The sequence below is a fragment of the Rhinolophus ferrumequinum genome, chromosome 7 (assembly GCF_004115265.2).
Source record: "Rhinolophus ferrumequinum isolate MPI-CBG mRhiFer1 chromosome 7, mRhiFer1_v1.p, whole genome shotgun sequence".
Classification (NCBI taxonomy): Eukaryota; Metazoa; Chordata; class Mammalia; order Chiroptera; family Rhinolophidae; genus Rhinolophus; species Rhinolophus ferrumequinum.
Window position 1 is genome coordinate 84,305,128 of NC_046290.1, and position 288,156 is coordinate 84,593,283.

General features: G+C 39.1%; 3 protein-coding genes and 1 pseudogene across 8 annotated transcripts; 3 read left to right on the top strand and 1 right to left on the bottom strand.

Annotated features, from left to right (window-relative positions):
- The first annotated feature begins 10,397 nt into the window (after positions 1-10,397).
- SNX2 (sorting nexin 2) lies at positions 10,398-62,650 on the top strand. Of its 2 annotated transcripts, XM_033110527.1 has the most exons (16): positions 10,398-10,577; positions 30,630-30,747; positions 35,116-35,279; positions 36,665-36,731; positions 37,024-37,067; positions 38,421-38,562; positions 42,555-42,633; positions 49,753-49,828; positions 50,811-50,924; positions 51,178-51,271; positions 52,820-53,025; positions 58,747-58,890; positions 59,352-59,363; positions 60,092-60,172; positions 60,296-60,367; positions 62,124-62,650. In XM_033110527.1, exons 1-16 carry the CDS (start codon positions 10,470-10,472, stop codon positions 62,172-62,174), a joined length of 1,572 nt encoding a protein of 523 aa, XP_032966418.1. In that variant the 5' UTR covers positions 10,398-10,469; the 3' UTR covers positions 62,175-62,650. The 2 variants fall into 2 exon arrangements, with proteins under 2 accessions (XP_032966418.1, XP_032966419.1); XM_033110528.1 differs by lacking the exon at positions 59,352-59,363 and having other exon boundaries at positions 10,427-10,577.
- Positions 62,651-77,323: 14,673 nt separating this feature from the next.
- Positions 77,324-217,198, top strand: SNX24 (sorting nexin 24). Of its 4 annotated transcripts, none has more exons than XM_033111088.1 (7): positions 77,324-77,503; positions 150,628-150,711; positions 163,867-163,971; positions 208,565-208,659; positions 210,043-210,075; positions 210,601-210,665; positions 215,701-216,581. In XM_033111088.1, the coding sequence occupies exons 1-7, from the start codon at positions 77,444-77,446 to the stop codon at positions 215,766-215,768; spliced, it is 510 nt and encodes a 169-aa protein (XP_032966979.1). In that variant the 5' UTR covers positions 77,324-77,443; the 3' UTR covers positions 215,769-216,581. The 4 variants fall into 4 exon arrangements, with proteins under 4 accessions (XP_032966979.1, XP_032966981.1, XP_032966978.1 ...); XM_033111087.1 differs by lacking the exon at positions 77,324-77,503 and adding an exon at positions 81,293-81,374 and having other exon boundaries at positions 215,701-217,198; XM_033111089.1 differs by lacking the exon at positions 77,324-77,503 and adding an exon at positions 81,500-81,799 and having other exon boundaries at positions 215,701-217,198.
- On the top strand, positions 108,647-109,843 carry LOC117025072 (probable tubulin polyglutamylase TTLL1; annotated as a pseudogene).
- Positions 217,199-229,579: 12,381 nt separating the features above from the next.
- PPIC (peptidylprolyl isomerase C) lies at positions 229,580-242,718 on the bottom strand. Of its 2 annotated transcripts, none has more exons than XM_033111012.1 (5): positions 242,494-242,718; positions 236,027-236,140; positions 235,505-235,598; positions 233,035-233,219; positions 229,580-230,215 (listed from the first exon to the last, which is right to left on the bottom strand). In XM_033111012.1, the coding sequence occupies exons 1-5, from the start codon at positions 242,611-242,613 to the stop codon at positions 230,087-230,089; spliced, it is 642 nt and encodes a 213-aa protein (XP_032966903.1). In that variant the 5' UTR covers positions 242,614-242,718; the 3' UTR covers positions 229,580-230,086. The 2 variants fall into 2 exon arrangements, with proteins under 2 accessions (XP_032966903.1, XP_032966902.1); XM_033111011.1 differs by lacking the exon at positions 242,494-242,718 and adding an exon at positions 241,823-242,486.
- Between the last annotated feature and the right edge of the window lie 45,438 nt (positions 242,719-288,156).

The window sequence follows — 288,156 nt, forward strand, 5'->3', positions numbered from 1 at the left end:
TATAATCTCTACCAATTATAATATGGTTTCTCAGAATCATTTTTAGGGACATTTTGTGTAACATTCATGAAGCATTATATCATAATTAAATATAAAGACGACTTAGGTTTTTTATTTAATTAGAATATATCTTTAAATCTGGAGGGTAAAAAGGGAATGATATGTAAGGGCTGTTTCTTCATTGGTAAAATGACTACTTTAATAATAAAAAAAAAAGCACTAAAGAATAAGATGTTCTCACTACGGACATTATGAGTAATGAACAATCTAACTCTATGTAAATAACATTGACGCTATATATAATATTCTTTTTCCATCTATGCAGATATTTCCCAGTTATGTTCTATGTGCCAAAATAACACCATTTTTAAATTACTTCCTTTAAATGACACCATCTTCTTTATTTCTTCTAAGCCTTATATTTACTTTCAACTAAAGTATTTTTAAAGTTTTAGGCTTCCCTGGAGATTGAGAAAAGAGTAAGATAGGGGCTTAAGGAAAAATTTTTTAATTTTATAAAAACTATCACATAGATGGAATTTCTTCTGATCTTTGTTTGCTGGTACATTTGTGTACAAAAACAAAACAAAACAAAAAACATATATGCAAGTTTATTAATGGAAGGAGTAATGTCTAAGTTTTGTATGTATATTGTTCTTATTTCATGAGAACTCTTCTGACTCACTCCAACAGCAGGTATTAGGTTTCTTGGTAAACTCAGGGCTCTTTTGAGAATTTGGTACTTATCTAATAATGGTACTTTGAAAAAAAACATAATTCCCATTCAAATGTCATCAGATTCATTGCTTTTACAGGATAATTTAAGTGTGATATAAAAACATTAAAATTTGGGGGTGGCCGGTGAGCTCAGTTGGTAGAGTGTGGCGCTGATAACACCAAGGTTGCCAGTTTGATCCCTGCATGGGCCACTATAAGCTGCGCCCTCCTCAAAAAAAAAAAAAAAAAAAAATTGAGATTTGAGTTTCCCTTGTTAGTTTTAACTTTAAAGAGTCTTAGCTTTAAGCATGATGGCTTGAAGTAATAACATACTGAGCTCTTTCATCTTCTGGTGAAAACATTTTCACTATTACTCCCACAGTTTTTACTACTTCTTTTTTTGGAATATTGGGGAACAGTATGTTTTTCCAGGATGTCAAGTCATTGTTTTTCAATCTAGTTGTGGAGGACGAAGCTCACTGGCCCATGTGGGATTCGAACCGGCGACCTTGATGTTATGAGTACCACGCTCTAACCACTGAGCCAACCAGTTGCCCACCAGCGGCCCAACTCCAAGCTCAAGCCAGCCATAGTTTTCAATCTAGTTGTAGAGGGCGCAGTTCACTGGCCCATGTGGCAATCAAACTGGCAGCCCTGTTGCTAAGAGCTCACCTCTAACCAATGAGCCATCCAGCCAGCCCAGTTTTTACTACTTCTTGATGTGCGAAGAGCAGAGTAACCAAAAAATGAAATGTATTTGTAGGGAAAATAGCCTTGGTCAGGTTCCCTCCCTGACCCAGCGACCTGCCAGTCCTATGCAATGGAACTCAGCACAGGCGCCATCCAACTTAAAAATATACTCTTATGTAAGTACCCTGGCTGTTCACCACCTTTGTCTCTGTATGGTATAAAAGTGTCCGGCTGTTTCACAAGGTCGGCAGCTGAGACATGACGGGGGCTGCTGGCTATATCCAGCAATGAGGCTGATTGAGCCCCATAAGCCAGAATAAAGTATGTTTACTTTGCCTTCGGCTCCACGCATCTTCTTCCAGCTCCCCGAGGAGCACACACCTTACCCCCGAGACAACCCACCCGGACAGTATCTCTCTTTAATTCCACGTGCCTCACCACCTCCAGATCACCATTCTATCTCATCTGCCTAGAATTTAAGGAATGAGACTTTTCTTTTTGGCTAAGCACATTATCTCATCTAATCTTTCCAAGAAGTCATTAAGGAAGTTACTATTTTTATTATTCTCATTTTATAGATGAGGAAATTGAAGCGTAGGAGTATTCAGAAACACCAAAGCCTGCATGCTTTCCCACCACACAATATTAACCAAAGATAGAGGTGCCTCAAGCAATTTATATTCATGGAGTATACACCTACCACTTCCAAACTGTAAGATCTACCGCATATATCCTTCTTCCCAAAGACTTTGACTTTTCACAGTATTTACCTTTTAATAATGGTAGTCATGAGAAAGAAGAAAAATCTTGATTCTTAGAGATGATTTGTAGTTATATTATTTAGGATTAGATTTGACTGTATGTGACAAAAATTTCTGAACAATGGTGGCTTAAAAAAGATAGAAATGGTTTCTGTCTGATGTAAAAGCCTAGAGGTAGGCATCCCTGGGCTGCTATGGCAAATTGTCTGAGCCAGAAACTCAGGACTCCTCTGCTTTATTGCTGTATCTGTCCCAAGTTTACTTTATGGTCAAAGATGGCTACTGAAGCACCAGCAATTACATTTGAATTCCAGCCTGAGACGGAGAAAGTGGGGAAAGGGCATGTCTCCTCTTTTTAATGACATTTTATAGAACTGCACATAAAACTTTGTTTACCTTAAATAAGCTGGCCAGAACTAAGACACATGGCCACCCCTGGCTATAAGGGAGGAGGAAAAGTTCTCTTTATTCTGGTTGCCAGGATGCCTGCTGAAAGCTGATGCTTATTATTAAGGAGGAATGGGGTAGGGATAGATTTGGGGGATCAATTCACCATCTGCCACAGGAGGTGGAGATTCATCCATGTTGGGAGGGTAACAGCGTGCACTGGGGATTATTATGGCGACCTGGAGAGCATATGCCCACAGAGTTGTACACTATATATAACCAGGTCTTTTAGTTTTTTAAAGAGGAGCCAGAAATCTGGATTTTTGCATGAAATTCACTGATTTTTAAATATTGCCAATTGAGCAAAATATTTTGAAAAACAGTGTGGGCCAAATAAATCCCATGTGTGCCAAGAATGCAGGCTGACAGTTTGCTTCCTTTGATCTAAAATAATTTCTGTTCTAGATTTATTTTCAATCAGACAACAGCTATTGACTGAGGATTACAACATGTAAGGTATTACGTGAAGGCTGATGAAGGACAAAAATATATAATTTCATTGGAACAAGAAAATGTCTGATGTAAGAGATGGGGTTCATGACGAGAATTGAAAAAGAGAGGTTGCAGTCAATATTTTTAGTTTTATTTTGTGTTGGTTTGTATCCAGTTCCTTTACCTAACCCCAACACTGTATCTTATTCCCGTAAGGCTTTCCTCAATAATTAGTAGTTTCCGTTCCTATTTCAGTTCACCCAAGTAAATAACTCTGTCCCTAGAATACTGTATTCATAAAATATCTCTTGGAAATAACAGATATCCTCTTCCTTATTTTGTTGCTGATGTTCTATTTTACTGAAAAAATTGCTCTAAGCCTTCCTTTACATGTGCCAATCCTTGTAAAGTTAACCATACGCACATATTTGCCATAATTTATGTTTGAAATTGACCTATTGTCCTCAAAAGCATGTGTGATAGGACAAAAATTACTAAAATGTAAGTTTTGACAACTTTCACTACTGCTCATCTCAGAAGTAGAGAGCTGAGATGGGTGAAGCCACCAAAACCACTCAGTCAATTCTCTTGGAAAAAGCAGTGAGAGGAGAGTACAGGCTAGTCTTCCCTGAGGGACAGGAGACAATCCTCCCACTATCCCCTGGGGCTGTCATAACTGGCAGACTGGAATCAAGACCAGCTACGTCATTTGCAGGGCCCAGTGCAAAATGAAAATGCAGGGGCGCATGTTCAAAATTGTTAAGAATTTTAAGACAGTGACAGCAGAGCTTTAGATTAAGCATGGGGCGCTTCTGAACGCAGGGTCTTCTGTGGCTGCACAGGACTCCTGGCCATGAAACCAGCAGAGACTGTAGTAGTGGACTTACGGATACTGTGGCCAGAGAAGTGGCGGCAGGTAAACAGGGCCCAGAGACAAAGGGGGAGGGTTTTAACAGGGGCATTTTCGGGTGAGGCACGGGGACAATTTACAGTATGAGGCACGGGGACAATTTACAGTATGAGGGGAAAAAATGGAGGGAAAAAGATAAAGGTTTTTGTTTGTTTGCTTGCCTTAAATGTTGTCATGATTTGTATGTCTCCCTTTATGGTGTTCAAGAAATACAAGCGAAGGAACAGTTGTTTTGAAAGGATGTTCCAGTCTGTAAGACTCTGCTGCCACGGAGGGACTGAGACATGGGAATCACATCTATAAAACCATTTCCCAGTTATTAGTAATGTCACTGATTTGGGGATCGCTGCCACTTTTAGAGTAATGGTAGTTTGTGTGCATTTATGACCTGTGAGAAAGAGAACGCTATGCTTGACTGACTGACTTCCTTCCTTCCTTCAACACATGTGAAGTCCTTCATTACCTTTCAGTACCAAGCTTAAATATTTTCACTTGACTCGTGTTAAAAGTAAGCAAACAAAGGATTATTTGGTTAAGCAACCGAATGAGTATTTTCCTAATATAATTGTAAAAAAGATCATAATGGATCTTATTTGTTCATAGCTCCTATGTCACTTCACTCACCAGAAGCTATGTTCAAGGATAAGTTCTTCCCGTTGTCTTCTTGACCTGTTCCCCTCACCTCCTATATACCCTTTCATCCACAGCTGACTTCCATCTTCACTCTTTTCACTATACCCCCTAGAGCCCCAATGCCCATGCAAACAAATGTTCTTACATCATTAGTTTCCTCCCAGAAAGTTCCTTTGACCTCCTTGCCTTGAGTAATAAGTCACTTTTCACGAAAAATATAGCTTATATTGGGTTCTAAATATCACATTCATACTGTCACTTTTTAACACCCTTGAAAAAAATTCCTCTTTCTTTGAGATTCATGCCACCTGCTATCCCTTCTTGTCAGTGGTAACCACCTATTTCTGGTCACTCCTCCCTGTTGAGGGGCCTCAAAATCTTCAGCCCTTTTGTCCCTTCACCAAACTCATCCTAAAAATGTCTAACTTTGAATCAATCCAACCATCTACCTCCTCTCCTACACCTCCAATGCTAGACTACAGCAGAAAAATCACGCAAATGTTGGGATTACTGCCACCGGAAACATATGGTCTCCACCTCACTTAGGCTTCCAGTACTATTTGCCAGTTCCTTGTAGGTGTCTGGTGAATGTTCTCTCCAAATCTTCACAAGACCTACTGAAAATATTCTTCAATTTCCTCATGCAACCTGTGCTGATACTGACCTCTTTTCTCTTAGAAATTACCCTTTCTTACCCCATAGAAAAAAAATATTGCTCTTGAGTGTGGACTTTTTCCATTTCCTGCCCCTATACAGTAATCCGTTCCGGAAGACCGTTCGAGTTCTGAAACATTCAAAAACAGCCGACAGCTAGGCCTCAGGACCTTGCACTCAGCGGAAGCGAAGCCGTGTGACATGGTTGACTTCTGAGGCATGTTCAAAAACCGAAGCATTCACTTCCAGGTTTACGGTGTTCATAAACTGAAATTTTCATCAACAGAGAGGTTCGTAAACCAAGGTACTACAAAGAAGTCTATAAATGCGTCCACCCTTTGGTAAAGTGATTGCATCAATGGTCCAAATTAATGGACCATTATAGGGTCCCTGTTCCATACCCTTTGCCCTGTAATTTTGTAGTCCCTTCCTGTTCTGTAGACCCTGGGCTTGGCTGAATGACTTTCTTTTGTGAAGCTTGAAAAAGGACTGTGTGTCTCCGCCTTCTTCTTTTAATTAATTAATTAATTAATTAATTAATTAATTAATTTTATTTATTTTGGAACCCTATCACAGCCTTAAAAAGAAGCCTAGTCTAGGAGGATGAGGGCACGTGGAGTGGAACTGAATTGTCCTGGCCATGACCAGCCTTGTCCAGCCAGCCCCCGGTCAATCCCTCAGCTGGCTACAGATATATGAACAAGCCCTAAGACAAGAATTGCCAAATCTGGTCCAGTGGAACTGCCTTTTTTGATCTGCAAACTCATGAGAAATAATAAATGGTTGTTGTTTTCAACAACTAAGTTTTGGGATGCTTTGTATGCACACCAGCTAATACAAACTCTAACCTCCCTCTCCATTTTCAGAAGTCTACGTTCTTTTTTTTAAGGCCAATTCTTTTATTTGCTCTTTATCCCATTCCTGCTGGTATGCTTTCAGATCTCATCCTTTCTGATTATATCTCTCTATGTTGCTCTCTTTTCACCTCTGACCCTACTACATAAACATGTTTAACTCTCTCTAATTAAAATAAAACAAACATACATAAAAAATAAACCTGTCTTCAGCAAGTTACTGACCTTTTCTGTCATTCCTTCCATTTATATTTCTTGAAAAAATAGTTTATACTGGCGTATTTGAGTTCTCCAGAGAAACAGAACAAACAGGGTGTGACATTATCTATCTATCTATCTACCTACCTATCTAATTTTAAGGAATTGGCTTATGCAATCTTAGAAGCTTGGTGAGTCCAAAATCTGATGGGGTAGGCTAGCAAGCTGGAGACACAGGTAAGCACTGCAGTTCAAGTTCATGGCAGGCTGCTTGCAGAATTCCTTCTTGCTCATGGGAAGTCAGGCTGTTCTATTAAGTCCTTCAGCCAATTGCACAAGACCTGCCCACATTATGTTGGGTAATCTGCTTTACTAAAAGTCCACTATTTGAATGTGAATTTGATTTCAAAACACCTGTAAAGAAATATCCAGAATAATGATAGACCAAATATCTGAAAACCATGGTTCAGCCAAGTCAGCGCACAACATTAACCACCACAGGTTGCTGCAGAATCCATTTTTTGTACTCGTAAACTCTTTTCAGTTGTCTTATTAATATACTGAAGCCATTTGATACTGTCAGCTCCTCTTCTTTGTCCTTTTACTTTATTTATAGCCCTGTCTGCTAGATTGCTTCCTATCTCTCTGACTGCTGCTTTTCCATTTTCTTTATGGCACCTCTTCCTTTCCCAGAGATCATTAAAAAAAATTTTTTAAATGATCCTTAGGGTTGTGCTTCCCAGACTATCTGGATCTTCTCATGTACTAGTGGTTTTAACTACCAAATCTACATAGATAGCCCTCTATTCTGAGTTTCACACATTCATTAATTTATTCATTTAAGGTATTAAAAGTATATCTATTTTATTGAGTATTAAACACTATGGGGGTTTGTGGCAACCTCTAAAATGACTCCCAAGATCCCTGGTTCCTGTTACTCTTACCCTTGTTTTACCCCTCCGCTGGAGTGTGAGCTTCTAATGAACAGAATACAGTAAAAGTGATGAGATGCCACTTATGAGATTCGGTTGCAAAAAGACTCTGGCTTTTGTCTTGTTCACCCTCTCTTGTCCTTTCTTGGGGCTGTCTCATTCTCTCTTTCTTAGAGTCCTCACTCTGGGGAAGCAAGCTGACATATTGTGTGAGAAGCCTTACAGAGAGCTTCCTGTGGCAAGGAACTCATGTCTCTATTCAACAGCAAGGACCTGAAGCCTGCCTGCCACCTGTCACTTGAGTGAGTTTGGAAGCAGATCTTTTCCCAGTTCAATCCTGAATTGACTGCGCTCTCTCTGGTAGAGACCTTTATTGCAGTCTTGCAAAGACCTCGAGTCAGAGGAACTCAGCTAAGTTACACCTGGATTTCTGACCCACAGAAATCGTGAGAAAATATGTATGTTTTTAGGCTGCTAACTTTGGGATAATTTGTTTTACAGCAATAGATAAGCAAAACAGGGTTACCCAGGGTCCAAAGCCAAATAAGAAATGGTCCCTGAACTCAATGATCTTCCAGACTATTAGGGATGATAGCAAAGTGGCCACGATCACAGTACAATACAATAGGAACATATATAGCAAGTGATAGAAGCACAGAGAGAAGAGACTACCAATCATATCTGAAGGCTGAAGGATTCACTCAGCAGTGAATTGAGGAGAAAATGCCATTGAAAATGAGGAGAAAAGATCATGGGATACTTGAGAAGAAAATGAACATTGAGAACATCTACTGGAAAATATAGTTGAAGGATTTGGAAAAGAGACAATGGTATCTGTGTGGATTTGGGTTTGGAGATAGTAGACTTATAGGATATTCAGTTAAAGTTGGAGTTTATTTTTCAAATGCTCTTAGCAATATGGATATAGTAGAAAAGTTGATGGTTAAATTTTGGATTTCAGAGAAGATAAAACAGAAAGGCAAAGGATCGAGGAAGAAAAAAAACGAGCTGGGATGAATAGTGAGACAATTCTAGCTCATGGAATTTAGGTTGAATAGGGAAAGACAATCAAAGTTGCTGAGAATTTGGGGGAAATGCAGCCGATTCTGACCTCCCATCAATCACTAGGGCTAAAGGAGTCAGTGCTATGTTTGGTTTGAGCCTAGGTCATGCCTTAGTTGGAGGAGACTTCCAGTCAAGGGTGAGAAAGGAGTGGTTACCCAGGAGGAAATCATGGTACCATGAAAAGAATGAATGGATGCTTTAAAACAGAGACTGTTGGTCCCCTACAATAGTCTCCATTTCTTCAAGAATAAGAGAACCCCTAATTTATGGGGAAATGAGTGGAATAACAACTACATTTCCTCGTTTCCTGTAGTTAGGGATGGCCATGTAACTAATGAGCTGATCAAAGGGATATGGACAGCAGTGGTGTGTGCAACTTCCGGACTGTGCCCTTCAAGGGAAGGAGTTTCATTCTATTTCCCGTTTACTCTTTTTCTGCCGGGAATGTAGTGTTGATGGTGAGCCAACTTGGACCATAAGGAAGAGATTATATCCTAGGGAGGGCAGAACAACAGAAGGAGCCCGTAATCCCTGCATGATCTCATAGAGCTATTACAGTCCTACACGAAGGGTAATTAAAGTACATTTTTAAAGGCAATTTTAATGTAGTTCTCTGTTATAAACGGATGAACCTATATTTCAACCAATTCAGATGTCCAGTGAAAAAGATAAGCTGGGAATATAAATGACCTTAGCATAAGACAGAAAGTAGTAAGCAATAAACAGAAACACGGGTAAAAATTAAGGATACAGAGAAGAATCACCTCAAGCTAAGCTGTGTGGTTTTAAAAGGTTAAAGTTTCTGATCAGTGACAGACTCCAGACTATCCAGAAGCGGTGGAGTGCAGGCCAGGGAATGTACCTACACAGCTCAGTCTTCCATCAGTGGCTCTAGAAAGCAATAGTGATGGTAGCATGGCAGTGACAATTTGCCCGTGCATCACACTCACCCAAGGAACAGTGGGATCTTGCAATACTTACTTAGTCGTGGTTTGGGCTGATGCTTCTTGAAAGTAATCATAGAAATTTAAAAATTCTGGGGTGGAAGAAATCCTAGCCAGCAGAAAAACCTTCTGCTCCAATGCACTTAAAAAAAAATAATAATTCCAGAGATGCTAGGTAAGTTTTGCAGATAGACAGTGGAACCCAGGCCTCCCAGGCCAGTGAGGGTTGAGGGTTTGTACTTCATTTGTGCAGAATCCCTATGACGCTTGTTTTCTTTCTCCAGCAAAAGTACCACCTCAGGTTGCTATTTGCAATCCCCTCTTTTATGTTTCCACGAACATTCCTTGCATTGACACAGCACTCTTTAGCTTTCAGAACATTTTCACTTGTTTTCTCATTTGATCCTGACAATAATCCTGTGCAATATGAGTGGAGGGTTAGTAACATGCCCATTTTACTGTTGAAATTGAAGCTGAACGTCTTCAAGTGACTTTCCCATGATGAAGAGCTCGTAACTGGCTGAGGTTATTGAGTATGATGCTCTTATCAATCTTCCACTTTTTTTCCTGTCATTTTTCCAGCCTTTCTGACTATTGGGGGAAAAATATTGTGTGGCTCATGATGAAACTGGAGTAAACTTCAGATTTACTGGTCACGTTTCAAGTGCTCAGTGGTCACACGTGGCCAGGGGCTACTCTACTGGACAGCGCTGATATAGACCATTTCGATCATGTCAGAAAGTTCCATTGGACAGCCTAGAGAGATTTACGAGAGATGCCTCTTTTCTACCAATCCTCGATCTAGCCCTCTGTGTATAATCCAAGCCTGGACTAGAGACTGGTTCCCAACTGGTCTTCCATTTCCTAAAAGGAGATTTTAAAACTGGTCATGCCAACAGAAATCGTTTGGCTTACTCGTGCTAAGAAGGTAATGGGGAAATGAAAGTCCCAGATTCTTCCACAAAAGTCAGTACAGCAAGTTGGCGGTGAAAAGGCAGCCGAAAACCAGACGCCGAGGTGGAAAGAGAGGCAAAGGGGCGGGGCTGAGCGCCGGCCACTCTGGACGGGGGCTGTCACGAGACCGGAGGCGGGGCCGCGCACGGCTGGGCGGGGCCGCAAGAGGTGGGAGGGGAAGGCGGAGGAGCCGGGAGGCCCGCGCGCCAGCCCAGCCGTGCGTGCTCACGTGACGGGTCCGCAAGGCCCCTCTCGCGCAGTCGTCTGGGCGAGCGAAGATGGCGGCCGAGAGGGAGCCTCCTCCATTGGGGGACGGGAGGCCCACCGACTTTGAGGAGCAGGAGGACGGAGAGGACCTGTTCACGAGCACTGTCTCCACCCTAGAGGTGAGACCGCGTCCCCGTGGGTGCTGCGCTCCGCCGTGCGTCTCTCATTTAGGTGCCTTTTCCTTGCCCCGACCTGTCCCTCCCCACCCCCGGGTGTGCAAGGACCTGGTCGGGGGACACCTGTGACGCGGGCAACAACACCTCGGGTACTTGTCAGTGGGCTGGAGTTGGCATGCGCGGCTAGGCCTCCTCAGACTCGCCTTAGGGCGGGGGGTCTAATTCCCAGAGCGGCGTGGACCCGACGGAGCATCGCAGCTCCCTTGCCCGGCTCAGCTGGCCTTCCTCGGTGTCTGTTGCATGTATTTCTTCTTCCAGACCCAGGACGGTTTTGCCCTCGGTCCCAGTAAATGTGACCGCTCTCCCCGGCGACCTCCACAGCATCTTTGGAGAGTTGCTTGCCTTTCCCTTCCCCAGGGAGGGTGTGCCCCCGAAAGGGAGAGAGCAATGAGGTGAGCTCTGAGTGGACCCGGGCTCTGTAGGGAGCGTGTGGACGCACTTTTCCCAGTCGTGGCCCTTCGTGGACTGCTGGTGCCCCTTGAGGGTGGTTCCTCTGTTTCGGGCTGCTGAATGGGTAAATGCATGTGACCGGTTTTGTCTTCCGTAGTTCCTAGACTTTTTAAGGATCATAGTGTTTGTAGAATATCAAGTTGAAGGGAGGGAGTAGTCCAGGAAACCGGTTTTTCTGTTTTAAGTTACCAGGGGAGAGAAATAAAAACAGGTCCTCACTCCCATTTCCTCTATTCTCGCATGGTCAGCGATCTCTGAAACTGAGTGTTCCTGTTTTTGTCAAAGGAAACACCCTCCATGAACTTAACTGCAGTGGGTGTTCTACTTCAAGTTCATGTTTGAATTGCTTTGCATTTGATGAGAGCACACACACCTCATAGCCCAATTGCAAGTGTGTGTATGTGTATTAAAATGTAAGCAAATTTTCCAGAGGATTGTTTACCTCGGGCTGTACTTAACTTATAAACTGTTTTTGTTTTTTGTAAGCTTTCTTGGCTTTTTCACCTCTGCACCAAATAAATTGAACATTACTGTAAAATATCTATTATCTGAAATTTAGTTACCTGAAACTGGGAACTTGGGAGAACGGTTTCAGCATTGACTGACCGCATTCTGCTAATTGTATATGCAGGTACTAGGCCAAACTGTACTTACCCCCTCAGATTATATGCTATTTGGGACTAAAAATAGTGCCTTGATCATCTTTGTCTTCCTCATAAAATCTGGAATATTTGTGTTTAGTAAATGTTTGCTGCATTGTCAAAAGCAGCATCTCCTAAGAATTAATAAAAATGATTTTGCATAACAAATTGCTTTGGGGGCTTAGTATCCTTTTAGCCGTTTATACATACTCTATAGCCAATTTAACATATATTGAAAGGTAATGTCTGTGTGGGGATCCTAAGTGTATTCTCTTTGAGGGCATTGAAGGCTTTCCTCTCGCAAGGATCAGAACAAAGTTGACTAACCAGGTATAAACTAGAATACTGTGAACTCTAAGCATGCTGTTTAATTGACATCTTTTAGAGTTGAGTAAACTCTATAATCTGTTTCTGGAACTATAATCTGTTTCTGTTTGGATGGGTGTCTTTAATAAAGTAGTTGACTTTTTTTAAGTAAAAGCCTACAGAAGTTAGGAAAAAATTTCATCTTGGTTAGTGCACTGCAAAAGTTGTAAATAAAGTTGGTTTTGACTGTTCATCTAAACCCCTTATTTCATAAACTGATTCAGGTTATTAATTTTAAGGTGGTATAACTTTGAGATTTATAAATTCAGGTTTTTTTGTGTTTTTTGGGAGGGTTTATTCAAACTATTTGGAGAAGGATATGTACGCAGTATTTCTTAGTATACCAAAACATCCCGAAAGGAATGTTCTTTCACTCCACTTTTCTTTTAAACAGGTCTTAATCATACTTCAGTGTGCAGAAGAAACCATAGCATACTTGTTTAAAATGCAGATGCCTTTGTCTCACTGGAGTATGCATATTTAATAAGTGCTCTAGGTCACTGATTTTCAAACTTTATACATAAGTTACCTAGGTATATTATTCAAGTGCACATTCTTATTCTGGGGTAAGCCCAATATTCTGCATTTTTATTCAGGTTCCTCATGACATTGCTTCTAGCTCATAGACAACATGAGTTACAAAACCTGGCATGATTCTGATCCAGATCATCTGCTTTGAATAGTTATTACCTACGCTGTAAATTGAAAGTAAGACATACATTAATGTCTTTCAATTAAAAAAACAAGTAAGTCAGAGTTTTTAAAATTGCATTATTTATGTAGAAACTTTTTTCTTTGAGGATATTTGGAGGAAAGAAATCAATTGAAATCTATATAAGTGAAAATCAAATTACAGACAGCTTTAATATAATTGCTAAGCTTGTAATCATTATACAGCTTAGTGTATATGAACCCTACATTTATATTAATCTCCTTTCCTTTCAAAATTAAGAACAGTCACATAAAGCTATATTCAGTAAACAAAGCGTATTTAAAACCCCTAGGGTAAATTTCTATTGTGATTATGGAACAAAATGGTGAGAGGATGGCATAGGAGGCAGGGAAGGGAATGAGAAGGGGAAAAACAAAACTGGCAAAAGCATGTTCTTTTTTTGTATCTGAGAGGCAAGGCTTTAAACTGTTTAGGAGTACTGCTTTTTCCTTAAATGATACATCCCTAAACTTAAAAGATGCCTAAAGCAACATGGAGTAGTAAGACAGCACCTTAAAAAAAAATTAACTCAGGACATTTTTATTTTGTCTATTCTTTTTCTTTTTTACAAACAACTTTATTGAGATATAATTGACATACCGTACAATTCACCCATTTAATGTGAACAATTTAATGGATGTTCATATATTAACAGATATGTGCCACCGTTCCCACAGTCAGTTTTAGAACATTTTCATGACCTCAAAAAAAAAAAAAAATCCCAGCATCCAATATGTGGTGATGGAAAGAGAACTGACTCTGGGTGGTGAACACACAATGTAATATATAGATGATGTATTACAGAATTGTACATCTGAAATCTATGTAACTTGACTAATAATTGTCACCCCAATAAACTTTAATTCAAAAAAAGAAAAAAAGAAAAACCAGCAAACCCATATCCTTTAACTATTACCTCCTGTCCCCATTCCCCAAACCCTTCTCCCAACCTTAAGCTACCACTAATTTATTTTCTGTCTCTATAGTCTTCCCTATTCTGGATTTTATATGAATGAAATCATAATATGTGGTCTTTTGTGATTGGCTTCTTTCACTGAGCATAATGTTTTCAAAGTTTACTTCATTACTCTTTATGCGCAAATAATATTCCATTATATGGCTAATACCACATTTTGTTTATCCATTTGTTAGTTGATGGGCATTTGGGTTGTTTCCACGTTTGGCTATTACAAATAATGCTGCAATAAACATTTGTGTACAAATAGAATTACTGGGTCATAAGTAATACTACATTTAATCATTGGAAGAATTGCCAAAGTTGTTTATCAAAACGGCCACATCATTTCACATTCTTCCCAACCGAGTGTGAGGGTACCAATTTCTCCACATTCTCACCACACTTGATATTATCTGCCTTTTTGATTCGATCCATCCTAATGAGTGTGACGTGGATTCCTAGTGTGGTTTTGATTGCATTTTCCTGGTGGCTAATGATGTACATCGTTTCATTGGCCCTTTGTATATCTTTGGTTAAACTTTTAACTGGGTTGTGTTTATTATTGAGTTGTAAGAATTCTTTATATCTTCTAAATACAAATTTCTTATCGGATACATGATTTGCAAATATTTTCTTCCATTCTGTGGGTTGTTTTTTCATGTTCTTGATGGCCTTTTGAAGCACAAATAAAAAGAAAAATTTATGAAGTCCAACTTACCTATTTTTTTATTTTGTTGTTTATTCTTTCAGTGTCCTATGTAAGAATCCCTGCAATATCCAAGATTATAAAGATTTACACCTATGTTTTCTTCTAAGAGTTTAATAGTTTTGACTCCTACATATAGGAGTTTAATAGTTTTGACTCCTACATCTGTTTTTAATCTGTTTTGAGTTAATTTTTTATGTGGTAGGAGGTAAGGGTCCAACTTCACATTCTTTTGCATGTGGCAATCCAGTTGTCCTAGCAAAATTTGTTAAAAGACTATTTTTTCACCATTGAATGGTCTTGGCACTCCTGTCCAAAATCATTTGACTATAGATGTTTATATCTAGTTCTCATATAACCTCAAATCTAAGAGTCAGATGAAGTTCAGATGAGGACCACAGTTTTCCCAACACTGTCACGATAGAGTTTATAGAGCATTTCAAGTGAAATTTCCAGATCGGAGACTGACAGGTCTTAGAATTCCTTTCCCATCTGTAACCCCATGCTGTAAGTGCTCAGAAGATACTGTGCTTGGTTGACTTCGGTAAACACTTGAGTATTTACTCTCTGCCATACGGTTTAGATGATAATGGGAGTGATGATGGGATTGCAAGATGCTGCAAGTCATTGAGGACAGAAAATCTCCAGTGAAGAAAAAAGAGACATGCAGAAAACTCTGTTATAGACAGATTGTGATTATAGGACCTGGAAATACATCATGTTTCACTGCAAGTACCAGTGAAATGGGAAGATTCTAATTCTTGTCAATGTTACTGACACGTTGTAGATCACCAGTACATGCATGCTTCTGTTGGCCGGGAAACACTCAGTGAGGAGGTAATATTTAAGAGAGTGTGGAATGAAATTGCGCAGTAAAAGAATGGCAAGGATCACTTAAGTTTTACTCCATATTCTTGGGAATCATAAATAATTCTGAGTGGCTGAATATAGGATGTTACAGGTTTACTATGTGGTGAGAGTGAGAAGGACTTTGAAATTTGTTGTACAGGTAGATGAAAGCTGTGCGAGATTTGTGTGGCAGTAACATGATCACCGATGAAAATTAATGTGCCCCCAGTCTGAGGGATAAATTTGATTGGGAGGTATCATTGGTAGGTTAATGAGATGGAAGCTATTTTAAGTCTGAGGTTAACGGCCTCAGGAAGAAAGCACAAATAAAAAAGGAGAGAAGGAAATTGATGCAATCAGCAGATTTAAAAAGAGACATTTTAAGATTTACAATTCCTCTCTTCAGGTAATTTTTAGGGGAAGGAATTATAACTATTTCACCTGGGGATACAATACACTAATGAAAATAACGTTAGACAGCTAGAAATGCTGGATGGGCTAGAGATGTAGATTTGAGACTGTGACATAAATTTATTGAATGATAACACTGAACCAGACAGACTATGTGGAAGTCTAATCCTTGCCCTCTTGGAGTGTGAACCAATAGGAGTCAATATAATAAACAGAGCTGTGTGAACAAACACCTGCAATACCAGGTAATACATGTGTAAATGTAATATGCACATAATACAGAACTAGTATAGAAGACGAGAGACTTAATGGCATAGAGATGATATCTGAAACACTCCAAGTGGGTGACATTATCAAGAGAGAGTAAGTAGAGAAAGAGACTGTTGGTAAAGAGGAACTAAAGGTTAGTATCTGTTGTCCCAATGTAACAATGTATAATTTGTTTTCTTATGTTTTCTAATCTTAGGCCTTCAACTTTAAATGTATTATTTTTTTTTTGAAAATTTGATTATCAATTACCTACGTTTCAGAGGAAAAAAACATTTTATGACCAATTATTTAAAGATTACAGCATGGAAAATGACTAGAAAGAGATTTATGAAGAGGTACACTCTAGTTGACCACGTTTCCTTGAAACCGTTAAATTTAAGGATTTTAGAATGAATTTTTAGTTCCTGTAAAAAATGTTATGAAGTTGCTTGAAGCAGAGGTGCTCAATTTTTTGCAGACTTTTTTCTTAACAAGAATAATATTTGCCTTTAATATTAATTTTACCAATGCCCACTTTCCTATGAAATTGAACTCTGTGGTTTTTTTCCTGTGATGATAGCTTTTAGTTGATTTGAAATTTACCTCAATTTAGTAAAGTTCACGCTCACCTTAATCAAGATATAGAACACTTCCAACATCCCCCAAAAAATTCTCTCATGTAGTTAACCCCTCCCACTCCCAGCCTCTGGCAACCACTGATCTGTTTTCTGCCTTTAGTTTTGTCTGTTCCAGAATTTCATATAAATGTAATCATACACTATGAAACTTTTTGAGGCTAGCTTCTTTGACTTAGCAAAAAGCATCTGTGATTTATCGATATTGTTGCATGTACCAATAGTGCATTCCTTTTTATTGCTGAATTTGTCATATATATGTAGCAGTTTGTTGTTGGAGGACATTTCTGTTTCCAGTTTGGGGCATTAATGAGTAAAGTCAATATAAATATTTATGTAGAGGTTTTGTAATGAACCAGGTTTTTATTTTTGAGTAAATACTTAGAAATAGTATTGCTGGGTTGTATGGTTAATATATGTTTAACTTTGTAAGAAACTGCCAAACTTTTCTTACAAAGAGGTTCAAGGGGGGTAAGGTACAGGGAGGTGGAGTCATTTGCTTTTAGTCCTACGAATTAATGTCTATAGTGTAATACCTACAACTCGAGACCAGATTCAATAGAACAGTGTTCTGAAAATCGATTATCTGTGGTTTCATTCAAACACATGCATGATGCTTCAACACAAAAGTATGTTACTGTATTTCCTTGTATCATAAAAGTAACTTTCATATCAAATTTTATCTCTAATCAAAGAGTTGTGCTTTGTATATATTACTGAGTGTTTGGATCCTGAAAACCTAGTTAGCCCCAAGGAACCTTTGATGAAGCTGGATTTGTCTATTTCAGTCTCTGATCAGGTTTGCATTAATTTGATCTCTGAAATGTAATAAAATTACAAAAGATTCTGAGAGAGACAGAGAGAGAGAGAGAGAGAGAGAACGAACTCCCAAACTCTTTTCCTCAGCATCTGTATTCATTTTGCATTCTCATCAACAATGAATGAGAATTCCATTTGTTTCACGTCCTTGTCAGCACTTGTTAGTTTAAGTTTTTATTTTAGGCAGTGGTGAGCTTGAGGCCAGCTTATACTGACTCAAAACAACTGATTGTTAAATTTTCAGGAATTTTGTAAGCTGGTTAATAAACACAGCCATTGTTAAAAATTAAAGTATATAAATTTATAATTAAATTATATTAAAAACAAAGAATAAATATTTTCAACTTGTCACTTCCTAATTCCTTTACTACATTGTACTGTTTTCTGTGGTCTTGAGGTTATATGTCTATTGTGTCTGTATGGTAAAAAGTAGTACACATTTTCCCAACTTAACAGTTTGTGAGGGGTAACCAGCCACAGCAGGCATGTTTACGTTGCAGAAATCAGCAACAGCTAAAAATCAGGGTCTTCTCTCCCAAACATCTGGTTGCTAAACATTTACCCGCACACCACTGATTTTTTTTGGACCATTCTAATAGGTGTGTGTGTTACCTCGTTGTGGTTTTGTTGTATGTTCCATAATGATTAATGATGTTGAGTATCTTTTCATGTACATAAGTCACCATCTGAAAATTATCTTCTTTGGTGAAGTGTCCTTTCATATGTTTTGCACATTTTTTAAAAATTGGGTTTCCTTAATTGAGTTTTGAGAATTCTTTATGTATTTTCAATATAAATCCTTTACCAGATAAGTGTTTTACAGATATTTTCCCTAGTTTGTGGCTTGTCTTTTTATGCTATTAACAGTGTCTTTCACAAAGCAAAAGTTAATTATTTTGGTGAAGTTCAAGTAATCCTTTTTTTATTTATAGTACTTTATATGGCACATGTGAAATCCTTTGCTGATACTAATCCAGGGTCACAAAGGTTTTGCTTATGTTTTCTTCTAGAAGTGTTATAGTTTTAGCTTCAACATTTAAGCCTGGAATTTATTTTGAGTTACTTTTCATATGAATTAAGGCTTTTCTTTTTTTTTTTTCCATGTGGATACCCAGTTGTTCTAGCACCATTTATTGAAAGATAATCATACTTTTAAGGTTTGTTTTATGACTCAGACTATGACCTATCATGGTAAAGATTATGTTTGCACTTGAAAAGAATGTATATAGTCTGATGTTGGGTGGAGCGTTGTATAAATGTTAGGTCAAGTTGGTTGGTAGTATTTTTCAATACATGCAACAACATCACTGAATCTCAAGTGCTTTATGTTAAGCTAAAGAGTCTAGACTCAAAAAGTTTTTCCAAAAAAAAAAAAGTTTTTCCATTGGCCTGTCTTTGCATCTTTGTCAAAAATCAATTGAGCATATACGTATGTGTGGGTCTATTTCTGGACTCTATTCTGTTCATTGATCTGTTTACTGTCCTTTTGCCAGTTTTACGCTACTTGGATGACAGTATCTAAGCCTTGGAATCAGGTAGTGTGAATCCACTGACTTTGTTCTTTACAAAATTGTTTTGACTACTCTAGTTCTTTTGCCTTTCCATATAATTTTATAATCTATTGATTTCTACCAAAAATTTCTGCTAATAATTTAATCCATAGAGCAGTTTGGGGAGAATTGACATAGTAACAATATTGAGCCGTTAAGCCATAAATATATGATTTCTCTCCATTTATTTAGATCTTACTTGACTTTTTTCATCATTTTTTCATCATTTCATCTGTGCATACAGATCTAGCACATATTTTGTTAATTTATACCTAAGTATTTCATGGGTTTATGGTACTTTTATTTCCTTTTACATTTGCTCACTAGTAGCATATTGACCCTTTATCCTGGGCCAAACTAACTCGTGTTCTAGTAGGTTTTCTGTAGAGTCCTTGGGAATTTTTATGTAGATAATTGTGTTACCTCTGATTAGAGTTTTATTTCTTTCCAGTTCTTTTCTTTATACCTTTTTTTTAAAAAAATCTTGCCTGAATGCACCGGCAAGGACCACCAGGATAATATTCAATAGAAGCAGTGAAAGTGGATATCCTTTCCCCTTTCATGGTTGTAGGAGGAAAATATTCTTTCTCCCTTAAATATGATGTTATCTAAGTTTTTTTGGTAGATAATTTTCACCAGGTTCAATAAATTACCGTCTATTTCTAGTTTTCTGAAATTTTGTATCCATGAATGGATGTTGATTTTGGCAAATGCTTTTTATGCATCTAATAAGCTGATCATAAGGTTTTTTTCTTTTTTGATAAAGTGGATTACATTGATTGATTTTCAAATGTTGAATAAACCTTGCTTTCCTAGAATAAACTCCACACAGTCATAATGTGTATATATTTTTATATATTGCTGCATTCAGTTTGCTATTATTTTATTTAGGCTGTTGTATCTGTGTGACAGATATTTATGTATTGTTTTCTTTTACTTGTAATATGTTTGTCTGATATTGATATTATAAATGTTGGCCTCATTAAATCAATTGGGGCATTTTATTCTGTATATTCTTGAAGAGGTTGTATGGAATTAGTCTTGTTTTAACTGTTGATAGAACTCACTAGTGGAGTCTTCTGAACATGTAGTTTTGTTCATTGGAAGACTTTTAACTACAAATTCAGTATCTCTTTTTTTTTTCCCATTTTTTTTACAAGTGTTTATTTGAGCCAAACTGACAACATTGCCAGGAAGCAAGATCTCAAATGCTCCTCACAAATTCAGTATCTTTAATAGATATAGCACTATTTCTCCTTGGTGAATTTTGGTGTAGTATGTTCAAGAGATTTGTCCATTAAAATTCAGAAATTTATGGGCGTAAGTTTTTTGTAATACTCCCTTGCCATGTCTGTGAGGTCTATGGGTGATGCTCTTCCCTTCTCATTCCTGATACTGATAATTTACGTCTTCTGGTTTTTTGCTTGTGGTATTCATTTATTTTATTCTTGCGGGAAGTTTATCATTTTCTTGGGATCTTTTTCAACGAATCAATTTTTGGTTTCTTGATTTTTTTTTGTTTGTTTTGAATTTCATTGATTTACGCTCTTTATTTCCTTCTGCTTGCTTTGTGTTTAATTTGCTCTTCTAGCTTCTTTGGATCATTGATTTGAGACTTGTTTTGAGTATTAGTATTTAGCTATATACTTCTCTGTAATCACTTCTTTAGTTGCATCCCACATATTTTGATATAGTATTTTTCTTTTCATTCGATTTCAACTATCTTGTAGTTTTCCTTGTGATGACTTCCTGTTTGACTTAGGACTTATTTAGAAATGTGTTAACTTCAAAATTTTGGGATTTTATGGATAGCTTTCTGTTACTGATTTCTACTTTAATTTGATTATGGTCAGAGTATGTTTAATGATTTCAGTTCTTTTAAATTTGTTAAATTTTGTCTGATGACCCAGGATATGGTCTATTAGGGTACATAGTTTGTGTATACTTGAAAAGAATATATAGTCTGATGTTATTGGTGGAGTATTTTATAACTGGTAGGTCTAGTTGATGGATAGTATTTTCCATGTCTTTCCATATCCATTTATCTATTCTGTCAATTACTGAGAGAAGAGTGTTGAAGTCTCCAAGTATAATTGTAGATTTTTTACTTTTTGCTTCTTACAGTTCAGTTTTTCCTTCATGTATTTTGAAGCTCTATTGTTAGACACATAGATGTTTAGTATTATGATTTTTTTGGTAAATTCATCCTTTTATCATATGATGTCCCTCTTTATTGCTGACAGTACTTCTTATTCTGAATTTTACTTTATCTGATGTTATTGTAGCACTCCAGCTCTTATCTATGTCTTTAAAGTAGGTTAATTTGTAGGCAGCATATTTTTGTGTATTGTTATTTTTATATGCAATCTGGTCACATCTGTCTTGTAATTTGTATGTTTAGACTATTTACATTTAATGTAATTCTTGGTATGGTTGGATTAGATCTACCAGTTTATTTGTTTACTGTTTTTCCACTTTGTTTCCCCATTTCTCTCTTCTTTTGTATTACTTTAATGTTTATTAGTATTCCATTTTAATTTATCTACCGTATTTTTTAACTTTATCTCTTATCTCTATCCATATAGATATCTGTATAGGTATCTTTACATATCTATACAGGTATCTATATGGAACTCCCAATCAGGGCTCCTTTCTCGGGGGGCAGGGTTGGCCCCCTTTGAGCTGCTTGGTGTTGTCCACTTTGATAAGTCAGTCAGTGTGTTGATCAATAATCAGTCCTTCAGTCTTGTCTCCAGTTAAACTGAGGCTTTCAGCAATGAGAGAGAGAGAGAGAGAGAGAGAGAGAGAGAGAGAGTCATTGCTCCAGGGATTACAATATATATACCTAATCATTTGTAGTCTAATTAGAGTTAATACTGTATTTCTACAAATAAAATACAGAGCCTTACAACCATAATTGTCCATTTATCTCCTTTCTTTTATGTTACGGTTTTCACATATATTACATCTCTATACATTGACAACTTTACCAGTGTTATTACTTTTGCTTTTGTTGTCATACACGTTTTAAATAACTTAAGAGAAGAAAAAGAGTCTATTGTATTTCCCCAGTTACCAGCTCTTCCTTTATTACTGAAGGTCCACGTTTTTACTTTCTCATACATTTTCAGTCTAAAGAACTTCTTTTAGCACTTTTTTTTTTTTAAAGAGCTGGCCTGTGATGGCGGATTCCTGTTTTCTTTCATCTGAGAATATCTTTATTTCAGCTTCATTCCTGAAGTATTTTACTGGATATAGAATTCTGTGTTGACAATTCTTTTCTTTCAGCACTTTAAAGATTGTTTCACTGTCCCCTAGTCTCTCATTTCTGGTGAGAAACGTACAGTCCTTCTAGTTGTTTCTTTAAATGTGATTGTTTGTTTTTCTTTAGCTGCTTCAAATTTATTGTTTTAATCTTTGGTTTTCAGCCTTTTTTAATGATGTGGCAGGGTCTGGTTTTCTCTGAAGTTGTCCTGTTCAGAGTTTGCTTTTTTCTAAACCTAAATTTATGACTTTCACTAAATTTGGGCAGTTTGGGGGCACAATTTCTTGAAGTATTTTTCTGCACTGCACTCTTTCTAGGACTCCAATGACATGAATGTTAGACATTTATGTATTGTTTCCCAGGTCTCTGAGTTCTGTTTTTTGGGGGTTTTTCCCCCCCAATTTTTTTCCTCTCTGCTATTCAGATTAAATATAGTCTAATGTTTTATCTTCAAGTTCAGTGACTTTTTATCTCAAGAACTGTAAAGGGTCTGAAATTTTACTCTCCTTGTAAGCTAATAAAATAATTTGTGTTATGGATGTTGGAGGAAGACACAATAAAGGACTTTATTACTCAAAACATATCGAGCAGCATGAGTATCATATTTGCGACAATTTACCTTGCCTGTCGCTTGCCAGGGTGGTGAGATAAATGAGCCCAGGCCAATGTTGCACCCGCTTTGATTTGTGTCACATCTGAAGAACCTAATCTTAGGGAACCCAAGTCATTTATGATAGGCAATAAGTCTGCCTATTACTTGCTCCAGAGGAGACATTATCTTTATTATACTAGACAGTAAATAAATCTGGTCTTTGCTTGGGAAAGAGACACTTATACTGGTACCGTTTTTCCAAGGCTTTTTCCCAGAAACACAGGCTTCTCTCAGAGTTTTAGCTGCCAGCACTGTCACACACTTATGCTCAGCTTAGGCGACCCTTGCAGTGAAAAAAGTGAGAGAGAAAATACTAATAAGTGTTTCTGTTCCCTATTCTTCATACTACTGGGTTTTCTTTTCCTTTATTCAACTGGCCAGAGTAGTAGATGTTCTCTTGGGGTTTTGTTTTTTTCCCCACTGATGTTGTTTTTAATACGTGACAGGCACATAGCTTTCAGGTACATTTGTGATGTTTCAGAAGCCTTCATTTGAGGAGATACAGAATTTGGGGACTGTCTAGAACCATTTACATTTAACATAGTCACAATCCAGCTGAGTTTGTTTTTGTTTTTGTTTTCAATTCTCATCCCCCACCACCCTCCCCTTTGGCAACCATCAGCTTGTTCTCTGTATCTGTGGGACTGTTTCTCTTTTGTTTATTCATTTTATGTATTTGTTTTTTAGATTCCACTTGTAAGTATCTTTCTCTGTCTGACTTGTTTCACTTAGCATAATAATATTCTGTAGGTCCATCCATGATGTTGCAGATGGAAAGATTTCATTCTTTTTTTATTGCTGAATAATATTCCGTATTCGTGCATACGTGCGTGTGTGTGTTTGTGCGTGTTTGTATTACATCTTTTTTATCCATTTGTATATTAATGGACATCTAGGTTGCTTCCATGTCTTGACTATTACTTGTAATGCCACAATGAACGTAGGGATGTGTATATATCTTTTTGAATTAGTGTTTTTGGTTTTTTCTGATAAATACCCGGAAGTGAAATTGCTGGATCGTGTGGCAGATCTATTTTTTAATATTTTGAGGAATCTCCATACTGTTATCCATAGTAGTTGCACTAATTTACAATCCCATCAATAGTATACGAGGGTTCCCTTTTCTTCACATCCTCACCAACTCTTGTTTGTTGATTTATTGTTGATAGCCATTCTGACAGGTAGGAGGTGATAGCGCATTGCGGTTTTAATTTACATTGCCCTGATTAATGATGTTGAGCATCTTTTCATACGTCTGTTGGCCATCTTTATGTTTTCTTGAGAGAAATGTATATTCAGATCCTCTGCCTATTTTTTAATTGGATTGTTTGTTTTTTTAGTGTTGCGTTGTATGAGTTCCATATATATTTTGGATATTAACCTTTTATTGGATGTATCATTTGTGAGTATCTTCTCCCATTCAGTAGGTTGTCTTTTCATTTTGTTGATGGTTTGCTCTACTGTGCAAACATTTTTTAGTTTGATGTAGTTCCATTTGTTTGTTTTTTCTTTTGTTTCCCTTGCTCAAGGAAATGCAATCCAAAAAGATACTACTAAGAGTGATGTCAGACAGTTTACTGCCTTTCTTTTCTTCTAGGAGTTTTATGGTTTCAGGTCTAATGTTTAAGTCTTTAATCCATTTTGAGTTTATTTTTGTTTATCTATAAGAAGTGGTCTAGTTCCATTTTTTTGTTATTTGCATATATGTATCTAGTTTTTCCAACGTCACTTATTGAAGAGACTATCTTTACCCCTTTGTGTATCCTTGCCTCCTTTGTTGTAGATTAATTGACCATATAAACGAGGATTTATTTCTGGGCTCTCTATTCTATTCCGTTGATCTATATATCTGTTTTTATGCCAGTACTATACTGTACTATTATAGTGTATTTTGAATATTGTAGCTTTGTAGTATAGTTTGATGTCAAGGAGCGCAACACTTCCTACTTCGTTCTTTCTCAAGATTTCTGTGGCTGTTTGGTGTCTTTTGTGGTTCCATATAAATTTTAGGGTTATTTTTAATTCTGAGAAGAATGTCATTGGTGTTTTAATAAGGATTGCATTGAATCTGTATATTGCTTTAGGAATTAAGGGCATTTTAACAATATTAATCCTTCCAATCCGTGAGCAAGGTATATCTTCCACTAATTTGTATCTTGTTCAGTTTCCATCTTCAGTGTCTTAACAGTTTCCAGAGTACAGGTCTTTCACCTCTGGTGAAATTTATTCCTAGGCATTTACACTCTTTGATGCAATTGTGAATGGAATTGTTTTCTTAATTTCTTCTAATCATTATTAATGTATAGAAACACTACAGTTTCTATATATTGATTCTATATCCTGAAACTTCACGGAAGTCATTTATTCTAATAGTTTTTTGTTGGAGACTTGGGTTTTCTATATATGGTATCATGTTATCTGCAAATAATGAGAGTTTCACTTTTTTCCAATTTGGATGCCTTTTATTTCTTTGTGTTGTCTGATTTCCAATACTGTGTTGAATAGAAGTGGTAATACTGAGCACCCTTGTCTTATTCCTGATCTTAGAGGAAATGCTTTCAGTTTTTCACCATTGAGTATGTTATTTTATTAGTTGTGGGTTTGTCATATATGGAAATTATGTTGAGATATGTTCCTTCTATACTCATTTTGTTGAGAGTTTTTATCATAAGATGCAAAATTTTGTCAAATGCTTTTTCTGCATCTATTGAGATGATCATATCCTTTTTTTTCTTTATTATGTGATGTCTTGCATTAATTGATTTACAGATGTTGGACCTTTCTTGGATCCCTGAGATGAATCCCACTTCGTTATAGTGTATACTCCTTTTAGTGTGTTGTTGAATCCAGTTTGCTAATATTTTGTTGAGAATTTTTGCATCTATGTTCATCAGGGATATTGGCCTGTAATTTTCTTTTTGTGTGATGTTTTATCTGGTTTTGGTATCAGGGTTATGCTAGCTTCATGGAAAAACTTTTTGGAAGTAATTTTCCTTCCTCTTCAATTTTTGAAATAGTTTAAGATGAATAGGTGTGTATTCTTTGAATGTTTGGTAGAATTCACCTGTGAAACCATCTGGTCCTTGACTTTTATTTGCGATTTGCTGGGAGTTTTTTGGTTACTACTCCACTGTCATTGCTATTAATTGGTCTGTTTACATTTTGTATTTCTTCCTGGTTTATTTAGTGTTGGAAACTTACATACTTCTAGAAATGTATCCGTATCTTTTAGATTGTCAAATTTGTTGACATATAATTGTTCATAGTATTCTTTAATTCTTTATATTTCTGTGGTGTTCGTTGTAAATTTTCTTCTTTCATTTATGATTTTATTTGGACACTCTTTTTTGATGAGTTTGGCTAAAGGCTTGTTTATCTTTTCAAAGAACCAGCTCTTAGTTTTGATCTTTCTTATTTTCTAAATTTATATTTCATTTATTTCTCCTCTGAGCATAACTATTTCCTTCCTTCCGTTTACTTTGGGTTTTGTTTGTTCTTTTTCTAGTTCCTTTAGGTATAGCATTAGATTGTTTATTTTGGATATTGTTTTTTGAAGTAGGCTTGTATAACTATGAATTTCCCTTTTAGAACTGCTTTTGCTGCATCCTATAAATTTTGAAAAGCTGTGTTTTCATTTTCATTTGTTTCAAGATAGGTTTTGGTTTCTTGTTTGGTTTCCCCTTTGATCCATTGCTTATTTAGTAGCATGTTGTTTAGTTCCCACTTTTTTTTTTTTCTGGTTTTCTTCCTGTAGTTGATTTCTAGTTTCATGCCATTGGGGTCAGAAAAGATGCTTGATGATTTCAGCCTTCTTGAATTTATTAAAGCTTGTTTTGTTCCATGTACACCTGAAAAAAATGTGTAGTCTACAATTTTTGGATGAACTGTTCTTTAAATGTCTATTAAGTCGATCTTGTCTAATGTGACTTTTAAGGTCATTGTTTCCTTATTAATTTTCTGTCTGGATGACCTATCCATTGATGTGAATATGGTATTAAAATATCCTAATATTGTATTACTGTGGATTTCTCCCTTTATGTCCATCAATAATTGCTTTATATATTTTCTCTTGTGGTTTTAAATGCTAGTGCTCTCATCACTGCTGTGATCATGCAGTTAGCAAATAGGTCTGGACTCAGAACAGGGCCAGGGAAGAAAATAGTGGGGAAGAGCAAAAAGAATGCTCCATTTACACTCTGTAGGTTGTAAGGGCCCTGGTGTTATGTCCAGAAAGACAGGTTTTCTTGGCGACATTGCTGCACACACCTAGTGCAGTTCTGCAATTGGCGCCTTCCTCAGAAAAAGCGAGGAGAGAAAAGAAAAAAAATCGTAAAATTAACCCTTGTATGGATAATTTTTCACATTTTTGGCTTCATCCCTAATCTGCTTGCTATTATTTACTTTTAGATCATTGTATTTTATGTTTTGTCTGGAACTTCAGTGTTAATCAGTGCAAGAGAGAAGAGGCTCTAGAGGGCTTCTTTAATCTTGGTTGGAATCTAAAGCACTACTATTTAATTGAAGAGAGATATTAGCAACAGCCTTGGAACTTTTTATATATTAGGCTGGTGCAAAAGTAATTGTGGTTTAAAAGGTTAAAAATAATTGCAAAAACCGCAATTACTTTTGCATCAACCTAATAAATAATCTCTAACACACTACTAGGTGATGATGTAGGGTAAGAAAAGAATACACACGAGATACAGATAATGTATTACAGAATTGTACAGCTGAAATCTATGTAACTTGACTAACAGTTGTTGTTCCAGTAAACTTTAAAGTAAAAAAAAAAAAGAAAAAAGAATATACATTTATTAAAAATACTGCTGTCTCCTCAATTACATTTTATCTTGGACAACCATATAGTCCTGGTCATCTGGAGCCTGTGCTCCAGGCAGAGAAGCCAGCAGTGTTCCCTTCTACCATCACTTCCTCGTTCAGTGGCCACTTCTCCATACTGCTTAGTACCCAGTGGAGAACAGCTCTTCTTGTAGTCACTTGTGAACTGAAAGGGGCAGAGTCCTGTCAGCCTGCAGTAAGTGACTACTCCATGGCCGTGCTCTGGCCGAGCAGTGAGGCAGGGCACTTACTCCAGGCTGCTGGGGGATGGGCCCCCGAAGGATGTGTGTGCCTCATCGCCTCCCCACTGTGGGCTGAGTGCTGCTTCCACAGCCACTGCTAGAGGAGCCCCCGTCCGCACCATCCCCAGCCTGCCCTTCACTCTTGGGCTCTGAACTATGAGACAAAAGGATCCTTCTTCTCATATAAACACGTTAGTTTTTTTCCCACTGATTCTAGTGTCAGGGAACTGTGACTACCTAAGATGTTAACATACTGTGCATGTTCAATTATGATAAGACGTTATAGATTGTAAGTAGTCTATGAATTACAGCTATGTACTGTTACAATTTTTACTTTGAATAGTCATATCTATTTCAAAGAATTTAAGAGGGAAAAAGTATAGCAGATCCTCGGATAATGTTTCATTCCACATCATTTTGTTATGATGTTAATGAGAAGGGGAAAAAGGCAATTCCCAGCTGGGGCCACTGTGTTGGAGTTTCCATGTTCTCCCCATGTCTGCCTGGGTTTTCTCCCACATCCCAAAGAGGTACATGTTAGGTTAATTGGCATGTCTGAGTTGTCCCAGTCTGAGTGAATGAGTGAGTGAGTGTGACGGTGAGTGTGAGAGTTCGCCTTGTGATGGAAGGGCTCCTCAAGAATTGGTCCCAGAGTCTGTTCCTGCCTTGATCCCTGAGCTCCTGGGACAGGTTTAGGCCACCCATAATCCTGTACTGGAATAAGTGGATTGGAAAATCATTATCTTAAATGTTTTTATTAATCTTTCTTAAATGTATGTGTATAGTTTACATTTATTTCAGTGTTTAATACTAGAAGTATTTTGAGTCTTTGTTTAGAAGTTTGGTGAAGCTTTTGTGACTAGAAATTTGCCTTAAGAACTTGAGGGGAAGGTACAGAGAATTCCCATATCCTGCCCACACACACACAAATTATCTTCATCATGCTAGCATCCCTCACCAGAGGCGTGCATTTGTTACAATTGAAACTGCAGTGACACGTCATTATCACCCAAAGTCCACAGTTTACATTAGGGTTCACTCTTGGTGTTGTACATTCTGTGGGTTTGGACAAATGTATTGACATGTACCCACCATTAATGTATGATACAGAGTAGTTTCACTGCCCTAAAAGTTCTCTGTACTCTGTTGATCCTTTTCTCCCCGAACCCAGGGTCTTTGTCGTTTCCAGAGTGTCATATAGTTGGAATCACACTATGTGTAGCCTTTTCTGGCTGACTTTTTTCACTTAGTAATATACATTTAAGTTTCCTCTCTGCCTTTTCATGGCTAGATAACTCATTTCCTTTTAGTGCTGAATAATATTCCATTGTCTGGATGTACCACAGTTTATCCAGTCACCTACTGAAGGACACCTTGGCTGCTTCCAAGTTTTGGCAGTTATGAATAAAGCTGCTATGAGCATTGTGTGCAGGTTTTTGTATAGATACAACTTTTCAACTCCTTCGCATAAATACTAAAGAGCGTGATTGCTGGACTGTCTGATAAGAGAGTGTTTAGTTTGGTAAGAAACTGCCAAACTGGGCCGGCCTGGTGGCTCAGGCGGTTGGAGCTCCGTGCTCCTAACGCCTAAGGCTGCCAGTTTGATTCCCACATGGGCCAGTGGGCTCTCAACCACAAGGTTGCCAGTTCGACTCCCGCAAGGGGTGGTGGGTTGCGACCCCTGCAACTAGCAACGGCAGCTGGACCTAGAGCTGAACTGCGTCCTCCACAACTACGATTGAAAGGACAACAACTTGAGTTGGAAAAAATCCTGGAAATATACACTGTTCCCCAATAAAGTCCTGTTAAAAAGAAAAAAACGAAACTGCCAAACTGTGTTCTGTTTGAGTCCTCTTTATGAAGAGAGAAGAACAGGAAAAACGAATCGATGCTGGCAGAAGCCAGGTGGGGAAAGGGTAAAGAAGGGAAGCTTCTGGGGTTCATAATATTCTCTTTCTTGATCTAGGTGCTTGTTACACAGGGATGTTGGGTTTGTGAAAATATCTAGCTGTGCACTTTTGACATACACAATCTCCTTTTTATACGTTATTTTTTTTTAAAGTATTGGTTTACTATAAGAAAACTATAATAAAGCTAAAAGCTTTACAGTCTAGATTTCATGATGTTAGTCATTTTACTTTAAGGTTAAGAAGTACAAAAATAGTCCCACAGCCTAGTTAAAATGTAAATGAGGAGAGGGCATAGTTATAGTTTGAAACTATAGAAATTTTAGAATAATCGTAGTCTTAATTCAACTAGTATTAAACCTTCCTCCTGTGGTAAAGCAGTACTTTGAACTTCTTACACGTGCAGTATATTTTGGTTTTGACTATATAATAATCTTATACATGATTAAAGCATTAAATTTTGTTTTTGTCAATCATAACACAATGTGACAAATTAGTATCTCAAAAGGGGTGATTAGAAAAGGTTTTCTTATTTCACTCTTAAGTGACTTTTTGTTAAGGGAGATGAGTAAAAGTGTGTTTTTGGTTCATTCTTACCCTCAGAGGAAGAATTATAAATAACTGTTCTTGTTCTTTCTTTCCTGCATAGCAAGAGAATGTTCTGTTTCTGTAACGTATAGAGACGTGATTATAATAGATAAATGTGCCAATCCGTTTATTACTGTTTGTTTGTTTTTTTTACAGTCAAGTCCATCATCTCCAGAACCAACTAGTCTTCTAACTGAAGATGTTAGTACAAACTCCAATGGTCCAAAACCTGCAGAAGTTGTGCTAGATGACGACAGAGAAGATCTTTTTGCAGGTAATTGTAACTATATTTTTTTTAATTATGGCCAATTGTAGTATATATCCTGCTACAAACTGTAAAGCAAAACTGAAATTTTATGTAAAGTGTTAGTGGTAGCTCTTCTTATTAAGAACTTAGAAGGGTAAAAAATTTCCAATTAGATAACATTGTGAAAAATAATGGGCTGTTGAGAGAAGCAAAAATGTGATCTTTACTGGTTTTAAGCATTTGAAAATAAATCACATAATTTGATTGTTTGATCAGTACTTAGACTTAAAAGACTAATAATGGTTGTGGCATTCATACTTTGAGAAATAGCAGTGATTGTACTCTTTATTACAAGTTGTCACAAAGCAAAATTAAACCCTGAATTTAAAAATCACTAAATTTACAATCTATATTTAGTTGAAATCTGTTTATTTTAATACTTCAGTATTTACCACATGTTTCATTTTGATTTACTTTTAGGTAAATTGATGCTTGAGGAATTTATTTTTCATATGAGGTCAGGGTTTCGTGTATAGTCCATCCTACCTTTAAAAAAATTGACCTCTCTTCATAAACAGTTTTCTTCTTGAAGATTAAAATTTAGGTACAATTTAATGTTTATTAAAAAGCTAAATCTTCCTTAGAATTAATGACACGATCAAAATAGTAACTCTTTGTACAACAGTTTAATTTACCTGAACTGGCTTTCATTGAATTGAAATTTACTAATATGTCCTCAGCCTTTATAGTTTGTGAATTTTCAAACCATTCTGAATTTTTTGTACAATTATGTTTAAAATACAACCTTCTATCACAAAGGTCCATGTAATTTCCTGCCTGATTAGTTCCATGAAAAGTTTTTATTGCAGATGAATTCATGTATTTTATCATGTCAGAAAATTTAAAATATGATACCAAATACCAATCATATTCCCCCCCTAACAACTTAAAATAAAAATCATAGTTAACCAAAGTAGTAATATTCTTTTTTGTTTCCTTTCATGGGCTTTTTCCAGGTAGTTCTCAAATTTTTTTCATGGCATTTATGTTTTAATCTAAAAGAGGACTCCTTTCTCTGCTAAGTAGGTATTAATCTAAGATTGTGTATATTCTTCTCATAATATAGGGTTATATGTAGAAGTTTTGGATTACCCATTTTATTAAAGACTCTTTCATCTTGAAGTCACAGAATGCTATATAGATGAAGTATGCGGAAACTCTAACAACGGAATTGTGTGTGTGTGTGTATGTGTGTAAGCGGAGAGGATTTTGGATTTTTTTACAGTATGCAGTTTGCCAAGTGAGGACTAAACAGTGATATTTGCACACTTAGATGATGAGAAAAATCTTTTTCTTGTTTTAGTCTGCCTAGCAGTCTGTACTAAATATTGTGATTCAAATATGGTCAATGTCAGTGTTTGTTTTAAAAGAAAAGAGAGAAACAGGGACGAAACACTAAACATAGTCATATGTTTCCTTTGTTATTTACAAACACTTTTTTGTGCTTTATCTCTTATCTTAAACTCAGCTGCATTTCATAATGGCATCATTAGTTATTCTAAGCCTGATGTGATCATTTTTATATGAATGAATTAATATTACACTTGCATTTTATTTATAATTCCTTTAAGCAGGTATATTGTTCCTCCTATGGAGGAGTATGGTTCTAGGAAATCATATTGGAGAGTAGCATTGTTACCAGGATGTGAAAACTATTGTTCAGTAATAAGGACATGTACTTTATTTCTCCTATATCAAAGGAGAGAATATAGGGTTTTTTTGAATTTTTGTAAGAGTTTGAGTCAAACTGATGAGGCGCCAGGAAGCACAATCTCAAATGCTCAAGAATATAGTTATTGCTCTAGTGATCTAGCTGCTTTGATTTTAAAACCAAAAGGGAATTAGATTGTATCGGTATGTATGCTAATGTGTTTAGGGTAGCATTTCAAGTACTAGTATGTCAGAAGTGGTACCAGAAAAAGTTCACGTGTGACGTTACTATTATTAGCTTAGAGAGTGTTCACCAAATATGTTTATTACAGAGCCCTCTCCACCGTTTGTTACATCCTGCACCAGACTTCACTAAATACATTTTAGGTTACGGTTCTAGAGCAGTGAGTGAGGGTGAGCAAATTGCCAATATTGAAATTGTCCTAGCCTTTTGGAACGTGTTTCTGCCAGCATACTTAGCTTATTTCACTTAGCTTTTCAGCATATAATACCAACTGTAAGTTTAGTGAGTATTCCTTTGTTTAAAAATTATATGAGTGAAATATTCCTTAGCTGGCATTATCATAATCAGCTTGTGCTGTCCTCAAAGTATCTCTTCAAAGGAAAAGTTTGTCATTATACTTAGTACCCATGGGGCATCTTCTGGAACCTTTAGGTCTGGTTTACAGTAAACTTTGTGAACTTATAGTATGTTAGTTTACTTATGCTAAAAGAAGTTATGAAAAGAACTTAAGGCAGACTGCATTAGTGTGCCGAACCTAAGTTTCTAGGCATTTCTTTTCATTTCCCCCTCTATATTAGTTACTTAGATCATATTTAGCTTTTCTTATTTTGAGGCCTCCTACAAAGGAGTTCTTTGAGTCTGTACAAAGAACACAAAACCTGGTCAATCAAGTGAAATAAAATGATTGAAACGTTAAAATAACTTTATACTGATCTCTCAATAAAGTTACAATGTGCGGTGGCCAGTTAGCTTAGTTGGTTAGAGTGTGGCTGGTAGCACCAAGGTTGCCAGTTCGATCCACGCATGGGCCACTGTGAGCTGTTTTGTTTGCTGCTTGTTGTTTTGCTTGTTTGTAGGTTAATGATCTCACACCTCCTGATTTTGATATACTGCTTTCTTATATTTATTGCTCATTGGTTTCATTTATTTAAAAAAGTCAATACTGTCACCCCAATACATTTTAATTTATAAACAAGAATAAATACTAGCAATCTTAACTGTCTGAAGTTGCATGTAAGATTTTAATTTGCTATCTTAGGGTCATCTGTAGTCTGTTCAATGTCTCTAGACTATTTTCCTTCCTCTGGTTACCATAATTGGAAAGATTTTGGTTATTAATTATTTTTATTTTTCATGTAAAAAAATAAAGAGCTGTGCTGAGTAAGGATCTCATAAGGATCAATAAGAGATAACGAGTGAGAGTAGATTGATAAATAAATGTTAAGATGTTTATATTTAATATGTTATTATTGCTGTGCTTTTTGAGGTGTTAAAATTAAAATGGCTCACTGACTACCATTATTACCTTCCCAAACTTCTAAGAATCTGAGAACCTCAGGCTAGAAACCAGTGGTCTGATCCTATGTGCCTTCCAGTCCTGCCTGCCTTATCCTGATATCAATTCTATAAACCAGCAGAGCTGTGGTTTCGTTAAGGCCACTGATAGTCATTTTCGTTTTTCTGGTTTTGCTTTTTGCTTGTGTGATTATTTTACTTTCATGAAATTCTTCCCCCATTGTTTTTCTACCCATCCAAATTTTCTCTGATCAGTTTTGTGAACTATTCCTGATTTTGTCTCCCATCTCAACTCAAATTGTAGTATTTGTTCTGTAGTTCATACAGCAATTAAATGTTTTCTAACATTCTTTTTACTATTCTCTTTGCTGTTATTTGTCTTTTATTATTATTTAACATTCCACATGCTTATGTCTTGTTTTCCCAACTAGATTATAAACTTCCTGAGGGCAGGTATGATATTTTACATTTCTTTGTGTTTCTACATTGCATTTAGCACAATCTTATATAGCTTGTAGACACTCAATTTATTGATTTGATTTGGTTTTAAATATATTTAATTTTAGGTTTTTCAAGTGAATGAGCATTTAAAATTAAAACCTAAACATTTAATTTGCTTTGTGTCATATCTCTGTATTCAACTAATATCCAGTAATCTTTAGCAGTAAATTGCTTTAGATTACTAACTTCATGAATTTTCCATAACAAATCTTTAATCCCAGTTGGGATATTTCTGGGCAGCCTTCTGTCATGAAACTTGTGTTCATATGTATACAATAATCATAATGTTAGCTTGAATAAAAGATTTTGGAAGGTAAGTTAACACAAGTACAAGGTATATTACAAATCCAAACACAAATGAATGTGGAATTATCCACATTATTGCTTTCCTCCTAGCTTTATCCCTACCACTAGTATAGATAATAAAGCTGACTTACAGGAATTCTTCCTAAAATCCACAAAGTCACTGTTGGTTTTAAAGTTTTGATAAACAACTAAGGAAGGATTTATAAAATTATAACTTTTTTTAAGTAATATTTTGATATTTACTTGTGGGTAGTATAAAATATTTTTCATAATTCATATATAGACTATTGGGGGTTTGTTCCCAGTGTCCTTAACTAACTTGTTTAATTTGTATCTAGAAGCCACAGAAGAAGTTTCTCTGGACAGTCCAGAAAGGGAACCTATCCTCTCCTCAGAGCCTTCTCCTGCAGTCACACCTGTGACCCCCACTACACTCATTGCTCCCAGAATTGAATCAAAGAGTATGTCTGCTCCTGTGATCTTTGATAGATCTAGGGAGGAGGTATGGAAAAATGTTTGTATTCTAAATTAATATGCAAATAATACGTTTTTGTTCCCACCCAACATCACTTTCCTGTTAGTGATTTCTAATCAAAACCTTTTAGACATTTTGGAAAAAGCACATTGGCCTCAAGAAGCCAGGCGATTTGGCTTCTAATTTTATCTCCATCACTTTTTAAACTGGTGACTTGGGCAAATCACTTTCCTTAAGTCAAAGAGTTTGTCATTTGTGATCTTATGATGATGTGGGCTCTCAGGGTCCTGGGTTGGTCAAATAAGATAACGTATGGAAGTACTTTGAATATTTAGTCACAACAAAGTGATATTTTGAGTAATTTTATTTGATGAAAGCATGTAATAAATGTTGGCAGAGTGGAGGATGGGATCTGACTGGAGAGAAAGCATAAGAGGGCCTTCTGGGGTTTAATGGTGGTGTTTGTTTCTTGATCTAGGTTCTGGTTGCAAAGGTATATTCTCTGTGAAAATTATCGAGCTGTAAACTTAGGATCTATATACTTCATATATGTTATATTTCAAGTAAGGCTTACTTTTTAAAAAATCTATACAAGAGGGTAACCTTGAAATAAAAAGATTGTGGTTAAGAAGAAAACTCACTTTTCTTTTAGGCAGTCTTAGATTGTTAATATAGCTTTTAAAAATTAGCAATATTTAACAATTTCTGTGCTTCTTGAGAATAACAAAACTTTCCTGCTGAGCTGCTTTTAGGATTGGTTCTCAAAAAATGGCATTAAAAAATGCTTCTTTATAGTCTCAGAGGATTATAATTTTTCGTACTTACTGCTTTCTTTCAGTAAGCTTTATAATACTTTCATTGGCTTCAAGAACACGTGTTTACTAGGTAATCAGAGAAATCATGATTCTAAAGTTGCTTATTAGTATAATAATTTGTGCAGGTATGTAGGAATCTACTGGCAGAAGTAATGGCTACCTTCTGGTTATTAAAGAGTAGAGATACAACATTCAAAAATGCTATAACAAATGATTAAGGAGCTAATTGTTTTAATAATTTGAGTCTGAAGATTTGATATTAGAACCAAAAAAAAAAGTCCAGCGTTTCTACAGAAGACTGGAACATTTTTTCTACATCTGAGTTGTAAGAACACAAGATTTTTGTATTACTTCTCCAAACGATCTTTTTCCTGGTGTGTGTGTGTGTGTGTGTGTGTGTATGTGTGTGTGTGTGTTTGCATAGTTAGGAAAATAAAAGCTTTTATTGTTTTTCAGAAATAGAGTGCGGAATGGCTTTTTTAGTTGATTGATTTGACGGTGACCCTAGTGAAAGATAGATGGTAAAAAATGTAGTTATTAATGTTATGACAATGATATAAATTGGAATCTTTAACACCAAAAACATGTCTTTTCTAGATTGAAGAAGAAGCAAATGGAGATGTTTTTGATATAGAAATTGGTGTATCAGATCCAGAGAAAGTTGGTGAGTCGATATTTATTATATTTTGTTCTTGCTTCTTTTTCATAATTAACTTTGTTGTTATTAAGCTTGTGGGGGCTTTTCTCTTATTTTTTTCTAGCTTTATTGAGATATAATTGACAAATAAAATTGTATATATTTAGGATGTACAATGTGATGATTTAATATATGCACACATTATGAGATGATTACCACAATCAAGTTAATCAACACATAACCTCACATAATTAACTTTGTGTGTGAGTGGAGTTACGCTTATGATTTTTAATAGTATTGTTTGATTTTTTTCTTACAGGTGATGGTATGAATGCTTACATGGCATATAGAGTAACAACAAAGGTGAGCCTTTTGCTCTTTAAAAAAATATTGAGCCCTCACTAAGTGTGGTGTGAGGAAGATGTAAGTGATCCCTGTCTTTACCAAGGTGACCATCCAGCAGAGATTGCAAGTAAATTGTTACAGTGAGTTGTGAGTGGGTTGGTAGGTAGAGTCGTGTATTCTGTGAGAGTATGCAGGAAGGGAGCTAATCTAGACAAAATTAGGAGGAGTGATCGGGGGAGGTGGTGCGGAAGAAAGAAGAAGAATGGTTTTCTAGGTAAAGGGATTTGCTTGAGTAAAAGCCGGAAGTGAAGAAAGCAGTTTGCTTTCTAGGATCTGTAAGAAGTGGCATTTGATTTAATTTTTTGGCACTGTGCCTCCCTATGTTATGATCAGCCACATTAAGGAGTTTGAACTGTCTCCTGGGGATAATGGAGAATCATTGAAGAGGTTCAAACAAGAGTGTGGCACTATTAGATTTTTGTTTAAAAATCTTTCTGACTCAGTATAAATGAGGAGAGTCAACGTGGAGGCCAGGCTTCCTAGTTGAGAAGCTATTGCGATTCTTAAAACGGATTGGAGGCCTTCAGATCTTAAAAGGGAGAGAGAGAGTCTGCAGCAACCCCGCAGTGAGAAGTAATGCTTTATATTAAGGCACTGGTTCTGGGGATGAACAAAATAAATGGCTTCTTGAGTTAGGTAGGAGGTAGAATCGATGGGCCTTGGACATAAGAGGTGAGAAAGGAGGGATTGCCTAAGTTACTAAGTAGAAGAACTTTGTGGTACTTGGAATGATCCTGGAGAAAAGGCAACACAAGTGGAGGAATGCTGTATGGCCAGGGTGAGATTTGTTAATTCATTGAACAGATATTTATTAAATACTCTGGGGTCATGCTGTTTCCCAAGCACTAATACATGATAGTAAGCAACACACACAGTGCCTTTCTCTTATGGAACTTAACGATGCAGTAGGGGAAAAGATGGTGAATTTGAGGTGGCAGTAAGATTTAAGTGGAGGCGTCTCTTGAGCATTTTGATATGTTGGACTGAAGCTCAGAGGAGATCTGGGCCAGAGGTTAAGATTTAAGAATCATTAGCGTAAATTCAGAGTCAATGAGATGAGTCAAGGATAGGGTAAAGCAAGCATTTTTTTGTCCTCCTAAGTTTCTTTAAAAATTACTGTGATTTAGATTTTCTTTCATTTGTTAGAGATCGGTATACCACGTTAGTTATCTGTTCTGCATTCTTTTATAAAATAGACCTGTGTGTGTGTGTGTGTGTGTGTGTGTGTGTGTGTTCACAATTATGTATAACATTAACTTCTGAATAATTGCTTAGTATTCAAAATTTGAAATACCTCTTCTTCACTTTTAGACTTCTCTTTCCATGTTCAGTAAGAGTGAATTTTCAGTTAAAAGAAGATTTAGTGACTTTCTCGGTTTGCACAGCAAGTTAGCAAGCAAGTATTTACATGTCGGTTATATTGTGCCACCAGCTCCAGAAAAGAGTATAGTAGGTAAGTATGAATCAAAAACTTAATTAACTTTTGTTATTGTTCGTTGTTCAATTTTAGCTATGTAGATTTGTGGATTCCATGATCATTCACTATTATATCATAATGTCTAGAGATGCTGAATTTGAATATTCCATTTATGACAATCATTCATCAACAGAAGACTGTATAAGCTAATAGTTTTATTTTCTAACACCTGAGGATTTTGCTTTATATAATACAATGATGTTAAATATTGGGTCAGAATTTGCCAAGTTGAAAGCCCTAGCCTTTTAGGGTCATTAGAGTACCATATTACTGAGAAACCTCAAAGGGATATAATATTAATAGCATATTAATAGTGTTTTCTAAAGGATAGAGATGTTTGGCTTTCAGCTATACATTGTCCAAAAAGATTTGATCTAGCCTTGCTCAGATAGGAGCTATTTAAACTCAGTTTATTTCGTACCTCAATTTAATGTTTAAAACATTTCTACTTACACAAATAATAAAGGTTTAGTTAAGACTATGCAGAAAATTAAAAGAGAAGAAGCATTAAAAGACATCTGTCTGTCATCTCTTAAAATTTTTTATTGTTTTTTTCCTATTTTTGCAGTCATAGTTTTTTATTTACATTTCTTTATACATAAGATTATTATTCTGAAAAGATGAATTTAAGATGAATTTTGCTGATCTTTATTATTTTACTTTTTCAAACATTTGGTTCGAAGAGCAATTTTGTCAGTATCTTATGATTTTGAAATCAGATATATTTGAATGGGTTTGTTATATTCTTTCTCTTTTTTTTAATTAAAAAATCTAGTTGTGCAATTCTTTAGCTTCTTGATATTCTTGATATTCTTAATATTCTTGATATTCTTAATATTCTTCAAACTTACTGAGAACCCTAAAAAGCTTTTAGTTTTGAGGGCCCTATCGATATTTATTGTATGAGACTATTTTAAAGTTATATTTAATTCATTTAAAAACAGTAAGCTCACTACTTGTTAACAAGTAAAGTTTTGTGAAAAGTAATTTTTGTAAAACAAAAAAAGAGTAGTTTGCTTTGTTTTTGTACTACATTTTTGCAAATTAATTTTTGGCTATTAAGATAGCTGTAGTCTCATCTGCTTCTTCACTCAATCTGTTGTGGTATAACGTATCAATAACCTTTTATAAAACCTGACTGAGCTCTCAAGAAAGAATGAGAGTAAAAAAGACAAGTAATATCTTATTATTATGAAAATAGACTTTTGTGCACCACCCCCTCCCCCCCATAAAAGTCTGAAAACTTCCAGTTATCTCACCATGCTTTAACACTGCCGATCTTATTAGTAATCTTATTTCCCTCTTCTCTGAACTATTGCAATGATATCTTTGTTATCCTGCTATCTGTGTAGGGAATTGAGTTTCATCTATCATAAATTACTTATTAATATCATTTTTATCTTTGACTAAGTAGTGCAGCTATTTTATATACCAAAAGAGGAAAAGCAAATTATTTCTCATTTTGGTGGCTGATAATGCTAGTTTTAGGCTTTAAACATTGACCAAAAAAGTAAAGATTTAAAAGCTGAATTTTCATGCTTAAGTTCATTATGTTTCAAACTAATATTGTGCCTCAATAATCTTCAATCTTCCACAACTATTGCAGTATAATAAATAGCACATGAATTCAAAATAAAAATAAGAAATTAAATCCTAAGAGCATTCTTTCTGATACTGATTCTGACAGCCTTCAAAGTGTACTAGGGGACAGAGACACAGTTATGTTCATATTAATCACATAAATTGCCAGGATAACCCATTAAATTGTAAGACTCTGAGTTAAATTATAGGAATAATTAACATTTATTGAGTGCTTACTGTGCTAAGGCACTGTGCTAAATAATTTACCTACGTTCTCACGTAATCCTCACAACAACTTAGGTTAACTTACAGAAGCAAAGCTTCATCAAGGTTATGTAACATGCCCCTTGTCATGTAGCTACTAAGAGGCAGAACTGAATGCAAGCCATCTTACTTGCATAGAGATTGTACTCTTAGCCACTCTTATTCTAATTTGGTATGTTTTTCAATATAATGATTTGCTTTTATTTTTTACCAATTTTTGAAAATAATCAAATGCTACGTGATTGTAGAATTGTCTAATACACATTTAAGAGGATTACATTGTTTTTAAAATTATTTATATACCACTTTATTCTAGAAAGGATTTGAAGCAACTACATATAATGCAGTTTTTTAAAGGTATAAAATAAAGAAATTAGCAGGAAAAATAATTGTAGTCAAATAGTAAGATGAAGCCAAGTTAGTTTCCTCAAAATGTGTGCATGAAGTCTGCACAGTTGTTAAAGGTGGGTAACAAATTGATAAGTGAGCTTCCTGGCAACCAACCAACTAGAAAAGCAGTCATTTAAAAATTTCATAGTGTCTATCAGGTTTTTAAAGTAAAAATAAATACATTATTAAGAAAAATTTTAAGATATGGGAGGCTATTTTAATTACATAGCCAGTGGTTTTCAAATAAAAAACACTGATAATGGGTTGGTAGAATAAGAGAAGTAACTTCTCTTCTTTGCTGGAAGCTATAACTGCCACTGAAGGGAGAGGAGTCTTTTTATTAGCACGTAACTGGTACCACTTTTATAAAACCTTACTTGACTTACACTATTTTACTAAACTTTCAGACAAGAGCAACAAAGAAGTTGGAAAGTCCTAAGAGGTAGCTGGTTAGAGTAAGGTTTTTTCAATTTGCCACAGTGGTCCATAATGGTTACTTCTAGGAAACAACATAAGCAGATTCTTGGAAGAAAAAAAAAGCAAAGAACTATATATCATGGTAAGGTTTTTTCCAGGGAAGCAGAATATGTGAAATAATGAACATCCCACATCTTGTAGTCCATTCAGGGTAGGTAATGTTTAAGTGTTTGAGTTTTCTTTTTCAAACTATTGTATTTTAGAGTAATTAAGTTAAACAGAACATTTATCGGTGATGCATGTTTATTCCCCAGATATACCAACCTGAGTAAGAATTATGTGGTTTTACATAATCCATTTTTTAATGAGTTTATTAAGACATAATTAACATGATATACAATTCATACATTTAAAGTGTATAATTCAATGGCTTTTAGTATTTGCACATACAAAACCATATCCATTTTAGAATATTTTTATTATCCCATAGCCATAATTCTCTAATTTCCCCATCCCCCCAGTCATAGGCAATCACAAATTTACTTTCTCTATAAATTTGCCTATTCTGAATATTTCATATAAAGGGAATCATATATGTTCCTTTTTGACAAGTTTCTTTCGCTTAACATAATATTTTCAAGGTTCATCCATGTTGTAGCATATGTCTACAGAATTGATTTTTGAAAGTAAAAAGAACAGGAAAAGAGAAAAATCTACAGTCTGATATATTAGTGTTAAAATTGAAATTGCCAACAGAAATTATTAACATAATTTTTATTTTTTAAATTTGAAGAATTCTAAACATACCTATAAAAGAGCTTGTTATTTCAACTGTTACAAAACCATCTATGATAATTAAACAAGAACATGTTCTTAAAATCTACCACAGAAAATATTTAGCAAATTCTTGGATTACACTTATTTTTATTTTTCTGCTCCCCAAAGTAAAGAACCTTAATTATTGCTCATAAGAAATGAAAATATTAATTGAGCTTCAAATTACTAATTTGAATTTCATTGAAATGTAATCACATTTTAATTTACTAGGAGTGCAATATTTAACAGATTAGGAAGGAATCGAAAAGTTACAGGTCAGGAAACTACAGACATAGCTCAACCTCTGCTCTACTTACCAAGTAGCATTGTTACTACCTGTATCACGAGTTTTAATTTTTCAAAGGTATGATGCTAGTTATAAATTGAGATTTTTGTCAAGTTCAAATTTAAAGTATATTTTAAATTAGGCAGAAATGATTGTAAAAGACTATTTTATAATAATATACAATCATCATGAGCTTCATTCAATGTTTTCAAAGGCATGACCAAGGTCAAAGTGGGTAAAGAAGATTCATCATCCACTGAATTTGTAGAGAAACGGAGAGCAGCTCTTGAAAGGTAATTCTAGATGTCTGTGCTTTATTAATCTCATGTTTTTAGTTCAGCAGTATAAGTCTAATTCCATTATATTGCACAACTATATTGCAATGATAAATGTTTTTCAAAATACCACTTGATGACTTATCAAGAGTACTTTAGGGGCTGCCGGCTGGCTCAGTTGGTTAGAGTGCAAGCTCTTAGCAACAGGGTTGCTGAATCGTCAGTTCCCACATGGGCCAGTGAGCTGTGCCCTCTGCAGCTAAATTAAAGACAACAAGCTGCTGCTGAGCTGCTGGAGGGGTGGCGGGATGGCTCAGGTGGTTAGAGCACAAGTTCTTAACAACAAGGCTGCCAGTTACCCCCACTCCCACCCTCTCGGAACTAATTTGGAAACGGCTGAGCTGCACCCTCCACAACTAGATTGAAGGACAACAACTTGAATTGGAGCTGATGGGTCCTGGAAAAACCACACTGTTCCCCAGTATTCCCCAGTTAAAAAATAAATAGATAAAATAAAGTACTTTAAACTTAGGTTAAGAAAATTGCTTCTTGGGGCGGCTGGTTGGCTCAGTTGGTTAGAGTGCGGTGCTCATAACACCAAGGTCAGCGGTTCTGTTTCCACATGGGCCAGTGAGCTGCGCCCTCCACAACTAGATTGAAAATAATGACTTGACTTGGAGCTGATGGGTCTTGGAAACACCCACTGTTCTCTAATATTCCCCAATTAAAAAAAAAAGAAAATTGCTTCTTTAAACAACACAATACTGTATGCTTCTGCTTTTATTGATCCTCACTAATAGTTTGTCTATCAAAATAACACCTATTTTTGTATCATTGTTATAAGCAGGAATGTAAAGGCATGAGTTAGTCGGTGATAGAATTATTATGTCCTAGCTGTAGTCAGCAAGAGAAGTAAGAAGCTATCAGGCTTATAAAAAGAAAGGACAAATTGTGAGTGGGGGAAAGGGTGATAAAAATATTTGGATAAAAATAATACTTCAGTATTATTTAGATTCTTAGGAAGTTATACTCACATTCATGTATTGTGTTGGATAATTTGGCTAATTATAATTCATCTACATTAATCTTTCCTTTGAATTATTGCTAGGTGAGAACATTATTAAATACAGTGAAAAATTAGGTTTGTGTTCTCTCTAATTTTGTATAATTAATTGATTTTGACTTCAGTGTACAAAAGTACCATATTTTGCTGTGCATAATGCGCTCCTGTGTATAATGCGCACCCACATTTTTGGCCCAAACTTGCAGGGAAAAAAATCTTTCGTTTTAATTTTTTAATTCAAATTTTTATTTATTTACATTTAGGTACTTGTTTTTTGTATTTTGAAGGAATTTTAGCATTTATTTTTTAACATTATGATACATATTTTTTAACATATTATAGAAATTTTATGTACAAATAATTACAAAACACAAGAACAGATACAAAGTACAAGAAATTTTATGTACCAGAAACAAATTTATGATATTTCTGCATCATAGAAGACCAAGAACTCTTCATTGTTGCAAGTTTGTCGTAAGTTCAAAAAAAACTGATTATTGTATTCCAGGGTATTATTTTGTATATGAATATCATTGATTTCTAGAGTTACACTTTTAACTCATAAGCATGAATAAAAGAATTAAAAACGTTTACATAGATATGGAATTAGTACTACCCATGTAAAATGTGCATCCTCATTTTCCCCTCACAAATTTGGGCAAAAAAGTAGGCATTATACATGGCAAAAGACGGTATTAGTGATTGCTTGAGTTGAGTGTACCTTTAAAGGCTGACATATGTGTTCTGCCTTCCTTTAGAGTGCTTGACTCAGCACCCTTCCTGTAGCTTAAGGCTCGTCCTCCTTGTGGCCTACTGAAAGTGGGGTGGATGGGTGGGTGCATTCCCATTTCCAGAGTGTTAACATTTATTCTTTCCTCGTGTGCTGACAAGGGGAGAAAACAATTTGAAACTCTCGTAAAGCCCAACTTTTAGAACATAAGTTGGAACATAAGTAATGTTTACCTAAAGTTAAAACATTTTCTAATTTTGTAGGTTTTATTTTTTGTTATTTTCATTAAATTTTGTTTAATTAAATTTGCTTATTCTTTGTTTTATTTTCTATTTCTGCTTAAAATCAATGTTTGGGGTGGGTAGGACAGATTTTAGTGAGTTTTATATCTATCTATCTATCTGTCTATCTCCAGGGTACAAATTATTTTTTAAAACTTTCTTTAAGGCAACTTATTTCTGGATTTTAGTAATAAATTGTTTTAATTTTTCAGAAAATGCCACAGTAAATTCAGTTTTCAACAGTTTGCAGTAAGAAGAGCTAAAAGATACATAGTTTAAAATCTTATATTAGAGAAGACTTAAAGATGAGATTATGTCTGTGAGAATCAGCAATTACTCAGGAAAAGGATTTAAATTGCATCAAGAGAAGTTTAGGTTAGGCATTAGAATTGATTCTGTTGTGAAAGAGGTCATAGACTGAATATTTTTAAAAATAAAGGTAGATAATGCTCTGCCTTAATTTCGCTTAGTCCTTCCTGAAAGTGGAACCATGACCCTTTGAGAAACCTTTCAAGTCCTATTTTTCTAAGAGTAAAGTTGAAATATTTCAGATGGCATGTTTGATAAGGAACTTAATGAAGATTTATTGTACCAAGCACATATAATTTGATTCTGCATTCACCTTTCTTGTAACTTGAATGCAGTGCATAGTACTTACCACACCTTCATGCAGTATGAAACACTAAGGAGAGTTTTAAGGAAATACTGAAACCTAACCTAGTGTATATGTGAAGACAGTTTCTTTACTGATAAATGTTACTTGTTAAATACTGTTTTAGTGGAATACTGCAGTAGTGAAAAAAAAAGAAAAAGTGTACTGAGGGAAAAGTTCATTTTGCATTAGAAAAGATGACAAAGGAAAATATAGATGTAAAGTTATAAAAAACAAAGGAACTGGAATGATTTTTCTAAAGTGATTCTTCTATGGCATTTCTTCAAATTTAAACATTAGAACAGACATATCTGTGGAATACCCAACCTCATTGAATTCGGTGAGTCAGGGAAGTTACTTCTCTTTGTATATACTATGATACTTATTTACGTATTTATTTGTTTGTTCAACTTAGAGAATCCAGATGACTCTTTTGAAAGAAAGGGTAAACATCTGATATTAAATTATAGGAAGAGAAAAGGAGTGGTTAAGTACTTCCTTGTGCCACACTTGTAAATTACACAGAAACTACTTCTATTAAGAGTGTCTCTAAGATTGCTCACTTGATTTTTTTGAGAGTGCTTCACATCTTACCTTGATAGCATATTGAGTTTATTTTATAGGTAAGGATACACTTCTGCAAATATGAACTGAGAAATACAGAGTGACACAATACAGTGTGTAGATTTAGAATCCTTTCTCTGTTGAAGCCTGCACTCCACTATGCACTCCACACTCTTGTGACCTTGGACAAGTTATTTAACCTCAGTTCTTTCTTCTTAATCTCTAAGATGTAATTGTGTCAGTTAGGAATGTATTCATTCTAAGTACCTAAACACCCAACTGGAAAGGCTTAAACGTAGTGTAGATTTATTAATCCATTCTTTCAATATCAGGAAGCTTGAAGGTAGGCAGATGTTTAGGGTTATCTAATTCATCAGAAAATCCTATTGCTACCATCTAGCATCTGGAATACATACAACCATTTCTCACCAGTCCTCTGCTAGTCCATATGCCTAAATTAACTTTAACAGGCTCTTAGTTTGTCTCCCTGTTTCCGTCCTTGCACCTCTACTCTTTTTTAATATAGCCATCCTTTTAAAACATAAATCAGATCATATCGCCCTCCCCCCATTTCACTCAATAAAAGCCAGAGTCTCTAATGGCCTACAAAACCTAATATGACATGCATTGCTCACTCTATTCCCTGTTCCATCTCATGTCCTCCTTGATCACTGCTCTAGGCCACACTGACCACCTTGTACCTGCCCCTCACAGATCCCAGGCAGTTTTCCACCTTAGGGTTTTTTCACTGGCTGCTCCCACTGCCTAGAAAGCTTTTGTTGCCAGGTATCTGTATGACTAATTCCCATACCTCTTTCAAGTTCAAATGTTGAAATCACCTTTCCTGTGAAACCTATTCTGATCATTGGCTTTATTCAAACCTATTTAAATTGCCACTAACCATACCTCACATACTTGATCCCATTTACTGTTCTGTCCTTTCTTTTATCCACAGCATTTGCCACCTTGTCACATACTACATAATTTATATGTTTATTACATTAATAGTTTATTGTCTGTCTTCTCTTACCAAAATGCAAGTTTCACTAGGGAAGGGATCTTGTTCACTGATATATTCTGAGTATTCAGAATAATAACGTGTGTGTGTGTGTGTGTGTGTGTGTGTGTGTATATGTATGTGTGTATATATATATAAAATGCTCAGATATTTGTTGAATGAACAACTGTATGTTCATCAAAGAACCAGGCTCTTTTTACCTTTTTTATTCTCATTATTAGTATGTGTATTTGAGTTTCAAGCAAGGAAATATTTTTAACTTTGTAGAATCAAACATTTTGTATAACTTGCTTCATTTTGTTTTGTTTTTGGTAAGTGAATGGGAACTTCAAAGCCCTAAGTGATTCTTGTAAATTTATCAGTAACCTTTTCCTAGAACGAATCTGAAGAACTACTGACCCCCTCTTGTTGAGTCTAATACTTACTTTTCAATAATTTCATCGAGTCTTTCTGCCTTCAGTGTTCCTTTTTCTTCCAATGCTCCTTTTCATGTGTTCTTCCTATATTCTTTTCCTCTTTTTGTTCTGTATCCTTCCTTTATATATTTACAACCCTATCTCACTTTAATTCTGAATCGATGTATATTTACCAGTATTAATTTTAAAATTCAATTTATGTTTCTGTTCTTAATTTTTAACATTATGTAAGTTTAATATTTTTGTTTTTAATGGTTAGTTGTTCTTTACTTCCATGTAATCCTTAAGAAGAAGAAAAGTTTTACTGTCTTTTTCTAGACTATCATTTTCCAAAATTGATTCCTCAGAATGCTAGTATGTGGGAGGGTTGAAAAAGGAAGAGTTAGTTGAGTTTTGTTAACATAGGGTTTAACAAAGTGAAACCAGGTTTTATTTCCTGCAGGACTTCTCACAGCACTGAATATGCTGCTGTTCATTATTAATCTTGAAGAGAGGAATATGAAGTCCCTTTGGAAAGCTTTTTTAGAATATAAGTAGTATTGGGTATTTCCATTTAGTTTTGAAATACTGGAACATTTCTTAAAGGTTGTGTACTATTAATGTTTTGTCTTCTTTCTTGCTTGTTCATTTCACAAATGTCTGAGTGCCTGCTGTTTACCAGCTGTTGTGTGCACTCAGGTGACCAACGTATGCAAACTGCTTTAAGCAGTGAGCAGTCTCAACAACTAAGTAACTTTCCTAATAGTAAGTAAAAGTCCACTGGGAAAATACCAACATTTCTTGAATTTACTGGATAAGTGGTCCTGCTGCATCTCTTTTTTAACATCATAATATAGGCAGCAAATACTATTTTAAACCACAGATTGTATTGCACATATCTTTTAAATGCTCTATTGTAATGACTTCTTATGTGAGCTAATGATTTCAAATGAAGTTTAATATGGTATGTATTTTGTTTAAAAATACAAAAATACGTGATAAAATAGTCATTTTAACCATTGAGTAGAATTTGACTGTAGAGAAGGTTATGGCTTTTTTTACAGAAACTTTATTTTAGGCATATTTTATAAACTTGTAAAAAGGTAAAAGCAATTACTGACTACGGTTATTCTGCAGAAATTAGAAGAAAGATATATTAACTAAGGTGAAATATAATTGAAATATTAATTCATGTAATCTTTAATCTGGGGAAAGAGCAGTTTTTTAAAAAATGGGATTAGGTAAATAAGATCAATAACAGACCTTTTCTTTTTATGAAAGAATGATTGGTAATTTATTATGGATGACAGGGAAATGTGGGCTTTTCTAGTAAGGAGAATGGCTGAAGTTGGGCCAGTAGTGATTTAATAATGGTGTTTCTCTTTACTTTTCATTTTTATTTTATGTGGTGTCACATAAGGAAGACATTTATCAAAAATTGCAAAATTTTAAAAATAGAAATATTGAAGAAAATATAGTCCTTGCCAAATAAGGACCAGAACTGATTTGATAATTTAAAATCTGCTGACAAGGGAAAAAATTGGTAGGCTGTTCTCCATTTTGGTAATATATAATAGTAATAAAAAAAATAGTTGGAATATATATATACCGGGTGCCAAAAAAATGTATACACATGAATTGTATTCATCTTTTGTTATCGGTATATATTGAGTATTACGATTTTAATACAGTTTTTTCCTTTCTTAAAATATGTATACATTTTTTGGGAACCCTCTACATATACATATATACATGTGTATATATAATAACATATATGTAATAACTATTATAGATAATAACTATTTTATATACATACATATATATAGTGCAAAAAAATTGTATACGCACTTTAAGAAAGGAAAAAACTATTAAAATTGTAATACTCAGTATATACCGATAACAAAAGATGAATACAAGTCACATTTGACTTCTGCAGTTATGAGAGGTGCTTAAAGTGGTTACCATCTGCGTCCAGACACTTCTGATTACGATGAACTACTGCTTGAGCAAAGTTGACCAGTATCCACCTATATACTACATTTTTTTGGCACACCCGGTGTATAGCGATAGGTTTCTTGGGACTCGGAAGTAATAAGTGGGGAACATATTAATTCCACCCAAAAATAAAATTATTTGACAAACTCATGTACTCTTTTATACTTTGCAATGAGAAGTTCGGTAAATTATTTAACCTCTCCCCATTTCCACTCTCATCCCCTGCCATGTCTCTTTATACATAAATATGAATTTTCAAAAGATGAAAAAAAATTTTTAATCATTACGTTGCTGTAGGATTCTAAATAATTAAAGGCAGACTGATATGATAGGAGGCAGACTGAGGAAATCTTTTTACCTAGTTTTTAATTTGTTGAAAATAGGATTTAAAATAAGATGTTACCGATAACTAAAGGAGCAATTTTATTATTAAACCTAGGTATCTTCAGAGAACAGTGAAGCATCCAACTTTACTTCAGGATCCTGACTTAAGGCAGTTCTTGGAAAGTTCAGAGGTATGTTATTTCTAATTTAAATTTTTGTTTATAAGTGTTCTTGGTATTTATATTTCTCAATGTAATAATTTACATAAGAATAGAGATGCTCAGTAAATAATTGGATTAATAGATGGAATAAAGCAATGATTTTTTGTGTGTGTGTGTTTACCAATAGTGCTTTAATTACTTAAGAAAAGTACTAGCAAAATACCTTCTTTGCATTGATAATTATAGGATGATCTGTCCCTTTCTTGAAAATTTAAAACCAGATTTTTAAAAAATGGCTTATGGAGTCTAATTGAGTGCCCTAAATTGTTCCTTACACATCATGTTGAAATCAGATTATTTAGAACTCATTTTAGAGATAGTTGAATGTGTGTGTGTCTACATTGTAATGTTCCTGTTAAGATTTTGAAATGCAAATTTGTGACTCGAAAGAGCTTAAATTATAATAACCATGCTGTCTTTATATTCAAGATGTTTGGCACATTTTGGGCTCTTAAGCAGTTTAGCATTCTAATTGCTACCGTTTGAAATCTTTTAAAAATTTATTTGAATCCCAGAATTTTTTAAAAATCAAAAGCACACACAGTCCTAACTGAACATAGGGATTTTTTTCTCAAGACTTTCTGCTTTTCTCCTTATAAAGTTTATTTCTGCTATCAAACAGGTGGCCAGTGTTTAGGTACTTGGAAATTTCTTAACATATTTTGACAAATAGACTGTTGTTCCATCTAAATGTAAACGTGCAGAAGAAAAACAAATGGAAAGTCTATTTTTTAAGTTTTCCTTTGAGATTGTACAAGTAGTGTGTTTGAGAAATTAGATCTTACTATTGAAATGTATGAGAATGAAGAAAATACAGTCTCCTTTTTTGTCTTTTTTTTTTTTTTTTTTTTTTGTTTTGGTGGAGTGTTGGGGGAGACAGTCCCTTTTGTGCCCAGTTAAACCTTCAGGCTTTTAACCGGTTTGTTTGCCCTTATTTGTCATTCAATTCCAGCTGCCTAGAGCAGTTAATACGCAGGCTCTGAGTGGAGCAGGAATATTGAGGATGGTGAACAAGGCTGCGGACGCTGTCAACAAAATGACAATCAAGATGAATGAATCGGATGCAGTAAGAGCTGATTTTTCGACTTGAATAATGAGATGAATTAATGAGCCCAACAATTGCATTTTAAAGCTTTACAAGTAGAAAATAGGATATTAATTTGCTTATTGAGTTTAGTTCTCAGCCACGTCAGTTCACCACCATGGTTATACATGGTTAATTTGTTGCTTTAAAACAAGGAGTGTAGCTTGCTATTGGTAACCTAATTTACAGTGGTTTGTTCTGGCTAAATTAGCTCCATTTTTCATTTTTTTCTTAGTGGTTTGAAGAAAAGCAGCAGCAATTTGAAAATCTGGATCAGCAACTTAGGAAACTTCATGCCAGTGTTGAAGCCTTGGTCTGTCATAGAAAAGGTCTGTGTGCCTTGTTATTTATGTATTTAACACCATGGGTTAATTCAAACCTTTTATTTAAATTTATCAAAATGAGTATTTTGAAGGTATTACAGAAGGGAGAAGCAGTTTAAGAGAATGTTTTCTATTTCAACTTTGTTTAAATTTTTTTTGTTCTATTTTAATCTAACTTCTAGTTTATAAGTAGAAAAATCCTGATCTTATAAAAATATATTTTGAATTTTGCGTTAAGCTTCCTCACTTGATTAACTCTTGGTTAAACATATTTACAATTTAATGAGTGAATGTGTCTTAGTAATTTTGATTATAAATATGAGATTCAAAAGTTGATATTTGAAATTTTTCCTTAAAATATTTGTCTTGTACCTATATTTTCTAGAAAACTCTGAAATATTTTCTTCATTTTTGAATCACTGTATTTAAATGTCAAGTGTTTTTTGTTTTGTTTTTTTTTGATTTTGTTTTATTTGTAAAAAGGGCTTTTAATATTTTAGATTTCTAAAATACTTAAGTAATTCAGGATGTGCCGTAAGGGCAATACATTTCAATAAAATACTTAAAGAAATCTACTAATATACATTTATTATTGAAAGTAGTTTGTAACAGTTTGGATTGTATCTCTTAGGGAATGGGCTGTAAGGTTCTTTTAGAGCACTGTACATGATGCAGAGCAACGGAGGAATTCCAGGAAACGCAATTGTGTCCTTGACAGTATCCAGCCCATGAGCATCTATTTTTCTTTATTTGATGTATCTAAACTGATCATGTTCAAACATCATTTTAGAACTTCTTAATATTTCATTAAGCGTTGTTGCATACAAAGAAAAATTAAGATTTATGTGAATTGTATGTACAGTTTTACCTTGCTTTCTTCCTTTTAGCTAAATAATATTCTCTTAAAAATTATAGACTTGTTTTCAATGACAGATGTTTAAAGGCCAAGTAGTTTAAATCAATTATAAATGTTCCAGTGCTTTCCATATTAAAAATATATTTCTTTTTCTTCCTTGTTTCCTTCCTTCCTTCCTTTCTTTCTTCCTGCCTTCCTTCCTTTCTTTTAGGAATAGAATAAGCACTTTAACCCTTTTGCCACATCAGTCAGATATATCCAAATGAATATATCCGAAATTTTTATACATAAAAATACTGTCATTTATATACAGAGCAGCTCAAATTGTCATTATTAAATGCATAAAATAGTCAAAATATCAACTTTTTGTTTTTTTGTGGTTTTCTGACACATTGTGAAAAAAACTTGAAATCAATTAAAACAGTGAAAGAGTTAAGGGGGATGCAGATTACTGTATTAAATTACTAAACATAGTTCATCTGGGAATATAGGCTGAGATTCTTCTTAACTTTCAGTAGAACTTTGAGCAGTTGGCATTTATTCACAAGACATTTTAATGACTGGTTATTTTCTGTTAATTAAAAATATTATTTGAGTAATTTGTGAATAGATAAAGTTTAGAGAGAAGGTAAAAAAATCAATGCGATATTTTACAACTTTACTAGTGAACATTAAAAGTGAATACTTTTCTATTTCAGAACTTTCAGCCAACACTGCTGCCTTTGCTAAAAGTGCTGCCATGTTAGGTAATTCTGAGGATCATACTGCTTTATCTAGAGCTTTGTCTCAGCTTGCAGAGGTTGAGGAGAAGATAGACCAGTTACATCAAGAACAAGCTTTTGCTGACTTTTATATGTTTTCAGAACTACTTAGTGACTACATTCGTCTTATTGCTGCAGTGAAAGTAAGCCTTATTTTGCAATCTTCCTTGAATTCTTCTCAGTTCAGTGGTTTGCTTGTAGAAGAATTTGGTTTCCTATTAGACGTGTATTTAAGTGTGTAAATTCCATACTATAACTAGTGCATCTAAAGTGGCTTCAAGATAATTATTAATAGCTTTACATTTTTCCTCCTATGACATGGACAATACAGTAAGCAAAACTGATATTTTTAAGACGTGTGAGGAATGCCAAATAAGATAAAACACATTTACTTGTATTTATATATACAAGTTTACAACTAACTGGTAGCATTTGTTTGCTCATTCTAGCATGAACTGAAACCACCCACTGGATTTTATTATCATTAGTAAAGCTATAATAAGAAACAGGACAAAACCAGAACCAATTGTTGTTTGAATGTATTTAATGGTGACTTTGGCATGAATTTTGACTGCAAACGTTCTGTGGATTTTCCAAAATGTGCGGTCACCATGTATGTATAGATGGGATGGGACTGGATTAAATAATAAATGGTGTTATCTAATGGTAATGATACAAGGATGAACATTCTTCAATTTCTAAATAGTTGGAAAAGTAATCCAGTAGTGAAAATTAATATTCTACAGATATCTCCAATGTTCAGACAATTAAACTTAACGGCATGATACTTTTTTTTTCTGTCTTATGTGTTAGAAGATACTTTAAGGTCTTGTTTTTGAATTATTGTTATAAACATCAGTTATCATAGGTTGAGGGGAACTGGGAATCTTAGATTTGGTAAAATTACCAAGTTTGCTTGCATTTACTCCTAGATGTTACTTTTTATATTCCTGGTGGTTAATTTTTCTTTTCAGTTATTTAAATATGTTAATATGGATAGCAGTTATAAGAGTATACATCATTTTATATGCAGGTAACTTGTGATATACATAAATGCAGTTTACAGATAATGGTTCCTTTTTATCTTCCACTTACCTCAATTTCAGAGGTCCCAGTAGCATGACAGCTGTTGTAAAATAAATAAATAAATAAATAAATAAAACCTTCAAAAAACCTGTGGGTCTGAAAAGGGAAGCTGGGCAGTGTCTGTGAGAAGAGGTACCTGCTACAAAGAGCTAACCTGGGAAAAGACTCCCTCCCTGGCAGTTATGGCCTGTCTGTGTAAATGAATGTTGATGCCTCAAAAAACAGCTTTCCTCATACAGCCTAAATTTTGCTATATTTTCACTTTTCTGTGAAATTACTGTTATATTTGTATTTCCTAGAATATGTTCTACAGAACACTGACACCTACCACAGTCAACTGAGTTTGGAAGATAATGTATACAATATCCCTCTCGTACATTCAGAGTGCATGTAAAAAGCTTAGAACTGTCTAGGAGTAAAAATAAACCATTTAACTTTGATCTAGAGACTTCCAAATTCATATGAACAGGAATCATTTTCCATTTAATATATTTTTACATATGTGCAACACACTGGGAAATACTGAATTAGTGATTCATTGACTAATTCATTGTTAAAGAGCTATGGGCAAGTTACACTTGAGGTAAATTAAGCTCTTTCACGTTGGTTTTCTAACTGAAACCTAGCTCAGGTCAACCGTGCACAAAGGAGTTGAGAAATTATGGAATAGGATGACAGGCGATTTTTGTGGTCTTTATTTTTGGTTTGTTTTTTTATTTAAAACTAATTCATTTGTATTTTTAAAAGTAATACAAGCACATAATTATTTTCTACCTAAGATCTCTAGTCTCTCTTCCCTCAGTCAAATGCTGTTAGATTCTAATGTGTTTTTATTTTACAGAAATATATATGGCCAAAAAAATGTATATACATTTTAAGAAAGGAAAAAACTGTATTAAAATCGTAATAATATATACCGATCACAAAAGATGAATATAAGTCATATGTATACATTTTTTTAGCAACCGCCCCCCCCCCCCGGCATATATGGAGCTAATTCTCTCTCTCCCCCTCAGTCTCTTCCTTCCTTCAAAAAGGAGCATACTGTATATGCTGTTCTTGACTTGCTTTTTTCACCCACTCCATTTTAGAGAGGTCTATAAGCATGTAACATTCTTTTTACTGGTTGCATAATATTCCATATAGCATATAGCTGTACTTTGAACCAGTCCAATTTTAAATATTAAATATTTTGATAATAACTCTTTGGGCATAAAATTCCTATAAGTAGAATTGCGTGGCTATAGGGTATATGAGTTCCAGTAAATATTGCCATATTACTACTGCTCAAAGAGGTTATGCTTCTTTGTACTCCCATCAACATATGTGTTCATTCTTCCACCCACTGATGAAGGTATTTTTTTTTGTATATGTTTTAATTTCTTTAGTTAGTGTGAATTTAAGCATCTTTACAAATGATAAGCCATTGCATTTCTCTTTAATGAACTATATCATGTCCTTTGTCCAGTTTTCTTTTGTGTTTTACCTTACTTGTTTAATACTCCTTAGCCTTTTATTTATCAGTATTAAGATTACTTTTCTGATAATAATTTTGAAACTAGGAGTACTTTGGAAATTAAAGTATAGAGCCAAAATGGGAAGCTAAGAACATCAGATATTGGGGCCCTAAAGAGAGAGAAATTTTACCCACTCAAAATATGGCTTAGGCCTGGTCTTATATCCAGGAAACTCATTGCCTGTGTTCTCATGTGTTGGCCTTCTGGGAACCACTAGGGTAGGGTCGGGGATTGATGGTAATGCTTTCCAGTGTTTTTAGCACTAAAGCTTTTCATTAAGAAGTCTTACAGGGAATCCACATTTATAAAATACATCAAATATTAAAAAAAATAAAATAAAAACAATAGATGGGTTCCCCCAAGGATTTTTGAAGCTTCATTGTTTGGCTGTATGTAATCAGCATCCTTTTAGGATTCCAGGAACCTGGGCAGCATTCTACTTTCAGATGCACAGAATTAGAATATGGTATTAATTAAATTAAAATTCCAGGGTCAGATTTTCTAAGCCAGGAAAACTGCACCACAGCTGCAGCCTTGTCTAGCCTAGAGCAGCTTGCATGTAAATGTGTACCGTAAATTGGCAGGGGGACAGAGATCCAAAGTGGATTGTCAGTGTAAATCTCTCTCTCATAGAAAAGGCTGGTTCCACTAGAATGGATTATCTTGACATACAAAGGCAAGCACTGTTACGATTTCATTGGTTTTTAAGATAGCATTTTTAGAAGATCAAGTATGGTTCTGGTTCTTTTTTTATTTTATTTTCTAGTATCACAAAGGTAGGAAAACAAATGGAAAAAAAGTTAATTCTTACAGAGTTAAGATTAATTTTTTTTTTCCCTAAAATGACCTGACTTGAGGTTTGCCCGGTGGCTCAGATGGTTGGAGCTCTGTGCTCCTAATGCTGAAGGCTCACGGTTTGATTCCCCCATTGGCCAGTGGGCTCTCAACCACAAGGTTGCCGGTTTGACTCCTGCAAGGGGTAGTGGGCTCTGCCCCTGCAACTAACAATGGCAACTGGACCTGGAGCTGAGCTGCGCCCTCCACAGCCAAGACTGAAAGGACAACAACTTGACTTGGAAAGAGTCCTGGAAGTACACACTGTTCCCCAATAAAGTCCTGTTCTCCTTCCCCAATTTAAAAAAAAAAAAATTCCTTTTAAAAAAATAAAATGACCTAACTTTAGTAATTTAATCTTTACCATAGATCCCACATTTATACCACAAGGATGGTTATGGAATATTATGAGATAATAAATTGATCAGGGACCAAATTAGTTTAAACTGGTATATCACTAAAAATACCAGTTGATACATATTAAAATTTCAAGCAAATATTGAAATTAAAGGGCATTTTGGTTAGCTTTTGCCCTATGCTGGTACATATTTTAAGTAATCAAATTGTTATCGAACAGAGGAATTTATAAATGAAGAGCTGATATGACCCTGTTCCCCTAAAGAAAGGCTAAGCCTAAAATCGAATTACTTTTTGTGTTTGTGTATGCATAGGGGGTAAGGGACAAGAATTGTTTGTTTTAAATGATAGTGATTTTTTCTGAATCTGTGTTAGATTTATTACTCTTTAAATTTTGGCCAAAATTAATTTGGCTGAAGCAAAATTAATTCATAATAAGTATTTTAAGGAAAATGTGGTCTCCTAAATATAAGAAAGCAGACAAAAGGGATAGTAAGATGCACTTAATAACGTGAGAAGAGAAATGATACGAGATGACAAATTAAATCTAGCAAAGTGGATTTACATACCCATAGATAGGGTGCTTTGACTTTTCAGTTTGCCAAGGATGCCCGTTGTCCTGCTTAATTTAAAATAAGAACTCTTTGGGAAAAAATACTTTGGTTTCTGGTTGATTTGGAGTTTTCAGTGTTCTTGCCCACATTTTAAAAATATGCTGTATGATATAATTGCAATCCAGTTAATTTTTTTCATATTACTAAGTTATTACTATTTGTACTTTTAGTAGAAATGTTGAGCCAATCAACTACATTTATTTGTGTATGTTATTTAGAAGTAATTCATAGTAGTACCTTCTAATTAGTAAGCATCCACTAGGTTAAGTCACTGTGCTACATACTTTTTATTTTCTAATCCACAAATACAGAACTCATTTTCCCCCTTTTGTATTTGGGAGGACTATGACTTACGAAAATTAAATGAATTTACCCGAGATGATATACTACATCTTTGATTTGAATCCAACTTTGATTTGTTCTAAAGCCTACGTTTGTTAAGTACACTATTTGCATACTTTCCTCTTCAGCAGGTCCCTATGAGAACATGTGTTTATTGTTTCTTGATCCAAAACCCTCTTTGTTTGGAGTAAATGAAAATAACTGATTTAATGCTTTCTGGTTTACCTAGTTTATTAATACTTGCTTCATTTGTTCAATTAGTAAATACTAAAATAATATGAATATATCCCCAACATCAAGCTAGAGAAGGGATTATTATTGTATTCTCTCATCCTATCCATTGGTTTTTTTTCATGAAATTTCTAATTACTCTCTTATGTCCATATTTCATTTCTTTCCTCCACTCAACTTGGTCTTGCTCTGCCAAATCCCTTGAAAAAGAAATGGTCGACTTGGTTGACTTGTTCTGTTAGTCTTTTGTCTGTTTCTTCATTTAGTTCTGCGTACTAGATATACATGTATATTCATTTGCTCTTTTCATCTTGTGTAGGACTATCTCTGTTTTTGTTTTGTTTTGTTATACCCTTTTTAATTGCTTTGCCTTTCTTTTAGTTGCTTTTGGTAATCTATCACATTTTTACTTCCTGTTATCTTACGGGATTTTCTCATTTTCTTTTTTCAATTTCTGGCATGTTTCTAACACTTAGTTACTTTTGATATTATTTAGTTGGAAATCTTCCAATGTAGATATGACACCATCATTTTCCTATTGAAGAAATCTTTCTTGAAAACATAAAACTGTTAGAAATCATACTGTACGCCACATTTAAAACCCTAAAACCTAGTGAAATGGATTTTGTATATAGTTTTTTGTTTGTTTGTTTTAATTTTGAGCTCTTATATTTCATCCAATCACCGGGATTTTTGTTTTTAAGCAAAAGAATATAGAAATTTATTTTCTTTGATATTGGCATGTTTATTTTCAGTATGTAAATATTTTAGAATAGAATTCAAATATTGGGTTTTATTGATTTCAGTATTACAGCACTTCTAGTGTTATGAAAGTATTTCAGTGTTAACTGTCACTTAATAGCATTATGTCATTCACTTATAGGGTGTGTTTGACCATCGAATGAAGTGCTGGCAGAAATGGGAAGATGCTCAAATTACTTTGCTCAAAAAACGTGAAACTGAGGCAAAAATGATGCTTGCTAACAAACCAGATAAAATACAGCAAGCTAAAAATGAAATAAGAGAGGTGATTAATCAAAATGCTTTATTTATCTCTTTACTCAAAATTTCCATGAGTCATTCATATATGCATAATTTTTCATAAATTTTTTTCTGAGCCATTTAACACGTAGCTATTTTTCCATAATTTTGTGAACTGTGTTAGAATTACTTTAACATTTTGATCTTCATTAAAATATCCAGAGCCCTTCATTACTTTCACATGATTATGGAATGGATAAAGAAGCATGTAAGGAAAATATTTAAATTTACATTTAATTAATAATTATACATTTCTTTTGAGATGACTAATTTGATTTCAGGTAATTACTTACTTTGTGTCTAAAAATAGTTCTAGAGGTAGACCTGTCCCACATTTAGCTGTCCAGGCAACATTATCCCCCATATATATGTATTATATATGGTATTTTAGTAAATTTGTATAAGTTTATTATAATTTATACACTTCTTTTGCCATGCTTCAATAAGGAAATTGAAGAGGTAGGACAACCTTTATATTACTAAAAGTAAATGTACCTGCTCTTTGAAGAGTATGTACCAGTATTTTGGTTATATAGTGGGAAAATATCATTTCATAACTTAAGTCTTCAGTTATTTTAGCTGTTCCATTGGTCATTAATCACATTTTGTTGTTTTTGTACTGAATTTAATGTTTACCAGTAGGTCTTCAGTAGACCATAATTCACCTACTTTTTTTTAAATCTGCACATTTTACCATTACAAAAATGTTTTTTAAATGTTTGTCATACTGTTTTCCTAATTTAAAGTATTTCCATGGGCACATAAATTGTGATGAACGTGTAATCTTGAAATTAACTGAATGTACTTGATATATTTTGAAATAACAATATAAAGAATAAATGAGAAAATTATAGTCTAACATTGCTAAATTGTTTGATAGTGAATTTTATACTCAAAATCATTTCATCTATCTTATAGTTAATTAAGTGATGGAGATTGTAGTTCAGTAAGTGCTAGAATATACTAATCTAGAGTAAATCTGACAATGAAATATTAATGGAAATTAAGCTGACATTGCATCTCTACTACTAGAAGGTTAGATACAAGTTTGATGCTAATTTAGACTTTGTCAATATTGAGCTTTCACAGGGTTTTCAGGCATTACATTAAATGAATGGTTATGATAGCTGGTTCTGTAATTTTTTTCAGACAAGAATAAAAAATTTGTGTATTTTTGTTTTTATTAGTGGGAGGCAAAAGTACAACAAGGAGAAAGAGATTTTGAACAGATCTCTAAAACAATTCGAAAAGAAGTGGGAAGATTTGAGGCAAGTATAATAATTTCCTGTTTTTCTAAACAATGTAGTCACATTTTGTTGTGATTTTTTTGTGGTAATATCACATTTAGTTTTGTACTAATGGATTTTTTCTCATGTATTGTATTTTAACAGAAAGAACGAGTGAAAGATTTTAAGACTGTTATTATCAAGTACTTAGAATCATTAGTACAAACACAACAACAGGTAAGCTAATTTGTTTTATAATTTACAACTTACAAACTTTTTCCAGAAGTTATTTTTGGTATACTTTTTCATTTTAAAGATGATAATTAATGAAATGAGCTTTTAAACTTTAGGAGTCATAAGACATGAAATAGAGAAAACCAGTAACAGCAAAGTTTAAAAATGGTAGTTAAAGGAATTGGGAGCTCTCAGATCCTTTTGCCTCTACTCTTTCTAAACACTTGGCAAGATAAACTTTTCCCAATTTTAGGCTATGAGAAATGTACTGCACTTTCCCCTTTCCCTGCCTTCCAAGTTTTATTTCCCTATTGATCAGAACCTGTTTGAGGAATTCTTACAGTAAATTCTTCTCTTCCATAAAAGACAGAACTTCAACTAAAAACAAATTTTTAAGGTTTTTTAAATATTGTTTTGATTTTGATTTGATTTGATGTGGGGTTGTTGGTGATTACTGTATTTTGCTGTGTATAATGCCCACTTTTTGCCCAATTTTGTGAGGGAAAAATAAGAATGTGCATTATACCTGGGTAGTACTAATTCCTGTCTACATAAATGTTTTTAATGCTTTTATTTATGCTTATGAGTTAAAAGTGTAACTTAAAAATCAATAATGATATCTGTATGCAAAATAATCTGGAATATGATCATCGGTTTTGTTGAACTTATCACAGACTTGCAGCGACAAAGAGTTCTTGGTCTTCTATGATGTATAAATATCGTAAATTTGTTACCAGTACATAAAATTTCTTGTACCATAGTATGTTAAAAAATAAATGCTAAAATTCCTTTATAATACAAAAACAAGTACCTAAATGTAAACAAATGAAAATTTGAATTAAAAAATTAAAACGAAAGATTTTTTTCCCTGAAAGTTTGGGCCAAAAACGGAAGCACATTATACGTGGCAAAATACGGCATGTGCCACAAGTAGAAGACAGTGGTTTTCATGTTATGTTAAATAAAAGTCTATAACAAAAACTGAGTTTTTTTCTGTGTATTTTAATATAAATTTGAGTAATCAAATTATTTAATGTCTTGAATCGAAGGATTTCTTACACCAGTTTTAAAATATGTGGATTATAAACTTGTCTACATAATTTTTTGTATTAGATGGTAACATTATATCTTCAAGTTATATTTAATTATTATTTTAAATACTTAGTTCATAAAGTAGGATTTTAAAAAATATGATACCTTGTATAAACTTGTTTTTAAAGGAATTGTTATAAACGTAACTTTAGTTTATACTTCAATCTGTTCTCTGACCTACCCAGGAAAGCCTGGCGACTAATTCTTTCCAGTATCTTTTCCTTTTCTTGCCCAATATTTTCTTTCTCCTTTTTTCTCATTGTTTGGTTAGCAATAACATAAAATGTGACTATCCTCTGAATTAGGAGATGTTATCACTTTATATTGGAAAAGCTTCTTGCAGTTTTACTATTTAAGGTAATCTAATTTACACTAATAATCTGTTTCTATATACAGATTTGCATACATCAAAAATATCTTAAGTTTTTGGGTATTTTAAAAATACTGTTTACATCAAAAACAAATTAGCCAGGAGTAATTAATTTAAATAATGTATACATGAATTGTATTGACAAACTTCAGATAAGGGAATTACAATGATTCCTTTAAGAATCAGACTTTAGTAAATGTGAATCACTGTAGCTATTTGGATAGATTTTTTTGTAGTGCTTTATGGGATATATGTATATCAATGCCAGAAGAGCAATGATGTTCTTGTCATTCACAGCTGATAAAATACTGGGAGGCGTTCCTACCTGAAGCCAAAGCCATTGCCTAGCAACATTGCTTCCTGTTCAGAAGATCTTGGATACTTGTTCCAGTTACGCTGAAGTCCACAGTGAAATCATTTAAAACCATCTAAATAAACCACTATATGTTTTATGAATTACATGTGAGGTATGCACACACACACACACACACACACACACACACACACACACCACAAACATACACACATTGGGACATTTTATTACAAGCTGCATGTCCTGACCTTCTTTGAATTAAGTGGACTGTGGCATGACATTCTGCAATACTTTGCTGAATTGAACACTATTGTGTCTTAAACACTTGCACTAAAAAAGTGCACTGCAAGGCCAGAAAATTTTACAGTGTTTTTTTCTTTACAGTGTGTTCTGTAGTGTGTTCACCCTCTATGAAGTGAATTATCAATGCATTGATTAATGTTCAGTTATACATTCCTGTACAGAAATTATGATTTTGTGATTACAGTAATAAAATGATATTCCTTGTGAAGTATTAGTAACAAATTATTTGGGTATGTAAACATTAGGGATCTTTTAAAAGCATTTTTAACAGGAAGAAACTTTTCCTTCTAGATGTATATAGGTGATGCTATGATACATTAATTTTTTTAATTGACAGAAAAAACTGAACTCTTTTCATCATTAAATAATTAAATGAAGCTTAAGTTTTCTTATGAAATCATCGCAGACCAAAGAACATTTATCTCTTGATCCAACTCTAGGGAATGCCCTTGTCTTGAGTAAAGGAGAGAATAATTGTCTTTGTTTTTATTCATCCCTATTATATGTGTCCAATTTAAGAATTAGGAAAAAAATGTATTTATATGATTCTGTTCAAGTCTTGTGAATTTTGGTCATCTATTTAAATTCCTAGACTTTACATATATTTATTTCTTGCCTTTTTTTTTATTTTAAACTAAAGGTAGATCATCTGTGGTCATAATTGACAAAAAAACGGTAGCAAGCTAAAATACCCCATGATTTGATGAATAATCAAGGATGACAAAGCAAATTTGAAGAAAAGTGAAATTTGTTTTTGGCAACATTCTCACCTGTTTTGTATCCTGTTTTGATAGGTATTATCTAATTCTTGATACTAGCGAAAGTTTAAGTTGTGACTGGCATTAGTTATTTTCATTTTTTAAGATGTGTTCTTAAAGATACCTCACTTCTCAAGCTTAACAACTAAATCTCCCAGAGGAGTAAGATATGCTATGTGTAACTGAGTCCTCTCTAGCAGTTTACTGGATACAATGAATATATCAGGTGCCCTCGGGTATGTTTGTGTCCACCACTTATTTTGGTTGAAATTTACAACTTACTGTATGTATTACTCATAGTCCTAGAACTCAGAAAAGTACCTGACACATAATTGGTTAATAATAAAGAACAGGAAAACAAAATCTTGGTAAATGCAAAATAATGTTTGCTCTCTTAAGAAGAAGAAGCTGAAGCAGAAATAGTACAGCCTTCTGTTGTTGCTTCTATTGGGGATAACTCAGACACATTTGAGAAGCAGTTAACTCATGGTAATGTGTATCCGACGTTATCTTGCTTACCCATTAATATTGAGCAAAATACAGGCTTACTGGGAATAGTTTCACTACAATGATATCCTAGTAGTATAGCCATAATTACTTCTAAAGATACAGTTTATATATAGGATAATAACTTATTTAAGCCCAAATCTTTCATTCCACAGTAGTTAGAACATTTAGTACCTCCAAATAAAATAATAAATATTTTCAGTCTTGCTCAAGCTGAAGACAGGACAGACTCAGACTCCAGTCCAGATTTCATTCCCCTCAACCTTTACTAAAAGAGAAGGACTCTATTGGAAATTTCAAGTAAATTATGTGAGCCTCTGATACCTATCAACATTTTCACAGGATTTAATTTCTTCAGCATCTGCCAGTCTCTACCCATCAATCTTCATATCTCCTATTCATATTACTAAAATACTTTCATTGCAAATAAATACAACAAAAGCATTAGTAGTACTGATAACATAACTTTTTAGTTACATAGATCTGAATTTAAATATTTTTTTCTTTAACCAGATAAAAAAGGACTAAGGCAGCATAACACAGTGAAACAAGCTGAACTTAGGGTCAACATACGTGTGTTCAGTCTTGCCTTTTGTCCCTTAGTAGGTATATGACTTTGGGCATATCACTTAAATCTCATCTGTTAAACAGAAGTATAAAACTGATTTCTGAAGTGCCTTTCTACTATAAAATACTTTGTTTAAAATACCAGACTTCAATATAAATACTATTCTATTAGAAAATCAAATTCTAATCAAACATCCTATTAATGAAGTAAAATAAAGCTAGAGAAAGATAAATGTATGTAAAAGTATTTCTAAGAAGTAAAATAGTAAGTTTTCTTGCTTGTATTTTTGATGAGCTATTTTCAACTATTAGGCTTGTTTTATGCATATATATATATATATATATATATATCTATATATCTATATATATATACCCTTGCTTCATTGTTGCTATTCTTTAAACATTTTTATTATCCAGCTCTAGTAAAGTTTTACAAGTTCCTTGTACAAATTATTTCATAAATGTTTTTTAAATATAAAATAAATAAGCCTCTTCGAAAGCAGGTTTCTTTAAAGGAAGGAAATCAGATGAGTAGAGAAGGAAGATTATATTCCCTTAAAAAATGTTTCTTGTTGTCAAAGGGAATTATAAAGACTTCTATTTTTCTGTCTTAAATAGAGCATGTGACTAGTTATAAGGCTAAATGGCTATTTCACTTTTCTTGTGGCTCCCTGCATGGATAGTCACGTGATCAGCGAGCCCAGGAGACAGCAGAAACTCAATGACAGTGACTACAGATAAGCTGAGCAAACATCATCCTATTTTAAAGGAAGGGAGGTCACTGGTAGTGAGGAAGGAAGATAAACCTGTGAAAAGGAAGTGCAGTCATGGGTTGGGAACTTCGGAGGTATTTCCATAGTAATGTTCTGTAGCCAGGAAATGTGTATGTTATGCTATCTCTCTGTGTGACACAGTCTCGCAAAGTATTGAAAAAAAGACTCAATCGAATCATAATCCCGTTCCTTATCCAAAATACACAAATAAGTATAATTCCTAACCTTCACAGTGAAGGATATGGTTTCAAATAATAAGAAAGGTAGATGATTGGCTAGACACACAAATAGCAAGATGAGGGGAATTACAAGAGTGATGTGAGTAATCGTTGATTACTCTGTCTTTGTAATCAGGGTCATGAAAAGATGTCATGGTGATCTGTGGATGATGTCCTTAAGAGTTTAGATCAATAGAAGTACCGTGTTTCTCCGAAAATAAGACGTAGCTGGACAATCAGCTCTAATGCGTCTTTTGGAGCAAAAATATATTAATATAAGACCCAGTATTATATATTACATTATATTATATTATTATATTAACCCAGTCTTATAGTAAAATAAGACCGGGTCTTATATTAATTTTTGCTCCAAAAGGCGCATTAGAGCTGATTGTCCAGCTAGGTCTTTCTTTTGGGAAAACATGGTATAATGTGAGCCACATGTATAATTTTAGTTTTCTATAGCCAAATTTTTTTAAAGAGTAAAGCGTAAAGTTAATATTTAACCCAGTAGCTCGAAAATATTATAACATGTAATCCAATATATTCAAAATGATTGTGTTATTTTACATTCTGCTTTTTGTATTGTCTGATGTATTTTACGCTTTCATCACATCTCTGTTTAGACGAGCCACCACCATTTAAGCAATCAGTTGTCATATGTGGCTGGTGTCTGTGGTATAGGGCAGCACAGGTTTAGACAGCACAGCGTATGTGGAAATGGAAATGGAAAGTAAGTTCAACAGCTAGTTTGTTATTGACTATCCCAAATTCGGGGAAGTTTTCAAAGCTAAATAAAAAGAACTAGTAGGTGTTGCTCTCAAGGGAAGATACAATTTGTGACTTTATAACAGTGCTTTGCAAATAGCGGATGCTCAGTATCTGCTAAGGATAAATTGTAGTGCTATATTGCCAGGAGACTTAGAATCTGTCTAGTAGAACCTCCTTGTTTTACGGATAAGCAGATCCAGAGCTTAAATCCTTATGATAGAACTGATTTTACCTCTTAAATCTGTGTGTTAACTGTGAACATTCTTCCTTGAAAATGTATTGGTAAGCTTTTCAAGATTCCTGTTCTAATCATTAATATATATAATTCTAGGAAGTCCTTTGGGATGCAGAGAATTAATTTCTTTGAACTGTTGCTTCAGAAGTGGCTAATAGAAGATTGTTCAAAACAGGAAAGTTGTGTCTTGCTGTCTAATCTTTTAAAGCATATGAAGTAAAAATGCTCATCTTCCTTTCCCTTGTCACATTCATTTCTCTAAAGAATGAGTAATTTTAAGTATTTTTCTTAACTGGGTGAAATGGAAACTCTGTAATTAAAGCCAATTAAGGTGAAGCTGCCCACTTGTTAATATACAGAAAATTATATTTTTATTAAAGCCAGTTAATGGGATAAACTGCTTTAAGGGAGTACTTTGAGGGAAAAAAAAGGTTCTATTTTACATTTATATATATGTAACTGTTTAATCTAAAATCAGACAAAATTTAATAAAACTAAATAATAAATTGCCTTCTTATTGCTTCTATAGTCAAGTCTCGAGTTACCTTGATTTTAACCTGTTATTTTCTAGATCTTTATTTTAAATGTTCTTACTATATATGTGTATAAGTGTGTGTGTATTTGTATGTGTACATAAATGTGTGTGTACATTCATGACAGTAGGCTTATCAACCAAATTTAGTTTCTAAATTTCAGTTAAAAGTATTTGCCAGCCTCTCATAACTGAAACATAAAACAAAATGCTTGTTTTCAGTTACATTGCTTAGGTATTATTTTGCCAAGACACACTTGAGTTGCTTCTGTTTCTGGAATCTATTCCCTTCTCATTTCTTCTTTTTCTCTCCCAGGGTCAAGAGCTGGTGACCATGTACCAGAACTATGTTAAGTCTCCTATGAAGTACACATTCTTTCAGTGTCCTTACTCTGCCAGTCCTACAACCTGCTGCTAAAATCATCTTCTTAAAGAAGAACTCCTTGTAGTTTTGTGCAAGGAAAGTTTCACTAGATCCCGATAAAGTCCAAATGATCCAGAATCTTGTCTCAAACCACTACTTGTCTTACCCCCATACTTTCACCCACCTTCTGCTTTAATCATGTGATGCCCGATTTGTGAGCATGGTGTATGCCTTCCAGGCTTGATGCTGTTGTCGATGTTACCTTGTCTAAAGTTGCCTTGTCCTGGTGTTTACCAGCAGTTGTTTAAATCCTATCTGTTCTTTAAACTTTTAAGTCCACATCTTTCCATGTACCTGTTTTAGTCTCCTAATTAGACTGAAGCCAGGAATCTCTTGTTCTCAGTAGGACTCTAGTAACACTTCACACCTTTCAGATTGTATTTTCTGATGTTTATCTTGCTTATAGTTGTCTCGTCTTACAGCCTGACTGGTCTGTATGCTTCTTAAGTAATGACTATGTCCTGTGATGTCTTGTAGAACCTGGTATGGTACAGCCCGGAGGGCTGAGTGAGTAAGGATACAGTTATGTATCTAGCCTGCCAATTTAAACCCTAGCTGAAAATCTACATCATCGACTCTGAACAAGTTATGTTTCTCTAAAATTTACTTGCCTGATCTGTAAAATAGTAACTTTCTGAGCTTGAGATAATTGCTGTGAATTTCTCAGCAATAGCAAGTGCTTACTTAATACATGTTAGCTATTATGTATGCAGTGTTTACTGAATACTTAATATCTCAGTCTGAACAAAGTACTACTTGCAGTTTATTTCACCAGCCGTTAGGGCTTCTTCGAAACTGGGTGTATGCTTGACTACGGTCTAAGTGGGCTTACCAGAAGGGTTCCCTCTCTCCTAACACTTTGCCTCTGAGATCTGCTCTTGGAGCCCTGGGCGGAGAATTCGAGCTGGAGGGGAGGAGTGCTTGCAGTCAAAATCAGTTTCTATCCAGCCAACATACCCCCACTACAAAGATCCTCTAGTTAACGAGTCTTGTCAGGAAACGAGCTAGAGACCTTTAAAGAGGCCTGGGGACAGGAAGATAGAAATGTGACAATTGCTTAGGGAAAGAAATTTATTTGTACACACAAACACATGTAAGAATCTTGAATGTGTTGTAGACTAAGGGAAGTACTAATGAAGAAAAAACGTGGAGAATTAAAAAGAGTATGACAATTGATAAAGTTACAGTCACCCAGCCAGTGATGGTGAGGGCCTGACCACTGCAGTGGAAGTAGGCAAGGAGAGAGTCGGGAAGTAGATATAAAAATGGGTAAAAATCATTCATTCATTCATTCCAATAAATATTTGTTCAGTTTCTACTATGTGTCAGGCACTAAAGCATGGACTGGGTATCAGGGAAAGAAAGACCAGAAAGGTCTAGGATGATGCCCAGTTTTCTGTGACTGATGACAGCATATTGCTGCTCTGATTAACTAAGATAGTATCTAAGAGGTGAAGGTTTGGGGAAAGATGTTCATAGAGGCATGTTGTTTCTGAGGTACCTTTGGACATCCAATATGAAAATGTATGAAAACAGAAATCAGGACTAGATACTGCATCATCAACTTGGAAATGCAAATATCCTCTATCCCTTAAAACCATGATTGTTAACGAGGCATCTTCAGAGAACAAATAGAATGAAATCAGCCTGCTGAGGACAAAATCCTGGGTAACACTAACGTCTAAGGGATGAATCTGGGTGAGGAAGTCAGGTAGATGGAAAAAACCCCAGAAAGAAGTTGGGATGTTTTCTTTCTCTGAACAAAAAGGAAGGAAAGGATAGGTATATTTGGAAATAAAGCCTGAACACTTTTATTTTCTTGGTGAAATAGAAAATTAAGCCATCATTAGGGAGTTATGTCAGCAGGAAAGCCAAAGAAAATTGGAGGGCAAAGAAGAATGGTACATGTTTGGAAAACAGAAATAGATGAGTAAGAGGCGTCTTGATGAATGAGTACTGACTTGCAGATGCATTTGGAAATCATGAATTTACATAAGCCAACCAAATATACATTTCTTCATCCATATGAAAGCAGGACCTAAAACATTGCTGGGTTCATTCAAGATTAGTGATTATCGCTGGGTGTTAGACAAAGTCAAAGGGAGAGGGATTTTGCAACAAGAATTGAAAAGACTAACGAGATGAAGGCAAAAGAGGCGACAGGCACTAATTGGGGCTGTAGGTGTGGTTATGAAGTGAAAGAAGATTTTCTGATAGTGAGGGAATTGGAGAGGAGAAAGGAGTGGTCAGAGGAAATCCTAAGTTTCAGAAGTGACATTTTTAGTGTATTGGCACTTTTGTTAAAAAAAAATACCTTTAAATATGGCAAACAGCTATTTAGGGCTCTTTAGTGGAGACCTAAATAGCTGTGGATCCCCTAAATTCACCTTTTGATTTACCAAATTATTGAAAGATTTGCTTGTCAATAATTAAAAATCAACTTCAGTCTTCTGAGTTTTAAAGTAATATTTATTTCATCAAATTAATACATGCACATATCGAAAATTAAACTCTCATCAGAAAGGCTAAATAACAAAAAACAGTGGTTCCCAGTTGCCTCAGTCCTTTTCCTCAAAGATAACCTCTGCTGCCATTTATATACCTTCACATTCCTAAATAAAATGCATATACTGTTATCCTTTGAGTCATCAATGTTAGACATTATCTACTTAATATTTTTTTATGGTAAAAGAGTTTCTCTGTCATCTGCTTCACAAACTCATGTCCCCCCCGCCCCCACTTCTAATGCAGTTACGTTACAATTTTTGGTTAAATTAGTGTTCAGTATTTGCATTATTATTATGGCTACACAAATATTGTTCCCCACTGAAAATTGAGTAAATATAATCAAGATTCTTTCTTTAAAAAGAAAATAAACTACTTTTAGAACAATAATAGATTTACCGAGGAATTGTGAAGTTCATACATATATAGTTCCCATACATTCTACACCTTATTAACATCTTACCTTAGCATAATACATTTATTATAATTAATGAACCGATATTGATGCATTATTACTACTGGAGTCTATATTCAGATCTCCTTAGTTTTTACCTAATGTCCTTTTTCTGTTCCGAGATGCCATCCAGTATACCACTCTACTTTTAGTCTCCTTCTGTTCCTCTTGGTCATGACGGCTTTTCAGACTTCCCTATTTTTTCCCCGAGGTAAAACATGCCTTGATTTTTCTTTATTTAAAAAAAATCTATTGCTAATTTGCCCCGTGTTTTCCTATAGTCTCTTAGTAAATTTTACCACAAGCCCACTCACATCAGGTAGCCTGGCCATCCCAACTGTTTTCCTTAGGGCCCTCTCTCTGGACTTGTTTTCTCTCTGTGCTTGTTGTACTCTGATCCTTGGATTTCCCTTGCTCTCAACTTTGGAACTGCCTTTACCTTTCTATTGGGATTTATTCCCTATATCCTGGGCCTCATGCCTTCCTCTTTTTCTGGTTTATTCTCTTGTGTTGGTGTAGTATATTCTCCAGGGGTTTCTTAGGTTAAAAAGATATGGCAGAAAGCAATGTGCAAACAGCCCTCAGAACGTCTGCCTCTTGCGTTAGGTTGCTCTTGTCTGGACTGGTTGGTTACCTTTTTATGCCTGGTGTGCAGTGGTGATCCAGAAGGTTCTCTTTACAGACCAGGAGCTACAACTCCTGGATTCTGTTTCTTGTTCTCTATCCCCCGTTTTCCTCTTTATTCCTTCATTGTTTTTGTGGATATTCAGAGTAGGTTCCTGAAAATGGACACAGAAACTATACTTTTGACACTATTTTACCTTAACCCTTGACAAATAATTTAACTGGGCATATGTGGAAAATCGTTTTCTCTAGAATTCTGAAGACATTCCTCCATTGTCTTCTGGCTTCCATTGTTGCTGATGAGATTTCCAAAGCCATTCTGTTTTCTGATCTTTTGTATATGAGTTGTCCCCACCTCCCCTGCCATCCACACAAGACTATACATCATCTGTTATCCCGTGTTCTGAAATCTCATAAAGATTTGCTGTAATATACACCTGTATTCATCCTGTGGGTGCTTCCAATCTGGAAACATGACATGCAGTTCTGGAAATTTTCTTGATTTATTTCACTCATGATTTCCTCCCTTCTGTATTCTGTCTTCTCCTTCTGGAAGACACATATTTTGGATATTGGGTGTCCTGGACTCATTCTGTTATTTTTCTTTCCTATTTCCCATTTCTGTCATTTTGTTCTATTTTTTGAGTGTAGGTTTTTGTTTTCTGATTGTTCCTATATTTAAGTAGCTTCCTGTTCTTTTCTCGTAGACACAATGTCTTCCTGTACCTCTGAAGATGTAAGTGATAGTTTACGTTTTAACGTTTTTTTTCCCTCTGTTTCTGTTTCCTTAAAGTTATTTTTCTATTTTGGTCTTTCTTCCATGTTAGATGTATGTTTTTCAGATGTCTGGCAGTCCTTGGATGTCTCCTAATTAGCAGTGGGAATTGAAAGCTGATTGGAAGCTCTGAGTGTAGTCCTGAGTCCTGTCAAATTTGAGTGTCACTGGAGAGTGATCTCATTAGGCTGTCTGTAGGGAATTTCCAATATTGGTATCTCTAGATTTTTCCTCTTGGGCTGGTCAGACTTCCCAGAGAATACTTCTGTTTCCTGCCTGGAAGATCAAGTTGTAGCTGCCAGCCTCTATAAGGTTTCAGCATCCGTTATTTGATATGTATTTGGTCAACTTACCCCCAGACTCCAACTATTTTTTGGTAAAAATTTCCATGCCCTCAGCTGGGCCAGTCAACTTCCACTGCAGACTCTTCTTTGACCTTCTCTTGAGGAAATGTCCTCCACAATTGTGTGGACGTGGAGAAGGGGATTAAGGGATCTTCCTGATTCTCAGCTTTCACTCAGTCTTCGTTATTTTAGCCAACTACCTCCCATTCTAGAGGTACCTACCATTCCGTTTCTGAGCTCTTTGGGTATTGCGCTGTGTAAATCGGGTTGATTTTTAGCTTAACCACTGCTGGCTTAAATTGGACTTTTTCTTGTTTGCTAAAACACTTCTCATCCATCTGCTCTCTAGCTTAAAAAAATATTGTTGCTGTCCTCTCTTCTCCTGTTTTTCTTATCTTTATGTGTTTTATTTAAAAAGGAAAAATTCCACTGGGACTGGAAGGAATGAAATGAGTTATGTATGTTCAATTTGCTGTCTTAAACCAGAAATCTCTGCATCAGTTTTTTTTTAAGTGCAACATTGTATTCATAGTGTAGACACACTAACACATTTTATCCATAAATGATAGAATTTGTTTCAAAATTTTTGCTCTCATAAACAATGTAGTGCTCTTGTACATGTCTTTCCTGCATTGCACATACGGAACTACTAGAACTGAAATTTCTGAACTGAATGTGTGCCTTTACAACTATTTCCAATTTGTCATTTGAAAATGCTGTCCTAGTTCACCATCTTACCAGTAGTATTCACTGCCCCACATCTTTGCTAATACTGGAATCATCTTTGACATTTTTGCCAATCTAAAAGATGAAAACTTCTATCTCACTATTTTAGTTTGCATTCCTTTGATTACTACTGGAGTTGATCATCTCTGCTCATGGGTACGTGGTTGGTAGCCTCCACAATGGCTCCAACTGATTCTTATCTCCTGAGACATAAGCCATTAAGTAGTTCCTTCCCCCATTGAATAGGGCTAACCTGTGTAACCAGTAGGATGTTGCAGAAATGATGAAGTATGATTTCTGAAGGTAGGTGATGAGAAAGTCATTGTTTCCTCTGCCCTGAGCTCTTTCGGATTTCTTGCTTTGGGGGAAGCCACCCTCAGTGTCTTTAGGACATTGAAGCAGCCCTGTGGAGGGGTCAGAGTGGCGAGGAACTAAGGCCTCCTGCCAACAACCAACATTAACTTGCCAGACATGTGAGAGAACCACGTGTGTGGATCCTGCAGCCGGTAGAGTCTTAAGATGACTGCAGCCTTGGCAGACACTTGACTGCAACCTTAGCTGCTCCCAGATTCCTGACCCACAGATACTGTGAAAGATAATAAATGTTTATTGCTTTAAGCAGCTAAATTTTGGGATAATTTGTTATGTGGTAACAGACAACTAATACAGGGTTTTTTTTGTTTGTTTTTATTTTGTTTTGTTGCTTTAGTGCATTTGAATCCTGGGAATTGCCTGTTCACTCTGCGTCCATTTCCTATTGTGCCATTTAAAAAAGTACATAGTTTTTCTTTACGTAAAAAATATACATTACTCCTTTGTTATGCATGTTGCAAATAATTTTCTCAGTTTAGTGAATATTTTTAAACTTTACGATCTTTGGTTTACACTAATTTTAAATCCTTATCTAGTCCAAAATAGAATCATTCTCTTAATGTCTTTTGTCATTTTGCATATTGTAATAAGAAAACTTTGTCTATCTTAAGGTTTTATAGCTTCGTATTTTTCATTGAGCTTTTTACTACAAATGGAATTCATTATAAAAACTTATTTTTCTCTCAGATGGATAGCTAGTTATCCACAAAATATTTATTATACCATTTATTTAAACTGTTTTTAACATTTATTAAAACTTTCACATTTAAACATTTATTAAAACTATTTACACATCATTTATTGAATAGCTTATTTTTTTAACCTCCATAGGGTTGAAACATTATTTCATATGATGTTGCCATATATCCAGTGATCTAGTTCTGGATTATTTGGTTCCCCTGATCATTGTCTAACTCTGCTCCAGGATCACACAAGGTTTCATTACAATGGCTTTATACTATATTTTGATGTCCTATAGATTAATTTATCCCCTCACTAATTTTTCTTCTTATTCAAACTTGCCCTAGCTATTCATTTTTCAAATGAATTTTAGAACCAGCTTATCTTTTCCTAGCTTGTTAGAGCTTTGATTATATTAACTTCATAAATCATTTTGGTGAGACATCATATCTTTAAAATATTGATTCTTCCCATCCAGAAACATGATATAATTATTTTCAGATCTTCTTTTATGTTCTTGTATAAAGTTTTTATTTTAGTTTACTTTAGTGTTAGTTTTCTTCCTGTGGGTCTTACACATTTACTGTTAAGTTTATCCTTAGACATTAAAAGTTTTTAATGCTGTTATTGAAATCTTTTGGTTTTCCCTATATTATTTTCTAATTGGTTATGTTGGTGTGTAAGAAAGCTATTGCATATGAAATCTGTTGATTTGCATATGTTGATTTAACATCTGGCACCTAGGAATCTAAAAGTTCTAATAACTTTTAGATTCTGTTCCATGTAGATCATTTCATTTACAAATAACCTTAGTTTTCTATCTTCCTAGTCAATATCTGTACCTTTTACTTGTCTTATTACATTGGCTAGGTCCTCCAGCAAAATGTCAAACAATAGTCGTAAAAGTTATTGACACTAGTATGATGTTTCCTCATATGATGTTAAATAGCATATTTGCTGTGGAGTTACAGTAGTTAACCTTTATCAAATTAAGATCTTTCTTGCTATTTCTAGCCTGTTAAGAATAATTCGGAAGAGATGTGCTGATTTATTAATGTTTTTTTTTCAGGATCTACTCATTTATTTTCTTTTTTAATCTGATAATGTCGAGAAATACATCAACAGATTTCCTAATGTTTAGCCGTCTTTATGTTCCCAGAATAAATCTTATTTGGTCATGATGTGTTAGTCTTATAACAATGTGGAATGTATAATACATTCTAGATAGATTTCGGTCAAAATTTCTAATATAAGTTGATATTTAGAGCAGTTTATCATTAAATTTGCTAAAATATATGTCTACCCAATACTAGGTAAATGCAGTATTTTTAGTGTAAGCTTTTATACCCAGGTTCCAGCAGAATTTTGTTTTGCTTATGTAATTTTTTTGTTTTCATTAACAGATACTAACTGTTCAATGTCTTATTTGTATTTGCCATGTATTTTTATCAATGTTCTGAGAAGATATTTAGCTGGCCTGTCACAGATTTTAGAGTCAGACTAACAGATTTATAGAAGCAATGAGATAATACATTTGCCACGTTCTCTTACTTTAGTGCTATCTTTTTTCTCCTTCTTAATGGTTACTCATAGAACCTGGTGAGAAATTTAGCTCTTCTAATTAGCTAGTAATTTTGTAGTTATTTATCCTCTCTGAGTCTCAGTTATGCCATCTGTAATAATTGACATTATAAAAACACCACTTATGGCTGAGCTGATAGACCCTCAAGAACACACTCATGTATTGAGAGTTTGTATACATTTTCAGCAAGGCAAAATTAAATTATTACATAATCAGCTATTAGTAGAATATAGCAAATAGGTCTCATTTGGACCATCTGTCAGATCTTCATGGACCCACACATTTCTGCTTCTTAAATCCATCAGGTAAATAGGTGATCCCTGCCAGACAAAAATATACATGCCAGGCTACTAGCAGGCTGTTGTGGAAGGATGGTATAGGAAGCATACCAAAGGCTTGACCAGCAAGCTGTAGCTCAAGGATTCTATGACCACACAATCCTGGGTTACATTAGCCACTGAGACTTTAATAACCTGTTTCAAACGATCTTGAAATTATTTTGGTGTGTGTGTGTGTGTGTGTGTGTGTGTGTGTGTGTGTGTTTTGCCAACAGCAGCCATTATTATTTTAACAGTTAAAAAAGGAAACACTACTTCTTAGTCCTTGAAAATCATATTGCACACAGCACTCCTCCATGGGGTTTTTATGAAGCTTAAATGAGACATGGTATGTAATAGCATATGGCCATAGTATATAGTACCTGCTGCATTCCACTGCTTTTGTAGAGATGAGTATTTAAATGTTTCTGTAAAGCTTTCAAGAATAATGTACCAGGCAAAATGCCAAGCAGGGGATAGTAAATTTTTTTTTTAAGGGTACTTGCCCTAAAACCCAGTGGGTGAAGCAGAATCACACAAGACAGTGTCTAGTCACCAGAGGCTTATGGAAAACTACAGGTTGAGCTTTGAACTCAGCATGGAGCCCAGAGAGCTGTTTGGTTCACCAGGAGGTAGTGGCCAGGAGAAAACAGGAAAGGCGGTCTGGTCACAGGGCACAGCTTATGCTGAGGCATGTAATTCTGAGAGGAAGACACATCCTGAAACTGCAAGCGCGTGGGTGAAGAGGATGGGTTTCCAGATGAAGCTAACGAGAAGGCTTTGCAGGGTCCACGTCAGGCAAGTCCTTAAAGCAAAGGGCCTGATTCTTCTTCTTTTCTATGATTTACGGTCTCGTCATAAACGTCAGAGTTTGCCAAATAGAAATGCTCCCTGGCCTCAAGTGTACCCTGAATTAGGTGCAGCAGCTCGCTGGCTGAGGTCACTTCTCAGTGCCCCAAAAGTCACCTCCAAGTTTCAATTCTGCTCTGTGCTCTAAGCTAAGGAAGAAACTCAGAGTTTACAAAGGTAACCAGGTAATCCAGTTTTCTCCATTGGAACACTTCATCCCTTAGATATTTTCAGGTTATTACGTCCTGGCCCTAGGGACAGGTTCGGCCCTCACCTTTTTTTTTTTTTCCCCGTCTTCTATTTTCTCTTAAAGAGCCCTATACAACATTTTAGAATTGGAGCAAATAGCCAGAGCGTTTGTCTCTGTGACCAGTTGACTTTCGGGTTCTGAATTATACCATTCCCAAGTTCGATGGCTAACTCAGAACGAGACACTGACCCTGGGAATCGAAGGGAAACAGGAAAGTTTTGGTACAAGTTGGAGGGTTCCCTGCTAATGCCAGCCAAGAGATAAAATGAAAATTCAACCAACCAAAACAAAATCAAGATGCTCCATGCTTTTCTATTCCTCGCGGTCTTGCAATCTGTTAAGGGTGGTGTCGTGCACATCGCAAGCCCAGGACACAACCGAGCGCCAGGGTGAGGCCCAGTCCCCGGCGCCCGGGGCAGAGGCGCACACCCCTTTTCTGCAGACTCACAGGTTTCAGGCCCCGCCTCCTCCAGGACCAGCTGATCTCCACCGCCCTTTAGGCCTGGAACCCACGCTCCCAAAGCCCTGCGTCCTTCGCTCCGGGTCTCGCGGTCCGGCCCCGGCCCCCCAGAGCGCCGCGGGCGGCGCGGTCAGCCGCAGACCCAGCTCTGGGCCGCGCTTCCTCCGGGTCCCGCGGGCGCAGGGAAAGAAGGCGGGGCGGCCCGGCCCGGGGCGGAGCGGCGACCGCGGCTGGGAGCCCGCCCCTACTGGCCCTCCGCGGGCCGCCTGGCGCAGCCATGGAGGTCTACATCCCGTCCTTTCGCTACGAGGAGAGTGACCTGGAAAGGGGATACACGGTAGGCGCGGTCCGCGGCCGGACAGGGCCCTGGAAGCCGGGCCGCGGTGCCTGAGCCCGGGAGGTGCCCCCGGCCGCCGCCGCCCCCGCGCGGGGGGTCCCTCCGCTCCCTCCCTTCCCCCGTCCCATAGGAAGGGCTGTGCCCCGGCGCGGTTGTCAAGGAAACGGGCACCCCCACCTCGGTGCGGCGGCTGCAGGCGCCGGGGGTCCCCGGTTCAGTCCCTTCCCCCTCCCTTTCCCACTCCCGATCTGGGGAGCAGGGGCGCCGGGAGTCGAGTCCCTAGACGCTGCGCTGGCCATTCTCCCGCCGCCCGCCTTCGGGAGCCCGGGCTGGGCTGCGTTGATTTCTGGCACAGCTGCTCCCTCTGCTCGTGGCGGGCTGATGTTGGCTTCCAAGTTCTGTAGGATTCATTCAGATGGATAATATGCTAATTTTTAAAAATCATCATTTGTAGCTGTTTATTAGCCACAGTGAACACGTGTACTGCTTTTAGATGGTTTCCAAAGTTTTTTTTTTTTCTTTCGAATTCTGCCGTGCCATGAAATAGTGAAATCAGGTATTTCATGAGCACCTGTTCCATACCTACGTAGGGCTGGAATCACTGAGAAATAAGAAACTGGGCCCCTGCTCTCTGTAGGGGAGGAGTGGGCGGGGAGGGCGGAGACAGAACCTGGGACCTTTGGGTAACAAGTTTAGAAAGTAAACAGTAGGTGCTTGATTTCCCAATGAATTTAGACAACTTTCTCTACGCAGTAGCCATTGCTAGAGGGAGAAATGCCTCCCGCTGGGTAGACCTTGGAAGAATTTATTTCCAGGTGGGCTTTGGAGAAGATTTAAGAGGGTAGTCTCAAAGGATTATTTTATTCACTTCTAATTCACTGACTTGCTAAACACCAGTTGCATTAATTTGGCAGAGAAATATTTTAACCTCTCTCTCCTCTAAATGTAACTGGGTTTCGGTGACAGCCTATTCAGAACCTTGTTTTTTCATAGGATTAAATCACCCTCTCAAAGGAATTTTTAGAATTAAGAGTTCTGTAGTGGTTGGAAAAAAAAATGCAGGGAGTATGTGGGTTTTTCGAATTTAAGTAGGCTGCTGGGTCCACGTGTCCCAAAACAAGTACTCAAAGTGCCTTCCCTTGGGGGAAACCTGCAACCAATGGGAGCTGAGCTCCTCGGTGGCCATTATTTGTATAGATAATACTTTCCAATGAATTAACATTTGGTTAAATACTCTGTATCTTCCTTTTAAGGAGCAGGGTATTGAAGTTAAATGTGAACTTATTCAAGGCTTTCTCCTTTTAGGCCTAAAACCTTGGCTGTCTTGCACTCTTCCAGGTATTGCACTTTCCATCAGCATCAGCAGCCACGGAGGGCCTGCCTTCTCTGGGGCATTCTTTTAGGATCTGAAAATAAAAAGGCTGCTTTACTGGGGGAGCTCCTTTACTGGTCTCAGTGGTCTAAGCTAAAAGTTAATTACCGCCCCCAAATAAGCACTTTTAAATAGATCAAAATTAAGGCTTATTAGCCATTTTTGATTTTCTTCTATTAGAGGCCCTGTATTTTCCTCCCAAGTTTTCATATATCTTTTTATTGGTCATATTATTACCAGGAATGTGCCAAACTCCACGTTGTAAATTAAACTGATTTGGAAGGAACCCTTTACCTGGTAAACTTGGTAGTTTATGTTGAGAGTCTGTGTGCTTTTTAAAAGTTTACTTTTTAAAAATATCCTAACTCACTTAACTTGGTAACTAGATTGTTAAGACACATTCTGCAAGTGATATTTTTCCTTTGTAAGTTTGTGAAGGGCTATTAGATACTTTGTTCCTTCTGAGCAACTATTTTATAAATGTATAGCAGATTATCCATTCAGCAGATACTGAGTGTCTGCTATATGTCTCTTCTAGGCCCCAGGAATTTAGCAGTGAAAAATATTTCACTTTAAAAAAACAAAACGTCAAAACAATCTTAGTTTCCTAAACAAGAAACTGGTAAAATAATATCTACTTAGGGTAAAAATACCTTTTACTTTAATGATTATGTTGTGTGTTAAATTTAAGAACTATATTGCATTCTAACAAATTCAGTATTGGGAAGTTTAAAGTAGAAAAGGGTGGTTCTTCCTCCCTGCTTCTAGTCTTACGCCCTCAGAGATAATACATACGTGTACTTTCTTAGAGACTCCCTCTACCCCGATGCTGTGAAAACATGTTTCTTCTTTTATAGAATAAATGACAAGATTGTACTATCACTGTCATCCTCCAATTTACGGATATCTTTCTGTGTCAATATGGATAGATCTGTCTCCTTCTAACTAGTGTAGCAAAGGGATCTTCCATAGAAGGAATGTACCCAGATTTGTTTACCCAGATCTCTGTGGGTGGCCATTGACATTGGCTTCTAATTTTTAGCAAAAATTAGAACTATGTCAAATGTTGAAATAAGACATCCCTGTACATGCTTTTTTATGCCTTCTAGGATTTCTGTAGAACATTTAACTAGGTGTGGTGCTTCTCAGCCTTCTAAAGTTTTTACAGATATTGCTCAATTGTTATTCAGAAAGTTTATACGAAGTTATGCTCGATGTACAAAGTAATTTTTGCCCTTTTAACATTTAAACATTTACTGTGAGTCTGCACTGTGTTGGGTGGGGAATTGAAAGATGAAAGAATGCAGTTTTTCCTTAAGCCTTCTCTGTTCATCAGGAAGGGCAAGGTAGGGGTGGGTTAGGTAAGGGAGGGTTAGGTAGGTGAGGGTTAGGTAGGGGAAGGATAGGTAAGGGAGGGTTAAGCAAGGAAAGGTCAGGTGGGGAGGGTTAGGCAGGGGAGGGTTAGGGTGACTGATGTCAGCTGAGTCTTGAGGAAGGACTCAGTTCTGTTCTGCCTTAGGGTGGTGTGCTGGGGGTGGGGTTGGAGGGTGCTTAGGAATGCTGACTTTTGAAATCTGTTTAGGTTTTTGCAGGATTGTGAATTCTGCAAAGAGGAAGTACAAGGCAAATATTTCAGGGGAAAGGCGTTTTAAACTCCTAGATTCACCAAAAAGCAAAAATGGGGGAGCTACTTCTAAATCATTTTAGTTTACAAAGAAGCAGGAAAGGATATTGTAACAACATGCCAATGAACTCAAATATTACTTCTTGGGGTGGTTATTCTCTACCCGCCAAGCTCCCCCCACTTACTCCCTCTCCCCCATGGCTTTTTTCTTTAGAGTCTGTTTCCCTGCTAGACTATAAGCTCCTTGAGGCTGGGACAGCGTCAGTCTCCACTTCTGTGCCCTGGTACAGGGTCTATCACATAAAGAATTCAGTACCTGTCTGCTGAACAGCTAATGAATGATTGAGGCTTCTAACAGGAGAAACGTATAAGAACAGTGATCCTGATGCAGGAAGCAGCTCAGTGGGTTGGACTGGCATCAGAGTGCAGACTGGAGTTTTTATGTCCAAACTTTTTCCAATGTTTTTCACCAAGGGCCATATTCGGTAAAATACACAAACAGCCGGGCCACTCACTCGAGGTGAAGTACGTATTGCCTCACCTGGTTTATTTAAGTAAACTAAATGTATTTTTGGAATTTGCTGCGGGCCAATTAACAATGGATTGCGGGCCGCAGTTGGCCCGTGGGCTGCAGTTTGGACACCCCTGCTCTAGAGCTACAGAGCAGGATGGTTTTCGAACCTCAGACAGTTGGAAGTCACTGGGGAGTTTTAAGGAAGGAAGTAACATGATTAACTTTGCATTTAGAAAGAAGACCGTAAAGCATGAGTCATTTAAGAGAAGTTTGCAAAATGACCAGAAAGAGAAGGATGAGGAACTGGTCAAAGGCAGCTTGGGAAGGAAAGGGGCTGACTACAAAGGATCCCCAGGGCCTGGTGAGCAGATGTGGCGCAGGGTGACTCTTGGGTGTAGGTGCCAATAACCATGTAAGAAGTGGAGCGGAGGGAGGGATAGTTCATCTGGGGACCTGTTGAGTCATTTTGTGGGGTGAGACCATTTGCTTTTGGAGTTTCTGGGCCAGAAAGAAATATGGCTCTAGGAGGTCAGTCATCATAAAAGATGGAAAAGCATGAAAGTTGATGCTTATCTCAGGAAGAACATGTGAAGTGAGGGAGGAGGGAGAACTGAAGGTAAAACCCTAGAACGTGCATGAGCAAAGAATTATTAGCAAGCATCGGGAGGGAGAAAGAAACCCAGCGGTGTGAGGCGGGAAGAGAAAGAATGGTGGATGCTTTACAAGAAGGAAAGTGCTGGATATGACTGAGAGTCCTGATATGGTGACTGTCCATTGGGCATGAGGGTAAGTAGGTTCTAGGTGCCAATATAAGCTGGTGTTTCCAGTTTCCAGGTACATTGTTGGTAAAACAACCAAACTAGAATTGCTTAGGTAACAACCCAAAAGTTTCAATGTATTAGATTTCATTTTTCATAGCAGTAAAATTTAAGGCATTCAGTTAGATGGTTTTTCAAGTCCATTGTAACTTGATGTCTTGAGTGTGCTGTGCTTATGTTTGTTGTGCAAATGTTACGATCTGGACTCTTTCTCTGATTTCTTAGTGTATCATGCTTTTCGGTACAGAGGCAGCTCTGTATAAATGCAGGGACCATTATTGCTTCTATATTTCATAGATTAAAACACAAAAAACAATACAATGAACCACCATTTATCCAGTACTCACCTTCAGTATTTCACAATTTTTATTTCATTCACCACCGGTCTTTCTTCCGTTTTTTAAAATTCTGGAATATTTTAAATCAAATCCAAGATACAATTTCACCTGTAAATATTTTACTATGACTATCTGACAGGTAAAATCTTTTTAAATAACATAACCAAAATGTAAATATTACCACAAAATCAGCAATATCTTTATATCATCTCAATGCTTGTTTATTCTTTTTCTTTTTTTAAAAACTTATTCACAGTGCAGATACTGCCTTGGAATTAACAGTGATCTGCAGGAAGTGTTATTGCCATTTTAGATTTGTGAGATTGAGGCTGGGAGGCTGAGTTAGAGGGCCTGGCTGCCTGCGTAGCCCTCCTCTCTCTGTTTGCTTTCATCCTCAGAGTAGCTTCCACCAGGTGAAGCAATGGTAACAAGTTGCAGATTTAAGAACTTTTTTTTTGTTTACTACAACACCTGGAGGGTGGGGGGAGATGTGGACATTTTTTTCCCCAGAAATTCTGAACACATACATCTGCCTTCATATTTCATTATCCCCCATTGGTTTCTGAACCAGTCCTGTTGCCAGGAGAATCCTGTGTGCCCAGTGACTGAGGCCAGGGCAACCGGACCCAATCACCATGGCCAGGATAAGTTCACCAGATAGAGTTACAATAGTTCGAGGGGCATCCCTGGAGTTGGGAATGAGGTCAGTCCATTTCTGCCATGTAACTGGAGACACCACAGCGGGAGAAGGTCAGAAGGACGGTGAGAGCACAATGCCCACAGCAGTAGCTTTCTGTCACTCGTTGTAAGCATCTGTGATGAAGGAAGCCTTTGTGTAGCAAGGACAAAGCTGGCACAGTGACTCACAGTAAGTGAACAGCATAAGCGAGCATGAAATGTGGTGAGTGATTCAATCCACCTTGTGTAGGACATGATCCTTACAGTACTTAAGGACGAGAAATACACTTTGACAACATTCTTGAACATTAACACACAGCATGCTACATTTGTTTAAAAAATCAAAATACATCCAAGAGGGTTGAATTTTGTAAATATGATGCTTAGAAATTTGGGGACAGAAATTAGTTTGTTTTCATTGAGCTAGAAATACATTTCAATCTTTTTTTTTTTTTAAGTAGTTTTTACTTTGTAATTTATTCTTATAATAGAAACTGTTAATTTTGAAATAAGTTTAGATTTACAGAAAAGTTGCAAGGTTAGGACTCAGAGTTCCTATATACCCTCACCCAGTTTCCCCATTGTTAACACCACGCATTACCGCTATAATGTCCAAACGAGGAAACTAACATTGGTACTACTATTAACTAAGCTCCAGGCTTTATGTAGACTTCAGCAGTTTTTCCACTGTCCTTTTTCTGCTCCAGGATCCAATCCAGGATATCACCACATTGCATTGTTTTGTCTGCTTTGGTGTGATACTTAGTAGTCCAAATTGTAGCACCCTGTTGCCTCAAAAATGAGGAAGGGGTGTTATCACCAATGAGCCTGTATAGATCAAATCAAATATTATTTCAGATGCTTCCTAGGTAATTATTGCCACTTGGGAAAAGCCTGTTTATAATATTCTAGCCAAAGCTACCGGTTACAGTCTAAAGGTGAAACACACAGACTGTGAACTCGTGGTGTCTGTATTGAATCTTGCCTCCAGCCTTTAGCCCGAAGTGTGACTCTGGGCAAGTTACCTAATGGCCCTGTCATTTTCCTCACCTGTAAGAGGGGACAGAATACTATTCCTTACTGGGAAGTTGGAGGATTAAATGAGATAATCCTTGCAAAGTGCAAGGAATGGTGTCTCTAGCTATGTTTGTGATTGATTCTTATTATTTCAAGTAGGGACTCCCTTGAAGTTTACTTCTTCTAAAGCTCTTTTAATAGCATTAATGATGTTAAAAGAAGTCCAGGAAAAATATTTATGCTATTTAAAATAAACTCTTCACAAATACTTTGAAGTACTTCAGAAGCAGCAATCACACATAACTTTCAAACTGTGTATGTCAATTCTGGTTTAGTTTTTTCAGCCTGTTTTTACTACATATTTTTTTCCCTTCAAGATCATAAATGCTAATATATGTACATCAATGTTTCGGAAATAGTATTATGGAGGGCATAGAGATACATATTCCCACCACCTCCATTCTCCTCCATCTCCCGCTGCATCCCTCCAAAACAAAGGCGCCTCATGGCTCATATCTTGCATTCTTATGCTGGTTTTCTGCATACTCATTCAGATTTTTAATGGAATTTCCTGTTATTTGGCTTTGTAAATGTCTTTTCTGTTTTAATTCTTCAATTGTTGTCTCCTCCCTTCTAAAAGTAATTTTGTTATGGAAAATTTCAACATAGATCGCAGTGGAGAGGATACCTCTTTACTCAGCTTTAAAAATGATAAACTCCTGGCCAGTTTTGTTTCCTGCTCTTTCCCTCTACTCCCTGCACATCCTCCCGCATTTCATTTTGAAGCAAATCTCAGACCAGTCTAAGAGTATTTTCAGAGTCCAGAGTGCTCATCATTACACTATGGATGATACTTTCAGTTTGTGTAGTTAGAAAACAAAGCCTTCCCCTTTTAAAATATAATTACAGTATCATTACCAGTCACTTAAAAATAAGCAGTAATTCATAAATATCAATCCGTTTTTACATTTCGTTAGTTTTCCTACGCATTTTTTTTAATGCAATTTGAATTGGGATTGAAACTAGATCCATATATTGTGATTGTTTAATCCATTTCCTCAGTCTCTTTTAACCTGTAGGGTCTTTGTCCACCCCACCCAACCCTTTCTTTTATAATTATTTTGTTGTATAAACTGTGACATTTGGCCCCATAAAGTTTCCCTCACTGGGTTTTGCTGATTACTTTCTTGTGTCATTATTGATACATCCTTCTGTTCCTTATGTTGTGAAAAGGTAGAACTTGATCATTTTCAGGTTTGATTTGTGATGCTGGCAGCCAGACATTGGCGGGCATCGCTTAGATCTACTAACTCATTAGTGGTTGCTGAGTACTGACATTCTAGTTTTATCATTCTCTCTGCATTTATGGGCTTGAATACATGTATAAAGAGAAACTTTGCCTCATAAATTAGTTGCTCTGAGGTGTCCATTTTACAAAAAGTTTGGATAAATGCTTGATTCTTTTATTATTTATTTTTCAAAATGATGAGTTGGTTGCCTCCAAAGATCACAAACTAAAGGTGATCACAGAGGCTTTCTTTAAAAAAATTAGTATTGTTATGAATGTGTGGCTATTAACATATTTGATGTAGTTCAATCCATTGCATTTATCTTTCTTGTATACATTTTGTCCCATCTTTGGCCACTTTCAAATTTGGGTTGGTCACGTTGGCTACTGTGTCCTGGACACAGCCTTAGAGGTCTTTGATAACTTCCTTGCTTTCTAGTAGAACAAGATATTCCTCCTACGTCTTTTACCTTTCCCACCCCAGATCCAGAATTGGAGTTTTCTCTAAAGTTCCTTGGTTGCTTTTAGTGGGAAATGGTATTTAGAGACTACGATCTGGGCACAAGGTACATACAGTATCACTGTGTTTGTGGAGGATTCTGGAACTTTTCAGTGGCCAAAGCTAGGAATTTTTTTTTCTCTAAAGAAGAAATACGTGGTAAATTCAAGACAAGATTTTCTTCTTAGTCTCTTTTATCCTGAACTCTGTGTTCTTTCTCCCACGCGGAAAATCTCCGTATTTTAGATGCTGAGATTAATAGAATTAGAATATCACATGGTTACCAATTTCCTTTATTTCACAATTTACACATCAGTCTGCCTTAATACCAGTCTCACCAGCAACAACATAATCACGGAATATAGCTTCAAACATTTTTTTTTTAAAGTCCTTTTGTCCTTTGATCTATCCCACTAGAAGTGTCCAAATGACTGTGGTTTAAAATCACTGCGATTGGCTCTTCTCTCCTTATAACACCAATGATAACGCCAGCCTCATTTTATTTTGTATTCATAGGGATTCTTTGAAAAATTAATTTTGTTTTATACCTGTGGAAAGCATATGCTTCACCAGACTCATCTGCAGAAATCTATCTTCTGTTATGTCCTTTTCACACTATTTTCTTCCTCTCTCGTGGATGACCATTAAAAAAAAAAGTTATGGTTTATCCTTCCATTTATAAAATATATATAAACAAATTCAAATACAGAGGGTGCCAAAAAATGTATACACATGTTAAGAAAGGAAAAAACTGTATTAAAGTTGTAATAATATATACCGATAACAAAAGATGAATACAAGTCATATGTATGCATATTTTTGACACCTCCTATGTATTTGTGCCCCCACGTTTTTCTTAAGCAGTAGTATATTAAAATATTTTCTTCCACCTGCTTTTTTTTTGTTTTAACAGCGTGCCCTGGTGATCACTACACGGGCATACACAGCAGTGCTCCAGTATTTCCTGTAACTGTTGTTCTCCATTGTTGCCTGCAGTCACAAGCCTTGTGCATATGTGATTTTGTATTTTTGTCAGTGTGTCTTTAGAATGGGTTCCTAGCAGTGGGTTACTGGATCAAAAGGTAAATGCATATTTACTTTTGCCAGATATTGTCAAGTTCCCTTCTTTAGCGATTGTGCTATTTTACATTCTCGGGGCAATTTATGAGAGAGTGTTTCCTCACAAGTTTGCCAACTGCGCATGTTGTTAGGCTTTTGGATTTTTGCCAATCTGATAGGTGAGAAGTGGTATCTCAGTGTAGATCCTATGTGGTTTGCTGGTAAATTCTGATTAGTAGATTGGGCATACTTGTAACATGCCAGTGTCTCCTTCTAGGTGTTTTTTTTCTTCTCTTTTTTTCCCTTAAAGAGGGAGGCTGGCTATTTCAAATATACTATCAGCCTCTTCCTGTTGATTTTAATTAAAAAGGTAGATTATTCAGTTCTTATAGTTCTTTCTCTAAGGAAGAACCAGTACGTGAATTGAGTCTTACCAGCTGCCTTTCCTAGTTCTTTGATTGGAGATGAATTTAGGAATTTAGAAATTGTTTTAGATGCTATAAACTTCTTCCTCTTCCGCACCCTCACTCTTCTCTCCAACTTATTATTGGCAGTTCATCTTGTTGTCAGGATTACAGAATGCAGGTAGAGCAAAAATTCATTCTTACGATTATATTTGTTATGTGCTTACCCTCTCCCAGGCATTGTCCTGGTGTTTTGGGTGCAGAGGTAGCTGACATGAAAGCTTGTTCCGGAAGGACAAGTGAAGTTTGTTGTTTGAGAAAGGGAAGATCATTTCAGATTTAAGGAAGGGCATGGAAAAGGGGAAGAAGTATGGATAGTTGGTAAAGAGAGGTAGGTAAGTGGGGGGGGTGGGACTGGAGTTTGAAGGTTAGGTTGAGTGGTTTAGTGGGACTGTAGATACCCAGATAAAATTTTGTTCTGGTAGCAGCTACAAAGTGATGAGACTGGTTGTTTGTTATTAAGAGGAAAGAGACATCAGAGGTACAAATGACCAAGAATATATGAAAAGATAAGGCAAAGTTGAAAAAAGGGTTGTTGCTGTTTTTTAAGTTCAAAATGAAAAAGATTGATAAAAACCCGCACTAATGAGAATGGGGAGGAGAGGGAACAGGTTCTCTAACACACTGTGGGTGAAACTCTAACTTGGAAGATCTATTTTGGAGGTCAGTTTGGCAGTATTTATTAAATAAAATATTTATATACCTTTTGACCCAACCTCCCATTTTTTGGTCTGTATCCACAAATGGACAAGGGTATACACATAAAGTTATTCATTGTAGCATTGTTTATAATATCAAGAGAAAATGGAAGCACCATCATTCACTTATTTAACAAGTGTTTATTGACTACATACTAAGAGGTAGTCCCTAAGTAGCCTTCTTGTTGGGACACAACAGTGAACAAAACAGGCAAAAGTCTCTACCCTCAAAGAGTCATAAGTCTCCTCTAGGCTCTTACATTCTAGTTGGATGGGGGGGAAGAGGCAGAAATAAACAGGATAATTAAATTATCTGTAGTCTCTCAGAGAGTGATAAGTGCAACTGAGTAAAATAAATAAGGGAAGGGGGATAAAGAGTGCTGGGGGATCATCAGAGAAGCCCTCCCTGGGAAAGTGATACTAGAACAGAGACCTGAGGGAGGTGAGGTGGTAACTTAGGAGGTTATGTAGGGGAAGCGTGTGGTAGGCAGAAGGAACAAAGCGGGTGAGATGGAAATGTGCCCAGTGTGTTTCAGATGTAGAAAGGAGTCCAGTGGAGTTGGGCTGGAGTCAGAGAATAGAGGGTAGTAGGAGATGACGGTGTAGGTAGTGTCAGATGCACTCAAAAAGAGTCAAGAGGCTTTCCTAGAAAAGAAATGTCAGTGATTTATGCAAGATTCTTAGGGTTTGCAAACCGGAAACACTATGAGGCAATACCCAGAGTGTTCCGAAGGAGAAAGAAAAGTCTGAGAGTTTGGTAGTAAAACGTACCTTCTTGAGAAGAAATCAGTTCAGCATTCTCAGCCCCTGGATTGGTCCAGGGTGGTATTCATCATATGCCCGGTGGTCTAGACAATGGAACCTTTTCTTCATGAGGTCATTCAGATGGTTAACTGAGGTTTGCTGTATGCCCAGGCGTGAACACACACCACGCTGATGTGTATCCAGGTATTGATGTAGGACTGGAAAGTTCAAAAGTTTAAGTTCCCAGAGCTAGTTAAAACAAGAATCATCGTTTCCTTACGCCTCAGCCCACTTGAATTTAATAATCTGGCAGCTTGACTACAGTGACTCCATTTTATTTCTCGACTCTATTCCTTCGTCGTTCGGTAGGGTAGATAATGTGAGGTGCAGTGGTGAGTGGGGACGGCTGAGCCAGTAGGCCTGCGAGGGAATAGTAAGGCTTTTGCTCGAAGAGATGGGAAGCAGAGGAGTGATGTGATTCTATCATTTTTTACAGGTGGAAATTCCTGCCCTTACATGTTGTTTGTAGGAGTTATGTTTGAAAAGGATCAGACTTGTTTTGTTGTGGAGAATAGACTCTTAGGAGGGTTGGGTGTAGGCAGGGAGCTCAATTAGGAACTATTGTGGTTTCCCAGGGAAAAGGTGATGATGGCTGAGAGCAGTCCTGTAGGTGGAAGTGGTGGAAGATGGTTGGATTGTGGATGGATTTCGATGATGGAACCAATAGAATTCATTGATGGATGGGATTTGGCTGCAAAAAAGAAACAGAAAAAAAAAAATGAGGAGCAGGATGACTCCAAGGTTCCTAATTTGCAAGTAGAAGAATGGTGGTATTGTTCACTGAAATGTGTAAGAATTCAGGTAGAGCAGATTTTGGGGGAAAGACCAGAAGTCCTATTTTTGGACATGCTTACCTTGAAATGTTTGACCAAATAGCTGGGCATCCTGTGGCCCAATCAAGTTGACACATAAAATTAAACATCACAAATCCAACCCTTGTCAACTTAGCAACCATACATATCTCCTTTTAAACCATACGTAATCTCCAAGCAAAGACAATGAGAAGGTTGTAATTCTGTCTGACATGATGCAACTATCCTGTATACAACTGAAAACACACTAACTACTTTCCCAGAAGAGGAGATAAAATCCTTGAGTCATGTCTACCTCTCTTCTTGATGTTACGTAACTTAAATTAAATACTATGATGATGTGAAGTTAACAATACGTAAATACTATGATACAAAGCCATTACATCTTACGTTGCATGACAAGGGGATAAGAGAGGAAAGAAAACAAATATATTTGTTTTACATATGTGACTATATATGCATATGCATATACAGAGGGTGCCAAAAAATCTATACACATTTTAAGAAAAGAAAAAACTGTATTAAGATCATAATACTCAATATATACCGATAACAAAGGATGAATAAAAGTCATGTGTATACATTTTTTTGGCACCCCCGGTACACACACACACACACACACACACAAACACACACACACACACACACACAAATATATTCATAACAAAAGAAGGAAGGAATACTCATGACAGTTATAGTTCTCATTTCTGTAACTGGTCACGTGGCCGTAGCTCGTATGTATAACTACCTTCTTGAACTACCCGCTCCATATTTCCTTTGCCTTCTGCAAGCACCAGAGCCGGTCCTGGTTCTTTATCTGGTGGGGTGACCCAAACCTTTATTACTGAAGGGTCTAAGTGGTTAGTAGTCCTACTTGAATTAGATTGTTTTAGTTTTCCATTGACTTTAATCACGGGGCAGCATAATACTAAGAGATGTCTTCAGGGATCCCCTGTATTCCCAGGTGTATTCTGCCTCCCTTCTGCTGTGGAGTAGTATCCAATTTCCCCTTCCCAGTCGGGCTCAGCCACCCTAGTCAGCACAGTAACTCCCTTCTGTGCCTGTTAATTCAGAGACAGTAGGAGCTAAACGTGGCCAGGTATCCATCTTACTCTCCAGGTCAATGTAATCGTTGTATCTCGTGAGGAAGCACTCTTCCCTTCGGAACTAAGACTTCTGGACCAACAGAGCATAAAGCTGTGGGGACAGGAAGCAAAAATTTTGCCAGTTGGTCCTAAAGGTAATGGTGAGCAGTGTCACTCCCATTTCCACTCCTTGATTCCTGGACGCGGGAATCTGGCTACTGGAGAAACAGCACCATACATTGGATGCTGATTCAGAGCATATACAGCCTCCTGGAGAATCTTGTCCCAGCCCTGCAAGGTATTGCCATGTAGCTGGCACTGCAACTGAGTCTGCAAAACACCATTCCACCATTGTGTCCAGGAAGCTGCTCCAGGAAGCTGGGGAACGTGGTAAGACTGGTGAATTCCATGATTATGGATCCATCGCATCACTTCATTTGCTGTGAAGTGAGTTCCTTAATCAGAAGCAATGATTCCACTGTGTGGAATGCCACAGCGGTAGATAAGGTATTCCGTAAGTCCATGGTACTTGTGGAAAAAGCATAGAACGCAGGGAAGGCAAATCCGTATCCAGAGTAAGGATCTCTTCCAGTAAGAACAAAACACGGCCCCTCCCATGATGAAAGCAGTTCGATGTAATCAACCTGCCACCAGGTGGCCAGCTGATCGCCCTGGGGCATGGTGCCATATCCAGGGCTCAGTGTTGGTCTCTGCTGCTGGCAGACTGGGTCACTCATCAGTGGCCGTCGGCAGGTTGGCCTTGGTGAGTGAAAGCCCATGTTGCTGAGCCCACGTGTAACCTCCATACCTGCCACCACGACCACTTTGTTCCTGAGCCCATTGGACAATGACAGGGCTGCCTGGAGAAAAGGGCTGCCTGGTATCCACGGAAGGGGTCATCCTATTCACTTGATTAGTAAAACCCTCCCCTGCTGAGGTCACCCTTTGGTGAGCATTCACTTGGGACATAAAATCTTATTTTTTCTGCCCATTTTGAGAGGTCTATCCCTGTGACTCTCGGAGACTCAGATTTCTTTGTCACCAGTTTCCAATTGTGTTCTTTCCCATTCCCCAACCATCCAGCCAAACCTTTGCTCACAGCCCAGGAGTCGGTGTACAAGAGCACATCTGCCCATTCTTCCTTCCAAACACGGTGAACGAGCAGGTGCACCGCCCAGCGTTCTGTGCACTGGGAGGATTTCCCTTCACTACTGCCCTTCACTTAGGTCCCAGAAAGGGGCTGTAGTGCTGCCGCTTTTCACTTTTCGGTGGTGCCTGCATATGGTGCAGAATCATCTGTAATCAGGGCCCAAGTCTTTTCTTTTTCTGTCAACTGATTGAAAGGAACTCCCCATGAGGCGTAGGCAGGCCAGGAGAGAGAAGGTAGTGCAACAGGAGTGGGAACCCTGGGCATTTGGGCCTCTTCCTTCACTTACGTGTGCCTTTAGGGCCTGCTTGGGCCCGACCTTGTATGTACCACTTTCCCTTGATGATGGAGTGATACTGTGCACACCCAACTTTATAGCTCGGTGAGTCAAATAACACCCACTTCATGGTGGACAGCTCAGATTTCGTGGTAACTTGGCCCATGGTTAAGTTTTCCATTTCTGGTAAGGCCAAGAGCTGTTTCTTAAAAGGAGAGCAGTTATTCACAGGGGATGACAGGGTTTTGTTCCAAAATCCTAAGGGCTGATACTGTGGTTCACCTGCAGGGGTTCTGCCAAGGGCCCCAAACAGCATCCCTCTCTGGCACTGCCACTTCAAGCACCACTGACTGGATCTGCTGGACCAAGTGGCAGAGCAGCTTGTACATCAGCCTGGGCCTGTTGCAGAGCCTTGTCTTGTTATGGGCTCAACTCAAAACTAGCAGCTTTTCAGGTCACTCGGTGAACAGGCTGGAGTAACACACGTAGGATATGTTGCCTCCAAAATCAAGAGGCCCACCACGTTTTGGAGGGCAGTCGGCTTGACTCAGTCTGCAAGTTTAAATATTAATTTCCTCCAAAAATACTCCCATAGAAAGAATGTTTGACCAAATATCTGGGTACCCCTGTGGTAAAATGAACAATCATACTTCCTTCTAAAAGTGAAATATATACTTCATTCGTAAATAAGTATTTTAGTGTTTTTCTCCCTTTTGTTTTAGTTCAGATGAACATAACTTGTGAAAACAAGCCATTATATTTTACTATCTCATGAATATTTAAAACTGTGTTTAGTCCTTCCTGCAGTTGGAAGGTTTTTTTCTTCTGATGCACACCTATGGAAAATGTGTGTCTCTGTTTTTAAAAAGTGGTCATAGCACAGGGAATAAAAGTTTATAGAAAAGATCTGTTTTCCTTGTTTATTATTAGTGAACAATTAGATCTCATTGTCAGTAAAAATTGATGGCTGCAGCTTCCAAACTATTGAGCCTGTGCTAATAAATGCAACAGTTGTTCATAATTTGGTGGTAAATGACCTTTAAATGTAGACGTTTACAGAGACTGTCCTTGGGGAACAATTTAACTTCCAAATGACACCCATGAGTACTTGTTATCATTTAAATATGCTTCCTTTTGTCAATAACAGAATAACAAATACTGGTTAGATTTCTAATGTTGATTCAGATACCAGGAAACCTGCTGAATAAATTAGTGTACATTTGATTTATATTGACCAAAATTTTTTCCATTGCTGTGTTACAGGTCAAGGTGACATGCATTTAAATGCACTGTAGAGCAGAGGTCATGTTTGACTGACATGAATGCTTACACTGTTTTTAATTAACTTTTAAATATTATCCTAGAGTTCCTTCTCAAGAACCAGTTATTAGGAAGAAGATTGAAATGCATTTAGGACATGAGTGGAGACCTTATTTTAAAAGTCAATACTCTTGATTGTTCCCGTAAAAATTATTGGAGTAAATTACTGCTGCATTTTGTTTTATAATTTGTATGGAAATCAGATCTGCTTTTTTCATTACGGACTCTGAGTTCATTGTCTGTGGGTTTTCCATTGATAGTTTTGCAGAAATAATCTAAGATAGCATTGAGAAAGGCAAAATAATGAACAAAGTCTTACCCAGTACAGGAAGTGCTTTATCGAGCAAATGCATTTTCTTAGTGCTGTGAACTTTTTCGTGGATGTTGATGTGTGGATGTGGAAGGAGGACGCTTTGCAGGTGAAGACGTGGATTCAATTTGTCAGCCATTCACTAGTAGTCCAGAGTAGTATAGGTTTTAGGGACACTTTAATCAACACCTGATTGGCCCTTTGAAAGCACATCTTCACAATGAATGCTGCTGCTTTTACACATTACAATTTTTGGATAAAAAGCATTTTGCTTTCCATGTAGCATTTTTCTCATTTATGCCCCATGTACGAAGCTTTACGTAACTCAAAAGTTTAGAACTGAAAGGTACAAAGGTTTTCTTATTCTTCTCAACCATGAAGCTCTTTGTTGTCCATCAAAAAGTGAGCTCTGGGCATTCAGGATAACCTGCTGAGCTGCATGTAATGAAAAGGCAGCTCAAAGCTCCTCTACTTTACAACTTTCCATGTGAACCATTTTGATGTAAACAGAGCTACCTTTCAGAGCAAAAAAGCTCCTCAACTCTACCTGCGTCTAGTCAAAGGTATCATTCCTAGATGTCAGTTTAGTTTCAGCCACGCCGTGCTTCCTTAGCCTGGAGCTTCGTGCCTAGGTTTCATATTCCTAAAATAGCATGGACCCCGTATTGTCCATGAGGGCAAAAGAAGTGGCAGTGTCGAAATGCTCATAAGGGAGAAGAGGAAGTGAAGATAATAAAAATGGAAAGTGGTGAGAGAATGACAAATATGTGCATATGAGATGAATCATTCAATAGTGGGAACGATTCTGAAGGACAGAGTGAAGGTCATGCAGTCAGTGGGCGTGCACTTAAGAAGTGACTGACAAGTGGAAGGTCTGTGGGGTGTCAGCATCAACTTCGGGTGCCTGATGCCAAGGGAGAAGACGCAGAGTTTGAGAAAAAAACCAGTTGTTGATATGATGGTGCTGTTGGCGAACGGCCCATTGGAACACTGTGCAGACAAGGGCTTGGGCTTCTAGTGCAGGTAACTAACCGGCTGCTAAAGCTCTGGTGCTCGGCCATGGCTGCACATGGGAATTACCTGGAGTTCTCGAAACTGCCAATGCCCGGATCCCACCCTCAGAAAACCTGATGGTTCTGGGGTATGGATTGAGCATCAGAAGTTTTACAGAGTCCCTGGGTGATTCTAGTAAGCAGTCAAAATTAAGAACTGAACTAAAGAAGCCCGCACGGTGCTTGTGGAGTTCATTAAAGCGAGTGACTTGCCCCCACACATCAGTGGTTCTGGGGAGTGATTAAAGGTACAGATTTTCAAGCTCTCTCTATCCCCAGAGATGCTCGCATAATTGGGGCCCAGGCTTTAGTATGGTTGAAAAGCTCTCCCGGTGATTTTGATTTTTAGCTGAGCCTGCAAACTGTGGAACGTTGGCTTACCCTGTTTTGAAAAGGATGCCCTGTAGAGGGGATAAAACAAAGCGTTAAAGGATTGGTGCACATTCTGATGCAGCAAAAGTACATCCAGGACTGAGCATAGAAACCACTCTGGAGTCTTTGGATCCGTAAACAAATGAACTTCTGGAAAGCTTGTCTGACATCACCCAGTTTGAGGAACTTCTAAGAAGGGTCATTTCTAAGCTTTGGAGCGAGACAGACATGGTTCCACATTCTCGCTTTGGGAGATTGCGCAGGTCATCCGTTTCCCTGAACCTCATTTCTCTAGAATGCCTATGTCAGTTTTTTCACAAGGATCCAATTTAAGTACTGAGCACATAGCAAGAACTCACCATGTAAGGCAGCTGCTGTTATTTCTAATACTCCTAATTACATTTTTGCCAGTAGGAGTTAGTATGTCATATATTTTACCTTCCTTTCATCTAGCATGAATTTTTCTCTTTTTTTCCCCTCACCTTTGAATAATTCTGTGTTTAATTTACTACTTTCAATGGATTCTTTTTAGAAAGCAATGTCAAAAGATCCTTGCAATGTTTTCCAATTAGAGAATGACATCGAAAGGGTCTTAATCACCTCCTGTGAGAACAAATGAAGAATGTTGATTATGTGGTTAAACAACCAATTGTTGACGACTACTCTTTATTGATCAGAGTGCTTAGATGAAATTCCAGGTGCTTTTTTTTTTTTTTACTTTATAGGCTCCTCACAGTGTTCTCAGGTAAAACCTTGGTTTCCTGCTTTCACCAGATAAGAGAAGGTCTTTTGAGAAGAGGCCAGACAAAGCTAAATTTGTAAGTGTCTTAGTATATAGCTCTAGCCTGGCAGGGGGGGTGGGGCCAGTTCCCATTCAGACCCGTTTTTTACTGTGTGCTTCCTCCGAGCAGAAGTAGAACTTTGACCCCTGGCATGTCAGGGTTCAGGTTTAGCAGGTTCAGATGAGGCCAGCTTTAACGAATGTCATTTTAACCCAGAGTGTTGTTTTTGAAGCTGTTATTGCAGTCACGTGTGCTCCTTAGGTGAGTTCTGGGCCTAGAAAGTTCTGGGGAGTTCATCTTTCTGTGACCCAGAGGATTCTGAATGCCTGGCTGGAGAGGCTGACCGTCTGTTTAAGTGGAAGTTTAGGTCAGAGTTTATGTGATGTGCTGTGAGCCCGTTCGCATACTGGGTGCCCTGTAGAACCTGAAGGGGGGCTGGCTGGGAGAGCCAGGCAGAGGTGCCAGGCAGGAGCTGTAAGAGGGGCAGTGGTTGAGGGCTGGGGGAAAGGCACAGACATGTGGGGTGGGAGGGACAACTTTGTCAGCTGCACTATTTACTTACATTCATTTATTCAACCAGTAGCTCTCGCAGGCCTGCAGTGTACCAGGCACTGCCTGGGTCCTTGGGGTTGCTATCACTTTAAGCAGTTTTCTTTTCCAGACCCTTGAGACGTTCCAGATTTCCCTCTCAAAGTGGTTCTTTCTATTTGTGAACACAGCGTACGCAAGAGCTGTAGTTAAGTCAACGAATCCTCTATCACTCCATGGAGAACTGAACGTATAAATACCGTTCTGTTAACAAGCTTAAATAAGACTAAACTGTTAACTTCAGTCTCATTATCTTTAACATGGGTTGACAATAGTCCCTAACCCATAAGATCATTCCCGAGATAAAATGATATAATGTGTATGAGGTGCCTGGCAAGATGTTTGCCTCAGTTTAGTTAGCTCCGTGGGTACCGTGTTTCCCCGAAAATAAGACCTGACGGGAAAATAAGACCTAGCCTGATTTTTCAGGATGACACCCCTGAACATAAGCCCTCGTGCATCTTTTGGAGCAAACCTTAATATAAGACCCGGCCTTATTTTGGGGGAAACACAGTACGGCTGTTATCATTAGGCCTCTCTGCCTTCACAGCTTTGGTCCAGTCTGTCCCCTGAAAGCCAGGTATAAAGAATACAGCCAAAAAACTAACGTGAGAGACAGGAAGGCAGCCGGGAGAAGGGTTTCTCCGCAGGTCTCCTTCTTGCCTAACACGTTGGGGAACCGGTGGCGGGGCGGGGCTGGGGGTGGGGGCCGGGGGCGTTCAATAGGTGAGGTCAAGTACAGAGGAAAATCAACACGCGTCCCTTGGGTGCTGGCCAGTGGCAGCACGTTTTACTGGTTCGGATACTGGACCATGCAGTGTCAGAGCCACTGATGAATCAGATTGTGTTTCTCTTGTAAACTTGGCTCCTTGGGGAGGACATTCTATAAGAGAAGTAGCAATGCAGTTAGAGAGTGGACTTTGGAGGTGGTGACGCCTGGTCACTACCTCACTATGTGTGTAATGGGCCAGTGATGTAAACACTCTGAGTCCTGGATCCTTAATGGGGATACGAGTAACTGCTTCACAGACAATCGGGGTTTTAATCAAAAGAAATAATTGGTGTAATACAGTGGGTTCTATAGTAGTTAGTGTTGGCCTTTGTTTCTAAAACGTTAAAGCTTTATATTGGATTTATAGAGAGAGTTCTCTGAGTGAGGCTTGTGTAGGATTTCTGATTTGAGGACAGTTGATGCTCTCTACGTAGTTCCTTCGCTTTACCACCAACACAAAACAGAAACAACAGAAATCATGCCTTTCAAGTAAACATTTGATAGAAATCCCAGCATGGCAGAGGGACGTGAGGTTCATGAAGTTGAATTAGTTTGACTTGTGTTTATTTTATCCACAAACTATATAGAATTGTTTCTTGTGTCCAGTAGACACACTCTATCAAAACCGATTGATTCGTGATATAGTTTTAGTAAGTGAAAAATACAGTGCCGTGAAGAAAGATGACCCAGCACTCCAGAGAGCTCGCATATTAAGACTTAATTTTTATGGGGAAAAAGTACATAAGTCTTATGGATAGCGCAGGCAGATATGCGCTTCTAGAGAAGTCTTCCTTTAATACTTGGCCATCATCTGCTTGAAGCTTATGCAGTCTAGGGGGAGTGCAGGAGGTGTCTGGGCTTGAAGGTCAGCCAGACCTGGATTCTCACCTGGGCATGCCTCCTCAGGCCTCAGTCTCCTCCTTTGTAAGATGGGGGGAAGAATGCTAGCACCAAGAGCTGTGAGGACAAAAACGTAATTGAGATACTAAATGAAAAGCACCTCCTCTAGTACAGTGCGAGGAATGTACTAAAAACAATTGGCTGTTGCAATCCTGGATCTAAAACGCAGGAGGAGACGAGCAGGTTCTCTTTATTGCAAGCTGGGCACAAGAAGCACTCGTTTTGCCTCTGCTTGTGTCATCGCTGCCTCTGGCTGGGCGGCCCCGCTCTCTTGCTCAGTGCCACCCGTCCAGGGGCCCGAACTCTCTGATTCACTGCACAGGAGGAAGGAGGGTGCTCTGGAGATTGTGATGAAGCCTGCTGTGATGCCGGTGCTGTGAGAGGCCTTTCTGATGGCACTGTTGTCCTTATCTGGACCAAAGTGCCAGGAGCTGCAGGGACCAGGATCCCACTTCAGCCGTTTGGGTCCCAAGGCCTTGCTTCTGCCTCAGTGGTCTGGGATGGGGACGGGCATTCTGGTGCATGATGGGATGTTCCTGGAAACGCAGGGGATTTGGAGGTCATGTTTGGAACATGTACCCAATTCACTGGGGCTTAATTTGCGCAACCGAAGAGAGTTTTCCAGTATTGTTATTCATACTGGGGAGGAACTTAAAACAGAAACTCATTGTAAGCTTAAATGTCAAGTAAATGTGATGAGTCAAAATATAGGAAACACTGTCTCCATAAAGAAATGTATGTGGAACCAGAAGGCCAAGAACTGACTTATTAAGTAATAAGGGTTAAAAATGATTTAAAACTCTGTGTGAGTGTGTGTGTGTGTGTGTGTGTGTGTGTGTGTGTGTGTGTGTTTGACGTGAGATTATGTGAAAGGTGGACTTAAATAGTCCTTTTGTTTGATTTGTTCAGTTTTTGCTGCTTTGGCTGCCCTAGGCCTACGCATTGTATAATGGAGTTCTAAGGAACTGAATTTTCCTCCAGAATTTCTTGTGGACTATTTTGTATTTAAGTCTTTATAAACAGTTCCACTGATTTCCATCATGTGATATACAGACCATTCTTAAATGAATATAGGTAGGCACTAGGTTCTTAAGGTGGCGATAGTGCTGTCATTTTGAAAGTGTGTATTTAGTTCACAATTTTTTTAGATTTGAAGGGTTTTTGTTTTTTTTAAGAAATGTTTACTTTATGTTAGGGATATATTCATTTTCATCGGCCATTTCATTGGTTTATAAAAATGAAGACATAGTAGTTTTTGAAAGCCCCTCAACATATTTTGAATGGCTCACTTAATTCATATATTTGTAACATTGTATGATAGTTAATTTTAAGGGATCGTTCCATAAAAGATGGATAGAGATTATTAAAGATCGGTGCCATTTAACCGCTTTGCTCTTCGTCTAGCATGCAAAGGAAGCGGAGCATTTATCTATTATAAAGTAGCATAACTCATGTAACGTAGTAAATAAATCAAGTCTTTGAATGCGTGCTTGGTGCCAGCTTCAGGCAAATGACAGCTCGAAGGCAGGATTCGAGTCCTCAAGGAGTTTGTACTTTAGCTCTACACCAACCAACAGTACCCACGAAGGAATAATGAATGCTTTATGGTAATCCATAGCAAAAAAGAACATTGTACTGAATGGAGATTTGGAGAATGAGATGAGTGAGGAGGGAAGTACCTGGAAGAGTTCCTGCAAGAAATTGTGCTCAAGGTGCATTTTGAAGCCTAGGCAGGATTCAGGTAAGCAGATGAAAACGATAGGGTCTTTGTGGAGGAACCCACTCCCCCAAGATAGAGAGCTATAAATGAACATTAAATGACGGGGGATGCGAGCAGTGCCCCATGTGAAATGGAGGGTGGAGAATGGAAGTATTTTTGGATACAAGGGGCAGGGCCAAATTGCAGAGGTCCCTGTGGAGGAATGAATGCCTTTGTTCTGTTTGCTCCTGGAGGATGAACAGTGACCGCGTTGAAGATGTCAAAGGCCATTCCACTTTTGACCAGGAGTGGGGAGCAGTAGGGGGAATGTCTGAGTTGCTTTGGGGGGAGGGGAGCAGAGGAGAAAATGCCCATCACTGGCATCCGGTAAGGGTGGGATTGGAAGCTCTGAAATGTCCTAACTTTGTGCAGAAACCAACAGAGTGGCATAACATGTTTCTGAACAGCAAAGTGACATGAAAATGGGGAAATCATGTTGATTAAACTTAACGTGGTGTGCAGAAGGTTTCCAAAGGGGGTTGATTGGAGGCGACTGTGGGACTTGCTGTGACCCAGGCTGGGCTAGGGGTCTGCAGAGATGACGAGGATGAAGCTCGGGAGTGGCACAGAAGCATAGAATGGACATGGGAGAGTCTCAACAGAAAGTTGGGGGGCTTTAGAAACTGTCCGGAATTGGCAGCTAAAAGAAAAGGATGAATAAAAACTAAAATTTCATCTCTACTTACCTCTTTTTCTTATCCCACTTGGCACTTACTCCCTGCCCTACATGCCTGAACTGCTCCCTCAGTTGCTGGAGGTTTGGGGTTCTCATTCCTCTGAGTCTGAAGTTATGCAGGCTGTAGGAAGTCTATCCGGCCACCCCTACCCAGAGTTCGCTAGCTTGTGTTTCCCTTCCCGAACAAGCCGAGTTTCACTTCCTTCTAATAGCCAAAGGTGAGATTGTCACTTTTGCCCAAGAGTTTTCTTCCTGCTGCCTCATCTTCAAGTCCACAAGCCAACGAGTGACACTCTCCCATGGAGAACCTCAGGCCATAGTCTGAAAGGCGGCTGCCTCACTGGCTGGATGGCCATTCTGTTCAGGTGATGGCTTGAGACTCAGCCTGATTCTGGCTTTTCTTGCAAAGGAAAGGCGGGGAAAAAGGGGGCCAGACAACAGAATGATGGCTAACCAGGGAGGATCCATGAATGGCACAGCTCCAGTGAGCCACATCTGCCTTGAGCTTTGAAAGGATTCCTAGATAATGAGAGGACATCCTTCTTGGGACCAGGGGTGGGAGAATGGGGTGGGGATGGTGGTACCACTTCCTTTGCCGTTCACAGAACTCAATGAATAGGTTTCTTCACTCCCTTGCCAAGTGCCTGGTTCGTGTTCAGTTCAGTTGAAGCGTGTGGGTAGGAGAGCCCCAGTGTGTGGTTAGGGGACCCATCGGTGTCAGGAAAACCAGGTGGAGAAAGGGCCTGTGGAGATGCTGTGGAACCTCAAGAAGTGGTTTTGTCAGGATGGGGTGGAGGAAGCGGGGTGAAGGGGATGAAAGTCAGATTGCAGTGAATTAAGGAAGTTGGATAGAAAGTGGGGAGAAATGGTTGTGGACCCTGCCGGATGCTTTGACTATGAAAGGAGGGAGAGATGATTCCAGCAAGAAGGGAAAGCAGGGTCAGGTGAAAGCTTTTTCTAAATCAGAACACAGGTGGGAATGCAGCTTCCTGGGAGACTAAGGGTTGCTCTTGGAGTTGCTTTTCCTGTCAGCTTACAGACTTGTGCTGATGATTCAGCCATATAAAGTTTGGGATTAAGGGATGAGTTTCGAGCAGCAGTGTCCCATAGAAATATGATGCGAGCCACATAGGGATTTAAAGTGGTTTTTTTCTTTGTTTTGTTTTGTTTTTTGTTTTATTGGGGAATATTGGGGAACAGTGTGTTTTTCCAGGACCCATCAGTTCCATGTCAAGTCGTTTTTCAGTGTAGTTGTGGGGGTGCAGCTCGGCTCCAAGTCAGGTCATGGTTTTCAATTTAGTTGTGGAGGGTGCAGCTCTCTGGCCCATGTGGGAATCAAACCGGCGACCTTCGTCTTATGAGCACCGCACTCTAAACACCGACCGTCCCCAACATAAGGATTTTAAATTCTCTAGTAGCCATATTAAAAAAAATTCAAAAGAAACAAACAGATAATGAGTTATATTTTATTTAGCCCAATAAGCCCAAAATATGATTTCAATGTGTCATCAATATAAAAATTGAGATTTTTTAAAATATTATATTTTGTAGTAATTCTTTGAAATCTGATGTGTTTTCACACTTACAGGACTTCTGCACTTGGACTGGCCACATTTAAATGCCCAATAGCAGCATGTGGCAAGTGCTGCCATATTGGATGAGGCAGACGAGAGAAAAGGAGGGGTCCAGTTTACAGCAAAACTTGCAGTGATGCAGGAATGAGGGTATCCACTTTGGGGAGCTGAAATCCCGAGTTTTAGCTTCTTCAGCCACTGTTGAGAAGTTAGTCTGACTATTATTTGTACTGTCACCGTGTACCCTCCATCTTGCGTTTGGCTCAGAAGAGGTGTGTTGTGCTTGGGGTGGACCCAGCCTTAAGTGGGTGGAGTTGGAAGCAGTTATTCAGGGGGCCTCAAGTCACTCTTGGGGCTCAGTTTCTTGCTTTACCACTTATTAGCTATGAGTCACTGAGCAAGTCACTTTACTCTCTGTGCCTCAGTTTTCTGATCTCTAATGGGGATCAGAATAACAAATTTCATTATATGAAATTCTACAGTATGTCACAGGGTTGTTCCAAAAATTAAATGTGGAGCGCTGACCCACAGTTAAGACGTAACAAATAAATTTTAAAAGATGTTTCAGGTTACTCTGAGTTCATGTTAATCATCGTAGATTTTAACAAAAGCACAAAAAAAAAACCTTCTCTAGGGACTAGGACTTTATGAAATGCTATTTGAAGTTGGAATTTAAACAAAAAAACGGCCTCCTTCAATCTTGTGTTTTTCTTTGGAAAAATATGAAAACATAAAGTTTCACTTTTACTAAATTAACATATATGAATATATTATTCTTAGGAGCCACCGTAGGGTAAGTGAACTCTTTTAAAATCTTTCCAAAAAATGGAAGTGCAAACTTGAATTTGAAGACTTTGGTGTTTCTGAGAGGCGTGCCACTGGCATAAGGCATTTTGGTTCTAATTGCATCCCACGTTGGGAAAACTTTTTTTCGTTATGAATACCTCAATACAGAGGCTGTCAGGATGGAGCTGAGGGTGGGGAGCAGGGGAAGTAGAAAGCTTGTACCAGCCACTGCGCATGTGCCCTTTGTCTGTCAGTCAATGTCCCATTTATCAAATGAGCTTTTACAATAACCAGATAGCTGGAGCACTCCCCTACGTAAGGATGCAGGAACCTGCTTATGTCCAGCTCAACCCTTCTGACTGAGCCTGAAGTTGGAAAATGGGCCTGATAAAAATGTTTAGTCTGCAGGGCCTTGTTTTATTTATCATATCAGAAAAGAACAATGTTTTGTTGTGTTGTGGTCAAAATAGAAGCCGACCTTGCTTGTTCACAAAAGCTCAAATCCTGGAGATAAGGGGGGCAAAATAATAGAGTACAATGGAAAGAGTAGAGTGTAATTATTTGTAGCTTGTCAAGTAGAGCCCTTTGAAGCCCCAAGTGATTCAAATCTGGGAACTCTGCACAATTCTGTAAACTAACCACAACCAGCATCAGAGAAATCTCCCCTGGTCCGCAGACAGCGCTGAAATTGCATCAGTTTGTCATGCACTGAGCATGCCAGCCTCACACAATATCATTTGGTTGCAAATGGGCCTGCCCCCAAAGCCCTGAAACACATTCTGCGGTATCTGACTCTTGGCCTGCGATTTGTCATGTCCCTGCTGCTATCAGTGTACAGTAATTTTAATAGATTCTGATGGTTTCCTTGTAGAAACACAGGATGCATCTGGTTTGGGCACAGGACATGGGAGAGACTACTCTGGCTGAAGACAACAGAAGTGTCTGCAGAAAAACTAGAGATTCATTTTATTTCATTAAAAATTGGTTTTAGCTTATAGGGTGGTGTTTTCTGAATTAAGGGAAAAAAATTCTCTGCACCGTTTAATAGCAGTAAAACATATTGCTTGTTTACATAAGGTAACTACTTATCTTTAACGTAGTTATCTCTTTAGAAATGTATTGCTGGTCGCAGTCTCAGCTTTTAGAAATCACAGCTGTTAAGTTTGGAATCAGTCGAATGTAATAGTTTACTTAGCCCCTTGCTACTCAAAATGTGGCCCATGGATCAGTAGCGTTGGTGGGAACTTGTGAGAAATGCAGATTCTCAGGCCCCACCCTAGACCTACAGAACTCAGAGTCTGCGTCCTCACAGGATCCCCAGGGATACCCACATGCATTAAAGTGTAAGAAGCCGAGAACCTCAGGGTGAGAGCAAGAGTCCGAGAGATCTGTGTTTGAATCCATCTTTCTGGCTTAGTGTGTTTGACTTCAGGCAATTCGTTCAGTGTGCTAAACTTCAGGTTCCTCATCTATAGAGTGGGGATTATATAACTACATCATATGGTTCTTTTGAGGAATAAATAAAATTATGAACACATAGAGACATAAATATCTCTACCTATATCTCTATCTATAGATACAGTGCCTACATAGAGAAAGCATACAATAAATGAAAGCTGTATCGTGGTGCTTTCATGGACTTTTACTCAAGAGCCTTAAAATTTGTCTCATTGTGAAATAATGCACTGCAAATAATTCCCACAATATAGGGGTTGTGAAATTTAGAGCTGAACTGTAGCTGACTATGGCAGCAGTTACTGTCTCTCCCCACATAATCACCTGTTGTATTAACCTCTGTCCCATAGCTGTGGTGGAGCTCTGGGCAATACTGGTCCCCTAGAGAAGTCTAGAAAGTGTCCCCTCTGACTCCTAGCAACTGGGCTGAGTACCACCTCAGTGTTGACCAGAGTCTGGTTCCAGAGCCCTGCCCTTGGCTCCTGGCCTCCTGGCCCTACCCACCATGGAAGAAGCTCCTGCCCTCGTCCCTACGCCCTGTGTTCTGGTCCTGCTGTGGGTGCTCAGGGCTGTGTCCCCGAAACCTCCTGATTGTCGTAGGTGGGATGCAGGCACTTTTTCCTAGTATGGACCTGTGGGAAAAATACGGAGACAAAAATGAACAGCCCGGTGTAAAACAACAATTTTCCTCCCACCTTGGGAAACAGTATGATTCCCTCCCTCCCTTCCTCTCTCTCTGTTCCCCGCCTCACAATTATTCTCTCAATTTCTGTCTACAAATGTGAAAATTTCAGCTCACTGACTTTTAACATTGTGAACAAGAACATAAAACGGTAGTTAATTAAATCACCCAAATATGCCATTTATTTCCGTATCTGGATCAGTTAAGGAAATGGGGATGGAGGGTATATGGGGAGAAATGGGAGTGGGTGAGGAATTGGGGAAAGCTGGGCAGAGAGACAGAGGGATGGGGTGCAGGACGGGATGGAGCGTATCGGGGGAGGGGAACAGACAAAGGAGAATGGAGTACAGAGCAGGGAAGATGGAGACCAAGAGGAGGTTTGTTCAGTGTCAGCTGACTAGCTCATTAGTGTTGCAAAAAGTAGGAAGGAGGTGACGGTCTTTTAACACAGGTTCCCAATCTTGAAATTGCGTGTGACATCTTGTACGTCTGTGTATGTTTCCACAGAGGTCTCCAGCTTTGTAAATCTGTGAGTCCCAAGTAAACCTGCCAATCATTTACTTCAGATCACAACTTGGAATGACCTTCCTGCCAAAGCGGAAACTGTTCTCTGTTGTATTTCTATATATTTAAGGTTTTCCTTTTTTGTTAACATTAATACAATAATGTCTTTCAGTATTTCTTACATATGGTTAGTGTCTAGTTAAATCTCTTGCTGTGTCTTGAAATGCACAATGGCCTATCTTTCTAAATATTTCCATTACATTTTTTTCTTTTCAAATTTTGCCCTGCATTTTGTTTATGTGGTGTATCACATTAAATGATTTGCGGATAATGAACCAACTTTGCCTCCCAGGAATAAATCACACTTGATCACGGTGCGTGATCTTTTTGATATATGGCTGAATTCTCTTTGGTAATATTTTGTCATATTTTGAACTGACTTGATTAATTGGTGGCTTTAGTGATGGTTAGTTTCTGCCATGACTCTATGAACTTCTGTTAATGTTAGTGCATTACATTAAAGTGTTATGTGTCCAGTAAGCTTTCAGAACTGTCAGAAATACATTACTCGAGATTGTCACATCATTGATTCTTACTTTAGAACTTTGCTTGGATGGATTGATATATATTTTCTATGGTAATCTCATTGGTCTATAGAGGAAGGAGATTTAGTGTCAGTATTAATGAATACTATTTGATTTATTCAACTGAATATGTAAACATCCAATTTAACTTATGAAATTAGAATTTGGAAGTCTCGTATGTGAAACATTTTTTCGAATTTTTCCCTGGATTCCTATAGGAATATGTTGTTTTGACATGAATTCTGGATCTTCTCTACTTTTTGCTGTATTGAATTAGCTTCAGTTATTTCTTTATCTGACAAAATATGTCACACAATTAATTTCTCTTAATAAACTCTGTACTCAATAGTACAGCCGCAACCTAAGTTGACTCACTTTCAATGTTAATAATAGAGAATATAAAGTGTGTGAGGTGAAGATTAAGAGAAAGGTTCTGACCAGAGAAGTGGGGATGGAAGATTGAATAACAGGTATCAAGTCGTCAGGAAGCTGTGTGGTTACCAAGAGTGAAGATCACCTTTCTGCTGAAGAGTCTGTGTTCTCCTGGAAGGTATGAGTATGTAGCCTCTCTGAAGGGGATAGCGAAAGACTTATACCCAGCTTCTTAGAAAAATGCATCCATTTCAGAAAGTGTACCAACACTTCTACCTCTGATAATTGTACCAGGTTGGCACATATATTCTGGAAAATCCACTGTCCATTTCAGAGACATGTTTGTGGAAAAGGACATATGTATTTGCAATGAGATGGGTATAAACAGTTTAGAAGTAAATGGGGCCAACAGTTCACTTTTTTAAAAGTACAAGTGAAAGGCTCGCCTTGAATAGGGGGACAAGTTCCCTTCCTCTGTAAGGATGAACGGAGGAAAAGAGGCTGGATTTATAGGGCTGGATGGGGCTGTGTGAGTAACCAGTCCGTGTTTCCCCGAATATAAGACTGGGTCTTATACCACATTTTCCCGAAAATAAGACCAGTCTTACATTAATTTTTGCTCCAAAAGATGCATGAGGGCATATTTTTAGGGGATGTCTTATTTTTCCATGTGCAACAATCTGCATTTATTCAAATACAGTCATGTCATCTTCTTCTGGAACATCGTCATGACGTACTAAATGCGTCCGTCTGGCTGACATCTTAACTGGGGCTTCTTTTCAGGAAAACACGGTATGTTGCTTCTCTCCTGCTTGTGTCCCCGCCTCTGTTCCATCTAGAGCAGACACCTGTTGCTCACAGTCTGGCCCAAAGCGTCCAATGCCCCAGGCCCCTCCTGGGCCAGGGTCCTGCCCCTCTGGGCTTGGCATCCCCTGCAGCGTCTCCACCTTTTGTACATCCTCTTATGTGCATACGCTGACTGTTGTGCTTTTCTCCTTCACTCCTTTAGAATGCCTTATTATCTGTAACAGTTTTTGGTTTACTGATAGCACCCATTCTAACGTGGACACAGATTTGTTATTTTCAAATATATCTCTAATGTCATTTCTCGGAATTCGGGGCAGGAGGGAGAGCCTGGAGCCGGCCTATCCTCAGCTCACAAACTTAACCCTGTACCAAGCATCCCCTCCTTTCCTTTGGGCCTGGACTTGCATGGATGAGTAGGAAGTTAAGGAATCAGGGGATTTGGAATAAGGATAGAGGTTAGGAGGAGGCTGGGTTTGGGAAAAATAAGGGCAAATGGAATTAGGTGTAGTGTGTGCTTGAGGACAGGGAGAAGGTTCAGAGCAAGTGGTTGGTCTCAGAAGTATCAGGAATATGGTTGCAGGTAAGAGAGAGACCAAGGAGACACTACAGCTACATGGTGATAGCTTATACTCGATTTACAGTAGTAGATTAAAGATATTTAATTGATTATTGACATTAGGGAAGTATTAACGTTTAGTAATTAATTTGCGAATACATATGCAATACTTTGTAGAAGAAAGTTAACGTGAGTTTTAATAAGTTGTCCGTTTATTTTGATTAATAATAGATTTCCATCATCTTAATTTGTGTTTTCTGTTGATCAGGCTTCATTCCTGCCTCTTTCTCTCCTTTCCTGTGGTCTGTTAGATGGCTGGCTTTCTTTCTCTCTCCTTTGTATGTACTTCTCCAGCTGTTCTGGAAGTTATAAATTTTAGAATTTTTAATACTAAAATTTAACATTTATTCTTTGCTAAATATATTTCTAATATTTAAAATTATTCATTACTTTTTCCTATTGCCTGAGCAAGGCAAGAACCTTAGCTCTCCCACCATCATTTTCCTTTTTACGGGGAGTGAGAGGGATCTAGGATTTCTTTTTTCCTTCCTTCCTTCCTTTTTTTGAGTAAGGAAAGGTTTATTGATCAATTGTTCAAGAGGCGCCAGCTGAACAGATGGGAAACCTAATCCTCAAATCCATCTTAAGAAAATACAGGGTTGGCCGGGGTGGGGCTGGAGGCAGCGACCCGGTGTGGTGCGGGGCTGCCCTGAGCTGCCTGCGCTCCTGGGTGCTCTGCGCCCGCTGGAGAGAGTGGCAGGAAAACCATCTGACATCGAGTAAGAACCCGTGGCAAGAGCCAGTGACACTGAAGAGAAATTGGACGTTGCCATTGGCTCCATACATACCTCTGGATTATGGCAGGAAAAGTGGAATGGGTCACTGATACTGAGAAGTCAGTGCTGATAAATAACTGTGAAAAGAGAGGATGGGTCCAAGTGACAGAAAATGAGGATTGGCGTTTTTCCTGGATGAGCGTGCCAACCGTCCAAAATGGCTTTAGTGTCGCAACTGGCCGTCAGCTCTCAGACACTCAAATAGTCAGCCGTTTTCCGAACCACTACAAATTGACCTGGAATGATGGTGAAGAATATTAAGATCCAGGAAAGAGCTGAAGAAAGAAGGGAGTCCTCTGGCAGAAAAAGATGAGAATGGAAAATACCTTTATCTGGACTTTGTTCTGTTCACCTACATGCTGCCTGCCGACTACAACCTGTTGGTGGAGAAGTTCAGGCAAAACTCCTCTAGCACGTGGATCCTGAAACGTTGTGGCAAAGCCCAGGGCAGGGGCATCTTTCTAATCAACAAGTGCTCACAAATCAAAAAGTGGTCCCGGGACAGCAAGTCTTAATCCACTAAGGAAGCCTGCGTGATATTTCTGTGTATTAACAGCCCCTCACTAAACGGCGGGAGGAAGTTCGACCTGTGCTCCTAGGTCCTGGTGCTTCTGTACAGCCCACTGCGCTGTCACATATGCGTATATAAGCTTGTGTTCCGCCGCTTCTGCACAGCACCAGAAACCCCCAGCACCAGCGGGCTGGACAACATGCTTGTTCCTCTCACCAACGTCGCCATTCAGAAACCTGTGGAACACTGCAGCCAATCCATGGGGGAAGTGGACTGTGAACGACCTGCGGCTCTCCCTGGAGAGCACCCGAGGCAAGGAGGTGACCCGCAATTGGTTCGAGGAGACCCACTGGATCGTAGTGCAGTCGCTGAAGGCTGGGGTGCAGGGATGGGCAATGACAAGCACTGCTTTGAGTGCTGCGCCTACATCATCATCCTAGACGATACGCTGCAGCCCTGACTCATGGGGGTTAATGCATTCCCGTCACTCACCTTCAGCTCCACCAGGGATCGAATCCTTCAGTATAACCTGATTAACGACACCCTCAATATTACAGTCCCTAATGGTGAAATACCAGCCTGTCAATGGAACAAGTCGCCCCCAAAGAAGTTCTGCGCAATTACGAAATTGTGTACGTTTGCCTGTGACTGTGTTGTCATCCTCGTGTGTCTCGGACTGAGGGGTGCCAAGGCCCAACGTGGATTTTCTGGGTATATGTGGATTTGCCATATGTGGGCAGACTATTTCATTTATTAATGATGTTGTGATGAGTTTCCTGCAATTCTTTCATAAAGAATACATACTTCCCTTATCTCCTTAAGCCTAAAAGAGAATTCCTCTAATGACTAGCATGTCTATACGAAAGACGAAGCAGAAGCTATTAATTAGCCTGAAGGCCATGGGAATAAAGCAGGCTTGAGCAAGGTGGACTCTGAGAGACCCATCATTGTTTTCTGTTATAATTCCCCCAGGATCTAGAATTTTTGTTCAATTTTTTAAACAAAATTATTTAACAAATATTTTATCAATATCTATACTCACTATTTTTTCCTGAATCCCAATGTTTCAGTCTGAGTTTACATTTTATTTGCTGAAGTATAGTTTATTCAATTTTAAGCAAGAATCTCTGGGGGGTAAACATCAGTGAAATCTAATTAGTTAATTTAAAAAATCTTAATTTTGAACATACGCTTGTTTAACACTTTAGCTCCATTCACAAGTCTGAGTTAACAGTCATATTTTATCAATACTTTGAATATATTACTACACCATCTTCCGGCATCTGTTGTTGCTGATAAGAAGTCTGCAGTAAGCCTAATGGTCGTTTTTCTGTAAGTGATCTGATTTTCTCTCTAATAGCTTTTAAAACTTTTCTCCCTCTCTTTACTGTTCAGCATTTTCAGTACAGTATGTCCAGGAGAGAATTAATTTTCATTTATCCTTTTTATCACTTTGTGCTTTTTTTAGTCTGAGGCTAATGTCTTTACTGAACTCTGGAAAATTGTCAGAACTTGGAACTACTTTTAGATATATGCAGAGGCTTTCCATCTCTATCCTCCAAGTCCATTCAGTACTCTTTCACACTTTTACATCCTGATCTGTCTGGCTGTGTTCTGGGTAATTTCCCAAGATTTCTCTTCCACTTACTAATTCTCTCTTCAGCTTTGTCTAATCTGTTTAACGGAAGCACTGAGTTATTAATTTCACTGACTGTGTTTTTCATAGATAAGATTTATATTTGGTTCTTTTTAATGTCTATGTATGTTCTACTTAATCTGCTTTGGTTTTACAATTTTTTATCTTTGTAGTGCGTGTTATTTCTTCCTTTATCCCTTTGAGTAGATTAAGTGCTCTTTAAATTTTCAGATTGTTCTATTATTTGCATTTTGCCCCCAAACATTTTTTTGTTGATTGTTCTCATGTGTCTTAGAGTTTTAGTTTGCAGATTTACTTTGAGAGAGAGTCCACCCTCCCTCCACCGATTGTACCATCATGTCTAGTGGTTTGGTGGCCTCCGATCCACTCTGCCCTGCCCCACATTACTTATCTCCAGTTTAGTCCAGGCTACTATCACTTAGTGAGAGCCACAGTATAGGACAGAGACATAGTATAGCTCCAGTTGTCTGGAGCCTGACAGCCTGAGTTCAAATTCTGGTACTGTTGATCACTTGTGTGTTATCTGGGGCATATTATTTCACATTTCTGTGCCTCAGGTTCTCATCTTTCAAATGAGGATAATGGTAGTATCTATCTTAAACTATTGTTTTGATGATTCAGTGAATCAGTGCTCAGAAGAGTGATCAAGAGTAAGCCCTCAAATGTTCTAATATATTGGGAATATTGTAGATCCAGATGCAGCCAACAGGATTTTTGTCCAATACTCGGTTGCTTGACTGCATCAGTTACCTTCTGCTGCCTTGGATGTGTAGCTTTATTAAGAAACATTGTTAGTTAAAATTTTATCCTCAATTGCTATCTGCAAGAATTATAAAACAAAATAAAAATAATAATGATGTGTATGAAATAAAAACTAAAAGCCTCTTCCCTTTTTCTCACTTCTCAGGGGTAATATTTTGGTATATGCCCTTCCAAACAAAAGTGGAATCAAAGCATAAGTATTATTCTGCAAATTATTTTTCATATTGTGGATTTACACTTCAATTATTCTTGACCTTGTGAAACTTTCCCAACACTTTCTATGTAAAGATATTTATTTTTCTGGTTGAAATTTTTTCAAGGATGTTAACTTTAAAATGCTTATTTTATTTATTCTCATATTATCATATTTTATTGTTAAAAATACTGGTTGGTGGGTGACTTTAAGAACTCTCTAAGGCATGGTGTAGAAAAGTGAGTAAAAAAGTAAAAAGGCAAGTTACCAAATGCTATGTATAATAGACCATTTGTGGGAAAAAGTACCAAATCTGTTTTATTGTAGGGACGTACACACCAACTTGATAATTATAATTACCTCTAGGGAAGATACTGTTTTAGGGTAGGGGAAAATGCAGGAATTTTAACTTTGTTTTGCTTGCATTTTTTTTACAGTGATAATTTATATTTTTTAATAAAATACAATTCATGTTTTTAAAAGTATGAGTTTTGCATTATTATCTCCAAGTTTCACTTGTCTCCTCCCACAGTTGTTGATATTCCCAGCAGTAATACATCCTCCCCCCCAAAAGCCTGTCATTGTTCTGGAGAATATTACTAGATGGTCAAGTTTTATTAATAGTTTATGTATGCACTGATTTTTTTCAAACTCTTGTTGTTATGTTCAGCTATATTATTCTTCAAATAGATTTTGGGGGCTGGCCAGGAAAATTAATGTTTCTGTAAAGAACTATGTTGTGAGTATTAGATATTGACTTGTGAGCAAACGTAAGAACAAAGTATGTGTGTACATTGGAAACTGGTGACTTCTGTCGGTGCTTCTGTCAGTGACAGAGGAATTTTAAGTATGAGAATATGAGTGTTGTGAGGTCAAAGGCATAGCATAGTGAGGACGCACAAACAATGGGGTATGGGGTAGTCCTTGCAGCAGACTTACTTGTTTTTGCTTCCCTACCCCAACGATTAATTTTGAAAAACATTTAAACCTACAGGAATATTGAAAGCATAGTACAGGGAGTATTTATATTCACTCAGATTCACCACTTGTTAACATTTGGCCACTTTGCTTTATATTTTCTCTCTCTGTGTTTCTTGCTCTACATACACCCCCTCCCCTCCCGGCCCCCACACACACACTACACACTCTTTATTTTTCTTGGATGAACCCTTTGAAAGTAAGCTGCAGTTACTTTCACCCCTAAATTACAGCACATTACTCCTTTGACCCAGTGGTTATCTAGACTAATGATCTTTGCCTGAGTAACTATTACTTTGATAGTTGCAAAATGGTGACTTGCTAATTCTATCATTTCTTCCACATTTTTTAACTGGCATTTTCCTATAAAGAAGAGCTTCTCCCTTCCTGCTTCCTCCTCATATCTCTACAGACTCATGGATTTTTTTTTTTAATTGAAAGTTTTTTTAATGTTGTCATTTTTTCTTTTTAATGACCAAATTGTCCCAAATTTGTCCCATGGAACTCCTTTAAGTTGGCTCCTGTGTCCTTTTGACGTGTCCCATTTGTCTTTGATCACTGTTTCTTGCTTTCTGACCAAAAAGATTTGCAGAGTCACCTTTGACTTTACCAATTCTAGACTTCCCAAGGATCTCTGCTTCCTTTTGTTGGTGAATGGTATCTGGAAACCAAGATCTGGATGCTAGGCATATTATGGTTTATCATTGCTACTAGACCTTTCAGTAGATATAACTAAGAAATATAGACAAATGTCTATATATGTCATTTTATATACCATATATATATATACATATATATATATACACACATATATATAGTAGTTTTTATATATAAACATACGGTGTTTCCCTGAAAATAAGACCTAGCCAGACCGTCAGCTCTAATGCATCTTTTGGAGCAAAAATTAATATAAGACCTCGTATTATATTATATTATATTAGACCCAGTCTTATATTAATTTTTGCTCCAATAGACGCATTAGAGCTGATGGTCTGGCCACGTCTTATTTTCGGGGAACATGGTAGTTATATATAACATAGTTATTATATATACATGTGGACATACATATATAGTATATATATTTAGAAGTATGAGTATATACATATTTTACATTATGACTACATACCATGTATTTCAAGACCAAAATTATTCTAACAGTGAACCTACTAAAAATTGATGACTTTTATGCAATCCTTTTTGTCTTAAAATATGTCCTATTATGTTTGTGCGGTCTGAGCACTGTGTTTCAAAAGTTACTTGAATGAATTATTTACTCTGTGTTGTTATGTGAGGAATTTAACACACAGTTAGATTCTTTTCTTTATTTTCAATTTGTGGGTGTTTTTTTCTATATTTTTAGTTAATATAAATTTATGAATATATAGAACAATTTATTTGGTTCAAAGCCCTATAAAAAGGTATTCTTGGAAAAGTCTTGCTCCCCTTGTATCCCGTGTACATATCTATGGATAACTATTTTTATTAGGTTCTGGTTTATATTTCTTGTGTTTCTCTTTTGCGCTCTCTCTCTCTCTCTCTCTCTCTCTCTCTCTCTCTCTCTCTCTCTCTCTCTCTCTTTCTGTCTCTCATCCCTAATAGGTATATGTATAGAGACATATATAATAAGAGATCTCCATCTCTTATTATATGTCCATTTCTTGTTTTTCCTTTCATAACAAGTAGTATACTATATATAATCTTTCTTCCTTGATTATCTTTTTCAGTCAGTATACCCTAGAAAACACTCCCTGTGAGTTCATAAGAATCCTCCTCATTTGTAGTCGTTACATGGTACTTTACTGTGTGGTTGTACCATAGTTTATTCAACTAGTCTCCTATGGATGGACATTTGGGTTGTTTTCAGTATTTTGTGCTTACAAACAATGCTTTCACAGCAATTTTTTTATGAGCGATTGCTATGGACAAGGCGTTGTTTTAGTACTGCTTGGTGATCTAGTGAAGAATAAGGTGTATTTTCTGCCCTTGGAGTGCTTAGAGTCTAATGGAGGGAAGTTTTCAGAAGTGGGCTAGGAAGAGAAGTGGCCCACTACCTACCTAGTAGTTTTAATCTAGATGTTCTCAGTAATTCTGACTATCTGACTGCACATTCTTATAGAAGCAGGATGAGATAACTATATAGGAATACATATTATCTTAGAGTCTAGCTTCCAAGTGAAAATAAAAAGAAAACTTTTAAGGTCAATACTCTTTGAAAAATTAACGTGTAATAATTTATTGAGCTACAAGTGCTAGGTTTCATGAAATCATTTTAGTTTTACAGTACTTTTGAAAGGTAAACTATAGTTAGGGGAAATTTTTCTCTTACTGGTACTATTGAGCAAAAATAATAAGTCTGCTTGTTAAAGTCTTTTTTAACTTTATCTAATTTTCATTCCTGCCTAATAATAACAAATATGATTGCACTCCATTTATGGTTTTGGGGGACTAGATACATTGTTTTGGCAGAGAATTTGTTTGATTTTGCAATGCTATGTTTAGAGTCACAGGTTTGATGCATAGTACATCAAAATTCCTTTTAGTTCCATGCATTCCTTGCATGGTATTACAGAATATTTGATGTAGACGTAGAAGCCTGTTCTGTATATGTTGGAATTCGTTGCAGATTGTGTGCAGTGTGTTATCCTATGTGATGATTACTGTTTTGGTTTTGGTTTGCAGTTACACCTGGACTATACAAAGGGAATTTAGAAATTGAGCAGATGGAATCCTTGGTTCCAGTTTTCTAGCTGACTTTGAACTGTATTTGGCCTCTGTCTTCTGAGTTCTCCTTCCTCATCGTGTAGGTTTGTCCTGTCCCTGTACCAGCTCCATTGTGTAGTCTCACCTTGACATTCATTCTGCAGTAGTCAACTGCCCAAATCCTCTAGATACTCATTTTCAGAGAAAGTTTCAAATAAATACATGTGCTCCATTTATCTGAATGACAGTTTTGTAAACCTTATTAACTTGTTTCAAAGATAGCTTACATTTTATTTTAATTAAGCAACAAAACACCAGCCCTATGAAAAGCTTAGAGATTATACAGTTTTTTAATAATTGTGTATGAAAGGTGATCTTTTATTTCATCACGTATTAATGTTTTCCCCCTAATTGCTTTCTCATAATTATTTTCATATTACTATCTTGCTTTATGGTACTTAAATTTTTAATGGTTCAGGTAGTTGTGAGGAACTCTAGCATGCTACTTTGCTTTCCATAGATAACATTTCAAAATAATAGAAATCCTGTTTATTTTTCAGCTTTTAGAATCAATTCATGAACAATGAGTGAAAACTAGATGGAGGTATCAAAACAATGTAAGTGTTAGGAATTTTTGGCAGTATAAAAATAAAAGAGTAACTGATGGATGGTAGAAGGAGGTGACAAATGTTTACGGAGAAGTTTAGAAGTAATTAGGATCTTCCGAGAGTTATTTAAAGTTAGAAAAATAACCAGTAGAACTAAAATGGAATAAGTGTCACGTATTGGGAAAGGGTAAGTAGAGTGGGGAGTATATAATGAGCTAAATTCTCATCTTCATGTGGGGGGTCATTAGATAGTTTTTAAAGTTGACAAATTCAGAAGTAAAAGAATATGCATATTAATCCAGTTCTGGAGATAACTACTAGAAGATCTAAAAGTAGAAACATTTAGAAGGGGTTGCTTCTGGGTTGGAGCAGGAGCTAATGCTTTAGCTTATAATGACTTGTCTGTACATTTGATGTGTTATTATATATACAAATTACTTTAAAAAGTTTTAATAATATTGTAATAGAAAAGTTATAAAAGTATAGAGGAGAAAAACTTAGGGAGTAGGTTTAGCCATTCACTTTTCATGATTAACTTATCCCCTTTTTGTTAATTTTAGGCAAAACATGATGTCATCTCTAATGGAATATATTACAGCCAGGCTTAAGTGTCAAGTACTTTCTACTGGAGCGTATATTGCTGTTCACAGTTAGGAGTCAGCCCCCTGTGATAATTCACACCATCTCATATCCCACCCTTTGGGTCTTGGTGACTTGACACAGAGCGCTACCTGGGTTGTGTTCTTTGTGTTAAAGGCCCTTAGGTGGGGTATCACCTGTCACCCCTGTCAAGGGAGACTTCTGCAAACTGTGTTCCATAACTACCGTGTTTTCTCAAAAATAAAACCTAGCCAATCAGCTGTAATGCATCTTTTGGAGCAAAAATTAATATAAGAGCCTCTTTACTATAAGGTTTTATAGTAAAATAAGACCGGGTCTTATATAATAGAAGATCGGTCTAACTAATATAATAATATATAATATAATATAATATAATTAATATAATATATATAATATAATATATTATATATATATATACAATAATATATGTACCAGTTCTTATATTAACGTTTGCTCCAAAAGACGCATTAGATTGTCCAGCTAAGTCTTATTTTTGGGGAAACATGGTACCAGCAGTTACTCCCTTTCCACGTCAGTGTGCCCCAGCAATTGTCCCTGCCACCCTCACCATGCCTCTCCAGCTAGCCAAAGAAAATCTCCCCTTCTCCTTTTAGAACCAAAAGGGCTGTTTTCAAAATAAATCTCACTCCAAAAGGAAGGGAAAGACCAAATACACAAGGAGAAAATGCAGCAGGATAGAAATAGGTGAGGTTATGAAGCAGAGTTGTTTGTTTGTTTTTTAATCTTAGGGTAATGAGGCTGCTGATCTTTTAATTCCCCTCCTCCATACCCGTGGCAGACATTGCCAGTTGATCCCCACACTCTTTTCTGTTGGCTCAGCCTTGGAAACCTTAGCGCACAGTATACCCCTCCTAGTCAATTCTGTTTGGCATGTGAGAACGCATATCCTCTTTTTAAGATAATTGCATTCTGTCAACAAGTTGACTTCGCAGACGGAACTTACCACGCACATATTCATAACATGCTGACTGAGGCCGGTTTGGTTGCTGCTGGCTAAGGCTGGGTCTGCTCTCGTATCTTGGTGGCCTCCATGGCAACCACCATTCCTATCATCTCAGAAACCTCCTGTCCTGTCCCAAACCCTTCCATTTCTATTTCAAGGTTAGATCACCTATATTTGACCAGATTTCTGATTGATGCTCTACTCACTTACCCATATTTTTTCCACCTGCTTCATCTAGAATTTATTTCTATCCCCATGGCCAAATTCAACAATAGCATGTATACAGTCAGAAAAAGAAAAGCCTTGCAAGTCTTGCCTTGTTTCTGTGATAGACCACAGCTTATTTATAAGAAGACACAGCTTATTTATAATGGACCACAGCTTGTTTATAAAGCAGCTAACTCCTCCCAACTACTATTTTCTTGGTTTATATGATTTTTAAAAATTATCACATTATGTGACTGCCCTCAACCAAACATATTGACTTTAGTGAGGTCTGAGGTTTGATTCCAACCACCAAAAATAAATGCTTACGGTGTTTGGAAAATGTGAAATGAACGCTTAAGTAAAGCCTTCAAAATCCTGTGTGTTTCAATCACACGGTGCTCAGTAACTTGAAATTGAGAAAAGGGGATTTGGCCTTTCCTCTAGCTTATTTCTAATATTCGATCAATATAGCATTATAGAATATTGTACTTAACTGTCATTTCATGTGCGACGCATGAACATAGGTACGTCAGAGGTCTCTGCACATGTTTGAATGTTCCTATCTTGTCTTTGTCTCATCGGTATGCCAGTAGGTGTCACTGTGTACATTAAATGGAAATCAAAGACATCATTAAGTGCACATTTCCAAAATTAAGCATCACCACAAGTTTTTCAAACAGAGAGCTCCCAACAGTAAGCAAGAATATTTTTACCTCTTCCTTTTTTTTTAAATTTAGAAATATCTCTTCTTAGACTATTTTAAGAAAACATGACAGCATTTTTTCTTTTCCCCATCCTACTGTCTCATTACTTTATCTGAGCTCTTAAATACATGCAAAACTCTCTGTTTGAGGTGAAGTCATAAGAATCAGAAGATGATATAGAGCCCAACATATGACATTGAAAGAGTAGCTCATTTTGCACTTGTGTATATCACTCTCCCGTCATAGGACTTTGTTGCTAGAAACTTTTTTGCAGGGAGGGATAGGACTTCTTCACTCCAAATATTAAATTCTGACAATATGAGTAGTTTTAAAAATCTCTTCAGATGCATTGAATAAATCTGTGTGCTCAAGCACATACACGTTTGCCACCTGAAGATTTTTTTAACAAGTATTTTTAGATTCAGTGTAGTTTTACTAGGCTACTCTTCAGATTTCTAAATGTTACTGTAACAGAAGAAACTGTTCACTGATGATGTTTCCAATAATATTGCTGGACGTTGATTGTTTAAATATATGAGACTTTTTCTGTGGGTTCATTCTTCTGCTCAGTACTCAAAAAAATGAAAGTATTCGACTTTTTATCTTCTCTTGCTTTTGGGGGGAGTACCAAGATACTCACGTATTCCTTTACAAGGCTTTGATATTAAGATTAACAGTATCTTAGAATGTTTCCATCAGTTTAGTAATATAATTCAAGGCTGTACAAATGTTCTGGAAAGCTCTGTGTATGTTTATGTGTGAAGATTGCGTTCTGTTGTCTGAAATATTTGTGGGATTTTCTTCATTCAGTAGGAAGTTGATCTTACTTTCCTGCGTAAAGATTAGAGAAGCGTCACGGTGACCGAAGTGTGAGACTTTAGAGCATAGGGGCACACCCACAGTCAGAGTTAAACTGTCTTTGACCTTATTTTCCCTGATTTACAGAAATCAAAATGGAGGTAGTTTATCTGATGGTAAGGGGGACGTTAGCTGCAGGACATAATACATATGCAGTTAAAATTCATTGGGGCTTACTCAAAATCCCTTTCCAGTTATACGTTTGTCAATTAATAATTAATCTAGACCCTGCAGCCAGTGTTCCAGTGCGGTGGGCCACGTGCCTGGCATCAGAGGGATGGAGCTCTGGCCAGTCCACCAGCAGTCCCAGGTGTGATTATGGGCGGAGCTCCTAGTTCCCAGAAATTTTTAGTTCCCTGGCCTAGAAAGATGAAGACAAGTATTGTCGTGAAGGTTAAATATGGGTTTAGCTGAATCAATAATATTTTCTTAAAAGAAAAAGTGAGATCAAAGTCAATATGGAAAAAATGTAAACATCTGTGAAAGCTTGACGGTGGGTAGATGTATCTATTTTTAATGTTTCCTTCCAGAGACTCTGATCCAGTGGATCTGGTTGGAGGCCTGGACATTGATATTTTTAAACTGTTGTGCGAGACACGAATGTGCAGCCAGGATTGAGAACCACTGGTGTACAGGACAGGGCTCCTTGTTATGAAGCAGGCCACCCAAATGTGGTTGGTAGGCAGTTCCCAAATCAGAGTCCAAGAACTGGAGTCAGAGAACTTGTAAGTGTTCCCCATTCTTGGTGGGTGTGGGACAACGGCTAGAGGCTTACGTTATTGGTGGCGGTCTCCTGGCCATTTTTGAGAGCTGCTTTTTTTTTCCATGCTGTTGCCCGTGGTTTGAAAGCTTTGCTTTTTGTCCTTTCTGTTGGGTTAACTTTCACCACCTGCTACCAGTCTCCAGTATGAGATTGTGCCTCACCTGAAGGAGCCCAGTCTTTCCCACTGCTGTACTCTTCAGCCTCCCCCTGGCTGGGAGTCGCAGTGTCTTTGGAGTTAGAGTAGTAAATCCCTCGCTGTTGGGAGGGTTCTGGCAACAAAAGTTCCAAGGGGAGGGTTGGTTCTGGCTATAGAGCAGTAGCTTGAGTGAACTTCTTTAGCTATCATGAAGTCATGGAAGTTTAGTCTATGCATTAGAAAGTGTGTTTAAATTTCAGTTCTGTGTGGCCATACGGAAATGGGTATCCAGTGGTATTAGAAAGCGTAACTGGCGAAAGATAAAATCTGATCTGTCAAAGGACCAGGAGCCATAATTTTATTCCTTTGCTAATATAAGTATGGCTCCTTTTTTAGAGGGAAAATGACCTAGATATTTTTAAAGGACAAAATATTGCTAGTATAAAGAACTATTCCATGGTACCCAAGGTTTGGATTTCTTGAATAATAACTTGTTTTCTTTACACCTAGCAAGTGTTTATTATGTTCCTGTTTTATGCCTTGTATGTGGGTGATGCAAACAGAATGTAGAAGAAATATAAATATATTTTTTCCTGTAGGAATTTTTAGGCCATTTAAGAGATTCAGTTACAACAGTGAAAACTAGCCTATAGTTTGGAACAAAATAAAGAGATAAGAAGTTGTCTTGGAGTTCAGACAAAATCAGCCTGGTCCAGAGCGGCTGGCATGCAGTAGCTATGTGGGCATCCCAGAACCATTACTGCCCAAGTTCTGGGCTTTGTCTCTCCTTACTGTCTTGTCCCATACAATGCAAAGTTTGCCTGGCCTCTGACTCTTGACTTTGTCTCCTGTAATTGCTCATTGGACATCACAGATTTATCTTCTAGGCTCTGACTCTCCATCCTCTCCCTGGCAGTGTCTTGCACACTTGTTCCCATTCTCTCTGACCTTGGCCTCTGTGCCCAGTTGATGGTGCCTGCTGCCAGGCCCGTCCGCCGTGGTGGCTCATTCAGAATCCCTCTGTCCTGTGTTGCTTCCTATTGGGTCGCTGTGTTTGGATATCCTGTAGGTCCCTCTATTTCAGATGCCCAAAAGTGATTTCATTATCTCTATTCTTTCTTCTTGCTTCCAAAACAAATGATATTCTTCTGTCCTCTGTATCTTTGAGTCTACCCATTTACCCCGATTCCTAACATAAAACATAAGGCTCATCACTGTCTCTCCCTCATCTGGGCATTCACCTATTTACCAGAAATACCTGTTGTCTCTGCCCCCTGCCCTCAGTCTCCTCCACTTTCCTGTGTACTCTGGTGGCAGTGCCACCTCACCCTTCCGTAGAGGAGGCTTTTCCTTGTTATGTCCCTCCACACCTCTTTTGAATTTGCCTTTCTGAATATTTCTGCTGTCTCTTGGTTGACTATAGTCCGCAGGTCAGCCTTGTAGGGATGGTTAAGGAAAGCCCCTCCCCAGGCCTGTCCGTCTGCCTCTCACATCCTCTCAGCCACACCCCCCCTTTGTCTCCTTTTCCCTACGACTTAGCCTAGTTTCCACTCATACCAGTTTGTTAATGTTGCGTAGATAAATCCTATCAGTTCTGGATCTCTGTACTTCCTGTTCCTCACCTTGGGGTCCTTAACCTCTCTGGCCTCTAAAGAGGGAACTCAGTACCCAGCTCAGAAATTCGCTTCTCTGGGAATCATTGTCCCAGATAGAGCTGGTCGTGCTCTCCTCTGCGCCTTCAGTGCACTGTACATGATGTACAGAATGCCCGCTTATGTCTTTTATGCCTACTTAGGTACCGTGTCATAGCGATCAGCGAACAGATCCGTTCGCTCCCTGGTCTGTGATCTCCGACCTGCAGATTATAGTTCATGCAGTTCTGTACTGTACACTGGGCACCTACCTACACAGTGTGCAGTTCGTCTTTGTTGGATGAAAGAAAGGCCATGTTGAATGGAGTTTTAAAACCTGGGAAGCTTTTGGCCATGGATTTAATGTTGAGGTTTGTTTCTTAATATCCTTAAATTTTGGTTTACTGTAGTGTATCTGCCCCATGCAGCTGAAATTTAAAGCATCACTCTGTGAATCTGAGACGAAAGAGTCTGTTTCTGCATTTTTTATACTTTTGATAACTTCCGGCTCTGCTACATTTATGATGATGTTCCATGTAGTGGACTACTGTTTCTAATTAAAATACCCTATTTACTACACAGATATGTTCTGGTTCTCTTCCTTTCCTAGGTATACAATCTTTTCCAATAGCTCCATTAAGAGATGTATAAATATGCGTATGATGCATATTAAAACTAAAAACAAATTTATGAATGTTGTGTCTATTTGGTCCTAGAGTTAAATGACACAGTAGAGATAGGAGACCTTATGTTTGTTTTCTGCAGCCCTTATGAATGCTTGGGTTATGTGGGTTCGTTTAACATAGCAAGGAAAGCTTGAGAATTACCAGTTGTTGAAGTAAAGCAATCACCCAATAGAAGGCCTAGTCTTTAAAAAAAAAAAAATTACAATATTTAAAATTATTTTAAGGTCGTTAAATGCCCAAGTGCCATTTTTACAAAATCTAAACTTACTGCTCTAGGTTTTAAAAAACACTTCCTTATAGTTTACAGCTTTTGTCCATGTTTTATAGACTCAGAAGTTATTGGTAATTTACATAGTCATCAGAGAATTTGGCTTCATGTGTTTAATCATGTTCAACATGCTGTTTATAATGAGTTCTATGACCAACGGAACACAGGGAAGAAACTTGAATGTTTCTCATAGATAGTAAAGCCAAGATTAGTTTCTCTTCTGCCTTTGGCTTAAACGCCATGGAGCTTAACTGGAAAACAATGCCACTGCTTTGGGTCGTGTGCCCACGTGGAAGAAGACAGCCTGGACCCCAGGCATGCTTGGAGTGGCCGTTGGGCATTTTCCCACTCACATCACTGTCGGCTGCTAGGGTCCTGGTGCGGGTGTTGGCTCCCAAGAGTCATCCTCAGTGAATCTGTAAGAACATAGACGTTTCAGTTCAGAAAAGTTTTCTAAGTCCTTAATGTCCTCAGTGGAAGAGTTGCTAGAACATATGTGTCTTTATAACCCACACATACTCTGGCTGTGTAGATGTGAAACAAGACTGAAGTAGGCATATTTGATTTCAAGGGTTGCTTTTTCGTCGTTAGGCACGGATCCTGATTTCACCCTGAAGTTGTCGTCAGTGGGTGGAGAGTGGAGGGAGGTGGGAGAGTGGGAGGTACGAGTGTGGGAGGGCTGGTTCCTGACAGATGGTTCCTTCTCCCAGTACATGTAAGAGGTCCCACCACGCATGAGAAGCAGCCTGTGACTCTAGAGCTTCCCTGTGTTGAGGAGAGGCGACCTGTCTCAGCTGCTCATCAGGAGGTTGGGAAACACAGGTACTCCTGGTTCTCTGTATCCATGTGTAATAAAGCATCCCAGCTTGCCCATGGGAATGCTTGTTTGGAGAGCTGCCTGCGTTTCCTGGGCACTAGTATAACATCCTTCTCACTTTTCCAACTCAGCCATCACTCCCATGTATAAAACTATGTTTGTAATTACGGTTTTCAGATTCAGGGATATTACTTAAGAAGTCAAGGTTTGATGAATTTTACCTGATCATTTACTGCCTTCCTTCTTAAACTTCGTCCCCCTCAGTTGTATTCTAGTCCTTTGAGTTGTGAATGCCTCGGGAGTAACCATTCAACTACAACGAAGCACCTACTATGTGATGAGGTCTCCATTTGGCACTGGAGATGGAATAGCAGCTAAGAGTCAGGAGATATGTATATAAAAACAAGTACATGTAACACAATGAACCACAAACATGTCAGGTATATGAAAGAGCTCTAAATCACAGAACCGGCACGGGGCTGGGGGTGGGGTTCTCTGCATTCTTAGGGTGAGCACAGAACTTATTCAAACTGAATGTGAAAGTGCAAGGTGGTGGCATTGATCAGTGTGCCGGGATAACAGTGGTACACCTGGGCTGTCTGGGGAGGGGATGGCAGTGGCGTGCATGGCCACTCTGTCCCCCTGTCACCACACACCTGGCTTCCTCTGGGTTCCATCACGCTGCCCAATGTTTTGTCTGCCGTTGTTCACCTCACAAGATTACAGTTAACAGTCGCCGTGTGACTTATTCATTGTGAGGACAGTAGTGTGGGTCTGATTGGAGACGACTTTTTGTTTCCATTTAGGCGTGGGACGCAACATGTGTGAACCAAAAGGTATTTGCAAAACCACACGTGGCCCGTGGTTTAGGAACCCTGAGTTTACAAGTGCCCTAAGGTGTACATTTCAGTATGGTGATTGAAAAAGAGTTTATCCTAGTGATCTTAAAACACGAAAAAAAAAGAAAACAAAAAGAAAAAAATGAAGCTGAAGCATTTTACATGGTGTGATTTGTGAAGTGGCAAAACCTAGCACTTCTTGGAAAATCTAACATGTTTGAAGTAAACACACTTAACACCTTTCTGCTTTTCTGTTACTTTTTCTCATTATGCTAGTGGTGCTATAAGAAAAAAGTCAGCAGCCACGCTAGACAAGCCCTTGTTCAGACCTCCACGCCCTCGCCTGTGAGGCCTGGCCAGTGCTGGCAAGGCCTTGGATGGGCGTGCGGTCGCTGAGCTGACTCCTGCCTGTGCTCGCTGGGCCTTGGGGACCCTCTGAGGGGCGATCGGGCCTCCGTGTTCAGGGAGCCTCGGGTCTGAGGCTCGTAAAGCAGGTAAACACGCTTGAGCAATGTTACTGGAGCCCAAAGGAGAGCAGTGATCTTCGCCTGAAAGAAAGAAGCAGGACCTGGGTGAGGTGGGGAAGGAAAGCTTTGGCATCGGCGTTCAGGAGGCTACTAAGTGGGTCTGAAAACCCTCTCGCTCTGTCTCCGTGTTTTCCTTGTTTATCTATGCTTTTTTTTCTTTCCCTTCCTCTCCATTGTTTTCTTTTCTCCATGCACCCTCTGCCTTGAGTTTCTCCTGTTTGTATCCTTTTAATTTTTTTAAACTGAAGCTCTACCTAAAGAGTTGGGAAGAAATGAATAATGACAACATTTATTAACCATTTTCTTCGCGTCGGATACTATGCGAGAAGCCCTTTCCATGCATAATCTCATTTACTCCTCAGAGCAATTCCTTAAGGTTTATATGCTCTTAGTATTTCCTTTTATAGATGAGAAGTAAGTGGGGTGTGCAGAGGTTAAATAACTTGATGGGGGGGGTGTCACATAGTAGGTGGGAGGGACAGGATTTGAACGCTGCCGCCAGCGCCACCTGCTGCCCAGTCAGTGTAGTATGTCTGCATTCCCTGTGTTTGGATAATCATCCATAGGTGCTACAGGAGATGATTTCAGAGGTTCCTCTACTTAGATAATACTGATCCACTAGGGAGAAAGTTATTCCCTTCACTTATCTTTAATCCTATGCTATTTCCCCTACTCCCCTAGAAAATTCAACAAAACTTTTAACTTGGCTTTACTTTGCTGATCTCTCTTTCTGTGGAAAAGAGAACAGCCAGCCTTCAGGCTCAGAACCTTCAACAAGAAACGTAATTTTAACATGGGTATTTCGTTTCATATTCACCTTAAGTTTCTTTAACTTTTATTGGAGTAAAAAAGGGCTATTTAAAAAAATATTAAGTCCAGATAGGCTGCAGAGGTGGCCAGCTTGTGAAGTGCTCTGGGAGTGTATAATTTGGGAGAACACTCCTGCCTCAAGAGAGGAATTACAGAGAAAACTAACTGCCAGGCAACCCTGAGCGTTTTCGCATTTTCCCCTCTAAGAGTCAGAGAGGCTTGTCATTTTGTCCCATTTGCTGCCTTTTCCTTTTCTTATTTGTGGCAAAATATTAGGAGTCTATCTGGCTTCTTGATCCCTGTATAAGACAGGTACCGATATATCACTTTATAGTCCTCTATCTTCAATAGCAACGGAAATGGGAAGAGGTTAAAATTGTTGTCTTTACAACTAAAGGGAGCAATTTATATGCATGGGGACTTAATGTGGTATTTTCTTTCTTAGAAGTAACTAAATTCTCCCATTTATAAGTAAATTTTGAGTGTATCTCAATTTATCATTTTTTGTTTGTCTATTTTCCTGACCATGTCACAGGAATCTAAAAAAATGCCCATTTCAACTTCTTCACGTAGTGGTATACAAGTTTTAAACTGAGCAATAACGGCTCGCTAAGTGGTAATTTTTTTTTTCTTTTCTAAAGGACAGAACAATTAGATTTTAGTAAGATTGAGATTTCAGTGTCTCTTGGTGTATTTGTCAGGACAGACTCACAAGTAGTTTGCAAGGGTTCATGAACGAATCAGGTTAGTGATACGTTGATGCCATCACGAATGGATTGTCCTCATCACCACATAGACAAAACAGACGTAGGGTTTGGCGCTGTAAGCACAGTGGCATGATATAATGAAGTTGTATTCCATTAAGCTCTTGTGTACGGGGAGCAAAATGTCATCACCTGAATGTGGCTGCATTTCTGTGATACAACCTCATCTGTTCCGTCAACTAGTTTTGCTCTGATCAATAAGCAGTTTTCTGTGGCCTTTCACTGCTGTCAGATGTCATTGAGTGATGTAAATGCACGTCAGAAACTAGAAACTTGACAGCTCACCCAGAGTGGGAAGAGAGAAAGGAGAGGGAAATCGCCGCGAGAGACATGGTTGACAGCTGACATCTCCTCGGGGTAACTGATTGGATACTGTAGCAGCGGCACTTTTCCCGTATAAACATGAGGGAAAATGATCCGGGTAGGTATAAAATACAGAACAGATGTCTTAAAAGTAATATTAAGGAAAAATTAGTATTGTAAACTGTGGCATAGTTGTGTAGATTGTTTATGTAAAATATACCAAAAATCATTAGTTGCTGTTAGTTTTTGACTAAGAACAATTAAGGCAAATGAAAATAGGATTATTTCTACCCATTTTCTCCATCACCCACTGCCAAAACTATAATTAGGAAAGTTTGTGTCAGTCTAGAAAGAAATGTTGCCAAGAAGACATTTATAATAACAGTTTCCATGCAGTAGAATTCTGTGTAGCAATAAAAGGAGAAAAAGGACAGTCTTTATGTCCTCATATGGGAAGATTGCCAGGGTCCATTGCTAAGCGAAAAACCAAGAGGTAGATCAGCGTGTAATGTGCTGCCTTTTGTGTAGAAAGGAAGGGCGTAGGACTGATTTTTCAAATGTGCACAGAGCAAGGCCAAAAGGATCTGATAACAATGAATTCCCAAAGAGGGACCACAGAGTGTGACCTGGTCAGAGTGTTTCGGGTTTCGAGGGAGACCTCACTGTTATCTTTTCATACCTTTTTTTTTTTAATCATATGGATGCTTTACCTATTCAAAATGCTGCATTATAAAAAGACATTTATTTCACAAATGAATTGTTTTAATACTCAAAAAGAAATAGAGTAGTTACCATATTAATGAAGGACACATATTCTAAGAGCCCTTGGACTCTTCATTCCCAAAGCTAGAAAAAGACATTCAGATATATTAGAATGAGGGGCGTTAGATACTCTTTTAAATGATCTTAATACATGGTTAGCATTCAGGGACACTTAGGTCATGAAAGTAATAATACCTCTTATTTGTTGATGCTCCCTATATGCTGGGCACTAGACTATATGCTTTATAAATACTAACTTATTTAAATCCTCAACAAAGAAAGTATTACTATCTCTATTTAACAGGTGAAAAAACCTGACACCCACTGAGTTTCAGTAACTCTCCGTAGGACACACAGGCAGTAAGTGGTAAAGTTGGAATTTCAACCCAAAGTTTTGATCTCCAAAGGTAAGTCCAGGGTCTGAATAGCATAGTGGAGGGAGCTGTAAACAGTGTGGACGTGTATATACTATGAGGACAGTTGCCGTAGCTTTTCTGTGTCAGCAAGAGTAGAGCGCAGTGTTAAATCTGTGGGGTGTCCATCAGTGCCCAGACAGAGCCAAGTTCCCCCATCAGGGACACCTGCACCATCTGCATTTCCTTCCCATTCCTATTTCAGTCATAATCACGTGCATACGAGGTCGGACAGTAAGTTAGCGAACTCATCCTAGAAAAAGTGCTACACACCTCATTGGCTGAATATCGCTACAGTCACCTTTGAAGTACTCCCCTTGGGGAGCTTTGCACTGACACCAGCGCCTAATCCACCCTTCAAAGCAATTTTGGAACTCTTTTTCTGGAATGGCCATCAGAGCTGTCGTTATATTACCCTTGATTGTCCTGAATGTCATGAAACTGTCTTCCTTTCAATATTTCCTTTATCTTCAGATAAAGAAAAAAATCATTGGGGGACAGATCAGGTGAGTAGGGAGGGTGTTCCAATACAGTTATTTGTTTACGGCTAAAAACTCCCTCACAGACAGTGAGTGATGTGAGCTGATGCATTGTCGTGATGCAAGAGCCATGAATTGTTGGCGAAAAGTTCAGGTCATCTAACTTTTTCATGCAGCCTTTCAGCACTTCCAATAGTAAACTCGGTTAACTGTTTGTGCAGTTGGTACAAATTCTTAATGAACAATCCCTCTGAGATCCAAAAAGGTTAGGAACATGGTTGCAACAAGTTCTCGCACTTGTCAGTGTTCGTACAGTTGGTTAATCTCCATCTCTTCCCGAAGTTCCATGGGAGAGAGACCATGTCCTCTTTTGCTGCCCACTGTACCAGCTCAGAGCCTAGCCCACGAGAGTGTTTAATAAATGGTTTGTTAAAGGAATGACTTATTTTGATAGGCAGATCGAAGTACACTGATGTGGTTTTCTTTCGCAAACTACCGAGTGGAATAATTCTTTCTAGTGCGTGCTTTTCACTGAGGAGGGGTACAGCACCGAGGCCGGGGTAGACTGAGAGCTTGTAGGGTCCAGGCAGAAAGATGACAGTTTTGTTCTATAAATAATGACCGTCACTTTACTCTTAGGAGTAGCAGCTGTAACAGGAGGAGATGAGGGAGGTAAGAAAATCACCAGAGAGCAAGTTTACTTTGAGAAAGAGAACTTAATGGACGAGAAATCCCGTGGAAAGTTGGGACTTGAATCCAAACACTGCGGCGTCGAGGATGGGAGACACTTTGCCGTGTGTCTGGGTGTCTTGAGACCTCTGCTCTCCTGGGCCAATCCCCTGGCGGCAGCCCAGGCTGCTCCTCGGTGCAGGAACCCCCATCTCTACTTTTGCCTTTACTTTTACTTTCAAAGTTCTTGTCCTCTTTATTTCAGTTTATGAGAATACGGAGAGGGAGTCAAAAACTAAGGCCATCCCCCACTGCTCCTCCGAGGCCCAGCCCGAGGGAAGGCAGGCTTTGATGAGCGAGTGAGACACAGAGAAGAAGAATTTAGGTGGGGGCGGGGGCTGGCTTTATGGAGGATGGAGACAGTGGGTAGTTCCTGCCCCTCTCTCCCTTTCATCAGATTGAGGTGGGGGTGAGAGAGAATGCTGCTAATGGATACAGGGAAAACTGCGCTTCGGCTATTCTCAGTCTGTTCCCCTTTTCCTAAGCCTGGCTTCAAGTGCCGTCTCTGTCCTCAGCATGTCCCAGAATGCAGGAACAGGCTGTATGATACTTCTGCACCAACATCTGCTTCTCACTTTCTCTGAGTCATGTGCTGGGGGAGGTACCAAGACCTTGGTTTGTACTTCCTTCTTATACTTCGGAAGCACGTCCCCAGCCTAATCATTCCCTGTTTTGACTGAAACCCAAGTTGATCGTTGTACCATGTAATCCCAGTTATAAAGAGAATACATCGCTTCATTCCAGTTACTACTACTACCCTGGAGTTTGTAGGTCATGGATCCCTGTCATCAGGGATCAGTCTGGAGAGTTAATCGAGACCGTAGAGTTCTTCCCCGCAGTATCCTCCATAGGACAACTCAAATAGTTCTGCTTCTCTTTCAAAATTCTATTCCCTCAATGGTATTACCTCAGTGGTGATTCTGGTCTTCCTGTATTCGGTACTTTGTTCTCGTTTCCATTTGACCCAAGCGGGCAGCTGACTTCATCCTTGGTCCAGCACGGATGGAGCCCTGTGGATGCCTTCTGCCTTTCTCCTTAGGCCAGCCTTTATAGTTTTTGCCCCCCCCCCCACCTACCTCACCCTCCTTTCCCCTCCCTTGCCCCCACTCCCTCATCCCACTCCTTGATTTGTTTCCAGTGGGAACCTCCGCAGATGGCTGCGTTGCACTACCTGCTTTGCCCAACAGGGGGCCCCACATACTGTGGGTGAGAAGGAGGACCACTAGCCCACTTCCTACCCTAGATTTGTAGTGGTTTTTCTCTGTTGTGGTAACCAGCAGAGCAGCCTTCTGTTGGTCTTGCATGGAAGAAGAAAGGAGAATAGCCTTTGATAGGAGAGGTCTTAAAAGGTCCTGGTAAGTTCGTTTTTTTAAATGCCAATTATCCACTTTCTTTTTAAACTTCGAAAGGCCCAGCCTTCTGTGTTATATGACTGAGTTCATTTTTCAGTTGATACAGAATGGAATTTTGGAGAAGACTTTCAACTTCCTATTCGGTCTTCTCCACTCTGAGCTCTTTGGAATCCATTATTTTGCATTCAGAAAGATTTTTCCGCACATCTGATCCGGTCAGCTCCTGGCTTCTTACTGCTCATTTGGTCAAGGCAGTCAGTCCTTAGTGTGACATAAGAGGCCCAGCATGGCCCGGCCCCTGCCTGCCTAAGTGGCTCTTCTGGATCCTTCCTCTCCCTGAGCTCCAGTCTCACAGTCTCATTCCTCAAGTAAATCTGCTGCTTTTGTTAAACGAACCTTCTCCCTTGCCCCTGGTTCTCTCCACCCTCGGCTTTCCCTTAGGCATTAGGCCTCAGTTTCATCACCACTTTTCTCTGCAGTTTAGCCCTGACTAGGCTGTCCTGCTTTCTGCTGACTCTATAGTCCGTCCTTTCCCTCGGAGTGTTTATAAAACTTCATTGTGCTGCTCTTAGTTCACTGTAGTCCCAGCATCTAGCACATGTTTACACATAGAAGTGATCAATACATTTTTTTACTGAATGAAGTAACGAGAGCCAGAAGTGAGAGTAAATGATTTATCCCACATAGCATGGCTACTTAATAATCAGAGTTAAGACAAAACCCACAGCGCCTTCCACCGTGTCTGGTTTTCGTTTCATTAGTGGTCTGTGTCCACGCATGTGACTTGTTCATTCTGATCGCATGAGGAAAATGTTCTCCTGACTTTGTTTCCAGGGAGACCTGGATCTCTGCTTTTTGTTTCCAGCTCTTCTGTGGAGTGGATTCCTTCTGGTGCATTCTCTCTGCTCCTCATAAGGGTCTTCACCAGGGGGCTGCGATGCTCTCGTGGTGTTTTAAAGCTAGAAGTTGAATGTTTACCCACTTTTCTTAATTCTTTAAAGTGACTATTTCAGATTTTGTGTTTATAATTATTCGTGCTATTGTATTTGAAAAGCTTTTATTCCAAAGGCTCTATCTTGGTGTTTTCCTTGTAAAATGCTTTATCTTTGAATAGTAGACCTGAGGCTTTTATCTTTAATGTTTTGCATGTCAAATTCTATGTTAGCTGTTTCTATTGGCTTACTGACACCCCTGCCCTATTGACTCACTGTAAAGAAGGAAGCTGTTTACTTAACAAGGGCATGTGGTCTGTTTTCCCAAAATGCAATCTCTGACCAGAAACTGGATGAATAGTAATCCTTCCTCACAGAAGCTGCCTGGAACCTGTCAGTTCGGCATTATCTGGTAGACGATTTGGGATGTGGGCTCCTTACTCTTACATGGTGAACTCTAAGCTGTGATCCTTTTTCTCAGCTCTGGACCGGACGGAAAACTTACTAGCTGGCCTTAATGTTGTTGCTGAGATCGATAAAACTTCACTGTGATCCCTTTACTCATTGGCTCTGCAAATACTTAAGAGTCTCCTTCCCTGGGGAAAACGTCTCTCCTTGCTCCTCAGATGCCCTAGGGAAAGATCTTTGGTGGCTTCTGTGGCTTGTCCATGGAAAAGACTCATCTTATGTGACAATGACCTGCTTAAAATGTGGCATCCAGACTGAGCACAATACACCTTTCGAATGAAGGGTGACTCAGTACGGACTTAGTATGCAGGTTTTCAACTTCATTATGGAATTAGAAGCATAGCATGTTGTTTGCTTGCATGCTTGTTTCTGTTTTTTTCTTTTCTTTTTTTTTTTTTTAATTTGTTCCTCTGGGATTGAAATTTCGTTGTCAGACTTTCATGAAGCAAGATTTGAAGAAACCACCGCAGCGTGGTTTTAAGTTTGCAGACGGACCTTTAGGTAATAGTGGTAGTGATGATGCTTATTGTAAATTTTCAGGCCTCGGCGTAAGGACACTTTCCAAAATCTATCAGCGCAGAATCTAGAAATTCAGAAGTCAAGTTCTTCACATATCTACTAAATTCCTATGTACTAGAAGGGGTTGCTATAGCTTTAGAGTGTTCAAGGTGAACAGTTGGTACTGTTTTGAGAGACGCTGACAAACCACGGGACAGCATTAAGGGCCCTGAAGATTTTTCTGGAGAGTGAGAAAGTCACAGGGACAAAAATTCCTATGGCTTTATTCACAATTAATTTTCAGAAAGTCTGCCTGTGATCAGATCACAGAGCACAGAGCTCGCTGATTAGATGAGAGGCTTTTGAAAAGTCATTTCCTTTTCTGACCCTCAGTCTTCTCATCTATAAAATAATGAGAGTAACCTGTTTTTTGTGCCCCTCCTGAGGTATTAAATTATATTACAACACTGAGATGAATACTGACGTTACGTGATTGCTACATGACTCGTAAATCCTTCAGAAGCATGTTGGTTTGGGGACAGCGGCTCCATTCACAGAATTTGTTGTTTGCCCAACACCAGGGTTAAGTGACCACAAAAGGAATGCTCGCTCCACTGTTGCCTATAGATACGAGTAGAAAGCCAAAACCTGTCACTTAGGTGACTACCAAAGAGGACGCACCCCCCGTTTATGTGTACAGCTAAGGAATCTGAGGACATTTTGGCAAGATAATTTGGTTTATATCATTGTGATAATGTTTTTATATGTTTATGTTCATTGTATCATTATGTTGTGTACATCAATTGTATTTTTCTTCTTTAGTACATTTAAAGCCTTGGAAGCTGTGGGTTACAATTTGTATACTCTCTTACTCTTTCTGTCCTGTGTGGAGGACTGAGCCTAGGAGAGATTAGGGATTCAATAAAGATTTCATAGACTTTTAGAGTTGAAAGTGTACTTGATGGCCATCTAATTTAACATTCTCACATATTTACAGGTGGAAGAGAAAAGGAGATTCAAGGAAGTTAAGTGGTTTACCAAAGTCACAGAATCCGGGAGAAAGCAGAGTGTAGTCTTTCTGAAATGCTGTTTCTGACTTTTTACAACAGAGAGCACTACCTTTGAATCAATTTTCAAAGAGGGTTAAAATGTGTTTTAAGAGAGGATGCTTGATATACTCTTTTAAATGTATCTCCACATATACGAATTCAAGGGTGTATACGTCTAATCCGTAGAAAAATTATATGATACTCTTAGTGCAATTACAACTTTTTGCCGCTTATTAAGACTTCAGAGATACAAACCAGTAGCTCAGTAATTGCTTTCTTGAATCTGCCTTTAATAATTACATTTAGTAAAGCTGTATCGAAAAATAGAAAGGCAGAGACTAATGGAAAACTAGATTTTTCACTGAATTAGAAAGCAAGACAATCCATATATTGACAACACTTCAAGTTGAACCAGATCAAGAAAACTGTTTTGGACTGTTTGTGCAAAGAGGCAAACCTGGGCCTGATGGCCAGTGGCATCCGCGTTTTATGGAAGCAGAGAAACTCGAAGAGATTTCATGTAAATCGGCATGTTGAGAGGAGAGAGTCCAGGTCTGATTTGGATACAAGTCATTTGAATCTTTTAAAGCCTGGAATTTCTCTGTGGTACTAACAAACAAGTAAAGAATGAACAATTCTGTTAATGAAGTGGGAATATCTTTGAATTTTAAAAAGTACAAAATTCATTGGGGGTTGCAACTGCGGGAGGGCTTCATTTGACTTGCTTCTGTGGTGTTCTGTGTAGTGTTTTGACTTCATGGACAGAAAAATTAGTCTTTTAGTTTCTGTTTTATTTTGGGAAGCATATTAAAGAGATCCCAACAGTAGATTAGCTCAAGGTTGTTTAGATATGAGGAGAATAATTAAAACTGAGGTATAATGAGGTCCACTAAAACATAAAACTGATGCCTCTTTAGCTGTCAGAGGGATGAGGGGGTTTTGCACAATAGCCAAGAGATGCACCAGCTGTCCTCTTGGCCCAGACTCTGGCTACACAAGTCACATGTACCAGGGCCCAAGGAATCCTTTTCATGATGGAGGCACAAGGTTATAACAACTGTAGAAACATGTGGGCCTGATTTTCCATGTTACATTATATGGATCACCTAGCTGGATCCTTTTAATAGTGCACAGTGGGCCACATCCACCCTTTCTCTTCTGACATTGAGATGCTATGTGTCCCTCTAAGGCAAGAGGATATGTCTAGAAACTAGAGAACTCAGGTAAATAGTCACACACAGGCTCTATTGTGTTTCCGTGTAGGCCAAGGAAGAGAGAGAGAGGGGTTAGTATTTTGGAAAAGAAGAACATGCCAGTGGGCTAAGGTATGAGAAGTGAGCAGAGGGTGTGTGGACCATTCTTTTTGAGAAACACTGTCTGGCCTAGATTACATTAGATAGAGCCCTCTGATTTCACAGCCAGAACTTGCACACAAGGTATGAGAATAGTGAAGGGGGCAGGTTTGTCTGCCTTGGGAACTGAATTTGCTGTTTGGTAAGAGAGAAAGAAGTGTGAGACAACTAACTGAACAGAATCTAATCCTGAAGACACTGATTTTTGAATGGTAAGGTAAGCATGTGTGGTTAGTTGTGAACTAGTTGACATTTGTTTGCTCTGCTTGGTGTGTAACACGTGGCACAGAATATGTGTATATGGCACAGTGTCTACATTAGAGTGAACTTGGAGAGAGGTATCTGTGACAAAGCGATATATAGTTGTTATACATGAGTAACATAGTAAGATGTTAGTAACGTTGTAAGGTGTTATGCGTGAAATACATAATAACATAGTAAGATGTTATACATGAGATACCTAGTAACATAGTAAGATGTTATACATGAGATACCTAGTAACATAGTAAGATGTTATACATGAGATACCTAGTAACATAGTAAGATGTTATACATGAGATACATAGTAACATAGTAAGATGTTATACATGAGACACATAGTAACATAGTAAGATGTTATGCATGAGATACATAGTAACATAGTAAGATGTTAGAAAGCATCTGGTCAACCTCCTCCTGTTATAGATGATGAACAGGCTCAGCGCTAAGAAGTTCTTTTCTTGTCTGTATGGCTACTAAGTGTCAAAGAGGGACTTCGAACCCAGAATATCTCATTTACAGCTTATTTTTTCTCTTCATTGTCTGTCTTCACTCAAAATTTTAGAAAATGATATGAGATATACATCTTTAATGCTAAGAAAAATTGGGGTGAGGGGACATGAAATGTGAAAAGAAGAAAAAAGTTATCCACGATTCCTCCAAAACATTTCAGTGTTTTGTTTTTCTTCTCTCAGCTTCTTTTGTATATATGGGGGCACACTATTTATCCACACATATTATTTATACATGAAACAGTGTACTCTTTCTGTAGCCTGTTCTTATTTTATAAAAATGCTGACAAGATTAATAATATCATTTTATGTTAATAAATCTTCTGAAACATACGAATGTGCTATCATTCATTACTACTAAATATTAGGATATTTATAATTTTTTATAATTATAAATATACTTTTTCACTCATGAAATTCATATTTCAATTGTGATTTGGTACCACTGTGTTGAACAAATAATTCATGTCAGTAATGTCCATATATTGAAAAATAAGCATCCTCATACATTTTTGTTCTGTTTCTATTATATATATATATATTAGATTAATTTACTTTCTGATATATACCATGTAAAGCTACATAATAAAACTAACTCTCCTACTCTCAACTATGTTTAAATTGGATATAATTTATCTCTGAGGGACAAGCAGCTCACCTGTCTGGAAATATTTTCCTGTGGCCTTATTAGAGTGATACTGTGAATTTTAGTTTGTAAAAAGATAGACTTGGCAAAGCCACGGTGAGACGTAGAGTGCTCAGACACTTAGCGAGCAAATGTTTGAAAAAGGACCGAATTAATTGTGGTTGGAGATATTAGTCTCTTATCTTGTGAGCCATATTTTTTTTTTCCTCCTCATGGCAGGACTTTATCAAAAAGTTTCCTTTGAATCTGTGTATTGTCCCTGTGGAAAAAATGTCTGGGAGGAGGTTCACAGTTGCACTGGTTCTGTCCATGTGGAAACGCTATGGAGGGGAAAAAAAAAAGTGTTTGTATCCAAGCGATGTAGGTGATTTCACTGTGAATGCTAATACATTAAACCTAGAGGTAAAGCTTGAAGAGGAGGTTTACCCTTCCTGCCCTCGGGAGCAGTGTAAGAGTTTTCAGATGTTGGCTGCTTTAGATTTAGCCCAGGCTCTCGGGAATGGCATGAATTAGAGTTTCACATTTTCAGTTTCTCTATAGAGACCACATATGTCATATTACTGAGGGAAAATGGCCCATACAAACAACAAAAAACTTGCAAAATGATTATATTTTTGCAAGTCAACACCTTTTGCTGAATCCATTGTTCTTTTTTTAAAGGAGTCAGACAAATTAAGTGATTATGATATATCATGTAAGTAGGAGAATCTCTTTGTTTGGAATAAAAGAAATCAATACGAGAAGCTCTTGGAATTCCTTCCCCCCCCCCTCTAAGCAGCTTCTTACATATGGGTTTAGAAATGCTGATTCTACGTGAAGAATGACAGTGATACATGCCGAGGCCTGGCCTTGTTAGACTCCAAACTTCTCTCCGAGAGCCTTTGGCGTTGGTGTATATTGTATAGATTTAGAAATGGTGTTTAAATACAGAAATTTAAATTTTCTGTTTTTAATTTTTTCCTATATTTAATTTTTAATTAATGTTAATTTTTCATTAGATAAACTTCGTTTTTAGACAGTCATGTGTCAGTGCATTTTTTAAAAGTAGGTTAACTTAAATTTAAGGTACACAATAAATAAAGGCTATTACTAAATTATGATCTGTGATACAACTTCATAGTCTTCAATTGCCGTCTTCTCAATGCTGACCACTCCAACCATTCTATTTGAAATTACAACTTTCCCCCCAGCTTTCCCAATTCCTTTTCCCTGGCTGTTTCCCCCCCATTCCAAGTTATCCCTTTCTAAAACATGCTGTATAATTAACTTTTAAAAATATGTCTATTGTTATCTGTCTCCCCGGCTAGAATATAAATTTCATGAAGGAAGAGCTCTTTGCTACTTTACTTCAACCAATAGACTTCAAATACCTTGAACAGAGTTTAGCACACACATAGTAAGTGCTCAATAAATATTTGGATAAAGCATCATTGTTTTTTTACACTGTAACAGTGTTAAACCGAGTCTGTATCGGGAGAGTGAAATACTTGGTAAATATGGTTTTCTTAGGAAGGACAGAAATTCTGAATTTTGAAAGAAGGCTGAGAATTCTGTGATCTTTAAGAGCTTCCTTTCTTCTTCTTGGTGGACATGTTAGATGTGGACGGATGCCCCATAACTCCTGTCTGCAGAGCAGGAAAAGCTTTTTGCCCTCAACTGCAGTAGGGTGTGTCTTCATGAGGAGGACCTTCAGTTGTGGAGTGTACAGAATGGTCTGCATTATTTTATGGGCACAGAGCGTGTCCCTCTCCACCTGCTCTCTGCCCGTCTTTCAGAGCTGAGCAGCAGAGCTTTGAAGCCGGCAGGCATGCTGCCGCCTGCTAGTGACCAAGCAACCTTCCTTTTCTGCTCCAATACAGACCATAAGTTCAGTCTTGGGAGAACACATTAAAATCTTGTATCTCATCTTCTTGATGCCCATAGAAAGACGCCTGACTCATCATGAATGAGACCAGCCACCCAAGCTCACTTCTTTTGGATAAAAAAATAATAATAATCTGCCTATCTATAAATATATGTATATGTATGTGTGTACATGTCTATGTATATGTGTGCATATATATATTATATATATATATATACATACATATACACACACACACACACACACATAGGTAAATATATTTGGGGGAGAGAAGACGGGAGGGAGGGTATCTTAAAGTTTTTGATCTTTTGAATTGTATAGGTTTTTAGCAAAAATAAGCATAGCATATCGTAGTACTTAATGGTGTGTTAGAGAAATAAAGATTATTAATAGCTTCAGATTCCATTTAAAATTGTGAGAAACCCAGTGATATTCAGGTAGATACTAAAATGTATTGCACACCAATCATATGCCTGGCTGGGTGCTAAGTGCTGTACATACCTCGTCTTATTTATTTCCTCCATCACCAGCTCTGAGAAATATATATTATCATATTACATGAGAAAACTAAAGCTTAAAGTGGATAAGCAACATCTGTAAGACAACATAGCTAATAATTTGGGCTCTGACTCCAGACTGGCACTCTGTACCATTGGTACCTTCTCCAGAATTGTGTTATTAAGGCTGATAGTTTCCTTTTAATGAAAGGGCTGTATTATAAAGTTTTTCTCATAGCTTTCAGGCCCTCGTGAACAATATTTTTTCTTTTACCAATTACAACAGATTTTCTACAAGAAACCATCTATTCTGCACAATCTGCCTCTATCATGTTGAATTTACTGATTGTTCTTTCTAATAAAAATAGCTCTTAGGCTTTTCACTGTAAGACTGATGAGCTGGACTGAGGAGGCATCGTGTTCCTCCCAGTGTATTATCCTGCTGGTAATTACTTGCTCACTTTTTCTTTTCATCTTTGCTTCTTTTATTTCATGGATTCATCCTGCTTTGTTGCCAGGTGCTGTTTAAGGCAGTGGGGCTATAATGTGAACAAAATAGATGAGGTTTCTGTCCTATGGAGCTTATAATTTAGTGGAGATACAGACAACAACCAACCAACCAACCAACACGTGTGTGTGTGTGTGTGTGTGTGTGTGGGTGGGTGTGTGCCCGTGTGTTAATAGACAGACCATGGCAAATACAAACAAGAAAAATATTAAGCCAGGTCTGGAGATGGAGAGCGATGGGGATTTGAGTTGCTGTTTTGGATGGAGTGGTTACATAATACCTGTATGGGAAGGTGACCTGGAGCAGCAGTTGAGCATGGTGAGGGGAGGCTTTTTAGGTAGTAGAACAGCACAAACCTGGAGTTGGGAATGTGCTTCATATATTTGACAGTCAACAAGGAAGCTGGTGCGGGTGGAACAGGGTGAGTAGGAGGTGTTAGGAAATGAAGGAGAAGTAGGGACTCTGGAGCTGGGTGGTATACGTAGGGCCTTGTAGGCTAGAGTGAGGGCATGAATTTTGTTCTGGGAGTGATGGAATTCCTTTAGGAGCATCTAATTAAGCAGGGGAGTTGCATGATCAGATGGAGGATTGTGAAGGGCCAGGCCATGTTGGCTGCTGTGAAACGTAGGTTGTTACAGGGCAAGAGTGGAGCAGGGAGCTAAGCTGGGATCTTGTGAAATGAGAGCTTTGGCGCTGATGAAGGAAAGCACTTCCGATAGGCAGATAACGCAACAGCTTGGCAAAGACACCAGCTCATGATGGGGAGGACAAGGTCAGTTTTCAGCAAAGTTTCAGCATTCTTGTGTGATGGGTGAAAACTGACATGACAGTATTAAACAGATCATATCAAGCCTGACCTCAGCATCAAGAATTTTGGGGAGAACCTGGGAGTGGGGGCTCATTTGACCTCCAGGGCATCATGCCTACAGTAAGATGTGGCTTCCAAAAACATTTAGGTAAATACAGATCGCAGATATGGAATGTTAACCTAATATTAAGGGGAGTCAGGGTTCCACAGGGTCTCAGGTGCTGACCAAGCCTCAACAGGAACACAGGGTTGTGAGTGGGCATCAACGAAGGCACTGGACGGTCAGCCGGTCTGGTGACAGAGAGAGAAGTAAGGAGCTTCTCTCCTGTAGAGATGGCGGAGACTGTCAGTAAGTCACTCTTAGATGGCATCACCTTTTTTCCTCTCCTCCCACCAACAAGTCTCCTCTCCCCACTGCTGATAAAACAAACAGTTGTCGCAGTGACTAGATGTTAACAATGATATTACTAGGTAACATTTTTGTTTGGAGTCTTGCTAAATGGCAGACCGTTTGGTAAATTATTTACATGGAGCATCACATTTAATCTTGACAACAAACCTATTTGAGAGGTACCATTATAAGCTCCACGTTGTGGGTGAGGAAACTGAGGTTCACAAAGTTTAAATAACGTGCCCCAAATCATGAAGTGTTAGTGGAGCCCAGAGGAGAGCAATACAAGATACAGGATTCAAACCCAAGTAGTTTGATTCAAGAGCTAGAACTCTTAACTGCTGTGTTATATTGCAAATCTGGTGGGTGAAGTAATATTAGTATTGTAATTTACACGTGTTATGGGCTAAATAGGGTTTTCTTCTGGGTTGAAATCTTATCTTTTGTACCAATGTTATGAGAAAATCCATTCTGAGTTTTAAATTACCTTAACTATGGATTTTGGGGACATAATCCATTAATTACTTAGGGAAGGCCTACGTTTCCTTAACTCCTGGATTCAACATTTTAGGGTGAACAGTGATAAACTATATTTTATCCAGAAATTGGTCGATAGAGCAAGACCTGAAGACCAGATCATCTGAAAGACAGCCAGAGGAGCTAAAGAAGTTTAATTTGGAAGAGGAGGGCTTTTAAAGTGCAGCAAAGGCTCCTCGTTGCCAAAATGGTAAAACCATAAGCCCTAATGTGATCTCAAGAACCCTAAATACACTTCTCTTCCTAGGTGATCAGATCTTGTGTTCTGCCTTTAAATTGCATTCACGCTCTGATGACACCCAAATTTGTATCTCTGGTGAAAACTTCTCCCTAAGCCCCAGACTTGAAAGTCAATCCTATCCAGCTTCTCCATTTGATGTCTAATCCATATCTCAAACTTAATGAGGCCAGTACTGAGTTCCTTTGTGTCCCCACAAACTGGTTGACTCCCAGTCTCCCCAGCTTATCGACCAGCACCACCATCCTCAGGTTGCTTAGGCCCCAAGCCTCCCCATTATGTTTGATTGCTTTTTTTAAAAAAAAAAAAAAAAAACCACCAAAAACTCTGCATCCAATTATCAGCGCATTCTGTTTCTATTTTCACTCACCTCTCCCACCACCATTCAGACCTTATCTCTAACCCTTCTCTTTCCTGATCACCCTAGGTGCATAAACATGTCAAGCATTTAATCTTCGATATGCCTGGACCCCTCACCCCCACCCCCAGACAGTCTTACTTCTTTCAAGCCTGTGGTAAAAGGAATAATGCACCTCCAAAAATGTCCACACCCGAATCCTCAGAACCTGTGAATACGTTATCTGACGTGCAGAAGGGACTTAATAGAGGTGATTTTCGTTAAGGACCTTGAGGTCACACAGACTATTTTGGATTGTCTGGGGGGCCCAATATAATCCCGAGTCCTTAAAAATGGAGGAGGAAGCAGAAAAGTAGGTCAGAGAAAGGTGACCTAAAAAGGACTTGATTTGCTCTTGGTGGCTTTGAAGATGGAGAAAGGGAGCCACAAGCCAGGGAATGCAGATGGCCTCCAGGAGCTGGAACCTGCACTCAGCTGACAGCCAGCAAGTAAACAGGGACCACAGTCCTACACCCAAAAGGAAACGGGGAACTTCTCTGCCAGTGACCCACCAAAGGGAACCCAGCTCTGCCAGTGCACTGATTTTAACTCAGTAAGACTTGAGGCAGAGAAACCAGCCAAGCAAACTGGACTTCGGACCTGGAGAACTGTGAAATAATAATTGGGTGTTGCGCTTGTTACAGAGGAATAGAAAACTAATAGAAGGCCTCTGCTCTCATAGGGGTTTATCAGTAAGACCTTCCCCAACCACCCCATGTAATAGCCAACCACGCTATCATCCAGACCCTCTCTGTCCTCATTATCCTGATTTATTTTTCTCTGTAGCGCTTATCGCCAGCTAATATGCATTTATTTGTGTGATTGATTGTCTTTGTCTCTTTGCATTAAAATGTTAGCAAACGTGGTGAGGAATCTTTGTGGTGTTCACGGTTGCCTCTCCAGTGACTAGAACTGAGCCTGGCATGTGCCAGGTAATTAATCTTTGTGGAGCCTTTTGCTTCCTCTCCAGCCTCCTACGCAGATGCTCCCCACGCAGGCTGGCTGTGCTGCACTCAGCGTCCTCCAGCCTCTCACCTTCTGCTTCAGGCCCTTTGCATATATCCTGCCCACGCGGCCTGCCCTTCCTCTTTTGCTCACTTTCACTGTACATCTATTCTGAAACATCGGCTCTTGGGCTCTTGAAGGAAAGCCTCCCTGATCCCTGAGTGCAAATCTTATTCTCTCTTAGGCACTCAGATAGCTTCTTATACTTTCCCTCTATAGTATTTATCCTGCCTCATAATTAAGATACTGTTTTGACGACTTTCTCAATCGCTCTCACTAGTGTGTAAGCACCATAGCGGCGAGAACTCTGGGTTTGCTCACCGTTGTTTCTGTAGTTAGAAAATTATAGGACATAAGATTGGGGACTCAGAAGCCAGGTTGTCTGGGTTAATAAATCAGCTCCTAGACCTGTGTCTTTGTTATGTAACTATCTATGGCGTGGTTTCCTCACATATGAAGTGGGAATAATAACAGTATCTATATCATAGGGTCCTGTGTGGATTAAATCAGTTAATAAATGACAGTGCTTTGAATGCTGCGTAGTACATAGTAAGCAGTCAAAAAATGCTGCTACTGCTGTTATTAATACCAGATGCTCAGTAAATATCTGTGGAAATCCATAAATGAATTTCATTAGAACTTGATAGTTGTATTAAAAAATGAATACTCATTTGTTACGTTTACTCTACTTTAACTTTAGAAGGCAGAACTTTGATTAATTTTTTTCCTCTAATTATAAAAATGATATATGCTCTGGTGAAAAATATAGATTATAGAGAAAATTATAATAATTTCTACCACTCAGGCATCATTTTGACCTATTTCCTTTGTTATCTTTCTATGCATGTGCATATTTTACAGTCAGTAGCACCGTATGGATAGAATATTTTAGCCTGCTTTTTCAGTTAGTATTATATTGCAAATGCTTTCCCAAAACATCATTGCAGATTCTTCCTGATGATTATTTTTCCCTCAAAAAAATTATTCAAAACCTCCAGTTTATTTGGTGCATAAAATGTATCGATATGAAATAGTCAATAGTAATGCATTTGCTGAAAATTAGAGAGTGTGACTGCACTTTAATATGATTGTGCCATTTAAATGCTTAGAGGGGAGGTATGGAGTAATGCCTGAAGTTCCAGAAGGCTTTGGAATGGAGGTGGAATTTCATTTGACGGCTGCAAGGAGGATAGGAGAAGAATCCTGGGCCTAGAGAGGCTCACCTGTGAGCAGAAGCACTGGGGTCAGGGAGCATGCTCTGTGAGGTCGTGCCTAGCGTGGGAAGATTTAGGAAGGACTGGGCTGTGATTGGCTCCTCCAGGAGAGCTGTGGAAAACAAGGTTGCGTTGAGGGGTTGGGCAGCTACTGGACAATTTGGGGGCAGATGGAAGATTCGCTCCTTTCTGCTGTAGCCATCTATAGCTAAGTAGTTTGAGGAAAGAAGGATGGACTTTTTTGTTCCTCCACATGACAAGCTATTTCAACCACAAATCCCTTCCCTAAGCAGCTTGTGAGGAAGACTGTCCTCAAATACCCATGACAACCACTGTGCTTCCTGCTGGAGACTTTGTCTAGTATTAATAATTAATAATGATTCATTCCACTTCACAGCATCATACAAAGCACCAAGACATTTATTCTCTAACAACCTGGTACGGTAGACATCATTTTATCATTCTTATTTTATTAATGAAGATGCTATGGCTCAATATGCAGATTTGCCCAAAATTAGTAGTGCAGATAAAATTCATTTATCTATTTTCATTCTTACAAAGCAGATCGTAAAAGAGAATAATAAAGTTCATATAGTGCCTACCTTCCAGAATGCTCAGTTGTTTAACACAATATGTGATTCATTGCTACAACTCAGGTAATCAAAGGAGCAGTGTGTACATTTCATAGAAAAGTCTAAGTCAAACTTATGTGATATTAAAACTAACAACAAAAAAAAAAAAGTTAGCCAATCAACATGTATGACCTGATGTATTTGCGTGCATTTTTCCCCTCACCCTGAATTGATTGATTGGTTTTGTGTCATATAGATACAGTTTAAGAGGAAAAGAAAAATGGAGACTTTTCATAATCAAATAATCAGTCAAGGGGCTGCAGCTAAAATTAATCAGTACTGGGGTTTAGACTGAAAACCTAAAATCCAATAAATCTCAATACACACAAGAAAAATCCTTCATTTGTAATCAGAGAGATTTAAAACTAAAACATTTAGCAAGGATTATATCATTATTAGGATGTTTGAAGATAATATGTGTGTATGGGAAAAATTACAACACTACCTAAATATATAACAGGAAAAATATGTGTCTAGTACCTTCCAGAACCAGAAGTTAGTTGATAAATTTCTAATTTAAGTACCATAATTCTAAATGGAATGTTTGTATTCTCTATTTGTTGATATCTGAGTCTTAGAAAATCTCTCTTGTCCTTCCACTTTGAAATAGGAATTTAGTTCACAACACTGCTGTATTTCCCTCCCCTCCACACTCCATTTTCATATGTATATGATTTTAATTTCATCTAAAAAATTGACAGTATAACCTTTTCTAGTTGTTACTTCATAACTTTAACCCCTTTCTTCATCCACCAATTTTCATCAGTATCCTTTGACTACTAGTTATGTAAGATGAAAAAGTTTGCACCTCGTATACTTCCTTTCACCTAGTTCCTCTCCCATTCATCTATTTTCTGCTAGTTATGCCACGATTTTTACAAGGCTTAAAATATTTGCAGTCTGTTCTATAAAAATAATTGTCTTCTGTGCTGTATAGATTGATTCTAAAAACTGAGCACAATAATTAATGTTCCCAGTATTATGTAATAATTATAAATGTGTGTGTACCTATGTCTATTTATATTTTCATTGTATAATCCAGTGTTTGGCACAGTACAGACTTAGTAATTTATTAAAAAGCACCCTTCTGCTCTAGAGAGTTGTATGCTGTTTGTATATAGGTCAGTGTTTTGGTTTTGATTGAGAAGAGCACAGGTTCCAAATAGTTGGAGTGTCAAGACCTCATGCCATGCCTGCACTTGCACCCCCTGCCAGTGTCCTGTGTTCCTGCAAAGCTCCCTCTAGAGGACAGAGCCTTGGGAGGAGACTGGAGGGTAAGGATTGTTATCACTGTAGAATGTTTCCTACTTCCAAGTGTCCAGTTTCTCCAGTGAATAGGGGAGTATCCACCCCGAGTCAGTCTTGTGCGGGGGTTAAGAAGGCAGATTCAGGAATTAAATCGCTCGATGGAAAATGCAGCTGTCCTTTGAGCAAGTGACTTAATCTGTGCCTCAGTTTCCTTACATGTACCTGTCTCATATGGGGTTATTGCGAGAATAAAATGAATTATCATGAGTAAAGAGCTTAGAGTACCGACTGTACTGAATAAGTATGAGTCTTTGTTGTTATTGCTATTGTTGTCATTTGATGGTGAAGAATTACCTACATACTTTAAAAATAATGATTAAAGAGTTAACTGGCTTTTAGTTGTACATTTTATTTTAAACATGATACTTTACATACTTTCCACTAAGTTAAAATATAACTGAAGTATATATGCATTGAATCACTCTTATAAACTTGGTTACTTACAGAAATATTTGAGAAATTTGTCATCAAACTTTTCTTCTTCCTTTTCTATGTCGTATCACTTTATCTCTTTCTGCTTTTCAGATTTTCTTTTTGGCATTAGGCTATTTGATTATGCTATGCCTTGGATTTTTGTGGGTTTTTTTCCATGATTTTTTTGTGCTTGGCTTCATTGATTTTCTTGGATCTGTGGGTTTACAGTATCCACCACGTTGGGAAAAATTGTGGTTATGATTTCTTCAAATATATTTGTCTTTCTCCCCAATCTTTGTCCCCATCTCTCCTCTACTCTGGGGACTCCAGTTACATATATATGTTGCAATTTAAAGTTGTGCCATAGTTCATTAATATTCTATTTCTTTTGTAGTTTTGGTTTTTTTCCCTCTATTTCATTTTGGGCAGTTCTAGTTCTAGGTTTTCAAGTTCACTAATCTTTTCTTCTGCAATGTCTAATCAGGTATTCATTTCATCCAGTGTATTTTGTTAAATCACAGACATCAATTTCGTAAGCAGGACCCAGACCTGTTGTCTTAGTCTTTTTTATATCTTCCCTGCATCTACTTAACAAGATCAACCCTTCCTCTGCATTCTTGAATGTAAGAAATTCTCTTCTAGTAATGATTTGAATGCTCTTGTTTACTAATTGTATCATCTGTATCGTTTCAGGACCAGTTTCGATTGATTAGTTTTTCTTCTCATTATGAGTTGTATTTTCCTGCTTTTTGATTGGATGCTAGGCTCTGAATTTTATCGTTTGGATGCAGGATGGTTTTGTATTCATGAAAATATTCTTGAGCTTTGTTCTGGCATTTGGTTAAATTACTCAGAAACAGTTTGCTCTTTTTGGATTTTGTGTATCAGCTTTGTTACACTGGACTAAAAGAGCTTTTAGTGTGTAGTTACTTTGCCCACTACTAAGGCAAGTCCCTTCTTAAAACTCTAACTAATGTCTCATGAATTATGAAGTTTTCTGCCCTGGCTTTTGGGAGCAGGTGCTATGCACAGTTGTCTGTATTCTCTGAGCACTGTTCTTTCTAATCTCTTCCCATCCTTGGACAGTTTCCCCAATCCTGTGTACTGATGAGGATTCATCTGGATGCTGGAGAGAAAACGTGTCGGCTTCCCCTCACTTCAGCCTTCCTCTCCCTAACTCAGGGGACCTAGGACTCTGCCTGGGGTAATCTCAGGGCTTCCCTTGTTTGTTTCCCATCTTTCACTGTCTTCATTTCTGCAGGTCCAATGCCTTGAGAGCCATTTTGCCCACATATTTTATCAGGTTTTTTAATTGCTTCACGTGGAGGTTAAATCTGCTCCCTGTTAACTCTATCTTGGCCAGAAGTGGAAATTATCTGGCCCTAGGCTTAACTTAAAAACATTTTTTAGAATAGGAATGAAAATAAGTTCACCCACTCCCAGTACAAAATTCAAGAGGCAGCCACATTCATTTTTTTCCCCAGTGTTCCCTTCAGATTTGATAACTCTCACTGCCTCTCTGCTTGGAAGGCCTCTCTGACCACCCTGTCCATGACATCCCCCATCTCCAGTTCTGTCCCATTACCTTGCTGTATTGTTCTTCTCAGCTCTTCTCATTTCTTGATGTCACCATATTTATTCATATACCATGTTTCCCCGAAAATAACACCTAGCCGGACCATCAGCTCTAACGCATCTTTTGGAGCAAAAATTAACATAAGACCTGGTCTTATTTTACTGTAATATAAGACCCAGTCCAATATAATATAATATAATATAACATAATATAATATATATAATACATTATAATATAATGTAATATAGTATAATATACCGGGTATAATATAATATAATATAATACAATACAATACCATGTCTTATATTAATTTTTGCTCCAAAAGACACATTAGAGCTGATTATCCAGCTAGGTCTTATTTTCGGGGAAACACAGTATTTATAGTTGGCCTCCCTCTCTAGATAGGATGTACGCTCCATAAAGGTTGCACTCTTGCCTGTTTTGTTCACTGCTGAACACCCAGAGCCTAGAACAACTCCTGGGCACACTACAAGCCCTCAGGCAATATCTGGTAAAAAAAATAAATCAATGCGTGCCAGATACTGTGCTTTGAGCTTTGCAAGCATCATCCCATGCTGCCCCCAACTTAGATAGATAACTGCTAAGAGTTTTCCAGGAAAGCAGAGCAGGAAAGGGTCTTTCAGGTAGCAGGGACAACATGTATCAGAAACTCTTAAAAATCAGTCTGGTATGGAATTCAGGAAAATAGGATTTATTAAATTGACTCCATTTCTTGCTTCACATTGTCATGGAAATTCTTATTAACCATGTTTCTTTCCAAGCTGTCCCAGAATTTAAAAGAAAAAAAAAATGTTACCAATGTTAGGAATATTGTGCATTTTTAAAATGGCAACATAATAAAAATATTAGAAATAACATGTATCACACACTTTGTGTGTGTGTGGTGTGTGTACACTCTTCCCCACCCCTACCCCAAAGCCCCCATGAATTTAGTAATTGTGAAAAGTACCTGGAACTTGGTAATGGAACCATCTGGTCGATAGAAGGGTTGACATTCCATGAGGCATCCGCTCTGTCATGTGTCTTATCCTGGCCTTCAAGAGGGGGTACCTTGAGGGGTGACCTAGTAGGTCGAACCTTACCAAGTCTTCAACTTTCTTCTATGGATTCTGCAGCAAACATGCCAATTAAAGTGGTGGTTTTTGTGATGAAAGCCCAAGTATCTGGACTCAGAACATAACTTCATTTATTTTACACCGCTCAGCAGATGGCAGTTTCTTTCATCGCTCCCACATTGTCCGGATTTAAATCTGGGAGCTGACACTAAGATGGAGGCCCTACATCCTATTAAAAACCAAGCCCCCAAGTTGGAGCTGTGCTTCTTTGGTTTGTGTTTCTCAGGGTGTTTTCCTCATTCTATACCTGGCAGGGTCTCTGAAGAAGAAGAAATTTTATTAGTGAATTAGTAAACAGAATTATTTTCTAAAAAATAATGTGGGTGTATCTGAGAATTTGAAGCATACGCATATGTTTCTGGAAGAAACTATTTTCACAAATTCACCAAAGGAAAGTATTTTTAGGGGGATTGCTTGAAAAACCAAATGTTAGAATAAAATGTTGATTAAATTGGTAAAAATTTACCACTTATTTAATAAAAGCAGGTCTCTTAAACTGAGTCATGCAGCAGAAGATTTTGTTTCTGCTTCAAAGATGCACAAAGATACAAACCCATGTTATGTTTGATGATGTAATTTCTGGCTTTCCAAAAGAGTCATATTTACATATAAGGCAGAAATATAGAGCCATAGGGCTCTATTTTTATAATGACAGTGTGTGATCTTGTATTTCATATGCTAACTTTTAAGTTCTTTGTAGGGATAAAGTAAGCACGCTTTTAACTCTCTTCATGTCATGTGACCTCGACTTTAGTTTTGGGTTGTTTTTTTTTTCCAGAAGGACAATTGAAACAGGAAATTAGCCTTACTAAGTAATTGGATAGTATTCCTTCATCTAGATGTTGACAAACTCTCACTCAAGAGGAGTCAGACAAACTTGAAAATAACAGCACCTTCGCTTCAGTTCCTGCCAGCATCCCTCCCCCACCACACCTTAACGCTGTGTTTTCATGAGCGGTTCACAATATTTCTCATCCCTTGTTCCCCGTCTTGACCCACTGACCTAAGAATCAAGAAAATGTCATGTTAGTGCCTACTAATTAGTGCACCCAGAGAGCCTTTTCATCTGGCCTTTCAGCCTCTGGAGATAGAAGCACAAGCTGTCACTCGTATCATGCAGGGAAAATGAACCTTTACCACATTTTCCCTGTTTTGCAAACAGCAGAATAAGCACAGCTGCGACAGGAGATGAATATGCAGGTTAGGATGAAATTAACCTAAAATGCACTACTGTTTGCATGATTGTCTTAGAGATGACACAGCACCGCCCCCATTGAAACCGCCGTGATGGCATGTCGCGGGCCTGCCTGTGATTTGTGCCAGATCCTTGAGGTAGCATCACACTTTTATCTCAGTACCGTCATCTGGTGAAATAATATTAAGGGAGGAACATCTTCCGATTAAAAAGTTAAGGAGCATTTTAAGGCAGTTACGTTTCCGTTGTTTTTCGACACGTTTGCGGGGATACTGCAGTTTGTTAGCGTTTGCTGGAGCGCTCATTAATCAGTGCTGTTGGGCCACGGGTCTCCTGAGCCTTCTGGGTTTTGGGGGATCAGCCACTGTGATTAAAGGGATGAAATATATCATGGTCACAAACTTACCACATCAGACAATTGAGTGTTTCGAACTGGTAGAATTAATCTTTTTAATTTTTTCCTTAGGTGTTTAAGATAGAAGTGCTAATGAATGGAAGAAAACATTTTGTGGAGAAAAGGTACAGCGAATTTCATGCCTTGCACAAAAAGGTAACTTTTTTCTTCCCCCTTTTCTCTGTATGGCAGAGGGTGTAATGTTAAGACTGCTTTCTGGGGTTCCTAAAAGCATTAACAGTTCTTGGAACAGTCTGAATTCTTTTACCATGGAGTAAATTTCTTTTTAAAATAAATTATTTAGGTGAGCTGTCTGAGTAGGTGGGTTTTCTGTTAAGATCTTCTACATAAATAGATATGAGATGACAAGCTATATTCAGGGCGCTGTGCTAGGTATTGTAGGTTCAGAAAGAATTAAGACCCAGTTCCTATTGTGTCTATAGAATATACTTAATGGACTTGACAAAAAGCAAAAGAAAAAAGCAAATGATTATTTTACAGGAAGAAATTTATTAAAATCAACTTGTACTTACACATACCTGGAAAATATAATACACGTGTCACACATATTCAAGGACTGTTTGGGGAACATGTACAAGGGGGCTCACAGCCTTCCTTTGAATTGCAAAGGCCACGTTGTAGGACTGCTGTTTCATTAAAAGTCTTAGATAAAAGAAACAAGAATGCAAAAGGAATAGCTGAGTTTTTGGAGAAATGGTCAATGAAGAATGGAAGAGTTAATACTTCCTTATTTTCTACCAAAATTTAATGTCTTATAGGTTATAAATCATCATTGAGGTGCTCAAATTACCTTAATAACTAGAACACCTCATCAAGTTGCCCAGAAAATCACCATGTATGAGTTATTGCAATTTTACTATGTTCTTTCATATGTGTGTATGTATTCACCTGTGTATATATATTTTATATGTGTGAATATATATATACACACACACATATAAAATATATGGCATAATTTCCTCACTTTTGTGACTTAGGTAAGAAGTTAAATGGGATGATACTAAATAAGTATTTTCAGAAAGAGTCTATTTTAATGTCATTAAACACCTCTTAAATTCTCTGGGAAACGTCAGTGCATACATGATATGATAGTGTGCTTACTCTGTATTAAAAGTTCTTTAGTATCTTTTAAAAATAAATTTTCCCACTTTTTTTTAGTCAGGAGACTAGAGTCTGAAGTAGAAACTTTAGTAGGATATTATTGAGAAATTAGTGATACTGTTTCCCTCTGTTTTCTTTTAAAGAGAACTCTAAGTTAATATCTGTACACTTTTCTGTTAGGATGGCAAGGGATAATTTACATTTAAATCTCCAGTTAAAATTTTGTTACATCCAGGTTTACTTCCAAAGGAAACCACACAGGTGAGCACAGATTTAGGCGCAGTGTTGCCAGCTGGCTTGACCAACCCAGAGGCCTCCAAAGAGAAGCAAACCTGGGGAGTCTGGGTCTCACGTCCTTCTCAAGGAATTCAGTTCTGTTTACTGTTTTTCAAGGAAACAGATTCTAGAGAGATACCCACTGGATACCTCCTGAAACAATTCCTTACAGGGAGATTAAAACCAGAACTCCACCCCCTCCCCAGCCTCTGATGACTAGTTGCGACTAGGCAGCCTGTCACAGCAAGCCTCCTTCCTAACTTCCCAGGTCAGCACCCAGCTCCCCATGACCCTGACGCAGCCCAGCTGTCCTCGCCAGATACTCGGGGCCCAACTCCACAGGAGACACAGCTGGGTGGCTGCCAATTAGGCCTGCCCTGTGCAAGAGGCGGCCCGAGCTTCTTAGAGTGGAGGGTCGTTCACTCTGTTCTCTTCTCTAATGCAATTTATTTTCTTCTGCATCAGAGGACTCTTTCCCCAGTGATTATATAGCCAATTCTTAGATAGCCACAGTCAGAAAAAAATTCCTAAAGTTTCTAGGACTTCTCTCAATTTCTGCAAATCTGTTAATAATTTTAGCTATTCTTAAAATTACATCACCAGGCCTACTAGGGTTAAAAGAATAGAAATCCTCAGATCTCTCCATTTTGCATGTTTTACAGGGACATATAGAGAGAGAAAAAATTAGCTTTGTGGGGCAGAGTTTTAGTTAGGAGACACTAATTTTATGTATTATAGAGCAGAAAGCAGTTGCTAGAAATCTCCTTTACTTGCCTCATTGTAATTTTACGAGGAATAGCAAAAGACAATTAAATACCAAAAAGAAAAAAAAAAACAAAACTTAAGTCCAAATAATGGTAGGGTGTAAAAACAAACATAACTCTGTAACCTTGACTGTGAAATTATGTGTTAAGAAGGACTGAAATGAGCAAAAACAATTAATCAGAATACACAAGCTTTACTGATTATTGCTGCCACATGGCGCAACTATACCCTTTTATTAGAATTTTAGTACCCCCGTTTCCATATTCAAATTTTGTGATGTAGTTTGTTATGTTTTTGCAGTAAGTATTTTCCCTTTAAATGCAACTAAATCTATTCTCATTAATTTTTTTTTAAATACTCAGCTATTTCTTCAGTAGATGAAATTTGCTGTGTTACCAGTGTCCTGATTTTCGTACCCTTTACCTTCTATTTCCAACTTGTTAAGTGTTTAGCCAATGTCCCAAGTTAATTCTAAAATAACGTATGAGCTACTGTGTTTCCCCGGAAATAAGAGCTGACTGGAAAATAAGCCCTAGCTTGATTTAAGCCCTAATCATAACATAAGCCCTGATGCATCTTTTGAAGCAAAACTTAATATAAGACCCAGTCTTATTTTCGGGGGAAAACGGTATGAACAAGGGCACCTTCAGAGTAATAGATGCACAGAGCTCTTCTCCGTGTACACAAACACACAGAAATGCCTCCCAACTTATTGTCAGGCTAATTTTGAGGCAGCTCTAAAACCATTACCCATTTGACAGTTCATCTGGTTGTCTGAAAAAAGTTCTTGAGAATTATTATTTCTCCCAAACTTTTTATAGGTGGCGATATTAAAATATGAAAACAATATCCTAACTGTTTACACTTAGGATTTCTTTCTACTCTTTCGAAAAATTCAGTTTTTTTTTTTTTTTTAATATGCATTATTTTCCTCCCCTCCAGTAACTTTTAGATTATAAAATTAAATCTTGCAGAAAGTTTGGGGGCAGGGGAAATCACCCATTGTTACCCACACATAGTTCTACTATCCTAACGCAGTTCCCATGTTCCTTCTTTTCTTGGGTTTTTTTAGTAAGAGGTATGCTGCTTGTGCTGACCGTGTTCCCACGTGGTGGTGGCTGTGGTGTAGAAGTTAAGTGGGCGAGCTCGGGAAGCAGACTATTCCCCAGCCTGCCTTTCCGCCCTGGAAGCAAGTCTCGCCATCTTTCTGTGCCTTGGGTTTTCCGCTTTTAATATGGGAATAATTAGAGTACTAACTTTACGGGTTTGTTTTACAGACCAGAGTAACTCGTGCACATCGCAGGGTAAACTTCCAATAATTGATAGCCTTCATTACATATAATTTTTCCCCCATATTCAAGAGTGTTCCCTTACGCTCGATTACTGAAAGAGGCACTCTCTGTCAAAACATATGGGTATTTTTACAGCTCCTGATATATGTTGTCAAATTACTTTTTTTCCAGCATGGTTCTCGTAGATGTATAATGCAGCCAACAAGTATATAAAAGTATCACAGCATCTCATCAGCTTGGAATATTACCCCCCCCAAAATGATATTTATTTTGCAAGCAATGTGTGTTGCTGTGTTGCTGTCTTAATTGGTATTTCGTAAGTTTGTTTATGATTGTAACCCCTCATTTTAGAATTCTGTTCATGTGCTTTCCCGTGTATCTGCTGGGGTCTCTGTTGTTTTTGCTTCTTAGTTTTGTGTGGCTATTAATAAAATATTAGGCATTTGCTTAAAGCATTTTTCACCAAGGACCTTTTTATTTTGGCTTTGATATTTATTTTAATTTACAAACGTTTTAAATTTTTACGTTATCTAATATGTCAGTTTTCACTCCTTCATATTTTACATAAGATTAGTTGTTTCCTCCAGGGCTGTGATGAGTATTTGGTTCTATTTCTTTTTAGTTTTTCTTGATTAGCATTTTTCAGTGTGAAGTTTGGATAACCTGAATCAGAACAGGATTTACTCAAATATAGACTTTTGGATACCATGCAGACATGCCGAATCAGAATCTTTGTGATGGAGCCCAGTAATTTATCTGCATGTTAAAACTAGCATCCCAGATAATCTTCATGCCTACTGATGTTTGAGAATTCCTATAGACTGGTTATATTTTTAAAGGCATGTCTTAGACACAACCTTCCCCTGCCCCCACCCCCCTACCCCCATCACACACGCTGAAGCCACAAAGCTTGAAACCTTGGAGATCTTTCCTACTTTCTCCAGACTGTCACCAAGCCCTGTTGATTCATTCTTCTAAATTTCTATTATATGCAACATTTCATTTTTCATTTTCTTTCCTACCATCCCAATCCAGTCTTATCATTTTCTGTATTTCTTTAACTGTTTCTGATCCTTGTTTCCTTTTTTATCCTCTGTCACAGATCAGTTTTCCTAAAGCACTATTTGTATCTTTATTCTTTCACTCAGATACACTGAAGTGGATCTGTATTGTCTACCAAGTCAAGGCCAATAACCTTATACCCTGTATTAGTTTCCTCCCACTGCTGTAACAAACAACTACACACTTTGCTTTAAAACACACACCCATTTATTATCTTATTCTAAATGTGTCAGCAGGGCTATGTTCCTTCAGCATGGGCCGGGGCTCGGGGGTGGGGTGGGGTGGTTGTGGAATCAGTTTCCTTGCCTTCTCCAGCTTCTAGAGCCTTGCCTTCTCCAGCTTCCTTGGCTCATGGCCCCTTCTTCCACCTTCAAAGCCAGCCATCACATCACGTCAATTTCTACTTCCATCATCACATCTGCTCTGACTTGGACACTTCTGCCTCCCCCCGAGGTTACACTGGGCCTATCCAGATCATCCAGGATAGTTTTCCCATCTCAAGATGCTTGACTTAATCATACTTGCAAAGCTCCTGTTGCCATGTAAGGTAATACATTCACAGGTTCCGAGGATTGGGACGCATGCATCTTGGGGGTGACCCCTATTCTGTCTACCACAAACCCCGTCTTATTTCTCACTACTACTCCTAAGAAAACGTCAGTGGCAGCCAAGCCCGTCCCCTCTTTCACCCTGGTGTGTGAAAATTGCTACTTCTCTGTCTTTGCCGTGCCTGACGTCCTTCCTCTGTGTTCTCATCTATTCAAACTGAGCTAAAACATTTCAACTTCTCCCCTTTCCATGTGAGTTTCTTTTATTCTCTAATCTCTTTGTTCTTTGAACTTCCATTCCATGTAGAGTAGAGATTTCTACTTAAAAGCATCTAAGAGAGAGTTAAAACTTAGTGATCCCTAAGTTTGTCTAACTAGAATACATTTTTTTTTTTAAAGTAGGGCCCATGTCTTATCTTTTGTATCTTCCTCACTGTCTATTAGTTTGGGGCATGTGTTAGGCATTAAATAAGTATTTGGCAGTTGGGCTGTTTGGAGAACGTTACGCACACTTATGAATTACTGGAGGAATGGTTCGTTCACAAAGACAGTTTCAACTGTGGGAATTTAGTTCAATGTAAGTTTAACCCCAGCACCTGCATTTCTTTGGACCTCTGCTTGTGCTAGGTAGGCGAACACCGCCACACTGAAACCAGAACAAACTCCCTACCCTAGTCTTCTTCATTCACTCATTGCCTATTGTCCTTAAAAAGAAAAAAGCTGTTGGATGCTCTCCCTACCATGGGGTAAATATTAACCTAGTAAACGCTTTCCCGTACCCAGCGCCACCTGCTCACACGCCCCTACAGCAAGTCATGTATCACTTTAAATGGTGGTCCTCAAAAACTCCCCTCCCTAGGCCCAGAGCCACGGGTGTTGAGAGAGAGGAGCCTCCCCTGCGTTGCAAACGCTGCTGAGCATATTTTGCATGCCTTTCCAGCTGTTTCCTGTCAGTCCCAGCCCACCCTTTTATTCACAAAGGTTTCTGGGAAACACGGTGCTGGTTCATTCCTAAATTAACTGTCCTGATTCTTGTTGTTGTCTGTCTTTGGCTTGAATAAAATATTGCATTCTCATATTTAATTTAATGAAGCACATAGTTCAAAAGAACCAAAAAACTGCCACATGGAGTTAAACCAGGAATACAGCACCGTGTGTAGTGTCTCTAACGGAACCCCAAGGATGCAGGGATGATAGGAAGTAAAAGATTGAATTTACCCCAAATGACCCCCACTTCTTTATTTTTTTCTTTTCATCTTTTTATTCACGTGCTTGGGCAAAGTGTTTGTATTCCTTTCTGTGGAAAAATGGTTCTATAGGCAATGCGTACGCAGAGGTCTGTGTGGAGTAAGCTGTGTGTAAACTCTTCTATCAGTATAAAAAGGGGAAGGAGCGGTCACGCCAGGCAAAGGGGATTGTGTTTGTGGTATCGTGGAATCTGGTCGCTATCTGCGTGGATCAGAAAGGCCGTTTGGCTGGACGCAGCATGGCCAGAACAGTTAATCATTGCACGGAGTGGCAGAGGGGTATTTATCTTGTGAGCAGCTGAGCCCTTCTGGAAACATATCGTCTCGGGTTTGTCTCTCCTCATCTAAAGCAATTCATTACTCACCTACAAATGCTGTCACAGGTCCCAGCAGCTACAATGATCGGCTTCCTCAGTACTCCTGACAGAAATACAAAGAAAAAATGTTTTCAGTACTATATCTTCAAGATTAAAACAAAAAAAGGAGAGAGAGAGAGACAGATAATGGAGTTGACTTTCTCTTCTACAGTATAAGAAATGTTGTGATTCATTAGTTTTAAAGGAGGTTTCTTTATGTTCAAATTGAAATTTACTAAGCTTATTACCCTCGACTACTTTAGCATTTTTGACCTTGTTCTTGTTTGAGAAATACCTCAAATAGTATAAAGATGAGGTGTACGTTTGCTTACAATCATAAATGCATTTTTCTCTCTCACCCTCTCCCTTCCTCAATACTGAATCAATGTCATCAATAGGTGTTATATTTGCCATTTAACAAAGTAAAACTCACCTTTGACCGCATGCTTCCCTCCCGTGGTCACCCCCTTGCTCTCCTTCATTCTTGGTGTAATTCCTTGAAACAGGAGCCTCCACTTCCCAGCTCCCCACTCTCTTTGCACACAGTCTGATTATATCCCTTCTAGAAACACTGTCCTGACTCACTGTACTGATTCGCCCCCTCCTCACTGGCCCTGCTTCTCTCCCCTGCCCCTCAGAGTTTGATGTCTCAGATCATGGCTTTTGTATTGGTTTTCTACTGCAGCATAACAAATTACCACAAATTTAGCCATTTAGAGCAATACCAATGTACTATCAGAGTTTCCATGGGTCAGGAGTCTGGGTACAAGTTTCCTGGGTTCTCTGCCTGGGGTCTCACCAGGCTGACATGAAGATGTTGCAAGGCTGTGAATTCTTCTGAAGCTTGGGGTCCTCTTCATATTGTCATGTCCTCATTGAGGCAGAATTTAGTTCCTGGTAGTCATTGAACCAAGGTCCCTGTTTTCTTGCTGTCCGCCAGGAGTAGCTTTCAGCTTCTTGAGGCACCCTCCAGTCCTAGCCATGCGACCCCGTCATAGCATGGCACCTTACTTCTTCAAAGCTTCCTACGACTGGGTCTTATATAAAGGGTAATCTGATCAAGGGAGTGACTGTCTTCATCACCTGTCATATAATGTAATCCAATCAAGAAGATGACTGATTTCATCACAGCCACAGGTCCTATCTGCACCCAAGGGAAGGGATTATAAGGCATGTCCATATCCCAGGAGGCAGGGATCTAGGGAGCTGTCTTGGGATCCTGCCCGTCACAGCCCTGTTTCTTAATCTGTACCTAACTCCCAATGTCATGTCATCTAGTCCCATGACTCTACATACCACTTATGTATTCTGACTCCCAGATTTATAGGCTCATATCTAACCATCTGCACAATATCTCCATTTGGGTACCTACTGGGCATCTCTGACTTAAAATCACCAGAACTGAACAATGAATACCTTTATGTCCAGGATTACCTTTGGTTGGATATCATAGAAACTTGACTAGGTTTCTTAAACAAGTAAAAGATTAATTATTCTCATATTGCAAGAGAACAAAAAGTAGGCAGTCCAAATTGATGTAGCAATTCCACAATATCCATGTTCTAAGCTCCTTTTCTTTCTGCTTCACTGTCTTTACCTTAGCCTGTGACTTGCACGCTTTGTTACAACACAGCTGCTGTGCCTCCAGGCAGTGCTGCCATATTTCTGGCAGGAAGAGGAGCCTGGGTTTTGTTGTTGTTGTTGTTGTTTGTTTGTTTGTTTTTAAGGAGGAAAACAGGAGCCCTACCCAGTAGACTTACACTACATTTCATTACCAACTTTGTCACATGGCCATCCTAATTAGAAGGGAACTTGGGAAATCAAGATTTTTTTGCTCAGCATGTTGGCACCCTGAGTGACATTGGGGTGCTATTGCAAGAAGGAGGGAGTGAATATTGGGTGGGCAGGTAGCATATCAGCTGTATCTCCTCACGTGGGATTTGATTTGGCTGCAAGTGACTCTAGACCCAAAATAATGGTGACATTAACAGACACAAATTTGTTTCTCTCTCACATAATGTCTAGGGCTGGTGTGGCAGTTTCGTGATCATCAGGGACCCAGGCTCTTTTGGTTTTATCCTTCTCAACATAAAGCTTCCACCTCATGGCTGAAGGTGAATGGCTCCAGGTCTAGCCATTTTGTGGGTAATTCAGCAGCAGGAAGGAGGAAAGGAAAGAAGGGAAGAGCCCTTCCCTTTAAGAACACTTCCTGAAGGTTGCACATACGTGTCGGTTTTCTGCGTTTGACCAGAATTCACAGTCATATGGCCATGCATGGCTTCAAGGGAGATTGGGAAATGTGTTCTTTATTCAGCTGAAAATCAGGAGTTCTGTTCTGTAGAAGAGGGACTCAGTGGATTTGTGCGATAACTAGTATTCTCTGCCACTTACCCAAAAGTTGGCATTCTGCCACCTTTCAGTAAACAAATGGGTCACCCAAAATATGGCTGCCAGGTGAGGTCAAAAACCTTAAAACGGGGGTCTTGGGGTCACTCTGGTCATGTCTACTTGTTACACACTCCTGTAACCTTTTACTTCTCCTCACCTCCACCTCCAGAACCATAGCCCAATTCACCATCATTCTTTGCCTGGACTTCTCTAGGGGCTTCTGACTGGTCTTCTTGCTTTGACTCTAGTCCCCTTGTAGTCCATCTTGCTCATAAAACCCAGCATAATCTCTAAAAGTTGTATCAGGTCATTCCCTTGCTCAAGACATTCAGTTTGCTTCCCATTTCAAACGATACGCGAGTTCCCACCTTGGCGTCCAAGGCCCTGCAGTGTCTGATGCTGCACCTCTCAAGCCCGTCTCCTCCTTGCTGTGTTTTGAACACAAAGCTTGTCTCCCCCCCGCCCCCTTTCCATTGCTCTCTGTTGTGATGTTTCTTCTCCAACTCCTTACCTGGTTCCCTTGCAGCACGATTCACCTCACTCCTCAGACATTCCCACCTCACACAGTCCTTCCCCGGCTGTCTGCCCTCACCCTGTTTTATTAATGTGTCCATTGTCTGTTTCCTGGTATGTAAGCCCCATGAAGGCAGGAGTGGCTCTAGTACCAGAATACGAGGAACTGATTGTCTTGTGTTCCATGACCTTCTCCAGGGACTCTATTTTCCCTGGAACTTATTTTTTCTAATAGACAAAAGAATACTGTACTTTGTTGAACAAATCCTAAAATTTATCCACCTTCTTCATACGATCTACTGCATGGAATCAACCTTCTTCCGGGAGGCTCCCCTCTCCAAATCCTCTGAACTCTTGCTCCAGTCTAGACTGAAGGTTCTCTAGGCCTGCTGTGCCCAGCTGTCCTTAGATTTCCCTTCCCCATGCTGATGGTGTAGAGTTATGAATTCCAATCCTAGTTTTCCTCTTCCTTGCTTTCATCTGTTTTCTGGAATTATATACTCAACTCTGCGTAAAAGAAGGCATGTGGCATAAATTTTTTGAGTCCTTAAATGTCTGAAAATGCATTTATTCTCTCACACTTGATTGATGGTGTTGCTGGTTATAGAAATCCATTTTCAAATTAGATCTTTGAAGCATTGATCTTCCAGCATCCACTACTGCTGATGAGAAGTCAGTTGCCACTGCAGTTCTGCTTCCTTTGTTTGCCACCATAATGTTTTTTCCTCTGAATTCTCCCTTTCCCTGTTATTCCAAAATCTCGACAAATAAATGTCAGTAAGTGTGGGTCTTTTTAAATATACTGATACCCAATGGGTTCTTAATCTGAAGGTATAAATTAAGCCATATAAAAATATACTTTTTCGTTCTTTGAGTATTTCTCTTATTCTTTATGGAAGGCTTGTTAATTTCACATTAAATCTCCTGTATATGTATTTTATCTTTTCACCTACTTTTTCTCTCATTTTAAAAATTCTATACTTTGAAAGACTTCCATGATTTTATATTCTACCTTTAAACTTTTTTTACTTCTTTGTCATATTTTTAAACTTTACAAAATCTTTCTTGTTTGATTTTCTCTTTTTCATAGCAACCTGTTCTTGTTTTATAGAAGCAATATATTCGCAAATCTCTGGGCAGACGCTAATAGAATTTTTAAAGATCTTTTCAGTTATTTGTCTGTTTCCTTTGAGATATTTATCTGTTCCATTTGTTTTTCTTGTTCTTTTTCAAAGTTCTGGCTTTCCTATGAAAGCGATCCTGGCTTCCTATGCAAGTGACCCATCCAGCTAGATTAATTATTTTGGGTATTTGTCGTTTTTGCTTTGGGTTCATAAATCTGGTCCTTCTGTAGGTCGTGTCTACTAAAGGGCCTCATTGTAGGGAATGAGGGGAGAGAGCCAGCTATTAGTCTGGGACCCCATGGAAACCAGTATGACTAGAATGGCAAACACCCTTGTTCGACCTAAACACCGCATTCGTTTTGTTCAGGGACACTGACCCTTATTTGATGGGGGTAGGGTTTGTGTTTCCAGGGATAAAACCAGGCTGCTAGTCACTCTGCTGTGGTGGGTAGGACTAGGGCAATAGCCCCTCCTTTGGGACAAGCTATAGGCTTGCCTATTGCTTTTTGATGCCAACCCTGAGCACAGAGCCCCTTCCTGAGGTGGTCTGGGGCCCCTTCCTGAGGTGGTCTGGGTGGGGCTTTGTCTTCTCTATTGTCTTCATTACATGCCCCTGCTTTTAGAAAGTTATTAATCTTTCAGTTGGTGATTATCCCTTCCTCCCTGTCCTGTTCTACTCATTGTCCTATTCCCTTTGGCTCTCTTCTCTTTAAAATGTCTGTCCGGATTAAATTCAAGTGCATAAAACAGAAAGTCCAAATACCAGTAACCTTAAAAAAAAGCAACTTTTTTTTTCCCCTCTTAAAAAACAAGTCTGGAGGTGGGCAGTCCGAGGCTGAGTGGCAGCTCCAGGAGGCTGCCAGGCACACTGACTGGCTCCTTCTTTCTTTCTGCTCAGTCATCTGGAACATCTGGCTTCCATCCTCAGAGCTGCCTCATGGTGGCAGATGGTCCTGGCAGCTCCAGCCATCATGGTCCATTCTAGGCAGAAAGCAGGTGAAAGGGGAATAGGATAGACAGAGCAAGCCCGCTGAGTTTGCTCCACTTAAAGAGTTTTCATAGAAAGCCCTTCGCAATGACTTCTGATTACCTTTGGCTTCCACTCTCTGCAAGGGAGTTTGAAAAATTTAGCGTTTTAGCCAAATTTAGCAGGCTATATCATTATTCTGAATAATCCAGGAGTTCTGTTGGTGAGGAAGACAAGAAGAATAGATTCGGAGTTGCCGGTAGCACTTTCACACTATCATTTTAATGACACTTCAGGTAGTATGGAGGGAGGAGTGAACCGCAGGCTCAGCCTCTTGTCTTGAACTAGGAGCGCTGATCTTTGAAATGCAAAGACCCCTTCTCTTTCCTGATATGCAACAAATTTCAGCCTAAAATGGTTAGTGGTGAATATATGCTTATATATGGGAAGAATTTTTTATTACAGTTTTAGCTGCTGGGGTTTAACTGTGCATTTTCTTAGAGACTTTTATGCTGTTTCTTTGCATGTGTAGTAAAGGGGCAATCTCAGTATGTTTTCCAAGTTTTTAATTAGAATATTAAAATGCACTCCATCTTAAGGGCAGTATATTAGCTGCTTCTTGCTGCTAGAACATACTAGTACATATTTAGCGGCCTAAAACAGTACAGATTTGTTATATTTCTGAAGGTCAGAAGTCCAAAATGCCTTTCACTGAGCTAAAATCAAGGTGTCAGTAGACTGTAGGGGAGAATCCTTTCCCTTCCCATTTCCAGCGTCTAGAGGTCACCTGGACTTAAGGCCCTTTCTCCATCATCAAAGCCATCCACTTCCAATTTCTCCCTGGCTCTGACCCTCCTGCAATTACATTAAATCTACGTCGATAATCTAGGCTGATCTCTCCATTGTAAGTTTCCTAATTTAATCAGGTCTGCAAAGTACCTTCCTATGTAAGGTTAACATTCATAGGTTTAGGATGTGGACGTGGTAGGATTCGCCTCCACAGGCAGCTCTAATTCAACTTGCAATAGAATTTTTCCTCATTTATATAGTCCCTCAAAACTGCTGCCCAGAAAAGCTTAGCTGAGAGCTATCGTTCAGTTTTCATAAACAGAATTTGCACCTACTTCTTAGGAATGTTGGAAAGATCAGTCTCTCTGTGGTTGAGTTTGTTCTATTATAAAACTTGCAAGAAACTCTCCAAATGATGTGGCCTAGTTCATATGGCATTTCCAGGAATGATGACTGTAAACAATTGATTTAGTTTTGCTTTTTCATGTGAGAAATATATAGAAAGATTTCATCAGAAAAGTACTTCATCCAACCAAACTTTCACTGTATTAATTGGTTTGGGAAATTACAAACTTCTTTATTTCCTTTATAATTCATTTACTGAACTTACAATTTTTCAGAAAAAATAATTCCAATCTGAAACACTAGATGATATACAATAATAATTACCAAAACCACAAAACTTCTAAAATCTGAACATTTAGGACAACTATGTAAAAATTTTTTTGACAAAATTTTAGTGTTATTATATTTTCCTATATCTTTTTACTGGAGGTAGTAGTGATTCACTTTCTTTTATTGGCTTTTCCCAAAAAATAATGTCTTTGTAATTAAGAGACATTTTCTGTTTCTGTCTTTATAGCTTAAGAAATGTATTAAGACACCAGAAATTCCATCTAAACATGTGAGGAACTGGGTCCCAAAAGTCTTGGAACAACGACGACAAGGCTTGGAAACATATTTACAGGTAAGATGTGTTTATATCTTCAGTTAATATAATGTAGCTTAAATAATCATGTATCCCAATAGGTTTTCTCAGAACTTAGGGGTGAGATTCAGAATATATCAAGCCACCAAACATTCTAGATTAAAATAAAGAAAATTTTAAATTATAAATATGTTGTTGGTTGGTTCTTTTAGCTTTAATTAGGTTCTATTTAAAATTGATTTTGTGGATCAGAGAAGTGAAATTTCAGCTTAAAGGTGAAAACAGATGTAGAAAGGGTCTGTGCGTTTTTTTAGTTAACTCTACAAATTAGTTTTCTTTTGTTTCCCACTCCAAGATGTAATCGTATTGCTCCCTCATAGCATTTCCTGCCTTTAGGTTTTGGGTGTTGGAGAGATAGTGAGAGAAACTGAATTTTCAGTGGGTCTGGTGAGTACATCTATGGAATCAACTGGAGAATGAATGTAAAAAAATTGCCTCCGATGAAGTTCCAACTTCTAAGGGAATTAGAATACATGTTTTTTTAAACAATGCATTAGGCTGTTCTTTTCTGCAGCTAAACAGTTGCAAAAAGAGCTACCTGAGTAAGGTAGACCAAAGTACTGTTCCTGCAAAGCGACAGACAGAAAAAGCAAAAGAACAGTGTCAGCTTCTCTGAGTTTTAAAGTGAAAAGGGCCAGAGGCCTCCCATGAATATTCGATGTAGCCATCGCCATCCACAGAGCGCTTCGCAGGGCGAGTGCTGAGATGAGGTTGGGCAGTGGGCTGGTACACGGGAGCCTTGTTCACACAGGACACCTGAGTGCACTCGCGAGGCCGACCCAGTGACAGTGACTGAGGGTGGCGTGAGATGAGGGCTTGGGGAATCTTGGCTCTCAAAGGGAAAAAAAGCACAAAGGAAAAAACTGGACTTCACCTAAGAGTTATGAATTCACCATGACAATCTATCCACCTGAAACATGTTACATCAGAAAACTCAGCAGCCGTGGCTGTGTTTTTCCATGGACGTCTTCCTGACCCCTTTAGCATTACCTCTACAGTAGGTTCTGTTTTGGAGGGCAGCTGTGGACTGGGTGAAGCCAACGTGGTGTGTCCTCCGTACAGCTTTTCTGGATGGCTGTGCCTGAATCACTGATGATTAGAAGCTGTCACCAAAGGCTTGGACTTAGTGATAAATTCAGGGGACTCCCTCCTCGTAGAAAGAACCTGAGGAGTCCATCCTAGACTCCTGTGGTTTTCCTGGTCTCAAGCAGGAAAGCTGATGTGCTGGCAGCCCTGAGAACGTGTGAGGAGGACTTCTGTTACTGTTTTTGCTCTTCTGCTTTTAGACGTGGTGGTGGATCCTTCACTGCCTCTCCCTGGGAGTGGGAGATTAAAGGAAATGGGGACCACAGATGACAGGAGAGTGTGTGGGCATGTGCTTTGAGACTCTGTATATGGAGCTAACAGACTTCCAGGGCTTCGGGCAACACTGCAGAGCAAAAACAAACCCCCCAAAAAAACCTAAAAAACAAGACTTCAGACACTGTATGCAAAGGGTAAAAATGCGCGTTCTCTATAATTAAATGCTATAGGTAAACAGTGCATTCTTATTTGTGAGGCAGATTTTCCATAGATATTGTGTATCTTTAAGCTTTAGTTCTGAAGAAAGCTTTACTCTTTTTTCTCCCATTATATTTGACATATGACTTCCATTAGTACTCAGTGTAAACATTTTAAGTTGTTTGTGCTTTGTGTATAAATATGCAGATAAAATCATCTGGCACAGAGAGGAGTTTACAGTGACACTCAAATTGAGCTTGGAATTTTCTAGTCTCCGAAATAGGGATTGGAAGATGTGGTTGAAAGACTGAGAGGGTGTGTTTCCTATTGTGCATTTAATATTCAATTTGTTGTCTGTTAAGTCCCCTGTCAGTTAAGTCCCCAAGGGAGCTTTCTCTTCTCTCTTTCCCACCTGATTCTATTTAAGGCAGTGGCAGCTAGACAGAAGTTGCAAGGATGAGTGTGAATGCTTTATCAATCCCAAGTGAAATGAAAACCCTGGTTTACATGTCATTTCTTGATAACTTTTTGGTGTTTAAATCTTTTTTGGATGTAAGACAGTTATCACTGTTCCTTCTACTCAATGTAACTTTCGTTAGAATCCCACTCGCCCTCAGAACTTACACCTGAGACTGAACTCCAGGGCGTCACCAGTACTTCTCAGCAGGTACCATCCTCCAGCTGACCCATCTGGGCATGAGGGTGGCCCCGGTATGGCCCAATAAAATGAGAAAGTATTAATACCCCAAAGCTGTAGCATCTTCAGCTCACAGCAAACTTAGACATAGCCTAGTCCAACTTGCCTCCTGCCCTTCAGCTATGTTCATGATCATTCCTCTGGCCTCAGTTTCGCATCCATAAAATAGGCAGATTAGCTCTTGAGAGGACCAGAGAAGACATCTCTTTTCTTGTCCAGTGAACAGCTAGTACATTTGAACCATGGATAGATGTAACACACACATTTCCTAAGGGACCGTGCACTGCTTTTATTTTAGAAATGGAGAAACTGAGGTCCAGATGGAGAAACTTACTTCTGGAGTATATAAGTGAAAGAGATGAGACTAGAATTTTAGTTTCTTGATGCCTAGTATAGGCTCTTTTCATTATATATTGCAGATTTTCCAAATTGGGAGAAAATTTTCAGCCTGGACATGTAATTTTACTTAGGGATATAATAATACTAGTAAAGGAAGAGATCTTATAATCAAAACCTATCACAATTTAATTGAGTAATCTAACCCAACTCCAGTGATAGATCAATGGATCAGTGATTCTTTAAATCTATAACTTGAATACTTAGAATCCTATGAAAACAATGAATATGCATCTGTTTTCTGTGTTCAGTCATCTGCATAGAAGCAGAAATCTGAAGAATAAGTTAATTGGGGTTTCCAAAACTGATTTTACCATCAAACATGTTTATCTAATAGTTATACCGCCTCGTTTGGGATGACATGCCATCTTTCCTGAGATCCCAGTCCAATGAAAGTATAAAAACTTAAGGGATAACCCCCAACAGTTAAGTAGTGATGTGCAGGGAGAAGAGAGGATCATCAAAGGAAGAAAAATATTTAACGATTTTTCTGGAAGATGGAATGTTCTGGGCGTGTGTGAATGGGTGCAACAGGGAGTGGAGAGCAGCCGCCCCAATTCAGCCCTGAGAGCAGGTGTTGGAGGCAGGAGGCAGCCTGCCCGCGGCTCTGGTGGGAGCTTCTCGACTTAGAGTCAGCGGGAGAGGTAGGGGTGAAGGTGAGCAGTGAAACTGAAAACAAGTGGTTCCATTCAGGGTGTATACCTGAAACAGTTGCCCAGGATCCTTATGCTCTACCGAATACTGATAGTCTGATGTTTATGACATTGCAAAGAGAATTTGTAAAGGCTTTTCTCTTAAAAGCGAAACAGTACAACCAAATATTGAACAGGGGGACTGCATAAAGCTAAGACTTCTATTGGGGACCCCAAGTTGACAACCCCAAGGGCAAGCCGACCACACAGCATGCTGCACCCACACTGTCTTTCCATTTGGAGGAGGCCTGTTGTGGGTACTGCCACTGACATACCCACAGGAGAAACCGACCCAAGCCTCCCAGGCTACTTTCGTCAGTGAGAACTGATAACCAAGGATCGCCAGGCCTTTGAGGAAATCGAGTAGCATGAACAAAAAGACCAACATGAACTAAAACACTGACTCTTCAGGAAAGAGATAATAAAGGACACAAAATATATCTTAAAAATTGATTTAATAAATTGAGAGAAATTCACAAAGGCATCCAAAAGATGACACTAGGATACTGTAAAAGAAACAATCAGAGAACACACAAGAGTTTTTTGAATTAGTTGTGTTATCCTGAAAACATTCGGTAGTTCTCTCTATTTGGGGCAGTGTTTCGTAAAATGCACGTACAAAAACTCTCGAACAAAAGACAAGAGACGTAGAGGACCATTCCAGGTCTAATGTCTTACTTCTTTCTAGAGTCCCAGAAAGAAATAAGGGGAAAATAAAAAAGTAGGGAAGGGAATAATCCAAGGAAAAATAGTTGAAAATTTCCCCAAGCTGGGGGATATGAGCCTTTAGCTAGAAAAGGTAATCCAACGGCAGAGCACAAAGAATGACAGAAACACTTTAGTGCCTAGACATAACTGGCAACATTTCAGTATGTCAGAGATAGAGATCCATAATCTTCCAGAAAGAAAAAGCAAGTGGTGGGCAAGATTGAGGTTTAGTCATGGCTTCGTTTGTTAATTTGAGGCTGATTGAATGCACAGGCCCTGCTCCATTCCTCCTCGGCAACATTAAATTACAAGCTGACATAATTTGTAGACAAAGGCTTTTTACGGGAATTTTGCATACATCACTTATTCCATTTGTTGCAATAATAAGAAATTTCTGAGAAAGATACCATGTCTTATGTCACTTACTTGAGAACAACAGTTGTTTTTATTTTCACCTTTTTGTTAAGGAGTGAACGATAATTAAAGTACACTGAGTGTTGGGAGCTAAACAGAAATCACGGTCAAACATAATCTAAGCTAATGTAAATCCTTTAAAAAAGGTTCGTTTGAAGAAACCAGTTCCACAGCTGGGGTTTGTTAGATAAGAGATACAGGTGCTGTCTTCAGAAGAGCTTATTACCTGGACTAGCTGCTCCTCATTCATTCTTTAAGTCACACAATACTGTATAATGTTCCATTGGGTCAGTAGTCTCCACTGGATCAAAGAGTACTATGTTTTTAACTTTTTCAGTAGTACATGAAGCATTTATTAAAATTGACCACGTATGCTGGAAAATGTGTATTCTCTAGTTCTTGAGTGCAGTGAGCTGTATACAATCAGATGAAGTTTGTTAAGTGTGCTATTCGAATTTCCTATCTTAACTTGGCTGCTTGATCTGATAAGAAGAAAGGTATATTAGAATCTCCCACTCATATTTTCACGATTACTGAAATAATGGGGCGTGGTTCAACCATCCTTTTTCCTTTTCATGCCTCCTTTTGAATTGGTGGCAGATTTTTACCCCCTTTATCTCTTTTAATCCCCCCAACCCCATTAGTTTATATCTATTCTTTTAGTGGTCACCTAATATCTTTAATTTCCTCCTGAACATTACAAAGACCTTAGAATGTTTTAAGTCTGATCGCCCTGGATAGAGAATTCTGGCTTGACAGTTCTTTTATTTATTTATTTTTCCCAACACTTGGAAATACTGTGCCACTTCCTTCTGGCTCCCATGGTTTCTGATTTTAAAAAAAAAGACAATCTCCTGTCACATTATGTTTCCCCTCTCTATGTAAGGTATAGTTTTAAAAATGACTGCTTTCAAGATTTTATCTTTGTCATTAGTTTTCAGAAGGTTAATTATGATGTGCCCTGGTATGTACTGCTCTGGGTTTTTCGTATTGGGAATTATCCCAGCTTCTTGAATCTGTAGGTTTATCTCCTTGGCCAGATTTAGAAGTTTTTAATCATTATTTCTTCAGGTACTTTTTCAGTTCCTCCTTCTGTCTTCTCTCCTTCCAGGACTTCAATAACAGGAATATTAGAGTCTTTATTATTGTCTGCACAGGGCCCTGAGGGCCTCTTCATTTTTTTCTCCCCCCAGATTGTTTACTCTCCATTGGTCAGATTGGTTAATTTCTGTTGTCCTATCTTCTGGTTCTGATTCTTTCCTCTTTTCCTTCCATTCTGCTGTTGAATCTGTCCACTGAGCTTTACATTTCAGTTATTGTATTTTTCAGTTCTAAAATTTCCACTTGATTCTCCTTTATAACTTTTATTTCTTTGGCAAGACTTTATATTTCATTCCTTTGTTGAGTTCTTCTGTCTTTTGTTTCAAATGTGTTCGTAATTGCTCATTGAGACATTTTTATCATGGGTGCCCTAAAAATCATTGTCAGATCATTCTTACATCTCTGACATCTCAGCATTGGTATCTATTGATTTTCTTTTTCATTCAGTTTGAGATCTTCTTGGTTTTTGGTATAATGAATGGTTCTGGTTGAATCCTAGACATTTTTGCATTATGTTATGTAACTCTGGATCTTATTTAAACATTCTTTTTTTGCTGGATTTCTCGGACACTGTTCAGTCTAGAGAAATGAAGGGACTCCCCTTCATTTCTGCTGGGTGAAGATAGAATCTCACTTGGCCTTCCTTGACACTGGGGTGGGAGGGATGCTCCTCATTTCTGCTGAGATGATGGGAATTCCAGCTCCCTGTGTGGTCTCTGCTGACTCCGTTACTGGCTGGTAGGGATGAAAATCCTGGCTCCCTACTTGGCCTTCTCAGATGCCAGCCAGGCATTGGGTGCCTCATTACAGCCTCAGGATGTTTTCCACACTAGGTCTAGGCTTCCCACTAGACCTCTGATGGCAAGAGTAGAGGAGGCCACAGTTTCTTTTGTGGTGTTTGGCAGGAGTAGAGTGGTCAGTGTCTAAAAGTTTTCTGTCTTCCTAGGCTGTCTCTCTTATGGCCCTTTTCCTAAAGGAAACAGGCTTTTATTTGGGGCTTTATTTGTCTACATTTCTTGGCATTTGCTGGTTGCTGGCTGTTTCTGCTCCAAGAGATACATGAGGCAAAACAAAAATCCAGAAAAGATAAAACTCACCACTGTGTCATTCTTCTGGTCTCCTGTCTTCCCTCAACCTTTCATAATCATCTCGTGTTTGTATTATATATAATATCCAGGGGTTTTAGTTGACTTAGCAGGAGAATAGGAAAAAGTACAGCTAGTCGATCTTATTGGAAGTGGAAGTCCATCCACTGACTTTTAAATTTTAGTATTACACTTTCTTGTTTCTAGGAGTTCTATTTGCTTTTTATTTTTCTTTTTTGTAATCTGACTACATGTTTGTTTTTTTAATAGTCCTGTATATTTTCAAACCTCTGTTTTTAAGCACATTAACTCTCAGTTTCCCAGAAAAACAAATAAACAAAAACAATGGTAATCACCATTAACCATTGAATCCAGTAGACCATTTTTTATTTTAAGATTTTTAATGAATGATTTACAGAAATTCAAATAGAGAGTGAAAGACAACTTCAGTAGAATTTTGATTAGAGTTTCAACATAGCAAACTCAAAATCTTAGTCCATATTTTCCTGGGTTTTAAATGGGCAGCATCCTTTGAACAGTGTACCTAACCGATCATCATCTGCTATGCATGAACCTGAAACACCAACCATCTTGTAAGTACTGATTCCAGATTTTTTAATTCATCTCTGATAGGTTCTCGCTTATCATTGCTTGTGGTTTTTTTCCTTGGACATGCATTTTTAAAATTTAATAATTTGGAAAACCTGATGATTAATAGTTTTGTTGAAGAGACAGTGGCTAGTATCTGCTGCATAATTACAAAATATTTTCATTTTTAGATTTACAAACAAGAACTAGAATGACTAAATCAATGAGTTTTTAAAATTTCTACATTATCCGTTTCCTTCTAGTCATCTGTTTGCTTTTGTCAAGTAAAGTGAAGCATTTGTCAAATAAATCTTGGTGCACAAACATCATAAAAAGTGGAAGAACAGTGTTCCATGGTCTCTTAGCAAAATGAAATAGTCTAAGTACTTAATGCAAAATAATGTACCGTAAAGTTTTTCATGTTGAATGAGCAGCTCCAAGAGAATACCACATTTCCGTTTTCCTCATTAATTCCTGAGTTTGAGACAATTCATGTGTGATGTCATCTGAAGTCGAATGCAGCCAGTTTAGCTGTACATTATGGAAGCCACTGATCACATGTGGCTAATGAAAATTATCCTTCTAGAGGATTCCATAATTCTTCAATTTTCTTATTTTAGTGTTTCCTTAGCATAGTTGGGAACAGTTGATGAGTAACGATGAAATGATACTTAAAATCATGAAGTAGTAAAATGTTGCAAGGTATAGGAAAAAGAAGATCACATAAGATTCCATAATGTATATTAAAAAAGAATCCAGTTAAGTCCATAGGGTAATTATCAGATAGAAAGAACTTGATTCTATTTTTAAAAGACACATATTTTTTCTGTTTTTGGAAGACAGGTGAGAAAGAATAAAAGTCATAAAATATCAATTCTTACAAATAGAAATGCTTAATTTTTTGCCATTTGAAAGTAATCTGTCATTTATCTCTGATTCTCATAGGTCTTCCTTTTATCTTTGGTGTTCTTCTGTTTTACTGCAGAAATTTATTACTATAATTATTCTGTATCTAGGTGTAGACTTTTTAAGTTTATATTTTTGAGTAGTGTGTGTGTGTGTGTGTGTGTGTGTGTGTGTGTGTGTGTGCTTCCTGTATCTGAATGCAGGCGCCTTTCAACATTTCTGGAAAATGTTCAGCTATCATGTCTTTGAATGTTGCTTCTTTTCCATTTTCAATTCTATCCTTTATTCTAAGTGTTATAATTGTAATAAACAATGTGTTCATAGGTCCAGATTGACTGTTGTTTCTGCTGGTTCTTGCTCATGGTTCTTTCTCACAGTATATGTGTAAGAGTATGTGTGTTTTGTTTCTGTTTCTTTTTTTCTTTGTTGTATTTTTGGCTGGGTAATCAGTTTATCTTTGGAATTTTTTTCTTTCTTTTAAGGCCAGGATTGAACTGAATTTATACAGAGAGAATTTTTATTTGCTTCTGTCAATCATTTGGGAACACTGTGAACTGGGATTTCTTAGCTTGAAAGGTTTTCTGGACCTCACAAAAGGCATTAATTTAGGTTACGAACCTGTGAAGGGATTTATTTCTCATTCTCCCCTCCCTGGGGATGTGTCCTGTAGTGGCTTTATTTGGAGCTCACTTTTAGGGTTTACGACTTGCCCATAGGACAGAGCCAGCCTTGGTGCTTGCTTATCTATCAGGATTTCTGTTTATATTCAATTTAAGGCTGCTATAGATTCCTTACTTTCTTACCACCTCAGTGATGCATTTTTATATTTATATTTGTGGCACTTTATTTATATATTTATATAAATAAATATATATAAATGGCACTTTTAGGATCCTAAGGATTCCTTTCCACGAAAATCTGACCCTATTTAGTGTTCAAGTGCTAAGTCACTGTTCTTGGTTAGCCAAATATTACCAGGATCTGCTCTGACAGCTTCTGTCAGAAGTGACATACGTACTTTCCTATAATACATTCTTCAAACATGGCAAGGTTTGGAAAACAAGTTTAATTATTTTACTGACCATAAGATTTTATTCGACAGAGGACTGTGTATCCTATTCGTTCAGGGGTGGGAATGTGGTATTGCAGGAACCTCTGGGAGGGTCCGCCTATGGCCGTAGGTGACTGGTCATCCCTATTGTGTGTTTCAACTCAGGCCAAACTGGAGCATACACCTTTATAAAATGCAGTCTGTTGTACTTGTATACACGTGGTGTAAAATAGACCTTCAACATGCCCACAAGATAGTCCTAAAAGAGGTTTTATGAAGACCTAAACGTGTTTTATTTATTTTTTGTTTTTTATTGCATAATAACTTGTATGTAAGCTTAATATCTTTGGGTTCACAGTATATTCAAGTTTCTCTGTCCGCCTTTGACCTTTTTCAACTACCTCTCCCCAGCTCTTGTGCTTAACAAGACATTGTCTTCCAAAGTAGGCTGCCTTCCTATTTCCACTGGGCATATTTTCCAGCCTGTTGTCTTTCTCTTCCACTAGCTTCTTTACTCTCCTAAAGATTCTGCAGCAACTTGGTCCCCTTCCCCATTATACAATGGAAACTGCTTTTAAAATGCTGGAATTTGTAAAGAAATTTATTTTGTGCTTTATTTTGAAAATTGTTGGGTAGACACTTGTACTGTTGACTCATCACCTGTTGCTACATGAAAATTCTTAAACAAGGTCCCAGATATCTCCAGAATCACATGGGCATTATGTGTCAGGCAGGAGTGTCTGGTACCACCACGGTGTTTCCCGGAAGTGTTTTCTTTGACTTGATAGGCAGTTTCTGTCCTAGTGGGAACATGCTCTTAAACCATTTTGTGAACCACATTATCTTCTACAGTAGAGTATATTCGTGGACTTACTTTTAATGACTATAACCACATAAATTTGACATTTTACTTTTACATTATCTAAAACATCTATTTTACGGCCAAGAACCATTTTTTTAGGTATATATTTTCATCTTTTCTTTACAAATTTTTTAAAGAGTACTAGCAATTAATATTCTTTTGGGGGACATTTTCTCCAAGTCCTGTGCAGACACCCAAAGGTGTTTTTTTGTTTTTCTTTGTTTTGTTTTTTTGTTGTTGTTGTTTTGTTTTTGTCACTCCATGAGAATTGTAGGGTAGGCATAATTGAGCTGAGAATAATAGACTAAATTAAACTGAACTGAGATTTGGGTCTTCAACATTTTCCAGTTCACTTACCAGAGAAGGGGCTCCGTCTTGCTTATCTCAGCAAAATTGCAAACCACTACACGTCCTGCATTGCTGGGATTATGAGTAGTCAGAACTGCAAAGGTTAAGTTTAGAACAGGTTTCTGTTTAAGAACTTAGAATTATAATTAAGTTTCATTTCTTAAAGGAATTTTCTCATTATTAGTATCACTCATATAATCATAGATATTTACAAAGTTGAAAAATTTCTTGTGTAAAATATTTTTATTCCTTCTTTTTCTCCACTTTCCATTTTTGTGGTTTTAAGTCAGGCGCATATATCTCTTCCTAGCCATCCAACTCTGGCTGCGGACTAATTGAAAATTTCTCATTTAATCCGCCCCTGACGAGGTAAAGACCTTGATGACGCTGAGGAAACTCAGAATGTAGCCGAGACGCCCCATGCTGTCCCAATGACCACCTTATCCATTAGCTCAGGTCCTTAGAATTTTGAGTTTAAAGCACGGATTAAGAAGAGATTATAATGCTAAGCGAAATAAGTCAGACAGAAAAAGTAGAGAACCATATGATTTCACTGATATGTGGGATGTAAAACTGAAAACAACAAAAGAACAAGAAAAAGAAACAAGGAAACAAAAACTCATGCACAGATAATAGTTTAATGGTTACCAGAGGGTATGAGGTGAGCGGGGTGGTAGATGAGGTTATAAAGGGGATCAAATATGTGGTGATGGAAGGAGAACTGACTCTGGGGAGTGAGCACGTAATGTGATATACAGATGATGTATTACAGAATTGTACACCTGAAATCCGTGTAACTTTACTAACAATCGTCACCCCAATAAACTTTAATTTAAAAAAAAAGTGATACAATGGCAGCTTCACTTCTTATAAAAGGACTACCGTTAAACTGCAACTGAAGAGCAAGACCTAGTGTATGAGGTGGGGGTGTGCATTGGTGAAAGAGGGATGTTTAGTTTGGACTTCAAAAAGCACCATAGAAGCCTATAGAAGTAACCGTATCTATGAAGGCCCTGCTTATAACACGCGACAAACTGTTCTTTGTTCTTGTTAAAGATTGTGAACAGTGTGTTAAATAATATTAATGGCTGGGATTGTCAGTACTTAACAGTACTTTCCTTGTACAAGTGATTTTATTGATCGATACAGACTCAGTGTAACAGGGGCAGATTATTTTTACTGATTTTATCGAAACCTTAACCAAGTTTGTTAGTGCACCACATATCTTTAAATAGATCTAGATGATGATGTAGATGAAGAAAAGCAAACCACCATCCATCTCTTTTTGATCTGTTAATAACTTAAATCCATCATTGCTAGCAAGTGTTTTCAGATTCTGTTGTGCATACATGTTTCTGTTGTGCCTGGTTAGAAATCCTATAACCTTGTTTCAGTGGCTGGTTTTCCATACAGGAAAACCCTAACCACTTACCCAGGATTTGGCAGACAACTTTGTCATCATAATTGGTGAAATAATTGGCAAGATATGAAGAAAAACGCACTTTACAAGTCTGTTTTCTAAATTTAATTTTTGTAGGTAGGGACCTATAGATTCTTAAGTTTTATGGTAGTTCTAGAAGACTTTTCTGGGCTAAGTTAAAAACACTTTATGAAGGCTAAAATAATCACTTAGGACAATGTATGATACTTCTCATTATATACTTTAAAGTTTTGTGTTTTAATTATAAAGAATTCTGCTGCTTAATTTCAAATGCATTTTTTTTCTCAGCGATTTGCGGGCTACCCGTTCAGCTCAAGATGACATATACTTCACATAAAATCAGTTTTAGTGCAGAACAATCTTTTCAAACTTCTGAAACCGGTCGTATATATTATTTCTTTAAAGAAAGCAATACACTTTCCTTTGAAGGAAGTAAAACAGTATTTTAAAAATTCAGACCTTGCATTCTTGCTCATCTCAGGTAGCTGAGCCTGGTGGAAGCCTGACCATCAGAGCTATAGATAATGAGCCTTTAGAGATAATCCAGGTCAGTGGAGGTGAGATCAGTAATGGCAATTTGAAAAGCTTTAGGAACCTCAAAAGTGTTTATCATTTCATGGGGAGGAATCTATGTGAAAGAAGGGAATGGAATAGAAATGTGCCTTCCTACTCACTATGGCCCCAAAGCTATGATCAGATTTAAAATTTGAAACTTTGGGAGTTTTAAACCTATGAATTACCAAATGTTGACCACGTGGTGTGGCATCTGTAATGATTTTAAAAATACTCTCAATAGTCACAACTAAGGTTCAGTGACGTAAACTAGAGTCCAGGTTAATAAAGTGAATGTCTTGTGTTAAATCCTCTTCCAAGAGCTGGCTGTGCTTGTTGGCAGGGCTCCCGGCTGCATGCTGTTTCTAGAAAGAGTACTGGTGAGAATACACAGACCTCACTTATATCTGGGAAGCCAGCTCAAAGCCCCTTCTAGAAACAGGTAGTTAGTGATGCCATTTCATGTATTTGGAGAGTAAAACAGACTACATAAGACTTTTTCTTCACATTCAAACTTACCTTAAAAAGTAGGTGGTTCTGACCGATAAACACTTAACACCTTGAGCTAGCATTTTATTTCTGTGAACATCAGTTCTTTTAAGGTGGCTATTGTGGACTTGAATATCTCTTTAACACTGCAGTTTTCTACTCAGAGAAGATTTTAGGAAGGCCTACGTATTTCTTGAGATACTTTTGATTTGCCTTTTGTCAGATGTGTGTGCGATGGATTCATGAGTTTTAAAAGAACTGGCTTTTATAGTGAGGTTCACTTTTAGCTTGATTACTCTAATCAAAGGAAGAGCACTATATATCTATTCCATAGGCATTTATTTTCTGATATAAGTAGTCTATTTCTTCACGCCCATTAAGATTTGCAGGTCAATATATTTTTAGTATTAATATTATAGTATTTTTTGTTATTGTTCTGATTTATACATCTGTGCATATTCAACAACTTTGAAAACTACAAAAAATAAAAATAATTTTCAGGAACTCTCACACTTGGACCAGTGGGTCTGAACCCGGGGTATGTTACCTCACAGGGGACATTTGGTGATGCACAGAGACATTTTTTTTGTTACAGCTCAGGATGGGGATGATACTAGTATCTAGTAGTAGGGATGCTGGTAAACATCCTACAATGCACAGGACAGTCCCCAACAGACAGTAATTATCCCAAAATGTTAATAGTGGTGAGGCTAAGAAACTGACTTAGCTCAAAATTATGGTGTGCTTCCTGTGTCTTTTTCCTATGTGTATTTTTAATCATGTATTTTAAAATATTTGTTACATCATCTATAATGCTTTATAAACTCCTCTTTTAATTTAAAGACGTACAACAACATTTACCATGTATTAAATATTCCTCTAAGACAATTTTTTTTAAATGTCTTTTTTTTATTATGGAAATTTTCAACATAACAAAAACTTGAATAATAATAAAATCCCAGATACCCATCCAGCTTCATACCATCTTCCTGCTTCAACAATTATCGATTCAGGGGCAATCTTATTTCATCTATATTCCTACCTTTGCCCCACCCTCCCATATTATTTTGAAAAAACTCCCAGATATTATATTTTCATCTGTAAATATTTCATCTGTAAATATTTCAGTATGCATCTCTAATAGATGAAGATTCTTTTTTAAAATAATTTTAATAAGGCTCCATAATGTTCTATCCTAAGGAGGCATTATAGTTTACTTAACTAAGACCTGCTGTTGAATTTTGGGGTGGCTTCTATTTTTCTCCCGAGAATTTTTGTTTTGTTTTAATCTTCCTCTGGCAGAGTCTCCTTGTTCTACAGGTGAAGTAGCAAGTGTGCAAACTAAGCAAGGCAAGAATGAGGACCAGCCCCTTAATTTCATTAAACACTGTGTAACTGGTAAAGATTAATGTACATATCTCTTGCTAATTCTTTCCAATTACTTAGTTCATATAAATTCCCAAGCCTGGTTAATTATGCTGAAGTCAGGTAGTAATTTTGAACAGTGCTCCGACAACAAGGGAATTTTCCTGGTATAACCTTGCCCTCTCACACAGACTCTCAGCAGATTAGGCCCTCAGCCTGCAGTCCATTCATTTTCTGCTCAGGCCTAATTGCTGCTGACTGGCTGCCACAGGTACCTGGATAGCCTGCGTTTAAGGAGGCAGGGACTTCTGAGAACAAATAAGGAAAGATTAATTGTTTGTTTTGTTCCCTCTCAAGAGAAATGTGGGTGCTTAATCAAGAAAAATAATTTCTTCTGTTGATTTGGCTTATTTGGAGAAAAGATAATTGTGTAAAGGTGGGTGCAAAACGATGCCTTTTATAAGAGGTATTGCCACTTACCTACACAAGAGACAAGGATACAGGGAAATAAATGTAAGACACTGACGAAATGGATGAGGATGGCTCACATTTCTCATAGTAAGTAATCTGGCTGTTGGGCTTTTATTTGTACCAATAGTGCTAGCTAGTATTGTCATTTGTTTTGTCTGGATCTTCGGAAATCTAATCAAGGAGACAATAGTGTAAAAAAAAAAAAATCAACAACACTCTTCCAAATTGTTCTTAATTGCTGGAGTACAAAGTGAGCTAAATGCTGTGATGTTTCCAATTAAAGAGCCTGTTTCAAGCAAGCACTATTAAATCTATCTTTCCCAGTCTGATAAATAAGCGATCAGAGAGTGGAGCAGATTAATTGAGAGCAATTAGTTCCAGATTCCTTAAAATAGGTAAAGTGAACCAACCTTATTAATGATTTTTGGCAATTTGGGAGCATGGTAACTGTGTCGCACCTCCTGGCCAATCAAAAAAGGAAAGTTGATTAAATGTTACCATATTGCTTATGATTCTTAGCAATAAAAATCCTGTTTGTTTTCCCAAATCTCAATTTACATGAGAAGGACTTTTGATATGGTCTAAATCAAAATTGGCCCTTGAATTTAGAAAGGAGACAGTGAATAAATTTAAAGAGAAATGTGTATTGTCCCACAGTCAGGAAGGGACAGAGTTGTAAATACAAGCATGTCTAATACTAGGCAAAAGTCAGCAAAATTTTTCTGTAAAAGACCAGCTATAAATATTTTCGGTTATGCGGGCCATATGGTCTCTGTCACACTGCTCAGCTCTGCCCTTGTGGTACAAAAGGTGCCATAGATGTTGTGTAAAGAAAGGAGAGGTGTTCCAATAAAACTTTATTTACAAAACAAGGCAGCAGGCCAGATTCAGCCCTCAGGCTACCATTGACCCCTGGACCTACAGGCTGGTGGCTGATTGGGTTGGATGGGCCATAGAAGAGGGCTGGGGCAATCTTATTTCATCTATATTCCTACATTTGCCTGAACCTCCACCCACTGCTCTCTAAGCGAGGGTAGTTAATTAACCTCTCTTAACACCGGTCACCTTTTCTGGAGAGTTGTTAATGAAGATCACACGAGCTAGTACACACAAAATAGAAAGGCACACAGAGGAGCTATCGTTCTGTCCTCAGATTGGGGCCATATTTGGCACGTACATGTTGTCCTCATTTTTCCCAAATCCCAGAATATCCGTAGGACTCCAAGGAGCCACAGGGATTAATGCCTAATCTTAATTATTTAGCCATGAAAATTCAATTAGGAAATATTCTTTCAGGAACCATTTCACCAATTCAGCTAAAACCATGACTAATTGAAAATGTTGTTGGAGGACATACAAGGCAGACATTTTCAAAACAATGCAGAATGTTGTCACTAGGACGTTCTGCTGGCATCTTTTATCCATTCACTCACATATTCTTTAGTTCATAAAATAAACATCTTTTAAGGACCTATTTGGGGCCAGCTACTCTGCATGGCGCTTTACATGTATTATTTCACAGCCCTCAGCAGCATCCTAGCCCAGCAACGTCTTCTGGTATTTGAAGACAGTCTGCTTAAAGATGGTCCATTTTGTCTGTAAATTACCTCCATTTTCCTCAGTAAACAACATAGTAGCAATCAGCAGGCAAATCAGTTTGAACTTTTTAAAGAACGTGCTGGTCAAGGGAGGGGATTTGAAGAGTGCCAGTGAAGGAATCTTTTCCCTAAGGCGTGCTTGCAGCCCTCTGTGCACAGTGACACACCTGGGTACAGGAAGCAGCCATACGATTTTCAATTATATTCATTTTTTATCTGCTAAAGAAGTGCATGAAGCTTTATTGGTATTGCTGTTCAGACTGATACTGGCACTTTCATGAGTCCAAACCTCATACAGCCTGGGGTCCACCATCGGGGGCCTGCCTCTGATACCCTCGCTTGTTTGTTCACCATAGCCTATTGTAGTTTGCGGCACTTAATTAGGTGACCTCATGGGCTGTATCATCTGCTTTCAACTAAAGCTCACAGAAGGTAGCCATGGCTTCACAGGAGTCCTGTAAAGAAACCACAGGTGAAAGACAGAACTGGAAAATACCAGCCCTTCGTATAGTAAACAGGAGGAAGATGGCAGCACTGGTGTTGTCACTGCCCTGACTCCTCCAAATTCTTCGTAATCCTCACTAAACTGGCCCTTCCAACTCAAGGCCCTTGAACACCAAGTGGGGAAGTAAGTGGCTTTTGAAAGAACACAAGTCTGAGAGAGAACATTTTGAAAATGGATGTTTGAAGAAGTTTCTATCGTGATGGGATTTTGTTGCCAGAATTAATGTGTGGAACCTAAAATTCTCTCTACCTTCCTTAAAACTTGGAAAGAGAATTTTCTAGCCTGTTCAAAAAACTCTTTCACATGAAGTTTCAGTGGGTCTTGGACACAAATTTTTCTAAATGCAACATTTTCCAGTTGTTCTATATGAACAACTGTGCGACATCAAGAAAAAGGAATTTCTTGGCCAAATCTCATTAAAAAGTCTTTGTGTTATTAGAGGATGGAATTGGAAAAATTAGTATTATGATTTAGTAAGTACAGCTGTTAGATCTACTTGTTTTTGTGAGATGCCATTTTCAACAAAGATAGTCATTAAAACCAAATATTTATGAAATGGAATTTTGACCACGATAAAAAGCAATCACTGTGTTCCAACCTTAGAGAGCATATTTAGTCATGTTACTCTAGTAGTAAAATATGTAATTTTTAGTAAGAACAGAAATGTTGTTTGTATCATTGATAAATACAGTAAAATAAAATTTGTATTAAATTTTTCATCTTACGTTACTCTGCAATTTCCTGTTGTGTGTTTTCTATAGTACACAATTGATACAGTAGTACCTTTATATGTATAATTAAATAAATATGTATATATTAGGGTGAGGGCTCAGCCTTTTTTCATTGGAGAGGTCTGCGATGGAAAGTGTTTGGGAGATGGGAGACACTGTTCTGTTTTCAGTGGAGCTGCCTGTTCCATTCATGCCAGTGTGTTTTAAGTAAGTAAAAGAGCATGCAGGGCGTTTGGAACCTTTTTTTTTGAAAAGACGTTCTTCCTGTGGTACTCATTTGTCATTAATTAAAGAAGTACTCTGTTTCTAAAATGTTTGATTTTAAAAGGCCTTCCCCAACCCAGAATTTGACAAACTCCCATATTGCTTGTGAGCTATAAGCAGTGGGTTATTTTCAGGCTAGACGAAGAGCATCACCTGCACATACCTGAATCCAGTGTGAATTCTAGCTGTGGCAAAGCAGTTAAGGTCTAAAAAAAGTCTGATACTTTTTTAAAACATCCCCTGATTTTGCCTTCTCTACCTTTTCTCGTTCCCATTTACAGAATGGGTATTGTTTTTTTTTAATTTTCCTTTTTTACTTTTTCTGCAAAGGATATTTGCTTCCATGGTAGGAATTGGGGCTTTTTATCTCATTTCCTCTGTTCCCCAACCCTCATAGGGATTTGAGATGACTTGTCATTATCCAGAGTGCCTTTCCTGCAGCAGATACACAAGTAAATTTTCTCTTTTTCTCCCTCATCCACTTGGGCAGGAGTGTAGGGCAACGACGCCTGAGCAGAGGATATGATGTTGGAACTCTGATATCTGTCTCTGTTGCTGTTTTAAACCATTCACAGTAGAAGATTAATCCTGGATGGCCCCTGCCCTACTGAGACCTTTTTTATATTCCACATACATAACCGAATTCAGCACCATCATACCCAGGATACTCGTTGCTTCTAGTATTATTGATCTTTGCTTTGTCACCCTCTCTGTTGGAAACTTTCCCCCCAGAACCTCTCTTGCACTGTTTTGGAAAAATCTGGGCCATTCTGGGACATTCTTAGGTTCTTTATAAAATCACTCTCTTCACTCAAAAGAGCCCCGTGGTTGTGTCCTGAAAGCCATTCATGATTAGTCAAAGGAGTACTTTCCTTTTTTTGTCATCTCCACTGCCATTCTAATTGTTCAGTGTTTTGTTCCTTTTCTCCAAGATCATCATGGTAGTTTCCTCAATACCTCTGGCTACTCTAGTTCACCGTGACATGGATATTCCTTTTCAACTTCATCTCTGATCATACGTACCTACCAAAACATGATTTCATGGCTTCTTGTCCACGACCAAATTGTGACATTCCTAGGCCAGATATTCAGACCTCCAGCCTTATTCTACATGTATCTTATGTGCCAGCCATACTAGCTCCCTACCTGTCCCTTGGTTTTGGCTCCTGCGTGTATCCTAACCTGTGTCTGGTACATCCCCCTTTCTCATCTCTGTTTACCAAAGCACCCCACAAGGGTCATTTCCAGTACCCCCTCTTTCATGGGCCTTTTCTTGATTCTTCACACTCAGGTGTGGTGTTCTCTAACCCTAGTGCACCTTCCTTGACCATTATCCCATCACATTTTACCCTCTGCTATAACTCTTAGAGTCCTTCATGCCACCCCTCTGGGCGTGGTCCCCAGCATCCCCTAACTTTAACTCAACCCACCCTGACTGCTGTCCCAAGGCTGCCAGATCGAAAGTTTAGTTTCAATGATATTTGATATTATCCTAGCCCTATATTTTGTTATACTTGTATTCCTCCTTGATAGTTTGAGACATAATCTTAGATGAAATGCAAGTAATGTCTACTTTCATCATACAGTATTTTTTTGTGACATATTCTCTGAGTTGATAGTGGTATTTCTGTATTATTTGAAATGTGAAACATTTACAGCTTGGCTGCCTAAAAGTTTTTAAATTCTGTGCAGCAAAAAAATCATCACAAATTCAAATCATAAGACAAATAGACTGAAAAAATATGCTCAATATGTATGAAAAAGGTATCCATGGTATGAAATAGGCTAAATTTATTTATTTAAAAATAATTATAGTCAGTAAACAAGAGAAAAATATATTTCATTATTAATTAGAGAGTCATAAATTGAAGTGAGATGTTTACATATAGATCTGCAAAGATTAAAAGAAAACATCTGTACTCAGCATTGGTAAGGAATAAACTTTCCCTTATACCTTTAAGGGGACTGTCAATTGTGGCAACCTTTATGAAAAGCAATTTGGCCATTCCCTCTCTCTGAGTTTATCTTATAATTATTCTTTCATAATTGGGTTATATAATGCATTTAATTCATTGCAATATAATCATAAAAATTGCCCAATGGGGAATTGGTTAAAACTGTATTAGAATATCCATACAGTGGAAACCCATGCAAAATATTCCACAGCAGTTCAAAGGAATGCTGTAATTCTGTATATATTGACAGGGAGACATGTCCAAGACCTATGGACTGATGCAAAAAGAAATAGGGAAGTTGTCTTTTTTTTTTTTTTTTTAGTAATGTTTTTTTCTCATGATCAGTAACATTCACAATTTCGAGCTTTGTGAAGACCAAAATACAGGAAACTCTTGTAATCAGTCAGAATTAGAGAACACAGGCAAACAGAAGATCTTTTTATGTTTGAACTTTTTTAAAGCCCTATTGAAGTATAAGAAATCTGTATTATTTGTTCTCATAACCACAGCCTTCTATTGTTATTCTTCTTCTTGGCAAGACAAATCACCCGAGGTTAGTAATCCTGCTGTGTGATCACTAGCCAAATCAGAAAATTTGCTGTAGAAGTATAAGGATGACAGTCACTCTTCCAGATGGATGCTATTTATTTTTCATCGGCACACAAAAGGTTGCTAAGCATACCCTGGTCAGGTTCTGCCAGCCCTTTACGCCGGTAATTGCATTGTTCCATGTCTTTATCAAGGAGTCCCTTGCCAGTAAGTTTTTGGGAGGGACAAGTGTCAAGGATGAGAAGCCACAATGAAGAGCCCGTGACTGAGCAAAGATTACGCTGCTCAGGTCATTGTACAAAACGTGGCAGTTTGCAGCCCAAATAAATGCCTTAGAGTGCGTAACACATGGAGTAGAGTGACCCCAAGAAGAAAAATCAATTGCAATTCATATTTCATATGTCTATAATTGCTTGTGAAAGCACGGCAGCGGTTTGTTTGCAGGGCAGCTTTCCCTCTCCTGTTGTTTCTGTTCTTTTCTCATTTCTAATGGTCATGTCTCTCACATGCTCTGCTTTACAGTGAAGCAAAATCTGGGGCTTTCTTTCCTATCCACATGGCCATTCTTCTTGCGGGTGCCCTGTACTGGATTGGATCAGTACATTGAACTATAGACGGCATAGACAATACACCAAAAATGGCTATTTTGCTTTGAGATTCTTGAAGGTTTGAGTGTTTCATTATTTGTTTTGTTTTTGAGGTGAGTGATGGGGGTTGTGGAAGGAACCTTTCATCAGGAGAGTTATTCGTTTATTAGGGTTTTAAACATCAAATTTAGGGGTGTGTGTGTGTGTGTGTGTGTGTGTGTGTGGTTGTGATCTTTGATGCTTTTTTTATCAGGACAGGGGACCCATAATCCCTGCTAATTTTGAACATCACCCAATCTGTCTATCCTATCAACCCTCTCCCTCCACCCCACCCCCACCCCGACCCCCACCCCAGCTCTTTCTGATGTGACGCTGCTTTTGGAGCCTTAGCCCTTCTGTGGACTGAGATGTCATAGGGCTGGAGAAAATGCTGCTTACTTTATGGATTACTGTTAGGTCAACAAAACTTTGGCAGCATTGATTAACTTGACAGTGAGTACAGCAGTACATTTATCACTTATGGCTGTGCTGTAGAAAATCTAATAAGAGGCAAACAATTCCCTTTAGAGCAGTAACAGGTTCACTGTGGCTAACGGTGCATGCACTGGAAATTTCTGCCTTTAAATTATAGCCTTGCTGCTGGTTGGGTCATTGACTCAGAGCTACTGCACTTCTGTAGTCATGGTGTTGTTATTAATTTCATCACCGTTATTTGACTTAAATAAATATTTAAATTATGTATATGCTGCGGTTTTTTTTTATAATCTGAGTAGATGAGTTGGCTACAGTTCTAGAATGACGATTTTAACATAAAAGGTAGAAATAGAGAATTCTATTTTATGAAGCTAGAAATGTCGCAAGGAAATTACTTCCCACAATCAATGCTGTATAATTTTGTTTGTCTCATAATGGAGAACTTTGGAGAAATGTTAGTCTCAGCTAAATATTTTGTAAAGAAAAATATCCGTAATAGCGTTTGATGTGAAATTAATACAAACATGGGGGATAGAAATTAGGATTTTTCATTTTTTTTTCAGACTGAAGATATCCCATTAAGACTTTTAATACTTATTTCTTTTCCTTCTCTCTAAAGCTATTAATGCTATTAAATAGCATTACGCATTTCCCCCGTATGTCACTTAGATCTTTAACAGTGTCATTAGATATACATGTGAAAAAATAGGACAAAATATATTTGTGGATACACAGATTTTATCTCACTATCAGAGAGATGTGTGTGATTGTGATTAATTCAGTAGATCAGGGTAAGGAATAAAAAAGTTAGGTTTTAAACTGTGTTATAATCTGGAAAACTAAACAGTATTTGATTAATAGGTAACTCTTGTCATTTTTGTAGTATACATAAAATCAGAAAACATGTGAAAACAAAAGCCTTCTCAGGGGCAATTCTTATTTCACAGCCAATGATTTTCCTTCTATTAAACTGCTTTTTAGATTTTCTAGAAAGATGTCTAATTTTATCTTTTTTTTTTTTTTATTCTTTTGCTATGCTAAACTTTACAATTCAGTTAGAGAGACCTAGTTAAAAGGGAAAACATTCCAGGTTGTTTTAGTGCTTTGTATTTTGATAGCAAACAGGCTTAAATTGGGGCTTTTATACGGTAGCATCTGTGAAATAATACAGTTTTCTTTGTTGGGAGAAAAGTATTCTGCCTGAATTGTCAAGAGGTTTACTATAATCAGGCAGTTTGTGGTATGACTAAAAGAAACACTGTGCACAAGAAATTCCCACAGCAGTTTGTTTTGAGAAGAAAAACTGAGTTCACCTGAAACATGAATACATTGAAAACCAAGACTTAATAAGACAGAGCGTAGAAAGAGCCGAAAGGGTTGCTGTCCAAAGGTCCATGTCAGTGATTTTATCCAATATTTGTCTTTGAGATTCTAAAAGGCATAGAAACCAAGATTACTTTTTCTTGAGCTTTGAGAAGTACTGGCTTGAATCAGTAACATTCAAGCCTGTTGATGTTAGTGTTTTGATTTCATTCAATGACAGTGCGTTCTCCTATTTAATCTGTAGGGTAAACGTAATGTAGCTCCCTTCTTAGCACAATGCTCTCTGAAAGAGCTGTGCCTGCCTGTCTGGATTTCACAGGGTACAGTCAGAGTACCCCCACCGCTTGCCCTAGTGAACAGAGGCCGGGTATTGATTAACTATCACGCTGGCATCAGAACTACTCTTAGGATTCAATTTTTTTGTTGTTTTGCATATTTTATTGATCAAAGTGGTAAATGAGCATCAAGCGTGCAAGAAGACGATGAATTGTTTACTTGCATAAAATAACCTTTCAATAAGGGAAGATGCATGGCTTACACTTTGGTTCTGTTCTGCGGCCCGAAGCAGATGGCATTCAGCTGCTATTGATTTGCTTCCATAGTTAAGGAGCAGCCTGCGACCCTGCTTGCCCGCTGCATTGTGAAAAGGGGTGTAGATTTGGGGACCAGGATGGAAGCCAGGAAGGACTGACGAACCCTCCCTAAAATCCTAAGGAAAAAAGACAAATCTTATTTGGAAGCCATGAATATCTACTTAAATGGAAACTTGAATTAATGTGATCAGATGTGTGTGGGTGCTTTTGAAACAAGAACATTTGTGGTCATCACTTATGCAGATGTCTCCAGTGAGTAACACATAGAGGAATAATCACAGAATACTAATTTTAAGCATGTCCGATTTCAAGAAAACTAACTAAAATCTTTCCTCCTGCCTTTGGGGTAAAATTAGGTAATCTTCAGATATCATGTGATGATGTCCACCGCAGAGCCGTCTGGCCTTAAACAAAAATGTATATAAGTTGTGCTGACAGCTCACTTCTTATTTATAAGTTGTGCCATCTCCATTTATACAACAGTCCACCCGTAGCCTTTGTCAGCAATCACATTTGGTTTTGAAATGTCTTTCCATGATAGGTAGTTACAGATGTTGAATTTATAAATATTTGACTTGAAGCTGTATCCAACAATGACTTATATCTCAAAAACGAAGGATAGGCTAACCTACCGATTGTGGCTTTCTTTCCCTTCCAGACTCATTAAAGACCCAAAACCACTTGTCAAAACCAATTATGAACAAATAGTACATATATTTATATAATAAAACATGTATTTGTTATTCAGTAATACACATATTAGTCAAGCTCAACTAAATCACTTAAGTTGTTTGCAGTTTGTAATTTTAAACATAAGTAAAATACTCTTAAAATTTGATCATGAAGCTGCTTCCCCGTGGTAGCAGAACTCATTAGGTTCTATCTCATAAATAAACTGGTACTACAAATGATTGTTCTAAAAGCATTCTCATGAATGTTATTCTGTATAATGGCAACATTTTGTTATGGGCTGTTTTCCTTGTTTATGGCGGATCGAGGCACGTTCATTTCACTTCAGCTCTGTCTGTTGTTTCCCTCTACTCCTACCCTGGTAATAAAAGTTTTAGGAGGAGAATATGAATATAATTTGTTTGCTTCTGTAACAAAAAGCAGTTGCCCTTCACATTTCTTTCTGTGCTCTTTTTCTAGTCCCAGAAAACCCAACCAATTTCTCAAGTCCTTCACACAAGAGACAGGCTTGGAGAGCAGAAGGGGTATAAGGTGAAAGAGGAGGCATGCCTGCAATCCTGGTGTGTTGAGTTGGTGGTGTGTCCTTATTGGCGATCACCACGATTTATTTACTCTGTGTCTCTTTCCACCATCTAGTATGATACAGAGAATACCTACTCAGTGCTTTTCCTATGAAATAAACACGAGCTCTCATGTTGAAGGTAGAGAGAGAAGGCTAGTTGGCATCCGGTTGGTCAAACTAAAAGAGAAGAAAAAGAAATGAAAAAAAAGAAGCCCTTCCCTTCCCTGCTCTCCCTTCCTTGTCTTTCCCAGGATAAGTCTAGGAAAGGAGAGTCAGGGCAGGACGGTGATCTTGACGTTTCTCATGGCTTGTCTCACACAAGAGCCGGGTCCATGATGCCAGAAGGTAACCAGCAAACTGAAGGTACAGTGATATTGTAGGAGAAATATTAGAATGCCTCAACACCAAGCTGCCAGCACTCCATGTGATGCCAGTGTGTTGACTGTAAAAAAATTAAAGCAGATTATGAAGGTGAGCATTGGTTGGCTCTTTTAGATAGTGAGACATTAAGTTACTGAAATCCATTTAAAATTCCTCATTTTGGACTTGTCCTAATGCAGGCGAAAGATGTAATTTGGGCCCGTTTAGTATGTTTTTAGTAGATCAGTACTATTTCTACGAGACATACAATTATGTATACAAAAATGGCATGTTTAATTAGTCTTTCATTAGGGGAAAAAACTGTTTCTCCCCATTCTCTTGGCAACATCTGACACCAAGTAGCAGCCGTATTTAACAATCTTTTTACTGACCCAAGAAAAACTTGATCAGCATCTTATAATATTTACTTAGCCACAACAACTGGCGGGCTCTTGAATGTGAGGTATAAGAGAATGGAAAGACAGAAAAGAAGCACTTTTTAAAATAGCTTTACTGAGGTATAATCTACATATCATAAAATATACACATCATAAGCATTATAAGTGTACAATTCAATCATTTTTAGTAAATTTGTAGAGTTTTGTGACCATCAGCGTGATCCGTTTTAGAACATTTTTATCACGGCCCCCAAATTTCCCTCATGCTCACAGAATCTACTTTTTTGCCGGCACAGTTTGAGCACCTTTTTTTATAAACTTGAGAAATCAAATATATGTTAACCATAGGAGGTGCCTCCCTTTTCTTATTTGTTAGTTTTTGAATCTCTACACATCAGTCTGCTTTAGTTTTGGAAGGTGACTTGTCCTTTAAATGTACACCACCCTGAAAGGTTATGGTTGTATCTTAACATGTGGCTTTTAGAACCTGCATTTACAGACAGTCAAGAGAATGAGATAGAAGGTAGGAAGTGGGGCAAAGGAAAGGCAGAAAGAAAGTAATTTAACTCCTTCTGCTTGTGCCTTAGTCATTTCCTTTGGGACAAACATTTAGTTTCCAGGAAGAATGGCTTAGTAGATAATAGCAATTTTACCCCAGACTCCCTAACGGTAGTGAACGCCAAGGGGAAAGGGAAAGGAACTTGCATTTGTTGAGCACCTGCTGCGTGTCATGGACCTCCAGTGCTTCCTTACTTGTGGACTTGAACTAAAGGAGCTGTTGTGTCATGTTCCACTGCTACTTAATCGTCTGGTAAAGACTACAGTTCCCTTTGTTTTGAGCAGTTATTTTAGCCCATGTTTGATCACATTTCATTTAACGTGTGAAAGGTAATAGTATTTTGTAGCAAATTAAAATGCTTTTTGTATTCCAAAAATTTAGAATTATAGGCCACTTAATTTGTGCTGCTGGCAAAAAAGACTCATGGGTCATCTAACATGATATGTGATAACAGAAGCATTTCTCAGGGGATGAAGTTTTATACTTAGCAGAAGTTGTAGCATACTGTCAACAAACGGGGAAAAGATGCCAATGTTCATAGGTTGTTTGCGCGTCTACTATGAGAGCTGCCTGGCAGAGCAAATTATTGACACGTAGTCCTTGCCTTGAGGCATTTCATTGGGCCACTCAGATATCTAAACAACTACAATGTTAATACGTGTGTTTGAAAGACATGTGTACCGCAATGCCCAAATACTAAAGGGAGATCAATTCGGTTTGGTATGTGGGTGGTTCAGAGAGGCTACTTAGTTTTCAACGAAGCACGTTAGTGTAATAAAAACTGGTATTAAATTTAAAAATAAAAATAACAAAGCTTAGGTCCATCCATGGGATTTTCTTATATTATCTTCAATGGGTAATACATTAAGTATTTGCCTAAGCGTTGGATATTTCCATTTGGAAAAATATTAACTCTTTTCAGAAAGCTATTTCAATAGTAATAGTAGTAGTATTGACAATAATAACGTGGGATTTCACTGGTTATCGATCTGCCCGAGGAAATCAGACTAAAGGAAGGTTCCATTTTCAATAAATAATATTTTCTTCTCAGTACGTAAAAGGATAATTATTAAATTAGTCCCAAAGACAAAAGTAAATGAAATTCTTATCTATTCCTAATAAAGAGCTCAAGTGAACTTTCCTGACATTATTGTTCACAGATGCAATAATTTAGGCTTTATTTTGGTTATTACTTTCACTTCCCTTCCCTTCTTTTTTCTCTTACATGGAATATTATTTAAATTTTGCATATTGTGCTGACGATTGCGTCACTAAAGAGTGTCTTATATAGTCTCTTTTCTCTTTTGTTCTTTGCCTGCCTTACGGCAATTACAACCTATTATTTTTAAACATTTTTGAATCTTTGGCTCTACCATATATCATCTACATAAAATATAAGCCATTTTCTTTCTATTCTGTTCATCTCAGAGTCAGATCCATTTGAGTTACTGACCAAGGCAGACTTTCAGGCCAAGCCCAGGAGTTTAGCGTGTAATGTTAGCAGGACAGCCTATTCACACTTCGTCAACATCCTTCAAATACAAGCAGCAAAGTCAGGAGCAATTGTTTTAAAGCTATGATTGTATTCCCTCTATTTTTATTTCGAGTCAGGTTGTTGTATTTAAAAAAGTGTTATCTTGGAGTTTGCTAAATATTCGTATTAATTGTGTCGCCATTCATCAGAATAATAACATAAGCCAATGAAAAATCATAGATCCATTCATTTGCTATAGGATCAGCATCACTGTTTTTTTCAGAGGAGTCCCTATTTCCATCAATGAAATTTGCATCTAATGCAAATTTGCATGTAAGAAATTACATGCAAATTTCTTGGTGAAGAAATGCCTATTCTATCAAAACTGGGGTTACAGGGAGCGAGTTCAAACACAGGCCCAGATCCATCACCCTTCTCCCGGCAGCACATGCCCTGCGTACATGTGCTTGGTCATCGCAGTGATCTGTTAAAAGCCTTAACTTGAAAGGTAGATTTTTCTTACTAGGCAATTCATTTTTAAACACAAAAACATTCGGAGTGGATTCTAAGAGCTGCTACTTAGTGGAGCTGAGGATATCTTAAGCATGAAGAAGCTCCTTTAAAATGAGAGCATTAACCCCAAGTGCACTGAATTTCCCGACTTGGAGTAGGCACCTGCTGTTTAATGTAATTAGTTTCAAAGGGAATGTCAGATCAGTCCTCAGGAGTTTACTCTGACCCAAAAACCCTCATAAGAAAATATCAGTGAGACAAAACAAGAAAAGTTATCACAGTTGGGAAGCGTCTCACTGCATTATTCATTATTCGGAGGCATGTTTTAAAAGAGTTCTGTTTGCTATCTGGTTCAGCTGTTTTCTGGTTGCAAAATTGTACTCAAGACAAGAGTAGCAAGTAGCAGTTTTCCTCTTCCCAAAACGAAAACATGGTGTACTATGTAAAAAAAAAAAAAAAAAAAAAAAGTTAAAATATCAAATTCTAGCAATTGTTTTTAGCACTTATGATAAAAAGATTTAAAAATTAAAGACGAGTTAAACTTGTTACTTTTCAACCTGCATTTTGCCATTAAAAAGTGTACGGAAAGGCCGTTTCCAGTTTCCCTTTTGATCCTTATTGATGTCCAGCTTAGAATGAACTGTAATAACGGGGTTGAAAAGGGTTTCACTGGAGTAGCAGGGTAAGTCTGACACCAAATGGCAGCATCACTGTTCTGTTTGGTTTCTTTTCCCCAAGACTTAGATGAGCAATGGCTTATTTTGTTGGTAATTTGTACCACACCATCTAGTCAACCCTCTCTGTCTGTTTCCCTTAGTCGTCCTCCTTGGTTGAGTCTGGCTTAACTATTCAGCCACACCTTGGCTCTGCTCCAGAGCTTAAGGGAGGGGTTGTGGGCCCACCTCTGGCTGGTGGATGAAGGAGGAGCAGCTGACCCCTGAACAACCAGAAGGTTGTAAGAATAGGAACCCAAGAACCCTTCAGAGAGACAGTGCAACTAGGAAATGGTGCAAGACCTGCGTGCTCCCCCACCCCAGGGGGCAGACTGCCCACCTCGGAGGATCTGAGCTTGGTGTTCTTGGGAAGGGAAGCACGTCATTTAACATCTCAGAATTAGTTTTCTCAACCACAAAATCCTCTTGATCTTATTTACCTCAGAGGTGGTTATGAGGATTAAGTGACCGGGGTATATGTGAAGCCACTTAGCAAGCCATAAAATATTATGTAAGTATTAGATATTACTCTTTTTCTTAGCAAATGCCTTGCTTAATTTCCTACCTGTCTATAAATCCTTGCTACAACCGTCTGTAGCAACTGGGCCACCAGCTGCTTTTGGTCAAAAACTTGCTACAGTGGTTACTTGTTAGCTCCCAAAGTATAACATTCCATGGGAGACTTCAGTTGTAAAGTTTCTCTTTACTGTAAGCCAAAATTTCCCTTCTCAGTATTTACCTTTGCTGGCCCTGATTCTGCCTCTGGAACAATCCTCATGCATTCAAAGCCCTGTCTTGGGTGCAGAGGTAAAGGGTGAAAGAGGCAGCCCCAGTCCTGCCCTTTTGGTGCCGGAGTTGAGTGGACAAAACCAAATAAACACATAAAGGAAATAATTCCAGGTGCTATACAGGAAACAAATAGGGAGTGAGGAAAAGTTACCAGGGAGTGAGAGTGAAAGTTTGCATCCGGGCAGGTCGCCAGGGAGGACGATCCCTGAGGCGACATTTAGGTTGCGACCTAAGACTGAGGAGGTCGGTCAGGTGGGGCAGGAGAAGAAGGGCGAGGGAACAGCACGTGCAGAGGCTGCAGATGGAAGCAGTGGCGGCACCTCTGTGGCTCTGAAGACCACCGTGGCCGCAGCTTTAGGAGTGAGTGGAGAGGAGCTCCAGATGGTGATGCGAGGCTGGGTGTGGAAGGTGAGGGAAGGAAGCTTTCAGCTTTGGCAGCTGGGTGAATGGTGCTCTCATTTGCTGAGGTGAGGAAGGTGATGGAGGAGGAGAGAGTGGCAGTTTGGGCGATGGGGTGGGAGTGTTTGTTTTTGAAGGAAATACTAAGTTCTGCTTCGGACATTTGAATTGAAGATGTCTGTAAAAAATTCAAGTGGAGATGTTAGAAAGGTATTTAGTTCCAGAAGACACGTCCAGCTTGGAGATGTGAATTTGTACCTCGTCGGCATGAAGGTCTTAAAAGCCATGGCAGCTGGTAGGCTCCGTTGGGGAGAGGGTGTGAGGAGAGAAGAGGCTGCTGGCCAAGTCTTGAAAAAGCCCAACATTTTGAGGTCGGGTGGAAAAAGAAGAGGCAACAAAGGAGAGTAGAAATGAGATAGGAGAAAAACACAGAAGAGTTGCAGAAACAAAGAAAAGAGTATTTCAGGAAGTGGGAGAGCGGTTATCTGGTTAAGTGCTGGCTGCTCAGAAGTTGAGTGAGGACAAAAGTAGCTATTGAGTTTAACGATATGAAACGATCTGTGGTCTTGACAAACTGAGAACGGTGGCGGAGGCCAAAACCAGTTTGAAGAGGATGGATACGACATCTGTAGAATACTCTTGAGAACTTTTGCCATGAAAGGGAGCAGAGAATAAGCTGTATATCCGAGGGATATTTTTGGTTTGTTTATTTTGTTCTGTTGTTTGCAAATGAAATACTAGAGCATGTTTATATGCTGATAGGAGTGATTCAGCAAAGATGATGGATGGATGGATGGTTGGAAGGAAACATAGAATTAGATAGTGAATAGGCACAGGAGAGAAGGACTATAACTAAAGAAATACATATTTGAGAAAGTCAATGGTGGGCTAAAAGCCAGAGTATCGCTAGAAGAATAGGAGAGGCACTTCCTTCCGATAGAAGGAGGGGCACTTCCTCTACTATAAGGAGGAAGGATTAGAGTTTGAGGGAAGAGTGATGTGGATGGAGTAGGTGGGGTGAACATGAGGGACATTGGGCTGTGTGGCTTCGATATGCTCACTGAAGTGTGAACAGTGGTTATCAGCTGAGAGGGAGGGTGGAGGAAGGGGTCAGGGAGAGTCAAGGAGAGAGGAGAAGGTATGAAATGGGTAACGTGATTCCTTTAGAGCAGTGGTTCTCAAAGTGTGGTATCTGGACCAGCAGCATCAACATCACCTGGGAACTTGGAAATTCCTTTCAAATGCAGATTCTGAGGCCCCACCCCAGACCTACAAGGTGGGATCCAGCAGTCTGTGTTATAACAAGCCCTGCATGTGATTCGGATGCTGACGAAAGTTGGAGAACCACTGTTCTAGCAAAAAGTAGCAAGTCAATATTTTGTGGATAAGAGCTTAAATTTAAAGTGATACCTGTTTGTTTGTATTGTGTGGTGTTCTCGCAGCGTTTAGTAGCTTGGGTCAAGGCATGGGTAAGAGAAGCTAGGATTCCTCCAGAACTGGGAGGTCCTGAGTTCAACAGAGTGAGAGGGGCTGATGGTGTTAGAGGCCTTTTAGGAAACTGATTATGATGTAGATCATGGAATCTTAAGTTGGACAATGAGGGCGGAAGCGTCAAAGGGGGCTGATGGAAGTGAGAAAGTTCCAAATCAATGGATTGGAGGTCTCACTGATAGTAGAAAAGCAACACTATTCAAAAAAGACCTAGGTCATGTCTGAGCTTACCGTCCGCCAGAGATAGTGCTTTGAAGATCTGACTAAATAGTTCTGTGTAAAAAGTCCATAGAACAAATACTTTTGCCTGTGTGTGTGCATTAGTACATGCATTCAGAGGTGAGGAAGTTACAACATAATTGGATTACATACAAAGCACAAGCTTTTTTAAAGAAAAAGTTAATAATGACACAAGTAAAACCATATAAAAAATGTTCCCTTTCTTTAAGTCGGATATTTAAGTTATTTAGCTACTGTCGTAGTCAGATTATTTTTGTTCATGTTGTACTACTACTAAGCATAATAATAAATAATAATATTTATTAGGTGCTTACAGTATACCAGGCACTGTAGCAGCTTCTTTATAGGCATGAATCTCCTTTCAGCATGACTGCAACCTCTGAGGTAGATATGTTAGTGACCCTCTTTGATGTACAGAGAACCTCAGAAACTTGCCTAAGATTAGTTTTAAACAATTTAAATAAATAAACGTTCAAAAGTGCATACACCACAAAAAAAAAAAAGTGCATACAGTTCTTGTAAACTGAAACGGCCTACCTGTTAATTCTAGGTAACTATAAAATAATAGCTGTAGTTTTCACTTGACCATTGGCTGCCCGCAGGTGATCACAACCAGCTGAACGTTGGGGAAATATACACAAAAAAGATTTGTTGTCACACAAAACGAGCACACCTGTCAGCTGCTCCCACGAACCTCCCTGGCTCCTTTGCAGGGCACCGTTGGGACAGGCTGGGGGTGAGGGTGGTCGGGGTGACCACTGCCTGGGATCCCTTGTCTGGGTGACTAGCATGGTTACCGTGTTGGCCTGATGGGCTGTCCAGGTTGTTGTGCACGGTCCCGCCCTTGTATTTGGCCATACCTTTGTGTTTCCCCTGCACGTCTTCCTCACCCCAGTGATGTCCGGTTCCTCAGCAGCCTGTGTACCGGGGACAGGTACGGGCAAGAATCAGAAATGAATGCAAGTATGTTACCTTTGGACACCAGCGGCTCGTCGCACAGCTGCTGCTTCTTTATTTATTTATTTTGGGAGGAAATTAGTGTTTCTCCCTCAAGCTTAGCTAAGATCTTCAAGATGAAAAACTTCTGCTTGAAGCATTTTAAGTTGCTAGCATATTAGTGTAAACCTTTGCTCTCTCCCTTTAATTGCTCTGAATAGAAAGCTGTTAAAAGATCATAAAATTTGTGATTAAAAAGACCTGTTAAAGTAGAATTGTATTTTCTTCCACCAACCAATGTTCAATTATTCCCCATGGCTCATTCTAAAGGATTTGGACAATCCTTTGTAAAATACGTTTAATGAAACTCTTTCCATTTCCGTAGGGATACTGTCTATGATTTGTATAATAGACCCAATTTGGTAGGATATTTTTCTGGATAATCAGCTTACATTTTTCTTTGTTTAATCTCATCTCATTACCTATATGCTTGATTTCTTTACTGTTCCATAATATGTGTTCCTGGTACCTGCTGTGTTAGGCAGACAAGTTTTTCACGTGTTGGTCTTTTTCTTGCTTTTTAAAGATAGTGCAGTGTAAGTGTGAACCTAATTGCTTTTTCATAGGCTACTTATCTTATGGTCTTTTTTAAAGTAGTAAGTTAAAAATAGAATATCAGGGTTGGTCGTTTTCTCCTCTATTTTTCCTTCTTTCCCTCCCTCCTTTTCTTCCTTTCTTCCTTCCTTTCTTTTAAACGTATTGTACCCAGTATTAAAACAGTAGACGTAGAATAGCAGATTTGTGTTTTTTCCTCTCTCTCTGTCTTTTTCTTTTAAGCACTCTACCCACTACTCTGCTGTATGGGCCAAAACATTTACGATCTACAGAGGTAAGACATCTGTATCAATAGGCGTTCGTGTACTACCACCGGTAAAGCCTAAATAAAAGGACTTAACTAAAGCTGGGGTTCGTCTTCCACAAACATATTATTTTCTCAAATGTTACCAGTGGTAGGTATTTCTGAGTTTTGGTTCAGTGGCTCAAGATTATCAGGGATTGGATGCCTTTGATTCTTTTGGTCTTTCCCTCATGATCAAAAGATGGCAGCTGAGTTCAGAAATCATGATAATGTTCCAGGCAAGAAAAAGGAGGAAAGGGACGGAGATATGGGCAAAAAGATGAGGGCCAACAGAGCCTGACCATTCACTTTTAGGGAGCTTTTTGGATCTTTCCCATCCAGTGACTTCCACTGACATTTTAGTGGCCAGATCTGTGTCACTGGGCAAGAAAATATGGGAAATGTTTGGGGAGGGGTTGTTATTGGTATTTGTTTTTTTTTTTTTTTTCCAGCTTGGCATCTTGCTACACCCCAGCAAAATTGCTGTTCCATTAATAAGGAAGAAGGGAAGAATGGATCTTGGGTAGGCAACTGACAGCCTATACCATAACCTCCAGTGGCAGAGAATTCAAGTGTTTCTGCTTAAGTGTGGCGTAGTCTTCTGTACAATCATTCTGTTCCTACCTCCCAGGGATACATGGGAATCTATCAAAGAAAGGCTGGTATAATCTGGAAAACCCCCATGAAAGGGTGCGTGTTCACTGTTGAATGTATGTCCCTAAATAAACATCTATAATTTACCTCCAAGATATGGGAGAATTTATTTCAGTGTTAGATTTGGGAGAAGGACCAGAGGAAATACGTTCTTCTTTCTATGAACTCAGAGAACAGGTTCCTACTTGGACTTACTGCTCAGTGATTAGCAGCCATGTACATATAGGCCTACTTTTTCGTCTTTCTTGCCATTGTGTTTCATCTCCCTTGGTGTAGTCTCTTTGGGCTATTATTAACCCACCTGTGTGTTTTACGTGAACAATTTCATTGGCCACATTTTTTGTTGCAGCCAAGAGGGCAAGGGCCTCTTCCCCCACTTCTTTATTATTTCCTACATAGATTTGTTGTCAACTTTAGATCTATGAACCATCTCTACAAGGGCCACTTTTCATTCCTTGTATCATTTCTCTGAGGACTTCTTCCTCATCTTCAAGTAAGTTTCTGTCTCACTCTCTAGCCATTTTCCTCTAAGTGTTCCCACTGAGTACTGTGCTTTGAGCTTTGCTCATCCAGGGTTTTTTAATTCATGTAACACATTAATTGCATAACTATAACATTTAAAGAGGGGACTCAGTGTAGTACCTGTAACTGGACAAATATGAAATGGTGTTGAAGGTCTTCATTAAAAAAAATTAAACAGATATTTGACGATTACAATGTGTCTTCCCTATAATGCAGTAAGAACATGTGTACCTAGGAAGGCCTAATCAATCTAAAATATGCCACGTGAAACCCAGTTATGCTGGAGCTGGGTCAAAGTGCACAGTATGTAAAGAAAGGGAATGCTAAACAAATCAGAGAAATAAGCTAGGTAGTTGGGGGAATGTGTAAGGGACTTGAGAGAGCAAATTGTTTTCAAGCACTTTAGAACATCAATTCGTCAACACGCATAGGCTAGGCTAATTATACATCTTTCATTAAAAACCAGTCTCCTGAGACTCTCTCCAGGCAATATCTTACAAGCCTAGTTCTGATTAGTATTTCTTCTTTTAAAAAGTAATAAGACAGCACTTCCATAAGCATATTTTATGGTTTGTATTTAATGTAGTGTTTTACTCCATTATTTGTATTACTAAATCAGTTTTTGTTTGCTTTGTAATACAGTCTTATTCAAATGTGTTAATCCGCTGATCTGAGTTTTGACTTCTAGATAAGTAGCTAGTTTATAATTGCTTTTAGAATTTTTTCTGTTGGATCATCAAGAAAAATTCTGATGCTATCTATAATATTTAATTGAGTCACATTGTTATTCAACATACACTTAGGTAATTTAAGTGAATCAGAGGTGTATAAAATGTGGCTTTTAAGTATTTTACCCAGTCAAAAAAGAGTTTAGTTGGTCAGAGATTGTTGGATAGGTTTTGAAATGTTACCAAGCCGGACTCTTGGATTTTACTCTTGTTTTGTTTTCTGTTTTTTGTTTGTTTCTTTGTTTGTTTGTTTTAATATAGGACAGAGATTAATGGAATTTGTTGCCTTTCTTTTTCTGGCAGTCTTTATATACTTGTAAGAATTAGTTGAGATATTAAGATAAATTTAAAATCGAAGGAAAACGAGGAATGTATTTTAAGGGATTCAATTTCAGTGGCTCCCTTAAATTTGTCTATGGGATAAATTTATAAATACAGTGGGAAAATGTACATAAGGAAAGTAAAGGATTCCAATAAAATTCAGTAACAAAAGAACCAAACTATATAGCATAATGCTGTTGTGCAGGCAATAAATGTCAATAGTTCTTAATGGAATGAATGAATGAATGGCTCAGTGAATTGATACATCAGTTGATCAATCGTTTTGGCACTAGCAAGATCTTGGCTGTCCCCTTACCCTCTGAGAAACCTTGCACAGGTAATTTCACCTTTCTCATATGTAGAATTTGGATAGTGATAGTGTGTCACAGTATTGTGAAAATTAAATAAGATAAAGAACCTGGTACAGAGTGGGCCTTAAATAGATATTGTTGTTATAGATCACATGAAATTTGCTATATTTGGTAGGTTAAAATTGGTGAAAGGTAATATGACTTGATCCAATATTAGTCATCGCATCACATGAAATTCTGCAATTTCACCAAAAAAGAAATAACTTAGCCCAACCTGAGGGTTTAGGGAAAGTTTCCTAAGGGAGATAACCCTTGAGCTGAGTGAGACTTGAAGGAATAAGGAGGAATTGGCCAGTTGAAAAGAGGTAGGAAGTGCATTTCCAATAATAGAGCTACACCTTTAGTGAAAGGATAAACTAGGCTAAGGTAGACTATTTCAGTAGTGCTGTTTGAACAGATTGGGCCTATTACAACTATTGCACTACGGTCAGAGGCGTAATCTAATGGCCTAGGACTGACTATATACCCTTATTAAAAAAAAGTGCGTAACACTCCAATATATGTGTATTTAATAAGTTATACACATGTACTACTATAGTCCATACATTAAAAATTAAGAGTTACATTTCTTTATATTTTAATCTGAAATAAATAGAAATTTTAATATTTGTTTTCCTGAATCACAATTAATTGTCTTGCTTAACTCCCCACATACCTGTAACCCACTTTGTTGGGGGCCATTGACCTATGGAAAATACTCTGATCATGGACAAAAGTTTTTCTAACGCTTCTCAACCATGTTTTGTGAGAGTTTAGGGTTTATATTTTCAGTGTCTGCATGGTCTCATAACCCCCGATCTAAAAAGTTAATGAAATCGTTGAAATCTGCTTCCTAGGAATAGAAGCAAAACCACTCAGGGAGGACATATCTTGAACTTGGCCTGGCCTATCCCACAGGTAAAGCCATGACTGACGATGAGCTCATGAACCAAAACTGTAAAACACAGAAGAAAATAAACAGCTATAACGGGAGGATTGTGTCAGCAGACACAAAACAGCAGGATTAAATCCCAAGAACTTCAAGTGCGAGGATAATTTAATGGAAACCGAAAATGAAAATATCTAAAACAATTGAAGGCATAAGATCAAGAATCGAAGAAAAACAGACCAGGCAGATAATGTAAAAAGAAACCAAATAGGAAATGAATTATAGTTGTTAACATTGACTCAATGACTTGATTAAGAAGCAGTTTAGAGACAGCCAAAAAGATTTAATGTGTGATAATTGGATCTGAGGAACACTACCGCTGTTCCAGTTGTAGTCAAAATATAAATCACATCATGTCATGGGTACCTAGAGAACCCATTTACCACCCACTCAGGTAACACCGCTCAATGGCTCCCAGAGCCACTGAAGAGAAAGAGCAAAAGCCTTCACTTGACCCAGAAGCCCCGCCCAACCTGTCCATCTCAGTGCGCCTTCCTCCTCTAGTACTCAGCTTTATTGTTTTCTCAGGCACAGCCACACTGGCTGCCTTTCTGTTTTTCTGATACTTTGCTTCCACCTTCCACAGGCCTTTGAGCAGGATGTGCTTCTGTCAAATACCCACTCCCTTTACCCTATTTACTCATTCGGCTCTAGGATCACCTTCCCAGGAAAGCTTTCTTTCCTTTACCCCACAAGTTATTAAGAGTGATTTGTTACGAATGCTTGAAACAGCCAGCTACTTCCCTTAAAGGTGCTTGTTTCAGTTTGGAATTTCACATTCATTACTGTGATGCTTTGAATACCATCCATCTTCCCTACTAGACTTGTAAGTCCTGGGAGGGCAGGACTATGTTTGCTTGGCTAACTGTTGTGCCAGTGGTAGTGCTTAGCAGGTGTTAAATAAATATTTGTATGTGAATAAATATTCCAGAACATAATTTTGATATTAAAATAGCTCACAAGGTGGTTGGTTTTCCAGTTTCTCTTGTTCCACTGTTAGTTTTGTCTTTTTAGCTGTACTATCAGAAATGGTATTTTTTCGAATCGTTCTGAAGCCAAATTGCATTATTATTTTTTTTCCTCATATTTTTTTACCCTCTTAAATAGCCCCTCATTAGCTTCAGCTTTTAGTGCAGGTCCTCAGATTTCTTGCAAGATACTCTCTGAGGGCCTGTGAAACCACAGCAGACTGTTTGAATTCTAGGAATAGCGTGACTTTTTTTCTAGGCACAGAGTAGATATGTCTTGGGAATGGTGTCACATACAAAAAGGATGCATGGTACAGAGGTTCTTCAGAAGCACATCTGATTTTATGTTTTAGGAAGTCCTGAGCCTTCTTAGCTCTGTTTACTGGCTGGTTTTTAAAAGCGCTCCTGTGCTCATTTTGTGAAATTGTAGCAAATGCTGCGGACGAGTAAGTGGAGACTGAGGACTGCAGGGCCTCCATGTGTGGGTAGGTTTCGGTCCCAGAGGACGCTGACACTGCAGCCCCACTTACTGCAGTGAGCAGGTATTGATTTTTCTCCCTCCTTGTTCTTAGCTGCACCTCTGAGGTAGGTAGGTGTGTTATGAAGCATCTTTCCTGGTGAAGAGATGGAAAAACTGTCGTGAACTTTGTCACCCCAACCATCGGACGTTTCAAACCAAACTAGATGGACTAGGGAAAGGGCTTTAAGGACTCTTAGAAACCTCCCAACTTAGTTCAGTGTCCTGGCTTTTGTGACAGAGGGGTTCCTTGCAGTTTGTAACAAACCTTGATAGACAATGGGAAGAATGTGGGTGTTTTTTTTTTTTATATATAATGTTTTGAAAAGAGAATAAAAGGATCAAATCGGTGAAAACAATGCAGCTTTGTGCAGCGATCTTAGAAGGTTAGCAAAGTGGTCTTGGTCCAAGTTTTCAACTAGATGTTCCGTTCCTGTTATAATTGGCTGCTGGGTAGGTTTGGACCTAACTAGAATGCCAGCGTTCGATTTCCTCGTGTCCTCAGTGGAGATGTGTCACCGTTTATGCTCGCCTTAGTGACAATTTTCTAAAATGGAAACTCGTGGGAAATCATTACAGTGTTTATATGTCTCCCTTGTCGAACGGCGTTATCCTGTGATATTTTACCAGTGTTTTCCACTGCATGATGGCATCTAGCGAAGGTTAAGGCAGAACAAGTCCCTCTGTAATTTTGTGACTACATTTTACTTACCAAAGAAGAAAAGATAACTGACAATTAAGTATTTGGGATGTCACAGAAAGAACATGTGCAACTAATCAATGGTTTCCTTTGGGAACATGATTTTATAAAGCTGATAAGGTAGAAAAATCGGGATTTTGTGATTTGTGTTACATGATGATAATTGCACCTTTTCAATAAAAAAGACATTTCTCCTAGAGTAAACATTGAGCTTGCAAGGGATACTGATGGCAATACTGTTGTTTTTCTTCCCCATTCTGGTACGTTTTTGTAAATGTTTTTGTAGAACAGGAGATTTTTTTTTTCCATTCTTTCTCTAGAGTGAATTTTCTAACCGAATATCTGGTCTATTTTAAGTAAAGCAATTTATTCTTCTGAAGTGAGTAACATTGTGTAAAGAATAATAATTTGTTTTTCTCCTTACAAGGTATACTTGATTGCCCAGTTTTAATATTTATCCGAGTTGGATATAGTAGTAGCAAGTCTGTTACAGAGCGTATCATACACTTGTTACACAACTGTTTGATTTAACCCTGTTTCCTGTTGTGCATCTTAATAATAATCTGATTTTTAGTCTGCATACTGCCTAAGTGATAAATTGACAGAAATTTCTTTACTGCATTTTTCTGTTAATTCTATAGCATCTGCAGTCTGCATGTGTCTAAAAGAGCAACTAAAAACATTCAGAGCCCAGGATATTTCGAAGCTCTTCCCGATACTGCTCTTCCCATCCATGTGCCATCTTTTGCTAGTTTTATTGCACAGGCTTCAGTTAGACTCCTTCTCTGCTGGTTTGGACAGCACTTTCTTGTTCCAGCAGCTTTGAAATATCACCACCCTCCTTAACAGGACAGTTAGTTAACTTAAAGATCACATTATCTGCTTGGCCCTCCTACTGCCTGCTCCACACTACTTGGTGACCTCTTCTTATGGAAGATGATACTATTGCATGAAGTAGAGTGACAGGATTACTCAGCTCGTTTTCTGTCTTGTGGAAGCAGCGCTTCTTGCTGACCCACCACTTGAAACCAACAACTCTTGTACGAAACAGCTACTCTCCACCTTATTTCTGGGTAATGAATCCTGCTGTGTATAGTTTTTGACTTAGTACTTATACCTGTAAATTTTAATTTAATGGGATATATTTCCAACTTTGTCTTCAACTCATCATATTTTGAATTCTGATATTTTACTGCTTAAATTAGTGGCCTAGCCACGCCTCCCAGCTTGCCTCCAGTGTCAGAAGTCTACCATCAGCGTTATTAGTTAATCAATTAGGTAGCCCTGGGCCTGGGACCCATCACTGCCTAGCAGTTCACAATGCCCCCTTCGGAACAGGTGCAGCGAACTAATGCCTCATCAGCTGCACTCTGATCCCACAGTAAAATAGTTGAAATTATATTTGTCTCCCTGTTTTGCTAATTTGGGGACCCCTCAACACCCCAGATGATTGAATTCTAGAGTTACATAGAGAAAACAGAGAAGCCATGAATATGAACAGCGTTCTAAATTCAGTGCAGCAGTAGATTTAGGTGTGTGAGAAGAATCCTTCACCAGGCTAGCCTCATTGCCAGGCAGATTTTATATTTATATATATATATATAACTTTATTAAATTTATTGGGGTGATAATTGTTAGTAAAGTTACATAGGTTTTAGGTGTACAATTCTGTAATCCATCATCTATAAATCCCGTTGTGTGTTCACCACCCAGAGTCATTCTCCTTCCATCACCATATATTTGATCCCCTTTTCCCTCTTCCACTACCCCCAACCCTTACTCTCTGGTAAACTACTAAACTGTTGGCCAGACAGATATTTTCAACCACAGCTCAGAGCTGAGAACACTCATGAATTCTAATAGCAAGGCCACGCACCCTCCAGCAGGGTTCTGATTGACAAAGGTAGAAAATGGAAACAAGAAGACCAACGTGTCCTTTGGGGCACTAGCATACAGCGCAGGTGCAGCAGACCAGGTGAAAAGTGTGCCCTGTGGTAGAGCTGCCACATCGGAGCTAAAAGCCTGTGTCCTTGGTAGTGCAGTCAGGGGCCTGTGACCCGCCCCCTCCCCCGCCACTGTCAGCACAATTGTATATGTATGTGTATTTTTCAGCAAGCAAGATCTCAGTTTTCATCCAGGTTCAAAGGGATCATGAATCATTGAGGGCTAAGAAGCTCCGTTTGCTAAATGGACGATAATCCAAACTTCGAAAACCGATAAAGGAGGTTATTGGGAATTGATACAACAGAAAGATTCAAAGGAAACAGAATTAACATTTATTGAATGTTAATTGTGTGCCAGACTCCTGGAGACATCATCTAATCCTCACAGTAATCATTTCAGGTAGACAGAGGAGGTGTTCCGAGCCCAGGACATGTTGCTCTAAAGCCACAGACATCCTACTACACCACGCTGCCTCTCTAAAGAATGAAGATGACTAGCCATTGAAGATTAATCAAAAATGCCGAGAAGCAAGTTAAAACAATGGGGAAATAGGATTTGATATTCAAAAATGTATTTACATATTTTTTTTTAAATTAAGAGCTTATCTACTGAATAAAGTTGGGTGATTTAGACCAGACTGCGTTCCCAAGCATGAGGGATGGCCCAGGGTGCAGCTTCTAGAAGGAGTGGTTCTTCTTGAGCAAAAGCTTTTAAGAAACTGAAGATGTAAATAGAACATCGTGAGGCCCTACTTCACTGCTGGATCTCTCATGGAATGAGAGGTGGCTTTTTAAGAAACTGAAGATGTAAATAGAACAGTCGTGAGGCCCTACTTCACTGCTGGATCTCTCATGGAATGAGAGGTTGAACTAATTTAATTTCTCTTTCGCATCTCTATATTTCATGACAGTCATTTAACTTGTACATACTATATTAAATTAGGTAAATTCTACTACATTATACTCTATCTGTGTTTGGCTTAAGTATTAATTGTTTTCTTACAAGCCTTAGCAGAGTTAAGAAATATTCCTACCACATAACTGAATGCTTAACTAACCGCACCCCCCAGTGCTGCTTTTTTTATACCTGTAAATCTTGAAATCCATATCGGTCCTTGCTTATGGAAAAATACTATTTGAGGATAGTCAGTGAACATTTAACAAAAATGCTCACAAATTTCTGGAGCTTTCTATATCTTTTTTTTTTTTTTTGCCAGTGTATCTTACCTAAAGCAATGTGATCATCTGTTTGGAATATTCCGTGTGGGGAGGCTGAGCGGGATTGATCCCTATCATGGTGTTGCGGTGTAAACAGCTTTTTGCCTGTCTTTTGTCATTAATGACCATGCTGTAGATGTAGCCAGTGCATTGTAAGCCAATCTGTCACGGCAAATAAACAATTCACCTTGTTAAAATTCCCTAAATCTTGCATTAATAAAACCAAAGTAACCCCCCTGAACACTCAAGAGATGTCTTCCTCCATACTGCTGTGATGGATGACATGTCTAAAGATCCTGGAAATTAAGTAGTTCAGGTCATTAAAAGTGTCCCACACGTGTTATTGATTTAATTTATTTTAAAAGGTGGGGGTGGAGATAAGAATGTTACTACCCCCCCTCCATTTTTTTTTAAATCTGAAAGCTACCACTTGTACACATAATTAACACTATTGCTTGAGTGGACAGCTCTGTATTTGTTACAACATTAAGCTTTATTATTCAAATAAGGATTATATTAGCCTCTTAACCAGATATCTGGAAACAAGTAGATAATCATTGCAATATGGCAAAAATTCCTTGGAGCTTCATAGGTATGATGATTTCTGGAACTTTTGAGTTCTGGGCACTGAAATAATGACCTCCTGGGCATCCCAAAACTTTCCTCGGGTAGATAAAAATTTAGATGAAAGTCAAATAATTTGAAGGAAATTTACTGAAATCATAATGAAAGTATGCCTCTGGATAGAGGAGATTTTTCCTCTATTTTATGAGTTTTTCTACTTTCATAATCAAGAAAAGAGTAAACATTTTAGATAGATGAAAAGATGGGTGGATGACTGGATGGATGGATGGATGGACGGATGGATAGGTGAGTAGATGGGAAAACATTTAGAGAGTAGTAGAGTTTTAAGTTCCATATCACTACATTCTAAGGCAAGTTTAAATTATGTATTTGTTGATTTGTTTATTGCTTGTTTTCTCCACAGTCCACACTCTACTGGACCTCATAATGTTCACTGCCATATCCCAGTGCCTAATATGATAGATGCTCAATAAATATTTGTTTCATGAAATAAAGTATAACCCCAAATACTTTTCTTCCCTTTTTCATTCCTTAAGCATCAGTGGGTACAGTGCGCTGTGTAAGGAATAGTAACAGCCCAGCAGGCTGGCTCTCCAGTAGGTCCCTCTCCAGGCACTGAACAGCAGGAAGGGTGAGCAGTAGTGTGGTACGGAGGTCAGCCTGCCAGGACTGATGACCTGTGTAGTTGTTCATTCCATTTACGTGCCCTGACCTGGGGAACAGTATTCCAAAGCCCTGTGAGAAATGGGGCATCTCAGTATGTAAATTATGACATTCTATAGAATTGTGTATATAAAAGACACACCTAATTTGACCATAGTTTTGTCATTTGTCATGTACCTTATGCATCACCTTGCAGAGCTTTTTCTGATCAGCTGTGTAAATGATGTGTCACCAGTATTCTCATTGTTCTTTAAGCAGCACATGCTTCTTGGGGGGGGGGGTTAAATTATCCGTGGTAACTTATGAAAAGGACCCTTGAAAATAGTTATAGTAATTTCAGAGATTAATTTCATTATTTGATGCTTTTTCCATGGTCTTTATAAAAAAGAGAGAGGCAAATGTACAAGCAGTTCCCTCCCTCTGACAGACTCTTAAAATTAGAATAGTTATGAAAATGCACTCTATAGTTCTCCATTAGATTTCTTCTTGAAATTGCGTAATTTGGATATGCGAGAACTGACATGGTTATGCCATTATGCCAGCTCTTTCGCAGAGCTCCCTAAGTGGAACAACTCTATAGATTTTTTTCAGCATTTACACTGATTTACACTTCATGGTAAAGTTGTTGCTGACCCTTTAAGTGGAGCTGTCCAAATAGCAATAAATGTCAGTTGATTCTAATGCCAAAACAGGTGATAGCGGAGGGATCTTGACTAAATCTTCCAGTTAAAAAGGCCATGGGTACATGTGTGGTGTTTCCTAAACAGTAGTGGTTTCTTGTGGATACACACACACACCAAACCACTTAATCTCTCAGTAAAGAAAGTTCAGTGTACATACCGTAGCGGTTTTACTGAGATTCCCAGGTTTTTAAATACTCACTCTGGATTAGAATCCCCATGAAGATAGGAAACTATGTCTACTTGGTTCCCCACTGTCTTGCTCCTCGTCAGCATCTGAATACTAGATGCTGATTGGGTGAAAGAATAGATAAAATGGAGCATTTGCTGATACTGAATAGCATGTGTCTGAATCCTTGGGGGGTGAAATGGGGACCACTCCTCACGTTGATGGTGAGGAATGATGCTGGTAAGAACTTTGATGGACGGTTATGACTTTTTGAAATAGCTCATTTGATTGATTGCCTAGCAAACTTTACTTTCTAATTCTGTTTTCTGCTTCCACAGGCTGTCATTTTGGAAAATGAAGAACTTCCTAAACTTTTCCTTGATTTCCTGAACGTGCGACACTTGCCGTCTCTACCAAAGGCGGAGAGTTGTGGGTAAGAATTGTTGTTTACATATTGGACATGTATTTTATGATACTCATCAATCACTTACTGGCCTTACAAATACCCCACAGTGGTGCCAGAAGGGGCAGCCTGGCCACACCCCTTCTTTTGGCTTGGGACGGCACTCGCTCGCCCCCTGCTTGTAGGCAAAGGAATTCCTCCTAAGGCCTCATCCCCCCATTGCGCCCAAATGACCAAATGCTCTGGTTTGGACTTCAGGAATTGACCTTTTAAATTATGCTATTACATGGAGTAATGTTACATTGTGGGAATTCTGAATCTTGATAGCCTGTTTATTTGTATATACTTGAGCAAAATCTGTATCTTCTTGGCACATATATTCATATAATTTCAAAGTTATAAATGACCTTAGGGATGATTTTACCCAACTCCCTTCATTTTGGAGTTGAGCAAACCAACACAGAATTAAGTGCCTTTCCCAAGGTTGCTCACCTTGTAGCTGGCAGACCTAAGCCTTCTAGCACAGCTCTTTCCCCACTATCCTGCTGCCTCTCCCTCAGGAACTTCTAAATGCAGAGCTGCACACCCTAATTTCTATCTACTAAGGAACCAGGCTTTTGATGTCATCAGCAATTAGGAAAAGTTATTCTGAAGAATTAACTCAAAACAAGCCACTGACCCAGCTCTGGGCACGTGACTGGTGTTGATGTGGCCTCTGAGGACAGTCACCGGTATCTCTGACACATCAAATCCATTTACAAAGAAATACATCATCTCAGACTTTTTGCAATTCTCAGTGGGGGTGATGATTTTATCCATTTCCTAGCTGCCTCCAGACCCGCCCGAAAGACCCACACTAACTACAAGTCGTTCAAGCTAACTACACCCAGAGTCATGTTGAACCCATCTCTCTGCTGAGTGAGAGGCTGCAGATACCTGTCACAGCTCCCTCACCAGCAGTGTTTACTCCCTCACTTTCCAGTCACCCCAGAATAAGAATTATACACCCTGCTCACCAAATAATATGTGTTATCAGTTGTGCCCTGTCCAACTTGCGTGCGTGTACTGAGCGATGGGATTCGTATGTGGTTTTGTATTTTTAAGAAGAGATGTTGGGAATGACAGTGAGTGAAATCTTTTCTCCATTGTGTAAGTCCCAAAGTAAAAGAACAAAAAGCCTTAAGATTTTAAGTGATCTTCAGGAAAATTGAAATTCAAGAATATTTCTGTCTTAGGATTCCTTAGAGGAATCACCACCATGCTGTGACTCTATGAAAATACCTAACTCTCTTTTCAGAATGTCTCCCAATTCAGAGCTCTAAAAATACTGGCTCTTTTTCTTGTTCGCATAAACATCGACCCAACTTACATTGTCTTTTTCTTTTTCTTCTTTTTTTTTTTTTAAATGTCTAGATCTTTTGATGAGACAGAATCTGAAGAGTCAAGGTAAGAACTCATAGTAGTCCATCAGGAGTTACATAAATCAAAAATAGGGCTATGGTTTTGTTAAAAGTTTAATTACGGTTGTATAAATGTTTCAAGTCATGATTTTCTTGAAAACCTTTGTTTGGAAATTGATTTTAAGATTATAAAGACTGGATAAGAAGTTACAGAAGTAACCAGTTAACATCTAGGAGTGAAAGAAGAGGGGCCTTACATTGTTTCATACAAGTAATAAGAATACTGTTTTATCAATAATCGTACTCAAAGATTAAAGAAAAACACTTTTCAGCCATGATTTATTGTGTAGATGGTATATCTGCTTCAAATTCCACAAAGAGAGGTTGGGAAGATGAGCTCAGGGCTGGTTTGTTCCCTCTAACTCTGCTTGCTGTGATTCACCCACACGGTGAGATACATAAACCTTGAGACGTCCCTGCACAGCAGTTTGATCCCCTCAAAGCTAGTTTGTAGTGTTTTCTGTTTACCGTCGTCCCCTGATGCTGACATGCCTGTTCTTGACCTTTCCAGCAAACTCTCCCACCAGCCAGTGCTGCTGTTCCTCAGGGATCCATACGTCTTGCCTGCAGCCAGCGGTAATCAAACCTGTCATCTGCTAACAGCTCTTTACTGATCTGACCCTGCACCACATAAACCACGTTTTTAATACAGGTCTAACAGAGTGACATTGGCCCGGGGCTTAATAATCTGCCAATAAACCAGTGCTCTTGGTGTAAGAGACATTCAGAATTTTAATTGGGGCAGGCCTTTCAGGAGGAAATATAATTTTTCTTTCTCTCTTACCAGGCTATTTTGAATTAGAATGATAAGGGAGAAAGGAATTGATGCCTGTAATTTTGGGGGTAGTATAATTTTGGACTCTACTTTTTTTTATCCAGATGCTAAGATTTGAATCCAAGGCTCCCGCCCTTTTCAGAAACGCTTCTTCCCGAGAGCTGTGTATATACGTTGCTTGTGTACCTCTGTTTCCATTGAGATTACAGCATCTTTGATGGCTGGATGTATATTTTTACAGTTGTATATTTAAGTCTAATGAACAATTTAAGTATAAATGTAATCAGTATTTTAGCCTGAGTCCTTTCTTTGTGCCAAGAAATTTAAATTACTCGGAGTACCTCTCAAAGCTTTGTTATGCAGCTATTCTTGAGTACATCTCGGACATTATCTCATTGAATTTCCTTAACAACCATATGAAATAGGCAGGGCAGGTCTCATCATAGGCTAATGGAATAAGGGCTCAAGGACGCCCCTGCCTTGCCCAGGCTTACCTGGCTGATGGGTGGACCCCTTGTTGCCTAATTTCTCCTTCTGTGCTCTTTGCATATAATGACTTTTCAGCCTTTGTTTCTGAGAGTAACTAAATATAATAGCCTAGCAACTAAACAGCAATAAATGACCGATTGAAACCATTCCTACCTTCTGATAGTAAAACCTTATTCCTAGCAAGAGAGAGAGGCGACTGTTGTGTGTAGCAGGGGTACGTGTACTCAGATCACCCACTTAGCTGTCAGTTTAAAGAAGGCTCGGCAGCGTGCAGCCCTGCTCTCTTGAGGGGCCGTTCCTAGCACCCTGACCAGAGAGAGCTGCTTTTGCTGTATAAGAATATGGCTTCATAGGAATCATTGCCTTTCTTTTAGCATTTGCTTCCCATGGTTAACAAATATGCATGTTATATCAGTTATGTTAACAAAATGTTATGTTTAATAAATATTCACAATGTAACCTAGTGTAGATTAAATGGGCAATGTTTTATAAAGTATTTTTGTTATCGTTATAAAATGGTTCCACAAGTACGTTTTCCATGGTATTGTTTATACTGAGATATTTCGTACATTTGCCTGAAATTACTCAAGAAGTTTAGAGAGCGAAATGATCACTGCAGACTAGACTAGCCAAGATGTTTTATGGAAGAGGGAAGATATTGTATGACCTTAAATCCAGTTCATCTAGCTGATTAAACACAGTGTGCTATGCACCTGGCTTGACAACACAGAACAGGAAGAACTTTCTGGGAAAGGACATCAGAAGCAAATGTCTGGAGTTAGAAAAAGTAAGAAGTATGTGTCATGGGTAGAATGTCGGTGTGGATGAATGACTTGCGCAAAAAGGGGTCTCTTGTTTGAGAGTAAATGAAATTCACCGTTTTAATGGACAGAGTGGAACCAAGTATGGCAGGGCCAGTCACCAGATCTATTTTCTGGGAATTTTGGCCACCCCAATTTCATAAATCAGATTCCCGTTGTCCTAAAAGTATTATACTAGTGATTTATCCTTGTAAATCTTTAGCATTTAATTTAAAGGTAAATTGTGTTTGCATCACATGTTTGTGTTCTTATGCCGCTTGACCAAATGTTGAGGTTACTCTTGCAGAGGATATGGCTATGAATATGGAAATACCTTCACAGATATACTGACCGTCACAAAACCAGAGGAGTGTCTGTCTTTAAAGTTCTAACAATTGAACATCATCCTCTTATAAAATGCTAATATAATAATCAAATACTATTCTCTTAGTCTAGGCTTTTTGTCCTTTGTTTTGATTTTTCTGGGAAATTCAAAACAACTACTGCCAAGGTCCCCAGCGATTGCAATGTGGCTAAACTCTATGGACATTTTTCAGTCCTCGTCTTACTTCTCTCTCATCAGTTTTAGCCACTGTTGACCCCTTTCTCCTCCTCCGGCACCGTCTCCCCTTGGCTTTCCCACTTCTCTTCCAATCTCTGGCAGCTTACCTGAAGGCTGTCATAGACCCTCCCCTTTTCTGATGACACTTTCTTTTGAATAATCTCCTCCTTGGTGGTGGCCTTGATTACCTTGTGTAGACAGCTGAGTCACAAGATTGCATTTCCATCCCAACTTTCTCTGGCAGCTCCACACTGTCACTATGTTCCAAGGCCCTCGGTGGTCTCGTCCTGGCTCACGTTCCTCCTGAGACCCCTCCCACACTCTGCTCTAGCCTCACTGGACTTCTTTCTGGGCCTCACATGAGCTGAACTCCTTTCTCCCTCAGGGCACTTGCTGTTTCTTTCTCCTTGAACACTCTTTCTGTCCCCATACATCACTGGTTCTCTCATCTCTCACGTGCGACTTCCAAGAGCCTCCGCCTACTCTTCTCTCAAGGAGCCTCCACGAGCCCTTACACGCCATGCCCTTTTTTTTTAAAGGTTCATAATAAATGTTTATAAAATAAATGAAAACCAACCAAAATAACCCCAAAACCTATCTGAAATCACATTCCTCCGCATCAATGGGAAACCAAGGCAAGGGCCATTTTCTGAGGAATTCAAGCAATAATGGACATTGTATTAAATCATATGTATGATGAAGCCGAAATCCACAGTTTAGAGGAGTGAAATAGTCGGGGGGGAAAAAAAGAAGACCTCTGATTATCTCCTCATTGGTCACTAATTGATGGACCTTGTTATAAAATACCTGTACTCCATTCACTTTTGTCAGAGGACTATATTTGTTTCCTTTGTATCAATGATCACAAACTTTGTTCCCTTTTGTCTTTCTGTTTTGTTCACCCTCTAAATCTCTAGTATCTGCCATATGCTCAGCACTTGAATACAGGGCCTGGTACGTATGTATGTACTGTTCCCTCTGCCAGGAATGCCCTTTGCTCAGACACACTCACAGCTGGCTGCTATGCCACATCATTCAAATGGCCCCTCTGCACAAGGTCCCCCCTCACCTGCCCTTCCTTGTCACTCTCTAACCCCAAGCCCTGCTTTATTTTTTTCTTTGCCCTTAAACCACTGCTTGACCTATTGCAGTACTACAGAATTACCCAATAATTAACGTTTTTTTTCCTTTTTTGCTGAACTTATTTGAATCCACTTAAGCTAAATATGCTTATGATGTAATTTCACTAACCTTCCAATAGACTTATATTTGGGGTGGCAAAGGATAAATGCGTATATGCTAATGTATGTAACATGTCCTATTTGGGCATTTTATTGGAAATTAATCAGCAGGTTCATTTATGGCTATTGGTTTCAATACATTTAGAACGAATTCAATACATTTAACATCAGTAACTCAATACATTAAGAATTAACTAAATTGTTAGTTTTGATTGGGATCTAAATACATATACAGGCGTCAGTCCTATTGTAAACTTCTAAAGATATGTGTTATGCATTCATGTTGGATAAAAGCAAAACTACGAAATCAAGTGTCATCAACCAAAGTAACTGAATACTCATGTATTGGAGATATTTTTAAAACATTTTGTTTATTCATTTGCTTGTCTTCCTGACTAGCATGTAATTTACTTATGTTCCTAGTGATTAGCTGGTACTTGCTACGTAATAGTAGCTGGTACTTACCACGTGCCAAACTCAGGTCCAAGCACTTTGTTTCATTCATCGCTTTTTACAACAACCTATTAGGTAGGTACTATTATGAAGTCTTTCACCAGTTACATCGAATCCATCACCACTTTGAACTTGCTCCAGTCTACTCTCTGAATGGCTGCCAGAGCCATCCTTTCAAAACACAATTCAGTTCTGTCTTACTCTGCTTAAAATCCTTCCATAGCTTCTCATTGCTTTTCAGATAAAGCTAGAAATCCTGTCTGTTCTTACCAGGCTTGAATTGGCCCCCTGCCCTCAGGCACCTCACAGGTGTCTTGCTCCTAGTTAGGTCTTTGAACCCTCCAGGCTGCCACCTTCGCAGACTTTCCACCTGGTTAGGTCTCTCTTCTTAATCTTCGTCTCCAAGAGCCTTCCTGCCTCCCTGATGAGATCCACTCCCCTTGTAAGTGGTTTTACGTGGTAGGTACTCTAGACAGGTTGGATAAATAAATGGACTTTTTTTTTTTTCGGTCCTAAAGTACCAAACCACTTAATTTCCTTATAATAACTATATTTATTTCAAGTGGTTGGCTTTCGCATAAATCTTGGACATAATTATTTGCAGATTCAAGTTTAGAAAATAAACTCCTGAGCCATGTGAAGATTGGTTCCCCTGTTCCAGTTACACACTCACATTTTACCTGCCCTGATAACTGGAACGTGGTACAACATACCCTACAGCTCTGGGTTTTCTTTGTATCTCCTATAAACATGAAGCTGATTTTTCAAATGTGACAGGATGGCTTTTGTCGGAAATTTGCTCTTTTATGTTAGGAAGACAGGCCCCTGTCTTAAAGGCTGTCCGGAAGCTGCTGTAATAGAACAAGCACTCTCAAGACCACTTGGACGAAACGCTGTGCTGTAAACCACAATGGAAAAACTGCAGCAAAGTATTCCCAGTAGAAATCTTGGAATTCCTTCAAGTATATTGAGATTTTGTTAGAAATTGAATTGCTGGTGTAATCCATCTTCCTTGTGAGAAAACATTCAGATAAAGAGCTGGGACCTAGCAGCATTAACTAGTAGAACATCCCTTAAATCAATAAGCTACAAATCTGGCTGTGCATTCCTGCAGCACCCGGTGGTACACTCAAGTGGCTTCCAGCTGGAGCAGCATGACGGATAGCTCCTTCGAAACCAGGGCAAACTGCATAGCGATGCAGGTTCCTAAGTCACCCTTGTTACATTCTGCAAAATGCGATGCTATTTCACTGATGCACAGAAGAAATGCACTTTTCCTTTTGTTTTTCAGATTTTCCAAATGTGGTTATTGAAGGAGTTCTCCGTGGGATATTTTACCCTCATCTACAGCCCAGGTAGAAATCCTCCATGGCCAGAAGAAGCTGAAGCAAGTCTCAAAGTTGCAGTCAAGGAAATCGATAGCTACCAAATTAACCTAAACTCTATGACATAACAGCTCTAGCTAGTGGTAAAATTCACAGTCCCAGCTTAATTCAGGGCAGGGACATTTCCATTAGAATGGTGCTTTTAAAAATAGAAACTGAACCAGGGCGGTGCTGAGGTTAAGGCCAAGTGTTTAAGAAGTAGAACGTAGCTGCCAATTTAGAAACCCACGAAAAGGAGACTACAGAAGGATCCCGGGGAGCACCGCGTGTGACAAAACAAGGGACTCTCGCCTTCACTCGCATCACTGGCTAATTGAAAATCTTATCCTGAATCATACCGAGACTGATCAACTTTGGTAGCTTTTTTTTGTTCAGAGTTCATGACACACTAATCTTTTCATTATGAGATTTTTTTCTCAGCCAGTGATAGATATATTCTGAAGTGCTGGCACCAGGAGTGTGTTCCAGAAACACACACTGCTAAATGTGAGGAAGGAACTAAACTGGAAATTAAATTATGCTGGCAATATTTGGGCACTTTTTAAATCATGGCATTTTAATTTACATTATAGTGGAGTTGCATCATACCCAGGGGTTAGCGTCTAATGTCGGTACATGAGATACAATGGGGTATGAAGATTGTCCTTGAAAGCCCTGTAGAAAGGCTCTATGTTGGAAATCTGTCCATCTACCACAGCCAGTTTTTCCTCCAGCGTTGGAAGAAATGACTGTTTCTTTGGTTGAAGACCAATTGAAGCTGTTGGGATTTGTTTAGGGGCTATTTTGTATTAAAAAAAACACATACTTCAAACACTAGAATCACACTTACCCCTGAAGATGCTGCCCTCTCAGAGACAGAACGTGCACTGACATTGTCAACACTCAACTTGGTTTACTCAAGGGCGTCCATTCATTGAATAGGTGGTATTGCCACTGTTAGTTTTCCTTATTGTTTCCTTTTCACGGACCTCATGTTGAATTAATGTAAGTTAAATGTGTTTATGGTATGACTCCACTGTACATTTTACATTCATATTTTTAGTAGTAGAGGATACAAGCATATATATATATATGCAACCTGTATGTATGTGCTGTATTTGGGCATTTCATTGAAAACTAATTAATAGGTAGCCTATTTATGGTTATTAGTTTTAATAAGCTTCTGTGGGAGAATTAGATTCAAAACTAATTACTGAATCATGTTATTTGATTAGGATATAATTATACAAGTTTAAAGCCGGCTACAAACTTTCAGAGATGTATTTATGATAGATGTGTTACTACATGTTGGAAACTAGAACTAAATCAAGTGTCATCAACCAAAAATAACTGAATAGTCAAGTGTTGAAGATATTTTTTTAATGTTTTTTGTTATTAGCTATTTTGAGTTAAATAAAAACAGAGAACAAGAAATATTTGAATTGTCTTCAGCTCCTAAGATTTTATTGGAAACACAAATTGTGTCTTGTCTCTTTACACACACACACACACACACACACACACACACACACACATACACATACAACTTCTCACAGATTCACACAGACATTTATTTCTAATCTGACCAGGTGAGTGTTAATTACCTCATCTATGAAGCCAATATCCTCATTAAATAGTTAGGATTCACCAAAATAGTAAGAATTTTAAAAAAAAAGACCAAGAATCTTTGGTGGCACACTACTCAAAAAATGTTTTTTTGATAATTATTTTTTTATCTTAGTGATGACATTCATATTTTTATGTAAATGTTTGATATATAATTTTATATTCCATTTCAATTCCATTACAGGAAATAGAAACCACAGTAGGTGTTTTAAGGAGAGTGGAATAATAAGAAACTGAGTACGTACAGAATCTTTCGAAGGATGAGGGGAGTGAGCTCCTGGTGGGTGTCCAGGAATGACTTCCAGAACATCCCAGCAACCTCCAGGACCCACGTGCCAGGGGAGGTACAGCTTCTGCCTTAAGCAGGAATTCAGGAAGTCAGGAGGCTGCTACTGGAGCTACTAAGGTGAAAATTACCACTGTAGCTGCAATCCAGGATCAGCACTTAGGATCAGGAAGTAACTGAGTGCCCAGGAAGCTCGTGACTGGGCACTGGGACAGAGTGACCAGTGCCATGACCGACTCCATAATTGACTTTCAACACCCATGGCCATGCTTGCCAGCAATCACAGCCCAAAGCAGCAGGAAGGTGGTATTCACCCACTTCCATCTTCCACTCCATATCCCATGAAAGTCCAATTGTCAGAAACTTATTCTCAATCCGCAGCTTCAAGGGAGTCTGGGAAGGAGATGGAACTTGGTCTCTCAAGCTCAGGAATGCACATTGGTAAGATGATGGAATATATTTCCAGAGTTGAAAATTTAATAAAAGGATATATCAGAAAGAAAAATCTCCCACCCTGTCTCCTATATTCCCAATTCCCCTCCCACAGGCAACCACTGTACTTAGTTTACTTCCAGAGAGATTTCATCCACATGCAAGCAAATAACGTTCCTTTTTCCCCTTTTTTACAAAACATAGATGTTTCAAAGCATGGATTCATAGGCAATAGAGAAGTAAAGAGTAAAGGGAAGAAAACAGAATAAGTGAAAGAAATCCCATTACCACTTAAGCCAGGATGTGGGGACAGCTCTCACTCCTCCAACCCCCTAGTTCTTGGATGTGGAGACTTGCCTGAGACTGATCTCATCTTGGCTCCTGGTGCTATTTTATGCAGAGCCTCCCTCAGGTCTCACCTCCCTCGCCTGGCCATTTTATATACTGGCAGCCCTGGGTTCCTTTCTTTCTCCTGGTGTCCTTTCTAACTCCCCTGTCCCATTTCAAACAGTGAGCCATGTATACAACCCCAATAACACCAAACATTCGCTGCCTGGTAAGTCCTCTAGTCATTTCGCTTTGAAAAGTGTAGAAATCTCAGGATCTCAGTTTAGAAATAGCAAATAGTTTTTGTCTTCTCACCTTTGATCTATTGATAATGGCTGCCTGAAGTACTCTATTAAGGATTCTGATACACCCATTAGAGTGGCAACTATCAAAAAAACAAAAAAAAAAATAGAAAATAAGTTGGCAACGAGTGGATACATTCAAACCCTTATACATGGCTGGTGGGAGTGCAAAATGTTGCAGCTTCTGTGGAAAATGCTATAGCAGATATTCAATAAATTAAACAAAATTACCCTATGATCTAGCAATTCCACTTCTGGACACATATCCAAAAGAAATGAAAGCAGGGACTCAAACATATTTGTACACCCAAGTTCTTGGCAGCATTATTCAGAATAGACAAGAGGTGGAAGCAACCCAGGTGTCCATCGATGAATGAATAGATAAACAAAATGTGGTGTATACACACAATAGAATATTATTGACTTAAAAGGAAGGAAATCCTGATACATGCTACAACATGGATCAACCTTGAAGACATTCTGCTAAGTCAAATAAGCCAGTCACAAAAGGACAACTGCTGTATGACTCCACTTATATGAGGTCCCTAGAATAGTCAGCAGAAGGAGAATGGTGGTTGCCAGAGGCTGGGGGTGGGGGGAATGGGAAAGTGGTGTTCCGTTTGTTTCAGTTGGGGAAGAAGAAAAAGTTGCAGAGCTGGATGATGGTGACGGTTGCATAACAGTGTGAGTGTACTTAATGCCATTGGAACTGTGCACTTAAAAGTGGTTTAAAATGGTAAAGTTTATGTCATGTATATTTTACCACAATTTTCATAAGAAAGCTTTTTTACAAAAAGGATTTTGAATGAGTGTTGGCTCAGTGAGTTAGGATGTAATGACCACTAATTGGTGATAGTGACCAAGGGTGCAGGAAGAGTGTTGGCACACATCCCAGGTAATATTTTCCTGTCCTTGGCAAAGTCTAGGATTCTAAAACAATCATTCTGAACCAGAGCTGTGCATCAGAATTACCTAGAACTCAAATCAATAATTGGGTGGGGGCCTGTCCTTGGATAGTTAGAAAGACTAACTACCCATTGATTCGGACACACACCAATGTTAGGAACCACTATTTGAGGGAGGGGGTTTGTGAACTGCCTTCTTTAATCATTATTGACTTTCATACCTCCTGCAGAACCCACTATCAAGAGAACATAGATTCAACTCTCAAGGTATTGCAGGTGGCCTCAGAGAGAGACTTGCCTTAGGCCATCCTAGCTGCTGTAACAGAAATGCCATAGACTGAGTGACTTATAAACAACACACATTTATTTCTCACAGTCCTGGAGACTGAGAAGTCCAAAATAAAGGTACTGACACATTCGGTATCTGGTGAAGGGCTCTCTTTCCACTGTCCTCACATGGTACAAAAGGGGCAAGGGATCTTTGTGGGGCCGCCTTTATAAAGGCACTAATCCCTCACCACCTTCCAAAGGCCCCAACTCTAAATACCATCACGCTGGGGAGTAAGTTTCAACATTTGAAGGTGGGGAGGGGGCACAGACATTCAGATCATGGCCGTAAGGATGACCAACAAGTTTGACTAGTGTTCTTAATTTGACACACTATATGAATATATATGCATTTATTCATCCACTCATCCAATGAAATGCACTTGAGTTCCCTCACTGGATTAAGGCACTGTTAGTCACCTAAAGAATAGAGGCATTGTCCTTGCTTTCTAGAATTTTTGGCCATTTAGTGGGAAGGTCTGTTTAACTGCATTGGATATAAAGTTCAGTGATTAAGGCTACCTTCTCCAGTCTATTTAGCTTAGAAACAATCATTTTCAGGTTGGCTTTCTTTTGGTTTTCATCTTTGATAAAACAGATTTTGAATTCAGTAGCGGAAACCCAGGGAAATAGCAGACACTTAACTTAAAACTGAAATTCCTGCAACATTTTTGTCCACGCAGATATATAGTGACAGTCGGGATTCTGCTGAGGGTGAAAAGGCATCTATTTTTGTGGGAGGGGATGGAGGGTACGTTGAAATATTAAGCCATCAGAGTACATCCAATTTACTAGAGAAAAAATTTGTTTTATATCCTAGGAGTATAATTGTAGAAGTGCCCTATAAAACGTGAACCATTTTCTGTCTTCATTACCTGACATCGGTCATAGTGTCTCCAGTTTTGATATTCTGTTCATTTAGATCCTCCTGCATCCTGAGCTCCTCCTGGGTGCCCCGTGTTGTTGGACCAGGGCTTTTCACACTTTATTCCATTATAACTTTATAAAGTTTTACGACCTTTTATTGAAGAACAAATTGAAGATCAGAGAGGTGAATAATTAATACGTAGCTAAAGTGATTGCGCACCAATTTGGGGGCCAAGAGGTACTGGGCGAAATTCTGTTCACAGATTGTTCACAGTGAAGCCTCACAGCATCTTTATGAGGTAAGTATTCTTATGATTCCAGTGAGGAAAATTGAAGGTGAGACAAAAGCACAATAGCTTGACCAAGGCCACCAGTTAACAAAGGGGATCAGGATTTGAACCCTTCATCCGCAAAGCTCGGGCTAATCCACTCCCCGTCAGCCTCATGTCAGACCTGTTTGTATTTATGCACGTGTTTGAACCACCCATGGATACTCAAGTGGGAAAGAACTAATACTGCAACGTTGCTAGTCTTTCTGCACATTAACAATTGTTCCGCGCTTTCCCATTTCTCTTGATTAAACCAAGTTTGCTGCTCTCAGCTGTAGCCTCCCCCCAGGTCTCTCGGCTTCCATGTTGACTCTGGTTCATGCTCCACACAAGAGCCAGAGCCATCTTTCGTAAATGTCCATCAGATCACGTCCCTCTCTTGCTCAAAACCCTCCAGGAGCTTCCATTGCCACTGCCCTCTCCAAGTTCCTTCGCACTCCTCTTGCTGGTACTTATCTTCCTGGCGATCCTGACCCTTCGGTTCGCAGGACTTGCCAATGGTTGGTCCACCCTCCAGCCCTTTTGCTTCTCTTCAGAAAACTGGTCATTCTCACCCCTTAGGACTCAGCCTGAATGTCACCTCCTCAAAGAGCCCCTCCTCGGACACCCCATCTCCCAACTCCCACTCGGCACCGTTATTGTATCATAGCAAACTTCCTGCATCAGCACCATCTGAAATCATCCTGTTTGTTTATTTGTTTACTATCTGTCTTCCCTCACAAAAGCAGGGGCAGCGTCTGACACTGTTTCTCCAGGGCAGGCCAGAGTAGATGGCAGGACCCACTGCTGAAGGAGGAGATGGCCGGCCGCCTGTGTGCCTGTCACCCACTCAGTGCTGCCACAACAGGGGCTTCATAAATGTGTAGAGGGTAGGCACATGACCTTGCAATCTGGATTTGCTGACATCTTCCCAGATTACTGCAGTGATTCATTATATCCTGATTGTTCTGAAAATAGGGATTTTCTACAGTTTGCTTACCAGTTTGATACAGAGTAGTAATGTGGTCACTACACACTTGAATGATTTCTAATATATCTATCCTTCTTTGCAAATGAAGAAGCTAATTCAGTGATTGCAAACCATGGTTGTGTGACATCCCGGGGCAGTAGTTTTTGAAGTTTGGACCCTGGACCATCAGCGTCAGTATCACCCACGAACTGCATAGAAATACAATCTTAGGCCTTGCCCGAGACTTACAGACTCTGATACCCTGAGAGGGGCCTGGAATCCTGACAAGCTCTCTAGGTAATTCGGAGGCAGGATTAAGTTTGAGGATTAATGCCCCACAACCCTAGGGCATTTCAAATTATTTTCATGTTGCATATATGTAAACGTTTAAACTTAAAAACAAATAAACAAACAAACCGTTCAATACAGGCACAAAAACAAACCAGGCCAGAATGGTTACTATAGAAGCCTGATGACACCTGTAAGACAACAGTCAAACCTACCAGCAACTCAACAGAGCCAACGAGATGTGTAAAATGTAGTAAAGGATAAGAAACGTACACTTAGAAATTGTCTTCTTTAAAATGAACCTTTAAATCTGGTTATAATGGTAATTTATCCCAGAAGGCAAGACGGTGTCTTTGTAAATTTTTGGTATCTTTCTAAATTTGAATTGGAGGAAACTAGAATCCTGCCTTCATGGAACTTACAGAATAATATGATATTGGATAGATAAATAGCCCCAAAATTTGTAATTATAAAGTCTAAGTGCTATGAAGGAAAAATAGGGTTTACTTGTGTGAAGTGCAGGAAAGATTTGGGCAGACCAGGAACCTTCTCGGAGGTAGTGACATTGAAGTTGACATCTAAAGGATGTTGGAGGAATTATCCGGGCAAAGGGTGGGGGAAGAAGGACGGTGTTGCAGAGACATCAGCAGGTTCCAAAGCCCTGAATCAGGACAGAGCTGCAGTCAAGGTCCCCAAAGAAACCTGGTGAGTGTGGAGGATAGTGAGGGGCTCGGGGCCAGACCCCACAGGGTTCACCTCTGGAGCTGGCCCTCAAGAGATTGGCATATAGCCTACATGCCATGGAAAACCACTGATGGGTTTTACACAGGAGGGCTATGATTTGATAATTTTATTTCCCCCCAGCTTTATTGACGTATAATTGACAAGTAATTATTTATTTTATTTTTACATTCATTTATTTTTCTTTAGTAGGCATGAAATTTTTTAAAACGTGAATTTAAAAGAAAACCCTCCAAAGGGCTCTCACGCATCAGCAAATAATATGCAATTTAGGCTAACATATATGATTTATCACACTTGGTCTGATTTATCTTTAAAAGATCACCCTGACTGCTTATGGAGAATGGACTGGATGGGTGCAGGACCTGAAAGCAGAGCGACTGTTAGGAGGCCACTTCAATAATCTGGGTGAGAGGTGACCTTCTGGTTTAGGGTGGTAGCAGTGGAGAGGATGAGACATATTCAAGATGCATTTGCAGAGCTAGCAGTGGATTTGCTGATGGACTTGGAGGTGGGAGGTAAAATAAGGGAGAAAAGTCCAGAATGGGTTTTTGGCTTGAATAATTGGGTGGATGGTAGTGCCATTCATTGGGTATGGGAGGTTGGGACCTGCTATTGACTGAATGTTTGTGTCCCCCCAAAATTCATAGGTTGAAACCTAATCCCCAATGTGATAGTATTTGGAGATGGGCCTTAAGGATGTGATTAGGTCATGAGGGCAGGGAATTTCCTTGCCCCTTCTGTCATGTCAGGACACAGTGGGAAAATGGCAGTCTGTGAACCAGGAAGAAAGTACTCACCAGACCCCAAATCTACCTGTGCCTTCATCTTGGATCTCAGCCTCCAAAACGGTGAGAAATACATTTGTGTTGTTCATAAGCCACCCAGGCTGTGGTGTTTTGTTGTAACAGCCTGAACTAAGACAAGACCCCTCATTTCAGGGAACTCCAGGTTGTGGGAGAAATCCTTTCGGGGCTTTGTTCTCCTCCAGTTCAGACACTTTGACTCTTCATTTGCTAGTTATGTCTGCAGTTGTTTAAAGGTGAAATTGGAAGCCACTGACCCACCAGCAGAAGGAAACTAATCTAGACTTTTCCCGTTGTGGTAATAGATGTGTGCTGAATTATCTGGAACTTCCTGCTCAGCTCATGAAGGTCAGGAACATGCTCTGTAGCCAGGAGCAAAGCAAAACCCCGAAAGCAAACCTGTGACTCTGACCGCAGTCAAAGCATATCATATTGCTACCTGACTGAGTTGACAAGTGGTAAGCATTGTAATCGTACACAGTTTCTTCATTGAGCCCCAGGAAGGCCACATAAATCATCCCGCCAAAGAGGATTCAAATGTAAGTGGTTGCCATGACTTCCACAGTATCTAAGACTAAAGAGAATGGTGTCCCATCACTTCTCAGGTCAAATCTAAACTGTTCAACTCAGGGCTGAGCGTCTATCAACTGCCAGCAGCAGGCCACACTTACAACCAAGGCAGGACACCAAAGCCAGTTACCATCCACCACAGACACTCACTCAAGCCTCACGTCACCTGGGCCTTTCCTCTTCCTGTTTGCCACTCACCTCAGTTTTGCCAGTTCTACTTCTATCGTGCCCTTCGCACCTCAACTCCAAAAATAAAGAGGAAAAGTTTATTGTTTAGAAAGATAACAGTCTTTGAAAAAGTGTAGAAACAGTTGAAAGGCAAATGTCAATGTTTAATCATCTTTATTAAGTCCTGAGAGATTTTTAAGTATCTCATAGTATAAATGTAGACGCTCTTTTTGGTGAATTGCAAACATAATTATTGAGCAGCAGTTAGGCGTGAAACACTGTCCAGGGGTAGATTAGAAATAAGATCTAATCCTTGACCTAGAGGATTCCTGTCCAAGGAGGAGATGGGAGACACCCAGGAAGCAGTAAGAACTGGTGTGAGGAAGTTTCCAGTGAAGGCTCGCTGAGGGAGGCCACGTGCTGAGTCCTGAAGGATGGCTGGGAGCAGCAGGGGTGGGGGAGGCTTGCAAGGCAGAGAGAGCCGCTGGTACAAGGCTTGGGGCCAAATCAAAAGTTCCGAGGTCTTTGTAAGAGAACTGTACTTCCGGGATGATGGGGTTAAATCCAGCCTTGAGTTTTCTGCTCCAGGCTGACCAGCTTTATTCCTTTCCTCGGGGTATTGTCACAGTGCTGGTCCAGAAGAGGCACAGGAAGCAGACTTGTCTTTAATGTCCAGATTGGAAGAAAAAGGTTCAAGTTTTCAAATTGAGATACCTATCCAAATAACAGGACATATTTACCACCTAGGACAGACGGCAACTATGGTTTTCATAGCACTTTCAAAGCCCAGTGTGCTTCAGGAAGAAAGTTCTTCACATCCTCTGAAAAATTAGTGGAAACTTATATGACTCCTAGTTAAACGTCAGAAATAGGCAGCTGAAGGGATTTTGGCATGTTGCTCCTCTCCAAACCCTCCAAATTTGTGATTCCCGAGCATTCTGATGGAACTAGCGATGGAATTAAAACTTCATTTGTGTATTCTGTAATGCATTTTGATTCAATATTTGACAGATGGATGGACTTTTTTTTTTTTTTAAAGACAGGACTCCTGTAACTAGTCATTCTGATTCTACATTAATGCCTGTTGTTTTTCCATTGCTCTAGAATATCAATAACACTAGCAAATCTCCAAATAGGTTATGTTGTATTGCACCTAAGACTTAACGCTTGGCCAAAAATCTTAAATTTACAAGATGAATTACAGACTTAAGTAAAAGCTGTTATGTACTTAACAGCACCAAAATTTTCCATTACAGATACTGTTTTTACTCTCTCTTAATTAAAAAAAAGAAAAAAGAAAAGTGCCTTGAGGAGTCTTTGAATTTCCAAGTCTTCCAGATCAAAGATTTCTTCAGCTGTCTGAATTATAGGAATGTTGAAAAACAAAAACAAATCCTTTTCCTGCTATAAAATCCTTCCCATGTTTTTGTCTCGATGTAACTCAAAACGGCTGAACTAAAAAAATGTAGTTGGTGAGTTCTTGTCAAAACCTACGAATTCATCAGAAATGGACTGGACAGTAATTTTCAAAGTGTCATTCTAATTCATCTAACCCAAGAATAAACGTTACTAAATTCTTATTCAATGATCCAGAAAATGAGCTATATTAGCATTTAGCCTAACAACTTATGGCTAAGGATACCAAAATGGTTTAAACTGTTTATTAAAGTGACTCAAGACGAAATTGTAATAATTTGGGCATGATGGTGGTGGTGGCCAGTGTGATTTCCCCGATTTCACACGTGCCCTTGCCGACATCTGTGTCCTTTTAGCAGCACAATTGGCAAAACAGTGAACTGTTCATTTCAAAAGCTTTTGCAAAAAGCAGAGACGTTTTGTAAAGCAATAGTGTATAGTCATGTCATGATGAGTGGAGGTGGAGGGGGTAGAAAGAAGGAACACACACTAGAGAGGGGACTAATTAATGTATTTATTTAGCAATATCTAATCAATTCACCCTACAAGTCATCTACCCTACAAGTCATCAGTTTGCTGATGTTTTCAGTATGAGGCCTGACCCTCAGTGTACGAGAAATAAAACGCCTTTACCCGGGGGTAGCTGTTTGGTCATCTGATATAATAGACAGCCCAGCATTTTACTACCTGTGTGCTAGTGGTCTCAGAATATCAGCACTTTGCAAATGAACCACTTTTTGATTTGTCGCTAGCGAGATGTCGTGCTCATACTACTGAAAAAACTAGGTGGCCCATACGGGTGTAAAGTACAAGACCGTGGGCATGGGGGGTATCAGTGGCTTCGGTGCCCTTTGACATTCAAGCCTCCAGGCACTTCATAGGTCTAAGAAGACATTTGTTTCCAATTGCTTCCCACGTTACCTTAAAATTTTCAAATATGCTTTCTTTTTCGAATTGTTCAAAAGAAATGCACCCTAGAGAAATATTGGAAGGCTGAAAAAAGTCAACGACATACACGTAAAAGTTGAAAAACAAATGCCACCGTTTGCTTTTGCTTTATGTCAGTTTACATGTGTTGCATTTGCTTTATCAGTCTGTATTTACACAATTGAGAGCATGCTGCATACAGAATTTCTACTTTTATCTTGAAAACAACCATTTTCTCATGCTACTCAAGTTTTGTAGCATATCCTAATGAATGCATGCTACTCTGTTACGGGATGTATGTTTTATAACCATTTTGGGACAGTCAAGTTGCTTCCAGTATTTTGCTATCATAATTTATTCTGCAATTCACATCTTTTATACATAAAACTTTTTCAATATTTTCGTATTAGACAAAGACTTCAGGTTGCAAGTCATGAAAAAAACATCAATTCACTCTGGCTTAAGCAAAAAAGGAAATGTATTAGCTTGCATAGCTAAAAAGCTACGGGTGGAAACTGGCTTCAGGCATGGCTGGACTCAGGGGCTCAGTGGTGTCTACAGGAATCCATCCTTCTGTCTCCCGGACCAGCTTCCCTCTGTGCTGCTTTTCTTCTTGGGCCTGCGCCTTTAGATCCTCCCAGATGAAAGACAGCAGCTCTTTCCTAATATCTCCAGCAGAAGTCCCACAGTTGAAGCTCACCAACACGAATGGGGTCAAACGCCTCTCCCTGAGCCAGTCACCGGGGGGACCGGGGGAATGTCATGTTCTGGTTGGCCCCCAGGACGTCCCTGCTCCCTCTCCCTGCTCACTCCGCACCACCCTGCTGATGCACACTGGACTGTCTGCTGCCCCTTGAACCCTTCCTTCAGTCCACACTGAGGGACTTCCCTGACCACCTCATCACTCTCTATCCTCTCTCCCTGCTCTGTTCCTTTTCATAGGCTCACTACTCCCTTTTGCTCTGCTATATATCCCTGTGGTGTATGTGTGAATTACGTCTGCTTCCGTGGAACCATGAGGTCCAACGCTGCAGCTCTATCCAGCACCCAGCAGATATTTATCAAGTGAGTTAACGAATGCGTTGGCCAGGCCAGGTGTGTACGATTCCGTAGGGTCAGCCTACCCTAAACACAAGAAATGCTGGAGGGAATGGTGTGATTCCTCAAAGAAAATGGGCAGCCATCCCAGAACGTGGGGGACTGGATGCTGGACTGACTAAAACAATGATGCCCATTACAATTTGAAATCACTTGCTACAGCAAATTCCCAGGAGTGGGACTTCACAGGATATGAATTGAGTTTCTTGATAGGTACGTTAGCTCCCTCTATGAAAATTCTCCTCATAGCAGACAAAATAATCTTTCTCAAGGGCAGACCACATCATGCCCCTCCACAGCTTAAACAGATAGTGTACTGTGAATAAAAGAACCTCCCCTGGCTCCCCAGACCCAAAATGATCCCGTCTCAGCCTTACTTCTCTGACCTCTCAGGCTCCCACGTGCTGGCTTATTCTGTCCTGGAACCCACTCCTTCTCACCTTGGGACCCTCATACTTTCTCTTCTCTCTCTGCCTGGAAGGCCCATGTGGCAGATCTGAGCAATGCTTACTCTTTCTTCTTCAGGCCGTAGCTTGCATGTCCCCGCATGTCCCCTCAGGAGGCCTTCCTTGGCCGGGGAGCAGGATGCGCCTCCCAGCCTCTCCGGCAAACACGGGTCTATTTTCTTCGCAGCGCTCATCACCCTTTTCATTGGTTACCTTATTTATTCTGCCTTCATACTAGAATGTCAGCTCCATGAGACCCCTTTCTTGCTGTCCATTGCTGCATCCCCAAAACTCAGAACGGGTACCGGCCATACCAAAGGCCTGTAATCCATGTTTGTTGGAAAAACTTTTTTTAATTGCTCCCCAAGAAGGTGGGAGTGATTAACACCTCATCAGCAGTAAGAATATTCATTTCACCTCCTCTCTCGTTGAAGCAGTTTTCTTAGAATACAGCTCAAGAGACGGAACTGTTTTTGACCCTCATTGCAAGGCACCTGGAGGAGAAGCAACGAGGCCGTTTTCTAACAGATACCACTCCCATGTGTACAGAGATCGGGCACAGGTATGTTATAACAAGGCCCCAGCAGGATTTTACCTCCGCATGCAGTTTAAGTACAGCCTGACTCTTCATCTCTATTATGTAAATGAAAAAAAAAAGTTCCTTTTAGTTACAACTGGACTCAAGGGAACTTTCTAAACAGGTTTCGTTTGGTAAAAAGTAGTGAATAATCAGCTCAAGTACTTGGGATGCGGATGGGCCTCATTTCTATGCATTCCCATTCCAAATTATCCAATTGTGTTATTAGGTTGGTGCAAAAGTAATTGGGGTTTTGGCGATTTTTTTTTTAACCTTTTAAACCGCAATTACTTTTGCACCAACCTAATAGTATTTTAACTTACAGGATCCTCTCTAATCTGTTCATTGTTAACATTAGAGTGTGTATATTTTTGTACATTAATTTTTAAAGAACTTAAAAAAAAGGCTTGCAAAAAGAGTTGATTACATAAAAAGTATTTAATACAGAGAACACCAAAGCACCTTTCATCAGGTAAAGGTGCCTATGACATATGTCAGATTATAATCAAATCTCCCTTTACCTGAAAAGAATTTCGGTTTAAATATAAAATAATAAACTTCATTCCCCAGCTTTTTCTGACAAATCTTCAGCATCACTTAACTTGGGGATCGTAGTTAATTCAGCAAAATAATTGACTGTGTTCTTCAAAAGAAAATAGCAAATACAAAGTCTTCTAGTATAAAAATAGCACCATTGAAGGAAAGGGGTATGTCTTTTTGTGCCAAGTCCCTAAACAAGTGACTTACCGCAATTCATGCAAAGCAAACTCAGCGCTTGCTTTTATAACTTTCCTATGATATGGAATGGAAAACAGAAGAAGGTAAAAAGACAAAGCAAAACAGTAACTCTGAAGACTCAAAAGACACGCACACACGCACGCACACAACCCTTGATAGAGTACGTTCCTTGTTTTCTGCCAGTTGCATCACCAATCAGCGACCTCAACCACAAAGGGTGTTTTCACGTCGATCTTGCCACTGTTGATGATGGAACAGTCGGTGAGTGGACGATCGTGCCCATCAGTTGCCTGAAGTTCTATGGAGTGGACCACTGTCTGGTGAGAGAAAAGCAGACCCGAGATGCACTTCTGACCGGCAACTGTGACCATCAAAAGGTGAAAACAATGCCAAGTCTAAAAGCCCAAGTGAGAAGTAAGTTGTTCTTTTTTTTTTTTCCTTAATGATTACAAAAACCATACAAGCTAACTATGGAAAACTTAGAATAGTCAGGAAATGTATATGTAGCAGAACAAAATGTACCCTCTCCCTTTCTAATTAGAGCATTTGTGTGTATTTCCTCACTTCTTTTTATTAGCATTTGATATTCTGAAAAAAAAATCCGATATTTTTGGAAACACCGATCTCTAATAAAAGGTATTTCTACTCACTTGTTATACTCCAACGTAAGAGTTAACATAGAGTTTGAGTCAAGTTCAGCTCCACCCGACAATAAGGTCTAGGCATAATAAAATAGGCCAGAAATCAGATTTAGAAATGGAGCTACCTCTGGGTTTGCCCATTTTAAAACTGACCCAAGCCATTAACCTATAGGTTGGGTCTAATGCTAATGTAATGCCAACCCCACCGTGGTGTAGACAAAAGTGGCAACGGAGTGTCTGAGTGGTTTGCACATGGTGTCAACTAATCCAACCTCTGGCTGAGTTAGGTCGATTTAAGATAAAAAGCCAGCATTCTTCTAATAATAATATAGATTTCTAAATAGACTGTGTGTGCATGCACATATGTACCTAAAGCCGTGGCTCCACATCTGAATTACCTGTGGCACTTGTAAAAAAATGCTTATTTAATGGTTAAAATGGAAATTTCTATGATATTTTGTCACAATTTAAAACTGCTTATTTGTGGCCCACCTCCGGAGGTTCTGCTTCTGTAAGTCTGAGGTGAGGTCCAGAAAACTGCAGTGGTAACAAAGCATCCAGGTCATCTCGGGAGAACCAAGGGATGCAAGTCAGGAGATTCTCTAAATTCCCTGAAACTGTATGAAACATACACACTTCTTTTTTTTTTCTGGAGAGAAAGTCTATAGTTTTCATTAGTTTCTCAAAGAAGTTTATAAGCCACAAAATGGTAAGGACTGTTCCTCTAAGACCAGGCAGCAGGTCTCCCAGGAGGTGTGCCAGTGGGTGGAAGAAAGTAGCTGCTGTCAATAAGACATGTGATCTAGAGGACGAGAAGAAAAACCACGATCCGAAGAAGAAAACCCAAAATTTCAGTTTTCTTATAGCTCAGCACGATGTTGTATTCAAAAATACTCATTGAATGAATCGGTTTACATTTAAACTAAACCTAGTTAGACCCTGTGGTTAAAAACCCAGACTAGTTTAACATACGCATGCCCATGTTTAGCTCATTTCAAAAGCAAATTTCAGTAAGAGCCATGAGGAGGGCTGGCATTCATTATTATTTAAGCATTGATTGTTTTGATGACCCTTATGGCTCATGAGAATATAGGCGTGTCGTTTATTGGGACGGGATATAAAGTGATATATTAAGTGATAGGTGTTTGCCCCATTTCCATCCCATCCCCCTTGCTCACAAGAATTCCATCTTGGATGGCTCAGGTAGAACACTTCCTTGCCTTGTAAAGTAGATTCTGAGTTGGCCGCCTCGGGCTCATTTCCTGGCCTTTTGTTGGGTAGAATCAAGACAGCAGGTGGAAGGTGCAAAAGAATTGCAATGAATGAGATTGGTGTATTTGTGTTTGGATGAGGGAGGGGGAGCAACACACATGGAAAAAAAGACAAAATGAAATATGGACGAAGGCAAGGGAGTTAAGGATAGTTCAGGCATCGGTTGGGCAGACCTTACATTCGCCATTTCAGGAGTTGAGAATGCAACTTTGGGCAGTTGCTAAGGAAAGGAAACATTGAAAGTGGAGAAGAATGGGGATTTTAAGAAGTGTGCCCAGGGATTATGAATTGGATCCCTTTCATATATTTTGAGACATACCAGCATAAATGTGAATTCTCTTTAGGATTTTGATTGCTATATTTTGAAGGAGACTTGTACCTGGACTGAACTGCATGGGGCTCTGGGATTTTTATTAATACCATGGGTGCCAAAAAAATGTATACACATGACTTGTATTCATCTTTTGTTATCAATATATATTGAGTATTACCATTTTAATACAGTTTTTTCCTTTCTTAAAATGTGTATACATTTTTTTGGCACCCTCTGTATTTTTAATTGTGGTAAAAAACACATAGCATAATATTTACCATCTTATCTGCTTCTAAGAGTACGGTTCAGCAGTGTTAACTATATTCACATTGTTGTGCAACTGACCTGCAGAACTTTTCCATCTTGCAACACTGGAACATTATATATCCATTGAACACCAACCCCCCATTTCCTCCTCCCCTTAAACGCTGGCAACCACCATTCCACTTTATGTTTCTATGTATTTGACTACTTTAGATACCTCATAAAAGTGGAATCATACAGTCTTTTTATGACTGGCTTATTTCACTTAATATAGCACTGTCAAGGTTTAGCCATGCCGTAGCATATGACAGGATTTCCTTCCTTTAAAGGCTGAAAGTTATTCCACTACATGCATATACAGGGCCTTGGTTTTACTTGGTTACATTAAAAAGCATTTCCATTTATATCAAGTAGTGAGATAAATTAACTTAAGTACTCAACTTCTCCATGTCAGGTCCTCACCTTCTGCCTCAACGTTCCTAACAATTAAAATGCTGTACCATATATAATTTGTTCATCTTTGAAGAGGCCGGGCAGCATATATGGATCTCTAACAAGTACATTTTAACATGAAAATAAATCACTGAAAGCCCTCCCGTCATAAACATAAGGCTTGGAACAAGAAAAAAAGAATATATCCAGTTACCATTCCATCGATGACTTTTCCAAATACCACATGCTTGCCATCTAACCAGGAGGGCTTGGTCAAGGTGATAAAGAACTGAGAGCCATTGGTGTCAGGCCCAGCATTGGCCATGCTGACCCACCCAATGCCATAATGCTTCAGTTTGAAGTTCTCATCTGGAAATGTCTCACCATAGATGCTTATACCTGGTGAGACAAAACCAAAAACAGGAGAATCAGCAGATGTTATATGAAAGTAAATTCTTCACAGGGAAACAAACAGTTTTAGTAAAATTGGTTAATAGGACCCTATAAGAGGTGGAGAATGGGAGGGAAGATGGTAAAACATAAAAAGTAAGGAGAGCAAAAAAATTCACTCCTTAAAGCACCAGGGACTGAAACAAACACACACCCTAACACAAGCCTTAAATATGACGCAACATAGTAGGATACCCTCTGGCCTCAAACCCAGGGCCAAACCCTGACCAAGCAGGTCAATGATTCACTCTGAAATGAGAAGGGCCTGAAGGGCAGGGTGGCATTGTGAAGCCAGATGGAAGAGTGGAGGAGCCATCCTTGTGGTTCAGGGCACTTGTCCTGGGTCACTTCTACCTCAGCATCCAACAAGAGTGCACTAAGCACTGAATACACACCTTTAGAATCTAGTTAATTCTTAAAACAATCATGTAGAATAGGTATTCGTAATCCCATTTTGCAATGGGAAACAGAGGTTACAAAACTTGCAAACAGCAGAACAGAACTTGACCACCTGACTTTCCGACTCTACAGCAGGTGCTCTTTCCTGCCTCTGCACTACGAGCAGTAGCAGCCAGCCTGGAAGCCATTAGGTACAATGACTTCAAGGCTTCTCAGGATATGGAGGGTGTTGGCAATCGGGAGCACCCAATGGTTCAACCTTGAACAGAAGAACCAAAAGCAGGCATGTGGGCTGGAGTTCTAGCAAAGCAGAGGCAGGGCAGAACGCATCTTCCCCGTAAAACAACATAGACCATGAGAAGTACATGCTGCATCCTTCAACACCTTGAGTGCCTGTCATGCCCACCTCCACGTCTCTCACAGGGCTCCTTATCCATCGTTGCCAACCTGAAAATCCTGGCTTGGTTAGGACCAGAGTAGCTGTCAAAGGTGCACAATTTCTAGCTGGTTGGTCAATGATGTCTGAGCTGACTTGGCAGGAAAGCTCTGTCCACAGAGGGGTCTAGGCTAAAGTAAGTGATCCACAAGGTCCTAGCTTCCAAACTCGGAGAATTTTAACTCAAGACGTGCACACACACACACACTGGGCAGGGAGGGCAGAGAGAGAGAGAAATGTAGAAAAGGAGGCACAGTAAAGCTCAGTCATCATTTCTGCTGGGCCCCAGGGCAGGATGGGGGATGCCAGTCCCAAGGGGACCGGTCCTCATGCTGGAGGCTTTCCCAGTGGGTCTCAGCTCTGTAGCGGCTGGGATTGCTCCCCTGAGCATCCTTTCCACCCCATTAACCCAAGTAACCTGCTCCATGCTGCATCCCCACACCTTGCAGCATTTTTGCAAGGACTAAAGTCATCTTCCTGACGTGCCTGACAAATCCGAGCATTTAATGGTAGTCATTTTGTTATAAATAAACCACTGCAATAAACATAAAATTGAAAATGGCCTAGGTTTCTTTTAAAAGTCAGCAATTTAATATCCACCCAAACTGGTACTTGCTAAATTAAAAATCTTAAATTGGAAATACATTGAAATTCCGTGTAGTCATCTATGTGATGGGTATTCAGAAAAAGAACTCACTAAATTTCTGAGGGAAAATAGTCCAGGGAGCTGGGGAGCTGGGATCCCCAATAAGAAATAGTAAACTCGGGTGATCTGAAACTATATAAATTATTTGTACTTTATAGAACTTTAACTTTCTTTATAAAATTAATTTATATTACAATTTTGACAACTCACCTAATACTTAATTTTTTATTATTGAAAAAGCTGACAATAAAATGAAAGAATTTTCCAAAAGAGGGCAAATTCACCTATAATCCTGCCACCTAAATACCAGTCTCATCATTCTAGAAGGATGCCCCCCTCTTCCCTGCCTTCTTCCACCAGCATATGCAGTGTTATATTCTGCCTTTCCTCCCAATCACAGACATCTTTCTGTACTGCTACATACTAGCAGTCTAGCATTTTCATAACTGCAAAATAGTCTACTAAATGCATGTACTTCCACGATGGAAAGATAATGAACACCAAAGCAATAAGATTCAAAATTAGGAAGCCTCACTCATTCATATCTACCAAGATTTGGCTGCCCAAACTCTATCCTTCCAAAGGATTTAGTTTGGTGGTCTTTATGATTTTGTTCCTTAAACCTGGGAATTCAATATACTGGGTGAATATATTGTAGGTTTCCTTAAACCTGGGAATTCAATATACTGGGTGAATATATTGTAGGTTTCAGTTTGGTAAGCAGGAAAGGAAAAATGCAAAAGACAATGTTACCGCCAGTGCCATCTCCATTGGTGAAGTCTCCTCCTTGAATCATGAAATCTTTGATGACGCGATGAAATTTGCTTCCTTTATATCCATATCCTTTCTAAAAAGATTATGTCAATTGAATACACAAGTAGATATAACCCATACTGAAAGATAAACCCCAGCGTTTATCTGGAACTGACAAAATGAGGAAATTATACAAAATATTTACTGATAGAAATTTATCATGAACTGACCAAATCAATAAATAAGTAAATAAACGAACTATGGAAGTAAAGTATTAACATGAATAAGTAAAAACAGAGCAATTTGCATTTTCACTTGATTGTTTCCTCTCAATTTCTAGAAGCCTAAGGACACTGAGTGCCTGAACAATACATAGTTTATAGGAAAATGAAGTAAAATATTATAAGATGTCTCCGGTTCATCTGACCTACTAATACTTATTTTCCCAGAAGACATCTTTATGCTTGGCTTGGAAGAAGGAAGATCCAATTTGTGCACAAAGGAAATAAAACTGGGACACACCTCTCCTGTTGCCAGAGCGACAAAATTTTCCACAGTCTTGGGCACAACTTTTCCAAAGAGGCCAATCACAATTCTGCCAACATCTTTGTCTCCAATCCTCACATCAAAGAAAACCTGTGTGTGGTTGAAAGGCAGAGGAGAAGGTTATAATGTGGAAAAGCTACAAATGCAAGGTAAATGAAAATTAAAAACTGAGAACTGATCCACGTATGAAAGCCTTGTCCACCAGTACTTTACAAGGGGTCACAAAGGAACATAAGTTAAAGGAGCTCTACAACCATTTTGGGGGTTCATTTCACTCACAAATATTCATTGAACACACATTTATTGAGCACCAAATATGGGTCAGGCACTGTGGTAGGCACTGGGTATAAAGTTTGACTCAGTACTGTCAGAGTTAGACAGTCAAGTCTTCAAGAATTCTCCCCCACTCACTCCAGACAAATACTGCTGCTCCTTCCCTTTTCCGAGCTTTGTGAATGAAAATTAGAGTGGAAACTGTTGCTCTTCTGAAAGGTAAGGCTGTCTAATCTTGACAGGAGGAAAAAAATTGGTGAGGAGAGAAATAGGTTAACCATCCAGATTTATTTTCTTCTAACTACGAACAGTGCCAAATTCTCAATGAGTTCTCAATAGACGTCTGCTGTCACGGGGACTGCTAAGGACGATCAAAAGGCAAGGCAGCCCTCCAAAAACAGCCTGTCACTCACTTCCAAGCACACCAAGGCACCAGGTCCCCAGCCTCATCCAAAGGACAGCAACCTTTACACTCAGGTCCTGACACCATTCACCCTATAAACTTAAACATTGGATTCAGTCGTCATGTTATACAAGTAGAACGTGTTCTTTTCCTGTCACAACATTTTAGAACAGAAGAAAGAAAACACATATCCAGAAGTGAGTGTGAGTCACTGTTTTGCAGACAAACCTTAAAAGTTCTCTTGGACTTTTTTTTTTTTTTTAATGTTTCCCCTAAAATGAAATCATACACATTTCGCTTCACAAATCACTGTGTGAAGATGATTCTGAGACAGAACACTTGAAAAGGCCACAGAGTCGAGGGCATTCCATTAGCGAGTTTAGATTATATGAACCAATTTACGGTTTGAATGGGTAAAGAAAGACATTCAAGAGATGGCTTTTAAAAAAATTCAAGAAGGGTTGTCAAAGAAAAAAGATGTCTTACAGTTTAGAAAAATCACAAAGTAAAGACTGTCAAGCTTCAGTTCGAGACAAGAGCTTCTGCCAATACATCACTACATCTGTCATCGGGTGATGTGATATTTAGTGTTCATGTGGCATTTTACAATTTTTACATGGCCAAAGCTGCAAAAACCATATTATTATTTATATAGTAGGACTTGATAGGATGCATGGAAGACCACGAGAGGAGGCACTGCAGTAGACAGCAATGCCACAAGGCTGCAGTTAACACGTGCATGAGCCTGTTCCCTCAGAGCTGGTTTCTCCAAAGGGATTTCCAAGCCAAGGAGTAAATGCTTTGATGGGCAATAATGAAGCAGCACCGGGAAAAGAATCATGATCGTAAATTTAAAGAAACTCAGTACGAGTACTAGAAAAACCTGCCAGACTTTTAAAATAAAGAAGGGCAAATAAAGTCTGTGAATGTTTAGAAAGCAGAGAGAGTGAAATCTGGGAGAGCCACGTGAGCACACAAAGAGACGTGCCCGTCAGCCAGCATAACTCTTCCATAAAAACCTTCTTTTCTTACACGTGGCCTAGCACATGTGGTAATATGGCTTTGTTTGTTTTTTCCCCCAAACTGCCACGTCCTTCAACTTCGTGAGTGATGGCAAGGAAATATAGCAAAGTTTTCCCAACTTTAACGGAAATGGTAAAATCAAATCTTACTTAGTCAACAAGTATTTCTCAAAGATCTATGTAAACGGTAATGTGAAGTTCCAAGCTACAGGAGAGAGCCCGACCTAGGTAGCTTAAATCCAGAGACAGGACAAGTAAAGTAAAGGCTCTGTAGTACAAGGCAGCATGTGACAAGTGCCCGAGAAGCCTGTACCCGAGGCCTGGAAGAAGGCTGAGGGCTGAGGGAAGGCATCCTGGAGAAGGTGTAGATGGGAGGCAGCCCTGAAGGAACAGAGCAGCCTCCAGGGACGTGAATGGCACAAGCCCTAATTGGCAGAGTTCTTTCTGGAACCAAAGCACCAAGGCGGGAAATGTGATCTGTGTGCAGAGAAGCACCGGCTGGGAAGGGAGACTCTCACCAGTTCCACAAGGCAGAAGGAGGAGCCGGCTAAGAGACCTGGGTTATGTTAGGCAACAGAGAAGGTAAAGAAACAGGACCCAAGGGGAGACTTTGGGAATATTACTCAAGTGGAGGCGGGGCAGGGGGTGGGGGTGGGGGTGGGAATCTGAAGGCTTTCGACTAGTTCACAAATGAGGCAATAGGACCTGCCCTGGGGTAGTGGCTGAAGGAACAGTAAGGATGGAGTGAAGGGGTGCGGCATCTCAATAACGGGGGACAAACTGGAGGAGAGAAAGGAGGAGAAAGAGGGAAGGAAACAAAGGGCCTGTCAGTGATGTCTCAATGCACTTGGCCTGCATATCTTTTATAATTAATCCTCACCACATCCTTGTGGGGAGCGGAAGGTACTATTCTCATGAGTGTACAGATGAGAAAAGTGGAGTAGGCAGGTTAAGTGATGTACCAAGATGTCCCAACCGGGAGTGTGAAAACCAAAATTTCAATCCAAAGCTGCATCCAAATAGACTGTGATGTATCATTAATACGTCCCTCTCAATCTAGAGAGAAATGCACGCGGGGTAGAAATGGTATTTTTCGATCCCCAGTTCCCAGCACTCTTGTGACTCAAGCACAGACTCAAAAAATGCGCAATAGCTCAATGCCACACGATACTAAATGAGGACCAGGGCAAACACACCTAGACAGAGTGAAGGTGGCCCAGTGTGGCAGCCAGGCACACTCTCACTGTACACCCCCTCTGCTGTGTGTCCTTGGGAACAGGCCCTGTGCTCAACACGGGGCGGGAGCTACAAAGCCCCTACCCTCATGTAGTTCAAAGCCCCACAAAAGAGAAAACACATATATATGAGTAGCTATTATATAATGGGAAATCTGGTTTTCTGAGAGGACAAGTACAGATAAAATGTCAGGGTTAGAGGCAGTGATTAGCTGCAAAAATCAGGGTGGGCTTCCTGGAAAAGGTGGTACTTGGATTCCAGGTTGCACTTCAGGAGTGGGCACCTCAGTTACTTCATTGTTCAAACTGCCCTTGAAAGTCATTTGAAAATTATGGGGCACTGGAGGTGATCAGAGGTGGTAGAAGAGGGCAGAGGAACTCACATAGCCTGACCCAAACCCCTCCTGTCGGGTTAATCGTGCTTCGATTTCCAAAGTCACTGGGGAAGACATCACTTATATGAGATGTGATGTCAAGGAAACTGTTCTCAAACCCAGCTCCCCCACGAATGGGCCATGGGACCTGGGGCAAGTTCATTAAACTCTGAGCTCTTGTTCCTCATCTGCAAAACGTGATTCTTTTCAGGGCTGCACTGCCTCAGTAGGATTTGTAACACAAATAAAGCTAACAATTGATCTCTCAAATCAGGAACTTAAATCCGAGCTAACCACTTTACCTGCTTTATCACATCTAATATGCAAAACCCACGCAGGTAGGTATTATTTCCATCTCCATTTCATGGAGGAGGAACCAGAGCCTCAGACCTTTCATAACACGCCCCAGATCACCCAGCTTTAGTCTCGCAACCACTCCATGGTGTAGAAAGTGCCAGCAAGCTGTGAAGAGTGCAGCTGGAAATATGACAGCATCACTTCTTACACGCTAGGTGCCTGACTTTGTACAGAACCCATGGCTCTGCTGGAAAACAGGGCTGCAAATGTCAGTTCGGCCGGTTTTGAGACCAGTGAGCTAGAGCCCCAGAACTGAGCCTCGCTGGCTGGGCAGGAAGCTGGAAGGCAGTAGCCTGGAAGCTGGACGCCTGGACCGGGTGCCATGAAAGGGCCCTGCAGGGGGACAGCATCGCACACCTCTCTCTTTTAGATTCCTATTTTTAACTAAAATCAGAGGAAAAGGAAAAGACAGCTGGGAAAAACAAAACACTACAGCAGCGGCCAAGTAATCTACTTTTCTGCACTCAGAGAAATCATTTTTAATGTCTCCATTTGCCAATAGATTTTGTTGTTTAAAAAAGTTCAGTGAAACAGTAACTACTTCAACAGAGTCGAATCTGTAGAAGACTCGCCCACAGAATTCCAGAGTAGAGCGCATGAAAACTTCCTCAGTGACAGCACCCTAAACTAGGAGTTAAGAGGCTCAGACTCTTCCCTTCCTGCAGCCACCAGCTTCCTCCTGTCCTGGCTTCCTCTTCTAGAGGTTCCCAACCCAGACGGCATACCCACAGAGGTTGGATTGACTTGCTCTGGGGCGGGTCTCTGCATTGGTAGGTTTAAAACTTCCCAGATGAAACTTGTTCCCAAATATTGCAGGTGATGTCCTCACACTGAGAAATTATTCAGTGTTCATCTGAAATTCACATTTACCTGGGCATCCTGTATTTCATCTGGCACGCCTAATCCTTTTCCCCCAACCCCTATCAAACTGCCAGCAAGTCTTGTTAAACCTCCAAAATCTATTTCAAGTCCCTCCCTGGCTCCCCATTTCCAGGATTACCACCCAAATCTAAGCCACCACCACCTGGACTCTGGCATGGAGCCCAGAATGAACTCCCAGTTCACTCTCCACTGAGCGACCACAGTAATTGTTTAAAAGCATATATGAGATTGTGTCAAACCCACGCTTAAAACCCTTCAGAGGCTCTCACTGCACTTAGAATAAGACCTCAGATTCTAAGAATAATTGCCTCAAAACCCACACTCCTAAGAGTGACCTCCGCGTGACCTACCTGATCTTGCTGCTGCTCAGTCCCCAACCTCATCTCAGGCCACTCCCCTCTCAGGCCAGCGCTGAAGCCAGACTGTCCCAGGCACCCCATCCTCTTAACAGGAGAGGATGGCTTTCCTTTCTGGAGGCCTTCGCACAGGCACTTCCTTTGCCTCCCTCAGTCTTTCCCAGGTTAGTTTTTCTCATTCTTCAAGTATTTTTTTAACGTCACCCAATCTATATTAGGGTTTATTTCCTTCATCATTTTACAATTCTATGAATTTTAAGTTCATGGCTATATCCTAAGAGACGCAAATCTGCAGACTGAAAGAAGCCCTCCACCCCCACCCCCTCCTTCAGCTCTGTGGCCTGTACTAGCCATTTCCCAAAACTGATAGGATACGCGGAAAAGATCGAGGGGCTGAAATTAGACTCTGCTCACAACAGTCAGACTAAGTTTGTCTCACACGCGCGCACACACACACACACACACACACACACACAGCAAAGCACGCCCTCTTAGGCTACCTTAGATGTTGGGCGGCACCTCCCCCTCCCACACCCTTGTCCTCCCACCTCCTGGGGTGGGGGCTGCGGTAGCAAGCATTCTGCTACTTGGACAGTATCATCTCCACTGGCAAACACCGGGCTGCTTGTTAGGACTACTTGCAGCTGCCCCTCCTTCCAGATTCCAAGGCACTACTTACAGCCAGTTAAGTTTTCTAGAAGGGGTGATTACTGGTAGCACAGCATTCCCTCCTTCCCTCTCCCTCCCTCTGTCTCTCCCGGCACCCTGCCATTATCTTCCAGAACCTTGGGTAAATACGCCGAGAAAGGAACAGAAGCTGTGAAGCCGCAGCCCGTGGCAGTTTCCCCCTCCCCCGCCATCGACACTTACAGGCCGGCATTCAGTTAGACGGGTGCCCCCGGAGCCTGCCAGCACCAGGCCAAGCCCAGGGTCGGCCCAGCCGCCGCCGAAGTCTACAAGCGCCCTTCTCCCTCCGGGGGGAGGGCGAAGGTTCCTCAGGAGAGGAGGACAGCCTCTCCTTGAGCACGGATTGTAACGCCTGCCTGCCGGGACACCACCACGACAGCGGCTGGACCTTGGCTCTTCCAAGCCTAGTGACATCCGCAGGGGGCGGACCAGCAGCACCCCCCGCCCCGGGCTCGGGGCGCGTCTCCTCCGCCCATCCCCGTCCCTCCCGCAGTTTTCCTGCTTCGGTTCCCGAGTCCCCGCCACGCCGAAGGCATGTCTCCTTCCTGGAGAGAAGGTCCACCGGTTCCGGAAGCTCCTCCTCGCCCCTGGGCTGGTCACGTCGAACCAAGGACCCGGGAGATTAAGTTCAAAAAGCAGGCGGCGGGGGCGCGTCGGGACTCGGGCCAGCGCCCCCAAGTCATCCCGGAGAGCGCCACCCCCCCACAGCACGCGGGTAGCCCCTCTCACCAGCCCCGCCACCGCCTCCCGTCCTCGGCTCACTCTCCGCCACCCGTCACAGAGGTCCCCATCCCCAAAGCTCCCCCATCTCCCTGGCCCGCACGAGGGGAAGTTGCAGCGAGTCACTCGGTCACCTTGGCCGTCACCGAGGGGCCTCGCTTGCGAACGCCCGAGGCCCTCGCAGAAGGCACAAGCGCGCAGAGCCCCACGCAAAGCACAAGAGGTAACAGCAGCAGCCGGGAACTCGGGCCCATGGTGAATTGTGGCAGTGGCCGCAGCGACTCCGGCGCTTCCGCAGGCTGGGGGACTGCTGGTGGGACTCCCGGCGGGCTGCGCCTGCGCGTTCTCCAGCGGAGGGGGGCGGGGGACAGGGATGGGGCAGTCCCGGCAGGGCCGGAACCCCGGGGCGCTCCTCCCAAGTTCAGCCCAGTGACCGAACTAAGGACTCGACAAGCGCGCTGCAGAGGGCGCAGCCGGGTCCGCGCCTGCGGCGGGCGCGCCGGGAGCTAAGCCGGAGCGAGCCCCGCTCCACGGCACCCGGGACAGGCAGGCTCCGCCCCGGGCCCAAGCGCTGCGGGGTGCGCCCGGGGCATCTCCCAGAACTCACCGTATAGGCGCGAGTTAAACCCCACGGAAAGTCGAGGACTCGCATGGCTCCGGGTCTGCGTGGCAGTTTGCACGCCGCTATGTGTGACCTTAGCTATCCTCGGAGTAGCCTTCACTGCTCTCGGAGTAGCCTTGGCCTTGGCTGCCAGGTGCCAGTATTGCAGCAAAACCTGTAGCCAAGTTTTGGAGGGCCCTCAGAACTTTCGGACCCCTGGATGGGCTGACTCGATTACCCAGGATGAATGACCTCTCACTGAGATGATTCAAGATGACGATGTAATTTTTACACCTTTAAGAACAATGTTTAGGAAGATTATGTAATGACATGGGGAAATGTCCATTATCGGTTTAAATGGAAAACTCAAGTTGCAAAATCACACCGAAAGTCTGATTTCAACTGTGAAAATAAACATATAAAGGCATTTTTAAAATGGAAAGAAATGCACCAAAACATTTACAGTAGTTATGGTGATAGAATTATGGATTTCTGTTTTCTTTGTAATTTCCTGATTTCCCAGATGTTCTGCATTGAGCATGTAAGTATTTTATAATAAAAAAATGTTACTTTAATACTCAATGCTTTTTGAATTAGGACTTCAAAAGAACTTTTTTAGTTTAGAATAATAGCTCCAAAATTAACTACAAATTAATAATAGTATTCTGTTGGTTTTCTTAGGAGTTGGTGTCATGATTTTCAAGCCAAGATTTCCTTGGGTAAGCAGATAGGATTCTTACCTATAACTAAGAGTAGAGCTAAAATTACATTGGAACCATTTATTATACATAAAAGAATTAACCACAGCATTTGAGGGGTTGGCAGAACACTCCTGAGTATTTTGATAATTCAGTCCAGTGAAGGATCTAATGTCTATCTTCATCACCTGTACCCCAATAAAGAAAGAGTCCCCTTTTGTAGCAAGTACCAGAGCACTTACCTCATTCAGTGATTGTAAATGCATATATATATATATATATATATATATATATGCACATTACTGTAATTGTATTTGTCTTTTATCAGAGTGCAAGTGCCACCAGAGCAGGGAGCACGCCTGTATTTATTCCTTTTGATGAGCCAGATCTAGTAAAATGCCTGATATAACGGGGGTGCCAAAAAAATGTATGCACATGACTTGTATTCATCTTTTGTTATCAGTATATACTGAGTATTACAATTTTAATACAGTTTTTTTTCCTTTCTTAAAATGTATATACATTTTTAGCACCTTCTGTGTAGTGATTTCTCAATAAATATTTGTTGAATGAATGAATGAATGTAGCTGTCTAATTAATTTTTAAGAAATTTTTTATTGGGAAGATTGATATTTAAAAAAGTGCACAAAATGTAAGTGCACATATCATTCAATTATCACAAACACAACTAGGTCCCCCCTAAGAAATGAAATATTTACCAGCTCTCTAGTAACTTCTCTTGTAACCACCCCCAAGACTAAGACTTTCTTCTCCTCAAATTAACCACAATCCTGACTTCTTACACTATGGTTTTAGTTTTGTTTTAACTTTATGTGAATGGAATCCAAATGCTATATTCTTTTGCTCAAATTTATGTTTATGAAATTCATCTTTTTTTTGCATGTAACTCTGTTGATACATAGCACAAAGGAGGAGTCAAATTCAGTTTTTTTTCATATGAATATCCAATTGTGTCAGCATAATTTATTGAAAAGTCTCTTCTTTACTCACTGCTCTGTAATGCTGCTTCTGTCATGGAACAAGTGTCCATACATGCATGGATATGTTTGTGGGTCTTCTATTCTGTATCATTGACTTATTTGTCTATCTTTGTGCCGACACCACACTGTCTTAATAAAAATAGCTATATAATAAGTCTTCATAGTTAGTGGTACAGGTCTTTTCACTTTGTTCAACGGATTCTTGACTGTTTTTGACATTTTCATTATATACTTGAGAATCAGGTTGTCAGTTTCCATAAGCTGGGATTTTGATTGGAATTACATTGCATCTATGGATCATTTTGGAAAGATAGAATATTTGTGATATTGAGTCTTCCAATTCATGAACATGGCATATTCCTCTATTTATTTAGGTCTTCTTTAAATTCTCTCAAAAAGATTTATAGTTATCTGCATAGAAGTATTGCACATATTTTGTGAGAATGATTTCAAGGTTTGTTTTTTTATGTTTTCATGAATCATACCTTTTTAAACATTTATTTTCCTGTTTGTTGCTATTATATTGTAGTAAAATTAATTTTGTATATTTATAGATATACAAAATAGATAAACTTTGTTAAAAACTTATTCTAACAATTTATTTGTGAATTACTTAGGATTTTTTTTACATAGACAGCTGTATCATCCATGAATAATGACGGTTTTATTTCTTCCTTTCTAAACTTTCTTTTATTTCTTTTCCTTGCCTTATTCATTGGTTAGGACCTTTAGTACAGAAGGAAGTGGCAATAATGGGAGTCCTTGTTTTATGAGTTAAACGGTGTCCCCCAGGAAGATATGTTGAAGTCCTAAACCTCAGTATCTGTGAATGTGGCCCTATGTGGGAATAATGTCTTTGCAGATGTCGTAAGTTAAGATGAGGTCGCACGGAGTTGGGAGTGCTCTATTCTAGTATGACTAATGTCCTTATAAAAAGGACTTATAAAAAGAGGATAGACAAAGACACACACAGAGGAAAACACCGTGTAAAGATGGGAACAGAGATTGGAGTGACGTATCTGTAAGCCAACGGATGCCAAAGATTGCTGGCAACCACCAGAAGTAGGAAGACGCAAGGAAGGAGCTTCTCCCAAAGCCTCCAGTGAGAACGTGGCCCTGCCAAGACCTTGACTTCATATATCTAATCTCCACAACCTTGAGACAAACTTCTGCTGTTTTAAGCTACCCAGTTTGTGATACTTTGTTATGGCAGCCCTAGAAAACTAGTAAAATTATGTTGGTCCCAGTCCCAGGGGCAAAGCTTTCAATATTTTACCATTAAGTCTCATATTTATTTGCTAAACGTTCTTTTGGGAGGGGATATCCTTTTTCAGCTTAAGAAACTTCCTTTCCAGTCCTAGTCTGTTAAGAGTTTTTATCATGAATTTGATCAACATCATCCATTGAAATTAATTGAAATAATCAGAAGATTTTTTTCCTTATTCTGCTAATGTGGTGAATTGCATTGATTTTCAAATCTTAACCCAACCTTGCATTCTGGAATGTGCACAACATATACTGACCTTTTAATATATTACTGCATATGGTTTGCTCATTTCATTTTTTTTTTTAACCAACTTAACCAAAACAAGTTACAGGCTATTTCTCCTGAATTTCAGGAAAAAAACAATAGGTAAAGTGTGGCTCTGGTTTTTCAGTTCAGCCCAAGCTGATCACCAAAATCCCATTTTGATGTTTGTGGGTAAATTTGCGAATCTTATGTTCAGGATATTTGCATCTATCTTCGTATGTTGGACTAGCCTGAATTTTCCTTTCTTGAAATTTCCTGTCACTTTTTATATTGGTGTTATGAATTCTGGCCTTTTAAAATCAGTTGGTAAATGGTAGCTGTCTTTCCTGTCCTCTGGAAGGGTTTGTGTAAGATTGCCATAATTTCTTCCTTGCATGTTTGTTAGAAGCCATCTGGGCCTCGTGTTTACTGTAACATTTTTAATTATAAATTTAATTTTTTAAATACTGGAAGGATTATTAAAATTTCCTGCTCTGTCAATTTTTACGTATATTATTTTTGAGGAATTGATCCATTTCATTTATATTTTAAAGTTTGCTTACTTAAAGTTTTAAATATATCTTTTTATAATTTTATAGGCCTGTGAGACCTATAGTGAAATCTTTTTTTCGTATGTGACATTGGTTAATTTCTTTTTTCTTTTTGCTTGAACAGCTTCATTACGAAAGCAGGTGAATATATTTGGTTTTATTTCATTAGTCTATGTTTTTAATTTTGTTATTTCCTTCCTTCTACTTTCTTTGAGTTTAATTTACTTTCATTTTTCTGTCTCCTTGAAATAGACTCTTAACTCTTGAAATAGCCTTTCCTCTTTTATATTTCTCTATTTGCAATTAAAATAATAAAATTCCCCTTAATAAGCATAACTTTCAGTGCTTCCCACCAGTTTTGACATATAGTATTTTCATTATCATTCCGCTAAAAATATTTTCTAATTTACACTTTTATTTCTTTTTTGATCCATGTGTTATTTAGAAGTGTAGTACTTTATTTCCAAAGACTTCTAAAAAGTCTTTTTGTTAGTGATTTCTAGCTTAGTTGTATTGTGATAAGAGAAATACTCTCTATTATCTCATTCTTTTAAAATATGCAGAAACTTGCTTTATGACATAAAATCTGATAGATTTTTTGGAAACTGTTTCCTGTGTATTCAGTTGGAATTCTGCCGATGTCGGATTAAGTATTCTATATATATGTCCATTGACCAAGTTTGTCAACCCTGCACTTCATATCTCTATTCTTACTGAATCTTCATCTGCTTGTTAAAAGAGTTACTGAGGGAAGCAGGTTAAAATCTCTCACTTCGACTGTAGATTGTCTATTTCTCCTTGTAAATGTGCAATTTCTTCTTTATATATTTTTCTTTATGTTTTGAGGCAACTTTATTGAGTGCAAACAAATATAACATTATCTTTGGATGAATTGAATTATTTGTCATTATGAAGCATTTTTTTTAGTTCTAGTAATGCTTTTTGCCTTAACATCTGATACCATCTTTTGTTTGGTTACTGGATGCATGGTTTATATCTTTGTTATGATTCTACTTTCAGTCTTTCTGTCCTTACATTTTAAATGTTTCTTGTAAATAGCATAAATTGTTTTTTAATGAAGTTTAATCATCTTTATCTTAAATAGAATATGTAGCCTTTTTACATTTATTTGTTTACTTATATGTTTATATTTAAATCTAACATCTTAATATTTTTTCCTATTGGTACCCTGTGTTATGTTCTTTCTCTTCTTTCTTACTTTAATCTGATTTGATGGAACAGATTTTAGTATTCTGTATTCCTCCTTTACTAATGTGATAATTACAATTTTTTAATTCTTCTTTCAGTAGTTGTACTAAAGATTGCAGCATGATATTTGATATTTCAAAACCTATCGTTCGTTCCCTGTTACTTTAATTCTCTGGATAACACAAAACCTCAGGATACTTTACCTCCATTTGCCCTCTCTAGAATTCTATGCAATTGGTGTCATGTATTTTACTTTTACCCCCAAGACATATAATCATTATTGCCTAATAAAGTCATATACATTCAGATTTATCCACATATTTACATTATCGCTGCTCTTTATTACTTCCTGTATTTCTGACTTTGTACCCAAGATGATTTTTCTCATGCCTGAAGAACTCCATTTGGTATTTTTTTATGAGGTAGTCTGCTGGTGAAAAAATATTTTATTTTTGTTTGTCTGAAAATGTCATTCTTATGGATATTTTTGCCCAGTATAAAATTGTTTTCTTTTGGCATGATAATATGTCATTTCTTTGGACTTGTAGCTTCTATTATTTCTATTGAGAAATCGGCTATTAGTCTAATTGTTATTCCTTTGAAGGTAATCTGTCTTTTTAAAATTTGGATTATTTTAATATTTTTCTCTCTGTATTTGGTTGTTTAAAGCCAAGTTATTAGACTTTGCTTAAGTGTGTATTTCATTTTATTCATGCTACTTGGAATTCATCAGGCTTCATGACTCTGTGACTTGATGTCTTTTACAATTTTGGAGAATCGTCACTCATTAACTCTTCAAAAATCACTTATAATCAATTTCACTACCTGATACAGTTACTTCCATTTGTGTGCGTTCTTGTATAGTCTCTTTCATATGTTTCAAAAAACATTTGAAGTGAAAGGATCATAGTGTAAAATTATGTAATTAAAATTAGTGATAAAATGTAAGACTAAATATTAAATGTACGCATTGTGTATTACATGTATGCAAATGTATTGAATGTATGAATTATAAAAAGGATTAGATAATCTGTTGACAGTTATCTAATATCAAAATGAATAAGGTAAGTATAATATTTTTGAAGTTTGCTTTTGCTGTAGTAGTTTTATCATAAAGAAAGAGTGCTTGTGTTTTGCTTGTTAGTGAGTTATGAGTACTAGAGGGTATAGTTTTATCATATTTAGTTTTTTTCTAGTTATCAAAGCAAGTTTTAGATTTTTTCTGCTTGTGAAATAAATGTGGCTCTCAAAGCTCCATTGCAGTGTCTTTTAAAACCCTTTATTTTTTGTTCATTTTTAACTTTTCCCCTCATTTATGTAAATAACAGCTTAGTTGAGTCAAATATTACCTTCTCCTCAAAATACAATGGAAGTGGCACAAATACTTTTGTAAATTAAGCTCACAGTTTGCAAATAAATGCCTGCAGCGTTTATTAACTACCAGCTATTTGAATCGTGAGTTTTTGCCTGGGAAATTTCTGTCAAGCATTAGCATGCAGGATTTCCGCGGTGACCTCATATCGTCAGGAGGCATTAGGGTCCACTAGGCTAGGACTCAGGATTGGTTTGAAATTACTGGGACTCTCCCATTATCCTTGTCTTTAATGTGTATGGCACGTTTTTCTGAAACTAGTCATTTACCCAAATATTCTCCTGTTTCTGGGCTGCCCCTGCCAAACTTTCAGTGACAAAGTCTTCAAAGGCATTAAGAAGTAATCTTGTTTTTATTTGTCAACCTGGGCAAAACTGACCAACACTTAATGACAGACCCCGTTCTAACCCTCCCTAATCTACTTCTCCAACAAGAACAGAATCGGTGGCATTGACAATTGTTGACACCCATGCTGGGTACCGGGGTACAAAAATGAAGGTGTGAAGATGTGAAGGTGCGTGGTTCCTGTCCTCGAGGAGCTTCAAAGGTAGGATGCATACATGAAAAGGATTTAAGCCATGTACAGTAACATTTGTTGTATGCTACGTCGACGGCCCAGAGACTCTGGAGTGGGAGATTCAGCTCATTGAGAAAGATTGCAGAAAGGGAATCTTACCTTCATTGAGTTCCTACTATGTACAAGGCACCTTGCATACAATATCCCCTTTACCTCTGGGAGGTAGGGTATTGTTAGAAACAGACAAAACTGGAGAATGGAAGTTCATCTGAAACTTTAATATGCATGCTTCTATGAAGTTTAATTGTGATGGAAATTTCGCAAATAGTTAACAAAATGATCAAAATGGTTTATTTTGGGAACATGGAAACATAGTTGGATTTGAGTATGATAGTTGGGAAGTGACAAGAAGTAGCGAGTAAGTGTATGGTTCTTGCATCTTACAGTGAAGTAGGAGATTGATTAAACATTGATCATATTCCAAAAATTAGGGAAAACCCATGTATGCAAGGGAACTAAGATCTAGTTCTGAGAAACACTGATGGTTTCTACTTCATGCTGCATCGATCTGAGTGCTGGATGTGTCTACCTTGACAGTTCAGGCAACCTTTTAAAAAAATTATTTGGAGACAACTGTTATTAAATTGATCTGTATATTTATGTTGTCTCCTGTCCACCGTTATTTACTATGCACCAAGGCTGCCAACTTTTAAACAGTCTTGGTATAAATGTTTGTTTCTAAACCTTTGCTGATAGATGTGTTGTATTTAACAGTTATGGAGTCCATCAACATGAAGCACTAAAACACGAAAAGAATCTAAAGAGATTTATAAGCATATGAAATGCCCTCACCAGAGACAGTTGTAATAATAAATCCAAAGTCAAAGGAACATTTGTGAAGTTACTACAAGCAGATTTATCTACTTCAAAATATGTTTTGTGGGACTGAACCTACTATATATTATGCTAAATTCAAAAGGTAAAATACAAATTTTACTCTAATTTATTGGTAATGATTTCTCATTGTGTTTAAGGAAACCCTATTACTATAGAAGAGAGAAATTCCGCTTTGAATACTTCTGTATCATTTGCATCCTTGGTCATAGAAATTGCCTGAATGATTTTTCTTTGAAAATTGGAAATTTGGGAAAGTTCAACTGTTGGTATTTTTAAGTGACATGAAAATACTTGCAGCATTACTGTTTTACAAAAGCACCCAATTCTGAGCCCAATTGCTGGTAGCAACAATAGTCTAGAGGATGATTTTTTTCTTGGCTGCCACTTGAGATATAATTAGCATCTTCAGAAACAAATATCCTCCCACCAAAAAAAAAAAAAATTGGCAAAGTTAAATGGTGGCATCTATCGCCTCATTAAAACATCAGATTGACAAAGCCCATGTGTGACTCTGTTTCAGAAAGTTCCAGCTCTTTTAAACACTGGCAGTCTTATCATTTTGTGTGTTTGGTGCTGGCCACGGGCTAACAGGGTCTGCGTGGATTTTTCCTTGAATATCTTTCTTCCATCAACTGATAAGCCAGTCGCTTCTAGGATTTCTGGTCATAAGCACTGTTTAAGAAAGAAAGCATTTTAACATTGTTACAGAAAACTTTCTTTCTCTTCTAATTTTGTTTGTTTGCTTCTTTGTTGTTTTCCTATTTGAAGGTAGGTCTAAAGGCCACTGAGCTTTCAGGTTGAGACAACCAGCAGGACACAAGAGAGGCAGTTTAGTATGCTTTCCTTAGAGAGAAAAGACACTGAAATTGTAAATCTAACCTGTATTCACTGTCATAGGCTAATCCATGCACATAAAATTAGAGTCAAATATAAGATAAACTGCAAGCCACTGTTTTCACATCAATTTATACAAACAAGCTAATGCATTATTTTAGGAGGGGAAACACAATTCTTAATTGCTCCTGAAACATGTGACTCTAAGTATGGGCCTGTTAAAACAAATATTTTTGAGCAACCTGATTTTTCCTGGATGTATTTTATTTTGATAAAAAAGGTTAAAATTCAGGAAAATCAAAGGAAAAAAAGAAAACTTCAAAGTTCTAATTCCCCAAAGCAAATATTGTTAATGTTTTGGTGATTTTCCTCCCAGCCTTTTGGTTTTTCTGCTCATCTCACTTTGCATTTCATTTTCTCACTGAATTCAATTAACAGCATGCTCTGGGGTGTCTTTTATGATGTAACATGAGTTTGAAACAGGTTTTTGGAAGACGTAAGATGATTTACAGAAATGAAAAAGCGTTTAGTCTTGTCTCTCTTGTAGCACAACAAAAACATTGTTCAGAAGAAAACATTTTTCAAACTCGTAAACCCCACGCAGTAATTTTCAAGTATAGCAACTCAAAGTCAAATCTGAAAGGGTAGCAGGGAGAAGGAAAAAGAATCCCAGCCTAGGCAGGGAGGGACATGGAGCTGACTCCTGTCTCAGGCAGCAGTCTGAGTCCCCCACCTGCTGTCAGGGCCACACCAGCTCCCTGCAAACCTCAGCAGGCCTCCTCTGTGCTGCTGCCGCCAGCCAAGCCCCGGAGGAATGTGGCAGGGGTCTGGCAGAAATGCCATGCCCCATCTACCCTGCTTCTAGAGTCTTACGATATCAGAACAGGAAGGGCTTTAATCCAGTGCCTCTCACACGACAGATAAGAATGCAGAGGTCTAGGCAAGTGCAATAACTCCATACAGGCCTGGCTCTGTCACCAGCAGCAGTCCACCCCCCACCCCCGCAGAGTCTGAAGGGGTATAGGCCACTTCTCCACGGATGGTCTGTGCCTCAGGCTGCCGACAGAGGACTTCCAAATAATGAAGCAATGGTGGCCGCAGTTGACCTGTTTTCAAGCATTAGCCCAGATGGAAGTTTTTAAATGGGGGTTAAGGAGGATTTTTACCTCTCTTTCTACCAAGAGTACATGATAAGTTGATTTGAATGATTCTGAAAAGCCTTCAAGGTTTACATTCAGTGAGGGAACGTGCCAGATAAACCTGAAAACTATGTTTTCAACAACAGGAGCCAATAAAGTCCTTCAAGGCTTGAAGTAAATCTTGGAATTCTAGACTCTTGTGGCTTGAAGGGGCTTTATAAAGGTGACATTTTGTTATAAGTGGACAAATTTTAAGCTACAGTTAAAAAAAAACACACAAAAAAAAACCCCAGGAGGTGATTAATGCCATCATCAAGAGGTTACTACAAATTCCTGCCTTCAACTAGTTACTGCAAAAATAGTTTTTCAATTTTTCTGAACTGCCAAAAAAAAAAAAGTGGAAAATTATTAGTCACAATGATGTTTATGTTTGCCTTGTTAAGAAGATGGGTGCTGAATGGGGAATTTCTGTATAATCACTGAATGTATCAGTTCTGAATTAACCCTTGTTTGATAAATTATTTAATGACCACAAATCACACCCTGACCCCATCCCAGTGTGCACTCCCTTTTGTAATGTGACTTTGCTCATCCAGAGGTGGAGTTCATTTCTCCACCCCTTGAATTTGGGCTGGCTTTGCTTGCTTCGAGTAATAGAATAGTGGAAGTGAGATGGTCTGAGTTCCTAGCTTTGGCCTCAAGTGGCCTCACAGTGCTGCTTTCCTTTCTTGGAGCACTGAGACAGACTGCCACGTAAGGCAGTGGGTCTAACCTCCCGGAGACAGAGAGGCCACCTGGACCAGACCCAGGCACCACAGCCAGCACCAACTGCCAGGCATGTGAGGGAGGCCAACTTAGACTTCCAGCCCAGCCAACCAGCCAGCTGCATGCAGTGGTGTGGGTGGGCAAAGGCAAGACCGGCAGAGGAACTGCCCAGTCAACGCAGAGATGTGTGAGAGACAATATGTTGTCGTTGTTTGAAGACACTAAGTGTTTGGGATGATTTGTTACGCAGTAACAGATAACTGATACGACCTGTCACAATCTTTTACTCTGTAATTATTACACAGCACCTTATTTCCTGAAGGAAATCCTTTGCAATTCTTCTACAATGTTCCATTGCTCTTCATGCAGAGATAGACTCCCTATAAGGAAAGCTGTTCACTTTCTCAATAAAAGAATACTCCAGTCTTCCAAGGTTAGCAGTAGAGAGAGAACCTCATATAGGAAGGGCTGCTGCTCCTTCTCTCTCATCACTATCACAAGGCTGGCATGGATATAGATCCGTCCCCAGGAGAAGCTGGACCTACACGCATACACACACACACACACACACACACACACACACACACACACACCAAGGTCACATAGTCACTAATGGTGGAACCAGGATTCAGGCCCAGCATATTGGCTCCAGCGTCTGCACTGTTAACAACTACACTCCACGGCCCAAAGAGTCATATATAGTGGCCCATTGATGTGGCTAACTCAGGAGCCCTCAGTACCACCCCATTCTAGTGGATTTCTTGCTGCATTCGCTTCTTATCTAACTCCCAGCCTGCCTCCCTGGCTAGACACTGTTTTCCCTCCACCACCTAGGAACACCCTCCTGTCTAGACTGCTAGAGCCCAGGCCCAGGGGCGGGAGCTTCTTCATCCCAGATGAGTAATGTAGGGAAATCCCAGCCTCTTTAGGGTGTGACAGATACTATAAATGCCTCTGAACACCCTTTCTAACTTGCCTCTAGTTGTCCTTGTGCTACGGAGGCTGGAATGCTAAAACTACACGTACATTCCCCAAGACTCCTTTGTACTAGTCTCCACATGTGCCCTCCACAGGTTTCACCAAGAATATGTGCCACTTAGGATTAGGCAAAGATGACAAATGTGAGCTGTGTATCTGCAGAGAGAGAGAGAGAGAGAGAGAGAGAGAGAGAGAGAGATTAGATCAGGCAAGCACAGAGAGTGAGGCACCTGGAATTCCTGGTTCAGCTTTACTGGAGGTTTTGGCGTCTGTCCCTGGTGTCCAGGGTGTGGGAAATGGCAGTGGCAGGGAACTTTCACTGGAACAATCCAATGGAGTAGTTGGCCATTTCTCCTGGCTGCATTGAAGCTGGCTTGAGTAACCACCAAGCCTAATTTTCTAACCTTTCCAGAAATTCTGTAAAGTACCTACTGCCTTTTAATAAACTTTTCTCTGCGTAAATTAGCTAACATGGATTCTGTTGTCTGCAGTTAAAAAACCTGACCAATACAAGGTGATACCGCACCCCAACCGTAGGAGTCACCCCTACAAACAAAACACATGAGAACGCAGTAGCCTAACTTCCATATGAGGAACTGCAAGGGCATTTCCCTTTGATTCCAGTGTTCACCTAGAAGCTCCATCATAAAAGTAGAAATTCAGAGGTCCTACTGGGGAGAACGGGAGTAAGGCCATACAACTTGCTCTAAATAGCAAATGTTGAGTCAGGGATAGCCTGAGCCAGCAACAGAGTCAATCTATAGAGACCTCAGGTCTTAGCAAAGTGAGCAAGAGAGTCCACAGTGGAAGAGCGAGATCAAGTTTGATGGAGAAGGAAAGCCAGGAGGCCAGGTCCAAATCGAGCATCGTGGACAGCATTTGGCTGATTCAGGAGCCTGTTATGAAGAACCCTCACCCCCTATCAGAGCCTTGCATCTACTAATCTCAGTGGCACAATAATAGGACGTGTCTTAAAATGCAATTGATGACCTTTCCCCCTGCGGCAGGAGGACATCGCATCTCCTACCTAGGTATCCGAGAGATTTTGGAAAGATGATTCTTTGGATCTCTCACCTTAAGAATGAAATGAGCTAATGTCAACACATGAATATATTTTGGTTTAAGACGTAAAATGAATCAGAGGTCCTTTGCCTCAGCCAGCCAACATATCATGAAAAATGTTTTAGTTGCAAGTGTTACTTGAGTTTACCTTTAAAAGTAATGTACAGTCGTGCCAATAGGAAGAAACCAAAGCAAACCAAAGGTAAGTTATTGCTTCGGAGAAGGCATGTCCCGTCCAGAAGAACTGTCAAGAACTAGGCCTTTCTCTGATTGACAGGTGGGATTGGGGGTTCTTAGAGCGGAGTAAGCTTTATGGAGTGAGGGAGAGTCTGTTGCAAACGAGCTTGCTGGTCTAGGTTGTGGACTGAGAAACTCAGTCTTCGTGGCATCCACCATGGAACAAGCCCAGGCAGTTGGCCACCAGAGAAGGATGGATTTGCATCATGACTGGTAGAGGCTGTATCTCCCTGAAAGGAGAATGCCCAGACTTTGAGAACGCCATTCCTTGGGGCTTCCGATTATCTTTTTTGCTCATAACAATACAAGGAATACACTTTTAAAAAAATGTTTTGGGTACTAAGAGCAATCTATTTGAAGAGTTTTCATAAATTCTTTCCTCTTGCCCAAATGTTTCTAGCTAATTCTGAGATGTCAGTTGAAATGTTCTGTGGCCTGGCGGTCTGGCACTGATTCTTTAGAAACAGGTCTTTTTTTGTGAAACTTCGAGGAGGGAGGCCTGAGAGGAAATGCAGGGTGTTATAGGAGAGGTCAGTTGTTTGGCACTTTCAACATTTTAATTCCTACTTCTTTAATGAACAGGCACTGGAACAGTCATTGCTGTGAGGAGGCATACATGCTAACTGCACGACTGTGGATTGCAGTAGATTTCAGCTGTCCTATAGAAAGCTACAGTCTAATGTGCATCTAAATTGCTATAATAAAGACTGGTTGTTTTACATCAAATGCATAATGGTCAGCGTTTGTCTCTATCAAATGCTCAATAAAGTATCACTGATGGTTTATTTTCAAATTTTTTTGCCACACAGATCATGTCAGTTTTTGTTTTTTTTCCTGGAACCTTCTCTCCCCAGTTGTTTAGTTACCATTTAAGGAGGATTTAGTCTACATTTATCTTATTTTGCTTTTAACTTTTGTTTATTTTAAGTGTGTTTTTCCAGGACCCATCAGCTCCAAGTCAAGTAGATGTTTCAGTCTAGTTGTGGAGGAAGCAATTCACTGGCCCATGTGAGGATCGAACCGGCAACCCTGATGTTACGGGCATTGCACTCTAACCAACCGAGCTAAGTGGCCGCCCCTACGTTTATCTTTTTTTCCCTAAACATTTCTATTTTCTCTGTTGAAGGTTAAAACTTACAATGTCATGCACAATACTAAATTAAAATTCTTTTTCTTCCTTCCTTTTTTCAACCACTTTTTCCTTTTAAACTTCAAACCCCTGGTCATTACCTCATGGTTTTATCTGATATGGTTACTTTAGCTGATTAAGGTAATTTTTATATAACTATCATAGCTATATTTATCATAGTACCTTGAATTACATACTTAATTAGGAAAATATTTATAACGGACTAGAGAAAAACACAATAGAGCTTCCCAGATGATATGGCAGATTGAACACATTTGTCTAATTTTGCTCGCTTCTGAAACCCTGTGAAAACTACAGTAAAGAGATTTAAAATAGAAGATAAACTCACCAAGGCTGGGTGAATACAACAGGAGATAAGAATAGCATCTTGTAAATTGGAAAGCAGATGGACAGGAGGCATCTTAGCAGGCGCAGGAAACCAAACTCTAAACCTGGAGTGGGGAAAGCTGAGAACAAACCTGATTTCCACGCACAGTCCTCAAAAGGCAGCAGCAGCAGGGACTTCTGGAACCAGAGGTGAAGAGAAAAATAACGAGGCATGAGGATAGCTGCTGTGGAAATGCGCAGACCTCTGGGCTAGCTGCTCCTCCACCCTGGGAACCTGCCCCTCTCCCAACCCAGCACGACACTGAAGGTTTAATCCCTGCAGAGGATAAACTAGGAGATGCCAGGCAGGGCTAGAGAAGGAGCTACCATATAAAAGCAAGGAAATTAAGCTAATGTTTGTGCAATGAATGATGAGTCCTGTCAGCCTTTTCTTCTAGTTAACTCTCAGAACACAGGAAGCCAGCCTTTTTCCTTCAGTGCAGGAGACAGAGAAAGTATTCCAGCTGGAAACTGACCAGCTCTAGAGGAAAGACATAAAGCTACTGGTATCAAAAGTTCCCCAGCAAACAACCCAGTCAGATGATTTTATAGTGCAGCTCAACATGGAGAAACGCAAACCAACCATCTGAATACTTTCAATCAGCTTTCTCGTTCCCCATATTAAACATAAGCAGACAGGCAACAGTTGCCAGATATCTGAGGGGTTTTGCATACCCTAAAGAGACAAGCTAAAATAATCCAACGGGGGTAGGGGTGGGGTGGGGGCAGGGAGAGGCACCAAGATGGGAAATCAAAGAAGAAAGCAAAATAACAAAACAAAACACTAAAAAGATCATTAATATCCTCACAGCGTTAAGAGGAGATACTGTATGTAAGGAACAAGTGCTATTGGAAAAACAAACAACCCAAAAAACAATACAACAAAATCCCAAGAACTTTCAAAGAAATAAAAAATGTTTTTTAAAAATTAAAAGCATAAGAGCAGAAGTGGTATTAGGATTGGAATTAGAAATGTTAAAAAAGAAAGTTGAATACATTTTCCAGCAAATAGAAAAAAAACACACAAAGAAATGGAAACTAGAAGATTAAGATAATAAAATTAGATAATTAGTACAGAAGTTCCAATAATTAGAATTTCTTTTTTTATTATTATTTTTTAATTTATTGGGGTGACAATTAGTAAAATTACATAGATTTCAGGTGTACAATTCTGTATCACATCATCTATAAATCCCATTGTGTGTTCACCACCCAGAGTCAGTTCTCCTTCCATCACCATATATTTGATCCCCCCTTACCCTCATCTCCCACCCCCCACCCCACCCCTTATCCTCTGGTAACCACTAAACTATTGTCTATGTCTATGAGTTTTTGTTTGTCTTGTTCTTTTGTTGTTTTGGGTTTATATACCACATATCAGTGAAATCATATGGTTCTCTGCTTTTTCTGTCTGACTTATTTCGCTTAGCATTATACTCTCAAGATCCATCCATGTTGTCACAAATGGTCCTATATCATCTTTTCTTACCGCCGAATAGCATTCCATTGTGTATATATACCACAGCTTCTTTATCCATTCATCTATTGAAGGATATTTTGGTTGTTTCCATGTCTTGACCGCCGTAAACAAATCTACAATGAACATTGGAGTACACGTGTCTTTATATATAAATGTTTTCAGATTTTTTTGGTAGATACCCAGGAGAGGGATGGCTGGGTCATATGGTAATTCTATTTGTAATTTTTTGAGGAACCTCCACACTGCCTTCCATAGCGGCTGCACCAGTCTGCATTCCCACCAACAGTGTATGAGGGTTCCTTTTTCTCCACAGCCTCTCCAACACTTGTTACTATTTGTCTTGTTGATGATAGCCATTCTGCCTGGGGTGAGGTGATATCTATCTTATTGTGGTTTTTATTTGCATTTCTCTGATGATTAGTGATGTTGAGCCTTTTTTCATATGTCTATTTGCCATTTGTATGTCCTCTTTGGAGAAATGTCTCTTCAGGTCGTCTGCCCATTTTTCAATTGGGTTGTCTGTTTTTTTGTAGTTGAGTTTCATGAGTTTCTTGTATAATTTCGATATTAGCCCCTTATCAGAGGCACTATTTGCAAAAATCTTCTCCCATTCAGTTGGTTGCCTCTTTATTTTGTTGATGGTTTCTTTTGCTGTGCAGAAGCTTTTAAGTTTCATATAGTCCCATTCGTTTATTTTAGTTTTTACTTCACTTGCCTTTGGAGTCAAATTCATAAAATGCTCTTTGAACCCAATGTCCATAAGTTTAGTACCTATGTTTTCTTCTATGTGGTTTATTGTTTCAGATCTTATGCTTAAGTCTTTTATCCATTTTGAATTAATTTTGGTACATGGTGAGAGATAGCAGTCCAGTTTCATTCTTTTGCACGTGGCTATCCAATTCTCCCAGCAACATTTATTGAAGAGGCTGTCTTTTCTCCATTGTATGGTTTTAGCTTCTTTGTCAAAAATTATCTGTCCATATTTATGTGGTTTTATTTCTGGGTTCTCAATTCTATTCCAGTGGTCTATGGGTCTGTTTTTCTGCCGATTCCATGCTGTTTTGATTATTGTAGCCCTGTAGTACAAGCTAAAGTCAGGGAGTGTGATCCCTCCAGTATTGTTCTTTTTTCTTAAGATTGCTTTGGCTATTTGGGGTCTTTTGTGGTTCCAAACAAATCTGATGATTTTTTTTTTCTATTTCTTTAAAAAATGTCATTGGGATTTTGATGGGGATTGCATTAAATCTGTATATTGCTTTGGGTAATATGGCCATTTTAACTATGTTGATTCTTCCAATCCATGAGCACGGCATGTCTTTCCATTTCTTTGTGTCTTCTTCAGTTTCTTTTAAAAATATCTTATAGTTTTCAGCATATAGGTCTTTCACATCCTTGGTTAAGTTTATTCCTAGGTATTTTATTTTTTTTTTGCTGCAATTGCAAAAGGAATTGTTTTTTGTATTTCTTTTTCTGAGATTTCATTCTTAGTTTATAGGAATGCAATGGACTTTTGTACATTGATTTTGTAGCCGGCAACTTTACTGTATTCGTTGATTGTTTCTAATAGCTTTTTGGTGGAGTCTTTAGGGTTTTCTATATATAGCATCATGTCATCTGCCAAGAGTGACAGTTTAACTTCTTCATTCCCAATTTGGATGCCTTTTATTTTTTTCTCTTGCCTGATTGCTCTGGCAAGGACTTCCAACACTATATTGAAAAGCAGAGGTGATAGGGGACAGCCCTGTCATGTTCCTGAACGTAGAGCAAAAGGCTTCAGTTTTTCACCATTAATTATGAGTTTAGCTGAGGGTTTGTCATATATGGCCTTTATTATGTTAAGGTATTTTAATAGGAGTTTCTTTAAAAAAAGAGAATGTAGAGAAACGAAGGGAAGAACACACAAAAGGAAAAACAAGTCACTGACAAAGGATCAGGAATCAGAATTATTTCAGACTTCTCAACTGCATCACTGGAAGCTAAAAGACAATAGAGGAATGACTCCAAATTCTGAAGGGAAGTTGTTTCCAGCCTGGAATGCACTGGCAGCCCAAATATTGATCAAGTATAGAACAGAGACATTGTCAAACACAAAAGTTCTAAAAATGTTTACCTTCCATGCACCCTTTCTCAAGAAGCTCCTGGAGACTGTGACCACCAAAGCAAGGGTATAAATAAACCAGGAAAGAGGAAGACAGTATATGGTGCATGGAGCTGGGAGACAGGAATCCTCACGATAATTGGGAACAGGATGCCAGGGTGACAGCTGCACGCCAGGTGAGGAGGCAGATCAGTCCTGATTGAAACAGTGTGACTTAAGAGGTAAATGTAGGCTTTATGCTGACCTCTCCCCCTCAAAAAACTCTCGGAGGCTGTGTCTCATCAAAATAAAGGAGTACACCAAGCACGAGACCCAGGAGACAGGGAACCTAAAGTTAGAGGTTGGACAAAGCAGTTCAAGGATGACAGTCAAGGGAGACTGGAGTTCTCTAGGAGGATGTCTTAAAAAAAAAAAAAAAACACTCTGTGTGTGTGTACTAATTGATTAACTGATGAAATTGGTCTGTGAACAAAATGTTTTAAAGGCTTTTGGAAGGTGTGAGAAGAATTAATACAAAACTAAGCAAAGAACGTAAACAAATGAAAAGTCAAGGCAAGTATAAATTTCAGGAAAACAAAAAAGAATATATGACATTGAATCTATTTAACCCCAAATTGTACTATAACGATGAGGGATGTGTGAAACAGATGGACGGTAGTGTATGAAAACTATAATAAATCTCAACTCCTTTACAGAAAGCCACATGATAATGTCTAAAAGAGAAAGCAAAGGCAGCGTCATTTTATATTTAGTACTACTAGGTAGTATGTAGGAGTAAAGTGTCATGATGTTTGCAGCTTACTTTTTCAAGAATTCATCAAAAAGGTGTGTATAATTCTATGTGTTATATGTATATACTTTTTGAAATTGTTCATAATAAAAATTATGGATTGAAATATGATCTAGAAAAACAACGATGTGTAAATGCTGGAAGTAACTGCTCAAAGTGGTACCCTCTGAAGATGGAGACCAGAGGTGTGGGGTGAGTGGTGAGTGAGGGACGGGTATTTTTGTGAGAAGACTTTTAGTTGTTACTTTTTGATTTCTAAACTCTGAGCATGCCTCACCTAGATAAAAATTAAAATTTATTTAGAACTGTAAAGAAAGCGGGGAGAAAAAGGACTCATGATCCAATGACATCATGGTTGACTATGGGCAAGTCCTTCAATTAAACCACAGAACAGCACAAGGTGCTGAGCTGTTATATGAAGAAGGTTCAACTAGACCTTCTACTTCAAGTGAAAATTGCTGAGTCTCTCATCAGACATAGGTTTATTTGTTTATTTAAACCTTGTCTCTCTTCATTAAAGATCCAAAATTGTTTCTGGATATCAAGTTGCATTGAATAGAAAAGTAAATCTTAGCAAGGCTGAATTTAGCTGTGTTGTCACAAAAATTTGCACTTGTACTCAGGTTTATCCTCTTCACAGTCAACAAGCAAACCTGGTCTTTCTAGATTCCTAGTCTCTAACGTGGAAAAAAATATGGAGCATGTGGAACAAAAATAGCTCAAATGTAGAATCACTTGGGGAATAATTTGGACTTACATAGTTAAGTGAAAAATCTCCAAAGTCATATTCACCAGAATTACATCCAAGAACAACGTTTTATTTAGCAACTAACTGAGATGAATAGCTGCTTCAGTAGCTCTAAGCAAAGGCTCTATTCATCAAATTTAAGGACACAGGCAAAGGAAATTGATTCATTTCTGGACCTGATTGAGTTTCCACGGTTAGATGCATCGGAGGGAGACATGGTCTGAATGCCCCAATTCTGTCTGTGGTCATTGCCTGCATGCAATCTGGTCTGGAACACCCCGCCCCTATGGCCTCAAGTCCAAGCAGACTCCCCATGTGGAAGAGACTCTTATCTCCAGACCGCTCTTAGAATAATCAGTGAGATCTTGAATAAATTCCTGCGATCTTTCAATGGAAGTATAGATTTCTCTTAGGAGATGCCTGTATGTGTGAAATAGGAGATGCATGAAATATTGAAATACCTAATGAAAAGAAGGGCTCAGCTCGGTTCCTTGCACTTAGTTTGGTGCTCTATCAACGATTTTTAAATCAATCGAAGGTCTCATGTTGAACTTAGTATGTTTGAGACAATTATAAGGTTTATTTTCGCCTCCTCCTCGGCATCCTGAGAGCCCGCTTGGGAGCCAGAGGCCCTTCTCCTACAACATGTTATCAGTGCCATTTCCATACTTCTTTTGAGTCACACTGGCCCAGTGTCTTAACTCACTTCTAGGATGTCAACTCTGTGAAAGCAATGACCATATGTCTCATTCACCCCTCACAATGCAAGGCATACAGCAGGGGCTAGGAACATGGTTGTTATAGGAACAGGTTTGGTTCTGGTTTTCTCTTCTCAATATCCAGGAGGTTTGTTTGATGTCAGGATGCTCGGTTCTTTAGTTAACTCATTCACTTGGGTGCATAAGCCTTGTCTTTGGAGTCCAAAGACCATGGGTTTGAGCCCCAATTTAACCTATTAACTATGGGATGTGAGACAATTTACTTAATCTCTCTGAGCTCCAGTATCTTAACCTCTAAAAAGAAGGTGATAATACCGTGTTTCCCCAAAAATAAGACCTAGCCGGACAATCAGGTCTTTTGGAGCAAAAATTAATGTAAGACCCAAAAATTAATGCAAGACCCGGTATTATATCATATTGTATTATATTATATTATATTATATTATATTATATTATATTATATTATATTATATTATATTATATTATATTATATTATATTATATAAGACCTGGTCTTATATTATAGTAAAATAAAACCAGGTCTTAAATTAATTTTTGCTCCAAAAGATGCATCAGAGCTGATTGTCTGGCTAGGTCTTATTTTCGAGGAAACACGGTAACACCTTCATCTTAAGATTTTGGTGAGAGTTAAATGGGATTGTGTGTGTGTGTGTGTGTGTATGTACACATCTGTCTAGGGCAGAACCTGGTACCTCATAAGCACAGAATACTGTTAGATCTTTTCTGTTCACAGCCCAAGTTTTTGATGTGTAGCATTCCTTGAAAGTAGTAATGAGGAGCTGCAAACTATTTTTAATAGTTTAAAAAGGCTAATGGGATTGTTATATTTACTTATTATAATATTAACTAAAATGTTAAGCTCTTTTGAGAAATGTATCAACTTACTGTCTCATGCTACTCAGCAAAGTTTCTTAGTACATACACGTCTAAGATTAATTAAAAATGAACTATTCCTTATATGAAATTTAATATATAGAAACTCAAATATGGAGTTTATGAGGTCTCCTGGGTTGCTTGCAACTACAACGGACCCTTGGTTATTCAGAACCACCTGTTTTGGGCTTGGATCACAACTGCAGAATTATGAAGGGCTTACAGAATTTCAGGAACTGAAATGATTGCTGCTGGACACTTTGTGTTTAGTAATAAAAATAAAACAATTTCACAATAAGAGTACATATTCTGGTTACATGAAACTATTGTAATTTTGCTTATATTCATAACAATTGTGTACTCATAAGTGTGGTTTGTGTTAGAGGATTTTATTGTAAATTACTAAGTAGTGGATAATGAATAATTTTAGCACAGGCTTTTATTATTAAATGGTGAATCTCACAGTGGCATGAAATGACTATAGCATTCTAAAGTAAAGTAGTTATATTTAAATAGTCCAGATTATTTGTGAAATCCTATGTTTTAAGAGATTGGGGAGATAGTACAGAGATGTAAACTCGGAGAAGAGTAACTATTTGCCAGCTTCATAAATATGCTATAAAAATCCCAATGATTTCATCCAACTTCACTTGCTTATTACCAAATGCCTATGAGACTGCTTATGTATGAAAGAACGAAAGAGAGAGCTCTTTTGATCTTTTGATAGTATTTCCTAATTCCTTTAATATGTGGATGATTCTTACGTTATTTTGTATTTTTAAGTCAAATGTCCTATTATCCTGATTTGGACTAGACTAAAGCCAGATTGAATTTTGGGGGAGAACACATTTTTTACTCTCAGAGCAACTAAACATTCAGCCATGGCAATAATGAGATAAGTGAGATAAGTCCTATTTATGTTTTCTTACACTAAAGATGTTTTTACTTCCCCCTCCCATATTTTTGTCATTACTCAATTGAAAATATTGTGAAAACCTGCTCTGAGGGACATTAATATACCACAAATAACCATGTGTCATTTGTGCCTGTTGGGCATATAAAGTGACTCCCATTTCTGTCACCTGCCCCTAAAGAATCTGTGATGTGTTTTATCCGCTTCCCCAAGTCAATCCTATAATGAGACTTGATATTCTAGAGTAAATTTTTAAGATATTGCCTACTTATTTGGATAAGAATGGTCTATTTTAATCCTTTGTAAAATACAAATTAATTAAAAGTAGAACATGGTGAGTACATTTACCGCAACTTGGGTCTTATAAAACATATGAAGGGAAGCTTAGGATTTTCTCACGGAGTGTACATTTTTCATGACTATTACCTCAAAACAATACAGAAATGTCATAAACAACATCTCATTTTGTTCCCACAAGAACCCTATTAAATAGGAAGTACAAATATTGGTACAAGTATCTCCCTTTACAGATGAGGAAACTGAGGCTCAGAGGAGTTTTAAGTTATTTGCTCGTAGTGAAAGGGCTGATAAGCATTGGAATCAAGACTCCATCTCTTGTCCTCTTACCCCTACTTCTGTATTTCTTTCCTTTATTTTTTTAGGAAAAAAAATGAGATCAAATTTACATAACGTGAAAATTAACATTTTTGTTTGTTTACATCCCCATGACATTTATTTTATAATTGGAAGTTTGTACCTTTTGATTCCCTTCAGCCATTTGCCCAGCCCCAACCACCAATCTGTTCTCTGAGTCTATGAGCTTAATTTTTTTTTTTTTTTTAGATTCCACATACAAGTGAGATCATATGGTGTTTGTCTTTCTCCGTCTGAATTATTTCACTTCTCATAATGCCTTCAAGGTCCATCCATGTTGTCACAAATTACAGGATTTTCTCATTTTTTATGGCCAAATAGTATTCCATTATACACACACACACACACACACACACACATACAAAGTGTACCAAAAATATATATACACATTCTAATAAAGGAAAAAACTGTATTAAATTGTAATACTCATTATATATTGACAACAAAAGATGAATACAAGTCATGTTTGACTTCTGCAATTACAAGAGGTGCTCAAAGTGGTTACCATCAGCATAATTTTAACACAGTTTTTTTCCTTTCTTAAAATGTGTATATATATTTTTGGTTCTCTCTCTCTCTCCATATATATATATATATATATATATATATAAATATACCACAAAATTAACAATTTTGAAGTGTACAATTCAGTGGCATTTAGTTCACTCACAATATTGTGCAATCATTACCTCCATCTAGTTTTAAAATATTTCATCACCCCAAAAGAAAACTCATATGCATTAGGCAGTCACTCCCCGTCCCTGGTAACCACCAATCTGTTTTGTGTCTCTGTGGGTTTACCTATTCTGGATATTTCATATAAATGAAGTCATACCTCATGTGACCTTTTGTGTCTGGCTTCTTTCACTTAGCATAATCTTTTTGAGGTTCATCCACATTGTAGCCTATACCCGTACTTCATTCCTTTTCATGGATGAGTAATATTGCCTTTTATGCAGATACTACAATTTCTTTATCCATTGATGGATATTTGGATTGTTTCCACTTTTTGGTTTTTGTCAACAGTGCTGCTAAGAACATTTGGACATTTGTTCAAATAATACTAATTATTGCTAATGGAAAGTGGATTGTTTTAATTTGGGGGCCATTACAAATAATGCTGCTATGGACATTCATGTACAGAGTTTTGCGTAGGCATATGTTTTCAATTCTCTTGTGTATATATCTAGGAGTGGAAATACTGGGTCATATGATAATTCTATGACTAACTTTTTGAGGAACTGCCAAACTGTATTCCACAACGGCTGCACCATTTTACATTGCCATCAGAAATGTCTGAAGGTTTGAATTTATCCACATCCTCACTGATAGTTTTTATTTCCTCTATGTGTATTCGTTTTTTAATTATATCCATCCTGGTGGGTATGAAGTGGTATCTTATCGTAGGTTTGATTTGCATTTCCCTAATAACTAATAATGTTGAGCATCTCTTTATGTGCTTGTTCATTTGCATTAGAGAAATATCTGTCCTTTGCCCACTTTTAAATGTTGGTTTGCTTCCGTATTTCTCTTTTCAAAATGTAAATTATACTTTCTCCCCTAGAATTCCATGTTTGCTCCTTTGGAAAATTTACCTCCCTGCTCCCTAGGTGTGTAATTATGTAGGGAAAATATAGTTACACGTTCTCGAGATTTTTCTTATATTGTAGAGCTCTGTGTCTGTATGTGACGGGGGTCATCCTTACCTATGAATAAGATATAAAATTCTCCACAGGTGGTGAGATTCTCGATTTGTCAGTCACCCTGGTGCTGTCCTCAGTCTGGGGTGCCCCTCAGATGCGGAGCCAGGGCTGAATGGTAGGGTGGGTGGCAGATTTGGGAGCATGGACTTCCACTGAACTTGGACTAGGAAGAAGAGGAGGTGCTCGGTTGGCTGCCCTGTGTCAGAGGATAATGTGGCACCTGCTCTGAAATGAGGACGGGGGTGGCAGCGATGGTGGGCGTGAAGGGAGAAGGCCATACACTCTTCTTAGCTGGGTATAGCGGCCTCCCAAGCGAGAGGGGAATATCGTGGTCAGACAGTTGCCCCAGGGAGTCATGATAATTTTTATACTGTTTGTATTTTGTGTAGCTATTTCCTTTTTGTCTGTCTCAGTACTGAGTCCAGTTCTTTATGAATGTGCCAGCCTGTCTCAGGTGTGCTAAGGAAAACATGGGCAAAGGTTTTGTGCAAATATGGGCCAATGTTTTGAAGGGGAAGCAGGGTGCTCCCAGAGCCAAGTGAGGTGTTGGCTGCAGTGAAAATCAGGGTGAGAAGACACGAGAGGAGGGAGAGGCTCAGGTGCGGTTCGGGCGGGTTTCCTCTGGGACCTCTCTTTGATGTGCCTCTGTGTGTATCCCTCAGAAGGGTCTATGTTCTTTTGCAAATGTGACTGAATAATACTTTGACATATTAATTTACAGACTTTTCTCACATTTCCCCATTTTACCTCCCTCCTTTTAATCAGATGGTTCGCTCCGATACACAATCCCAGGAAAAGGGGGTGACTGGCCAAAAAGCAAGAGCTCGCTATAAGTTACTTGTTTTTGAGATCCAAAAGCTCATATTTAGGGGAGCTTAGAAGAGTCTGGGTTTGAACAAAATGCTTGGGTTAGGGAGAGGCTTACCTTTCACCTTCTTGAAAAAAAGATTGTTTTCCAAGATTTTCCTGGTCTGGGGTGGGGATGTGGAGAGCTAAGGTGGGTGTGAACGCAGAGGACTGTGGGTCGCAGAGGAGAGGGGACTGTGCCCTGCCTTCCAGGAGAGCCTGGGAGGCCCCAGGGAGGGAACAATTGTGTGGGGTGTGAGAGGCCGAATAATACCTCCCCCCAAATTTACACATTCTAAGCCCAGAATCTATGAATATCTTACCTTCCAGGGCAGAAAGGACTTTGCACCTAGGATTAAATTAAGGATCTTGAGATGGGGAATATTAGCCTGGAGTACCCAGGTGGATGCAATAAACCTCAGAGCCTTACTAGAGGGAATCAGTGAAGGAGGTGTGCTGACCTAACACTGCCGGCTTTGAAGATGGAGGAAGGGCCACGAGTTGAGGAATGCAGGTTGCCTGCAGAAAGTGGCAAAAGGAAGTAAATGGATTCTCCCCGAGAGCTGCCAGGAGGAACCAGCCCTGTTGACGCCTTGATTTTAGTCGGATTTCTGACTTCCAGAACTGTAAGGTACTACATTTGTGTTATTTGAAGCCACTGAGCTTGTGGTCATGTGTTACAGCAGCATTTGGGAACTAAGCAGGGAGGAGGCAGGGATGACGGGAGGCTACTCCGCGCAGCCCCTGGACCCCAAGTAGTGCCAGGCATGAATCAGCAGGAGAGCTGAAGGAACCACCTGCGGGGACAAGGGCAGCCCCGACTCTGACGGTGTGAACTGGTGACCAAGGCGCCGGAGCCGGTGGTGTCTCACACCCAGTTCCCTGGAATGAAGGGCGCAACCCAGGATGTCCTGTCACAAGTCTGAGGAAGGCTGGAAGCATCCTCCAAGTGACACTGCATTTCTGTCACCTGGCCTACATGGGCACTGACAATATACACATAAAGGAAGTGATCGGTTTTGCACACTGAGCTTGGGGGCTGAAATTCTATTCTCTACCTAATGTTTTTATTTCAAGTTGAGGGGACAGAGCATCCACTATGTGCCAGGTGCTTTACATATGTATGTCCTGGTTACTTTTCACAGCCCAACAAAGTAAGTACCCCTCATTATCACTTTAGTTTGCTCCTGAAAATGTGCCAGAGACAGGATTTTTGGAAATGGGAGAGACTATATCGTGTTATTTTAAATATAAACAATGATATGTTTCAGGGTTATCCAAAAATGTCAATCAATTTCATTCAACTATCCCCAAACAGCTTAAACATATGTTTATATAACAATCCATCGAGGATTTCTGTACTATCTAAAGCATGACAAGCACCACTCATCTAATCATTAAACCCATTAGTGGGTATTTTGTGTTTGATACAATATTATACAGTATTAGACGCCAACTACATTGTCCTTCTACACTGAAATGAACAGTAATAAAAATAAGCAATGTGCATATCTGTTAAAGACACACAATGAATGCAAATAACAGAAAATGCAATCCTCTAAGGTGGTGGCTGAGGTATGACTGCGGTGCTGTCTAATTGCTCAAGTCTAGGCTCAGGTGTGCAACGTAACTTTTCCCCTGCCATGTCCATGAGAATTCCTCAAAACTTGGGTGGCCATATAACTCATGATCAAGTTGGGACAGTTTTGTGACTGAAAAGGGAGCTGCTAATAAGTACGTTGGGATAATAGCTGAAACTAGAACTCTCTGGGGCAAAGTGGGACATACGCTTCGCCATTCTACTTAGAGCAGTTCTGCAATTTGGAGGAAGGATTTTGCAGGTTTTATGGTAAATATTTGGATACTAAGAGTTCAGTGTTTCCTTATTTTTGTTTTTCAGACAAGAGAAACCAGGACTCAGAGAGTATGCACTGGCCCAAGGTCACACAGTAGTTTCTGAGTGGGAATTCAAAGCCAGCTCTGTATGCTTCATGCTGTGGTTTTGGTAAGTGATTTCAAAGACTTTAGCCTTGTACCCATTTCTGAGACTCCAGAGAAATTGTTCTAGCCCTACAGCAGGCTTAGGGAGGCCAAGGGCAACGCTTCCCTCCAGTTCCCTAACTCACAGCCTCCGGTGCTGATTTTCAAATACGGGCCAATTTGAATGGTCCTTTATCTGGACGGTGTGGGTCTACTTTGGTACTTTTACTGCAGCAGGGGAGGTGGGACACAGTCATTCCACTGATGAAGAGTCATTAATTAATTAATTAACTGTTTCAACTGATATTTATTGCTTTTTGCTTGTAACGGTGATTCTTTTCATGACCCCTATGTGAGTTTCCTCAGGCTGCTGTAACAATAAGTACCACAAACTGGGTGGCTTAAAACAACAGAAATTTATTCTCTCATATTCATGGGCCAGGAATCTGAAATCAAGATGTCAGCAGGGTCATGTTCTCTTCAAATTTCTTAGGGAGAATCCTTCCTTGGCTCCTCCAGCTTCTGGGGGCACCTGGTGTTCCTTGACTTCTGGTAACATATCTACAATCTCTCCCTCCGTCTTCTATAGCCTTCATTCCTGCATGTCTGTATCTACACGTGGCCTTCTTATAAGGACACCAGTCATTAGATTTAGGACCGTATTCCAATAGGACCTTATTCCAATAGGACCTTATCTTAACTTAAATACTAACATCTTCAAAGACCCTATTTCCAAATACGATCACATTCTGACGTTTCAAATGGACATGAATTTTGGGGGGACACTATTCAACTCAGCACAACCCCCCTTTGCTTCTCACAAAACCACCACTTCGGTGCTCCTGCTAAGGCATGATCAAGAGTTAAACATCACCAGAATACCCATATGGGAAGAGTCTTGTGTGCCACATTCTGGTGATAAAAGAAGGGGTGGGGGAGGACTGGGGACTTGTCTTGAAGCTATGTTTACATAGCTCTTTTTATGAGACTGGAGAAAAGTCCATTTCTTTTCCAGTGAATAGGGGGTTAAAGGGTAGGAGGTTCTGAAATTTGGGAGCCTTAAAACTATCCAGAACCACTTCTTCCTATCACCACCATCAGGAGAGGTCTTTAAAAAGAAGAAATTATTATCATGTGTTTAAAAGCCAATCTTTAAACAAACAGGTGAAATTGGATAGACATTACTTGAGCAATTTGATTTTTAGAGCTAAGGAATTTGCAACGTCCCTCTTTGTACATTTTGCTCTCAAATTGTTTATGTCAGATTCTGAACTGTGGAGTCTTGTCTTAACACCTTTTCCTTCCCTTTTTTATTTTACATTTTCTTAAATGTGATATATTCTTGTCACATTCTTGTCACAAGCTATCACCTTGTCATGGGCTAAATACCTTGTACATCACTTAGTTTTCCTGACTTGCTTCAGTGCCTCTGAAGGAAACTGCCAGGTACCTTTGTGCAATGTACCCTCAACAGCTGCGTCTTGCGAGCCGGTACTGTCCCTATTCATGTTTGCACCCCATATATTTTACAGCAGGCCTGGCATGGAGATGGTGTTCAACTACATGTTAGGGGTGGCCAGTTAGCTCAGTTGGTTAGAGCATGGTGCTGGTAGCACCAAGGTTGCTGGTTCGATCCCCACATGGGCCACTGTGAGCTGTGCCCTCCTTAAAAAAAAAAAAAAGCCACATGTTTATTGAATGAGCAAATACTATATGTGAGAAACAGACAAATTTTACCTCCTCTGCTAATTGGATGTGCTAGTCTACCTGTGAATGTTTCCCTCTTCTCTCTAGGCAGCCAGATAGAATTTCACATTTTTTTGCCCGGTAGCCTCCGCTTGTACCTCTGCTTATATGTTAGCATGTGCTTTCATCCCAGGTACAAGTTCAGATGTAAAGCACCTCATAAACATGTAAAGGAGATGTCTTGACACGCACCAGATGAGATTCTGCTCAGATTCCACGCGGAACAGGAACACGGCCCTTCTGTCTCGGAAAATTGCACTGGTTTTTACTGTAAGAAAATAGTCTAATGAAGATCGTGCTCCATGAAGAGTATACATGTGTTCCATGAAGAGAAATCATGGGTAATTCATGATCCAATTCTAGTATAACACATGGGCCGTTAAAACCAGCCTGCCTCGATAACATTTTCAACAACTTTGGAATTGCAAATCTTGCATTGTCATAACGAAAATGATGGCAGGCATACTTTGACCATTTCAAATTCTAGATCCTTGGAGGCATTGTTCATAGAAAACACTCTACTAACTTTGCTAGGTGTCTAGTCTAGAGAAACATTAATGCTTATTTTCCTTTCTCAAATCTCTCTCATTTTGCCTACCATTAATTGAAGTTTGATGGTAGAGGGCTATCCTGAACATTATATAACATATATTACATTCAATCCAGACAAAGAGATGAAGATGAAGATTTTCAGCCCATAGAAAATCAAAGGCGCTATCTAACTTCCTCCTTCCATTTTCTTCATGGTAAGTAACATGGCAACATTGCAGTGAGGGAGTAACGTTGGTATTGTATCTATCGAGAGTCCCTCCTTAATCCTATGTAACAAATGTCTGAAGAGACTTCACAGGGATTCAAACACCAAAGATTGACATCTTCTGTCATGGCTGCCATTTTGCTCCTTACCCCATTTTCCAAGTTTGTATCAAACTGTATTGCTAAGGCTTTAGTACATAGCCGATCGCTTCACCTAATTGGAGGACCTTTCCACTCAGTTTTGATCTCATTTCATTGAAACAAATGCAATCACTTGTGCATGTGGCCTTTGACACTGCAGCCATCCCACGGTCACCTGGTGGCTCTGGTTCTCAAGCAGCTTACGTTTTATTGTGGGAGACAGACACTAAACGAGATAGTGAAGTGAAGCATCACGATATAAAATAATTATATATACCATGGAGAAAAATGAAGCAAAGGAGGCGAATAAACAAGGAAGGAAGAAATCAAGGCAGGCCTCACTGAGCAGGTGAGTTTCATAAAAGCCAGAAAGGGAAAAGAGATTGAACCATGAGGATAGGAGTATGGGAGGACCAGGGGGGAAGGGAATTCCAGGAAGAAGAAAGAGCAAGTGACAAGGGCTTGAGTTGGGAATGTACCGGTTTGTTTGGAGGAACAGTGAAGAGGCAAGTGTAGCTCGAGTTCAGTTGGCAAGGACTGTAGTGGTGATGAGGTCTTTCAAAGAGTTCAATAGTAATGCATTTAGCATTCCTGAGGACATTTTTATTTCCAGCATTAGGAAGAAAAGAATTGTAAGGTATTTGATGGAAAATAAAATAGATGTGACTTTGCCATTGATTCGATCAAGTTTCCTTTTCTTAGCTCAAGAGCAAGAATGTTCAAAGAAGAAGGTGGCAAGAGTAAGAGGAAAGTAGAGGAAAGAAAGGACAAGGAGCAAGCTTGCCCAGTCCAGCCTGGCTTTCCCAGGCCTGCCCCCAACCCCCGCCAAAATCTCTGTATCAGACCCCTTCTGCCCACTGCACCTGGATCTATCAAGAACACTTAGAAGCCCACAGGGAACTGACCTGCCCAAGATGAACCTTGGCACCGTCTCTGAGACACATCTTCCATCTGCCCTGCCCGTGGACTCACCTTTCACAGCTGTCAGCCGGCTGCTAGTGAGATGGCAGAGTTGAGATGGGGTTTTCTTTGACCCCAATGGAGAGGAAAGCATTATAGCAAAGTTTTTTTAATCCAATTTTTGTTTATTGAACAATTCTCTGTTGAAGTCCTACTATGTGCCAGGCACTACTACCTAGGAAGAGACACTCTTACCCCTGTGCCCAAGGAACTTATATGCCTACCATAAGTAAAGGATATACTACTCTTTAGGTGTTGGGGCTGCGTTTTCATCTGTGGTGAAATAAGCACAAGAAATGCTTGAACAGCCTCTGTGCACCCCGAAGACTCCAGATAGGAAATAAGTATGTAGTATGTTGTGGGCACTTCAGGTGGAAAAGAAGGAGCCTCACTCAGGGTGCCTTAAAGAGCCCCGCTCCACTAAGGCTGTGACGTCCTTTAAGAACCAACGCGGCTTTAGGAATGGGTCACATTGTTCCTTCAACAACTGTCATCTTTCTATTCCTCACTTTTGAACTACGCTACTGTGGGGAAACTCAGGTTCTTGCTTTCTTCTTCCAAAGAACTTGCTCTTATAGACCCAAAGACTCTATCTCAAATGCATACTACCCAGGAGAAAAGATCTAACTGGTCAGCCAATCCCCTCCAGCTCTGTGTCTCTGGGCAGAGATCATGGACAAGGCCACCTCGTCATGTACAGAGCAGCTGTAGTGGGGTCAGTCTCCCATTCCTGGTCCAATTAGCTGTGACCAGGGCACTGGTTCCACATGATACATGTACGAGGTCTGACAATGAAGTTTGTGAACTGGTTGCAATGATGTTGCTAACCTTTTTCAATATCAGAGGGATTATTCATTATGAATTTGTACCAACAGGACAGTTAACCAAGTCGACTATTTGGAAGTGCTGAAAATGCTGCATGAAAAAGTTAGACGACCTGAACTTTTGCCAACAATTCATGGCTCTTGCATCACGACAGTGTACCAGCTCACACGGCACTGTCTATGAGGGAGTTTTTAGTCAGTAAACAAATAATTGTATTGGAACACCCTCCATACTCACCTGATCTGGCCCCCAATGACTTCTTTCTTTACCCGAAGATAAAGGAAATATTGAAAGGAAGACATTTTGATGACATCCAGGACATCAAGGGTAATACAATGACAGCTCTGATGTCCATTCCAGAAAAAGAGTTCCAAAATTGCTTTGAAGGGTGGACAATGTGCTGGCATCTGTGCATAGCTTCCTAAGGGGAGTACTTTGAGGGTGACCCTAGTGATATTCAGCAATGAGGTATGTAGCACTTTTTCTAGGATGAGTTCGTGAACTTAATTGTCAGACCTAATGTGTGTTACATCTACTGGAATAAAGTCTTCACAGGAAAAGCATTGAAATGCCTGGCACAGTGAAAGTTTCCCAGAAGACTCTTAACTTAATTTTCCCAGCCCCTGGCATTCTGTTCCTTCAGAGAAGTGAGAGGACTTCTCTATTCTTCATCCTCACCTCTTTTTTCTTTATTAGACCTCCATCTATACCAGCCTACCACATTCCCCACGCCACCCTAATACCAGACGATTCAACTGTGCAGGCTTTTCCTTCTGAGTGTGTATATTTGCTCACTTTTCACTCAGAAATCTGGAAATTTGGTATAGATAATTAAAGAAAGTTTTCCTCCTTGTTCTAACCGCTGATGTCTTTTGGTATTTCCAAACTCTGTATTCCATGTAGAATTCATGAAAGCATGTAGTTCAAAATTAGGTTACTCTTTCAGATTATTTGGAGCTTTGCTAGGACTGGCCAAGTTCCTGATTCTTTCCTCTGTGTCGATTAGATCACATAATGTTTTATATTTAGGTTTCTCCACACCATTATTACACCCAGTGGACCTCATTTAGAATGTTGCGGCATTACTTGTGTGTGAGATATGAGTGCATTCTGCCAATCCACCAACGTGTGCTGGCATTTCCGATTTAAAAGAAAATGGACCACATGCTTCTTGCTTGTGCTTATCAGGTCTTAAATGGAAATTATTAGACCTTAGGGAAGATTTGTAAGAGATAATGGTAATGTGATCATTTCATCAGTTATTCCATTGGAAGGGAGGAATCCCTTAATTTTCCTTCTTTCATTGGAAGAACTGTTTACGAAGGTGTAATTCGCCAAGTCCAGAGGGCTATGTAAGGGCCCCAAGGGGGATTTCAGGGGCACAGACCCTCTTTTTCAGGAAAGATTTAGGAATATAAATAGATACTAAGGGGGAGATAATTCAGTTTGCAGTGATTTATGCCTGACATTATGAAAGAGTGTGATCTCTGTATACTTAGAGCACAAGAAAACATACTCTCCTGATGCAGAGAGAGGAGCTGGCCTCAGACTCTGTCTCTCTCTAAATCTGCCAGCCCCATCTTCTACCCCTGCCACGGTCTCTGACCATCATGAGCCACTTGTTGGCTTCGACCCTTCTGGTTTTGTCTCTAACAAGCCTTCATGTGGTGGGGGCTTGGGGACTAGTCATTCATTCATTTGTATGTTTACTTATGTATACTCTTGTTCATTCACCCACTCATTCAACAATGATTCAACAAATATTTAATGAGAGCCTCTATATGCCTTGTGGCATGTCAGGTCCTGAGAGGTATACAAAAGTAAAGTCACAATCCCTAGTCTCCAGAAGTTTATCATTTTATTAGAGAGACAAATCTAGCACATATTTTAGAGTTTAGTGTAATACATTACAGTTCAGAATGTCAGTACCGAAAAAGGGACCCAGATAGTAAGAGCTATAGCAGCTCCCCAAAACATGATCGTGAGCAGTGGAGACTACCTGGAGAAAGTAAGACTTGAACAGGACCCTAAAATATGTGGTATTCCTTCTTGGCTGGAAATGGAAGTACAATACATTTTCTAGAAAAAAAAATTAGATACAATATATTCATGTCCTCAGGATAAAGGTTTCTTACTGAAGCATTGAGCATTGATGATACAAAATTGATTAACATTTTATATTAAAATTGAGACCCCATGAAAAGAGTGCAAATATAATCACCGAAGGGGAAAATTATATGCAATGCATATAATTGACAAACTTCTTATAAAGAGACTATATGAGAACAAAAGACCCCTCTGCAAAATCAAGTTCTAAAAAACAGACAACCCAAGATACAAATCATGTAGTCATTAACTGGCACCACACAGAAGGAAAACTCTAAATAGCCAATGACCATATGAAGTGCTGTTCAACTTATTAGTAGTCAGGGAAATGCAAATGACAGTAATGTCAAATTTGCCACCAGATAGAAAAAAATGTTAAAAACTCATCAGTTGAAGTGCTGAAGAGGTATGGTATAGCAAGAACTCTCTTCCTTACTTATAGGAGTACAAATTAATGTCGCTATTTTGGAAAACAGTTTGGCAGTGTCTAGTAAAGTTTAAGATACATAAATCTCATGATCCAGCAGGTGCACTCATGGGTCTATACCATACAGAACTTCATGCATGTGTATATGTAACAGGATATAGGTTTCAGAAGGTTCATAGCAGAATTTTTCATAATAACCAAATAATGAAAACAATTCAAATGTCCATCAGCAGTACAATGGATAAATGATGGTATATTCTTACAGTAAGGAACCTTAAACACGAATGAACTGAGTCATGTACAACCATGTGGATAAACCTTACAAATATAATTTTGAGCAAAAGAAGCAAGATTTTAAAGAAAGCATTCAGTATGATTCTATTCATCATATTCAAAAACAGGTGAAATGAAGTATGTTATTTAGAGATACAATCTTAGGTAGTAAAACTATAAAGGAAAAAAACCTAAATGTTTTCCTAAAAGGCAACTCATATCAAAGTGAATATTACATGAAATAATACATTAAAAGCACTTAACCCATGACTTGGCACATGGCCTATACTCAATAAATTTTAGCTAAAAGTATTTATCTTTATCCTTAAACCCAGTCCATTTCCTGGCAAACAGTATGGACTTGGCTTGGGGATAAGGGGAGGTTAAGTTAACCAGTTAACTCCAAGAAGAGTGTCTTAATGATTAAGACAGTGGCCTGCTACTTAACCTACTTGTTATGGACTATGAATGGCATATATTTCTCCCAAGGCATTTCTTTTCGTGTGAAATATATATGTTCTCAATCATAACTATTGATTTCATACCCAGCTTTTTCTTACAGTCAAAGAGCAAATATATTCAGCCAAAGCAAGTAAATGTGCATTTAAGAGATCAGTCCAAACATCGGAATGGATATCTTGAGAATGGCTGGAATCAAACTGCAAGAGGAAGGATGAGGTATATGCTCAAGGGGAACTTGGAGATGGCACACTGACCGTCCCGACAGCACAGTCTTGCTCTCTCTATCTCTATATAGTATGTTTGCAATTCATAAACACTCAGAGGTAAAAATATAAGCAACCTTGGGTTTCAGCTAGAGTTGAATGAGGAAACCAGTGGCATAATTTTGGAAGTACCAACTGTCCTTGGAGCCAGCTGTCCCCACCCTATGGAAGTGGGAGAGGAAAACAGGAAACTGGAACAAATAACCATCTGTGTCTCCATGTTATATGCTCATTGCTGAACCATATGTGTTAACTGGAATTACCTCTAAGATACCAAAATGTAGAGGACATAAATCTTAAAACAATTTTTAAAAGGTAATCTATGTAATAAGATAACATATATATAGGGCTTTCTATGACTATTTTAACAGAACTAAACACAGTGAATACTCATAACAACACCAGGGGTTTACAGATGAGGTCTGTGGGGGTACAGACCTATGATATGATAATGATATGATATGATATGATATTAAAGACCCAGTCTTATAGTAAAATAAGACCAGGTATTATATTAATTTTTGCTTCAAAAGATGCATTAAAGCCAATGGTCCGGCTAGGTCTTATTTTCGGGGAAACACGGTAACGGTATACATCTTCCCAAAGCATAGAAACTATGAGCTTAGCACCTAGTTAGCAAGAATTATTCGTAAAAATAGGGAGCCACCAGGTGGTGTGCCTAATTAATAAAATTCTTCTGTAAACCACATCATGAATTACATAGATGATTTAGAGGTTTGTATATTGGTTAATATTGCATTTGGCTGCCAACAGACTGTTTATTTGTCTTGCTCAATAAGAGGTCTAAGGATAGAAAGTCCAAGGCAAGGATTGTAGCTCAATGATTCCACAAGGGATCTGGGCTCCTTCTGTATTCTGGCTTTTCCCTCTTTGGCCTGTAGCTTCATTCCTCAGCATTGCAAGATAACTTCTATACCTCCCCTTGCTGTGTTTGTGTTCCAGGATGGAAGAAATGGGAAGAGGCAAAGGACAAAAATCAAAAATCTAAAGGACATGGCAGCTGAAATTATCTTTTCTAAAAATCTTTTTTAGAAGTTTCACCCAAGAACTTCAACTTAGATTTTATTGGCTACTTCTAAATCAATCCTAGAACGTGAGTAGGGAAAAGAGGGTTGCAAATGGGAACTGCATCGTTCAACTTTCGGTGTGTGTCATAGGATGATTTGCTCTCGGAGCCAAAATTGTTAGTTACAACTCTGCTCCAAAGAGACACTTACAGTGGCTTCAAAAGGGAAAACCAAGTATTTGGGCCCATTATACAAGAAATGGATAGAAATTTGCTATGACCAGCCCAGGGCTTGCCAATAGCAATATTCCCTATAAAAAGGGACTTGTAGCTACTAGCAGGTATGGGACGGGACATCTTCTATTCCCTTGTCAGTATTCATTCCCACTCTTCTAGTAATAGCACCCTAGCTTTCTTTTGGAAAACTTTTCCTGCCCAATCTCAGTCTATGTGGTTTGGTTAGGACAAATGCCCAGGACTGGTCAGTCAATCACTCCATTTCCTTGGGTGCAATGATTAGTTCAGGGATAGCTGGGTGACTCAAAATAGCCTGTTAAGACTCAGCTCCAGAATTTTTGTTGAAACCATCGGGAAAGAGTGATCTTTTCCCTGGGATTGCTATCTAGAAGAATAAGGTACACTCAGAGCTGCTGGGTAGATTTTGCCAGAGATTAAAGTAAGAGCAGAGGAAGGGAGAACTGAGAGATGAAGAAAGAGAAAGACTGACACTTCATGAAGTTGTTTGAACCTCTGAATCCGTCCATCTTGTATACCTGAAACCCTATAACCTGGTTTTTCATACATAAGCCATTGAATCCTTTTTTTTTAAAAAAAAGCTATTACCAATTTAATTTAATTTTTGTCACCTGTAGTTGAAAGAGTCCTCAGTAATATAACCAGACGATATTATCCCTGATTCTTCTTAACATTCTTCTCAGGTGTTGGGCACAAATCATAGTGGTTCTCTATCTTCACACATACATCCACAGTCATTCAGAGACTCACACTCATTTGATTGTCTCTTTGTCAGGGAGAAGGGAGCAGAGGGGCTCCTGCCACCAACTTTCACAGCTCTACAACTGGAAATGAGAAGACAAATAGCGCCAATAATCATATCACAAGTCAAATGACATCTATACAAATGAAATGAAACATTGGTACACGTGCATGTACTTCTGGTCCATTTTTACCAAGAAAAAATCATTTTGAACATGCTTGAATTTATTTTACAAAACATTGTTGGGGGCTAGCCTAGTAAAGCAACGCATGGAAATCTGTTAAGAGAATGTGACCAATAGAAAATCTGAAGGTGACAGAATAGTGGTGATGGACTTATGGAAAAGGTTTACTGGAGTGTTTCGCCTTGTCTACTGGTTCCAAGATAAACATTTTTTGAGGAAACAATTGTGAGAAATGCTTCTGTTTGAAAACATTTGCTTATGGAGCAAACACTTGATTTTGAAATCTATACTTAAACTATTAGGTTGCTGCCAAATAAAATACTTGTCCACCCAAACATATGTTTCAAGCGAATAATGCTTGCCAATGTAGACAGAGAAAAAGAAAATGCCCCAAACATGGTCAGCTTAACAATATTCTAAAAAGCCAAATTGTTAATTACTGAATTTTCAAAATGTTGATTTTCCAATCAATGTTCCAGTGTCACCTGTCGATTACTGTATTATAAAAATGGACTGAGAATGTATTGTATAATCATGAGAAGATTTTTTTTTAAGTTCTTTTTTAGAATCTGGCAATCCTGTCAATGAAAAAATTACTTTTTTTCCTTTGAGTCTACAGAATCTTGTCATTTTTCTGTAATTTCTTTTGAAAGGAGATTAACCGTAGTTAGTCTGTAATTGAAAACCATATAGGAAACGTATCTGCCTATTCTAAAACATTTTCCCATACAGTTTTTACTTCAGACGGATCTGGATCACTAGTCTTTTAAACTTCTCTCAGTTTTATTCCATATTCCATATGCAATGTATGTGTATATTTCATAGTTACTTACAGTTTAAAAAGAGCAGGTCAGAGCATTATAGCTTGTGCCATCCAGAGGCAGGAAATGGCATTGTCAAGCTTATCAAATCGTGGTCCAGTGCAATTTCTGCTGTGCTGATGGCTTCATTTTGGAGCCCTCAACGGTTTTTTAGTTATCTTAATAGTGAGTTGATTTTCAGACCTGAACTTGAGCATATTCGCTCAGGACTTTCTCATGAAAACGTCTTTCTAAATCTATGGAATATGACGGAATGGACCCCATGGAGACGGAGTTCTGGCTGAAGGGCAGCCAGCCATCCGATTGTTATTCTCATGAATGGACGAAGAAAAGTCACTGGGCCTCCCAGTTTATTTGTGTAGGGTCATGTCTTTGGGTCTTTGCTCAGGCCCTTCCTGGTCCTAGAGTGCCTTTCTTCAGTTCCTCTCTACCCACCTGAAAGCAGAAAATCTCTATGGCCCATCTCCTTTGTGAAGCTTTGCGTGTTTGTCTCCTAGCCTAAAGCCCAATAGCTTCCTCTTCTGAACTCTTTTGCCATTTAAATGCCATTTAAATGGCAAAAGAGTTCAGAAGAGGGAATTCTTCTGGTGGAGAAGAAAGGCTGAGTCTCTGAAAGTTTTCCCCACCTTACGATGACTGAAGGCGGGGCACTGCAATTCACTTAATTGATGTTCCTCCCAGCAACCTGCAGGTGTCTTTATTTTGGTCTAAAGGCAAGTTTTCTGGGTTCCGAAAAGGAAACTGAGGGTAGTTCTTTTTCTTTTTTTTTTTTAACTGAGAGGCTCTTACACAGAGAACATACATTCACCAGAAAGAATACAATAAAAACAAGGCTTAGTGTCATCCTCTGACTCCCTAATTCAGAGGAGGGTAAGGGCAGGCACCAAGGCAGCCAGGAGAGTGTAGGCTGGAGAGGCAGACAGGCTGCCCAGGGTCCCACAGGTGTATGTCAGAACCCCCGTGGGAGCACATGGGTCCTGTTACCTCAGGCTGGCCTGGGGGGAAAGACCTCAGGGCCCCCTCAATCATGGGGCTGCTGGAAGCCATCCTGGATCCTAGAGACAGTGGCCAGGCACTCAGGGGAACCCACCATGCAGTAGGAACCACCAACCCTCAGAATGTGACTCAACCATAGCATCTGTTCCTAATTTCAAACAGATGTGCAGCAATGTGCTTGCCTCATCCTGATTACAACCTAAGGCCTACAGGCTTCACCTAATTTAGGCAACAATCTGGTAACGAAAGGAAGACTGGTAGAACTAGGTAGCATTTGCTGGAAGAGCTTCAAAGGAGATCATCCCAAAGATCCCTACCAATACTCTCTCGCACACAGTAGGTACACATTTGATATTATGTATCGCTGTTAATTTGCAGGTAACTTGAATTGGCCTTATCTATTCTTACAGATTCTTAGAGAAATGGAAGAGTCAATTCCTGGGGGAAGGGTGGATGTAAAGAAGATATGAAGGGAATACATGAGTTTCTGAAGGGATAGTTCTCCTTATCTAATTATTTCTCTTTACTTGTCAAGACATAAAGAAAAAAGAACAGCTGTTTTTCACTCAATGGCTATTCATGAAATCTTTATGGGACTGAACAGCCCCGATATGTTTTAAACTCACAAGGCCTTTGCATATAATAATAGCTGATTTCCCTAGAAACGGAAAGGATATATTTAGAGGCTTTCCTGGGAGAATGAACTGGCCCCAGGGATTGGTAATGGACTGCAGAGCCTTTCACCTCGAGGTCAGCAGGTCAACTCCAAATCAGGCCTGGGGTGGCTGAGAGGCATTGTTTGAGTGACAGCTGTTGGGTGACCAGAATGAAAGGAGCTGGAGGGTTCAGCTGCATTTCAAGGGAAGTGAACAGGTGTTGTCTGCGGTTATCCTGGTGGAGGATGAAAGACAGTGGTCAGAAATGGGCTGAGCTTGGTCTCTCAGCCCCAGAGGCTGTCTCTGACCTGGCAAAGTGAGGAGCTTGGCTTCCTGGTACTGTTGTGACTGGAGGAAAGCTAAGGAGATGACATGGAAAAAGTGCCAAGGCCTCCGAAGAATGGTGAGGCTCATGCTGAACCATCTGAGGAAAGAGCTGACTTCTGCATGCTCTGCTTTCCAGTGCCTTCCATCTCATGCTTTGTACTTCTCACACCCTTCCTTTCCCATGGTAGCTGGCACTGTTTTCTGTCACTAAGTAAGGGCAAAGGAGTGAAGATGCAAAGAGATCAATGGGAAGATGGCAGTGATTAAAATATGTGACGTGGATTTTCTTGTTTTCAGTTACTCAATACATTTTACACACCATACACCTTAGACTCGTGGCTTCTGGGAGGTGGGGCATAGTATGGGTGGTAGAGAATTTGGTAGCTGCTTCATAAAAAGCTTAATATAGGAAGCCACGTTAGTCCCATCATTTAACGGTAGAAGACACAGGCCCAGACAGTTGGGAGTAGGTTCACTGTGTAAAGCTATGAGTTGCCAGCAACAGAGGCAACCTCAGCTGATGTAAACAGTGAACAGATGTATTTGAAAGGATATCAAGTAGCTCACAGCATCTCGTGGGAACCAAGTGGGAAGAGGTAGGAGCAAAGGGAGCCAAGTGTGGCCAGGGGCTGACCTGATGAGGCAGAATCCTTACCCAGGGCCTTGGGGGATCTTTAAGAAGCCCCTTGTACTGTGTTCGCCCCTGGGCCATAGGTTAGGACAGGGAATGCCCTACTCTAGGCACAAAACTGGCATCCTCTTTCTATAAGTCCCTATTCAAATTTCAGCTCATATGTGAAGACTTCTCTGACTACTACATTTAAAATAGTAACACCCTCCACTAGTAGTCTCTTTTCCCCTTATCCTCTTTATTGCTCTCTGTAGCACTTATTACTATGTGACAATTACTTGTTTATTGTTTACTTTTTGTTCCCCACCACTACCACCATGTAAACTTCATCAGGATGTGGACTTTTGGGTTTTGTTTTGTTTTAATGCCACTGTAGTCCCTTTCTGAGGGGATAGAGCATCCACCAGAAACTGCCTGTGCCCTTAGGAGTGGAGCTTCCTTTAGATTTCAGGTCTGCCAAGTTAGGAAGCTCCTCCTTTGGGAACTTCATGGGGGGTGGAGGGTAGCCTTTTCCCAGAGATTCCCTCTTTTGCCTGTGTTCCAAGGTCCTCAGTTAGATGGTTCTTCTTGTGGAAAAGCGTGGAGTAAAGGCACTTTCTGAATAAGTGTGAATGAAGAGATGTAGAAGTAGGGAAACTGACTACTGAAGGCCAGGGTCCTTGTACAGTTTAGATTGCACATTTTTCAACCAAGTTTTTGAGGGCAGGCGAGAGGGACCTGTCCACTTATCTGGGTAAGCAACGATTCTTCCGAGCGGTAGTCAGCCTCTCTCTTCATTTTCCTTTTACTCCTTCTCCCCTCCATTCACCTGCAGCCTAACCACCCCCACTCCACCCCGATCCATTTCTCAGGAAAATAAATCTCTGGGAGGATGCTGGGAGAGTGGATCTCAGAGAACCCTTCTGAATAAATGTCTATATTAATGAATTATTAACTCAGCCACCCATGACCTTAAACCTAGAAGCAGGAGCTCTGAGGGCAGAGAGGAGAGTTGTTGAATCCTTTATTGGAGTCCTGTCAAAGGCAACCGACCATTTGTTCCCCTCCTCCATCAGGAAAAAAAAAATTAATATGAAAGGCAAACGTGAAAATTGTCTGTCAAACGAAATCAGATAGAGGGTATCCCGGACAGAATCCTCTTCTTGCTTTCCTGCCCCTGCCTGTCACTCCCTCTCTGCTCTGGCCCCCAGCTCCCTTCTTCCCTCCCAGGTAAGGGTACAATGGGCTTCCTAAGGAAAATTTTCGGGGGAAAAAATTGCTCGAGAAAATGATGAATTTGGGTAGTTAATTTATCGATCCCAGCTCCTCTTCCCACTTGTTTTATTTTCGAGGTCATTAATCAATGAAGAAAAACACCACCGTGTCCCCCCGATTGCATTTAATACACTCACGCTCCTTATTTATTCCTCTGGAACAAATTCCCAGCAAATATTCACCCATCGATTTGGGAGCGATGGATTTTTATAAAGGTTTGATCGCTTTCTAAGTGGTCGAAGTGATTTGTTTCCGCGGTCTTCCTCTAAGTAATGAAGAAGATGGGAGCGGATTTGATGGGTGCATGTTGGTGGGCTCCCTTTCTAAAAACCCCTGTGACTTGCCAGGGTAGCCGTGACCAAGCGGGTCCGGGATCAGCTGGGTGAGAAGCGGCCTCCGCATCGTCTGTGGCGTCCGGGGAGCTCCTGCTGTCCCGATTACGGAGCTCGCTGCGCTTCACCCGAGGGGGCTTGGAGGACCCGGCTGACCCCTACCTCAGCCAAGCCTCGCCTGCCTCCTGGAGGTTACGGTGGCAACAAGGGCCCCGCCCCACGTCCTGGGTCCACTAGGGAAGCTCTAGGGGTGCTCGCACATCCATTGCACTCCCCTGGAGACATTACTCCTGCGCTCCTGGACTCTGGGGCCTCCGAACGCCCCACTGAACTTTTGCCCACCTCCTACTTGCGAGTTTCCTAAGGCCTCTGGGCCTAGAGTCCCATCACCATGACTCTAGAGTACACCGGGAGACCCTGGGGAGTCCTGGAGTCTGGTGGGTCTGGGACACCACACATAAACACACACAGACACACACACACACACAGACACACACACACACATGCATAAGGGAGAAAAGGGGGTTCAGTTACTGTCTCTTTTTCTCTCCCAGGCCCCGGGAGCAATGGGAACCACGTCTCCCCCAAGGTGCCCCCACACCCTTCTGGCGTCAGTCAGCCTGGACAGTGAGGGTAGAGGTTTGGCTAGTGTGAGCAGGAGAATGCACTTGGTGCCTCACTGACTGGGGTTTAAATCCGACTCATTAACGGCTTGACTTTAGGCAACCTACCTAACCTTTCTGAGCCTCAGTGTCCCCATCTGTTACGTGGGGTTAATGATAATGCCTTCCCCGCGTGGCTGCTCGGCGGACTGAATGTACTTCAAGCGCCTACCCGCGCCTGGCAGGTAGAAAGCGCTCACTAACTGGTCAGCTCATCTTATTACGTTGAGCCCCTCATTCCTATTCCCTGCCCCCCCACCCCCACACCCCTGGGCTTCCCAGAGTGTGGGCGGCATGAGGCCTGAGGAGCAGTTGTTGTAACTAGCGTCTCGAGATTTTCAAGTGTGTTTGGGGGACGGCCAGTCCTGAGGACCAACTGCTTATAAGTAGCCAGCTTTGGCAAAAACAAGAAGGCAGCGGAACCGTTTTCACAGTGTACGGGATTCCGTCCCCGGTGCTCCGTTTCTCCCTGAGAACCCCGAAGTCTCTTCGTTTCTCAGCAACGAACCGGGAGAGTGTGAGAAAGAGAGTGTGGCCCTTCTCTCGGGGTCTAACAGCCACTCTTGGGCAGTTCTGCGTGCAGATTAATTGAAACGGGCCTAGAACTTCATCCTTTCCTCCCGATGGAATTGTTCAAAGCCCGAGGAGGCTGCCTGGTTAGCCTCGAGGTCCACAGCATCGTGGGTTTTCCCTCGTGGTGTCTGCCTTTAAACTTGGTACTATCAATCTATCCAGGGATGACTGATGACCTTGTCACAACGACGCCAGTCAAAACATTTTCGGTCCAACTCTGTTCCAAGCAGCATGGAGGCATCCTGCGTGAGACCCGGAGGAAGTCTAAACTGCGCGTTTCCCAGGCTCAGACGAAATGAGTGGGGGAAGACAAAAAGAAACACCCAGAAATCAGGAAAGAATGGCTAGTAATTGTTCAGAGTGGCGGGTGCTAAATAAGTTGGTTTGTTTGGGCAAAGACGAATGTCACTTCTTTTCTTTGATGTGTGGACAGAAACTCCAAGGAGAAAGCGCCTGAGCCGGTCAGTTTTCACACTCCCTGTCTGTGCCCTCCCCAACGGAGTGCAATCACTACCTGCAAGAGCTGGGGGCGGGTTCCTAATTCGCCGAGACCACGCATGAAAGGGCGGGCATGGCCCGAGCCGCCGGAGTGGGCAAGGTGGCGGGTGGGGCTGCGCTCTCACCCTGCTCCTCCGACGTCAGGTTTTGGGGCGAAAGACTTATACATGACCCCTCCGGGGCAGCCCCGGGCAGCCAAAGGCAAACAAGCCTCTCCCGAGTCTGGGAACAGTTGTATTACACTACCAGACGTAGCTCTGAATATTTGCCTCGGATGCCAACAAGGAGAAGGAGCGAGCCCCCCAGGAAGACAACTCGAGAAGGAGAGGGCTGAGCGCTGCGTGGTGTGGGTGAGACTCCCTTGCAGCCGCCTCCCAGCCCCGCGGCCAGGCTTGAGTCTTGCCAGGACCAGCCGCCCTTCAGAGACCCTCGGTCTCACGTCTACCATCTGGACAAAGCCTGCTTCCTCCGCAGTGGATTGAAGGTTTCATTCCAGCGCGCAACTCGTCACCCCCCACCCCAACACTCCCTCCAGTTACCCGTTCCCCCAACCCCAGGATTCATCTTAGAAGTTGCGTGGCGGGCTAGTTGCCTCTGGTACCCAGCAGTACTCCTAGAAAAACCGAGGGGGGCAAAAGCGCAAACCCGGTCCCGAGACTTGGTCCACTCTCTCGGCTGCGCGCGCCTGCCCGGATGCGGACCCCCGAGCGCGTGCGAAGATGCATTCCGCATTTCCACTGCTTTCAGGATCCTGCTTTCAAGATCAGGACAGTGAGCCGGCACCTAGAAAAGACACATCATGGGACAGAAAGAGACAACAGGAGAGCGGGAGACGTCACGCTAAAAAAAAAAAAAAAAAAAGTGGGAGGTGGGACAGCGAAGGAGGTATTTGTGCGGGAGAGGCGCACGGGCAGTTTGTGCATCCAGCCGAGTTAGAACTTCCTTCTTCCCTCTCCCCTCCCCTTGGTTCTTCGGGCCTGCCTCCCGCCTCCCCCTCCCCCTCCCCCATCTCTCTCTCTCTCTCTCTCTCTCTCTCTCTCTCTCTCTCTCTCTCTCTCTCTCTCTCTGTCTCTCACACACTCACACACACACACACACACACACACACACACACTTGTATTTTGTGCTGTCGTAAAACCCACGTGTCCAGCCGGGAGGCTGCCAGAGCG

Coding starts and splice junctions, on each gene's coding strand:
- SNX2 (XM_033110527.1), top strand. CDS start 10,470: ATGGCGGCCGAGAGGGAGCCTCCTCCATTGGGGGACGGGAGGCCCACC. Junction 30,748..35,115: donor CAGAGAAGATCTTTTTGCAG/GTAATTGTAACT, acceptor ATTTGTATCTAG/AAGCCACAGAAGAAGTTTCT. Junction 60,173..60,295: donor AAGAAGTGGGAAGATTTGAG/GCAAGTATAATA, acceptor GTATTTTAACAG/AAAGAACGAGTGAAAGATTT.
- SNX24 (XM_033111087.1), top strand. CDS start 81,309: ATGAGGAACTGGTCAAAGGCAGCTTGGGAAGGAAAGGGGCTGACTACA. Junction 163,972..208,564: donor GCTTGGAAACATATTTACAG/GTAAGATGTGTT, acceptor CTGCTTCCACAG/GCTGTCATTTTGGAAAATGA. Junction 208,660..210,042: donor CCAAAGGCGGAGAGTTGTGG/GTAAGAATTGTT, acceptor TTAAATGTCTAG/ATCTTTTGATGAGACAGAAT.
- PPIC (XM_033111011.1), bottom strand. CDS start 242,053: ATGTCACTAGGCTTGGAAGAGCCAAGGTCCAGCCGCTGTCGTGGTGGT. Junction 233,220..235,504: donor CAATGGAGATGGCACTGGCG/GTAACATTGTCT, acceptor TTGTCTCACCAG/GTATAAGCATCTATGGTGAG. Junction 230,216..233,034: donor GAAAAGTCATCGATGGAATG/GTAACTGGATAT, acceptor TTCTCTCACCAG/ACAGTGGTCCACTCCATAGA.